General features: G+C 49.5%; 6 protein-coding genes across 7 annotated transcripts; 4 read left to right on the top strand and 2 right to left on the bottom strand.

The window, feature by feature from the left end:
• The first annotated feature begins 15,703 nt into the window (after positions 1 to 15,703).
• On the top strand, positions 15,704 to 29,595 carry Prdm12 (PR/SET domain 12). Its single transcript, XM_020185240.1, has 5 exons — positions 15,704 to 15,926; positions 17,737 to 17,927; positions 19,269 to 19,424; positions 27,787 to 27,898; positions 29,171 to 29,595. The coding sequence occupies exons 1-5, from the start codon at positions 15,704 to 15,706 to the stop codon at positions 29,593 to 29,595; spliced, it is 1,107 nt and encodes a 368-aa protein (XP_020040829.1).
• A 10,659-nt stretch (positions 29,596 to 40,254) lies between these two features.
• Exosc2 (exosome component 2) lies at positions 40,255 to 49,231 on the top strand. Its single transcript, XM_020185274.2, has 9 exons — positions 40,255 to 40,412; positions 41,974 to 42,075; positions 44,168 to 44,213; positions 44,751 to 44,840; positions 45,583 to 45,648; positions 46,123 to 46,191; positions 47,267 to 47,443; positions 48,075 to 48,203; positions 48,641 to 49,231. Exons 1-9 carry the CDS (start codon positions 40,291 to 40,293, stop codon positions 48,719 to 48,721), a joined length of 882 nt encoding a protein of 293 aa, XP_020040863.1. The 5' UTR covers positions 40,255 to 40,290; the 3' UTR covers positions 48,722 to 49,231.
• A 3,038-nt stretch (positions 49,232 to 52,269) lies between these two features.
• Positions 52,270 to 53,472, top strand: LOC141415779 (uncharacterized). Its single transcript, XM_074052988.1, has one exon. The coding sequence runs from the start codon at positions 53,374 to 53,376 to the stop codon at positions 53,470 to 53,472; it is 99 nt and encodes a 32-aa protein (XP_073909089.1). The 5' UTR covers positions 52,270 to 53,373.
• Positions 53,473 to 53,529: 57 nt separating this feature from the next.
• On the top strand, positions 53,530 to 170,734 carry Abl1 (ABL proto-oncogene 1, non-receptor tyrosine kinase). Of its 2 annotated transcripts, none has more exons than XM_020185284.2 (11): positions 53,530 to 54,171; positions 142,195 to 142,368; positions 142,862 to 143,157; positions 150,356 to 150,628; positions 157,220 to 157,304; positions 158,078 to 158,255; positions 159,969 to 160,153; positions 162,904 to 163,056; positions 164,816 to 164,905; positions 165,194 to 165,358; positions 167,330 to 170,734. In XM_020185284.2, exons 1-11 carry the CDS (start codon positions 54,036 to 54,038, stop codon positions 169,039 to 169,041), a joined length of 3,447 nt encoding a protein of 1,148 aa, XP_020040873.2. In that variant the 5' UTR covers positions 53,530 to 54,035; the 3' UTR covers positions 169,042 to 170,734. The 2 variants fall into 2 exon arrangements, with proteins under 2 accessions (XP_020040873.2, XP_020040881.2); XM_020185292.2 differs by lacking the exon at positions 53,530 to 54,171 and adding an exon at positions 128,587 to 128,733.
• Positions 170,735 to 176,173: 5,439 nt separating this feature from the next.
• On the bottom strand, positions 176,174 to 176,758 carry Qrfp (pyroglutamylated RFamide peptide). Its single transcript, XM_020187557.2, has one exon. The coding sequence runs from the start codon at positions 176,713 to 176,715 to the stop codon at positions 176,284 to 176,286; it is 432 nt and encodes a 143-aa protein (XP_020043146.2). The 5' UTR covers positions 176,716 to 176,758; the 3' UTR covers positions 176,174 to 176,283.
• Positions 176,759 to 184,868: 8,110 nt separating this feature from the next.
• Fibcd1 (fibrinogen C domain containing 1) lies at positions 184,869 to 215,725 on the bottom strand. Its single transcript, XM_074052987.1, has 7 exons — positions 215,639 to 215,725; positions 207,264 to 207,743; positions 203,712 to 203,871; positions 203,171 to 203,307; positions 191,040 to 191,136; positions 186,738 to 186,917; positions 184,869 to 186,312 (listed from the first exon to the last, which is right to left on the bottom strand). The coding sequence occupies exons 1-7, from the start codon at positions 215,708 to 215,710 to the stop codon at positions 186,053 to 186,055; spliced, it is 1,386 nt and encodes a 461-aa protein (XP_073909088.1). The 5' UTR covers positions 215,711 to 215,725; the 3' UTR covers positions 184,869 to 186,052.
• Between the last annotated feature and the right edge of the window lie 35,078 nt (positions 215,726 to 250,803).

Below are 250,803 nucleotides of genomic sequence, written 5' to 3'. Positions count from 1 at the left end.
GCCTTTGAATTCTGTTTTCCATCTTTCCATCGATTGAAGCTGTGGCTTTAGAGCATCTGAATATGCACTGCCTTTGCCTGTAGTCTTTACCTGGAGTCATCCAGTTTAGACACACAGGTCTGCTGGACTCTGCCCACAACCCTCCCTGTGCACTGTGTGTGCATGCATGCGTGTGTGAGTGTCTCCCCAGTCCTTGTCCCTTGTCTTCAGCATACTCTTATGGATAGACACATCTGTGGCTCCTTTTGCCCAAAAGGGGGTAGAGAGCGGCCCATCTGGGCCACGCTAAGGCCGGAAGACAAAAAGGAGATGTGGCATCTTTAACTACACCTCTAGAGAATCGAGTTTGACGTTGAGAAATTGAATAGTAAAAGCCACTTGGGGTGGGGGGAGAGGAGGGCATCAGCGCTGATGACGGTAATGGGAGTTAGGGAGAGGGCATTACAGAGAAGACTTCCTTCTAATTCATCTTCCAAGCTCCGTGCCAAAACAGCATTTGGCATGGTTCACAGGGAGCGATTGTGTGATAATGAACCCTAAGGTGTCCCTTAATTGAAGACTGAGCATTGCGGTTTGTGCCAAGAGTCGTAAATGGTGCAGGCTTGCGGGAGGATGCATTTTCTTAAATGTATCGGTAAGTACAGATTAGCGCTTGTCCCCAGTGAAATGCCCATACTATAAATTATGGAAATCTCTCTCCCTTTCTCTCTGATGCAATCTTTTATTGGGGGGAGGGGTGCAGTACAGCAGGAGGCGGGGGGTGGAGGGGTGAAAGTTTGCAAGCATATGAAATTTGGCCTCTCATTAACATGGCGCCCGCCCTCGGAAGATGGTTTTCATCAGCAGTCTGCTGTGCTGGAAGGCTAAAGTGCTCGAAATGTACCAAGTTCAGCGATTGTGTTCCATTAAGAAAGCTGCATGGTCATCACTGAGGGCAGTCTATGCGTTTAGGGAGGCAGGGGCGGGGCAGGGCCAGTCTGTCTTCAGAACACTTGCCTCACCACACACGCACACTTAAGGCTGTTCCAGGTGCCCAAGTTCACAGTTCATCACAGCCCCCGTTGAGCGTACCCCAACCCCACCCAAGAGTTAGGACTGCAGATAGGAAGTTTTGGCTAACGGAACTCAGCAATACCCCTGGCTTCTCTGCAGGCACAGGGCACTGTCTTCCCAGTGCCTTTCCCAATGGCAGCCATCCATGATGTCCTCAGTCCTCACAGCAGGTTTGGCCATGGCACAGATGGCATATTTTAGCACCTGGACCAAGGGGCCATCGGACACTCAGGGACCCCAGCTTGCAGCTGGCTACAGGACCACTTTCCCAAGCCCCACTCCTGTCCACTAGGGGCCAGCTGGGGTTTTTTAAGAGGGGCTGATGCAAATGGTCCTGATAGACTCTTAGGGATTAATGGCCAGAAAGTGGCTTGACAATTCCGCAGGGGGTTGCTGGCCCTGGGTCCATGTCTGGCCTGCACTGGAAGGGGGAGCAAAGTCCTCTGTGACTGAACAGTGGCCATCTTGCTATCCTTTGTCTTGAGGGCCTCTCCAGCATCTACCAAGACAGTGCCCGCCCTCCATGCCCATCCTAGGGGGAGACAGAACTGCTCCCTCCATTTTACAGAGGAGGACTCGGAGGTCCCCGTTGCCCTTCCTTAAGCAGCAGAGGACGGGCTCTTTGCTAAGCCATATGCAGCTTAACAAAGCTGCTGCTCGCTGGGGCAGCAGGCTTTTGGGGTTGCGATGGTAGCAAGTGGTCCTGAAAGCTACTCTTACACTACTGTGGCTTCCCCAGCCTTCCCCTCAACACTTGAGGCCTGGTTGTAGTCATTCACAGCCAAAAACTTGAGTGACCTGATTGCGCCCATTCCCAACTAGGGTCTCACAAGATGATGTCCTGCCTTATTTCAGCAATCCTGTAAGCAATGTCCAACTCTACTTTGTGCCTGGGGCTTTTGGGAGGTGGGGGGTGGAGAGATTTGGGGTGTTGAACTCAGGGCTGTGTATTTGCTTGGCAGGTACTCTACCACTTGAGCCACTCCACCAGCCCATGTTTCACATTTTTTCATTTTTCTCCTCTTTGGTGGGACTGTAGTTTGAACTCAGCTTTGCAGTCACAAAGCAGGTGCTCTGCTGCTTGAGCCACACCTCCAGTCCATTATGGTCTGGTTATTTTGGAGATAGGGTCTCTTGAACTGTTTGCCCTAGCTATCCTTGAATGACTGTCCTCCTGAGTAGCTGGGATTACAGGCATGAGTCACCAGCACCTGCCTACATTTTTGTACTTTTTATTGGTGACTTAGCGTAGTACTGAAGTGCTGGCTGTGATCCTGAGCACAGGAGGGCTGGACTATGGCTTACCAGAGGCCAATGTCATGTTCTTGGACTTGTAGCTTCCAGAACCATGAGCAAGCAACAGAAAATGAAGACATTCCTTAGCAATTCTGTATTGGCTGATCCAGGGTTCAAAAGACTATCCAACTCTTCTTAACCTTTTAGAGATGAGGAAAACAGTGATGCAGTTTCTTGCTGTCGTCCTGCTGTGGATACACGGGGCAGAGCCAGGGCTCAGATCTCAGTTGGGCTGTAGTATCTGTTTGCCACCCCATGCATGGACAGAAATACATGTGCTAAGGGTACCTAGTAGGGCCCCAGGGAAGCCTACCTGTTCAGCTCACCTGAGATGGCAGAGTATACGATGTAAACATGGCACTCACACTTGGCTTTGAGTTCTCTCCCCTCTCAGCCTCCATGTGACCTCTAGATCGCCTCCTCTTCCCTCCAGCATCATGCACCTTCCTGTTCATAGGGCTGAGGTGGGTGTCAAGGACACTCATGGACAATACTTGACACCTCGCTCATGTTTTGAGCACTCAAAACATGGCAGCTATTAGTCACGGCTGAGTCCAGACTTTTGACTGCACAGTGGCCTTTTCTCCACTGTGAGCACCAGGGACGGACCGTGATCTGAAAACAATGTCAGCCGAGGCTGTGACCCCCTGGGCATTGATTCCCACAGTCACAGCAGCTAAGCCATTGAGAGAGAACAGCACCCTCCCAGGGAAACTGAGGCAATTGAGAGCAGGCAGATTCAGCCCACATTTCGTGTGTGACAAGTGCGTGTGTAACAGTGATAGCCAGTGTCTCGATGCCCAAGCTGCCTCTAGCCTGGAGGTGCCATCCAAGGCACGCTGAATACACGCCTGAGCTGCTTCGGCTCTCTCCTTTGTATGAGTTTCTCCAATCTTGGCCGCCCTGGGAACCAGGCGCCTTGGGCCACTGACCAGGGACCAGCCTTCCAATGGCCTCACTGACATTTACCACTGTAAGCCACAGCAGTCCTCACCCCTTCCATCACTGGGGCCCAGGCAGGGGCTCTGGACTGCAGCAGTGTGTTTAAGAGAAAGGACACTGAAGACTTGGGGACTGGCTTTCAGGATTGCTGTCATCTCACTAGGTCACCTGTCTAGTGTATGTTTTCAAATGTCCCTCCCTCTCTTCTCCATCTTGAGTCCAGAGGAGAGTACAGGGGACAACGAAAGGACTGGCTTTTTTTTTTTTTTTAATGGAACTGGGGGTTGAATTCAGGGTTTCATCCTTACAAAGCAGGTGCTCTACCACTTGAACCACACCTCCAGTCCATTTTGCTCTGGTTATTTTTGAAGATAAGTCTTGTGAACTATTTCCCTGGGCTGGCCTTGAAACTTGATCCTTCCAATCTCAGCCTCCCAAGTAGCTAGGATTATAAGCATGAGCCACCACACCCAGCTGAGATCTGGCTTTTTTTTTTTTGTTTTTTGGTTTTGTTTTGTTTTGTGAGACAGGGTCTTGCTATGTAACCCAGACTGGCCTGGAACTCCTGATCCTTCTGCCTCAGTCTTCCAAGTGCGGGGCTCACAGGTGTGCACCACCACGCTGTCTGAGGCCTAGCTTTTGTTTCCACTTTGGACAGCTGATTTGCTCTGTGACTAAAATCTGTCACAAAATTTAATCAAAATTTCCCTCCCTTGGAATTGGAACATATCAGTGCTTTCAAATTGTGTTAGGCTGGCTCAAGTGTTCTACGATTGTTTGACTCAAATTTTAATGAAAATATATTAAGTATACTTAAACATTTTAATTTTTTCAACTTTTTTGGGGGGTGGTACTAGGGTTTGAACTCAGGGCCTCACACTTGCTAGGCAGGCAGGCATTCTACCACTTGAGCCGCTCCGCCTGTCCTTGTTTTATGATGGTTTTTTTTGAGATAGGGTGTCATGTGTCATGAACTATTTCCCGGGCTGGCTTTGAACCACGATCTTCCTGATCCCTGTCTCTTGAGTAGCTAGGATTACGGGCGTGAGCCTCTGGCGCCCGGCAGCGTGTAGGTTCTTGACTTTCCTATATTCACAATCATGTCATTTATGCATAATGATGGTGGTTTTTTCCTCCTCGATCCTTACGCCATTTCCTTCTTTCTTTGCGTGATTGCTGTGGCCACTACCTCCAGTGCATGGTTGATTGAAAGTGGTGAGAGTGGGCAGTCTGGCCTCGTAACTTCCTGTTCTCTGTAACTCACCATTAGTTATCCTTGCTGGGTGCTGGTTGAATAAACCTTATGTCACACAAGAAGTGCCCTTTTGTTTCTACTTTGCTAAGAGTCTCCTCATGAATCTTTGCTGAATTTTTCAAATGTTTTTTCTGCATCTGTAGAAATCACACAGTGGATGACATTGATCTTCAAGTGTCAAACCAGCCTTGCATTCCTAGAATAAACTTCATAATGCATTATCTATCCTTCGTTGTTCTGTAGTTTGATTTGCTAACATCTGTGTTGGGGATCACTGCACACATGTTCATGAGGACTATCAGTTTATAATTTATAGTGTATTTAACCTCTGGAGACCTGTAGCACAGCAACATGGCTGCTTGACTGCACCTCTGTATGGACACACTGTGTGGTCCCTGTGTGCATTCCTGATGGGTTGCTGTACATCTGGGAGGTCTGTAAGTTCAGCACTGTGGGGATCTGCCCTGGCAAAACTGCACTAAGATGCTCCTCCCACAGTTCACTACTGCATTCTATGTTCAGTGAGAAGCCTGACAGGCCTCCAGCAAGGTGACCAGCTCCCCAGCACCAGTGGTCATAGTGTGACTAACACCCACAACTACCACTGCTGAGCAGCAATCATCTTCCAGGCACTGGGCCCAGCCCTTGGGAACAGATAGGACAAAGCCATTCTCCCATCATGAAGCTGTTCTGGAAGAAGGAACTGCTCTGTCTGCCAAAGGTTAATCATGCAATTTTGATACAAGTTCCTCCTACCTGATTGCATCTCTGGATCTGTTCTATTAGAGTTTCCAAGACAACAAAGTGGGAAGCTCAAAACCTGTTGTCATTGACCACTGCTTGTTAGAATTGGGATCCCACAGTGACAACCAATTCAGAACTAACTTGGATGCCAAGGCTTCTATAACACTGTCATTCAAAACCCCCCTTGTTTGGAACTTATCAAAACGACTGTATGGTGGCCACTGATGGTGGCATATAGCAAGTTCATGCTACCAGCATGAACTTATACATCTTCTGACATTGGAAGGACGCTTGTCTTTGGTTTGGAGCAGTTTGAATGTTGTGCTGGGTGTCGGGTGTGTGTGTGTGTGTGTGTGTGTGTGTTCTGTTTCTGGCTATTTCTCTTGCTTACTGTTCTCTAAGCCTCCTGGATGTGGGCTTCACTGCTTGTCAATAATTTTGGAAAGTTCTCAGCCATCAAGACTTGAAATCTTTTTCGCCTCTGGCTCTTTTCTTTCTGATATTCCCATGATGCATTTGCTACTCCTGAAATACCCACTGTTCTTGGATGTCCTCTTCTGTTTCTTTCATTTCTTTCCTCCTCGCCCTTCACTTTGCGGCATTCCTATCCACCTCTCTTCAAGCTCACTGATTCCCTCCTTGACAGGGTTTGGTCTGTCAGTGGGCCCACCAAAGGCATCCTTCATTTCTGGTAGGGTGCTTTTCGTCTCAGGCATATCCTTTTGATTTCTTTGGAGAGTTCCTACGTCTCTGCTTTCACTGTCTATTCTTGTATGTTGCTCACTTTTCTATTAACATATCAATCATAGTTATCTTCAATTCCCTGCCTGGTGACTCCAGTTCTGTCATATTGTAGCCTGATTCCCATCATGGTTTTGTCTCTTTACACTGGTTTTTCTAGCCCTTGGCATGCCTCATCGTTCCTTGTTAAAGACTAGACATGCTGCACCTGATAATAGGAGCTGAAGTCAGAGAGACTTTGGTGGGAGGCTGGGTTTTTATCTGACTGGGAGTTTCATGAACCGGGTTTCATGTTTGCTGTCGGGATGTACCGAGGCTTCTAATTCTCTCCTACCCTTGGTTTTGTCCCCCTAGTGCCTTTGGGCTTCCCCACATCCTCCTCTTCAGAGAGTCTGTCTGGATCTCTTTCAGCCATGATCCATGATGACTTATAGCCCGGTTGATGGGGTGGTAAGGTAGGGAGATGGGTGCCTTCAGCCATCTATGGATGAAATGTCTGTCTTTTTGTGGGCGTGGGTCTTGGGGCTGGGACCTTCCTAAGTGTCCCTGAGGGGGTGGTGCCTTTTCCCCTGCCTCCTACTCCCTTCTCTGGATGTGCTTCACAAGGATTCTCTACCCCACTTCCTGAGGAGCCTGCAGGGATCTTTCTCACACAGAACCTGGTGGGCTTCTGGACAGAGGGCCATGAAGTGTGCCACAGCCACAACTGGACACCAACTTTCTCACTGGGACACCAGCCTGCTCTCCGTTCCAGCAGTCCACCAGGATTGCTGTTGAAATGTTCCCCTCAGCCTATGCTCTCCCCACTTCACTCCAGATGTGGCTGTGGTTCTCTGGGGTCTCCTGTGTCGGGTCAAGGTTTGCCCCACACACTTAGTTCTCTGGTGAGTCCAAGAAAAGGCACTGAGTTTCAATTGCTCCTGTTTTCTCCTGTGAGGACAAGAGTGATGGCTGCCTAGTTCTTTATGTGTCAGAGCTGAAACTGGAACTCTGATGTCTGATTTCCCAGTTCAATTCCTTCCTCAGACTTCGTCTGAAGGAAGGAGGTCTTGTTGCCTGGACATTTGCACCCTGTATGTTGGTCAGTTTTGCATCTCACTGTGGAAAAATACTTGATGTAAACTCCTTAAACAGAGAAAGGATTTAGTTTGACTCATGGTTTCAGAGGTTTCAGCCCCTGGTTGGCCAGAAACAGCATGGCGGAAGGGTGTGGCAGAGGAAGCTCCCATCTCATAGCAGCCAGGCAGGAGAGGGAGAGGAAGAGTCCAGGGACAAGATATTCCCTTTAGGGGCTGGTGGAATGGCTCAAGAGCACCTGCCTGCCTGCCTAGTAAAGCCACCCGCATTTACACTGTCAGTTCCATCACCTCCCAATAATTCATTCAGTTATGAAACACCAATGGATTAGGTCAGAGTCCTCATGATCCAATCACTTCCCAGAAGCCCCCGCTCTGAACACTTGCATTGGAGACCAAGCCTTCAACACATGAGCCTTTTGGGGGATCCTTCATGTGTAAACCATAACAACCTTCCCCGCCATATCTAGGGGTGTGAAGGTGAGTGTGGTTCCCACTCCAGGGTACAAGTGCAGCTGGGCACTCAAGCATTCAAGCATGTTTGTGATTGTTTGCTTGTTTTTGCAGTGCTGAGATTTGAACTTGGGGCCTCACATTTGCTAGGCAGGCACTCTCTCACTTGAGCCACTCCACCAACCCATCTTATATTTTTTAAATGTAACAAAGTTGCAGGCAGGCAGGTGCTCTTGAGCCATTCCACCAGCCCCTAAAGGGAATATCTTGTCCCTGGACTCTTCCTCTCCCTCTCCTGCCTGGCTGCTATGAGATGGGAGCTTCCTCTGCCACACCCTTCCGCCATGCTGTTTCTGGCCAACCAGGGGCTGAAACCTCTGAAACCATGAGTCAAACTAAATCCTTTCTCTGTTTAAGGAGTTTACATCAAGTATTTTTCCACAGTGAGATGCAAAACTGACCAACATACAGCTGGGCGCAGTGGGTGGGTGACTCTAAGCACCCACTTCAAGAGAGCTGTCCAGCTGAAGAATAAGGAAGAGTGGCTTTTTTCCTTAAAATTCCATGGTGGATTCTAAGACCTGGGCTGGCACCATCAGCAGGACTGGGCACTGCCCATGCCTTGTATCAGTAAGAATTCATCCTTGTAGAGCCTGCTCATGCCATCACAGCTCCATCTTGCTGATCATGCATTCACTAGCTGAGCACCTACCTGTGTACCAGGCCTGGCACAGGCCCTGAAGGCCAAGGGACAAGCTTCTTTCAGGGTCTGAGGAACCATGGAGGTCTCTCTGCCTAGTTTCCCCATAGTAATGAAAGGTGCTTCTCTCACTGCTCAGGGCCAGTGGACAGTGCATGGTCCTCTGAGTCAAAGTCCCCTGGCTTGGGCAGCCCGAACCAAGAGGTGGTGATTATGGCCCCAGTCCCTTTTTTTTTTTTTTTTTTTGGCAGTATTGGGGTTTGAACTCAGGGCTCTTACTGACTGAGCCACTCTGCCAGCTCTGTTTTTTGTAACGGATTTTTTTTCAAGATAGGGTCTCTATTTGCCCAGGGCTGGTTTGGAACCACAATCCTCCTGATCGCTGCCTTCTGAGTAGCTATGATTACAGGGGTGAGCCACTGGCTACCAGCGTGTCTGCTCTTCTTCTAGCCTCGAATGTGGTGGCAAGGTTGCAGTTGCCATCTTGTGAACATAAGGACAAAGGAAACCTTAAGCTTTTCATCTTTGAGCAGTGAGTTGAAGCCCATAGACTTTCACACTCTGTCATGTGAGAAAATAAACCTCTTGGCTTACAGCAGCCACTGAGGCCAGGTTCGCTGTTGCTTGGGACCAGAAGTGTTCCTGGTTGAGAGCCTTAACCTCTCTGTGGCTCAGTTTCCTCTTCTGCCAGGTGGAGGTAGTGGTTGTACAGCTGCTTTTGTGTGAGGGCGGAGGATGGACTGATATGATATATGTGAAGTTCATAAAATACTGCCTGTACTTAGTGAGTGCCTCAAAAATGCTAACTGTATTATCATTGCTGTGGTTTTGCATTCAAACCCCTCTATAAGGCACCATCCTTGGCATGCTAGCCAACCTCCATAGCATATGGTTTTGTGTCCAATGTCCCTTCCTAGTGATGTTTAGCCACCCGCATTTACACTGTCAGTATTTCCCAAAATTTCAAGCATTCAAGCATGTTTGTGATTGTTTGCTTGTTTTTGCAGTGCTGAGATTTGAACTTGGGGCCTCACATTTGCTAGGCAGGCACTCTCTCACTTGAGCCACTCCACCAACCCATCTTATATTTTTTAAATGTAACAAAGTTGCTGATATTTTCCAAATATCAAGTACATCCTTTGTCCTGCGAACCTTACCTGCCTTATCTCTTCTCGCCCTCACAACCTCCCTCCCAGAGGAGGTTCGAGTGTTATCCCCATTTTGCAGATGAAAGAACTGAGACCCAGACAGGGGAAGTGGGTGCCTTGATTCCTACACAGTAGTATCTGCAGAAGCCAGGTATGGATGCCCATGCGAGGATCTCTGGGACCTTGGGCATTTCCTGATGGGCCCAGACCACCTACACACATTGGGCCAAGTGGTTTCTAGTGTGGGGACAATGGTAGGAGTGACAGCTACAACATGGCTTCAGTGGGCACTGTGAAGCCCAAGGTGAAGCTTGTTCCCCAGGTCTGCAGGCTTCATGACAGGGCATTATTGTTTCCACTCAACAGTCAAAGTCACTGTGGTCAAGAGTCATCAGTGACAGCTGTCTGTCATTCACTGACAGAGCACCCACTGTGTGCCAGGCCCTGGCACTGGCCCTAGAGACCAAGAGACAGTGACCTCAGGGTGACATACAATATGTGTATGAGGTCACCACCTCTTGCCCACTAGGGTGCACCCTCCCAGATGCTGGGCTGAGAGACCAAGGACTGAGGACAGCATGGTGACCAGGCCCTAACACAGAACAGGCACTCATGTAGGTTACTTGTCAACAAAAGACTAAGTGGAAGCCTTCAAGTTTCCAGGACAGCTGGTGGGAGCAGCAGATGGTCCCCAAGGGACAGGTGATGTCTGGGAGTAGCACTTAGAGCACCCAGGCAGGGGAGGTGGTGCAGCAAAGTCAGTCCAGAGAATTGGGGTGCTGGGGAGAAGTGGGGGCTCCTTCTGGCTTTCCTTAGACTAAGCACCAGACAGCCACTGGTATGAGCGCTCGGGGGCCAGGGCCCAGGAGCTATGGAGAGACATGGAGCTATGGCAGGATGTCTAGCCCCCACCATTCTGTTCATCCTTCCTCCGGGACCTTTTTCCCACCCATACCCCAATTTCTGTGTCCAAAGCATCCCATTCCTCCCTCTGGCTGACCCTATAACTCCTGCAGGTCCCCCAAGACCTCAGGGGTTTTTTTGTTTGTTTGTTTGTTTCCAATCCTTGCCTCTGCTGTCATCTCTGTTGTCTGCCTCTCAGATTTTCACTTTATCTGTATTCTTTCACCTTGGCTTCTCTATGCCTCACTCTCCCTCCACCTCTGTGCCTTCAGAATCCGGTGCCTTTCTGCCTCCACCCCCACCGCTTCTCTCCTGGTGTTCAAGCCTCCTCCAGGGTCTCTCCTTTCTTCGCATGACATTGATTTGCCTAGGCCTAAGCGCTGGCAAGGCCGGCTGGGGCCAGGGCGCCAGCAATGGAGGATGGTGTTGGGAGGACCAGAGGAAGGGCTACCCAGCTCTGGGCTCCCAGAGAGACTCGCGTGCCAGTCACCTGCCCGGCCTCCACGCGAGCGCCCTGGGGACCGCCTTTGTCTTTCCCGGTCTTGGAGACTAATTAGATAAGGTGGGAGTGGGGACAGGAGGAGGACCACTGTCCCTATTCACCGCGTTTAGCCTCCCCTGGCTTTGTCACGTCTGTGGAAGCCGGTCCTGAGACCCATTCCCACTTTCGCAGCCTGTCGCGCCCTGAAGCTCTGAACCTTCTTAAGGGCGCCCGGGAGGGTGGAGTGGGGGAGACACATGGGCCCCACGCAAGGAGCGAGTTTCCTGGGCCACGGCAGGGATGGAGACGAGAAAGAATGAGAGCAAGAGACCTGGGAGGAGAAAGACGAGAGGATGTGAGAGAGCGGGAGAGCGGCCTGAGCGCGGAGAGGGAGGGAGGAGAGGGGAAGAGGGACATGATGGGCGAGCGTGACAGCAGGGACGAGAGGGAGCCCGCGCGGGCGCGGATAGGCGCGGCGCGGCGCAGGAAGTCGCGGGAGCGGTGCGGAGAGGCGGCGGGGCGCACGGACCCCACTCCCACCGCGGGGTTGCGGCGAGGGGTCTGGGGGACACGGTGGGGGTTCCGGGCGCGGGACGGCCACGTTCTTTGCCTTTTCCCGCTCCCCCCTCGCCCCCCGCCCCGCTCACTCGGGTCGATCGATACCTGCGCGGGACCTGCCCCCGCTGTTAATATCTTTTTAATGAGTTCGCGGGGCTTAAAGCCAGCGCGATCTGCCCTCCAGGGTGGACTTTCCCCGGCAGATGTTTCGGGAGGAGGAGGCTCGCGGAGGCCCCGAGAGGGGGGCACAAATCTCTCCCTCCGAGGGACGAGGGCTGGAGACTTTCTTCTAAAGTTCAAAAGAAAGACGGGCTTTCACTCGGCCCCCAAAAATGTATTTCTCCGCGGACAATGGGCTTCTTTCTGCGCCTCCGAGGGCCTGCGGGGCGGGAGGGGAGGGGACCCGTGCGCTTTGGCCCCGCCTGGCCGACTCGCGCCCTGCAGCACCCGGACAGGGTCGCCGAGCGCGGGCGCAGGAGCCGGGAACCTGGGCTCGCGTCCCAGCGTCCGATCGGCTGAAGCGCGCTGTTCCGATCCCTGCGGCCCCGACGCGAACGAAAGCGCCCTGCGGGCTGGGCTGCGTCCCGCGCTCGGGGTCTCGCGGGTGAGGATGCCCGGCCCGAAAGGATGCCGGCTGATGCCTCGAGAAGAGGCAGGATGGGTCTCCGGGCTTGGACCACAGTCCCGGTGCCCTCTGCGCTCCGCCCTTCGCGGGGCAACAAGTAGAAATTAGCCCGCCCGGGGCGGTTGCGGGGCCGCCTCCTGCCCTTGTCTTCCAGATCCCCGCCCTAATGTCCCTCAGTTTGTGGGTCTGTCGGCCTGCCGCTGCCTCCCTCCACTCTCGTGGGCTCCGGGGGAAGGGGCACTCAGGCGGCGAGGATGACCTCCGAAGAGCCGCGGCAGATTGATTCGTTCCGCCCGGAGCCGGGGCCGCGAGAATGGGGGCCCGGGCGGCGGCGGCGGCGGGGATAAAGATGTTCTCCCTGAAAGGGGGAGGGGGCGCGGAGCGGGAAGCGGGGCCATTCACTCCTGGCCCGGCCCCTCGGGAAGCTGCGCCGAAGAAAGGGGGCCGGGGCCTATTCAAGGCCTACGAGCCGCCCACAATGGACCGATATACTGGGGGCCTCTCTATTAACGCCCATGAATATTAAAGAGCTCTCAGAGCGGCGGCCCGCGGACGCAAGGGGGTGTGAGCATCCTCAAGGGGCTCGCCTGCGAGCTCAGCGCCGGCCAGGCCCAGGGGAAGGGGGGGGGGTGTCTTCGGCGCAGGCACACTTCGAGCCTGGGCTCTGCATGCAGCAAGGAACACGGTTCATCCGCACGGATCCCCTGGAGCGTGCGATGTTTGCCCTGGAAATCTCCACGCGGGGAGATGCACGCTCAGAGGCATTGCTCCCCAATCCCACTGGGTCCCGAGGCTGGGCTCTTCCTATAAGTCTCGGTTTTCCTGGGGCGTCCAAGTGGCCCTATCTCTAGGGAGAAGCTCAAAGTTCGAGAGCGCAGCAGAGATGCCCCAGGTCGGTTGGCGCAATAGCGGCGGGAGGTAGCTCTGGCCTGTTTCAGGCAGTCTCCCCTCCCCTGGCACTGCTCCCCAAGTTGGCGAGTCCTGAGAAAAAAAATGGGGTTATCTAGTCACGGGGAAAACCCTTGGTCCTTGCATCTTCTGATCTCAAACTGATTCTTGGACTCAAATGCCGCGCCCGAGGATTGAAGGACGCACAGACTTCAGTGGTGGTGGCACAGGAATTGGTCAAATCCTTGGGACTTTGGGGCGGGGGGGGGGGCGGGAGGGGCGGGGGAGTGATCTGACCCAAAAGAGACAAGGTAAGAAGAAACCTAGGTTTTCAAAGTCTAACCCACCCCATTGCAGACGGAACACTGAGGCCCAGAGAAGAGAAGGGACTTCCCAAGGACGCACAGCAGTCCTCATTCCCTCTCGCCCCCTCCCCTTAGTCTCTCCTGGAGGTGCTGAGGTTGGTTTCAGGATGGGGAGCTGAACTTCTGGCATTGCTCCCGGACGTAGTCTCCTCTGCGGGAGCACATTTTCCTCTCCACTTCATAGAAGTCAAAGCCTAGGCGCCGGCCGGCTTGGATTCCGATCACCTGCTCACACTCGAACCCTCACGTGTTAGCTTGTGTAATTCGCTGGCGGCGTCGCGAAGAGTGAAGGTTCTGGGACCCTAACCCGCAGGCAGGGCTCGCTTCTCGGCAGCGCTGCCCTCTGCTGGCGCCGTGCCCGACGGTCCCGCTTTCTGTGCGTACACCTTCCCTAGACGTCAGCCTGGGGTAGACCTGGGCCCCGAGGCTGAAAGCCCTCCACCCCGCTTTCCTTCCTCTGTATTCCCACCCGCTGAGGATGTGAGAGACCACTGGCCCCCAATGCGCGCTCAAGGGCCCTGGGATATGTGGTTACCCGGTATGAAGCAAGCTTAGCGGGCCCTCCAGGTGGTGAACGGGGTTCTTTTCCAAGGGGCATTTGAAGAGGGTCTGCTTGTGGGAGACCAGATGGTTGTTTTTGCACCCAAGTCTCCGGCTGCGGGGAAGGCCTGGGGAGTCCCTACTATCATTCAGTGGAGACCGAAACCACGAGCCCAAACCAGCCTGAAAGTACAGCACACCTTTTACAGCGCATCTGAAAGTGCAGCCCCACAGGTGGGGAAGGCCTGAGGAAAGTGACCCCATTGTCCTCCCCATCTGGTGTGTTTGTAGCTGGAGTTGGGGGTCTTGAGGCTAACCCCAGGAGGCGGCAAAGCCTGCAGGAAGCGGTGGTCTTCCTGCCTTGGTTCCCGACTCAGCAACTCTGTTTCCGGGAGAAGGGACGGTGCTGGCGGCTCTGAGATGCCTCGAAAAGACTATGGCAGATAGTCTATTTGTGGGGTAAGGTGGGACGGGGTGAAAGGGAGGAAGGGAAGAAGAGGGGGCAGAAGAGAAAGAGCTAGGAGAGAAAAAGGAAGGAGGAACAAAGATGACTTCCCTAGGAGGCAGCTTCCGGAGGCAGAATTCGCAAGCAGAGACGGCAGCGCGGCCTGTCCCAGGGCTGCCTGCAGTTTCGGAGATATTCACTATGGGTCACCGCGGTTCCCACCCTAGGACGGGTCCGAGGATCCCTTTAGGGCGCCTGGTATCCCACAGAAAAACCTTTTTCCGAGCAACTGGCGGCCAGTGAGGATTTCGATCAGCCTTCCTGACCCTGCAACCTAGCCCTCCCAGGGTCGGGAGCCCCGCAGCCCACGAAGCCATCTCTTGCGAGACCCAACCCCGACGGCGACCGTGGTCCAGCCCCGCAGCTCTGTGCGCTGTGGGATGTTGGTCCCCAGCTGCGCGAAGCTCGGAGAGCCGAGCAGTCGGAGGCCCGTTTGAAGCGAAGCGCCGGCTTGGGCAGCGCCGTCTGCGCAGATCGTGCGGCCCGAACCGGAGCCTCGGCTCTGAGCTGCTGACGCAGCCTGGGGCGTGGAGCCTCTGGGAGTGCAGGCCGGGCCAGGAAGGGGAGCGCACCGGCAGAGGTGGGCAGCGGAGAGAAAGTGAAGGCCCGGCCCAGGCGGGGTGGTGTGCGCCGATCTTGCCCGAGACCGGAGGTGAGAATGGGACATACGGGGCCCGAGGCCAGGCGTCCCTTCTTGCCCAGTCTAGTCTCAGGAGTCCGGACGAGCCTCGCAGCGTCCCCTCCCCTGCTCCAACCCCTCCTCTCCTCTCTGCTGAGCCTCCTTGCCTGGCGCTTCCCACGGGGAGAGGAGGAGGAGGAAGAGGAGGGGGGAGGAAGGGCCGGGAGGGGAGGGAGGAGCGGAGGGGACTGCTCCGAGCAGTCCGCGCGCCCCCGCCCCTTGCGCTGTCGCAGCGAAGGCTCCTCAGAGCCCGGCCGGGTACAAGTCTGTCCTCCGACGTCAGGGGGTCATTAATAACCAATTAGGAGGGTCACTGCGGCTCCTATAAAGGCGCTGAGATTTTTGCCAAGGGGAGGACGGTCCAGGCTGGGTGTGCAAGAGGCGAGCGCGCGTCCGAGAGCCCCTCACCGGTGTTTCTCTGCAGCCACCCTCCTCCCACCCATACCGCACCCCTCTCCCCCACCCACCCAGCACCCGCCTCTGTCTCTCCAGCCCTCGGCGCCGCCTCTGCCATCTCTGCAGATTTCTGTCTCTTCCTCTCCGCCTGTCTCCCCCTCGATCACTTTCCTCCCAGCCACCCCCTCGCCACCCGCTCCCTCCTGCGTCCTCCTGTCCTCCCTCTGCTCTTCTTCCTCCTCCTCCTGCCCCGTCGCAGCCCTTTCCTCTCGCTCCTCTGCTCCGTCTCAGCCGCCCACCTCTCCGCATCGGCCCCGCCGTCCTTCCCCCGGCGCCGGCGAGCCCCGGGCCGCCCATGATGGGCTCTGTGCTCCCGGCTGAGGCCCTGGTGCTCAAAACGGGGCTGAAGGCGCCGGGGCTGGCGCTAGCCGAGGTCATCACCTCCGACATCCTGCACAGCTTCCTGTACGGCCGATGGCGCAATGTGCTCGGCGAGCAGCTCCTGGAAGACAAGAGCCACCACGCCAGCCCCAAGACGGCCTTCACCGCCGAGGTCCTGGCGCAGTCCTTTTCTGGAGGTGAGTCCCGCCGTCGAGGTTTGTCCTGTTCCCTCCTCCTGGCGCCTCTCAATTCCCGGGCTGGCGACGCGGAGGACGACGGAGGGATAGCCGGCCTGGGTGCTGCTCCTGCCACTTAGTGCGCCTCAGTTTCCCCGTGTATCAAATCAGCAGCCGGGGCGGGGTGGGGTGGGGTCGAGACAGCTTCGCACCCAGCGCGCTGTAGGATCGGATCCCCGAGACCCCGCGGAGCTGACCGGCCGCTCCTGTCCCCACCCCACCCTCCGCCTTGAGCTGGCGGGTTCCCGGCGTTTAAAGCCTTACTCGGCGTGTAATAGCAGTTGACTCAAAAAGAAGGGGGTTTAAATTCATTTAGTTAACTTGGGCTTGACCCGCGAAAGTTCCCACTTAAACCAAGAACTTTAAAAGGCAGCGGGGGCCGGGGAAGGGGCGGGCCGGGAGAGAAAGCCGTAGAGAGCGAGGGAAAGAGAGAGAGAGCGAGAAAAGTTTCTTTTCTTTAAGATGTCTCAAGTTCTTATTCCTCATTCATCAACCCGCAAACAATGTCTTTCCCCGGCGCTGGCATCTCTGCGCGTCGCCCTCTCTTCCCCCTTCACGATTTCTGTTCCTCTCTTAATTTACCGTGAAGACTAATTCCACTCCATTCACGCTATGTCAACCATCTAATCCCCCCTTTTTGTAAGGGGAATTCCTCGGCCCCTTTTAAACAAGTCCCCTCCGCATTGAGGTACAATTTATTGCTACAGCACTCTTCCAGGGCTAATGAATTTAGAATTAGCAATTTCTTTCGAATGGAGCCGAATGAATGCGATCACTTTAACAGCGTGACAAATTGCCGGCCGCGCCGCAATGGACACCGTTTAACCCCCCCTTTCAGCCGGCCCGCTCGCCGGGTATTTTCCCAGGTAGCTTAGAGGGGAACCTTGTAAGACATGGAGGCCGCCCCTGTGCGCCTCACCGCTCCCACCCTTGCCGCAGAGGGGGACCCTCGGGGGAGGCTTGGGGGCCTCCGGCTCTTCCTCGCCCTGAAAGGCGACTTAAGAGCTCGCCTGAGCCCTAGTGCTGCCCTCCCTGGCACCCTAGATCCTGGGTGCAAAGAGGGACCCGGGCGTGCCCCGGCTTCCTAAGGTGAGCGCTGAGCTCAGTGTCCCACCGCCGGTGTTCCCTTTGCACCTCTGCCGCCCTCGAAGCTGGACATCTGTCCCCAGTGCTGACCGCTTCGGGACGCCTTCGCTATGCAGTGACGCGCAGTGAGCGCGGAGTGAAGGGTCAGAGCGCCGGGGCCAAGACGGCAAAAGAGTCCCGTGTTGGACGTTTGCTCCTCGGGAGACTTGGTCTCAGTTTTCCCGGCTGTAAACCGACGCGCTGCGATGGGTTCACTAGTTTTAAGGTTTTTTTTTCCCCTGGAGGAGGGCGGTAGAGGTTGTGGAGGATTTGAGAATTCGTAGAGACTAAAAACCTTCTCTTAGAAATAAGAGGCTCAAGATCTGGGAATGCTGCTCAGTGGTAGGATGCTTGCCTAGCATGCGCAAGGCCTTGTGTTCCATCCTCGGGGACCCCAAAAAAGAAAAACAGGGAAAAAAAAAGCCGCAATGTACCACTTGCTTTCGTGGCCATGGAGGGTCCTGGATTGCAAACGGGAGTCCCCGATTGCTTAGCCTCTGCCCATTCTCCCCGTCTCTGGGGAGACTTCTCCCGCAGTTGGGGCGGCTTGAGGCTGGCAGGACTTTCAGGACCGGTAGGTCCAGGACTAGAAAGGGCCGGGCCTCATGGCTCAGACTTTGACCCGCTTCCTTTCCTTCTTGCGCAGAGGTGCAGAAGCTATCCAGCCTGGTGCTGCCGGTGGAGGTGATCATCGCCCAGAGTTCCATCCCTGGCGAGGGCCTCGGCATCTTCTCCAAGACATGGATCAAGGCGGGCACCGAAATGGGTCCCTTTACGGGCCGGGTCATCGCCCCAGAGCATGTGGACATCTGTAAGAACAACAACTTGATGTGGGAGGTAAGCCCGCGGGGTGGGGGAGAGGGACTCCCTGAATGGCAAAGGATGTCTTCTGTGGGTCTTAAGTAGGACTGCTCCAGCTGCCTCAGGCAGCTTGGGTTCTTGCTGTGAGCTGTGGATGTTGGCAGCCTGGACACTCCCTGAGGCAGGATCTTAAGACTCAGGGATGTCTGGAGCTTTCTCCCCTGGACGTTCCTCCCCAAAACATCAGATACAGACTAGCAGTAGAAAAAACCTGACCTTCCTTGCTCCAGCCAACATTAGCAAACAGGACTTCGTGGACCCCACTTCACAGAGGATGGCTCTGAGATCCAGAGAGGCCATTTCTCTTGACCAGGGTCCTGCTGTGCAAACTGGTGCCCCTGGGGGCACCTCCCAGCCACCCTAATTCTTTCCTTGGCCACAGAAGCAGCATGGGAAGCTCTGGTGTGGACAGAGCTGTGGCTGGGCTTCCTGGGAATCGGTTTCCCCAAAATGATCCTGATTTGGTGTTGACTTAACCGTCCCCAGCCTGCAGTCCATGGGATGACCTTGGCAGCCCTACAGTTATCCCTATTTTATAGATGGAAGCTGAGGTTCCGAGGGGCTTCCATCTCAGTGCCTACCCATCCCCCTCAGGTGCCAGATGCAAGGGAGGGCCACCCTTAGGACAAAGCCAGTCCTGTAGCAATTTCTCCTCCAAAAGCCCTTACCCTGCAGTGCTACAAGCCCACGAAGGCCAGATGGTGCAGGTCCTTCCTAATCTCGTTCCTTCCCCTACCGTGCCTAAGCTCACCTTCCACTTCCTCTGGAGGCCCAGATCAGTGGTTATCCTTCTCGTTGTCTTTGGGTCAGGAACTTGGGGTGTAGTTTGACCTCTGAGTGCCTTTGGCAGCTCCTACAGAGGAACTTAGGCCAGGCCTGGGTACCCCAGTGAGCTAGCCTTCCCTCTCCACTCTCTGGTGCTCTCCTCTGAAGTCCTGGGCAGTGCTCCCACTGCCCCGGGGAGCACCTCTGCATCCCCCAGGAGAGCTTGCTGGGGGCCATGTTGCCTGGTTGGAGATCACTGGGAGACCCTTTTCTTCTAGGGGGGGTGGGAGGATCTGATGGCAGGAGTATGTCATGGTCAGCCCTGGCGACTGGCTCCCTGTTGGTCATTTCTGGCCAGCTAGCCTGAGGCCAGTCACTATGCCCCATCCTTCCTTTCCGTAGCTGGAAGATGAAGCTGATAGCTTTATCCACTTCCAAGTCTGTTGTGAGAATGGAGAGGGTGTGTGGATGTGCCTGAGGTCTGGTTCAGGCCATGAGCCACACTTATGGCATAGTCTTGTCTCACCTGGTCTCTGCTCCACCTGTACCCAGGTGTTCAATGAGGATGGCACAGTACGATACTTCATTGATGCCAGCCAGGAGGACCACCGAAGCTGGATGACCTACATCAAGTGTGCACGGAATGAGCAGGAGCAGAACCTGGAGGTGGTTCAGATCGGCACCAGCATCTTCTACAAGGCTATTGAGGTGTGTGTGTGTGTGTGTGTGTGCTCTTGTGTAGAGATCAGCATGGGCACCCCATGGGGAGTGTCCTAGACCATGAGGACCGAGGGGCATTGACTGGCCTCTCTGGCCCTCCCTGGGTGTAGAGCTGAGACTCATGAATCGTGGTCTCCAGGAGGCTTTCTGCTGCAGGTGGACAGGATGGCGCTTGCAGCTTTTTGCCATCACAAATGTCATGAAGAGAAGTGAGGTCTTGGAAATTGGTTGAGGGTGTGTGCTGGAGTTCAGAAGTAATAGAAATACAGAGAGCAAGACATGGAGTGGAAGGTGACCAAGGAATGCATTTAGGTGGGAGAGCGGGCATGTGTCCACAGCACTTTAGTTGCATGCATGGGGCACAGATGACATATGGCTCATGACTGTAGTCTCAGTGATAGCTCACTGTGTGTCAGGCTTTTCCCAGAAGTTACATATGCACTGTCATATTTAATCCTCACACAACCCCATGAGGGAGGATTCTGAGATTATCTACAATTCACAGACACCAAAACTGGGTCTCGATTGGTGGCAGATCAGGGACTCCAGGGGGAGCATCAGCACTTAGGGCTGTGCCTCGTGCTTTCTTAGAGGAATGAGGAAAGGCAAGTGTGGTGTTTGGGGGCTTCTGAAGGGAGCGAGGGTGGAGTCAGGGCTGGGCCTTGGCGCCTCAGGAGGATGGGCAATGAGGTGTTCCTAATAGGGGTAGAGATGATTGCTGGGGCAGAAAAGCTCACAATGAGGTGAGGTGAGGTGAAGGACTGTGTTCAGAGCAGCAGAGCAGAGTTAATGGAGGTGGGCTCTACTTGAGATTCTCCCGGGACAGTGAGTGTCCCTTGGGAAATGCGTCTTTGACCCAGGAGTGTGGGAAGCTGGCCCTGAGTGCTGTGCTGGTTGGCGGGGCTGCTCCACCACAGTCCTCCTGACCTTGACTTTTTGCTTCCTTGTGGGAGAAACACAGGACCCTTGCGGAGGGGCTAAGGCTTGGCTGAGTTTTGGTACTGGTCTGGAAGAGCCCCTCAGGGTCCAGAACCACTTCCCTTTAGTTCACACTCCACTTGCTGGCGGGAACTCGGCCTCAAGCTCTAAGATCTGGAGTGCCAAGGCCTAGTAGCTTCTAGACTGGGGTCCTCTCGTTCCTGAATAGCCACATCCCAAGGACCCTCCCAAAGATGACAGTGGGGTGGTCTTTTCCTGTGCCTGGCCTGGCCAGGGACTGGGTCCCACCTACAGAGTGGCCCTGGAGGAGTCAAGCAGGTCCTCCATTAAAGTTCAGGAGTGCTAAGATGGCCGGGGTGGTATCAGGACCCAGACAGGCCCTGGGTGGCTCCCGTGACCATCTGGTTGGGCTACTACCTCCTAGAATCAGCTTCAGGTGCAGCTGACACCCACCTTTGGCAGAGCATATCCTTCTGAGTCCTCAGCCCCTCTTGGGCTCTTTCTCACAGCCACATTGCCACACTCCTTCCCAGTCATCAGGATGGAGAGTGTGCACCCTTCCATGCACACACACACACACACACACACACACACACACACACAAATGCAGGAGACTGGCCAAGAACGGCTACATCATTTTGGCAGAAAAGCTCCTGGCTGGGCAGATATGGGGCCTGAATTTCACACCAGAGGAAAGCAAAGCATGGTCAAAACAAACGAATCTACATTTATGCAGCGTCAGAGGGCAAGTCTGAAGAATATCTCCAGGGAGGGATTGGAATTCGTATGATTAGGGAAAAAAAGCTCACCTGCATTTGATCAGGAGTTTAAGTGGATAAAAGGATAGGATGTAAACAAAACATCCATCTGAATCACACACATCATACGTAAGATACCTCTGGCGTAACTGGCAATGCTTTTAGACTCAGCAAGCTTGCTTAGAAGGAACTGTTTGAGTGAAGGAGAAGGAAATACAGAGTGCATCCAGGTCACTTTCATAAGTGAAGTTGGATACATTTTTCTCTGTAGCAATTTTCTTAAACCACTTTGTTCCAATGTCAGGTTCCACTTACCAGATACACTGTGTGTCCTGGTGTATGTGACCACCACTGGGGCAGAGCCAAGGCTCAAAGCTCACACAGTTCTTCTGGACTACACCAGAGATATCTCTGCTCACCCAGGCCACTCCACCGATGTCTCTGGAATAAATGACCATTTGTTCTGTGTGTGTGTGTATGTGTGTGTGTGTGTGTGTGTGTGTGTGTGGTGTTAGCCAAGGAGAGGGGCCTTTGCCTCAGTCTGTTTTCTTAATCTTTCTGCCACTCACAAGTGCTATTTATATTTCATAACCTGTTACTTGCCAAAACATGGAAGGACAGCTTTCTTCAATAAGCTGAATATACTATTGCTGCTCTAGAACATTCCACAAGACACAAAATCATAGCTTTCCATATAGAGACAAAGGTGATGGGGTTTCTGGGCACAGGCAGGCACTGGAGACTCTGCAGCAGGTTTTCTGTCGGGCTAGATCTCCTCACATGTTATCCCTGGGCCACACATCAGTCACACGAATGGCATTTCTAGAAAGTGCATAGCACATAGCCAGGACCATTAAATGTAATGAATTAAGTCTTTCTGCAGGGTATGGGGCCAAGTCGAAAGGGGTGCAGGGAAATAGTTCTTGCAGGAAAACAAACTGGCTGTCCCAGGAAGCAAAATCTTTTGCTGATTTCAGAAGTTCACACAAGGAAAGGACTTAGTCATAAGTTATTATTACTTTGGATTTTGTAATTTGAAGAAAACCCCTAGTCCCTAGTCTTTTCTGCCCCCCCCCACTTTGTTTGGCAAATTATTGTGCTCTGAATTTTTTCTTTGCCACTTTCCTTCTCATTTCAGTCAGCTGAGCTTTTTATGTTTCCTAGAGCCCCATCTCTCTCTCTCTTCTCTCTCGGGATTGGGATTCACCCTTGCAAAGCAGGCACTGTACCACTTGAGTCACACCTCTAGTCCATTTTTCTCTGGTTATTTTGGAGATGGGGTCTGGAGAATTATTTTCCCCAGCTGGTCTTGAACCTGGATCTTCCCAATCTCAGCCTCCCAAGTAGCTAGGGATTACAGGTATAAGCCACCAGCACCTGGCCCTCTCTTTTTCTTAACTCTGGGGGTGAGCACCATTTTCTTTTGACCTTGCTTATCAGCAGGTGCTCTTAAGTTGCTCCAATCATTAATAATCAAGCATAATTAAGAAAGTTACATAGAACATTTAGCATGTACTGCCACTGTGCTAACACCTTTTTTTTTTTTTCTGGTACTGGGGCTTGAACTCAGGGCCTTCACCTTGAGTCACTCTACCAGCCCTGTTTTGTGATGGGTTTTTTCAGGATAGGATCTCTCAAACTATTTGCCCAGGCTGGCTTCAAACCACAAGCCTCCTGATCTCTGCCTCCTGAGTAGCTAGATTACAGGTGTGAACCACCAGCCTGTCTTGCTAACAACCCTTTTTAAAAGGTCTTAATAACGTTTTTTTAAATCCCTTTTTTTGGTGCTGGGGATTGAACCTAGGGCCTGGCATGTGCTCACCATGTGATCTACCCCTGAGCTACATCCCCAGCCATGCCATTTTTCAGAAAGTTTATTTAGGCTGTGACGTGCTGTTATTATTATCCCCATTTATATTATTTTAGTTCTTCTTGCAGTTCTGGGAATCAACCCCAGGACCCTTACATGCTAGGTAAGTGCTCTACCCTGAGCCCTTACACTCCAGCCCTCTCTCCATTTTAATGACAAAGAAACTAAGGCTGGGGAGGTTCTGGGGAAGTGCTGAGTTGCGATTTGAACCCAGGCATGTCTGGTTGCAGAGCTGGAGGGCTGGATCACTGTGCCATGTGGCCTCCCTGGCCAATCTCTATTTGCTGGAACTCTATTAATTGGTGTGTCAGGACATCTGTGTACAATGGAAATTGATGTTCAGCCAGATGACCTAGAGGTCCTTCTGTGTTAGGGCTTCTGTGCCACTCAGGGAAGGAAAGGGTATCAGAGTCTCCTGGGAGCGTGTTCAATGGTGTGTCATGAATTTTATTAGGAAAACAAACCCAAAAGCCTATCGTTACCAATTTTTAATAAAAATTCAGGATGTGGGACAGGACCGAATGCCTAAGCAGATCGGGAGTTAAGAATGAGTTGAGAGGTTATAAAACTGGTCAGCAAAGGAGACTGAAGGCCTACATCTTTCCCAGAGTTTTGGCAATGTGGATTTTAAGGCATAAGGATTGGCTCCTTCAGGAATTGCTTTATTTGTTCTGTACCCTGAGTCAATTTCTGCTCCCCGGAAACGTGCACAGCGAGCTGATTCAGGCTGTCCAGGTCCCAGTGCAGAGCCTCTCACCTGCGCTAGCTGGAGCAGTAGTAACAGTGCCTGAGAAGCACCTGCAGGGACTGTGGCTGTTCCCTGCACCTAGGCAGTCACCTGATGGAGCCTGACAGACTCTGAACAGTATATGCCAGGATCCTGGGGGAGAAGCTGCAGGTTCCAGGAGTTCCTGTAGCTTGGTTACAGGAGTTCGTTGGATGCAGGGTACCTAAAAACAGATGGAGAACAGAGGCCAGAGTCCCAGACTCTGAAGAGCAGAGTGACTCCCTGTCCCCACTATGTGTAGGGACACTATGTGTGCTGCCTTCCCCACTGCTGGTAACTTCGAGCTGTCTGGAGATATGTGTCATTCTTAATTCCCGCGTGGTTTTTTGTTGTGTGTTTTGTTTTTTGAGGCAAGGTCTTGCCAGGTAGCCCAGGCCAGCCGAGAACTCGATATGTTCCGCAGGCTGGCCTTAAACCTTCCATCCTCCTACCTCAGCCTTCCAAGTTCAGGGATCACAGTTGTGCACCGCCACGCCTGGCTCAACACATTTTTCTTAATGATTTTTCTTTTTTTTAAAATTGTTTTGCTTTGTGTGTGTATAGAAGTGCTCAGTGTTAAACTCAGGTGCAGCCTACAAAAACGAAAGTCACTCCTTTCCACTGTGTTGCTCTGATGAAAAAAAATCAGCATTTTTTCCTAGTCTCAAAATGATAAACCCTTCTGGGGAAAAATGCCCAGAAAACAAACAGCTGCAGTGGGGCATCCAGAGTGGGAGAGAGAGTGACTTCTCATTATTTACCCTACTGATTACTTACACCTTTATACTCGTGTGTTTTAGTTTTTATATTAGTGAGTAAAAAAATTGTAGTACATTTTAAAACTATACCACTGCATCATGACTCACTCACACTACAACCACCACCTCTTAAACACTTGTTTATTTGTTTTTAGAGATTTGCATTTTTAAAATTTATTTTATTTATTTATTTATTTATTTATTTTTTTTGTGGTGCTGGGAATCAAACCCAGAGCCTCACACATGCTAGGCAAGTAAGTGGCTATTAGTGAACCACTCCCTCTGCCCTGGAAGTGCTTATTTTATAAACAATAACCTAAATAATCTTTCTCTTTTTTTTTTTTTTGGTGGGGCTGTGGTTTGAACTCAGGGCTTCACACTTGCAAAGCAGGCACTGTACTGCTTGAGCCACATTTCCAGTCCATTTTGCTCTGGTTATTTTTTGGAGATGGGGGGGTCTCTCCAGCTATTTGCTGGGGATGACCTCAAACCATGATCCTCCTGATCTCAGCCTCCCAAGTAGCTAGCATTACAGACAGAAGCCAGCAGTGCCCAGCCCAAATAGTCACTTTGAATGAGAATATTCAAACTTTGTATAATCCGGGATGTTCTGGCTGTGGTCTAATTAATCATTCCCATTCTTCATCTTAGTATTATATTCTGTATTTATTAATAGTTGTTATTTTCGGCTAAAATGGAAAGGTCAGGGTTGACTGACTGAGGATCTGGAAGTAGGGATGCCACTCAGGGCCCTGTCAGCTGGGGCTGGTGGAGACTCCATCTCACGGCTGGACTAGAGGGTTGTGCTAGGGAAAGATATAGCCATAGGGTGGTGGCACTAGCCTGGGGCATTTGGGTCCAGCTTGTGCTCTTATTGTACACAGAAGGCAACACCCACGGTCATCCATGGCTTTTGCCAGGCCAGTGGCTCCATGCCAACCTGCAGGTTCTGTGGGCACTACTGTAGGAACTCAATGTGCCCAAATCACTGCCACCTCCTCTGGGTAGTTGGTGATCCAGGAAGACAACAACCAGCATTTCCATGCATGTGACCCAACAACCACTCAGAAGCCAAGGCAAGGTGGCCCTTGTGTTTCACAGTTGAGAAAACTGAGGCCTTGTGACATGAGGAAGCCCAACCAAGGTCACTAGCTTAGCAGGTGGGGAGTCCACCTCCATGTGCCTGACTCCGGGGCTGAGCAGGAACCTTCCGAAGTGTGTCAGTCACGTCTAGACGGTCTGGGGGCTGCCTGCTTAGAAGAACCCTGATATGTCAATATCTGGTTTCAGCTGAAACTTGAAGCCAGGGCCAGGACAATTTGGAGGTGACTTTCAATCAGTCATGGAGTTGCCGGACCTCAAGGATTTTGTTTCCTGATGCTCTCACTTGAGACAAACTTAGAGACACGAAGTGACCTGCCTCAGATCACCTGCTCAGACAGGGACCTGGTGACATGGGCCCACCTGCACCATCTCATAGGGTGACTTCTTTTACTATCAGTTTATCTGAAATATTTGAGTTCCATCATCCAGTGTTCACAAAACCTCTCTCTTCTCTCCCCCTTTTTGAGAGAGGCCTCAAGCTCTGCCTCACTGGCCCCTTAGACAGCAGCCTTGACCGTGAATGAGCAGAGGCCCCAAGGACTTTTGCTGGGGTGCCAGATTCTAATCCACCCACTTTCTTTAAGACATGGCCTCATTTTCATTGGGTTCAATGGCTGCTCTTGGCTCTTCCATATTCAACCTCTCAGCCTGAGTGGGCACGGCAGTCAGCTGGCATCTCCTTAGGCACCTCCTTAGCCCCGTGGGCCATGGGGCTGTGGGAAGGGCATGGTGACCAAAGGCTGAGTCTCAGGAGGGTGGCACTTGCCCAGACCCCTGTGTCTTCCTGCCCTGTCCCTCTCCTTTCAGGATCAAGCAGAGCTTTCTGGACAGTCTGAGGGTCTTCCAGGTTCTGACCAGAGGTCGTGAACTCAAAGGTTACAGGTGTAGCAGGGCTCAATAGGGCAGGCCCAAGTGGAAGGGGAAGAGCCTTCTTCCCAAATATGGAAGCCAAGGGTTCTACTCTGGAGAAGGTAGGGTCCCATGTGATCTTTGGTGCCTCGACTCAAAGGCGATTCACCAGAAGACAAAGCAGCTGTTGCCTAGAGGTGTCTGGGTTTCTCTGGACACCTCAGATGGTGACCCCCAGAGTAGGTGCTGCAACCAGCTTTTTTTTTTTTCTTTTATTATTCATATGTGCATACAAGGCTTGGGTCGTTTCACTCCCCTGCCCCCACCCTGCAACCAGTTTTTAAGGGGCCAGGCCTCAACAGAGTGTTGGGCTGTTCCTTCTCTCATTTACCCTACCTGGCTGAGGCCTGGCTTGGTCCTATTTTATTTTATTTTTTTGTGGTGGTGATGGTACTGGGGTTTGAACTCAAGGCCTTGTGCTTGTTAGGTAGGTGCTGTACCATTTGAGCCACTTGGGAGAGGTAACTTGCTTTCACCAAAGGCCAGGAGGGCCCCTTCGGATATTCCTGGTGTGTGTGGTCAGTGCTGCCTGAAGGAAGTCCTTCCAGCCACCCTGGATTGTCACTAGAATGCTATCGCTATTTTCCTGGGGCAGGTCCTCCCCTTAGAGCAGTGGAGTCCTGTTATCTGCTGTGAGCTCTTGGTCACGGACCTACGACATGGTGCAACAGATTTGCTTCAAGGCCCCACACCCCAGTATTTCCTGATGTAGAGGTGGTTGTCAATATAAATATTTCTTTTTTAGTATCTATCATGTGCATGAAGTCATCTGTGATGTGATACAGGGTAGGATAGGAATATGTGGGATAAGAGATGCTTCCAGAACATCATCAGAGTGTAACCAAGCGCCACAGGGTTACCACCCTCACCCCCAGCCTACACTTCTCAGAAACATCTGACTCAGCCCTGTGGCCTGACTCTGGCACCCTGTAAGAAATGAAAAGGGTTCTAGCATTCCGCCTCCTGTTACTTCTGCTTGCTGCTTCTGTTCTGTTATTATCAGCGTGGACACAGTCATGTGGTAGAGGTAGGACAGAGGTGACAAGAAAGTCTGGGCAGGGACAGGGGAGCAGAAGGGCGTGATGTCCTGGGTCCTTTCATGTCTGGGGACATCTGAGTAGAGACTGACCCAGGTGTGGCTTCCCAGAGTCGAGACTGGTTCCCCATCTCCCCGCTGTGAGGCAGTGTGCAGGGACCCTGGGTCCCCAGCTGCCACATCCCTGATCTCTTCTTGCTCTCTCTGCAGATGATTCCTCCCGACCAGGAGCTGCTGGTGTGGTATGGAAACTCTCACAACACCTTTCTGGGAATCCCAGGTGTGCCGGGGCTGGAGGAGGAACAGAAGAAGAACAAGCATGGTAGGTATCCATTCCCCACAGGGCCATAGTGACAATGATTCATGGACATGGAAGCCAGTGGGGAAGGAGAGGGGCAGAGAGCCTCCTGGCCTCTGGGAACCATTGTTCAACCTGCAGCAGCATCACACAGATGGGACCTACTGGTCCAGTAAGGCCGATGTCCCCAGCAGCCAGCACAGGGGATGCGGAGGGGAGACAGTCCTCCTGCGTTCTGGCCAGGATAAGCTGTTTGAGAGCAAGTAGGGGAGACCCCAGGGAGGTTTCAGGGCATGGCAGGAGGAGAAATGTGCAGGGCAGCAAGACCCTGTATTGAATTCTAGTTTTGTGCAATCTTGGAAACGGCTGTGTGCCTCAGTTCCTTTCATCTGGAAAGGAAAGGTATTGGGCAAGGTGATCTCTAAGTTCGCTTTTGGCTCTGAACACGCCCAGCCCGTCCCTGGCTGCTTAGTGAGTGGAAGCAGGGCAGAATGAGCCTGGGTGTGTGCCCTGGGACTCTGCCCATCACAACAGAGGCCACTGGCTCAAGACCTATGGTCTGCCAAATGCAGAACTAAGTGGTTCCCCTGGGTAAGAAATGGAGACGTTTGGTGAGCACATCTCGCTGGGGCCGTACAAAACCCTTGTGAAATTTGATTATCCTTATTTTTAGAGCACCAGCCTTGGAGGCCTTGCTCCGGGGCTCATGTTTGACATGGGTTTCCCCCATCCTCGTCATAGGCATGTGGGACAATGCTATTTTACCTTCATTTCGGGGATGAGAAATTCGAGGCGCAGTTCCCTGGTACACAGCGGACACTCAGTAAATATTCGTGATATGAATAAATGAAGTTTTGTGGGGGGTAGGGGGTATAGGAGGCTACTCTTCATGGATGGCCTATTATGAGTCACGCACTTCCATACATCCAAGAGCAGTAAAGCGCTTAGCAGAGAAAACCTTTCCCTTCATTTGGGAAAGTCCTGCCTAGCTCAGAAGTAGTACTAGGTTCCTACTTTTCAGGTGAGCAAACTGAGTTTAGTGAGACCGAGAGTCGCCAAAACCCCAGGTCTCCTAGCCCGATCGCGGATCCAATTCGTATTTGACCCAAGCTAGGGCCCTTCGCTGTCCCTGGACCACGGTGCACTCCAAGGCGTCTGGCCCGGAGGGGAGTGCGCGCATGGGGAGCGCGGGGTGCGGCCAGCGGCGCGGGTTCTAACGGGGCTGCTCTCTCTCGTTCTCTCTCTCTTTCTCCTTCCGCCCGCCCCGTCGGCCCCGCGCTCCGCCCGCGCGGCCAGAGGACTTCCACCCGGCGGACTCGGCGGCGGGCACCGCGGGCCGCATGCGCTGCGTCATCTGCCACCGCGGCTTCAACTCGCGCAGCAACCTGCGCTCACACATGCGCATCCACACGCTGGACAAGCCCTTCGTGTGCCGCTTCTGCAACCGCCGCTTCAGCCAGTCGTCCACGCTGCGCAACCACGTGCGTCTGCACACGGGCGAGCGTCCCTACAAGTGCCAGGTGTGCCAGAGCGCCTATTCGCAGCTGGCCGGCCTGCGCGCCCACCAGAAGAGCGCGCGCCACCGGCCGCCCAGCGCCGCGCTGCAGCCGCACTCGCCCGCGCTGCCCGCGCCGCACGCGCACGCGCCCGCGCTCGCCGCCGCCGCCGCCGCCGCCGCCGCCGCCGCCGCGGCGCACCACTTGCCGGCCATGGTGCTGTGAGCGCCGCGCCCGGCCCCGACGCGCACGCGCAGGCGCCGCCCCGCGGGCCGCCCATCCTCGCTCTGCGGACCTGACCTCCGCGCCGCACGCCGTCGCGTGCCCTGGGTGCATCCCAGAAATGACCCCCAGGCATACACTTTTCGCCCGGTCTCGCCGATGAGGACGCTGAGGGGCGACGTCCCTTTTCCAGGCCATGCGGCTGGAGTGGTTGTTCGGTCGCCTCCTTTTGCGAAGGGGTCCGCATGCCGGGACTCACCTGGGGTCTCCTTCCTCCTGCAGAGCCGGCGGCCCAAGCGGGCATCCCTTTCGTAGGTGACAGGAGAGGGGACCCAGCGGGAGTGTGGGGGGGTGGCAGGGGACCCCATCTCCCCATCAGAGAGCTCTGTGCTTTGGAATGGAGGGACAGCGACTCCCTGTCCCATTGCGGCCCGTGGGCGGGGGACGCCCATCACTGTCTCCTGGGAGAAGTGTCAGCAGTCGAGGACACAACGTTGAGAGTCAGGAGCTATAGGGACCCCGGGGCAGCCACGGAGACCTGAAGAGACCAGCGCGTTCTGGGCCCTTCTTTTCTTTGGCCACCTGAGCCCCAAACCCCGCTCCTGGGGGAAGATTGAGGCACGAACGCCTTTGCAGTGTGCCAGGTAAGTTGAGAGTGGAGGCACACGGAGATTCACTGTGGGACAAGATACTGTCCCTCTTTGGGTCTCAGTTTCCCCATCTGTAAAGCACAGAGCAGCACCAGTGCCCCCTCCCCTTCAACTCTTGACATCATGCTTGGGAAGGGAGAGGCACCCTTACCCCCACCTAACACGCAGAGTCCAGCAAGGGAGGGCAGCATTGGGGCTGTCCTGGCGGTTGGGTTGACTGCGCAGGATCCGGGGTTGTGCCCGCCACTGCACATCGCCCCAAGCCCAGGCCCAGGTCTTTCCCATCTCCGGCTATAGGCGCCCTCTGGTGTTATTTCACACCTTGCAGTCATTTGCCAGAATTCCCATAGGGCGTTTTGTAAACTAAAGAAACTATAATAATGTTAAAAGTATCAAATGTATAGAGTTTTCAAGAAACTGTGTTCTACTTCCAGAAAACGGTCACTTTAACTTTGTAAATATTTATCTAAAATGATATTTACAAAACTGTGCTATATATTATTTGATTGTATATGTACAACTGTAAATACATTTGTACCTCTCTTGTATTCTAAAATAAAAATTACTTGGAACATTTATTGTCTGGCATGTGAATGAGGCACACTTTTGTCTGCGTATGTGAAAAAGAAATGAGAAGAGTGCCTAGGGCTGGAAAGGGTTCCACTGGCTAGTGCTGAAATTCTTCACTGTGCCTTCTACGGAGAAAAGTCTTTGTCACCATTGGGTCAGAGCCCAATGAGAAGGGACACAAGGCACAGCTTGTGCAAACCTTGGAAGGAGCTAAGCAGATTTCTCTCGATGTCCGGCTGACTGAAATGTCAGTACTTCACTTTATTACTCCCTGAAATCATTACTTAGGGTTTTTCATTTACATGACCAACTTGGACCTGGAATTTTCACATGCGCTGAGTACCCATGTCCAGACCTTCCCTAATGAAGATCAAGGATCAGGAAGGCCATGAAGGTAGGGTAAAGGGACTTCATGGATTTTATAGGACCAGACCTGGCTCTTCTCTCCAGGATTGCCTGGCCAGTAAGAGCTGTGCAGTGTGGGGAGCAGGAGCTCACACCTTTGCTCCAGCGTACGTCAGCCAGGAGGGAATCATCTGTCCCAGCCATGGCAGGTGTGCTTCCTGGCATCCCCACAGGTACACCTCTCTGCATCTTCATTCTGCCTTGCACTCGTGCGCACACATGCACACCTGCAGACACTCAGCAATGTCTATTTGTACACAGAGGCCACCCCTGTTTGGAAACTCAGGAGTGCACACCCAAAGACTCATACTGTGGGTGATTCAGCCTATGCCCTGGAAGATGGGACCTGGGCACAGAGGTCCATGTGATGAGTTCCACCTGCAGATCCCAGTGAGGTTTGCACCCTAGGGTGAGTGGAGGAGGTCTCCCTTGGTTCTCCTCCTTCATAAGCCTTTGCCTCTCCTTCCATGCTCCACCATTCCAATGCTTCCAGAGGCCGCTGCATTGCCCTCTTACCTCTGCAGTCCCACCCAGGCCCTCTTGTTCCCTTGACTAAAGCCTAATGGTCCTGAGTCCCCTTCCCTCTGGATGCCAATGGGTAAAGTGGAATTAAACACACCCCTAGTCCACCTTTTGAACCTCCCAGCATGTAATGCTAGATTCCTGAAAAGCTTTCAGGAGTCAGTCTTCAAAGAAGCCAGTACAGCCCTTGACCAAAAACCTAACTTGTTCTCCATAGGTAATTCTTTTCTTTGAGGTCCCCGCCCATCACAACGTCCACACGCATGCTCCAGAACCCACCTGGTGGCAGTGTGCCGCAATGGCAGCCTGACCTGCTTTCTCAGAAGTGCGCTGTTGTGTGCCAGGGCTTGCACTAGGCACTGGGGTGCAAGGATGAGCAAATGTGAACTGTGGTCCTGAGGAGTTTGCACACCTGGGCAGGGAGACCCTGAGCTGAAAAGCCTCATTTCTTTTTTTGCTTGCATCCCCAGGAGAAGTCTCAGGCCCCTTTCCTGAGAGCAGCCCCCGGACGAAGGCAAGCAAATCTTTCAAGTAATTTCTGCACATTGGCCTACACCTAGGGACTTGAACACATGCATTCTGGGAATGTTTTCCCCTACACATGAGCTGATGTTCTTTTCTTCTTGATGTTTATTGATGGATTGATTGATTGGTGCTGGAGATTGAACTCAAGTCTACCAGTTGAGCCCTGCTCCCCCAAGTCATTTTGCACTTTGTTTTTTTAGATATGGTCTCACACTAACTTTGCTCAGGCTGGCTTCCAACCACGATCCTCCTATCTCCAGCTCCCAGGTAGCTGGGACCATGGGCATGTACTGTAATGCCCAGCTTGTGTTTGAGATGGGTTTCACACTAACTTTACCTGAGCTGGCTTCTGACAGCAATCCTCCTGTCTCTGCCTCCCGAGTAGGTGGGATTACAGATGTGAGCCAATATGACTGGTCTTCTGATGTTCTTTTATTTCACGTCCATTTGAAATATGATAAACTGAGGCATAGAGGAAGTCAATCACTTGCTCATACCACTCAGGCAGGGAGATGGTTCCACCTCAGGTGTCTGACCCCAGAAGTCATGCTTATGACCATCAGGCCACACACCTCCTCATCAGCTTGCAGATTCAGTCCACAGAGCTCTCTGAACATCCCACAAGGACGCAGAATATACTGACTTTTTCTTCTTTGTGGTGCTGAGGTTTGAACTCAGGGCCTTGCACTTGGTCGGCAGGTGCTCTATCACTTGAGCCATGTCCCCATCCCACCTTCTAGTTTTCTTTTTCTTTTCTTTTCTTTTTTTTTTTTTGCTTGCAGTATTGGGGTTTGAACTCAGGGCTTACATCTTGAGCCACTCACTAGCCCTTTTTTTGTGATGGGTATTTTCAAGATAGGGTCTCATAAACCATCTGCCTGGGCTGGCTTCAAACCACAATCCTCCTGATCTCTGCCCCATGTGTAGCTAGGATTACAGGCATGAGCCACTGGCGCACCTGGCTTTTTTTCTTGTTTCTTTGTGCGGTGCTGGGGATTGAACCCAGGGACCTGTACATGCTAGGCAAGCGCTCTCCCACTGAGCTCCATCCCCGGTCTGACCTCATATCCTTCTACTTTGCAACATATTCATTTGAATACCTTGTTGTGTCTTCCTTAGGACTTTCTTTATATATGATCATGTTATCTGTGAATAAAGACTTTTTACTTCTTTTCTTTCAGTTGGGATGCCTTTTATTTCTTTTTCTTGCCATATTGCATGGTCCAGGACCTCAAGCTACAGAGTATCCTAGTAGAGGCCAACGGTCTAGGTTCAAAATTGTGCTCTGCCACTCCTAGCTGGCAATCATACCTCATCCTCCTCAAATGGAAACTGGGGTGATACTTAGCTCGAAGGGGACGTTACAGGACTAAATATATGAATATATATATATATTCATCTGTGCTTGGCCCAGGGTAAGTGCTCAATAGATGTGAGCTGTTATTAATGCAACGATGACTTTGGTGGGTGAGAATTGCTGAAGCTGCTGCTACCACCTACTCCAAAGGGCATTCTCCAGAGGACATCTGTTTACCCCTTTCTCCCAGTTGCTTCCTGTCCTCTGTATCCTCGGATATCCTGGGCATGCAGCATCCTTCCTGCCTTGGAGCTGGGATGTGTGTCCACGGGTGGGCGTGGAACATTGTGGACACGGCTGGGACGCTGCCATGCCTGACTGCTTCCTCCCACCATGGCCTCCCAGAATAGTCAGGCTTCGTCCATGTGATGAGTGTCCTGGGGTAGACATCTCTGCACATCCCTGCTTGGAAATGGACAGAACAGGAAGTGAGTTCTGGGCCAGAGTCCTGGCGACTCTGTCTCCACATTTTTCAAGACATCCTCATTGGCTACTTTCACTTGGAACTCAACTCTTCTCTCGCCCCAACTCCTTCATTTCAAGGTTCACTCAAATGCCACCTCTGTCAGGAGTACTTTTCTGTCCTCCCCTGCCTCTCCCTTCTCTAACATCTTAGCACCAATGGCTGGGGTAGCAAGTGACATGGTGTGTGCCCAGTTAATACCCTTGAATAAGTTCATGCATTCATTCAGCAGACATAAATTGAAGGCTATTTGTTTTTGTTTTTTGGCAGCACTGGGGTTTAAACTCAGGGCTTCATACTTGCTAGGTAGGTGCTCTACCATTGGAGCCACTCCACCAGCCCTTTCTTGTGTTGGATTTTTTGAGATAGGGTCTCTCAGACTATTTTCCTGGGGCTGGCTTCAAACCACAATCCTCCTGAGCTCTGCCTCCTGAGTAGCTAGGATTACAGGTGTGAGCTCCCAGTGCCTGGCAGTACTGGAGTTTGAATTCAGGGCCTCATGTTTGCTAGGCAAGTGTTCTACCACTTGAACCATGCTCCCAGCCCTTTTTGGCATTAGTTATTTTTCAGATAAGGTTTTATTGCTCTTTTTTGCTCAAGGCTGGCCTCCAACCTCGATCCTCCTATCTATGCCTCCTGAGTAATCAGGATTGTAAGAGTGAACTTATGGGGGGGTCCACATTAACTTTTTGTCCAGCTGGCTTTGAACCTTGATCTTTGCCTCCCAAGTAGCTACAAAAGTTCACCAGCATGCCTGGCCCTTCATTTTTTTTCCAACAGATATTTTATGGTTGCCTTCCCCATGCCGGCCTGGTTCTAAGGGCTGATACATACTGAATAAAACAAGATAAAGACCATTTTCAGAAACAGTCTCTGTTATTGATCAGGAGAGATGGCAATAAAGAAACAAATTTCAATAAACTCAGGAGCAAGTGATGCCAGAGGGACTAGAGAATTGTTCCAGACAAGGTGGTCAGGGACGCCTTCTCTGAGGAGGGCATTTTTGAGAGAGACAGGAAAAGGAGACCTGGGAGAGGAGACTCTGTGCCAAAAGGACCAAAAGCAAACTGATCCCGGTGGCAATGGGTGTGCCGTTCATGGGATTGAGGGGAGGCAAGTGTCTGGCTGCAGCTCTGAAGAGAGGAAAGCAAGACCAGAAACAGGAGGGGACGCGATGATGAGTTCGGATTTTCCTGTTAGTGTGAGGGGAAGTTGCCAGAAGTGTTTTAAGCAGAGAAGTGATTTAATCTGATTTGTTTTCATAAAGCTCCCTCTGACTGCTGGATGGAGTTTGAATGGGGGTGGGAGGAGTTTAGAATTAGGGAGGCGAACTAGGAGGTAATTGAGATGCCCCATGAAAGAAGATATTAATCAGCCTATGGTGGAGACTGTGGAGACACACAGAGGTGGGAGGGATCAGTGGACGTGAGACCTGATTAGCCATTGGAATCACAAAGCAGTTACATATGCATACAGACTTCTGGACCCTACCTTTGCAGAGCCTCAAAACCTAAATCTGGGCTCAGAAAACCATACGCTTAAGAAGATCCCTGGGATCTTAATATCAGACCCCAAACTCTTAAGTTGATACAAGAAAGAGTAGAAAATACTCTGGAGTTAGTAGGTATAGGTAAGAACTTTCTCAATGAAACCCCAGCAGCACAGCAACTAAGAGATAGCATAGATAAATGGGACCTCATAAAACTAAAAAGCTTCTGTTCATCAAAAGAAATGGTCTCTGAACTGAAGAGAACACCCACAGAGTGGGAGAAAATATTTGCCAATTATACATCAGACAAAGGACTGATAACCAGAATATACAGGGAACTTAAAAAACTAAATTCTCCCAAAACTAATGAACCAATAAAGAAATGGGCATGTGAACTAAACAGAACTTTCTCAAAAGAAGAAATTCAAATGGCCAGAAAACACATGAAAAAATGCTCACCATCTCTAGCAATAAAGGAAATGCAAATTAAAACCACACTAAGATTCCACCTCACCCCTGTTAGAATAGCCATCATCAGCAACACCACCAACAACAGGTGTTGGCGAGGATGCGGGGAAAAAGGAACCCTCTTACACTGTTGGTGGGAATGTAGACTAGTACAACCACTCTGGAAAAAAATTTGGAGGCTACTTAAAAAGCTGGACATCGATCTACCATTTGATCCAGCAATACCACTCTTGGGGATATACCCAAAAGACTTACTCCAGAGGCACCTGCACATCCATGTTTATTGCGGCACTATTCACAATAGCCAAGTTATGGAAACAGCCAAGATGCCCCAGCACTGACGAATGGATTAAGAAAATGTGGTATCTATACACAATGGAATTCTATGCAGCCATGAAGAAGAACGAAATGTTATCATTCGCTGGTAAATGGATGGAATTGGAGAACATCATTCTGAGTGAGGTTAGCCTGGCCCAAAAGACCAAAAATCATATGTTCTCCCTCATATGTGGACATTAGATCAAGGGCAAACACAACAAGGGGATTGGACTATGAGCACATGATAAAAGCGAGAGCACACAAGGGAGGGGTGAGGATAGGTAAGACACCTAAAAAACTAGCTAGCATTTGTTGCCCTTAATGCAGAGAAACTAAAGCAGATACCTTAAAGCAACTGAGGCCAATAGGAAAAGGGGACCAGGAACTAGAGAAAAGGTTAGATCAAAAAGAATTAACCTAGAAGGTAACACCCACGCACAGGAAATCAGTGTGAGTCAATGCCCTGTATAGCTATCCTTATCTCAACCAGCAAAACCCCTTGTTCCTTCCTATTATTGCTTATACTCTCTCTACAACAAAATTAGAGATAAGGGCAAAATAGTTTCTGCTGGGTATTGAGGGGGGGAGTGGGAGGGGGTGGAGTGGGTGGTAAGGGAGGGGGTGGGGGCAGGGGGGAGAAATAAACCAAGCCTTGTATGCACATATGAATAATAAAAGAAAAAAAAAAAAAGAAAGAAATCACTCAAAAAAAAAAAAAAAAAAAGAAGATCCCTGGGATGGGCAGCTGTTTGCAGGTGCCCACTCCTCTACATGATGGTGAAGGGGCAAGTGGGAACAGAGAGAGAAGCAGGTTGGAGAATCTGGAGTCTTGGAGTCCAGGCCTAGCTGCTGGACTGTTTTTGGATTTGGTGACCCCAAATGATCATCAGGAATAGGAAGACCTATTTCCTTCTAGATGAAAAAGAAGCATGATGTTAGCTAGTAGCTCGCACCTATAATCCTAGCTACTTGGGAGGCTGAGATTGGGAGGATCACAGTTCGAGGCCAGCCTGGGCAAATAGTTCACAAGACCCTATCTCCAAAATAACCAGAGCAAAATGGACTGGAGGTATGGCTCAAGTAGTAGAGCGTCTGCTTTATAAACTCAAGGCCCCAATTTCAAACCCCAGTACCACCAAAAAAATAACCAAACAAACATGTGCTGGAGGCATGGCTCAAACAGTAGAGTACCTGTCAAGCAAGTGCAAAATCCTGAGTTCAAACCCCAGTACTGGCAAAAACAAAACAGCACAACAAACAAAAACCACAATGTTTGTAAAGCACTTAGCACAGGACCAGAGGAGCACTCAGGAAGTGTTTGGTGAGTGGTGCAGGCACTGGGGGTCAAGCAGGTGCAGCTGGAATGAGCACAAGGCTGGCTGCCATCTGCTATGGAAATTCTAGATCTTTTGGGGCCTCCATTTTTTCCTCTATGAATAGGGATCCACAGTGTCAATCTTGTAACAGGCTCTGTGAATTTGAATGCTTTGTGGAGAGTGCCAGAGATTCCCTCCTCCCTGGAATGAAACTGGATGAGGTCAGGACCACAGGCCCACTAGGTCTAGGGACACTCGAATGAGGCCTTGCTTTCTAGCTGCCTAGGCTAGGCTGTCTAAAAGGACACCATCGCCCTCTTATGGTGGCAACCTTACTCAAGAAGGATGGTTGCCACACTTTATAGGCTCTAGCATCTTTCTCCTGCTAGGGAGGAGGGCAAGGTCTGGCTGCCCCTTACCTACAGGGCACTAGCTTTTATGTCATCGAATGCCTGGTGGGGTTGGCCTTCTTTTTTGTGTGTGGTATGGGCTTTGAATTCAGGGCCTCATGCTTGCTAGGCAGGTGCTCTACTGAGGCAGGCTAAATTAGGGACTTATAGGGAAAAATCCATTACATTTAGACTAACCATGCTTTGGTTCAGGAACCACTCACCTGACTGGGAACGGCCCTGGCTCCTCCCCCATCATTAATTATTGGGTAGGACTCTACTTGTTCTCCCCTTCCCTCAGGTTATCATAGATTTTAAAAGCACCTGAAGAGCACCTGGCCTTATCATACTCCTCTTTGTATTTCCCTTCCCTAACTTTTAATAAACTCCATTTATACCCACGTGTCCTGCCATGGATTCTTCCATGCGGGACAAGAATTTGGAAGTCCTGATCACAGACTGAACCAGCGCCATTAACACTATCACTTGCGCCACTCTGCCAGCCCCTTTTACAGTTGAGTATTTTTTGAGATAGGGTCTTTTGAACTATTTGCCTGGGCTGGATTCGAACCACAATCCTCCTGATCTCTGCCTCCTGAGTAGCCAGGATTACAGGTTTGAGCCACCAGTGCCCAGGGGGGTTGTTCTTTTTGACAAGGGTAGTTGTGAGCCTTGGTTAGGTGAAGGAAATGCTGTTCTTCAGGAGGTTCATGAAACATTTAGCCTAGCCAGGTCTCAGTGGTTCACACCTGTAATCCTAGCTGAGGTGGGGATGATCACAGTTTGCGGCCAGCCCCAGCAAATAGTTCATGAGATCCCCCATCTCCAAAATATTCAGAGCAAAATCGACTGGAGGTGTGGCTCAAGCTGTAGAGCGCCTGCTTTGCAAAGGGCTAAGCCCTGAGTTAAAAAAAAAAAAAAGCCTGAGGGATCTTCAGGTGGCAGTGACTTGAGTTACCTGATTTCCCGACCACAGCGTTTAAGGTTGGGTTTTCATCTAATCTTCTTCAGAATCCCTGCGCGTGGAGAATTATGCTTTCCAATCGGGGCTTGAGTTTGAAATTCAGTTTGCTGTAAACTTTGCAGGGCAAGAGGCAGTGGAGGGCAGGAAGAAGGGAGCAAGGAAACGCTCCTGCTCAACGAAGCTGAGTCCTTACAACGTGCACCACACACTGCGCTGAGTTTGCTGCGTGAGTGAATGAAAATGAAGATCTTTGTATTATGGGAGCTCTTGCTCTCCTACCAAACACCGCTGTTTTGCAATCCAGGCTCTCTCCCCTCCCCTCCCCCTCCCTCCCCTCCTCTCTCCTCTCTGCGGTTTTGGGGAGTTTGAACTCGGCCTCAGGCTTGAGCCAAGGCGCCAGGCCCGACTTGCTTCCTTAAGTCATTTTTTCAAAAGAAATGCTGGAGTGAGTCAGCTCACTCGGAACAGATCGTTATGAAAGAGCAGCAGTGAGAGGTATCCGGAGCGCTGTTTGAGGGTGGAAGTGAAGGCTAGAACCAGCGCCCACTAGGAAGCTATAAGGTAGGATATTAGGGCAAAGAGCTTTTCCTCTGTTCAGATAGTGTTTTCTGTAAATTCCACCTCGCAATCCTCCTGAGCTCTCTTATACAAAACATCAGATGTTGCCGGGCTCCGGTGCCTCACGCCTGTAATCCTAGCTACTCAGGAGGCAGAGATGAGGAAGATCGCTGTGCTGTTCGAAGCCAGCCCCAAGCAAATAGTTCTGGAGGCCCTATTTAGAAAATACACAACAGAAAAATGGGCTGGCGGAGCGGCTCAAGTGATGGAGCACTTGCCTACAAACATGAGGCTCTAAATTCAGACCCCAGTACCGCCAAAAAAAAAAAAAGTCAGATGTTAGCGACTTAGAGTTGGACGGAAAGAGGACTATTTTCTCAATAATATCTAGTCTTGGTAAACAATAAAGAGGATGATGATTACGAGACAATTTGGGTAAAAATTCCAACACTATACAACGTGAGAGTCTATTACTCTACAGGTGCTCCTTTGCCAATAGTAAACATGGCAACTCCGTTCCCTCCTTCCCTTTAGGTTAACCTAATGATCGCCAATAGTCAACATGGCCGCCAGACCGTGCGTTCCCATTGGCGGCTGCCCTGAGGTCCCGCCTCTTCCGGCTTCTCGGATAACCGGATGGCGTTGCCGAGCAGGGTACCCCGCCTCCCAGCCGAGCTGCGCCTGCGCAAGTCATTGGCGCCAAGATGGCGATGGAGATGAGGCTTCCAGTGGCCCGTAAGCCTCTTACTGAGAGCCTGAGCCGCGGTTCTAAGAAACACCTGGTGGTGCCGGGAGACACGATCACTACGGACACCGGCTTCATGAGGTATGTGTGGATTTGGAGGGGGGCCTTCGCCGCGGGGAGCGGTAGCGGAGTTTTCTGCGCGTGGCCTGCGGGAACGGAACTTGGGCCTCCTGTCTGTCCCCTTGCATCCAGGTTTCTGCAGACTCGGAGCACATCTACTGAGTATCTCAGTCGCCTGTTTTCCGAACCTCGTTCTTCCTGAATCTTGGGTGTTCCTTGTCTGCGTTTGACTCAGTTCCCCGAAACCTTCCTCCGACTTTCAGCAGGCCGGGACTTTCCGGTCTGCTGTCTGAAACCCAGATCGTTGCGCCTTCCTCCGGGGAGAACTGGGGGAGGGTTAAGAGCAGGGGGCTCTTAGTTTTCAGTTATGTGGGAGGGGGGCAGTGGGCGTTGCCGCCTTGGCTTCCTTCTTGAGTGCTATCCCGGAGCCAGGGGCTCAGGCTTTTTTTTTTTTTTTTTTTTTTTGAGACTGGGGTTCCGTTAGGTAGCACAGGGTAGCCTGCAACTCGCTGTCTAGCCAGGTTGGCCTCGAATTCTTCATCCCATTGCTCCTCCCTCCCGAGTGCTGAGATTACAGATGTGCCCCACACCAGGCAGTGGCTTGGGTTTGGATCAGTACCTGGGCTTAGGGCAGACATGGTGCCACGTGCATCCAATTATAGAAACTTTGCATATAAGAGCAGAACAGAGTTCGGTAGTTATGAGGGCAGGCTGTGGCGTCAGCCAGCCAGCCGGCTTCTAGTCCTGCTATATTGGTATTAGCTGGATTAACCTCTCCAAGGTCAGCTTCCTCACCTGGGAGATTGTGAGGCAAACAGTCACTATTTGGTAGGGTAGTGAAGATTAAATGAGATAATGTAAGAAAAAAAGCAAAATCCACCATTAATGCCACTGTCCTAAGCACTAGTGGCAGTTCACTTTTGGGGTGTGTGTTTTGTGCATGTGAACATAAGGAGGGGTGCAGTATTTATAGCAGTGCTCTTGAAGCTCTTAGTTTCAGGTTATTGGATGCTAGCAACCTTAGGATTCGAAAGCTGGTCTATAATAGTGAATTTAGTGAAAATCTCTGTCCTGGTGGAGTTTGTGTTCTAACAGGGACACCTAAGTTTTTCGTAATATTTGGTGATAAATGCAGTAGGAAAAAAGAGTGGAGCAGGGTAAGGGGACTGTGGTGGTGGTGGTGGCAGTAGGAGGGTTAGTGGAGGGAGGCCTGCTGGAGAAGTTGACATGAGCAGACATGCGTAAGATGACAGAGGGCTGCAGGCTTGAGGGCAGGAGGGCCTATGAGGTTTGAGAAATACATCTCTTTTTTTGTTTTTGGTGGTACTGAGATTTGAACTCAGTGCCTAATATTTGCTACCACTTGAGCCACACTCCCAGCCCTTTTTGCTTTAGTTGTTTTTTTAAATAGTTTGATGCCTTGGCTGGCCTGGACCACAATCCTATTTAGACTTCCCATTTGGTTGGGATGACAGACATGTGCCAACCCAACATGCTCTGTCGATCACATTGTTCTTGATGGGAGAGGTCACCTCAGGTGTGACATCAGTGTCCTTTCTTTGTGTTTTTATCTTGCAAATAGGGGCCATGGGACGTACATGGGAGAAGAGAAGCTGATCGCATCTGTGGCTGGCTCTGTGGAGAGAGTAAACAAGTTGATCTGTGTAAAAGCTTTGAAAACCAGGTGAGATCAGAAGGTGTGTATTCTCTCTTGTGAGTCTGTGTTGTATAACCAGGTCCTTTCTGCCTTCCCTTTCCTTGCATCCCCTGGCTACCTGCCTTGTCTTGCTGCAGTTCTGCAATTTTGAATGTGACTATAGGGGGGGTAGTGGAGGTCAGTGCTGTGTTGCTGACCTCTCTAAGTTTTACTTGCCTCCTCTGCAGTGTGAGGGGAGTAGCATGACCTACTTCAGAGGATTTTTGTTAGAATTCAGTGAAATGGTGCGTGTAGAGTACTTCGCACAGAGCAGAGTATCAAGAAGTGGTCCATAAAGGTTAGTTCCAGAGGGGAAGCCAGTGGAGCTGAAGGAATGAGCAAAGGGGAGGTGAAGGGGAGAGTAGAGACTGAGCTGGACAAATGGTTGGCTTGTCTGGTAGACATGGTGAACATTTGGGCTTCTACTTCCTGTGATCTGGGAAGCCAGTGGAAGTGGTGGAGCAGGGAATGTCTGTGATCTGACTTAGGTTTTTTTTTGTTGTTGTTTTGGGGTTTGAACTCAGGGTTTCATGCTTGCCAGGCAGGTGCTCTACTACTTGAGCCACTCCACCAGTCCTTTTTTTTGATAGGGTCTCATTTTTGTTGCCCAGGCTGGCCTCAACCTAGATCCACCTGATCTCTGCCTCCTGAGTGCTATGATTATAGATGTGAGCCACTGGTGCCTGGCATTTTTTGTTTGTTGTTTGTAACGTTGGGGTTTGAACTCAGGGCTCCGTGCCGATAAGGCAGGAGCTTTACTGCTTGAGCCACACGTCCAGTCCATTTTGCTCTGGTTATTTTGGAGATGGGGTCTTGAGAAATATTTACTCAGACTGGCCTAGAACCTTGATCTTCCCAATGTGAGTCTCAAGTAGCTAGGATTACAGGTGGGAGCCACTGGCACCCAGCTTCTGACTTAGGTTTTAATCAGATTTTTCTGGTTGCGGTGGGGAGATTGAAGGTAGACAGGGGAGGGTTTAGAGGAATGAATTAGGGGACCATATTCATCATCTGAAGTATTGGCAGCTTGGACTAGGGTAGCAGCATGGAAGTGGGGAAGTAGTGATTAGATTCTGCATATAGTTTTCTGAATTTTTTAATCACGAAAGGGTACTGGATTTTGTATTCTTTGGGTTTTCACTACATAGGACCATCACTTACTTGTGATAGGTGATTTGTTTAAGGTTAGTGAATGGAGTGAATCGAGATGGTTTTAGTTCTTCCCTTCCAATTTGGATGCCTTGTATTTTTGAATACATTTTAAGGGTAGAGCCAGAAAGATTTATTGATGGACTTGTCCCAGTGTGGGAGAGAGGAATCAAGGGTGACTCCAAGGTTTTTGGCCTGGGATCTGGGGAATGGAGTCACCATTTTACTGAGCTGAGGATGACAGAAAAGGGGCAGTTTGCTGTGGAGGAGGGGTGGGGTCTACTGGAAAGCTTTGTTTTGGGGTTGTTACGTTTGAAAATGCCCTCGAGTGATCCACATGGTAATGGCAGGCAGTAGAGGTGGAACAGAACCTGGGAGTGAATGCTGTCCTCAGTGGTGTTGCAAGGCCATCACACTGGGTGAGCTCACCACAGGCGAGAGAGGTGTGGGTGGAAGAAGAGTGGCCTGCAGCCCGGGCCTCAGTGTGGAGCACTTGATTTTTAGAATTGGGGACGAAGAATTAGCAGAGGGCCGAGCCACACAGGCAGTGACTGGGGAGACACGGCATAAGCCCCTTTGGATAGTGACCTGTCTCAGAATCCCCTTTCTCTTCCTTCAGCTGGTGCAGACCCCATCATGTCCTTCCAGAAAAAGCTCCTTAATTCCCATTGTTACGGAATTTAACAAATCAGGGGTTTTAGGCTACAGGAACTATTTGTCATAAGTGATTTGTTGAAGGATAGTTAATAAAGATTTATGTACATAGAGATGTTTTCAAGTTTCAATTTCTGAAAATAAGTCCAAATACCATAGTTGTATAAATTTGCTAAATGTGGGGCTTGAGACTCATCCTGTTCCTCAAATCCTAAATGGTGCTTGGTCTTGTAAGATAGCCTGTTCACTGATGGGTGACCTTCTGTTTATCTTTCAGATACAATGGTGAAGTAGGAGACATTGTTGTGGGGAGAATCACAGAGGTAAAGCCAGTATCATCGCGGGTAATGTAAGCTGGTGGTTTGGCGAGTGGGATGGTTATGCTGTGTGTAGCCATATGAAAAAGGTATTTCTTGTCTTTGGCTGTTGTGTGGCCTCTGACTTGTTATATTTGAAGTTACTGGTCATTTATGATGTGAGCTCCTGCCCTGCCCTGTGAGTCTGTGGAACATTTTTTTTTTTAAATATGCACAGTACTGGGACTTGAACTCAGGGTATCACGCTTGATAGACAAGCTCTTTCTCTTGAGCCATTCCACCAGCCCTTTTTTTGTGTTGGGTTTTTTCAAGATGGTGTCTCTCAAACTGTTTGCCTTGGGTTGGCTTTGAACCACAAGCCTCCTGATCTCTGCCTCCTGAGTAGCAGGATTACAGGTGTGAACCACCAGTGCCCAGCAATAATTTTCTTCTTTGTTTTGGTGGGACTGGGGTTTGAACTCAGGGCTTTAAGCTTACAAAGCAGGCACTGTACTGGTTGAGCTACACTTCCAGTCCATCAGGTGTGGAACTGTTTGCTTGTAGGTTCAGCAGAAGAGATGGAAGGTGGAGACGAATTCCCGGCTGGACTCAGTCTTGCTCCTCTCATCCATGAATTTGCCTGGAGGAGAGTTGGTAAGGATTCTGGGGTCTTAGAACTGTACATGTGGCCAGTGAGAGCTGTGGGGCCCTTTGCTCCACAGAGAACTTTGCTCTATGCTGAGGTTGGTCATGAAGTCTGTTGTCTGAGGTAGATGAAGACTTCTCACCTGGTCCTGGTCTCCCAACATAAGCAGCACCTGGAGTGTGGTAAGATCAGAAACAACCATGGAGTGGGATCCCAAAGAGAGCTGGGGAGAGAAGCTCTTAACTCTTGGGGCTAATAATTTCCCTTTGCTGCTGTATCAGCTTTGCACAGTGAAGGTGTTTCTTGAAAAGTTTTCTAGTTTTTTTGTGAATTGAATGGTGTTTGGTTATTCCAGATAGCTGCATGATATTTTGTACAATACCGTGATTCAGTTCAGCATATACGTACAGAGAGGCTCACTGTGCTGGGTCCTAAGACAAAGGAGATATGATTGAGTTCCTTAAAGATTTTACAGACTGGCTGGGGATATAAGATAACTCATTCATGCACCTGGTAGGAGGACAATAAACAAGTGTGTGGTATAAAAGGTGACTAATTTCAGTCAGAGAAACTCATAGGAAAGAGTGACACTGAAGTTGATCCTTGAAGGATGGAGAAAATTTAAATGAGTTCAGGGAATCTGAGCTGACGGGAAATGAGTGAGCAGAGATGCAGCCAAGCTGGAGGTCACTGTCTGTGCAGGAGCACAGGAGCTGTCATGGAGTAATGTGGCTGTCTCTTGTGTTTCAGAGGAGAAGGTCTGCAGAAGATGAGCTTGCCATGAGAGGGTTCTTGCAAGAAGGGGACCTTATCAGTGTATCCTGCGTCTTGTAGTCTAGCCTCCTGCTGCTTTCCTGGGGGCCTGGAAATGGGGCTCACACTGTCTTCCATGACAGAAGGAATTTAATCCTTATAGGGATCTGAGTCCTGAGTCAACTGTCTAGAGCTCTCTGTGGCCCTCTCTGTCCACTAACTCAGGAGGATGCCTCAGTTCTTTTTCAGATCTACCATCTTTCTGGGTTTTCTAAATCGTGGTTTCCTGGACTGTAGACTCAGGCTTTCCCAGTGATGTTAGCTTTTCCCCAGGGAGGAGAAAAGGTGATGTTCATATCAAGATACATCAGCCAAGGGGAGAGGTGAGGGCACACTGATGTCCTCTGGGCCCACTGAAGATACCTGAGGTGCACTGTTGCTGATGGGAGGGAAAGATGGAGGTATGGGGGCAGGAGGGCAGGTGACGTGACAGCAGGCTGCCGAATCTGCCGTTTGTTCCTTCATTACCTTGGCCAGGCTGAGGTCCAAGCAGTGTTCTCTGATGGAGCTGTCTCTCTGCACACAAGGAGCCTGAAATATGGAAAAGTAAGTTGGGCTCTTGCTATTCCAGTTTGTTGACTTGGATTTCAAGTCCATTTCCAATAGCTCCCTAGTAGAACCCAAGTGGTTGGATGGGCATGGTGACGCACACCTGTAACCCCAGCACTTAGGAGGCTGAGCAGGAAGATTTCAAGGCCAGCCTGGGCTACATAACAAGACCCTGTATCAAGAGAGCAAAAAGAAAAGAACCCAGTAGTTTAGCACTAAGGTTGGCATCCCATATGTAGCTTGATGGTGTCCCCAGAGCTTAGGAGGAAGAAGGTGGGGATTTCCATGGGTCAGTGGCATTGTAAAAGGTGCTGACTTTTATCCTTTCCTCCTGGGAAGACAGTTCTGGCAAAACTCCTCTGTTTGGTACTGTAAGGCTCTGCTTCTTTCAAGGGAGGCTCCGACCCAACCTGGGAGGCTGTTCCCAGAACAAAGGGAGGCGAGGCCTGTGACACAGGGCAGTTTTGGCCCTTAGTCTACAGTCAGTAGTTCAGCTAATATGATATTATTGCTAGGAAAGATTGGTTTGTCATCTAAGCCTCTAAATGAAACATCACTGCTTTTCTTGTATGAGGTTACGTTATCCAGCCTATTTATTTTTTAAAGAGCATGCTTCCTAAAAAATGTTATGATGTGATGTATTAGTCTCTTGGCTCTGTCTGGGTGAACCTCTTTAGTTTCTGAGAGGAATAAAAACCTCTTCCCTTGATGGAGTGGCTATGGCCAGCTCTGTTTACATACTTGAGGTAACAGGACAGTGTTCCTTGGCCAGTGGGGAGGCTGTGGTGCACATCCTGAGTGGTCCCAGCTTCTCTAGCAGCCTGCACACCTGCCTTAGATAGGAGGTAATGGTGACTGCAGAGGGAAGTGATAGAGTATTGACAGTCAGCTGCTTTTAGGATATATAAACAGCCTATATATCCAGAAATTCCTCTGCAAAAACTGCACACTTTGTATGTGACGAGCAGGAAGGGCACTGGTTTAGATGTAACTGGGGTGTGTGTTCTGTAACCGGCTTCTCACTCACTTGCTAATGATCCCACAGCAACCCAGCCACCATCTGTTTCTTTAGCTAGGTCAGGGGGTTTTGGTCCAGGTTTCGCCCTCCCTGGTAAAACGGCAGAAGACTCACTTCCATGACTTGCCATGTGGTGCCTCGGTGATTCTGGGTAACAACGGCTTCATCTGGATCTACCCGACACCAGAGCACAAAGACGAGGATGCCGGGGGCTTCATCGCCAACCTGGAAGTGAGTAACCCTTGCTGCTGTTCGTGGGCTGGAGTGATGCTGTCTCCACTGTGCTTTCTTTAAACTGTCTTCTGCCGCTCTTTTGAGAAGTGGCGGCGTTCAGTTTTGTTGTTGTATTAACTCATAAAGCATGATCCCATGTCTTGGTGGTTTGATATTAGGAGGCCATCCTTATGTACTTGGTCTGTGATGTGTAACATCACTTTGTGGTGTGTGTCTGTGTGTTACTGCTGTAGTCTGAGTTTGAGTTTATGTTGAGGAGTGTTCATACTGCCTTCTCTGAACAGATGAACTCAGTGGCTGGTTTGATCTTTGTTGCCAGAAACGACAGAGTTGCAGGGTAACAGCCAAAGAGGCACTGGAGAAGCCACCTTTTTTTCCTCTTTATTTATTTATTTTTTTGGTGGTACTGGGGTTTGAACTTAGGGCCTCATGCTTGCTAGGCAGGCGCTCTACCTCAGCCTGAAACCACCCTTTTTAATGTCCCTTGGCGTTAGCTGTTTGATTGGCTTGAAGTCCCAGAGTGATACTGTTTGAGTCATAATCTTTTTTCTGTGACTTCCTGGGACTGTTCGCTTATTTTGGTCCTGTTTGTATTTCCTTTCCCTTCCCTGTTGTGTCTCCCTCACAGCCTGTCTCTCTTGCTGACCGAGAGGTGATATCCCGGCTTCGGAACTGCATCGTCTTGCTGGTGACTCAGAGGATGATGCTGTATGATACCAGCATCCTGTACTGCTATGAGGCCTCCCTTCCCCATCAGGTGCTCCACTGGGCTTCCTTTTCCTCACTGCTCTGTGAGCTGCTTGTGTTTCCTCAGTCATGTGTCCTATATACATCAGCAGGACCTGGCCTGGGGGACAGCCCTAGTGAGCGTTGGACTGAGGTTTGGGTTGGGGGCAGAGGTGCCAGGTTGGACTACTCATTTATGACAGCAACCATCTTGCCCGTTCTTAATTTCAGCCATCTTTTTAACGGATGTGAAAATAGTATCTTTGTTCTTGTCACCTATAGCCCAGGGAATCTTGCTGATTATTAAGCTGGGTCTGGTGTATCATACCCTATAACACCTAGTCTCTGATCAAGGTGCAGACCACAGGAGGTTTATGTTAACCATGCTTAATTTCTGTGTGTGAGTTGGCTTGGTGGTCTGCTTGTGGTTAGTTTACAAAACATTGTACCATTTTCTGTCTTTTTTAGATCAAAGACATCTTAAAACCAGAAATAATGGAGGAGATTGTGCTGGAAACTCGCCAGAGGCTTTTGGAACAGGAGGGCTGAGGAGAGGCTCCTGAAGATGGGACTGTGTATCTCACTGGAGCTGTTTTTGGAAGTGGCCAAGAGTCAGTGGTCGAGGAAGATCTGACAAACTCATTACCCATCTGTATCACTGCCACAAGGCTGCCTCCAGCCCACAGGCCTGCGCTCTCTTGTTCTAAGACATCCTGGGTGGAAGTGAACGGTGCTTCTGGCTCCTTGGGTCCTGGCCAAGTTCCCGCACAAGGGGATGGTTTCTGGTCTTTTGGAGCACCCAGTTTCCCAGTCAAATGACCTCCCATACTGGAATAATATGGAGAATTCTTTGTCTTCCACTCACCATCCTCACAGAGTCACAAGGGCCATGAAATAGCCCCATAGAAAACATGGCATCCCTGACTCCCAAATGGTCTGTTTTGGCTTCTACTCCATCTCCTTTAAACTGCAAGTGTGTTATTGAAGAATGCAGTTGGTAAAATTAGCCCAGAAGTCAAATAGAAGAATAAAGTGGCCTTTTGCTTGGTTGGAATCTCATTTCCCATTGCATGTTCCTTGCAATGGTAGGTTGGAAGAATCCATACCGGGCTGCTTTACTTTGTCCCGCCTGTGAGGTCGGTTTGTAAGAAGCTGAGAGTGAGTGTTCTGGAGCCACTGTATGTTTGGGTGTTCTAGTAAACGTGGAGAAAACCCTAAGGAAAATGGAGATGGGAAAAGCAAAGCCATTTTCTTCCTGTAATTGAAGTAGTGATGCGTTAACTTGTGAATATTCTAGGGCTAAAAGATAAAAATAAGATAGTAAACTTCTGAGGAATGTTAGCATTCCTGTGCCTGTTTTTCTGATGACTATTTAAAAATGGTACTTGGCTCAGGTGTTGGGAGCATTTTTTAAAGGCACCATGTATGCAGCTACTGTCGTATTTCCCATCTGTGAAGTACTGAGGAATGCTTTGGTACTCTAGACTGTCTTCATGTTCGTTTGTGCTCCTGGGTTCTGGGTAATGAGTGGCTGAATACAGTTGGAGGAGGGCTCAGTAGCATAGCTGCCTTCAGGACAAACCTAGGACGGCTTCAGTGGTAGTAACTTTGCATTCTACAGTTTTGAAATACAGTTGGAGTCATTTTCATCACGTAGTATGTTTCTTTGTAACATTAGTTGATAGACTACTTTTTAATCTCATTTTTGTTTTAGCCATTCACCTGTTTTGAGGAATTTGCAGTCAGTTGAATATTCCATAGGCAATGTTTGCAACTTTAGGTCGGCTCACCTGTCATGTTTTTGAGAAGTTTCAGGCTGTATACTCTTTTTGTTGTTATTTTTGGTGGCACTGGGGTTTGAATTTGGCCTCACACTTGCAAAGCAGGTGTTCTTACCACTTGAGCCACTCCACCAGCATCAGGCTGTGTACCTCTTGAAAGAAGAAATGAACGGAATGAGGAGTGGGATTCATCCTCGCCAGGTTTCTCCCAAGCTGCAGTCCAAACTCTTTTATTCAGTATCTGCTGAATAAAGAATCTGCCATACAAAGATCAGAGTGCCTGCTTTCTGTGGCCCACTAGAGGGCGCCCTTGTTAAGTAATTCCAGCAGGCTGAGAAATGAGATAAGATGAAATTCTTACACTGTCACGGAGCCTTGCTTTATAAAAGTGAGAACAAGCTGAACCACTTTTAATAAAGTTTATATGAGCTTTAGGAGGTTTCTTTCAACATTGGGTAACATTTCTATCAGTCATTTGCTGGGTTCTAGATTGTAGTTTTAAAAGTATCATTCTACAGTGTTACACAAGGATTTAAAAGCTACAGTGGGTCTCTAGAAAAAAAGTCTGGCCTTGGAACTCACTTAAAAGTAGAAAATGAGATTAGAGACAAGGCTCTAAGTCAAGTGCAGAGGACCTCTACAGTAACTACCGTGACATATCCCTCAGTCTGAAACCAAGCAAGATCTAGTTTGACCTCAGGATAACTGAATAAAGTAAGTAAATATGGCTCCTGCTTCTCTGTGAAGAAACCAGTTCGGAGAAGTAAAGTGACTTGATAAGCCCAAGGGTGACTGAATCAGGAAGAGATTTAAGCTCTAGAGAAGTGTCATAAAACAGTCCTTCATAAAGGAAGGTTTGAGTGACTGAACAGGTTATGATCCAGAGTTTTAGCTTCTGGCATTGAGACAAATCTTGTTTGCATCATCACTTATTTTGCTTACTGCCTGTCTCCCTGTGTGCTGCTGGAGGATAGAGGCACCTCACTTTCCACCCCCTTGCTGAATCTCAACACCTAGGACAGGTGCTCAGTAAATGTTTGTTAAATGAATTGTTTAAGAAATGTGTATTAGAAAGATTGCCCAATTTTAAGCTAAATCAGAGAATGAAGAATGCAGATGTGGAGGAAATAATTAGGTGTTGCATACAAGTAAGTAAAATTTTCGAAAAGAAAAGTATTCAGGATGAGCCGGGGTAGATAATCTAGAGGGGAACAAAAACACTGAGTTTGAAGAGTGATGCTACAGAACTAAGTGCCAAACTATTACCATCTGAATCAGTAATCTGCCAGCCAGATTATTTTGTGAGAGTGAACAAAGCTAAACTAATTAAGATCTGAATTTGTAGATTCCAGTTCTAAGTGTGGACACAAATTTTCATATGCTTCACATTCAGTATCTCCTTGTGACTTAGGTCTAGTAATCGAAGTGTTATCAAAAGTAAATGCCATTTCTTAGTCTGGCAGAAATATCTCTAAGCATTTAGCTGAATGTACAACACTCAGTGGAGCCATGGTGCCCCCTGGCATCAGAAGCAATTTTTGAAGTTGTCTAACATTAGCTAAACAGTTATTTGGTACTGAATGGTACTGTAGAAAGACCATGCGTTTTGGAACAAGGTTAATCTGGGCTGAAGTACTGACCTTGTCACAGACTAGAGAAGAGACCTTCAATATGTCACGGGTCTGAATCTTTCCCATCTGTGTAGCGGTGAATATGACAAGCCTCATCGGGCTAGAGTGAGGATTAAGTGAGATAACGGTTCGTGAAAGGTGCTAACCGTGCTGAGTACAGAGCATATGCTGTGATGAACAGATCCCCTTCGAAATGGGTATATCCTGATGAGGTGCTCCATTGTAGGACATGGGGATAGGAATAGGGAACCAGGTACTTTCTAGTTGCAGATGAATTATGACAGGTGCAGGTTTGGTGCATTTAGGTTACTAGCTAGCTATACAGGCCTGTGAAACCCAGTCTGGGCATTTTTTTTTTCCCATCCAACGTAGAGATGTGTTTATGCAGATAGGTGTTCACCTTGAACCATTAAAGGTTCATTCTAGCGCAGACATCTATAATTTACCCTGGCATACCCTCTGAACACTGTTTCTTCAATGAGTGAGCTTCCTGATACCCCAAAGAGACAAACCATTGTTCCTTTGTGCTTGCGTTCTTAAGATTTCTTTGCTGGTTCCAATATTTATGCGATTTGGCGGGGGGGGGGCGGGGGGTGAAGGGACAAAAGGCACCAAATACCTTGGTTTGCCGGAGCAAGCCAAATTTTTTCTCCCCTGAAGAGGCTCAAGGAAGTACCAATTCCGGTTCTGGGAAAATCCAATCCGCAGTTTTCCCCTCGCTCTGGCTCTTCGCTGGTCTTGCAGCTCGCGCAGTGGTGAAGTTGGCCTCTCAACGCTAGGCGGACCGGAGTCCACCGGCTCCCAGGAGGCGGGGCCGCAGCTCAGGGGCCCGGATCAGAGGGCGAGAAGTGTCTGTGCTGGACCCGAGGGCGCCGGGGACCACAGCTCCCGATACGCCCCGCGGTGGCGCCGAAAGCGGTTGGAGGGCAGCTCTCGCCCTACTGCCCTCACCGACCAATGGGACGGAAGAGAGCGACATGACTCGGATTCCTGCGGGCCAATGGCAGTGCAGAGGAGGTGGGCGCTTCCTCACCGGTCACCTTGCGCTCCGAAAAGCCACATTTAAAAGGTCGTGCTGGGCCGGTCTCTCTCGGGTAGTGAAGCCAGCGCCGGAAGGTGCGGCGGCGTACCGAAAAAGCGGTGCTGGGGACTTCTCGGTCCCACGAGGTGGGCTCCAGACGTCGCTGGGGGCGGGATCGGGGGCGGGGCCTGGCCTCGTTGTGAAGCGGCTCGTAATCCATCATGGCGGCTGCGGGGCTCGGTGTCTATCCCTGAGCAGCGCTGGAGCCGGAACCGGTTCCCGGGTCCTGCGGCTGAGGAGCTCCTCCGTTGTCCACGGCCCTTACCGGCGGGAGCGGCTGGTCCCTTGACAGAGCTCGGGGATGTGACTGCTCGGCGGCGGCGGTGGCAGCGTCCGGGGCCGGGGGAGGGGGTGTCTGGGGCAGAGACCCCTGGGCTCGGGGCAGCTGAGGCGGCCGGGCCTCCTCCCCCCGGTGGCCGCCTTCGGGGCCGCGAGAGTCCTTCGTCCCTTACAGCCTTGACCCGGCTCTGGGACACTGGGGGTGGCCTCAGTTTCCCCTGACCTGGACCACCCCGTTTCTGAGGCGTGGAGAAGCGTAGCCCCTCGAGTAATCCCCCCTCTCACCTTTACGCCGCAGCCGCCCCTTGCTGTGGCTCCTGGCTCCACGGTTGGCCACGGAGCCTCCAGTTCAAATCCCCTCCCTGCTGTCAAGAGGCCTCCTCTGTCCCGGGTTGCTCCCACGAGCCTCTGATGCCCTGACTTCTTCCAATGTCGCCTACGGCCGCTTTGGTCTCAGCGCAGCCAAAAACTTCAATGCAGAGGAAAAGTCTGGATTGGTTTCACAGGCCTTTTAAAAAGCGGACTTAAAAGTTGCTGGCAATGCATTCCTTCTCGTCCGAGTGGAGGGCAAGCTCCGGAGAGTAGGGCAGGGAAGGGAGAGCAAAAGGAAATTTGTTGGAAGATGGAGAAACTAAGCTAGGATGTTGGTGACTTCCACAGGAGAAGTTCTGGAGAAGCATCCAAAGACGATCCAGGTTCCTTTATGCCTGGGAATCAAAATGATTTTGGTATAGTTGACACTTTTCAGCATCTCCTGTGAATATTTGTAAGTTTTTCTTCTTTAGGACAAACTGTTACTCAGTCCGTAAAATATACTTAAAATCAAGAAACTTTTGGGTAACGTTGCAGTTACAGTCCTTCAAATTGAGAAAAACTGGGGAAATAATTGGAACTCCTGTTTACGCATGTCAGCCTAAAACTCTGCTTTCTTTTGTCATGGAAGATGTCCTTCTGTGATTGACCTCAGTTACTGACTTGAGCAGATGTGGTGAATGTGAAATTCTTCGTACATTACCTTTCCCTTCTAAGCCCTTTGTCCCTTCTGGAAGATCTTAAACCCTCTTCTGGAAAGGGGTGCCTATCACTGCTTTATGGGGCAGCAGCCTGGAAAAGTTCTTGGGGACCAAAGAAGGCCAAGTTTGCCTGCCCTGCACTTTATCAAAGGAGCAGGAAGGAAGGAATCATCCAGGCATGGAGGACCACACTGCAATGTCTTTGTGGAACACGGTGAGTGCTTTTCAAGATTTCTGGTCATGTTTCTCCTTACCCATTCAGCCTAAGCCATCAAGGAATTTTCTGGAACTTGTGTCAGTTCCTTCCAGTTCTACTTGGTATTTTTTGTTACTGTAGTTCTCTCATAGAACTTTTCAGAAAATTTCAGCCTTTTTTCAAAATTTGTTTGGGTTGCTAATTTCTTGATTCCACTTATAACTCACTGTTGACCTTGGACAAGTAAGTCATTTTACTGTTCCAGGGCCTCAGTTTCCTGAGGATTTGGACTTAGGTGGTTTCTTTGAATCCATAGTTCTGTCATCTACTCTTAACTAAAGGCATGGACTCATCCCCTTTGCTGCTTTTCTGCAGAGAACTATGATTCTCAAGTGGTTTATGCTCCACAAAAAGTTAAGAGCCACAGAACCTAGTTCACTTTGGAGTTACATGGAAAAGTGGAGGGACAAGCAGCATTCCTTGTGAGCTGAGGATACACAGCTTCTACTTATTTTACTTTCCTTTCCCCTATTTAGAATGACATTTGGGGCAATAAGGGTTGTCTTTGACATTTTTTATGAACATAGTTGACATTTGGGTGCTGACAGTACACGTTGTCATATTGTTGACTTCCAGTGATTCTGTGTGCAGTTAAAGGTAAGGGTCAATTTAGACCAATATATGTGGCAGAGGCCAGCCAGGAACCAATTAATTAGGGTCTTGTTTGTGCTGTTACACACTGACATTTTCCAGCTGTGTACTTAATATTAAAATATCTTAAAATGTCAATATTAAAATATCTTAAAATGTCACCCTTTAAGCAAATGTAGGATGTGTGCACGTGGCACATACTTGGAAATTCAACCCTGAGTACCTCTTACCAACGGATGGCTGCAATAAAGAGAGGGCGCTTTTGGATGAACTTGTGTTTGACAGCTGAGGCTCTGCATCTCTGTAAATCTGGTACCTGGATTTTACTCTGCCTTGGGACATCGGTTCTATTTTAGCATTGGGTTTAGGCAGGCAGATGTGGCCATATGTTATAATCTTCCCAAATTAGTGAAAGAGGGAACCATGTGCATCTTAACTGTGACAGTGCTGGTGAAAATAGGTGCAGACTTTTTGGAGAGTTTTGGCTAAATGCACATTTCAGTGAACAGTAATCTAAATTCTAGGGAACCAGTGTGCGACAATGTTGTTCCCATAGGTCTCTGCTGCCCTTCAGGGGGCTGAGAGGCTACAACTGGTTTCTTACTGGTACAATTCTAAAATCTTATTGCTTCCTTCACTATTGACATTTGCACTAATGGTGCAAGGCAGGCATCTTAGCAGGAGTCAAAGCCCTGGCAGCTAACTGTACTAGTACCGTCTTATTCTTCGTGATACACACTCACTACAAGACAACAACAGAAAAATTGAAATGTGCTTTTGCTAAAGAGTAGCCTTAATGAAGCAGCAAGAATTCCTAATTTTATGAGCTCTTAACGCTTGTGTATGTATCTTTTTAATATTTCATGGGATCGAATGGGTATTGGGTGTAAGGTGCTTCAGCTGTGTACTGAAGGAAGTATGGTGGCTCTTTCCAGGGAAAGCACTTGGGTGATTATTTGAGTTGCAAACTGAACTAGCCACTGTTTTCATGAACTACAATTTTTATTCAAAACTGTAACTAACAACCTATGGTTATCTTTCAAGGAAGACAACTGGTAGTATTTGTTGCTGGTGATGAAATTTTAAGATGGTGTCAAGTACTGAGGAGGAAAATAACATGGAGAGTGCTGTGTGTGTGTGCGCGTGTGTGATTTTTTTTGAGAAGGTGGCATTTGAATAAGGACCTGAGGAGGGAGGTAAGGACAAGCCTGTGGAAGTGTGGGATAAAGCATTTCAGGCAGGGGGAGTTAGGGTGAAGAGCTCCCAGGCAGAGCTTGCTTAGAGTGTTCGAGGAACAGCCCAGAGGCCAGCATAGCTGATCTAGAGAGCAAAAGGAGGGTGTAGGAGCAAAATGGGAAGTGAGGAAGAGAATGCCTGCAGAAGGAGAGCCGGGGGCCTTGTTGGTCGTATTGAGGATTTTGACTTTTATGCATGTGGTTTAGGAAGCCCTTGGAGAACTTATGTGTGAAGTGGGAGGACCTCATCTCTGTTCTGACAGAATCTCTTGGAGCTGCTGGGGTCTGGGGTAGAGCAAAGGGGGAAGTAGGGTTCTGCGTTGGGCTTGGTTGCTCAGATCTAGATGGTGTTAGACCAGGGTGGTGGCAGGGTGGAGGGTCAGAGACACTTCATCGGCTCCTGGATTCGATATAGGGTATGGGGTATAAGGAGTTAGGAGTGGCTCTCGGGTTTCTGGACAGAATAACTGGAGGGGTAAAGTTGCCTTTTACTGAAGTGGTAGCTAAGATTTTTCTCATCTGCACCAGACATTTTCTTTGAATTTCAGGAGTGGTGTGTTGGTGTGGGAGGGATGAAGATCAGGAGCTTCTTTTGGACCGAGCTACATTTGAGATACCTGTCAGGCATTCAGATGGACATGTCCAGTAGGCAGTTAGGTCCACATGCTTGAATTGAGGGAAGCTGTCCGGGCTGGGGAGAGAAGCTAAGCGTCCTCAGAGTGGGCGTGATTGCCAAGGGCGAAGTCTTCACATGCACGTCTTCGAGTGTATGTAAGAGGACATGAAATTAAGATGTTACTTTTTTTTTTTCTTGGTGGTACTGAGGTTTAAACTCGGCCTCACACTTGCTAGGCAGGCGCTCTACTACTTGAGCCACTCTGCCAGCCCTGTTTTGTTTTGGGTATTTCGGAAATAGGGTCTCTCGAACTAACTTTGAACCTTGATCCTCCTGATCTCTGCTTCCTGAGTAGCTAGGATTACAAGTGTGATCCACCATCACTCAGCAAGATGGTACATTTTTATATAGCTAATTGAGTTTGAATTTTTTTGGGGAAAGGTGACAGTCAAGGTATTTTTTTTCTTTCCGGTACTGGGGTTTGAACTCAGGGCCTCATGCTTGCTAGGCAGGCACTCTATCACTTGTGCCACTCTGCCAGCCCTTTTTTGTGTTGAGTGTTTTTGAGATAGGGTCTCACAAATTATTTGTTTGGGCTGTCCTTGAACCAGGATCTTCCTCATCTCCGCCTCCTGAGTAGCTGGGATTACAGGTATGAGCCACCATCACCCAACTCTTGTGTATGAATTTTAAGATAATTTTTAAAATTATGGTATGATATACATCCAGAAAAAGCCACAAATGGTAATTGTACAGTTTGATGAATGAATGTCCCTATGAACCACTGTCCTGGTCAAGAAACAGAAAATGAGCTGAGTGCCAGTGGCTAATGCCTATAATCCTAGCTACTCAGGGGGCAGAGATCAGGAGGATCAATGTTCAAAGCCAGCCTGGGGAAGATAGTTTGAGAGACTCTATCTTGAAAGAACCCTTCACAAAAAAGGGTTGATAGGATGGCTCAGGGTATAGGTACTGAATTCAAGCCCCAGTACTAGAAAAAAAAAAAAAAAAAGCCTGATTTCCAATACTTTGAATGCACATTAGACATTCTTTTTGTTTTTTAGCTCAGATTACGGGTGTCTGAGCCACTGGCATCCGGCCACACAGTAGATATTCTTAACAGGGTGTTACTCTGGTTTTGAAGCTTTTCTTTCCCCATTTTTCTTTTAAGTAAATATTTAAAAAAAAAGTGGATGCTGGGTCATACTGGCAGGCATGTCCAACTTGATTAGAAGTGGCCAAGCAGCTTTCTGAAGCTACCGTATCAATTCATGTCTGTCAGCAGCATGTTAGAGGACTTTCTTGCCAGACCGTGACATTTTCTTACTTTTTCTCTTTTTTTTTTTTTTTTTGCAGTACTAAGATTTGAACACAAGGCCTTGCACTTGCTAGGCAGGTGCTCTGCCACTTAAGCCAAGTTTCCAGCCTGTCTTTTATTTTTTAATTTAAAATTTTTTATTTGAACTGGGCATAGTGGTGCATGCCTGTAATCCCAGCACCCAGGAGAAGGTGGCAGGAGGATTCCAAGTTTCAGGACATCCTGGGCTACATAGTAAGACCAAAACAAAAAAAAAAAAAAAAAAAGAAGAAAAGAAACCTTGTAAGTGTGTCTGGAAGGTATGTCTTTTTTTCCCCCCATGTGCAGGCTAGGCAGTCTACCATTGAGTTAAACCCCTTGTCCGGGTTTGTCTTTCTTGAAAGGCACATTTGATACAGTTGTTGGAATGAAAATAAAAAAATAAAAATGCTAAAACGAGGTGTGAGTAATAGTGGTAGGAATTCCCCATTCAAAACAAAGAATTGTTAAGTGGATATAATGTGAGAGAAAAATTTCCCTCATCAGTGTATCTTTTTTTATGTGATATTTGAGACTTTTTGGTCCAGTAGTGAAAACAGAGCTCCTAAAATACAGAATGGCGTGAGCTCTGCTAGCTGTGGCTGATAAGTTGCCCTTACCTCTGTGGCTCTGTTTGGCTGGGACACATGTGATGGTTAGTCGGTAGCATCCTGTTGGCATTGACGTATTTACAATTCTGCCACTGTCAAACTAAATGCATAGTGTCTCTTTATTTTTTCTTTTTTTTTAAATTTTGAGACTTTATTTTTTCTATGTATTTATACAGGTGTATTGAGTTATTTTGTTGACAAATCAGATATGATATAAAAATACATTCCTGCCAAAAATTATAACCCATACCTAATTAAGGAAAGATAAACCCAAGTGAGGGATATTCTACAAAATATCTGGCTTGGATTCTTTTCTTTTCAAATCCAGGACCTCCAGCATGCTAAGCAAGCACTCTATCACTTGAGCTACACCCCTAGCCCGTGGTGTGGCTTCTTAAAAAATGTCAAGGCTAGGGCCAGGTATGGTGGTGCACATTTGTAATCCCAGCTATTCAGGCGAGGATCATGGTTTGAGGCCAGGCTAGGCAAAAAGTAGCAAGACCCGGATGTTAACCAACAAGCCAGCAGTAGTGGCTTCCTGCCTCAGTCTCCAAACTACAGGGATTACAGGCATGTGCTGCCACGCCCAACTGGCATATCCTTTAATAGTAGGGCTGGAAGAGACCTGGAGGTTTGTTGCTTCTTGTTGCTCAGGTACAAAGTTCCTAGGCCAAGGGCTTGGCTGGTTTGTTATGTGTGAGTGCCAGTGGCCAGTGGCAGGGCTGCCCAGCACTCACAGAAGCCACAGCAGGTACCCAGTAGAGGGAGGAGAACAGGAAGCTCGGTTACCATGCTAGACTGCATGTTTTGACTGGGACCTTTGGGTTGTACAGAAGGGGACGACATCACCCCTGTCCTCAGGCATTTATTGTCTCGCATGGAGGAAAATGAGCCAGAACCCTAGTGGAAGAGCACAGGAAACAGGCCCACGAGTGCCAAGGCTATATGCTCCACCCCTTGTCAGACGGTGGACCCTTGCCCTTCACAGACCAGGTGTAAAGGAGAGGACGCAGCCATTTGACCTTTGCCCATTTCTGTTTATTGAGCTATGTGGCTCATTCTTAAGTCCACCAGTATTACCATGTCATGTATGTTCTGTTGCCTATGGTGTGGGCTGAACTTAAAGGCTGGCCATCCGTGAGGAGTATTGGCACTTCTTACCACTTAGCTTGTTTGCCCCATCTGCACTGGGTATGGCGTTGAGGAAGAATGCCCAGCAGTGCGTCAGATGGGATGCACACATAGCTTTCCAGTTACTCATCAGCACAGTGCCCTTTCTGATGTACTTCTGAGAAGTATGGTCCGCTGCCTAGGAGCTGAGGCCCGTTTCAACAAAAGCACTTCCTTTTTTCCTTAGGAAAGCCAGAGCCTAGCGCTTGATTCTCAGGTGATGGGCTGTGCATGAATTACCCAGTTTAGACAGCACCATCTCTTGTCATGACAGGAAAGTATTTGAGTGCTTTCTCTGGGCTAGGGCCTGTGCAGAACTCTTTACATATTCTTAAGCTACCAAATAGTGCCAGAGCCCTTAGTCCAAAGTGCAAGTCTAAGTTTGGGATTCTGAAGTTTAAAACCCTTTCATGGTTCCCATTATGTGGAACAACAACCTCCATTCAAAAAGATCTTAACAAATTTTTTGAACAAGATAATCTCATGTGTGTGTATATATGTATGTATGTATGTATAGCTATTATTATGTGCTGTTGAAACATTTGCATATTTATAAAGCATTTTTAAACTAAACAAATTTAAGAAGATGATATTTTGGGCTGGGGATGAGCTCAGGGTAGAGTGCATGGGTTCCAGCCCTACTACAGCCAAAAGAAAGAAAAAAAGATGGAATAAATTGTCATTTAAATGTTTAAAGTTTTATTTAATGTGTTACTAGTGTAAAATTAATTTTGTTTTTAAAAAACCATTATGAGAATAATATGACTGAATAGGCTTATTTTTTAAAACCTTGATTTAACATTAGCCATAAATCTATTTTAACATCTTCCACTGAGTTTATTCTTTTTGGTCTTGGGTTGTAATGGTGCTTGTGGCAGGTAGCCTCTTAAGAGTCTCACCTCCTGGGATTCCTGGCTGTTTGTAAATACCAGTTCTTTCTAATTTGGTCTGAAGTCTCTCTGTTGAGAATGGCTTAAGCAGGTTCAGGTGTTGTCTGTCAGGTGTGACTCACAGGAGACAGCATAACCAGGAAGCAACAGAAGCATTTTCATTACTGAGCGATCCCAGAGAGAAGAGGGCAACCTGCATGCGCCACAGGGTCAGTGGGAAGGGGGGAGCCCGCTTGGGGATATGCAAGAAGGAAGAGAGGGACCCAGAAGACTTTATCAGGGAGTTAGTGCGTTCTCCAAGCAGGTTTGGAGGGTGTTACCCAATTGGTGGGTTTAAAGCAAGCTGGCACAGACTCCTGTGACTGAGAGGTAGTCTGTTCAGCATATCGATGCAGTCCCCTTGGGGGACAAAAGGGGCCAGCCAAGCAGTCCACACCTAGCTGTCCCTTAGAAAGGGAAGAGTATTGACCTCCTTGAGGGACTGGGCTTTCTTGAAAAACATGTGGGGCTGTTGGAAACACCTTGCTGCATACAAATATGATTCCTTTAAATTCTAACAAAAATTTTGTTTTTTAAAACAGATTTCAGTGTTGGTAACATTCATTAAGTTTTTTTTTCTGCTTCCTCATGTACCAGTTTTTACCTTAAGGTTCCTATCACAACTCTTTATTTTATTATTATTATTTTTGGTCGGACTGGCGTTTAAACTAAGGGCTTTGCACTTGCAAAGCAGGTGCTCTACTGCTTGAGGCACACCTCCAGTCCATTTTGCTCTGGTTATTTTGGAGACCAGGGTCTCACAATTTTCCCGGGCTGGCTTTGAACCTCGATTCTCCCAATCTCAGCCTCCCAAGTAGCTAGATTATAGGTGTGTGTCACTGGCACCCGGTTATATTTTATTATTTTTTTGTGGTACTGGGGTTGAGCTCAGGGCTTCACGCTTGCGAGTGGTCTACTACTTGAGCCGCACCGTAGCCCAGTCACAATTCTTCTTGTCGGTGTAGCTTGTCCCACGACATGATGAAGGATTTTTGTCCTGAGGGGAGACTGTTATAAACCAGAGTTCACTGAGGACATAGAAGGATAAATCTGCCTTTCCTCTGCTATTCCTTTTTAAGAGAGGAAATTAAAGTCAGATCGAGGTGTCCTAATGGTGTCATTGCCAAAGTTTTGTATGAAGTGTTGAGGTTGAATGTTTTTCACCTCTCCGCTTTCATCTGAGACAAAGTTGGTGAGGAGAGCAGAAGGTGAGAAGGGTGTTACCCCTTCCTTCCAACCTTTTAATCTTCTGGTCTGTGCTTTCATGCTGGCCTGCCTAGTGGAACACCCTCCTGCCTTGATTTGTAGTTTTCTGTAGAAGGAAGGGGAAGAAACCTCAAACCAACAAACAACAAAACTACTTCCCTATTTCCCTCTGCCTCCCTTCTGCCTACATATACTGGCCTGTATTAGGAAACGAACTGCCCGATGGAGCGACGAGCGAGAGGAAGGTGACTTTCATATTTAGGTCTCCTCCCGAAGTTCTTTCCCCCATGTTTTAGCCTGTATTCTTTTGACCACAGACCTCAGACCTTTCTTATCTTGTGGAACTCCAGAATTGTCAGATTATTAAATTCCTGCTCATTTGATTGTGGCTAAAATTTTGTTTTTAGAAGAGAAAGGTGGACTCTCAGCAAAATTCAGATCAAATCAAATCAATCAATAAACAAAGTAGAGCTGAACAAGTAAGGCTTGACAGTGTGACCAGGTGTGTTAAACCAAGCCTTCCCAGCTGTGGGCTCTCCTCTGACAGATGCAGAACAGAAACCGAAGCATAGACTGTAGTGTGTAGCTAGTTCTCTTGTCCCTTGACAATTTAATGCTTCTGCTGCTTTCTCCTTACCAGAGAGGCAAGGTGACTTTAAATTATGGTTTTATCTGAATTCGAATGCCTGTTGACCACTTACTGGCAGTGTGACTGCAGAAGACACTGGCATTCACTTAGTATACACTAGTTGAGCACATCTGTGCTATGTGCTATGTTAGGTACAGGGAAGAGAGAGGAGGGAAGGAGGAAGGGAGGGAACACTGTATTGAGCAGTTTGCCTGAGACTAGGCTGTAAGTGCTGTTAATTCAGGATTAGCTATAAATCCTGCAGATTATATGTAGAACCCAGCTAGAAACAAAACGTTGGATTGAACTGTAAACCCTTGTTTTGTTGTTTTGCTAAAATGTTTCCTATGGGATGGTTGGAGTATATGCTGTAGCCATCTTTCCATTTTGGCTGCATGAAATGGGCTATCTGAGGGATTTCCCTGTTTGGGGGTCGGGCACAGCCTCCTCTGACCAGATGGCCACTCTTCTTGCCTCCGGTGATATATTGCTTCTTCAGGACAAAGTTGTCTAATCTCTAAATCTGCTGTTTCTTGTTTAGCATGCTTCATTTTTTCCGGCTCTTTCTCAGCCACCAAGTGGAGTTGGGACTATAATACATTGTGATTGGTTTGCTGCAGGTAAGTTTTGAGGTTTGTGAGTGTGTGTGGCTGCTAACCAATGTAGATTACACAGTAAAACAAACTTTTAATTTGCATGGATAGAGGGTTTATTGGAAGAACAAAAGCCTAGCAAATATACAAGCTTACTGAAGAAGTGGTGTTTTCTCCCTGTGTTGTAGGGATGGATAGTTCACCTTAAGACTTTCTGGGAAGCTGTCAATCTAAAGACATTTCGAGGAATTGAAGGAAGTCTGGGCCCATGCTGATTGTTTTGAGATTGTCTTCCATGCCTTCAGCCTCCTTCTTCGTAGTCATTCTGTTTGCCAGCGTCCTCCTGAGCCAGAGGAGGAACAGAAGGGTAGATTTCTCTGAGGGTCTTTTCATATAGGAGTTTTGTACCACACAATTCTTGAGTTTGTATTTGATGATGAAGTGAAAGAGGACTAACTTACATGTCTTTGGAGAATTCTTTTGGCTCTAAAGATATTTCATTCTCCCTTGTTACCCTGCTTGCTCTGATTTCATAACACAATGTGAATAAACAGCACTTGAATTTCATTTTACTCTGTGTCCCTCATGCCTGTTACAGGGGAGGATCAAGAGAAATTGATTAAAAAGCCCTGGGTCATGAGATGCTTGGTACGAAGTCATAACCATGGCGTGATTCTTGATTTCTGAGAGTGCTTCTGAGAAGAGAGGGATCCTGGACCCAGAAGCCCTCTGTAGATCTTCTGGGCAGGGCAGATTCTTCTTTTCTAGGGCTCAAGACTTGAATGCCTTGTTTTTGGAGGAGGGGTTATGTTCCTAATTTAACCTTTTTTCCCTAAGATAACTTATTTTTAAAGTTAGCAGGAAAATTGCCTTTTGATGTGCAGTTTTATGTATCTGAGCACATTTGTAGATTTGTATAACCACCACAAAATGTTCCCATAACCTCCATGCTGTCCCTTTGCTGTCATGCTCTCCTCCCCCACCTCTACTTTGTGACAACACTGATCTGTTCTTTTCAGTATAATTTTGTCTTTCTGAGAATGGTATGTAATTAACCTTTTGAGACTGGCTTCTTTGAGTATAATGCTTTTGTGATCCAACCAAATGTTGCATGTAATAATAGTTCCTTTTTTTTTTTTGGTGGGACTGGGGTTTAAATTCCAGGCTTAGTGCTTGTGAAGCAGGCGCTCTACTGCTTGAGCCATACCTCTAATCCATTTTGCTCTGGTTATTTTGGAGATAGAGAACTATTTGCCTGGGAAAGCCTTGAACCACCTCCTCCCGATCTCATCCTCCCAAGTAGCTAGCATTAGAGGCTCGAGCCACCCATGCCTGGCAGCTTGCTTCTTTTTATTGCTGAGTAGTATTCATTGTGCAAATACCCTACATTTACTTATTCATCTGCTGGGGAACAGTGGGTTGTTAATTGGTAGGACACTGGTGATTATGAATAGGGTTGTTATGAACCTTTGTGTATAGTTTTTTGTATGAATATACATTTTCAATTCACTTAGCATATAAGTTTCTTATGGCTGCTGTATAATATGTTATCACCAACTGGGTGGGTTACAACACGGTATCATTGGGCCAGAATCATGGTACCAGCAGGGTCTCACTTCCACCAGAGCATCTAGGGAGAGTCTCAGCCTTGCCTCTTCCTGCTCCTGGAGGCCATCTGTGTTCTTTGGCTTATGGCCTCATCTTACATCACTTCAACCCCCCACTTACATTGTTGCATCCGTTTCTGCTTTGTAGTCGTCTCTCTCTGTCTCCCACTTAGAAGGACACTCATGATTGTGCCTGGGATAATGTCTCCATGTCAAGATTCTAATCACATCTGCAAACACCCTTCTCTGCCATATGAGGTCGAATTTACTGCTTCCAGGAATGAGGATACATGTATCTTCTGGAGGATCACTTTCAGCCTACTATGCTTGGGTAAAGACACAGGCCTGGTATTTCTGGGTCATGTGGTATGTGTGTGTTTAATTTTTTAAGACACCACTGAACTGTTTTGAAGAATGGTAGTCATTTTATATTCCTTCCAGCACCCTCGAATGTCAGAATTCCTTGGTACTGTCAGTATTTTTAAATTTTACCCATTGTAATGGGTATCTTGTCATGTTTTTAATTTATTTTTCTCTGATGACTAATGAGGTGGAGTGTCTTTTCATGCAAAAATCTCATACCTTTTAATTTTCTTTTTTCTGTTGCTTTCATGAGTACGAGGAAGAAAGGCATGAACCGAATCACAACTAAAGGAAAGAAGAGTTATGTCTTACAGCAGAACTGTGTCGTGCAGTGTGGTACACTAACACATCGTACATCGCCTTTGTTTCACTTTATCTTGTCTGTTAGATTTCTTTAAAAAGATTGTCTGAGTTGACAATAGGCTCAGATTCTAATTTAAGAGGTGACTGTTCTATAGCTTTTTAATGCATAATAAAGAATCTGAATCATGCTTATTCTCTACCAAATCGTCTTTCTAAATGAAAAATCTTTTATATGCCCACTGTCGCCATGACTCAGGTATGGAATGGACTTGTCTTCTTGATGCTGTCAGGCTGCAGGTCACACTGGATGAATGTTGCTGTAGATCACTTTTAGGGACATTTAATAATCTTTGATACTAGACTGTAAGCACTAGCCACTTTTTCCCCCCCAAATTAGTGATTTATAGTAATAAATTGTGCTAAATTATTTTCTGGTTCTTTATTAAGTCCCACACAATAGCTTCCATTGCTTGACTTCTTATAGAGGCCCAAGAATTACTGTTCACTGAGAGATTAAAAATCTGCTCAGAAAGCAGGGCAGAGCAGAATAATGAACGGATGCAAGATAAATGCTTATCTTTATAGTATTATGCTATCCTTTTAGCATGATATTTTGGATTTGCTATAAATAAATGTTTATATTAAATATAGGTCTCCATATCTGACAGTTGAAGAGCCCATTAGTTAACCTGACAGTGGTCATGGCTCAGAAAACGTGATTACACGGCATTTGCTTGCTAGCCCACCAGGGCCATTGGCCTCCAGAGATTACAGGGCTTTACACTCCCTGCTGCTAGTTGCTGTCACAGTGTGAGTATGTTAACTTGGCCAAACATTTATTGCTTGTAAATATTTGCTTTTGCTCTTGTCCTGATGCTGAAAGCCATGTGACATTGGAGAAATGATTTAGCTGATAGGGAAAGATTGAGCCCCGCCCATCTGTGAAGTGGGGTTGATGATGCACTCTTTTTGCTACCTCCAGGGTGGTGAGAGGCTGGGTGATTGAGTCCATGAAAGAACTTTGGAGACTGGACACTGCCTCATGAATTTGTGGGATTGCTATTTCATGAAATTGTTGTTTCATTGCCAGGATTTGGGATGTGAGTTCTCTACTCTAATGCTAGTGCAATGGGTGAGCTTCTCACTTTCAAAATAAGGTCCAGTAAAGTTAGGTACTCAGAGGTTGGCTAATAAAGACTTTCATCACTGACTTTTCCATTTACTCATTTCAAGTTTTGACTGTTGAACAGTAGGGGTAATTTAAAATTAATTCTAAAGAGGGGAAAGCTAAAACATGCTTCTTTTCCTGTCCAGCTGCTTTTTTGGTTGGATTGGGGTGATTGTGGGAGAGTTGATGGTAGGGACAAAGTTTTATCCTTCTTTGAACACTTGTTTAGAAATATGCTAAACAGTACCATCGTGTTTAAGATGCGTTTATGGCACTCGAGGTGTAGGTCGGGTAGGGCCCTTAGCGTGCACAAGGCTCTGGTTCAGTCTCTAGTACTACAGAAACAAACAAAGCAAAACAACATAAGTGGTCTCATTCTCTACATGTTTTTAAGGTTTACATGTGTTGACACATGGGTCTAGGTCTTCATTTTAACTTCTGTGTAGTATTCTGTTAAATGATTACATTGTTCATATCCAGTCTCCCATTTATAACCAGCAAGGTCATGTCCGCTTTTTCCACTTTGACTGATAATGCTGCAAGGAGTGGCCCTCTACGTGTCTCCTAGCCTCTGTATGGGGATTTCTGTAGGGCAGTAGAGTAGGCAGGGTAGGATAGGCTCTTCTATGGTCAAACAGTCTCAAATCCTGATGCATAACCAAGAAGTTTATCTCATATGGGATGTTTCTCAGGACCCAGACTGATGGAGGCCTCTGGTCCTACAGCTGCACAGCTAGGATATAGAGCCTCCTTACAGCAAGGTAGGCTGTCAGGCAGGAGAGTTGTGAGCTGACCGACTTGTAAGTTCTCCAGGCCGAAGGGACATGTGGCCATTTCCAGCTACATCCACATCCAGATCTAGGTACAGGGTCTCACCACATCGCAAGGGACCTAGGCATTATAGTATCTCCTGTGTGTCAGGAAAAGGGAGGATTACCCACAAAGATGGTCACCTACAAGTGCCACCTTATACTGTTTTATACCATGTATGTGTATGTAACACACAGTGTTCTCCAAATTAGTTCATTAAAAATACTTTCTGAGTTTGGGAACCCTTCAGTCTAAAATTATAGCTTGGTTGTAGATCAAGGACTTTTAAAATCAGAAACACTAACAAGGCAGAAGGTGGAGTCTAGAGTCTTACACCTTAGGAGTTGGAGTCCAGTACAGCTACTTTTAAAAATTTGGAGCAGGGATTTGCTGCTGGTCTGGATTTATTTATTTTTATTATAGAGTATTAGATAGCTAACATTTGTTGGGAGGGGTGAAAAGCCAAGCTCTTGGTTGAGCTCCATGAATGATTCCCAAAGCTACCTCACAGACATGGGCCATTGAGGAAGCTGCAGCTGAGATGGCTCCAGCTGTACTATTGCTGCCATTGTAGGACCTTCCTGCTCCACAGCCAGGCATAGTCAGCCAGCACATAGATGGCCTGCACTCTGCCACTCAGCACCCATGAAGCAGGTCCTTGATTCTGCCTCAATAAACCAAATGCTTCTCCAGCTGGGCTTGACAGTGACAGCAGCAGCTGTGGGCTTGGCCTCTTGAGTCTCATGGGCTTCTTTCTTTATGCTTTTTTTTTTTTTTTTTAAATATAGTATATTTATCCTGGCCATCATTCCAAAAATGGTTTAAGTAATACCAAGAAAATCATCCCTTATATTTGATGACAGATATTAGAAAAGAGTGCCTTGAAATTACAATGGCTCTGTAATTAAGGTGGAAGTTTCCTTTTCTTGGCATTTTCCCATGTACTTGTCTCTGAGGCACATTCAAACACATGCAGTCCTGAGTTCTTTAGCCTCTGCAGTGTGAGAAGGGACCCTAGAAGGAGGATGGAATGGATACTGAGCCTCAGTCTCCTATTCACCCCAAATTCTTACCCTGATAATAGAGAGAGATGGATAGAGTTTAGAAAAGTCTCCAGACTGGAATTTTATGAACAGTTTACCAAACATACACAGATTCTTTTTTTTTGAGGGAAGCCTGTGCTTGTATTAGAGCCTCAGAGGGGGTGATGACCCAGCAAAGGGTAGGCACTGTTCTGAAGTCAGACAGACCTGGGTTTGAATCCTGTCTCTACTTGTGTGAGATCTTGGGCATGTTAGTTTGCTCATCAATGACCCATTTCCTAGATTGTTCTGGGCTCAAGTGTAGAGTGCATGAGTAGGAAAACCTAGTGTAGTGCCTCACCCCGAGCTAGTGGCTGCATATACAGGTCCATTCATTCATCTGCAGAGGAGGGTGCTAGCATGCACACATATTGCTGCCTCTGTCAAGAGACTACCTGGTAACTCCTACTCATACTGAAAACTTGAACTTCCTTTTTCACTTCGCTCCACTGTGTCCTCTGCTTACGGCTGTAGTGTTTATTACGGTGGTGCTTACTGTCTTGTACTTACTCCTAAATGTGGGTATGGTGTCGTATAGTATAGTGTCTGTTGCCTAGTAGATATTCAGTAAATATTAAATGAATGGATAGCCCTTGCCTCAGTTTCCCACACACTACGCAACTAACCCAGTGGCCATTTAATTCTTCCCAACTTTTAAGACAGTTTTCATCCTGGAACACACCAAGGTACCACTTGTTCCAGTATTGCTATAACAGAGGTTTTGCATTTCAGCCATTGAAGTCTGTTTTGTGCTACCTTTTTCTCTTCATCTTTGGGATTATCCTGACAATGTTTTAGACAAAATGTTTTGACAAAATAGAGGAGTGAGGGTTGTGGGAGTTTAGGGATGTTTTAATCGTTGCCACTTGTGGAATTATCTTCAGCTGTCTAAAGGAAGCATTTGTATATGCAGTGCCAGCCTGCTGCTGCCCTCTGCCATGTCAGCAGTGGTGGCTGGGTTCTAGTATGGATGACTGAGCTGTGTCCACTTCAGCTTGGCTATGAGAGGGTTTGGAAGTATGCGCACCAGGTGTTTTAAAAGAAAATGAAATCAAAGTTCCTTCTTGCTTTGTGCTCATAGCTGTGGAATTTGGGCATTGGAACCCTCCAACCCTCAGCCTGGGCAGAGCTTGTCACTACACAGTTGTACTGTGGAGAGGTGAGGGAGCGTTAAGCTGGGTGGAGAGGGCAGCTCAGAAGTGCCATTATGAAGAATCCTCTTCTGGCCCTCTGGCAGAGAGCTGTTTGGAGCCCCTTTTACAGAATAACTGAGGCTGGCTGTGCTGACAGAGCTAGGTGAGAACAAAGTCTCAGGGAGGCCTTGAGCTCAGCCCATCAGCCTCTTGGGAAGGGCTTGTGGACTCCTGGAGGAGGACACAAGTGAGGGGAAGCATTCAAACCCCTCTTTCCTGTTGAAAATCCAAATTTCATGGACAAGACTGGAAGAGGTTGATGGAGATGATGGAAAGCCAAGAAGCTGTGGCCCTGGAGGTGGGCCTGGCCCTTCTGCCCCTGGAGCTTTCCCTCAGTCCTTTAGCTATAAAACGGGGCCATATACCTTCCCTGAGGAAGGTATATGGAGCACATAGGCTGCGCCAGGCTCTCTGCAGGGTGCTTGATGTGTAATTCTCCATGCAGAGTGGTTAAGATCAGGCCTAGGAGTAGGACAGCCCTGGCTTTTCCATCTGTGAGGTTGGGCTAGTTATTGCAGCCAGTCATCCCGTTTCATTGGGTGGGAAGGTTGACCCCAGAGTGGAGGGCGTTCAGTTCGGCAGAGTGGAGGATGGCCTCTTCTGAGCTGTCTCATGGCCGAGGAACATCACACTCATGTGGAGAGAGTGAGAGCAATCCCCAGGATACCAGTATCTGCTGTAGTAATTGTGGGCCATGTGTCACGTGTCTGGGATTCTCCCGGGGGGGGGGGGGGGGGGCGGGGGATGGGGGGGCGGGTACACACTGGCTCCCTCTGTCCTCCAATAGTCCTGCAGTGCCTGCTGGTCCCACTGCTCATCTGGAGAGCTTGTGTTGGTGATAGAGACATGAGTGGAGCCCACAGCGCTGTTCCAGACAGGAGAGCTTATTTATGTTCCTTCTCCTGGGATACCTGGAGGTGTCTAGTTTTAAAGATTTAACCCAGTTAAGTGTGGTTAGTCACCATATTAGGTTTGGGTCACAGGCTATCTGGGGTTAACTGTCATTGCTTGCCTGCAGATCAAAGTGCTGTTGAGGTGGCATTTTAATAGCAGTGTTTATCTCAGTTCCCCCTCAAAATCAGTCTGGCAGCCTGAGACTTCCCCTGTGAAGGACTGGAACCTTGTCAGTTAGTGTCCCACTCCTCAGGGTCTGTGCTGGAAACTGACATTCACCTTGATGTTTACTCCTGGCCACAGGGCCCTGTTGCTTTCTTCCCATTCTCTTCACATAATCCCCTCCAGGCTTACAAGTGTCAGGGGTTCTTGACAGCAGAGTGTATTCTGATCTTTTCAAGTGGCTGCATAACTGGTTCCTGTGAAAAGTTCCGAGCATCTTTTCATAGAACAGTCAGGAGGTGTCAGTTCTGCTTGAGTGTTAGGTCAGTGCAGCCTTAGCATGTTACTATTCTACTTCTTATGGAAGAATGTTTCTCTTAGGCATTTTGTGGGGGGCTTCATTTTCCCTCCTTTGATGGCCATTCACAGTCGGTGTACCAGTGAAGTCTGATCATTGATGTTGGGCTGGGAAAGTCAGTGAATTATCTTTCAGGACTCAGTATGTAAGCTCATCAGTCCTTCTGTACCTTGGAGCTTCCCACAGTCCTTTTTCTTTTCCTTAGAAGGAAGGCCTTTGTTTTGAAGCATTAGTAGGACTAGAAGGAAAATGTTGAAACAATGCTGAAGCAATGCTGAAACATTCCAGTTTTAGTCAACTCCCCAGCACCCCAGAGGCAGAGGCAGGAGGATCCCAAGTTCAAGGCCCTTTCAGCAGACTCCTGAACAACCGTGCCCCATCACTGCCTTTAGTTTCATTGAGACAGTGTGGTCAGAGGACTCATTACCATCATTAACATTCTTCCTCCCCTGAAATAACTTAAATCTTCCTTTAGTAGGCTATCAGCTATTTCTTCTGATTCTTCAAAGTTTGTTTTTTAAATATGTGGGAAAGTCATTTTTTGGGGGGGGGGTTGGTTCTGGGGTTTGAACTCAGGGCACGTACTTACTAGGTAGGTGCTCTACCACTTGAGCCAGTTCACCAGCCCATCATGTGTTTTGGTTTTTTTCCTCATTATCTTCTGCAAATGAAAGTGATTTTATACTTACCACATTATAGAAGAAATGCTTATACTCTAAAAGAAAAATCAGAAGCATAGAAGAGATAGACAAGATAACCTACCACTGGAAATAGCTATGAATGGCAACCTCTGGATTGGCTTCTCTGCTGCTAACCACTCTCCTCACAGCTCACACAGGACTCTTAGTAGACCTGCTGGTTTTGTTCATTTACTTGTTCAAAGAAGCGATAATTGTGTTGTAAACCTTTTTCCATGCCATTGAATATACAATGGTTAATTCTTTATTTTGTGTTGTGTGCGTGGTGTGTGCTTTTGGGTAATTTGTAGCCGTTTCAAACTGAGCATTTACAAAGAATTAGTAGCAGTTAACTGTTGAGTGTGTACAACCTGCCAGGGAATTTGATTTGCTGAGCACTCTGAGGGATCAATTGTCTCTTCTCTGACTTGTGCAGTGGCCTCCCTACTTCTGCCTTTAGTCTTCTTTCTCTGCAACTTCCTTGTCATGCAGAAACCCGACTAATCTTCCAGGAAGGCAAATGAGATCATGTTGCATCTCTGCTCAGGCCCTCCAGTAGCCCCTCCTTTCATGTCAGCGAAAGCCAAATGTTTCTCTATCCCTGAAAGTGGCAAATTTGTTACTAGGAATGGTCTTTGCACCTGTTTCTAATTCCCCCACCCTGGCACATTTTGGTGATTGACAGTACATTTCCATTATGGGGGAAAATTTAATTTAGCAAAGTATACAAAAGAACATGTCATCCACAACTCTATCCATCCATTCTTAACTTTTTGATTCTTTTCATTTCATTCACTCTATTTATTCATTCTCTTTACACAGTGCCTACAATATACTGGGTATATCATATTGGTGGTAGCATTAAAAAAAAAAAAGTCATGGGAACATGGGCCAGGCCCTGGATCCAAGAGCTGTGAGCTGCCTAAGAATTCATGGCATTAGCACAGCCCATAAGGCAGGACAGGTTACCAAAGAAGACTGTCACATTTGATTGTATACTGTATATGGATGAAAGCAACCTGAGAGGTTTGAATAGAAAAAAGTAATCAAGTTAAAACTGCAAAACTAAAATTGAACCACCTGGGAGCTATGATTCCCAGAACAACTCATAATTGAAGATTCCTATTGTGGGAATGACTCCTACTTCCTGCTCTTGTACCAGCAGTGCCTCGGTGCAGCAGGGCCTTCTTGGGGAAGGCCCACTAGGGCTGGCCCTCCCAACTGCCAGTCCTGTGCCCCTTTGTGGTGGTGTTCCTTAATTCCAGGCTCCACCTATTCCTTCAGCTTATTTACTGTTTCTTACCTTAAAAGTAAATGTAGATGGCAATTAGTTGCATTTGCAGAAGAACAAATAAAAATGTTTGATTCAGACAATTTGGGTCAGTAAGTACTCCAGACTAGTTAAACCTCTCACTTTGCCCTAAATTGCAAAATAGTGGAACAAGCAAATATGGAACAACAAAAAGAGAACACAGGGAAGTAAGAATGACTTGAAGGCCCAAGTCAGCCTCTGAGCCCAGTGAGACCTGGATAGCCTAGTCTACCTGGAGTGTGTGGGTGGCCAGCTGTGCCCTACTCACCTTGCACCTCTCTGTCCTGGGCTCTTAAGGAGTCATAGTAGCCCTATCCATAGCAACTCTCTGTGTCTGCATCATTGGAAGTAGTTCAGCTCAGATACACTCATGGTATACACTTGCATATTTAAAGGATAGGAGAAGCCTGGTGTGGTGGCACATGCCCATAATCCAGCAGGAGAATCATAAGTTCCAGGCCAACCTGGGCTGTATATTGAGATCCTGCCACAAAAAAAAAACCCCAAAACCAAAAATAGATAGATAGAAAAGATTGTTGGAATAAATCTTTAGCAGTTTTAATGATTCTTAGTTTGTAGTTTATTTCATGGGAGGTCAGCTTATTTACTCCAATCTGAGCCACTGTGCATCTTAAAATGTAATTATACGCAGAAGGAAGGACGCTTATATACACTTAACTGTGGTCAGTGAGGGGCATGTCTATTTTCTATGCACAAGCAACCCAAATGACAAAAATAAATTGGCTTAAGTGTGAAAAAGTTTAAAAAGATGGAAAGAGTCCTGTCATGTTGGTGTGCTTAAATACTGATATGCTAGTAAGTATTCTTTCATCAATATTTAATAAAGTTACAAACAGGTTAAAACAACAACAAAAAACCAGTCATGGTTCTTGCCCTGGTGAAGTCTACAGGGCATTATTCCTCCTATGGAGATAGCTGCTTTATAATAGGTAAGAACTTAGGCTCTGAAGTCATACTAGCAGGATTTTAAAATCCTGGTTCTACCCCATCAAGCTGTGTAACTGTGAGTTAGTTACTTACACTCTGAGTCCCATCAGTAATTCTGGATAAGTCATCTTAAAGTATGGTGGCTTAAAATAATTAAAAAAAATAACAACGGTGGGTCAAGAATTCAGAAGTGGCTTGGCTGGGTGGTCCCTGCTTGTCATTGCTTACGAAGTTGCAGTCAGATGTCATCTGAAGACTCAGCTGGGACTGGGCATCTGCTGCTTCTGCTGCTTACCCCAGGGCAAGCAAACTTGAGCTGGCTGTCACCTGGAGTTCTGCAGTGTAGTAACCTCTCTACAGGCAGCCTGAGTGTCCTCACAACAGGGCAGCTGCTTTCCCACAAGAAGCATTCTGGGACACGAGGCAGAAGCTGTGCTATGTTTTCTGACCTACCTCAGAAGTCACCCTGTTGGCTCTGTACAAGCCAGCCCTCATTAGTGAGGGAAGACACTCAATAAGCAAGTTAGCTGGACATCATTGGGGACCATTTGGAGGCTGGCCACCCAGCTGTCTGTAAAATGAGTTTCGTAATGGTCACTCAGGCCTTGGTTTATGGTGAGGATTCAGTGTTAAATTAAATGAGAAAAGGCCTGGTGCATTGAAAGCCCTCAGAACATCTCAATTATGATTGTGTTTTGCTGTTATTCTCCCTCTCCCCCTGCCAGCAGGAGGGAGGGAGAATGGGTCTAGTAGGTCAGGGACAGGGAAGGTGATGCCACCCTGAGGAGAGCTTCTTAGGCAGGCACAGGTGGGAATGCTCAGGCCCAGAGGCAGTGAAGGTGATAGACCTGGGTGGGGTAGTGTCCTGTGAGAGGGACACACAGAGGCACACCCTCTCCCCTACCCACTCTGCCAGTTGTGCACATCCCGGTGTCATTTAAAGAGGTTTGTTTTCCAGGAGTGCAGCTGAGCTTTAGTGAGGGGAGGAGGAGATGCAAGCCAGTTTTCTGGTGTTTCCTCTTTGAAGGAAGCTTTCTGTACTCTGTGACTGCCCAGCACTTTTAGGTGGTTCTGTTGCATCAGCTGGAAGGAAACAAAGGTGTGGGTCTTGTGGTTGAGCTGATCTCTATTTTTGACCTCCACATATTGAAGGTTCCCTCTCCCACGGCAGGGGGCTGGTGGGGGGAGCTATGCTTTGCTTTGTGTGTTGCAACCGTGTATTTAGCTTCTTTTGCTTATTTGTTTGTTCTGATAAGTGCAGCCAGTGAATTTGCTGTGAAACACATTTCTTGCACCTGTTGGCACCTGGTTTTCTCTGGCTTATTGTCTACTTGTAGGTCAAGTATATTGTGTTTTGTGTTCTCCATGTCTTGGGAGTAGAATGAGTAGTGTGCTGAAATGCCCATCTGCTGACCAACCAGCTACACGGAAGACTGAAATTCCACCACCTGTTTGGTTTTGACCAGAGCTGCTCATTTTCAGAATTTGTTACCTTGTCAAGATGACTTTTTATACTAAATATGAATGATACGGTTTCCCCTGGACTTTTGTAAATTATATGCAAACGTCAGTGCATTTATATGTTTTGATTCTTGTTTTTGGGATTATATTTTTTTGGCAAGGAGGTCCATAGCCTTAGCATCTTCTCAAGAGGCTTTGTTATGGCCACAAGGGGAGGCTATGGGGCAATGATGGCAGTGCTCCAGCCAGCAACCTGGAGACACCTGGCTACTGCTCTCTAACCTTCTCTAAGGAGGAGGAGCACTGTACAGAAGGGTAGAAATCTGATCTATGTGAAAACCCATGACTTGTGTGTTTAGCCTGTGAATTGCTATCCTAATCCTCTGTTAAGAAACAAGGCAGTCGTTTGCTCTTTCTCTTTCAAATCTTCTTCATGTTCTGTTTTTGTACATTTCTGTCATTTCTCTAGAATATATTTCTAGAAGTGGAATTTCTTCATCAAGAGAACAAACCCTTTTACAGGCTTTTGCTCTTTTGTCAACTACGCTTTTCGAAGGTGTATCAGGCATAACTGTACTGTGCATTAACAATGACAGATCAGTGTTTATTTCTTTTGATAAAGGAAGATGTGAAGGTCGTTGGGGACACAGAGCCACAGCTTTTGTGTGTCTAGTCTGTCCTTTAGGACCCCACGACCCTTTCTGCTCTCTTTTTACACCAGAGGCGTAATACTTTAACACTTACTGAAAGTTTGAAAGTTAGGGAGAATCCAGTGGGGCATAATAGTCTGGCAGGGTTCCCTAATCCTGGGCACTGACCAGGATTAATCAAACTAATCACGCAGTCTGGCTTGGTGGAGAAACAGCTCATCAGCAGAATTGGGTAAAGAAACAGTCACCAGGCAGGGTGCTGGCCTCATTTTGAGTGCTTCCTTGAGGAGGAAAGATAAAGCAAAGAATTGGGCAAATTCATTAGATTGCAATTGGTGGAGTGGAGAGCAAGTGGGTGCAGGTCAACCATCACCCACGACCAGTTTCCCAGGGCTGCTGAGAAGCTTCCGACTGTGAGGGGTGCAGGGCTCGACTGTGCGTTGGTGCTTTTGGAAGAATGTGGTCGTGGCATTCCCCAAGAACATACCAAGCACACTTGGTCTCCTCCTGTGTCCCCTGCGGGGATGACACACTTCTGAGTAGGACCCTGAGAAAAGAATGGCAAACATGTAGCACAGGGTGGCTTCTGATGGGAAATCCAGGTGACGGGGTGTGGCTGTCAGGATTCCAAGGAACAGGTGTGTGTGCCCTGGGGTTTGACAATGCAGCAGGTGCTTACAGGGTTTGCTCTTCCAGCTAGTCTTCTTCACATTCTGGTCCTGGTCTGCTTTTGATGGCTTTAAGACCTGAGGAGAGGCTGACAGTTTATGACTAGGGCATCCAGGACTCCCCCTTTGCCCTCACTCCCACATCCAGTAGAGCAGTACCTTCAGAATGAATCTGCCTCTACCCCCAATGCTGCCCTGTTGTTTGCTGCCATCACCTTGGTCCTACCCTCTTATCTCGGCTCAGAAGGACTTCCCAGTCTCCTCTTATCATCCATCTGGGTCTGCTCACCCTCTGCTGGCAGAGACTGGGCCTCCTGAACTCCCATCAGCTCTTTTCACTCCCTAGGCCTCTGTCCACAGAGAGCAGGAAACACCCATCTCCTCTCCCAGCCATGGGGCCTGGGGCTTGCTTCCTTCTATGTCACCTCTAACAGTTCACTGCCCTTTTTTTTTTTTTTTAATTCTGTGAGTGCTTTTTCCTGTTAGTGCAACCCTGGACCCTGCCCTCCACTCTACCCTGTGCTCACAGCAGACCTGTTGCTGCCTCTTTTGGGTTCATACAGGGCCCAGACCACCAGACACCTTTTCAAAAAGATCTTCTCTGCTGACCCAGTGCACAGTACCTGCGCACCCAGACATAGGATTGCCTGCCAGCATTTCTTTATCTCTTGTCCTTTCGTTTCTTTCACTGTCACGTGAAGTCATCTCATTCATTCATTGATACAGACTTTTGTCTCTTATACTACCATGCTGGCGTGGGGTGTCCCTTAAAGATCCCATTCTTCTAAAGGCTCAGAATGCTTGAGAGTCTGACCTCAAACTCAATACCAAGTTGTAGTTCTGGAGGAGCTGCAGGATACATGGGAAAGAAACACATTTGACTCCTTAAACCTGTCACAGCCTCACTGTCCGTGTGTATGCACACACAGTTTCTGTCTGTGTCTCTCTCAGAGACCCAAGCTATCCTTTTTTTTTTTTTTTTTCCTTCAGGGTTTTGTTTTCTATTTGTATTTTCCTCCATATCTTTTTTTTTTTCATTTTTCTTTTATTATTCATATGTGCATACAAGGCTTGGTTCATTTCTCCCCCCTGCCCCCACCCCCCTCCCTTACCACCCACTCCGCCCCCTCCCTCTCCCCCCCCTCAATACCCAGCAGAAACTATTTTGCCCTTATTTCTAATTTTGTTATAGAGAGAGTATAAGCAATAATAGGAAGGAACAAGGGTTTTTGCTGGTTGAGATAAGGATAGCTATATAGGGCATTGACTCACATTGATTTCCTGTGCGTGGGTGTTACCTTCTAGGTTAATTCTTTTTGATCTAACCTTTTCTCTAGTACCTGGTCCCCTTTTCCTATTGGCCTCAGTTGCTTTAAGGTATCTGCTTTAGTTTCTCTGCGTTAAGGGCAACAAATGCTAGCTAGTTTTTTAGGTGTCTTACCTATCCTCACCCCTCCCTTGTGTGCTCTCGCTTTTATCATGTGCTCATAGTCCAATCCCCTTGTTGTGTTTGCCCTTGATCTAATGTCCACATATGAGGGAGAACATCCAATTTTTGGTCTTTTGGGCCAGGCTAACCTCACTCAGAATGATGTTCTCCAATTCCATCCATTTACCAGCGAATGATAACATTTCGTTCTTCTTCATGGCTGCATAAAATTCCATTGTGTATAGATACCACATTTTCTTAATCCATTCGTCAGTGCTGGGGCATCTTGGCTGTTTCCATAACTTGGCTATTGTGAATAGTGCCGCGATAAACATGGGTGTGCAGGTGCCTCTGGAGTAACAGTCTTTTGGGTATATCCCAAGCTATCCTTGAACTTGTGATTTTCCTGCCTCAGCCTCCCGAGTGCTGGAATTATAGGTGTGCACACCACCTTTTTTTTTTTTCTTGGTGTTGGAGATTGAACTCAATGTCTTGCACATTCTAGGCAAGTGTTTCATCAGTGAGATACACCTGAACCCATTATAATAATTTTTTGCCCTGCCCCTCCCCCCCAATAATTTTCTTAAATGGATTTTATCCCCTAAAGCCATGCCTTTGCACATGACAGCTCTCCCTGTAATAGAGTGGCTGCTGCTTCCTTAAGCATGTCTCCTAAGACAAGAGAGCTGGCTTTGGACACTCCATCTCTGCATGAGCTGCCTGGGCTTGCAGGCAGTAGAGCTTGCAGCCTCCTCTTCCTGTTTCCCTTTTGATGGAAAGAATGGTGGCAGGGATTTCCTGGTGAACGTGTGAAATAATTCTTACTCTGCTAAGTATACAATTTCTCATGTGAGGCTTGGTGTGAACTTCGTGTGGCAGCAACATGGAACTTCAAGAAGTTTTTCCTTGGTGAGAGAATTCCCCTTTTCCCCTCTGTGTGTCCTCAGTCTGACAGAGTAGAAGGGTAGCAGCACCAAGGAACAGAATCAGGAAGCTTCTGCCCAGGGACCACCCTGGTCCATCTGGGCTGAGAACTCCCTGCTGCCCCCAGAGCCCTTGCATCAACCCCAACAACCTGATCAAGAGGGTTGCTGCTTGTTAGAGCCAGTAAAGAAGAGTCAAGACTGTCCGACGTGGTGCATTGAAGTGTTCCATGTATAGTAGTCCTTGTTGAAGGAATGGAAGATTGCCCTTCCCCTGGGGCCTCATCCATACCAGACCTGTTCTATAGGGTCCTCGGGAGAATTCACTCAGGCCTGTGTGGGAACCCTAGCTTAGAGCAGTTGGATGACTTCAAGTCAGTGTGGCTGCCGTTCTGTGCAGCCCTCAGCAGCTGTCAGAGGTTGAGGCAGTTTCATGGAGAGTGGTGTGGAGAGGTGACCAGTGTTCAGTGGAAAAGCAAGGTATTACAGCCGGTTCATAATGCAGAGGAGACCGGGGCTGGAGATGTGTCCAGGGCCTGCCCTTGTGGTTCTCTCTTGGGGAAGCATGCTTCACTCTTTATGTCCCATGCATCTGTAATTAAGCAATAAATCCAAGGAAAGAATAGTGCTTGCTGTATAGCTGGATCAACAGGGTAGTTGTAAACTCACTGAAGGCCAAAGGTCTAGCTAGAGTGGGCTGGTGATAAAGAAAAGCAGCCCGAGCAGTTGTTGTTTAACTTTTATAGAATGAACTTCCTGAGCTTCTCAGCGCACAGCCAGTATTTAATCTGGAAGGGCAAACTGTGGCCCTGGTGTTTTATTGTTTTATTTTGTTAATTTTTTAGTCATGTTTATTGAGGTTTACCTCATGTACAGTAAAACTCACCTTTGTTAGTGTGCAGTTCTGTGAGCTTTGACGAATGTACACAGTTGGGAAGTTACCACCACATCCGGGACACGGAACAGTTCCATCAGCCTGCAGCTTTGTTTGCGCACCCTCCATACCCATCCATCCTCCACTGCCAACTGCTGGCAGCCATGCATTTTCTGTCCCAGAGGTTCCATTTTTTCCAGAGCATGTTAGCAATGGGACCATGCAGCCTGTGACTTTTAAGCCTGGCTTCTTTTTCATTCTTTTCTTTTTTAATTCGTGCATTTTAATTGTACAAAGAGACTTCCATGATATTTCCATGCATGCATACAGTGTACTTTGATCAAATCTACTCCCTTTGTTACTCTTTCTTGTTCTCCCTCCCCCACCTTAAAAACAGTTTTTTAATAGGTTTCATTTTTCTGTTTTCATACATGTGTATGAAATATTTTGATCACTCTGTCTTCATGCTCTCCTTTCACTCTCCCCTCCCCCATGGTTCCCACTCAAATACTCCCCCTATTTTACACTCATATCATTCTTTCTTTTTTAATGGCTAGAGCCTACATGTGAGAGAGAACATGAGATATTTGTCTTTTTTAGTCTGGCTTATTTTACTTAACACGATTTCTACATCCATTCATTTTCCTGAAAATGACATAGTTCTATTCTTTTTTATGGCTGAAAAATACTCCTCTGTGTGTGTGTGTGTGTGTGTGTGTGTGTGTGTATCACTTTCTTTATCCATTCATCTGTTGATGGGCATCTAGGCTGATTCCATAGCTTGGCTATTGTGAGTGGTGCTGCTTAAACACGGGTGTGCAGGTAACTGTGCTGTGTGCAGACTTACACTCCTTTGGATATGTGACCAGGAGTGGTATAGCAGGGTCATAAGGTAGGTTTGTTTTTTGCTTTTTGAGGAGCCTCCATACTGATTTCCATATTAGCTACACTGATATGCATTTCCACCATCAGTGTGTAAGGATTCCTTTTCCCCTAGCACCCTCCCCAACATTTGTTATTGTTTGTTTTCTTGGTAATTTACATTCTGACTGTGTTGCTCTGATTTGCAGTTTCCTTACGGCTGAGGATATTGAGCATACTTTATGTGTTCATTGGCCTGAGCCTGGCTTCTTCCACGCAGCATAATGGGTTGAGAGTCATCCACATGTGGCAGGATGTTCCTGCTTTATGTCTGAGCACTGCCCCTGGGATGAACGTGGCAAAGTGTGGGCAGAGCCTCTAGGATTAATGTGGCACAGTGTGAATGTGCTTCATTACACTGGACATAGTGCAGTGTGAGCAGTGTCCCTGGGATGGGCATGCAGTGTGTGCAGTGCTCTCCGGGTGGACGTGGCACAGTGTAAGCTGTGTCCCCAGGATGGACGAGGCACTGTGTGATCAGTGTCCCTGGGTGGGTGTGGCGCAGTGTTTGCAGTGCTCCCCGGGTGGATATGGCACGACAGGCACAGTATGAGCAGAGCCCATAGGATGGATGTGGTGCAGTTTGTGTGCCCATGCACCAGCTCCAGGCCAATGCTCCAGGCTTTTTCATAGTGGCTGACTTCTGGCTTTTGCCTTTATTTCTGCCTGCTGTGCCTCTTTATTTTTTAATCCTGGAAGAGTAGTTAGATTTATTATATGGTCTATTATTTTTTAAATCCTCATATAGAAAGAATTTTTAAATTCAAATTACCTGGAGGTTTTATATTTTTATTTATTTGACACATACAATGTTTATATGTGCCAGCTACCTTCTAAATACTGCTTTACAAATATTTATAAACTACTTAGAACAGTTCTCAAGCATACAGTATGTGCTATGTGTGTGTATTAAATAAACCAAAAATGGAAAGTTTCCAAATACTCTGTATGTCATGTAGCAAGAGAGGAGCTGTGGGGTGGCACAAAATGACAAGAGACAGGGCTACAGACCTTCTTAGTGTCACTTTCCCACCTTCCCTTTCCTCAGGAGCAGTCTGTGTCCCCTGGGTGATTCGTTGACTCTTTTTTTTGTAGGGGGGGCGGTGTTGAACTCAGGTCTTCACGCTTGCTAGGCAGGTGCTGTACTTCTGGAGTTACACAATTCATGGACTCTTTGTGGCTCTTACTAAAATAGGAAATGAGATTCAGAACTGAACTCTCCTGAAGGGAACAAATAATGTCATTAATCAGAACTTGAAAGTTTTGTCATTAAAATAGAAACTAACCTATTTGGAGTGGTCTTTTTTTTTTTTTTTTTTGTGGTACTGGGGTTTGAACTCAGGGCCTTACGCTTGGCAGGTAGGCACTCTGCAGCTGGAGCTACTCTACTAGTAGAAAGTTCATAGGCTGGCCCTTAAACTATAATCCTTCTGATCTCTGCCTCTAGAGTAGCTGGATTACAGACGTGAACCACTGGTGCCTGGCTAAAACAAACTAACCTGCTTTAAAACAGCCTATAGAACAAGAGTGTATTTGTTTGTTTTGCATCATATTGGACCTGGATTCCATTTTCAAGTTAACACATTCTATTGGGATCTATATTAAAACTGTACTAGAAATATTCACCACATGGTGGCGCTCTCTTAAAAACCAAACAAAAAATTACTGGTCAGCATAGACTGTTAGGCATGGAGTTGGTTAGAGGCAGCTGGAGTGCCAGTTTATGTTCTGCTCACATTCATGCCATAACATTTTGGGGGAAAACAGGGAAAAAAAGGTCTTGTTATTTTATTGGCTTAAGTTATGCAGATATCAGAATCTAGGAACAGTTGTTCTTTTTATGCAGTGTGACACTAACTGATGCTGTTCTTTTTAGATATTACAAATATCTGCACTTAGAAATCTGTGTATCTAACAGGTAAACAAATACAGGAAGCCCGCCTTGCTCATGGATTTAGTGTATGTGGTTTTGACCAAGTGCAGTCAAAATAAAGAAATAATCAGACACAAAACTTGTCATTTCTTTTTTTTGTTTGTTTTAGTGGGACTGGGGCTCGCAAAGAAGACACTTTAGCACTTGAGCCACACCCCCAGTCCATTTTGCTCTGGTTATTTTTTGGAGATGTGATCTCCCAAAGTATTTGCCCAGACTGGCCTTGAACCTTGAGCCTCCCCATCTCAGCCTCCCAAACAGCTTTGATTATAGTCGTGAGCTACCACACCCAGCTCAACTTTCAAATTTCTACACATGCATTTTGGAGCTTGGATGATGTGGAGAAGCTCTCCATCTCGAGTTATCATTAGTTGTCTTTAGATTGTTGTGCAATCTGCTAAGTTTTTCCTTGCCTTTATTTTGTGAAAATATACCTCCCCAAAAGCAAAAGTTTCCCAGAAAGCAAGGTAAAAGTTATGGTAATTCTCCCCAGCCAAAAGGGGCACATAATGTGCTTAATTGAAGTGATAAGGTGAAAATTTGTCTTCAGCAGAAGTTGGGTGGCGTTGTGGGAAAAATGAGTCTAGAATCCCAGGGACTGCACTGAACGCTGTGCATGCTGAGCATTGTGGTTTTCATCAGGGGCGGCCTCCTTGGAACTGTAGAGCAGTAGCTTCCAAGAATGTGCTGTACATCTGCGAAGAAGGTGTTGCAGGCGCTTTGCCCTCAGACACTGCCATTTAGAAAGCATGCTGCCCGGGACCACAGTCGAGAACAGTCTCGTTGTGGACTCACGGAGCACAGTGTGCCTGCCGTTTGGTTCAGGACAGAGACTTCTGGGCAGTTGTGTGACTGGTGGATGTTAGTTGTGTGCATCAGAATCCCAGGCTGGCTGGCCCCAGTGTGTCTTTGGGAGGGAGAGGGGACATCTCCCAAGCATAGTTGTTTGCCTGAAGGATTTCCAGCCCTGCCTGTGTTCATTGACTGCTTCACCATGTGTTTACTGGTTGTCCACACAAGTGCAAGTGCTGTGGCCCAGAGTTTCAGGCGTCAGATAGAGAAGATGAAGCGCATGAGTGCAGAGCTCAAATGCTAGGCAATACTGGGTCAGCATCAGCAATGAGAGTGGGAAGAATTGCAGTAGTTGTGGTGGGTAGGTACATTCCTGGAGTCCCAGCATTGGGGAGACTGAGGCAGCAGAACGGCTTGAGATTATGAATTCAACGAAAGCCTGGGCAACATGGTAAGACCCTGTCTCAAAAAAAAAAAAAAAAAGCACCAGGCACAGTGGCTCAAGCCTGTAATCCTAGCTAGGGAGGCTGACATTGGGAGGATCATGCTGAAGGCCAGCCCGAGCATAAAAAGTTCTCAAGACCCCATCTCAACCAGTAGTTGGGTGTAGTAGTTTACACCTGTCATCCCAGCTACATGGAAGGCTGAGATCAAGAAAATTGTAGTCCGTGCCAGCCTGGGCAAAAAAAGCCAGACCATACCTCAAAAATCACCACAGCAAAGGGGCTGGAGGTATGGCCCAAGTGATAGAGCACCTCCCTAGCAAGCACAAAACCCTGAGCACCACCTACTCCTAGTAGTAATAATAATGATAATAGTAGTAATTTTTTTAAAGTATTTTTTTTTTTGCAGCACTGGAGTTTGAACTCAGGGTCTCATGCTTGCTAGTGGCTTTACCACTTGAGCCACTCCAGTCCCATAATAGTTTTTGAGAAGAAAGATTGTGGCTCACGAGGATGATTGGTTAGGGACGAGGACGGGAATAGTCTTTGGTGGGAACAGATGAGGGAGAGGATCTGGGGATCTGAAGAGGCCTGGGTAATGGGGTGGCATTTCCCACTCCCAAACCCTGCTGTTGTAAGGAGGGGAAACTACAGCAGGAGATACAGAATCTGGGCAGAGGAGAGGCAGGAGCAAGGGCATGGGGAAGCAAAATCGGTGCTTAGGTTACAAGCCTCCCTGTGTTCATCTAAGGGCCACACTGTGAGAAGACTTCCGGTGAGATGTTTTCTGCACTGTAAGTCAGTTTTCATTTATATAAAATTGTGGAAAACACACAGTCATATATTACCTACACTTCTTTGCTTGGCATAGTTATTTTAAGATTCACTCATGTCATATGTGTCAATAGTTTATCCCTTTATATTGCTTAGTGCTATTGAACCACACATAAACATACATACATATGCCATGATTTATTTATTCACTGTGCCAGGCACTTCGTTGTTTCCCTTTTCTAGGCTACTACAAGGAAAACTGCTAGAACATTTATGATGAAAGATCTTTAGGAGTGGGAGGTCTGGGTCATATACTAGGCATCTATGAGACTTAGGACTTAAATGCTGTTGTAGGAACAGAAGACAGTCTTGAACCCGTGATAAACAGGGAGTTGGAACTGAGATCACTACATAAAGTGTTGATGACAGAAGGACCATACCTCTAACAAAACAGTGGACTAGGAGGGATGCACACCCTGGCAGAATAATAAGAGAAGTTTGCTTGACTCAGCCTTCTCTTGGGAGGAAACGGAAATCCCTCTGGATCATTTTTCTCCTTGGTATGCCTTTTTTTTGAACTTTGTTTCAATTGACCCATTCTGTATAGTTTGGAAAATTACAAGAAGAGGTTATTTTAAAGAGATTCTGCATTGCTTGAGTTCCTGGTGAGCTGGCTGAAGTCCCTGTATGTCCTCTGAGTGATACCTGCCTTCACTCTGACCTTGGCCTGGGATTCCCATAGCTCAAGCTTCTTCAGCCATAAGCTCAAATCCCAAACCCTAAAACATGAGGAAGCAGTCATACACAAGAGCAGAAAAATGAGCAGTATAGTTTTAGATATTAAAATGATAAGGCTGAGAATATAAAATAATGGCTTAAGACATTTAAGGAAATAAAATGTGAAGTTGAAAATAAAGACTTTAAATCCTATGAAGAAAGAATTAGAAAAGAATTTAAAAAGTTGAAAAATATAATGAGTGAAATTGGATGGTTTAAACAGCATGTTAGTCCCTGCTGAAGAGAGAGTTAGTAAATTAAGAATAAAGCTAAAGAAATTACACAACATGTAACAGACAAAAATGAAAAAAAACTAGGAAAATTGAACCTATAGAAGTGGAGAACTAGGGCTGGGCATAGTGGCTCACACCTGTAATCCCAGCTGCTTGGGAGATGGAGATAAGAGGATTGTGGGTCAAGGCCAGTCCAGCAAAAGAAACAAGTTATTGAGACCCTATCTCAAGCTGAGTATGGTGGGACACATCTGTAATTATAGACACAGAGGAGGCAGAGGGAGGGAGATGGCAGTTTCAAGAAAAAAGCATGAGACCCTGTCTATCTGAATAACTAAAGCCAAAAGGACTGGTGGTGGCTCTAGTGCAGAACACTTGCCTAACAGGTGGGAGGCCCTGAGTTCAAACCCCAGTACCCCCCCCACCCCAAACAATGGAGAACTGAGTGAAAAGCTGTAAAAAGGATCAAAGGATGACAATAGAGATAGGTGAGAGGCAATAGTTGGGAAGATAATGCTAAAATTTTTCCAAGAATCTTTCAGATTTTGGAATCAGAGCAGATCTCAAGTATAATGTAAAAAAACAAAAGCAAAAAACAGCTTGTCCAAAGTGACAGATAATAGGTCAGCAGAGACAGAGGGAGATCTTACCCAGGAACGCTGTCGGACTGAAAGGAGGCTTCATTCTCTACAGCTGCCATGGAAAGCAGAGGGCAGTGGCAGAATATCTCAAAAGTGCAGTTTAGTAATGAGGACATGACAAATGACATCTTATTTTTTATTTCTTTATTTTTTTGGCAGGGCTGGATTTTGAACTCAGGGCCTTAACACTTGCTAAGCAGGCACTCCACCACTTGAGCCACTCCACCAGCCCAAATGACATCTTTAGATTAAAAAACTAGAGTTTTTACCTCCAACAGTCCCTCACAAAGGAACTTTTATACTCTTAAAAAAGAGAAGCTGGGCGCTGGTGGCTCACACTTGTAACCCTACCTTCTTGGGAGGCTGAAATCAGGGGAGGATTGAAATTTGAGGCCAATCTGGGCAAATAGTTTGTGAGACCTCATCTTCAAACTAACCAGAGCAAAATGGACTGGAAGTGTGGCTCAGACAGTTGAGCGCCTTTGTTGGCCTGGAACTCAAGGTGCTCCTGGTTCAATTTCCCAAGTGCTTGGATTACAGGTGTGTGCCACCACACCTGGTAGAAGGGCACATTATCCTTGATCATTTAATGTTGACCCTCCTGAATCTTAGCATTTCCCCCCTCCTTGGTTTTGGGCGATCTCTTTGACTGTTCTATTTATTTTCTACAAATTTTTATTTTGGCAGTCATCTTTTTAACAGGCAAAGTACTTTCTTATTTTTAAATCTTCTTCATTAGCACCACACCCTGGATTTCTGGGCATATATATAATCCTTGAGTCTCTCTGAGGGCATGAATTGGTGTTTTATTTTTGGATTCTCTCGTTTCCTAAATTATCTGTCTCCTCCAGAGTTAGATAATCCTTACCTGTGGTCATGTTCAGTGATGCTCTACCTTTCCTGAGAAGCCCAGCTCCTGCCTATCCCTGTTTGGATGCACTGGGGGCCCTGTGTGTGGGCGCGGGTTGCAGACCAGCTGGTTGCGTCATTGGTCTAAGAGTGGGACTTTGCATTGGGACCTTGCATGGCCTTGGGGCCTTCCATTCTGCCCTTTAATTTCTTTGGTGAAGACCCCTTACTGGGCTGATGTCTGGGTACAGAGAGGTAGGTCAGGTATGTTTTGGCTGTCTTCCATTTTATTCACTCACATGTGACCCCCACTTTTCATCTTCATGGCCCGTTAATCTTCCATTCCCCTTACCTTTTTTTTTTTTTGGCGGTACCGGAACTTAACTCAGGGCCTTCACCTTGAGCCACTCCACCAGCCCTATTTTTGTGAAGAGTTTTTCAAGATAGGGTCTTGTGGAACTGTTTGCCCAGGCTGGTTTCAAACCCCAATCTTCCTGATCTCTGCCTCCTGAGTAGCTAGGATTATAGGCATGAGTCACTGGCGCCTGGCTCTCCATCTTTTTTTTGAGACAGTGTCTTTCTTTGTAACCCAGGTTGGTCTGAACTCACGATCCTCCTGCTTCAGCCTCCCAAGCGCTGGATTATAGATGTGTGCCACCATGCCCAGCTCCCACTTGCCATCTTCACGTTTGTAGGCGCCCTCTGTCACCCTTGCCCCGTAAGACACTCTCACCTATGATTTCTTGTGCACTGCTTTGCAAACGATGCTCACCTCTCCACCTTCAGAGCCCCTAAGTACATTGGAATCTCTCTCTGATGGCAAGGCCTTCCTGTTCTCCCACTGCTTAGTTTACGCCTTTCTTAATCCTTTAATGTAACTTGAAGGGGTCACGCACACACAAGCTCAGTCCACCATCTTGACCCAGAATCCCAGAGTTGTCATTTTAGTTCCTGATTATACAGCTACTGTGAGTGGAGAAAGCACAGGTCACTCAGCCAAGTGGACAGTAACCTCGCAGGGAGCATTGTTTAGAAGTGCTTAAAAGTCTCAGGGTTTGCACATTTGCCACTTACTCTTGGAAAATTTAAAAAACATTTATTGTGCCTTGGAGAGAAGAAACTTTCTAGGGAACTGAGAATCATGACTATGATGAGAACAATCCCATCTTCCAATCAGTTTCTAGTTCATGTTTACATAATAGTCCACTGGTGTGAGGTGATAACGGCTTTTGGCCCAGGTGGCTGCCAGGTGAAGGAAAGCTGGTCTGCAGTTGCAGCAACCCCACAGAGATGTCCCCACAGAGATGTATGCACGACTCCTTACGATGAGCCCAGTGGTAGCTATGGCAACGAAGACCAACGGAGGGAGAAAGAAGGGGATCCTGGAAGAGGAGCAGCACATTTCACTAACAGTCATCCCTCATGATGGCAGTGCTGTTTACTATAGAAATTCCATCCTCTTTTGCCTCTTTGCTGCCCCCTGCCATTGATGTCAGAGCTTGCTGATGTGTGGCACACGTCAGCAAAGCTTGAACAAAATTGGTTCTCAGCTGGAAGACATGAAGGGCCTTGAACTGTTTACTCCTGTGTACATTTAGCCCTGTTATGCTCGGGAGAGGGGCATCCGAATTTAGAGAGAGACATTGATTAGCCGTGGTGCGTGTGATGGAGAAATGCCTTGAGCAACCAGACAAAACATACATACCATGTAAGCAATTTGTTATTTGGGTGGGGGGTGACTTTGGGTTTAAAAAATATGTCATACTAATGTCATACTCTTTGCTTTTTCCTATACTGGGGTTTGAACTCAGGCTTTTACACTTGTGAGGTAGACAACTGCTTGAGCCACTCCACCAGCCAAAAAATGTCATATTTTCTATGCTTTTAGGAGGCTACAGTTATAACAGAGCTCTGGGGAAGTCATATTTGTTCTTGAGGAACTGCTGGCAAAGCCTGAAATTTCCTTGAGCACTAGAGGTTACATTATCTAAGATATTCTTGCCATTGTATTTTTTCTGGTTTTTTGTTTGCTTGTTTGTTTTCGTGGTACTGGGGTTTGAACTCAGGGCCTCATACTTGTTAGGCAGTTGCCTTACTACTTGAGCCACTCCACCAGCCCCTGCCATTGTATTAACATAGCCACTCTGCCTTTTGGCACCATGGAAGCCTTTTATAATTTTAGTGTTCTCAAAAAGAACACTGTGAAAATGATCAGCCCTAAATGCGACCCACTTAAAGCAAGCACATTTTATGTTGGTGCTTCCTCTGGTTTTGGATTGTCTGTTTAGGAAGGACGAAGTAGCACCTTTTGGGAATGTGGTAGACCAGGTGATGCTGCAGTTACCTGGTCCCTCAGGTAACCATCAGGTGCAGCTTTGTTTGCCTTCCTCATGATGATGGTGGGCTGCCTATACTGAGCAATCTCCAAATGATACCTTTTGCTGCTGTAGTTTTTGAATTCTGCTCACCTCATATCAGTACTTAAGACTTTCATCTCCTTTTTTTGCCTGGCTAACACCTGGCAGGAACTTTCTTTTATTTAGATACACAAATTTAGAGGAGGGAGCTGCAGATGTGTGGGATGCTGAGCACTGGAGATGTTTGGTTGGATTTCTTGCTTCCATTCTTTTCGTAGCATATGACTGAGTCCCAGACAGTAGAGTGGACTTTGAGTGGGCATGAAGAGAGAGATGAGTTTCCAAAGTTAAGAAGAGATTTTTTTTTTGTTTTTTGTTTGTTTTTTGGTCATACTGGGGTTTGAACTCAGGGCCTTGTGCTTGCTGGGCAGGTGCTCTACCACTTGAGCCACTCCACCAGCCCTGTCTTGCATTGGTTGTTTTCTGAAATAGGGTCTTAGGAACATTTGTCCGGCTGGCTTCAACCTCAATCCTCCTGATCTCTACCTCCTGAGGAACTAGGATTACAGGCATGAGCCACCAGTGCCCAACAGGAAGAGATTTTAAAAAATGGTCAAGCCGTTTTCCCATGGAAGAAGGTGATCAGGCCCTTCCTCCCTTCCTGGCCCCGCAGCTCTGCAAACAGGGCCTGATGGATCTGCTGGCCCCAGTGCCGGCTCTTGCCTGGATAGGTTCGGTCTGTTTTGAAGCTGTGCAGAGAACCTCACTTGCGTCATTCTGAAGATGCAGTGAGTCAGTGCCATCCCAAGGGAGCAGTAATGGCCTCAGACAGAAACTTGGAATGAGAAACAGCCATGGATTTAAAGACATAGTACTTTCTTCCTGTGACTTCATTTGGTTAGGGTGAGATTGATTCACAGAAAACCCTCCTTTAATGGTGGACCTTACACACATGAGCAATGACTTTTTTCATCTTCACTTTTCCCATTTCAATAGGACATCCGGTTGGTGCTTGGTCTGGGAGGGTATTGTTAAAATAATTCTCCACCTCACACCCATTCAGCATGGGTCCTTTGTCCCCTTAGCATGTACACACATGCTCCTCAGCTGCTTAAGACTTCTTGAGGGGAGTCTTTAAATGGTTTTCCTCGGGCCTTCTGGACTCTCAGCTCTATTAACATGCATTTGGATTTTCAAAGGAGAGCTGCTAGAGGAGAATCTTCCCACCTAATTTGAACCTTTGACCAAGTTTATATATTCTGTTTCAGCCTGAGTTTCAAATTGGTATCTTTTAATAGAACTTCAGATAACATCTTACTATAATATACTCCTAGAGGATTATCCAAATTCCTACTTGAAAGTATGTCTTCCATATTAGCAAATTTGCCAGCTGCATTATTATCATTAGTGTGTTCTAAGAGTATGTTATTTTGGCTTATTTTGAGATTAAAGAATTCCCAGTGGCCTTTTTCCCCTAACCATCTTAATCTGTCATGCTTTTTCCCTCTTCTAGTCCCCACAGTGGGGCTTCTGGACAAGAAATGAAAGAAGAGGAGGCAGTGTAGAAGTGGCTTTCAGATGTGACCCTGGGGAGGAATACATAGTCTATGGTGACTGACTTATCACACACTTATGTGTACATATACACATACCACATACATGTTTGTGTATGTACCTACCTGATGAAAGTTTGTGAGTTAACACTTGCCTTTGTTGTGAACCACAGTGGTGTATTTTCTATTTTCTTTCATTTTGAAAAATGCTGGTCATGACTCCTAGTGGATTTCATGACCAAGAGTAGGTCCTGACCCAAGTTTGAAGAGACTGATAGTTCCAAAGAGTACGGGCCCCAAAGTTTGCCTCTCAGTCTCAAATCTATGCTGTTCCCCGACTCAGTGGGATCAGACAGTTGTGTTCCCCTCTGAAGCTTTGGCTCCACACCTGTGAGATGTGAATGTGAATAAACACACACCTGCTTCGTGGATCTGAGCTGACACCTAGAGACAGTGTACTGAAACTCTGAGCTCGAAAGCCATGCTCCATGCTCTTACAGGCCCAGCCACTGTTAGCCACGGCTGCGCTACCAAGATGCTGTAGCGGGCTGGCCTCAGAGGTCTGAGGATGCTAAGGACAGGTTGTACTTGTCAGGAGCATTTGCTGTTGTTTTTACTTCCTTACCATTTCTCATGAACACTGTCAAACTTACAAACAGTTGAAAGAATGGTGCAAAGAACCACATATCTATCCCTCATCTCTTAAAGCTTGCTACTCACTTCCTCCATGTGTAAAGCCTCTTTCCGACACCACCTGCTAGTGGGCTGTGCACTCATAATGGCCCTGAACAAAGGCACTGTCTTACAGCTCCACAATAGGTCCATGCTGAAGAAAAATCAGCAGTAGAGCACTTGGCTGGCCCATGTGAGACCCTGGGTTCCATCCCTAGCATGGCAAAAAAGAAAAAACATCAACATTAATCCAGTAATGTTATTCAACATGCAGTTCACATTCTAAGTTCCTGACAGTGTATCAAATATATCATACTTGAATTCATCCCCTCCACCATTCTCCTTTATCCCTTCCTCTTGTCGGTAATGGTGTTTTTGGTGGTACTGGGACTTAAACTCAGGGCCTCTGCCCTGAGCCACTCTACCAGCCCTTTTTTGTGATGGATGTTTTTGAGATAGGGTCTCGTGAAATATTTGCCTGGGCTGGCCTCAAACCACAATTCTCCTGATCTCTGCCTCTGAGTTGCTAGGCTTACAGGCATGAGCCACTGGCACCCAGCAGTAATGTTTTAAATGTGAGTCATTCCGTGAATTTAAGATAACTAGATGACCTGTGAAGTTTCTCATGGAGTTGAAAACTATGAAGTGAAATAACCACCCAGTAAGTATAACTCTCATATAGAGCATTTAATCAGCTGTGTCCTTTTTGCCCCCTTTATGTGGACTTTAGGGAGCCAGTGGGATGCTTGTGTTCTGGTGTGGGACATTTGCCTTGGCAGCCATTCACACTGCTTTAGGGGTCATGTCCTTTTCTCTCTATTTCACCAGATGTGTTCTGATAACAAAACACTCTCAGTAGTAGAGCAGTAGGTTACATTTGAACTTAAATGGCTGAGAATAAAAAATATCTGTTGAGAGCTGGGCGTGGTGGTACGTATCTGTAATCCCAGCACTCTGGAGGCTGAGGCAGAAGGATTACAAGATCAAAGTCAGCTTGGGCTATATGGTGAGACCCTGATCTCAAAAAGAAAAAAAATATTCCCACTGTGTCTTCCTCATAAATTCCAGTTTGTAGTGGGAGAAGGTAAAGGAGGTATTTTAGTTAGCTAGTTGGCAATGTTTCATACTTGCTTGGTTTAAACAATCTTTTTGTGTCAGTTCTGTGCCTTTTGTGTTTCCTGCCTTCACCATGCTCTACCCCATTAAAAAACTGGCATCTGATATCTTGCAGGGTGTGAGGTTGTATGGAGTGGGGAGGGCCACTGCCTGGCATGCTTACTTCTGCAGATCTAGTTTGCTCTGCTCCCTAGGCCCTAGGCCCTTTGCAGGTGGCCCCTTGGGTGTGATGACCTTGCAGGTTTCTTTTGTCTCCATCAGGCGTGGGGGCCTGTTCTTGCTTGCCTTCCACTGCATTCATCCTAGGTCAGATGTGGAGACTCTCAGCTTGAATTTCAGAGCTCCTTTTTTTTTTTTTTTTTTTGTGGTACTGAGGTTTGAACTCAGGTTCTACACCACTGGCACCTGGCCAGAGCTCCTTTTTTACTGCAAACACTAAGGGAGGTACAGAGTGCTAACATTCACTCTCTGCCTTGCTGTGCCATGCTTCACCATTGCTTTCACTCTTCAGCCATCCCATGTTGGTGTGCATCAAGGTTGCAAGGTGGTGTTCCTCCAGAATTTCTATCTGGAAGTGGGGTCAGAGCCCCATGCAATCCATGCAGTCTGACTGCAGATCTTCCCTGCTCACCTTCACTGTCTGTGCCACTTACCAGTTTATTGTTTCTCATCTCCAAATCCAATCTCCTTCACCATGCTTTGCAACAGGGCCACTGACTAAACATTTCTCCTTTGTAGCTGGCCTAGTGCTGGGCTGTGTCAGGAGAGGTGTTAAAGTGACCTTGCAAGGCCATAGTGGGAGGAGGGCTTCCTTTCCTGTTCCTGCTGTGCTCATTTCCAGTAGACTGGTGTTAGAGATGCCCTGTAGCACTCAGCAGCCCTCACAGACAGCAATATGGAGCAGCCCCTACCCAGTCACCCCTTCCAACACCTTTCCCTCACCACCAGGTCACCGCCCTGGACCAGCTCTGATCACATCCTCTGGCAAGCATCTCTGCCTCCAGCAGGCTGTGTGGCCCATGGAGCTGTGCCAGCTCTGGAGAGGGTTGGATCTCTGCATTAGGGTAGAGAAGAGGCTTGCCTAAGTCCTTCCTCCCTCAACTTAGGTAGTAGATTCTTTGCACATTTGCTATGTCTGATTTTAATTTTGGAGGTGAGTGATTGATACGTAGACAGGCCAGTGCCATGAAAGGCTTTCATGGCTTCTATTGTATGAGGGAGCAGGCCATGCCCAGGCCATGCAGAGAAGGGGGTGGGAGAGCCTGATTCAACCTTTCTTGGCAGGGTAGGGGAAACAGTGTGGGATTGGCTAGTGCAGATGGCTGGTGTGCCTTAGGCCACATGGGTCGTCCCATGGTTGTGTGGCACCTGGCCCTGGGTGATTTAGGACAGGAGAAATACTGGTCTTGCATGTGAGAGTTGGATTAGGAGGTGGTTCAGAACATGGACTCTGGGTTGTAAGCTATTATCTCGGCCCTGTGACTTTTGGATGCTGAACAGACATCAGTTTAACACTGACAGGTGGCCACTTTCTGTCCACTAAAGTTCCTTTTGCTGAGTTCCCTGTTGAAAGGACTGGTGAAGTTCCGTCTCCTGACTGCACCCTGACTGGACCCTGACTGGTCACGCTCACTAGCTCCCCTTGCATTTGAGAGGGAAGTGAAGAGCATGGTCTGACCTGATTGGTCCTGTCTTCCTTCTCCCCCAGCTCTACGTGAGGGAAAGGCTAGACCTTTTACTTCCCTTCATCTGCAGAGCTCTTCTGTCATTTCCTCCTCTACTGTAGTGCAGTAAACATCTCTGTCATCTTGTCCACAAGGGCACTGAACTTATTTTTCCCAGTCAAGCACTGCTGCAGTGAAAATATGCCATATTTTGAAATTAGTCATTAGCTTCTTTCCCTCCCCCTTCCCTTTTCCCTTCCCCCTTCCCTCTTCTCTTCCCCCTTTCCTCTTCCCTTCTCCCTTCCCTTTCTCCATCCCTTTCCCCTTTTCCCCTTTCCACTCCTTTCCTTTCCCCTTTTCCCTTTCCTTTCCTTTCCTGTGGTACTGGGGTTTGAACTCAGGACTCTGTGGTACTCTACCACTTGAGCTACAACCTCTGTTTTTCTCTGTTTTCTCAGATAGAGTTTGGTGGTTTCACCTAGACTGACCTCTGAACATAATCCTCTTAACTACATCTTCCATGTAGCTGGGAGCACACATGTGCACTACCATTCCCAGCTTATTTTTGTTGAGATGGGGTCTTACTAACTTTTTGCCTGGGCTGGCTGCAATCTTCCTGATCTGTGCTTTCTGAGCAGCTGGGATTATAGGGATAAGCCACTGCAACCAGCCTGGCTTTTTGTTGAATTGACTCCTTTATTGTAAGTAATGTTCTTCCTTACCCCTGATGATAGTTCTTGTTCTGAAGTCTGCTTTGTTGCATAGCCACTTCAGTTTTTTTTTCTCACTAATCATATTTTCTTTTTTTTTTATTATTATTCATATGTGCATACAAGGCTTGGTTCATTTCTAAAACTTTTTCTTTTTTTCTTTTTTTTTTTTTGGTGGGACTGGGATTTGAACTCAGGGCTTCAAGCTTAAAAAGCAGGCGCTCTATCACTTGCCCTGCACCTCCAATCCAGCTTTTTTTTTTTTTATAACACCTGCACAGTGTACCTTATCTGCCCAGTTACAGGTTTCTATTGTTTTGCACTTAGAGCTAGGCTCATGGTAAGGACAGTGACTTTCTTGTTTCTCTTAGTCCTGACTCAGTTTTAGGCAGGTCCCTCTGTACCTCAGAGGTGGGGCTATCTTAACATTACACACGTCCTCCCTCTGTGCTTTCTGCATGTGTGTGTGTGTATGTGTCTGTCTGTCTGTATAGGGGGTCTTGGAAGGGATAGAATTTCCTATGCATCCTCTCTTCCCCAGTGGTAGGTAGCTGACTTCTGCTCCGTATCAACACAGGATACAACAGATGATGACTTTGGCTTCTGCCCCACGCCCAGAACTTTGCCAAAGTCCCAGAGGTGAGGAGGTTTCTTGCCCTTTAGATTAAAGCCTTTGCATTGTGTGAGGAAGTGGGCAAGACTCTGTCCCAGTCCGGTATGGAGGGGCTGTCTCCAGGCTTCTGCTTGACTCCAGCTGCTGGTGGCCCCATGGAAAAGAGCTTGCCTTTGAGTTCAGACAGCCCTGGATCTGGGACCTCAGGATTCTGTAGTGTCACACTAGCCAGTGCTTAGCTTTCTCGGAGTCCACGAAAACAAGGAGTTTTCTTCCCATGCACTTTTCCTCCTGTGCTCTGTGAAAGTTCACACAGTTTGCATGCCTTGGCTCTCCTGGGAGGGTTTTGTCACCAGTTGAATTCGGTACCCCCCCCCCCCCACATTGCCTTGTGATTTCAACTCTGATGAGCTCAAGAAAAGTAATGGTTTTTATAGACTTACCAGATTTTTCCTGTCAGGATGGAAGTGATGTTCTCTCAGGGCTTTTGAGCAAGAGTAGGATTCTGTATTATTTCTTCGCGTGTCCCTCCACAGAATTAAATAAGTAAAATAGAATTTAGGATCCTCACAGCTTGGTGCTGTTTATTAATGCAAGCACTGTATTATGTATATTGATTGCGTTTTCGATGTCTGCCTTTGGCCTAAGTTTGACAATCCTTTTTTTTCTTTGTACTTTGAAATAATTTCAAACTTACAGAAAATTTATAAGAGTAGTACAGAGAATACTGCATTTGCTTTGCTATTCCCCCACCCATGTGTATGTATGGATCTGTAGGGCGTAGGTTACATTTTGCTCCTTTATCCCCTGATACTTCAAGGGTATCCATAAAAGCAAGGATATCTTCTTATTTAAATACAACATATTGTCAGTTTTTAGGAAATTTAACTTATATACATTGTTTTACTCAATTTCCAGTCCATTTTACTATTTTCTTAATTGTCCAGTGAGCCCTTTTTGGCATCTCCCTTCAAGTGGAGGGTCAGGGGTTGCATTTGTCATGTTCTTTCCCCGATCTGTCTTCTTACAGGCCTTTAATATTTTTAAAGAAGATGAGCCAGGTTTTTTTTATATAGAGTGTTTTTTATTTTGGTTTGTTTGATGTTTCTCTAATGTTAGATTCAAGCCCCCCATTGCTGTTTCGAAGTGCGCAGAAGTGATGCTTCTTCCTGGTGTTACACCCAGGTGCACTGGAGCCGCTACCCATTCATTGGTAATAATAATTTGGTTATCTGTCATGGTGCTCTCTGTTTCCTCCATTGGATACTTGCTGATTTTTCTCTCTCAACTAAAGGTAGATCTGTGGAGACACAACTTGTTCCCCATAAACCCTCCCTCCCCAGATTAAGCATCTGTTGATGACACCCTGGGTATAGAGGTAGATCCTAATAGCCTAGAGATGTGGTAAGGGTGGGGGTGGCATACCTGTGACAAGCCTTGAGGCCAGTGAGCCAAGACCATTTTTGTAAAGCCAAGACTTCAGAAGGAAGATGTACTAGGGAGAAATACACTGTCACCAAGCAAGAAAAATGGTCTCAGCTTGGCTTTGGGTGACAGGCAAAGGGGCAAAAATAAATAAATAAATAAAAATAAATCAGGGCACACGACATCTCATTTGAGAGACGAGGTTTGGTTCCGTGGCTTCACATGAGATAATGTCATATGAATTAGATGGCTGATAGATCTGCAGGGTTCAAAGACATTAAGTGCCCTACCTGGGGTCAGGCAATCGGAAGTCACAGACCAGTCCTCCACGTCATGTCTTCTCTGTGGTTTCGAATCCAGTGCTCCCCTCTAAGACCATTGCCTCTACATAGTGATGGCTTATAAAATATTGCCAAGGAGCAGCCAGTAATGATGAAGGATTTGCTCATTTGCAGTTTTCCTGTTAATCCTGATGAATTTCTTTGAAGGTTCTTTTTTTCAGTGGATTTATTTTGCTCCCTCCTTCCCCAGCTCCTCATTTACTTAGCATGACCCCCTTCCCCTCTTCCTTCCCCATAATAAAGTGAAGCCTAACCTGGGCCCAGATTATCATGGTGGTATCCATGCCTGTTAGGACCCCTGTAATTGAAGTATCCTTTATACCTTTGCAATTTTGTGATAGTGTCTCCACCACACATTTTAGAAGTTTCAGTCTATTTTTTCTGAGGAAAGATTGAATGAAGTCTGTGCAGGCTGGGTTACAATTTGCATGTTTTTTGAACTTTAGTACTGAGCTCTGCTAGCTGTTTTTTAAAGAGACAGGTAAAAATTATTTTTAATCTATAAGTTCACATACATAAAGCAAGTAGGATATGTCATAACTAAGAGCCTTCGCTTTATGAACTGGCTGATGTCGCTATTTTATTCATTGTTCTTTTTTTTTTTTTCTCACAAGCTTGGGAAGAACCTTTATTTAAAGGCCCATTTTAAGATACCTTAGACCATAGAAGTTGTGTATTTCCTGGCCTGTTCTATCATTCGAAGGCCAGATTTCATCAAAACAAATGAATCACTGTTTTTTCTTCCTTCCTCATCCCCTAATTGGTTTCCAAAATAAAATGATTAATGGCTGCATTTCTCAACTGCATTGTTTTGATTATAGTCCTGCCGGCTGTACTGTTGATACATTTGGAAAAACTTTATAGCTGGTGGTCACTGTTGACTGGGTCGCATGTCTTCACCTGGGATTACCCCAGGTATGGTGCCACTAGGAAGCTTGCAAAGGAAAAAAGGCTTTTGAGCTTTGTGATAAATTAAGGAAAATGATTTTAAATAATCAAACCTTACTTGCAATTCAGGCTCACTTTCTTTGGTGAGTGGTATGGAAACATAAGCTAGCTGTCCCAGCCAGCGTGACACACACAGCACATGGGGTTTCTTGCGAGAATCGGCCTGTGTGACAGCCGGGCTGTTGTCGGTCCCCTTGCCATGCAGCCTAAGTACTCCCGGCACAGTACCAGAAAGGAACCTCATATCATGAAGTGGGTGGTTTTAGAATTACACTTCAGATGGCATTGACCCTGAAAACAGCTGGTTTCACTTAATACATTTTGTTTAAACAAACCCCATTCCTGGAAATGGTTTCAGAATAGTCTGTTCCTTGTAGCTGGTCCTTTACTCTTGTTTTTAAAAGTGTTTTCCCAGCAGTTTCCTAAGTGCATGAGCACAGCAGACCAGAAGAGACTGCTTAAAGTTATTGCACTTTTTTTTTTTCCGGTGGTCCTGGGTCTTGAACTCAAGGAGTCATGCTTGCTAGGCAGGTGCTCCAACCACTAAGTTACTGCACTTCTGAACTGAGTTGTCCAGATACCATATATTTATTGTGGTCTTCAGTAGCTTATAGAATTAAGTGATATTGGGGCTGTGGGCATGGCTCAAGTGGTAGAGCACTTGGTTAGCAGTATGAAGTCCTGAGTTCAAACCCAGTACCAAAAAAAAATAATAATAATAAGTTTAAGAGATAGCTTTGTTTTGCAGAACTGACCAAATTCTTTTGTTGCCCATGTATATTCCCTTTTAAGGGACTCTGACGTCTAAAAGTTCCAGTGGATAGGAAGATAGAGAATGAGTGTTTTCTGTTTTATAAATATGAAAAATTCCTAGCAAAAAAGCCAGGGCTGGGCTAATTAAATAATCAATATGTTTTTAAGTGGGATATAAATGTCTGTTTAAAGTATGATGCTGATATATTAAAATTAAATTTCAAAAAAGATGGCTACCAATCCAAAATTAGATCTAAGCCTCTAATCTGACTTCTCTAAAACACATTTTTATTGCTTTATTTAACAGTTGTTTAAATAAGAGATAGGAATCTATAGAACTTGCAATTCATTAAGAGCTTTTATATAAAACCTCATTTTGTCTTTGTTATATTCTCTCATAGGATTTATGGTTTTTGGAGAAGGTAATTTTTACAATTTTACCTTCACTAAGGTAATCCCTGGCTCAACACCTCTCCCTCCGGACTCCCTCCTCCCTCAGGACAGGCACTAGGCCCATGCTTTGTCTAGTCAAATCCCAGCTCTCATCACATCACATGACACATACTGGGTGTTTAGTAGCGCTGAATGAGTGAAGGAGTGAATGAATGAATGAATGAATGATTTTTCACCAAGAGTGTGAATGATAATCTTCCTAAAGTATAATGATACGTAGATATTTTTTTGGAGGCGGGCCAAAACTGGGGTTTGAACTGAGGGCCTCATGCTTGCTAGGCAGACAGTCTTACCACTTGAGCCACTCTGCCAGCCTTTTGTGATTTTTTTTTTTCCCCCCTGAGATAGGATCTTGAGAACTATTTGCCCCGGCTGGCTTCAAACCACAATTCTCCTGATCTCTGCCTCATGAGTGGCTAGGATTACAGTAGGATTACAGGTGTGCACCAAGGCATTCAGTTCCACATACTAACTTTATATTTATTAGATATTAGGTGGTGACTGCATACAAAACATTCATCAGCTTGCCAGTTGACATTGAAATCTTTCCTGCTAAGACCTTCATTGTCTCAGTTTGACAGTTATCCCAGGCATTTTCCATATAGAAATACTTTGCCAAGTAGGAAAACACAGGGTATTCTCCTGTTCCCACATGCTACATCTGTGATTTCAGGAAAAGGACCTGTTCTCACACTCAGGAGTGGCATCTAGAGACTGCCCCTCAGGCCTTTCCACTTTCCCCCTCTCTCTTTCTCTTCTTTTTCCTCCTTTAATTTCTTCTGCAGTTAGAATTGAGAAAGCTTTCAGAAGAAAGAGTGGTGGGCAATGATTAACTTTTAATTTTTTACTAACAAATACTTTTTGGTGGAAATTATTTTCATTACAAAGGTAGTAATTGTTTATTGAAAAGCAAGTTAATATGAGTAGAAATCTTTCCCTCAGACCTTTTCCTCGTGGCTGTTTAAGTGCTTGAGACGTTTCTTTCTAGGTTGATTTTCAGAAACATTGTATTTTATACTGTGTATAAAAGTGACTGCTCTGCTTCTCAGAGTACGGTTGGCCATTGTTAGTAAGGGGCATCCAGCCACAGTTCGTGTGGACTTACAAAAGGTGTATTATAGAGCGTTACGTTATTGCTTGAGATGGAATCTGCAAGCATTCCTGTCAAGTTAGACTTCAGTTGCTAAGTATGTGATTTAAATAGACCCAAGTAAGAATGAATACAGATTGACAGTATCTTAAAGAGCTTTTGGCAAGTGGAGGAGGACCCGAGCTCTTCCTGCTGAGAGTAGTGGGGTGTAGAGGAGGCGTGCGAGGAAGCGAATGGCATTTCCCAGGATGCTCTCTCCTTCCCAGTTCTATAGCACTCAGCCCTGGTTTGTTATCAGTATTTCCTCCAAATCACTCAGAACAACCACCCCACGGCTCCCTCTTTCAGCACCCTGCTTTATCCCAAGAGCATGTTTAAAGCTGGGTGTCGCTAAGCCGTGGGCTTTTAAGGTGCCACAAGGCTTCACTGATGATGGTATTTGGAGCTGTGTTTGGCCTCCCAGAGGTGTTTGCACTAGTGTGCAGTGCTCCGAAGTGAGATTTAAGGTAAGAGCAGTGCTACCTTTTGCTTTTTGTAAAGTGCACAAAGGGGGGGCACTGTTGCAGACGGGGGTGTGGGGGAGGAATCACTGAGGGGGTTGCAGGGGCGTCCTCCACGAGATTGGCTGTAGGAAAGAGCACACAGGGAGGGTGACATTCAGGGGTTTATTCCTTTAATGCAGTCTCTGCCCCAGACCCATGGAAAGTCTTCGTATTCTTCGAAGGTGTTCACATACGCCAGTCTAGTTTCTAATCAGTGTTGTACTGTATTGGCTAGAACCCTAGACAAGTGCCTTCACTCTGTTTGCTCTTACCTACTAAATAAGGCTGAATGCCAGTGGCAGCTCCTTGATAGGTTTGATGGGTTTTTCAATGGGATATTGTAAAGAAAGTGCTTGATATTTTTGGTGACCATTATTGATGTCATACTGATAAAGCATGTGACTTAATGGTTTTATAAGTGAAATGTTATTAAAATCTGTTAACAGTAACACCTCAAAGACTGTCAGAGAATCCTGCCTCTTAAAATAAGCTTTGTGCAGTAATGGAGACCAATGAATGCTACTTGGCCAGGCTCTTAGTCAAGGGAAGATATTTGTAGAAGGTTAGGGCCTGGGCCAGGTGATGATTTTTAAAAGTACTTTTTAAAGAACTAAGATACTATATTACATATAATAAAATTTGTCTTTTGTGTGTGTGTGTGTGTGTGTGTGTGTGTGTGTGGTACTGGGTTTTGAACTCAGGGCCTCATGCTTGCTAGGCCGGTGCTCTGCACTTGAGTCACTCTGCTGGCCTTTACTTGAATCACTCTGCTGGCCTTTTATAGTGTTGAGTTTTTTCTTTCTTTCTTCTTTTTTTTTGTGTGTGAGTATGTTGGGTATTTTCAAGATGGAGTCTCACAAACTGTTTGCCCAGGCTAGCCTCAAACTGTGAGCCACCTGATCTTGCTCCATGGGTAGATAGGGTATAGGTGTGAGCCATTAGCACTGGTGGGCCAACCATTTTTAAGTGCACATTTTGATGGATTTGGTATACCATCATGCAACTCGATCACAGTCAAGATTGTAAAACAGCTCCTTCACCATTAAAGGTTTTTCTGAGCCCCTTTCCAGTTGACCCCTCCCTCACCTTCAGGCCACAGCGACCTTTCTTCTTTCTGTCTCTATGGTTTTGCTTCTTCAAGAGTCATGAGAGTTGGGCGCTGATGGCTAATGCCTGTAATCCTAGTTACTTGGGGAGCTGAGTTTGGGAGGATGGAGGTTTGAGGCCATGGTGCACAAATAGTTCATGAGACCTACCCCCCCACACTCCCCAACCCCCCCACCCCTGTCTCCGAAATAACTAGAGCAAAATAGACAGGGTGTGGCTCAAGTGGTAGAAGCCTTTGCAAGTGCAGAGCCCCAAGTTCAAACCCCAGTCATTCCCCCCACACACAAAAGAAATGCATGTGAGTAGAATCATACAAAAATCATGCCAATTCAGATTTGTACATTTGACCAATACGTACATAAACTGATTCCTGTTGTGTTTACTACTGCTTCTTCTCTTTTTCCCACTGAGTAATGTCCCACTACCTGGCTGTTCCTCAGTTTGCTTGCACATTTGCAGCATTCAGGTGCTTCCATGAATACTGCTCTTGTGAGCATTCATGCTCTTGTGAGCATGTAGACATATGCTTTTATTTCTGTTGGGTAAATGCCTAAGAGTAGAATATCTGGGTCACAGGAGAAGAGTATGTGTAAGATAAATGCCAGTGTTTTCTAAAGTGCCTGGAGTCTGATATGCTGTACATTCACTTTCATTTTTAAAATTTTCCTTTGAAACTTTCTCTTCAGTTCATGATTGTTTAAAAGTACACGTTTAGGTTACAAGTATTTGGAGATTATCCTCTTATCTTCCTGGTAGTGATTTCCAGTTTGTTTCTCCTGTGTTCAAAGAACAGAGTCTGTTTAACTTGAGTTGGTTTAAAGTTTTGAGGTTTGCCTTATGGCCAAGATATGCTTCATCTTGGTGCACGTTCTGTGGCTCTTGGAAAGAGTGAGTATACTGTTGAGTGGACTGTTCTGTAAATGTCGTGAGACCCCATTGGGTGATGGTATGGTTGAATTCTAGCATTTACTAGTTCTATCAGTTATTGAGAGAGGGTTATTGAAGTTTTCAAGTTTATTGTGCAGTTATCTACTTTTTTCTGGTTTCTTTTTGGCAGTACTGGAGTTTGAACTTGGGGTCACATGCTCGCTAGGAGATGTTCTACCTACCACTTGAGCCATACCCCTACACCTGAAGTCTTCAAGTACAGTTGTGGAATTATGTATTTCTTCTTCCAGTTTTTTTCAGTTTTTGCTTTACTTAATTTACAGCCCTATTTTTGGGGGCCCACACATCTAGGATCATTATACCTTCTTGATGTATTGGTCCATGTGTCATTGTATGTCTCTCTTCATCTCTGGTTGTTTTGTTCGCTCTGAGGTCTGCTTTATCTCATATTAATGTAGTCATTCTTCTTCCTTTCTCCTTCTTCCTCCTCCCAGACAGGGGTTTGAACTCAGGGCTTTGCACTTGCAAAGTAGTTGCTCTGCCACTTGAGCCACACCTACAGTCCATTTGGCTCTTGTTATTTTGGAGATGGGGTCTCACAAACTGTTTGTCCTGGCTGGCTTTGAACTTCAGTCCTCCCAATCTCAGCCTTCCAAGTAGTTAGGATTATAGGCGTGAGTTACCAGTATCCAGTTCATTCCTGCTTTCTTTTGATTAAAATTTGCATCATATATTTTTTATAGACTTTTATTTTCAACACACATGTATTTATATATAGTTATATTTGAAGCGAGTTTCTTATAGGTAGCATAGAGTTGGGCCATTGTTTAAAAATCCATTCTGATAATCCCTATCTTTTAAATGGTATATTTATACTGTTTAATCATTGTTATGTTAGGGATTGGGCCTTTTATTTAGTTTTTTTTGTTTGTTTGCTCTTTCTTTCCTTTTCTTTGTTTTGAAAACACCTGCTTGTTTTTCTGCTTTTCAACTCAGACTATAAGCTTCTTTTAAAAAATCATTAGCATATAGTTGTGTGGGGGTGTGAGGAGGTTCATTGTGACATTTCCATATACTCCTGTAATCCTAGTTACTCAGGAGGTGGAGATCAGGAAGATCATGGTTCAAGGCCCCATATCAACTAATAAAAACTGGGCACGGTGGTGTGCTCCTGTCATCTCAGCTACATGGGAAGCATAAATAGGAAAATCCAGGTCCAGACTGCCTAGTCATAAATGTGAGATCCTCTTCAGAAAATAACCAAAGCAAAAAGGGCTTTGGGGTGTGGCTTAAATGGTAGAGTGCCTGCCTAATAAGTGCAAGGCCCTGAGTTCTAATCCTAGTGCTACCAAAAAAAGAAAAAGAAAAACAACCAACCAAACAAACAAAAAAACAGATTTGCTCTTTATCCTTGACTTTGGAGTGTTTGGGCTGCTCTGTTTCTTTGTGGTGTTCATTTAACAGTTTATAACTTCAAGTTTCTGAGTATCATTAAATTTAGGCAGTTTTTGGCCTGGATTTCTTCAAAATTCCTGACTTTTTTTCCTCTCCTTTTTTTTTTTTTTGTATTCTGATTACCAGTGTTGGATCACTTGATGTCATTTAACAAGTCTTTGAGTCTTTGTTCAATTTTTCCTTCCAGTCTTTTTTCCATGTTCTTCATTCTGGTTAATTTCTGTTCACATTTCTTGACGTTTACATATTCTTTCCTTTTTCTTGTATATTCAGCTGTTAAGAATATCTAGTGAATTTTTGTCTCCGGACTTGATTTTTCAGGTTGAGAAATTCCACCTGATTCTTTTGTTGTTGCTGTTTCTATTTCCCTATTGAATTTCCTTGATAAGATTTTCACTCATTCATTGAAAACATTTATTTTTGGACTTCTTTGAGACAGTTGTAAAAGCTGTTTTAAAATAGGTTAGACTTCTGTTTGAATTGAAATGTGTTCCATTTTCTTGATTCTTTGTATGGTGGGTAATTGTGGATTTTATCCTGGACATTATGAATGTTCAACTGTAGAAATTGTAGGTTCTTTTGTTTTTCTCTGAGTGGTTTAAGGATCAGTCAGGGATGTGACTGTGCAGGGTTGGGGGCCCACCCATCTTTTCCCCTTCAAGGATTGCTTCACTCTTAGCATTCATAGTTTCCTGGCTTCACTTTCCTGACTTGCTCAGCCAGAAATGCTGAGTTTTTCTTTGTGTATTCCTGCCATGGTTGTGCATAACTTGTCATAGTATCTGAAGACACAAAATTGTGAAAAGCAGTAATTTGGAAGCATACAACAATGAATGATTACTGAGACAACCTTTTAAAAAACATGAAATACTTTGTGAAAATGATTCCTGAATATGCCAAAAAATCTAGATAGTTAACAAAATATTGTGATGATTAAAAAGGAAAGGAATCTGTTATCTGGGGGTGGAATGACTTATTCATTTTACAGAAAGGAAACTCATATTCTAATTTTACTCTTTGTGTATCATGTATTTAACAGTTTTCAATAAAAGACTTATATGTCATTTTCTTCATAAATAAATTTATTAACATCGAGCCTACATTGCCAGAATTTTAAAATATAATCCATTATTTTCTTCACATTCACCATCTGTACGAATTATTAATCCAGAAGAGCAGAGTTCATTTTCCTCAAACCAGTCACATTTGTCATTAATAGATCACTTTCAATTTTGTCTTTTGTAATCTGTTATCTTTTATAAATCTTTGAATTAGGTATGTATTAAAGTATATATAGAAATATTTAATTCTGTGACTAGATTAGCTAAAGCTTTTAAGTGGTTTTTAAAATACTATATCAGCATATTAAACAAAACAATGTAATAGTATATTGATTTACTATCTTATTAAACTGTTTCCTTAAGAAACAATTTAATCATCAGCTTTAAAATTAAAGCTTTTAGGCAAAAGAGAAAAACCAAGAATTGTTTAGCAAGTTTTTTCCATGAGCATACATTTTATGTCACTGAAGCAAATTTTAGGGTGGCAAAATAAGCATCACTATAATATTGTTCAGAGAAATTTTCACATCTAGTAATCTGTAGGCATTTTGTAATAAAAGGGAAGGAGGTGATTTAAAACTATGTATAATAGCCAGTAGGGTATGTGTGTATGAGGAGATTTATCATAAGGACTTGCCTTATGGAATTCTATTACACTTTTTTTTTTTTTTTGACAGTGCTGGGGTTTGAACTCAGGGCCTATGCCTTGAGCCACTCCACTAGCCTCCTCCCTCCTTTTTTTGTGATTTTTTTTGAGTTAGGACTGACTTTGAACCATGATCCTCCTGATCTCTGCCTCTGAGTAGTTAGAATTACAGGCATGAGCCACCAGTGCCCAGCTTGCCTTGTGGAATTCTGACAAGTCCCTAGATATGTCTCCCAACAAAATGGATAGCCAGTGAGTTAGGTCTAGTCTGAAGGCAGGAAAAAGCTGAAGTTCTAGGTCAAAGGCATTCGTACAGGAAAAATTCCCTCTGATTCAGGGAAGGGTCAGATCTTTTGTTCTCTTCAGGCCTTCAACTGATTGATAGGGTTGTTCACATTAGGGAGGGCAATTTAAATGTTAATCTCATCCAAAAACACCCTTACAGAAACACCCAGAAAATGTTCAGCCAAGTGTCTGAGCACCTATGCCCAGCCCAGTCTAGTTTAATTAAATAAAATTATTTAACACAAGGTTCTTGCTTTAATAGTAGTAAAAAAAATTAATCCTAGAGTAAATGCTACTCTGGTCCTGTATAAGCGAGACCCAGAAGAATCAGACTGTTTCTGAACTTCATCTCAGAACAAAAGCTAAAGAATACTTTTGGAAGTCCAAAAATATCAGGGATCCAGTGAGTGCCACTTTATAAAAAATTACTAGGTGTGAGAAGTAGTAGTAAACTACAGCCAACACTTTTATCACATAGATGATAAAAGTATTAAATTACAGACGTTAAGCTACTAATCACCATTGCATTCTCTGTGTTCAAAAAGCTAGAGAAAAGGTTGAATATGTTAAGTAGAAATACAGAAGATTACTTCTAGAGATGAAAAATATACCAAATGAGGTCCGTGTTGGAATAAACACTGCAGGGGTAAATAATAGTGACTTTTAAGATTAACCATAGAAGTTATCAAAATGAAATGGAGGGGAAAACATTTTGAACAAAATAAATGAACACAGCATCAGTGGACGGCAGGGCAGCCTAAGGTGGTCAAATGTATGTATAAGTGGAGTCCTTGAAGGAGTGGGAGTGTGAGTGATACCCTCCCCAAAAAATAAAAACAGGAAAAAATTGCTGAAAATTTTCTAAGTGCAATGAAAACAATACGCTCACAGAGCCAAGACCCACAAGGAACTCCAAGCACAGGAAACAGGAAGAGAAATGATACTTAAGCACATTTATTAAAATTGTATAACCCAGCGCTTAAAAGGGCACATTCTATACAGAAGAACTAAGGTAAGGGTATCAGCAGATTTCTTGTTGGAAACTATGTAAACAGATAGCAATGGAGCAACATGTTTTAAATAAGGAAAGAAAACAGCCTAGAATTCTTAGTGAAAATGCCCCTCGTAAGTGAAGAGAAAGGGGCATGGGACTTAGTTCAGTGGGTAGAGTGCCTGCCTAGTATTGGAAGGCCCTGAGTTCAAACCCTACTACCACCAAGGACAAAACATGGAGGCAAAATAAAGTCTCTTTCAGACAAAAAAAAAAAGGAAATAATTTATCATAAGTAAACCTACAGCATAAGAAATATTAAAGGATGTCCTTACAGCAGAAAAGAAATGATACTTTTCAGATAATTGGAGCCACGGAAAGAAACTAAGACATTGGGAAGGAGATAGCCACATGAGTTGGATTGTTTTTTTCTTATTCTCTCTTCAAAAGGCTGACTCAACAGTGATAACACATTGTGGCATTTATAACTTAAGCAGAAGTTTATGAAAGCCATTACACAAAGGCTGGGAGGAAGAAATGGAAGTTTACAATTATAAGATTTTTATACTGTATGTGAAGTAGTATATTTTATGGTAGATGGTGATAAGTTAAAAGATATATGATAAACTCTAAAGCAACAAAGTTATAGCTAATAACCAACACAGATAAAAAGTAGTCATGCAAATATTCAAGTAATCCAGAAAAGGGCAGAAAAAGTAGGAAAAGTGAGCAGCACTGATGGGACAGATATGAAACAGACAGCAAGAGGAGCTAAACTCCATAATTGATTAAACCCTCGTGAGGAGCAGAGATTACAAACTGAATAAAAAACAAAGTCCATTTGTGTTTATATGCTACCTACCCACTTTTCCTTTTCTTTTTTTTTGTGGTAAGAGTTGTGCTGTGTAGCCCAGACTGGCCTCGAACTCACATTCCTCCTGCCACAGCCTCTCAAATGTTGGAATTACTGGCATGTGCCACCATGCCTGGCTCCACTTTTAATATAAAGACACAAATAAGTTAAAATCAAGAGGGTACAAAGATCAAAAGAAAACCTTAATGGCACACCAGACAAAATATATTTTAAAACAAAGCATATTACCAAGAGATAGTCATTTCATCATAATAAAGAAATAAATTCACCAAGAGTACAATCCTAAATGTCATGCAGATTGTCAGAGATCCAGAGAGCATGAAGGAAGAACTGGCCAGCCTTCAGAGAGAAGAAGATAAGCCCATAGCTACAGCTGGAGGGCTTGAAACCCTCTCTCAGCAACTGATAGAACAAGTAGACAGAAACCAGTAAGGGTATGGAAGATTTAGACAATGTCACCAACTGCTGTGACTAATACTTGATGTCATAGGACATTTCTGCCCAGACACAGCGGAATACACACTCTTTTCAAACGGATACAGAGCTTTCTAGTGTTCCAAAATCCTCAGTAAGTATAAACTGATTCAGTTGTAGAAAGGGTGGCCTCCAGCCACAGTGGAGTCAGAGGACTCAGAAAAGTGTCTAGAAGATCTAAATATTTGGAAAATAAACAATGGACTTTTTTCTTTTTTCAGTGGAACTGGAGTTTGAACCCAGGGCTTCACACTTGCGAATCTGGTGCTCTACTACTTGAGCCACACCAGTCCATTTTGCTCTGGTTATTTTTTTGGAGACAGCTTCTGGTGAACTAAATTTCAGGCTGGCCTCAAACCATGACCCTCCTGATCTTAGCTGGGATTACAGGCGTGCACCACTGGCACCTGGTTCATGATGCACTTTTAAATCAGCCATGGATGAAAGAAAAAAAAAAAAAGAAGATGAAATTAGTAAATGTTTATAATTGATCGAAGGTGAAAAGCAAGATAACATTTGTGGGATGGAGCTAAAGGGAAATTTATTCATTACTGTGTGCATTTGTTAAAGAGAGAACAAAGGTCCCAAGTCAGTAATCTTGGGTTGCAACCTTAAGAATCTAGAAAAAATGAAGACTAGAGAAACCTTATGCAGAAAAAAAGACCTATGTAGAAATCTTAAAATAGAAAACAAAAGAACACACAGAAATCATAAAACCAAAAGCCAGTCTTGGAGAAGAGCAATAAAATTCACAAACTTTTAGCTTGACTGATCAGGAAAAAGAAGAGACAAAAATGTATTATCAGGAAATTGAGATGTAATGTAATATCAGAAATTGAGGACAGCACACAAATTCTACAGATAAAAAAGATGTCAAAAGTGGAAATGTCTGAAAGACGGGCTGAGAGCTCTCTCTGCCTCTTCCTACAGCGTGTCCTGGGATCTGTAATAAATCTCTCTTCTCTGCCCTTCAAAAAAAAAGTAAAAAGTGAAAAGAGACAGCTTTCTTGAAAGACACAAACTACCAAGATTAACTGAAGAAGAAACAGTTGAACAGCTCCACATCCATTAAAGAAACTGAGTGATAATTAAAAACCTCCCAACAAGGAAGGCATTAGGCACAGATTGCTTTACCAGTGAATTTTACCACTTAGGGAAGTACCTTTCCAGAAAATAGAGAAAGGAGGTAACAAACACTTCCTTGCCCATTCCAGAAAGTCAGCATTACTCTGCTACCAAAATCAGACTAAGCCGAGTGTGGTAATTCATGCCAGTAATCCCAGCACTCGGGAGGAAGAGGCAGGAGGATCACAAATTCAAGGCTAGCCTGAACTTCATAGTGAGACCAAGATCAGACTTAAGACATTAGGGGAAAGGAAGACTAGAAGTCAACATCCCTTACTCTTATTATTCTTAACAAATCAAGCACATCACATATAGCAAATCAACAAGGCAGTCCTGTGGTCATCTCAGTGCTTGCAGAGAAAGCATTTGGCAAAATGCAGTATCAATTTCTGACAGATAAACTAGGAACAGAAGGGAATTTCCCTCAACCTGATGAAGGGCACCTATGAAGGGCATCTGAGCCCACCTCTTCCTTGATGAAGGGCTGCATCACCCCCTCTCCCCCAGACTGGAAATGGGGCCAGGCTGTCAGTGCTCGCTTTTTCCACCTCTTGTACTAGAGGCTCTAGGAGCCCAGTAAGGCTAGGCAGACTTAAAGACAGCGGGACTGAAAGGGAAAAGTGAAGTTGTCATTACAGTCAGAGGCAGGATTGCCTATGTAAAATATCTGACAGAATCGACACAGTGCCACAGGTTGAGTTTCCTTATTTGAAATGCTCAGTCCAGAAGAGTTTCAGATTTAAATCTCCCCCCCACCACCCGGATTTGGGACTATTTGCATAGATTTTACCACTTGGGCATCCTCAATTCAAAAATCTGAAATCCCAATTGTTCCAAAATCTGAAATTGTTTAAGCACTGATACTGCATTTAAATAGTTTCAGATTTTGTAGCATTTTGGGTTTTTGGGTTAGGGTCGCTCAACTTGTATAAATCACAAGGACATTTAACAAGTTGGAGGATGTAAATTCAATATGCAAAAAGAAATTGTGTTTGTATATACTAGTAGCAAACATTTGGAAATTGAAATGAAACAAGTGCCACTTACCCTAGTATGAGAAATACTTAAAGATAAACCTGGCAACAGATGTGCAAGGGCTTCCTAATGAAGACTGTGAAGTACTGCAGAGAGAAAAGAAAAGGTCTCAGTTATCGAGATGTCAGCTGGAGCTGATAGATAGTCAACACAGTCCTAATCAGAGGTCCAGCAGGTTTTTAGTAGAAATAAAGCAGCCGGTTCTAAAATGAATGTGCCCATGTGAAAAACCTAGTCACAACAGCTCTTCACGACAGTGTTGACATTTACATTGTCTGACTGCAGGTCTTACTTGAAATGAAAATAATTAAGACAGTGTGGTAGCAGCAGTAAACATCACTGGAACCTAATGGAGAGCCTTGGAATAGACCTTCACACACACACTTGACAGATTTCAGCAGCAACACAAAAGCAAACCAAGAGAAAAGGATGGTTCTGGAACAAATGGTTCTGGAACACTGGACATCCACAGCCAAAGTGATGGCCACCAATACCTTGCACAACAGACGACAGTCAATGTGAAGTGGATCATAGGCCCAAAAGTAAAGCAAAAGTTCATGGAACTTTTAGAAGAAATTCTTTCTGACTTCCAGCTAGGCTCACACTTGTTAGATGATGCTAGAAGCCCAGTCCTTCAAATAAATAAGTGATGAATTGGACTTCATCAAAATTTAAAACTTTTTCTCTTCAAAAGACACTCTGAAAACAAGTAAAAGCAGGAAGAAAACATTTGCAAAGCACCTCTGATAAAGGATTAGTATCTAGTATGTCTTTTTTTAAATCCTCTCAATTTCAGAATTTTGAAATGAACTTTAATTTTTAAAGTGACTAGGAGATTTGGACAGATACTTTGTAAAGAAAGAGAGGTGGCTTTGACATAAACACAGGAGGACACTTCAGAGGTCACAGGTGTTAAGGAAATATGAAAGAAACCCACAGCAGGGTGCCAGCGTGTGCCTGTTAGAAGTGTGACAGTATGGAGTATCAGCGAGCAAGTCGGCCACTGCTGGCGGGAGTGGAAAATGATACAACCTGGATGGAAAGCAGTGTTGTAGGTTACTAAAAAGTGAAACCTTTATTTCACGGTCCAGCCATGTTACTTCTGTTGGGTACCCAAGAAGAAAGGAAGCGTAAAGCCACACAAAGATTTGTACCTGAGCGTTTGTGGCAGCTTTATTTGTGACGCACAAAGATCTAAATGAGGAATAAGCAAATTGCAATCTATCTGTATGATGAAATACTACTCAGCAACAAAAAGTAGTGTGTGGCCCTTCTCAACCTGGAGAGGACCCACTTTTGGTCTGTCAAAGTGCATTCACTGTCACTAAAAAAAAAAAAGTAACAAACTGCTGACACACCAGACAAAGTGGATGAACTCACAGTAATCATACTCTGAATTAAGAAGCCAGCAGGTAAGAGTGCGCCTTCTGGGTTCACATGCCCCAGTGGACAGCGGCAGAAGCAGCTCAGTGGTAGCCTGATTATACCAGGGGAGGAGAGGAGGGAGGAATTACAAAGGAGCACCAAGAAGTTATGGTGATTGTGGCGATGTTTCCACAGGCCTGTGCACATCAAAACTCAACATACTGTACTGTTTTAAGTATGCACAGCTTGTTTTATGTCAATAAAGCTATGTTTTAAAAACTCAACCGAGCTGGGGGTGTAGCTCAAGTAGTAGAATGCTTGTGTAGCATGCACAGGGTCCTGGGTTCAATCCCCAATACACAAAAAGAAAAAACAAACTCAACTAATCGAGTCCTCAAATCTGACAGGCTCACTTCTTTCCAGTCTCCATTAGAGGTAGTTTCATCTTTCTGTTTGCCCATGCGAACAACCTCAGGGTGTTTGGTGACTCCTTTTCTCCATAACTTCCAAATCTATCCAGATCACTACTCCTGCTTGTCCAGGCTTTTGTTAGCCTCTGGGCTAGCATCTACCCAGGTTCCCTCCTGATCCCTTCTCTCTGTAGCACAGAGTAATCCTTTTACACGGAGTCCTCTTTGTGTCACACCTCTGCCCAAACCTTCAGTGCCTTCCCAGCATCTTTGGAATAAAGCCCATCACTATCACCCCTGATTTAGCTCCTTTTACTTCCCCTACCTTTCCCAGCCATCCTCCCTGCTCCGGGGCCTTTGCACATACCCCACACTTCACTCTACTTCTTCCAGTCTTTGCTCAGTTGTCATCTTCAATGATGGCTTTTCTGAGCACCTTATGTAAAACTGCAGTCCCTACTTCCAACCCTAGAGTCCCCGTGTGTCTTACCTGCTTCTTCTCCCTAGCAGTTTTTGCCATCTTACGTGTTCTGTTTTCTCCCATTTTGTCTTGTCTGTCTTTTCCCACTAGAATGTGAGTTGTGGGAGGCTGGGGTTCTCTTCTCCCCCCACCATGCTACAATTGACCTGTTGACCTAGAGCCTAGGACAGTACCCAGCTCTTAGTAGGTACCCAATAAGTATTTGTAGAACATCTGTGTTTATTAATTGCTTTTCTCTCAAACAAAACTTTCCCTCCAAAGTGACACACTTTCAGCTTGTCCTGTCTTTTGGTGCCAGGAGTGTTTGAGACATGGATTGCCATGTTTAGGCCCGTGGATTGCCAGGAGCAGGTGCCCATCCTGGGTGAAGAGGAGAGGGTGTGCGTGGAAGGGTCTGGAAGTTGTTTTCTTTTTATAAAAACACCTGCAGACCTCTGGGGAAACTTCATGTGCCCCATCCAGGAAGACTAACCCAGGCTTTAACCAGGTGACACTTTTGCTATTTAAAGAGGGCTATGTGGAATCTCACACTCCGTGTGTGTGTTTATGTAATTTGTATATGGGTAAATATGTAAAGTAAATCCCCTCAAGTAGAATCGACGGGTCAAAGGGTAAATGTGTTTGCAGTTGTGACAGTGCTGTATTACCTGTCCCTTCATGAGGCTTCCTGAGAGCAGAGAAGTAGAAATGAATGCATGCAGGCAGAAGGTGCTCCTTAAGGTGACATGCAGCTGTCGCCGCAGGTCAGGAAAGCTGAGAAGATAGCAGCGCGTTGGGCCCTTAGGAGCCCTGGCCACCCCCTCATCTGTGCCATTGAGTACAGAGGACGAGCAGGGTCCTCTGCTCTCAAGTGAGGACAGGAGTCAGGACTCTGGCAAGTCCTACATATGGCTCACTGGAGATCTGTCCTCAGCCTTCTGGACCATGAAGTCTTCTAAAGCCACCTGTGAGGTGATGGTTGGCCATGGATACAGACCTAGGTAGGGGGAAGCCAGTCTTTGGGGACAGTGCTGGCATTGTGACTTAGCAAACTTACTCTTTCTAGTCAGGAAGTATCAGGAATCTTTTTCTAAAGGCTCCTGACAAGAAGAAATAGGAAAGCTTACCTTAGACCTGGAGTCAGGTCACAGACTGAGAGCAGGACAGATGTGACAGTCATGTTGTCCAGATAAATGAGTTCCAGAGCAGGAAAACACCTCAGCTGGCCCACAGAAGTGCAGCAACTAGGGCTGGCTCCCTTGCACCACCACCACCACCACCACTGCAGCTGCCTCTCCTCTGTGGTCACTAGTGCCCTCCCTGAGGCCACAAGAGGGGAGAGAGGAATGTTGAAAAAGAGCTCTCTTGCATTTTGTTTGACGATGAAGAATAAAGCTGCCCCTACTTGCGCCTGCCTCCCACTTCTGCTCTTGTGGGCCGAGAGAAGAATGAGAGGGAAAGAAACCCAGTGGATACAGACCATGGTCCTCCTTTCGGGTCGCTAACTCATGTCATTCCCACTGGCTCGTCACTTAGTGCAGTGTGGCGTCCCCTGTGCGTTCCTCAGGGTGCCATTCACAGGGAAGCATCAGGCCTCAGGATTCCCGAGAGTGGGGCCTTCGAAAGGAAAGTAGTGTTGTTTTCACCAGTTTTTAAATCATGACATAGAAACGTAATCTTCACCTCTCCTGTTGCATAGCCATTGCCACCGTTTGTCTCCAGAATGCTTTCATCTTGCAGTATGGCAACTGTACCCGTTAAACACCAACTCTGCAGTTCCTCCTCCCTGTTGCCCCTGGTAACCACTTTTACTTTCTGCCAAATGAGACCAAGAAGTGAAGAAAAAGCCATTTTTCTTTGAGGGAGAACTATTTCCAGTTCTGCTTTGGTGTGATTTTTGACTTTGTGGGCGTGCCAGGTGTGGCCATGTTATCTTGAGCACACTTGGCACATTGGTGGGACCTCGGCTTCAGAGGACACGAGTCCCTGTCTCTTGTGACTCCTCACTGGCTTTGGTCACTGCAGCTTTGGGATGAAGGGACAAGAGTCGTTCCTCTACTTCCCGTGAGTTGTTTTGGAGGTCAAATGAGAAAGTGAAGGGAGAGGGATGTAATATTGAAAATTGACTGATTTTTGCAATTCACTTTTTATAAAATTATGGCTCATGAAATATTTATTGTTAATTAATCCTAATATTTGATTGCTTCTCCTTAGCACTTTAGGAAGCAAATTTACTACCTAGAAATTTGCCTGCAGTAGAGCTTAAATTTCTTTTTTGGGGGGCAGCACTGGGGTTTGAACTCAGGACCTCACACTTGGTAGGCAGGTGCTATACCACTTGAGCCATTCCACCAGCCCTTTTTGTGATTTTTTTTGAGATAAGGTCTTAGGAACTATTTGTCTGGGGCTGGCTTTGAACCTTGATCTCTGCCTCTGAATAGCTAGGATTAAAGGCATGAGCCATAGGCACCTCACTAGATCTTAAATATTAGAAGCGTTTTGACCCCAGCTAATTCACTGTGATACTTTCTTCTTTTTTTGGCAGTACTGGGGGTTTGTGCTTCAGGCCTACTTCTTGCTATGTAAGCACACTACCATGTGAGCCACTTCAGTGACAGTTTTTGTGAGAGATTTAACAGTTGGGACTGTGCTGTCTTTAAGATGCCGTGGGCCCATTGCCTATCTAGGACCTCTGCATGTATGTAGCTGCCTTCTGTCCCAATGAAGGTGGCAGGTGCAGACGGGGTTTCCCTCGGGTTTCCTGTGACTGGGAAGTGTGTCTGTGCATCTCAGGTCCGCTGGGCTGGGTGGCTGGCTTTCTCGGTATTCAGCCTGCACTCCCATCTCCCTGCTCTCAAGGCCTTCATCATCTCACTTGTGTCCATGCAACCCACACATGCTTCTTAGCAGAAGCCCGCCCTGCTGGCACTGCGGAGATGTCAGGTAGTTCCTTGTGGATTCTCCCGGAAGGCGGGTCTCATTGAAAGCACCCCAAATAAGCCAAGTGCCAGCAATCCACACAGCATGGCATTTTTACCTTCACAGCACAGAACCAAGCAGCCACACTGGGTGCATTTCTAATCTTTTGTCTGTCATATGACATCCAATTAGAAAGGTGTCAGAATCACAGAACACATTGCTTTTTTTCTATTTTACTAGCAGTTTACTGAGATACAGTCTATGTGCCGTGTAATTTACCACGTTTGTGTGTAACTCTGATTTCTAATAATTTATGCAGTTTGCACCATGGCCACAACCCAGTTAGAGAACATTTCCATCATCCCAAAGGACCCCTCTGCTCTCTGCAGTCAGTTCTGCTCCCACCACTACCCCCATGCAACCACTAATTGCCTTCTGTCTCTGTAGATGGGTCTTTTCTGCACATTTCATATGAGTGGCGTTTTATGCAGTTTGTGGTCTGGTGACTGGCTTCTCTCATTCGGCATGTTTTTGGGTTTATCTGTGTTGGAGCGTGCATCAGTGCCTCTTTTCCTGTTATTGTGGCCTGTAATTCCATTGTTCAGATACACCTTTCTTACCCGCTTGCCAGTTGATGAACCTTTGCTGTTCCCAGTTTGGGGTGTTTATGAATAATGCTGCTGTGAGCATTCAAATACAAGCTCACCTTCCTTGGTAGATTCTTAGAGTTGCTTGGTCTTATGCTAAGTTTTCTGTTTAACTTGCGTGTGTTTGTGTGTGTGTGTGTGTGTGTGTGTGTGTGTGTGTGTGTGTGTGGAGCGGGGGCTGGGGTTTGAACTCAGGGCTTCATGCTTGCAAAGCAGACCCTGGACCCACACCTCCAGTCCATTTTGCTTTGGTTATTTTGGAGGTGGGAGATCTCTTGAAGTATTTGCTGGGCTGGCCTTGAACTAAGATCCTCCCGATCTCAGCCTCCCAAGTAGCTAGGATTACAGGTGTGAGACACTTGCACCCAGCTTTATGTTTAACTTTTTTGTGTGTGTGCGGTACTGGGGCTTGAACTCAGGGCCTACATCTTGAGCCACTCCACCAGCCCTTTTTTTTGTGATAGGGTTTTTTGAGATAGGGTCTAGTGAACTATTTACCCAGGCTGGCCTCCTGATCTCTGCCTCCTGAGTAGCTAGGATTACAGGTGTGAGCCACCAGCACCTGGCATGTTTAACTTTTTAAAGAAACTGCCAAACTATTTCCTAAAGGAGCTGTATGTTCTTCCCAGCAAGGTGTGAGTGTTCCCATTTCTCTGCATCTTTGTCAGCATGTGGTTTTCTTTGCTTTATTTATTTTATATCTTTTTAACACTTGTTTTTGTCTGTTGTTTTTATTACAGCCATTGGAATGGCTTGGAAGTAGTATCCCATTGTAATGTTAGTTTTCATTTCTTGAATGTGGATGCTGGGCATCTTTGCATGTATTTATTAGCCATTTGTATTTCTTCTTTCTTGTCAGTTCAGATCTTTTGCCTATTTTTTAATTGGCTTGAGTACTGTTTTATTGAGCTGTAAGATTTCTCTATATTTTGGCTGTAAGCTCTTTATCAGATATATGATAGAGCACAGATTTTTATTTTTCTCACACCCATGCTACTTTATGGAAAGTAGATGGAACAATTAATGTAATAATAATGTGAGCCAGACACAGTAACTCATATCTATAATCCCAACCACTTAGGCAGAGATAGGAAGATTGCAGTCTGACCCTCCCAAGAGAAAAAAGTGTGAGATTCTATCTGAAAAATAAAGCAAAATGGGGCTAAGGGTGTGATTCACATGGTAGAACACTCACCTAGCAAGCATGAGGGCCTGAGTTTGAAACCTCAGTACGGACAAAAATATATGTAATATTTGAGTGTTTGTTAGGAGCTGAACACTGAGCTAGTACTTAATAGGGATTATTTAACGTACTTTCTCATTTTCTAAAGATTATGGGACGATTTCAGCTCCAATTAACAAGTATTTACTAGTGGAAGGCAATAAACTGTGGATCTAGTAAACCACTAGACTTACATTAGAACTAGCCTTTTAATGTTGTTACCTTTAGGGCTAAATAGTTATAATAGACCTCAAATACCAGCAATTTAAAACAGCTAGGTATTTATTTATCTTTTGTAACAGACTGACGCCAGCAACCCTGAATGGGTGCAGTGGCTCCTGGGTCAGACACCTGTACAGTTACTCTTGAAGGCATGACTTGGACATCTGGATCCCAGTGCAGTTATCATGTTCCCTCACAGGCAGGGTCCTGCAAAAGAGGACAGGACACACAAGGCCATTCTTTTTATGAATCTGACCCCAAAGCTGCATGCTACTCACATGAGAACTTGGTCACCTGGTGAAGCCTAGCTGCAAAAGAGGCCGGAAACTATCATCTTTATTCTGCAGTGGTGTGCCATGTAAGGCTCAAGGATTAAGGAAGGCTTAAAGCTTAGGAGAGAGGACAGGCATGTGAGCCATTGTTGGAATTGGGGTTCCTGCAACTAGTCTGTATGGCATTCCCATTTAGTTGTCATCAAAGAAAGTCTAGTTGGTGTGCAATTGTTGGCCTAGATCTTTTTGTGGGGTTTATTATTGTTTTAGAACTGCACTAGAATATTCTTCATATAAAATAGCCGTTAAGTGTGAACTACCATTGCTTAGCGTATTTAGTTAGCGTTCTCCAGGGAAACAGAATCAGTAGTGTCTGTCCATCCATCTCATAAACCACATCCTATCTGTCCTGTATTCATAAAGAGATTTACTATAGGTCTTGGCTTATGTGATTATGCAGGCTGAGAAGTCCCACGGTCAGCTGTCTGCACGCTGGAGACCCAGAATAGTTGGTGGTGTAGGTAGGCCTGCGAGCAGTGGCGAGGACTCCAGTGTGAGCAGTGTGAGTGTGAAGGCCTGGGAACCAGAAGTGTGGAGGGCAGAAGAAGAGCTCTGTTCCTGTTCACACAGCCAGGCAGAGGAAGGGCAAATCCAACCTTCCTTCCTCACCTGTGAGTTCCATTCATGCCCTCTGTCCTGTGGATGATGCCCATCCACACTGGGAAGAGGGCCCTCCATGTAGCAGCCCACCAATTCAAATGCTAATGTCTTCTAGAAACACCTTCACCAACTCCCCAGGACTAATTCTTGGCTTCCTGCAGCCCAGCCAAGTTAACACATAGAATCAGCCATCACACTTAGGGAATGAGAGAATAACTTGGACTTAACTTGGAGGTTAAGTCCAGTTTTGGAGTTGAATATAGATCACCTGACCAGCTGGTAGGAAGGGTGACAGACAAGAGGACAGCTTTGGCCAGACTGACTTTGGAAGGCCATCAGTTTTATACTTTGTTTTTCAAAAGGCCACATGAGCCTTGACCTGGCCCTCTTTTCCACCCTCGGCCTTGTCGAACAGTCTCTCCAAGGTCAACTGTAGCCCACTTCATAAAGTAGCTCTGATTGAAAGGTGAATTTGTGATTTTAAGGAAGAAAAGGAGCAGCGCTGCTTCGCTGAGAGATGCCATTGCTTCTCTGAGGACTGCGGTGATCTCCAAGTGTTGGAAGGAGGTCTTCTGGTTCCATTTGTCCTTTGTGTCTAAAACCTCAACAACAAAACAAATCGGTGTTGAATATTTTGAAGAAGCAAACACAAAAGCTCCTGTAGTATTTAATTTTTAGGGTTCCAGGCCTTGGTAACAATGACCAAGACCTTTGATTTCCTGGGGTTCAGTGCGGGGCTGTGCAGAGGAGCCCCAATACTGATGGAGAGAGCAGATACATAACTTGCATAAACATTGGCTCCTCCACTACCCCCAATCCCTGCTGGGCTTTACACTGTAGGGAGCGTCAGGCAACTTGTTTTCTTTCCCTTCCAACCCTCTCTTTGCACTCTCCTCCAGCTGCTGCTTTCTCCCCCACCCCCAAAAGTAATGTGATCTCCCTGGCCTGGTCTGCTGCTCTGCAGATTCTTTTCGTCTTAGAGAAAGAGAGGAAAAAATTAACCATTGATTTACCAATTCAAAGTTGGCAAAACCTCAATAAGCTAAACTAAGTACCAGTGCCTGAGTTTGGAAATAAAAAAGACTGCGTGTTTCTATTTTGTGTAATTCATTAGAAGTCCTATTATGCAGATAATCATTTAAGTTCTCAGGTTTTCCCCAACATTGCTATTTTTGATTGCATCAAAATTGTAACATAGCTATTTTTGTTTTGTAGATATCTTTATTCAATATTCAGATTAGAAGCAAACAAACAAGACTTAGTTATTTAAAACAAAATTCTTTGACACTCACTGCAGATTTAACAGTGTCTGTGACAGTAAAGTGACAAAGACATTTCACAAAAACACACAAAATCTCTTTAAGTTGAATTCAAGAACTTAGACTTTTTTTTAAAAGAACTTAGACTTTAATAACAATATTCCAAACTGGTTTTGCTTAACAATATTTCTGTTTATACTTTAGGGTATAGTGTTGTAACAGGATTTAATAATCTGGGATTTGGTTGTTCATTTCTTCACTAGCAGCAAAATGAAGATCTGAGATCTGTTATTTACAACAAAGTTTAAGTAGGTTTTCAGCCTGGTGTCCTCAACACTTGTCTGTCACTTCTTAATTATGGGTACCCAGTGGATGTCATGAAGTGGGAAAAAACCTGACAAGGGGAATTTAGAGACTTGAGTTCTCTTCTGGCTCTGCCACTAACCTGCACCACATACTTGGTGCAATTTATTTAACCTGTGTCATCTGAAAGAAGGACAAAATCAATTTTGAGTAAAAACAGTTAGAGGTAAGCCTCTATTTATCGCCATTCTTTCCTCCAACTCCACCGAAATGACAACAAAAAGATTTTTAAAAAGTAAAGATGCATAAGGACAAAAGGAACCTAAAAGGAGTCAGGAGAGAATGAGAAATGTGACACAGTTTTGGAAAACAGAGGCAGTTGAGAGGAGCAGATCAGGCAGGATGCTGAAGTCTGACTTCTGAGAACTACTGATAGGAAGTGAGCCAGTGTGTTGTGGAACCTGAGAAAGCTCAGAAATCAGAGGCACGGGAGCACCAAAGGTGGGGTGAGGCCTGCAGCCCAATCAAGACTGCTCCCCAGCCAGATGCCCACTTGTCCTGCAAAGGCTCTGCTCTCAGGAGCAGACCTCCAGTCTGGGGTCCAGGTGGCCACTGGCTGAGAATAGTGGGCCTGGTAAGAGCAGGTTTTGTTTTTTCAAGTCTATATACTGAATAGTGAAATTCTCAGCCCCTCTTCCAGAACCTGCTAGCCAGACCCCAACAGAAAACAGATTGAAATATTTCTTTCTGGGGAGAAAAAATTGAATGGCCCTAGAGAAACAACCACCAGATAACAAATTTGGGGATTCTGTTGAGGCCAAGGTAAACTCACCATCTGATGTGAATACAGGGCCCTCTTTTTACTTCCTTACTCATATGTAAAATGAATGGTTAGCTAGATTTTCTTAGACACATTAGGGAAGTCTCTAGCAGGGACTAGAAACTAGAAACAGAAACTTGGTGTAAATAAAGACAGTACAGGACACAGGAATTGAAAAGTACTGTTCCTTGCTGTCATCTGAGTGCAAACATCAAGCAGCAGGTGCTGTTAGAAACCATGACAGTCAGAATGAGAAGGAACTCTTTACTGCTCAAACACCACTGCCAAAGTTTACAGTCCAGCAGAGTAGTCTGTCTCAGAGTGCGGAGCATAAAGACTAAGGCACTCCTAGCCTGGAGTTAGTGCTCGTTAGGATTTTGTTGAATGGAGGAATAAATGCATAATTGAATACAATAAAAATAAAGACATGGACAGTGAGAGAAAACAAATAAAATTAGAAGCTCAATCAGGGCTCCAATATCCATCTGGTAGGAATTCCAGAAAGGGAGAAGTCAATAATAATAATAATAATAATAATAATAATAATAATAATAATAATATAAATGGAGGAAAAGCCAGGAGAGAAGTCTAAGGAAAAATTTCAGAGCTTAGAGAAGTGTTTTCTTGAGTTAATACCCAAGTCTCTGAACTGGATGGACCCCTGAGTGCTCAGCATAACATATGAAACAGACTCACTGTAAGCCATATCGTTGACACGTCAGAACACTAAAAATATGAGAAGATCCCAAAAGCTTCCCCAGAGGAAAAACAAGCCATTTATAAAGGATCAAGAATCAAATGCGATTGCATTTCTAAATAGTAACACTGGAAACTATTAAATAGTGGAGTAATGCCTTCAAAATTCAGTTGACAAAATTAGTTTCAATGTAGGATTCTATCCCCAGCCAGACTGGCAAGGTAGAAGACAGATGTTTTTTAGACAAGTATGCCTCTCCCCAGAAAGCTACTGGATAGTAAGTTCCAGCAAAATGAGGAAGTCAGTAAGTAGAATTGATTGTTTGAAGTGTTGCAGTATTTGAAAAAAATGCTGGTGGGTTTTTGACAGATCTTTGAAGTATTTGGGGAAAAAATAGTGGTAGGTACATTAGCAGGCTAATCAAATGAGAAAAGAAACAAGGAAATTAATACTGCCAGGATAAACGATGTTGTATTATAAAGGAAACATTCATTCATAATGCTTTTTTTGGCCAACCAGTGAACAATATTTACATTGTCATGCTAATACAAATATTGACTATTGGCTTAACCAAAAATTGTGATTTCACAGTTTTGAGAGATTGGGGTGATGATAGTATAGTGCTTCTATACTAAGTTAGTAGACAATATGTAAAAATAATGAAAGTAGAAGCTGCAATATGCTGGGGACATTAGTGAGAAATTTGGAGGGACTGCCTCTGGTAAAGCAGACAAGAGAGCAGGACTGCTGGTTATAGTACAAGATGATTTTTAGTCTTTTTTTTTTATGACTATTACAATTATTTTAGCACTGTTTGATTTTTAACTTGTGTATATGTTACTTTGATAAAAAAAATAATTAACATGGGCATACTAATACTATTAGTTTTCTCAATCTAGAAAAAAATAGTCCAACAGCTATGTTTAGACTTGTCAGTCGTAAAATTATAGTAAAATCTAGGAAGTGGGTTTGCTCTAGGGCAGTTCACATTTGGCTCCCAACTAAGAATTGCAGCCTGGGACAGCCCAAGGGGACCAGAGAGTGAGTATCTTCTGCAGGATAGCCATCAGTGTCCCTAGTCTGGGAGAGGCCCAGGAAAGAGTATTTTGCCACAAGGTTCTTGGCTGCAAACCTTGGCTTTAGGATGAATGGTGGGCTCTGTGACATTTGAACCTGAGCTGCCACTCCTGATCCACAGCCAGTGTTTCTTTCCCTTCAGAAAATAAATGGACTTCCTTGTCCCCTGGACAACCTCACCTCCAGGCTCAGCTTTCACTCCCTCACATTGTGCTCTTTGGAGTCATTTTTACATATCACAACTGTTAATTTGAGCTCTGGACTTAGTCCCAGTAACTCCAGGCAGGAACACAGACCACCACCTGCTACAGTAAGAGTCCTCTGTTGGAAATAACAGTAGCCACAGTTCATTGGGCACCTTCTGTGCATGGGGTGCTTTCCACAGTATTTCTGATGTGAGACAGCCACTCTTAGGACCCTTTCCCTGTCGCAGATGAGAACATTGAGGCCGTCGGTGCAAGCCACCAGTGAGTAGCACATCTGAGGCTCAGAACAAGGCCCGTGATGTCAGAGCTCATCCATCCTCCACTGTGTTGCCTCCTCTGTTGTCTGGCTTGCCCAGGCCAGAGTCCGCCAAGCTTTGGTGACACATGACTCATGACCAACAAATGGAGCTATCCCATTGATAGACTGTAAGACTTAAAGGGATGCAAATGTGTTCTTAAACAGTGGCAAAAATGGCTATAGTTGGGTACTCTTTTTTGTTTTTTTTTTTTCAGTAGTGGAGTTTGAACTCAGGGCCATGAGCTTACTACATTCTCCCACTTAAGCCACTCCCCCACCACCTGGTATACTGTTTTAAGCTCTCTTATCCTTTAGCTGAGTACTTGCAGAATCTGCAGCGCTAGAAAAGTCAGAGGCAGAGGACTTTGTTGACCTGTGCACATGAAGTCACATGCTCACTGCAAAGCTGGATGCAGTGAAGTGCTCAGTCAGACCTGGTTCCAGCCAGGCCTCAGGTCAGACTCACCTGTCTCCTTCTACCTGCACTCCCACCCCAGAATGAGTGGAACTTCCAAGTCCTGACCCATGGTCATGGTGGGCGACTGCCCAGTTTGTTAAAAAGACTGAACTCCAAATTTTAAAAAGTTCAGTCACCTAAAATCTTCAGAGAAGAGTCCTCTTTTGGTAACTTGTTCTAAAGTTATACATTCTTAAATCCAAAAATTGCTTTCAAGTGAATAAAATTTAGAAATAATCATCTCCTGTTTGTCCTATTCTTGGTAAAAGCAAGACGCAACTTTTCCCTCTTCTAAACAGTAGTTTACTACCTTCCGTACTCATATCTATCCTCTGGGAAACCTAAAACAGCTCAGCCCACATATTCTGATGCTGTAGGGAAAGAGCAGAGACCATGATTCTGCCCTTTTTTTTTGGCACCGAGGTTCGATCTCAGAGCCTCCCACTTGCTGGGCAGGCGCTCGACCTCTTGAATCACACCTCTAGCCCAAAATACTAAGTCATTCTAATTCCCTGAATTATTTTAAGACATATTTTCCCAACAGTTACTGATTTCCATTTCATCCTTTGGTGTTGCTCATATTATACAAACTTTACTTAAATTGGAAATTTTGTGCTATTTTGGAAAGTTCCAGCCCCTTCTTCTTTACTCCCTCCTGTCTGTATGGACTCCCTTTCCTGCCCCATCCATCCTCAGTTTCCTCACCTGTGAAATGGAATTAAACTATACAGAATTCATAGGGTTGCTGTGAGGCTTATGGAGTACCTGACACATGGTAGTGCACATTAAAATCTAGTCGTTTTCCAAATGGAATGCAACCTAGCACACAAGTTAGTTCATGGTCTTTATGATTCCCTTTCTTTTTATCTTCTTAAGTTAGTGGCTTTTAGGCTTTCAGTTGGTTACAGGAATCCTTGGGCCTTTCTTTGTTAGAAGGTTACCACTCTCCTCTGTTTGCTTGTACACAGTGGTATCATGCAGAGGAGATTCCCAAGGAGCAAAAGCTGCATCTGCACAAAACAGTCCCAGTTTGAAGTGCTGGTGTGCAGCTGGCAGAAACCTCAGTATTCACTGCCACTAACAAGAATGTTTTGCCAGACTTATTGATACATAGTTTTATATCTAAATTATAAAAGATTTGGGCACAGTTTATTAACATTACTCATTTTTAAGAGGATTTGGGGATAAGATCATTTTAGATACACAAGCAGAATATTAGAAATAGCCATTAGTTTTAAAAATAAACTTATATTTCAATATAAAGTACTGCACATATGAAAAAATATCTGGGCCTGCACTAATGGATAGTATTCACGGATGTGGTTAGAATCTCAAAAATGCCTAACACTGTGTAATTCTTGGCATTTAGCTGCCAATCTGAATGTAACCCTTTAATGTGAAACACTGTATAATGACAGTCTGATCCAAAACACTTGTACTTTCCAGAATGGCAGAAAAACAGACATATATTGTATTTCTTAGCCTGTTTGTATTGGTAGCACCCTTTTGAATGACATTTTTGACATTATATGTGGAGGATGAAAGGTTTAAAACAATACTAAGCAAGTTAGAGGTCATTACATGCAGGCTCTAGCAGAAGGACAGTGTCTCCCAAAATCTGGAAAGCATCCAAAGTCACTGCACTTGTCACCTGTGTCCCTGTAGCCTTGTGTCTCCCTGACATTGCCACCTTGGGTGTTCATGAGGCCTGATGCTATCAGCACACTTAATACACTGATCAGAATTTGGCAGAAGGCCTTTGAAAAGTCAAGACATCCTGGCTGAGAACCCCTGTGATATATATACACTTGTCACATCCAGCCCAGTCCTTTTTTGTTGTTGTTTTGGCAGTACTGGAGTTTGAACTCAGAGCCTCATGCTTGTGAGGCAAGCACACATTCGAGCCATGAAGTCACTCCACCAGGCCTCCAGTCCAATCTTGAATTTTTATTGCTATTTTTGGTAGACCTGTGAAGACCAAGATATCGGGGTTCTTTTCATTGCAAGAAAGACTAACAGGTAGCCAGGGTCTTCTAACCAAGGCTTTTTCTGAAACATATCATTACAACCTTAGTCTCTTCACCAGAGATGTAGGTATCCTTATGCTTTGATCTAGGAAGACAGATTCTTGGCGGGAAGGGGCAACTAATCACCGGTCAGGAGCCACCATCCTTGGAGACAGTTTCCACTGTAGGACCTCAGGCAAGGTGCTTGGCCTCCCTGTCCATGAAGAATCAGGATGATGACTGGATTTTTCCTCACAGGCTTACTTTGCAAATGCCATGCAGTAAGACACACAACAGCTTCTCACAAGAGACTGGCACACTACCTGAAGGCCTCAGTACCAGTCAGCTTTTATTATTTATGGCTGTAAGACCTGGACAAGATTTTTCTCCCTAAAAATGAGACCTGTTGAAACTATTCTAAGAATGGGGAGAAGAGGAGGGATAAAGGAGAGTGATGGAGGGAGTGAATTTAAAATACATTGTAAGGACTTTTGTAAATGTCACAATGTATGCCCAGCACAATAATAATATGATCATTTTATAAAAAGGTTACTCAGAAGAATAAAACCAGTGCTCGGCACATATGAAAAAAATTAAAATATTTTTTCCTTGTTACAATTTAGCTGCCCAACATCATCCCCCTCCCCATGAGCCACTATGCCTGCCCCCCCTTTTTTTTTTTAGGGTGGGGGCATATGTTTTTTTCCAAGATAGGATCTCAAGAACTATTTGCTGGGACTGGCTTTGAACCATGATCCTCCTGATCTCTGCCTCCAGAGTAGCTAGGATTACAGGCGTGAGTCACTGGCACCCGGCTCTGACATTATTTCTTAAATTAATTTTTCCCCTGTTGTTATTGGAACTTAGTTGATATTTAAACTGTTAGCTGTGCTTGGGTTCCATATTGTTGCCCACTGACCTAGATTTCTGGATTTGTGCCAAGAACACATTCCTGTGATTATTGCTTCTTCAATTGTAATATTGTCTGTGACCAGTCCTGAGACTGTATGACCAGAGTGATGAAAAGATTCGAGCCCAGCACAACAGTGGAGTGGGTTTCAAACAGTGGTTCCTGTACTCACCGAGGCAGGGGGAAGTTCTGTGCTGAAAAGGCAGAGAGGGGCCTGCACCCCTGCCTTTCCTGTAAAGAGTGCTAGCGGCAAAGACCCAGGTCGCCCGCCTTGAACTCACATCTCTTCTGTTTGCCATCGCCAAGTCTAAATGGATGGTTTGACCAGCGTGTCCCCAATTTGTGTGGTTGTCATGTGGGTTCCAGCTCATTCCGCAGACACCCACAGCGTTTGTCTTGATCATAGTATGCTCCCTGAATATAAATGAGGCCACTCTTGGTAATTCCAGAGGAATTTGCATTTTCACCAACTTTCTTGGGACACAGAGTTTGCCTGGCATTGCCCCCTGCGGAACGTGCCAGGAGCGGTGCGGGCCAAGCACCACGGTGGGGTGCGGGGTGGTGGGGGGCGGGTGGCAGGTGTTGGACACGGCGCCCCTACCGGGGTCAGGACGTGACTGTGAGCGATCCGGTCCCCTGGGTGGAGCGGGCGGCCAGGAGCGGGTTAAGGCGGCGGGGCGGGGAGGGGCGGGGAGGGGCGGGGAGGGGAGGGGCGGGGCGGGCCTGGCGGGCGCCGCTCGGGCCCTTTGTTAACAGGCGCGGCCCGGCCCCGCGGAGACGGCCGCGGCCATGGGCGGGCGCGGGCGCGGGCGCGTGGGGCGGCGGTGAGGGCGGCCTGGCGGGGCCGGGAGGCCCGGGGGCGCGCGGCGAGCCGACGGCGCGGGCGCGGAAAAATGTTGGAGATCTGCTTGAAACTGGTGGGCTGCAAGTCCAAGAAGGGGCTCTCGTCGTCCTCCAGCTGTTACCTGGAAGGTAAGCCCGCCCGGCGCGGCGACCCCGGCTGCGCGCCCTGCTGTCCTGTCCGCCGCGGACCCTGCTAGGCCTCGGCGCCCTTTCTCTGTCCGTCTGTCCTTCTCTCCAGGCCCTGGGTGCTGCCCCAGCCCTTGCGCGCCAGCTCCAGCTCCAAGAGGCCAGGCCGCTTCTCTGGCCCCAAAGTCCCAAAGTGCGGGCTGTACCCGAGAAAGTGTGAGAAAGCCTCTCCACAGGACTTAACTCCTCAGGAGCCCACGTTGTGGGATTTCCTCTGTAGAACGGGAATTGTGTGTCAAAAGGTTGACTGTGTTTGTGAAAACATACGATTTCCATTAAGTCTCGTGTACAAAGAGAGCAGGGCTCTACCATTTATGGGTACAGAACTTCGAGTGATCCTTTACCCCTACCCCCACCCAACCCCATCTTTCCACAGCCCACAGAGAGGACCCAGGAATTCTCTCTCTTTTCAGGGGAGGAGAGGGGGATCACACCATCTTTTAAAAAGGCGTTTTGAAAGCACCCAGCTTGGGTGGGGGTGGGGGTGGGCGCCCATGTTTAGCTCCTTCTATAAGCTTTTGCCTACTTTCCGCCTAGGCCTTATCCAATCCCATTTCTCTGTTACTGTTTCTTGCCGTTGTCTTCAGTTTTTGATTATGATAAGATGACAAGGGAAGAGAAGGAGTTTCTAGATGGCATGACACTGATAGGTCCAGGGACTGTTGTCTTCAGCAGAAGGGCTAATTGTACCTTAGAAATGCTTTCATTTAGGACTTAAGATAGGAGTAGAGATGTAAAGTTCATTTTTGAACAAGTAGGATTTCTGCTGGAGGCCAGAAGTTCTAGTGCGTTTCCTTTTAGAAATGAAGGAGAGATAAGCAGAGGCCTCATTGCTTTTGGAACCTTTTTTCTTTTCTTTCTAATTCTAACTTGAAGGCCTGCCTGGCATCACATAGGCAGCTCCAACACAAGTGCCAGTGACACAGGTGAAGTGTGTGCCCTTCTCACCATAACATGTGTGCATGGTTCCCCTTCCCTTCCTGGGATTTCAGGGCTGGATCTCTCAGAGAAGTCGTGTGTGTACATGGTGTGAGCTCACAAAGCCTGACATTTGGAGGGAGAGTGGTTTATTTGTCCCTAAAAATTGGCGCCTGGGTAGTCAAAATCATCTTCACTTAATACATCGCTTATTTTTTCCAAGTTGCTCAAAATCCTGAGCACATTCTCCTTTCCATCTGTAACGAGTTAGTGGTAGGCATTGTCGTCTCCATTTTGCACATGGATGCCTGAGGCGGAGATGAATGGACTTTTGTAACTGCGGAGCTGGAGGAAAGTTTAGGTCACAGCCTTGCCCGGGCATCGGCTTTTCCTGAGGGTCAACTGAGATTTAGTACATACTTGGCTGGTTTAATTATTGTTTTGGGGAAAAAAAATCAAATCCAAAGAGTCTTATTCCAGCCTGCCTTGTAGTGAATTGTAACTTTGACTGTCAAGTCTCAGAAGCAAAAGGTTGTGATACAGCTCACTGCTCTGTGGTGAGCCTTCATCCAAGAAGGCGCTGCTTCAGGAGTTCTGTCTTCTTATTAGCTAGAGAACGTAAGTGAATTACTGTTCTGTAGTTGAGAACTGAAGGAACTTCAGTGTTTGCGTCTGAAGACTAGAAGTGCTGTTTGTCTCTTGAGAAGAGCAGTTGCCAACATCTGGAGAAGTAATCCAGGCTTTTCATCTACCAGTCAGTCAGTCTTCACAGACACCCACTCAGGGACACAGGCATCCCAGGTTAGGGAAGAATCGAGAAAGATTAAATTTTCCATTGTTCTGTCAAAGAGAGATCAGTCATAAATGCAGTTGCAAAGGGCATGCCACCTGCTCCTTGGGCCTACCTATCAAGCAACAGTAGTACACATAAAGAGCGTCAGTTACTAAATGCCTACTGTGTGCCAGCTACTGTTTCTGCACTCTGATTTAACATGCTTATTTCTTTCAATGGCCCTATTTCCGTCTTAGAGGTGAGGAAACTCAGGTACCGAAAGGTGACTTACTGAGTTACACAGATAGCCAGGGGTGATTCTAGGATTTGAACCTGTGCTATCTGGCTTCAGGGAGCCCGCTCCTAACCATTCTGTGTCCTACTAGCTGTGACCATTTGTGTCCTGTGGAAATCACGGTGATGTGAAAATGGTATCTTTAGAAACTTTCCAACTAGTGCCTAAAATAAGGGTAGTCTGTCTTCTGGAAACCTGATACTTATAAGAAGGATTACCTTTACCAGTAGTAAATAAATATGAAATGCTAAAAACTATTTAGTGAAAAGTAATTCTCTCTCCTATCTCATTCTCTTACCCAGAGGCAAGCAATAGGTATTTCTTCAAAAACACTGTGCCCTTCTAGAAACATTGTCTTATGTCTGTGTACCTGGCCGTATTCAGCTTGGCAATCTTTGGTCCACTTTGAACACACTTTGGTTCCTTGTCCTGGAGACGTGAAACACAACGTGAGCACTCGCTTTTGTTGGTAGGACTGAGGTTTGAACTTGGACACTAGCTTTTTGAATTCACTTTTTTCCCATTGTATTTTATTTGCTCATGTGTTTACACATATCACATGTGAATATTGTACATGGATGTGATAGTTCTATGCTGCAAATCCAAAACTAATGTCTGTGAAATGAACTGTTGCTGAACTTGCCAACTTGCTTGAACAGCCCTTCCAGCACTGATCGTCCAGCCATGGGTCTTGCGGTACCAGCCACAGTGATACTTTTAGAACTTGGGCTTCAGGGGAAGCTGTGCTCTCTCCAAATACTCTCTCCTGAGGTCATCACATTTTTCTCCAGTTTAGTTACAAAGATCAGAGGCTTTTTTCTCTCTGACCTGGTCTTGTTATTTTGGATTTTGTTAAGATTGTTGAGCTTTAGCCTGGCACCGGTAGTTTATGCCTATAATCCTAGCTACTTGGGAGGCTGAGATTGGGAGGATCAGAGCTTGAGGCCAGCCCCACCAAATAGTTTGCAAGATCCATCTGTAAACTAACCAGAGCAAAATGTACTAGAGGTATGGCTCTAGCAGTAGAGCTCCTGCTTTGCAAGTGTAAAGCCCTCAGTTCAAACCCCAGTCCTGTGGAGGGGGGGGTGGGGGAAGAAAGGAGAGGAAGACAGGAAGAAAGAAAGGGAGGGAGGGAGAAAGGAAGGAAGTTAGTTTAGTTGAGCTTTTATGATGGGCCCAGACCTAAACACACATGACATCCTCAGTGTCCTGAGGTCCTTAGGGAAGAGAGAAGGACAGGCCAGTTTACATTGCGTGGCAGCAGCACGTTGGAATGTGGAATGAGGAGATTGCAGTGTTACTCTAACATCTCTGGTCTTACTCTAAGACAAGGAGGCCTTCTTCTGTCCAGTTCGCCTCAGAGGATCACTTTGAGGCTCCAGGGAGGTTCTCTGGCCACTTTGATAATAGTAAAGTAAATGTGTGTCTTCCTGGTGTGATGTCCTCAGATCCAGGCCTTTAGTTTCCTGCCACCTCGAATGATCCCCTGCTGTTGAGGCAGGCATCTCCAGAGCCAGCTGCCCACACCCAGCGGCCAGCCATGCTTTTGGGTGATCTTGAACACCATCTTCTTGAGCTGCTGTGTAATGTTCTCCTTTTTAAAATTAGTCTCATAGAATTTTCTTCCTCATTGAGTTTTTGGGATATCTTCTGTAAATTGTTTTAACACAGCCTGTATGAAGTGAGAGCCTATCCTGTATAAGCTGCTATAATTTTAAACAGATATTTAGCAGTCTCCAATGGAGGCTTCACCAATTTCTCTGATGGTTGAAGTGACAATAGAATTGAGCTGACCCCAGTCGTGGTTTCTCTTGTTAACTAATCACTTCATTTTGGGTTTTTTTTTTTTATAATGTATATGTGTATATGCAGTAATTAATACTTCTCATCCTTGGATTTAAGCTGAAAAATGTCTTCCCTTCCTCTAACTCTGTCTTATTCTTATGGTGAATAGTCTAGCTGTGCAAGAAAATTTCCGTTGGTTTATGGTTGGTATTTTATTTCTCCTTTCCAAAGAAGGCATTTTCATAGCCCTAAACATTGAAAAACTGAACTCTCAAGCTACTCAGTACCTGGTAATATTGAGTCATTATAATTTTGCCTGATCTGAAATAGACACGGAAAAATATGAATGGACAGGTTTTAAAAATATATAACAAGGCTAGGCATGGTGGTACGCACCTGTAATTCCAGTATTTGGGAGGTGGTGGTAGGAGGATGGTTAGTTCAAGGCCAGACTGGGCTACATAACATAGCAAGACTTTGTCTCACAGAAACAGTGGCTGGGGATGTAGCTAGCTCAGTGACAGAGCACTTGCCTAGCATGAGCAAGGTGCTGGGTTTGATCCCTATAACTATGGGGAGAAAATGGTACTTTGGAAGAATTTAACTCTTCCTTTATAATAGTCAATCATAATAACAGAACAATTTATAAAAATAAATTCTTAGGTTCTTTTTTCTTTTTTTAAATAGAAATTTTTAAACATATAAATAAAATCCCTTGGACTTAATACCGACCTTTAAGAGTTAGCAACTTCTGGTCAGTGTTATTTCCTTGCTTGGTAAAGTAGTTCCAAAGTTTTCCTGAAGAATCCTGGCTGGTTACTTTAATGTGATTTTTGCCTTCAGATCTCAGATGAGGAAAGCTGTTCTTCTCCCCACACTTGTTTTTCAAGTCTTTCTTTAGCCATGAGGCAAAAGATACTTTGTTACACTGAATGTGTCCGATGGTGATGATGAAGAGACAGACCTGATGGGGAAAGACAGAGAAACTAGTAGGAAAAAGGAAAGGAGGAAGGGCAGCAAAGGAGAAAGGGGAGACAGTGGCAGGCAAACAAAGACAACAGCATTCAGACAGGAAAGACCAAGAAAGAGGTAAGGGAACACTGGAGGGGGCACAGAGACAGTGAAGAGGACAAGTAGGGGGAGGCAGAGAAAAAGGGAAGAGAAAGAAAAAGGAGAATGAGGTATGAGAGAGAGAGAGAGAGAGAGAGAGAGAGAGAGACACGAGGCGGCTGATGGAAGGAGAGCCCATCAGCTTCTGTTTCTCAGTACCTAGCAGGGTTGTGGGATTCAGGTCAGATAAGATGCAGTGCTCACTCAGTAAGGGTCAGTGGTAGCTATTGTCCTGTCTCATTGAGTTGCACGATTTTATCCTCCTCATTCTTAAATTCTTTGTGAGATCTAATCTTTACCTATCATACCAGTCCTAAATAGAACTAACAGCATTGTACATTGTAAAGTGTTTAAAATTGTATTTAAAGATGGACTGTGAATAGAATGAGGCATTGCCTTTGGAACCCAAATCCCTTCGTTTTGAGGGGGGAGGGTAGGAGTGGGGTCACATTCAGTTACCCAAACTAGCAGTAAAAATACTAGTGGTTAAAGAGACATTCTGGGGAAATTGCCAATGAATAGCCCTGTTAGGCCAGGTCTAAAAGAAACTGGAAGGCATAGAAAGAAGAGGAACTGAGCCACCGCTCAGTGCTTTCAGCCCATCCTGTAGCTGGCAGTAGAGATGGGGGCTTTTCAGTCTGCTACAAATGGCCTGTGGCAAGATAGAAATGCTTGGGTGGATGGCAGCTCACTGCCTCCAGTGCAGGGACTCCTGGGACCTTTTGTGGAGCACCTAGGCTCTCACCATGCACCTGCCTGTTGCGGTTTCTAACAAATGAGTCCTGTTTCCTTTGAAAGAAAAAGAAACATACAAGAGAAATGTGTTTTTATGTTGCATCTCTTCTTAGGGTCTTGGTTATTTGATGTTATTCTAAACAAATGATTGCATCCCCAAGCCTTTGTAAAGGTTTGCCTGGTCTTAGAGAGGTTCTGGTCAGGGTTGCTTTGTCTTTCATCTCTACTGTCTGTCATTTTTGTTGATTTTATTACGGGTTAATAGATTATTAAGGTGCATCTTTTGGTCATGACTTAATATTTTGCCTCATGGCTGACGGCAAGCACAGGGTGTTCTGCACCTGAGCTCCCCAGGCGGTGCTCTGGGTGCTGTGTGCTGCCCTCCACTGCGCAGGGGCTAGAGATTCTGAGATAAGAAGGCTGGGGCCCAGTCCCAAAGGACTTTACGTTATTATGATGGCAACCCTAAGATACGGTTAATTAGTTGCCCTGCAGTGCAGTGCCTCTGTGCAAGGCATCTCAGCTGGCAGCTATGCAGAAGTGCTCTGCGTGCTGTATGCATTGGCTCCTCCCAACAGCCTAACTGCAAACCAGCGTTGTCCTGTTGTGGCTCAAGAAACAGAGGCTCAGAACCTCTTTAAGACTTGGGGGTGCTGAGATTTGCTGAAGTCTCGTACTGTTTAGGAGTGAGCAGGTCCCTTATTGTGTGTGGAGTGGTGACAGTCATTTTGCAAGTGCACAAATGGAATGACAGAAAAGTAATCCATAGGGGAAAGGGGGCTGGGGAGGAGGGGAGACAGTAGAGAAAACTGATCAGATGGAGGTGGGAGGCAGGAGGATGTGTAGGCTGGGAAAGGCCTGCCAGGGGAGGGGAGCAAGTAGCATCCCTCAGGCACCAGTCAGGTGAGGCCACACAGAGGAAGAGGAGCTGGAATGGAGAGTGGGAAGAGTGGGACCCTGCTCCCCAGCTAGACCCTGCATGGCTTTGTGCAACTGTTTCAGGAGGAGCTGGAGTTTCACGGCGGTGGTGCAGGAATTACAGTGCCAGCCGTTTTCTGAGGCGTGTGCAGACTGAGGAGCACTGTGTCCTGTGTTAGCTGCCAGCCGCCCCGTAAGGCACATGATCTGAATGTTGCCCTAGTGACACTGCTAGTAGATGGTGACTGACCAGTGACAGGCAGGGCCACCTCCCAAGCCTGTGCGCCCTTCCGCAGGCTCTTGGTCAGCAGCCGTCTCAATGGGATTGGTGGCAGGAGAGTGGCCTGTCCACACTTGACCCCTCGATAGAAGGAGCTGTGCAGGTGGAAGGGTCTGAGGGGGCAGGGTGTGGGAAGGACTCAGCAGTGAGAGACACAGAGTTGTGCTAAGAGGGGTCGGGAGTGACAGTAAGCTGTGCTGTCTGTATGCTCTTCTCCCAAACATGTAGACTTCTTTGACAGTAGATTCTTAGATGGTGACACACAATTCCTTGTGTTTTTTGCTTTGCGTTGAGAGAGGGGACAGGGACTGTGTATCTTCTGAAAGGCTAGCTTGGGACGTTGGCAGGGACAGAGGTCAAGTCTGTTTTAATTGACTAGGTAAGCACATTATAATGTGAAAAGATTCCAGGGGAAATATTTAAACCTTGGGCAAACTCAAGTAATTTTATTTCTTTAATGAAGTTTCTCGATAAACCTATTTAATTTGCTGTCTATGATGCTGCCCTTAAGTGGAAAAGTGACAAAACTGCAGTTATTCTAAAAGAAACTTGTGGAGTGTGGACTTGTCATTATCTTCCACCAGCCTCCTGTGGACTCCTCTCCCTATCCAGTTGCTACGGCCTCCGCTATGGGAGTTTTTAGCTAAAAACGAGTCTGGGGTGGTACTCAGGGGCTCCCTGCCCTTTATGGAAGCAAACACTATTTCACTAACTTGTAGCTGAAATTTAGCATGTTGTTTTTGAAGAATGTTGGTAACAAATCACAGCAAATTAGCAGTATTCATGACTAAAAATCAGGCATTTTTGTGTCACCTAACAGTTGATTGTTTATACTCTTTACTGCTTCACAGTCATCGGAGTTGTCATTGGCTTTATTATTTAATGCGTTAATAAAGAAGTACTGACTCACAAATATCTAAGAATATTTGAGGACTATTTCAGTATGCAGTAAGCCTGCCTTATTCACGGATTTATTACACACTGTTTTGACCAAGCCTGATCAAAAAAGTAATAAAAAAAATCAAAAGAAATTTCAAAACCCCAAATTTTTAATTCCTGCCTGTGTAGCCAGCCACAGCTCAGTTGATGCAAACTCTGAGTCAGTCCTGCAGTACCGTCAGTTTTGTTTAATTCCTTGTGTGATCTCTGACTGTTTTCCTGCCTTTTATTTTGTGAAAATCTGCCTCCTCAAAAGCAAAAAGTGTCCAAACAGCAACATAAAAGTTTTGGTAGTCCTCTCAAGCCAAAAAAGGGCATGCATTGTACTTATTGGAGGTGGTAAGGTAAAAATTTGAGGTTTGTTGAGAGGTGGCCTGCTTTAGTGGAAACTGGGCGGTGTTGTGGACCAGGTCTGCTGTAACAGTCTTCCTTCCCAATGCTCTGCATTTACAGACTTTATTCTGAGGAGTCACTAGCCTTCACCAGAAGGGCTCCTGGCATAGCACAGATGAGGAACTGCCTTAGTGGCCTGGGTACCTGGCTGGCCAAGCATTCCTTCTCTTGCTGTATGCAATCTCTGTCAAGGGCCACCCCTTGCTTACTCCAGGGAGCTGGGCTCTCCATGTCTATGTTCTCATCGTCCCTAGGACTCATTTGTCTGTAGACTTCCACTGTTGGGGCTTTGTGGGTTTTCCACTCACTGCTTCTCCTACCAGGAGCTGAGGCGGTGGGATAGTTCTTGGCCCCTCACTGCTCCCCAGCACTCAACACTGTGTTTAGGGTGCTAAGAAAATTTTGTTCAGGCTGTGAAGTTAATACAAAGGCTGGGTTCAGATAAACTTGATTTAAAAAATAACGTTAATTGCTCTGGGTGAAGGTATAAATTACGAAATGAAGGACCATGTAGAATGTAAATAAAATAACTTCAGCAAGTTCAAATTGTGGGAAATAATCCTTTTCCTCTAAGCTCATATTATAAAAAGTTGTGTAAGGCTGTTACAAACTGACTCGAGAATAGTCTGAGCGTGATCTCATCAGCTGGAACCGAGTCTGAAATGAAACACGAAGTGCTCCCTTCCTTTCAAAAGGATCTGTTTTATAGATTTTTACATTACAGAGATTCCTTGAGCTGGAGGGTAACAGCAAAGGAGCCACCAAGGAAATAAGAATAAAGCAACAAGGGCTTAAATAATTGGACAAGAGCATGACCAAAAGGAATGTCTGTCACATTGGACACAGCCGAGCCCTCGTGCCCTCCCCAACATGAAGTGTCTCTGAGAGCCCACAGTGTGGACTGTAACGAATGCACAGCTGGCTGCTCTGGGCTCCAGAGGAGACAGAATGTGACCTTGGGCACCAGTGCCAACAGGAAGGTGGGAAGCCTCCCGGGAATGTTTTTCCTGGAAGTTAAGTCTCCCCCCTTCAGCCCCCTGCCTGGGGACTGCAAAGTCTCCAGCCACTGAAGTTCCTGGGCGTTTCTCTGGCAGTCTAGACCAGATCCGCCATATCGGAGGATCTTTTGTAAACATTTTTCATCAATGACTCACAACTTAGAGAAAGGATTATTTTTACATAAAGTGATCTTTAAGTTATACTTTAAAGACCCGGACCATTTCCTTAGAATACTTTCCAAACAAGGGAATCATGCCCAGATCCAGTGAGTTTTGTGGCAAGATTCTTACTGGATTTTTAAACAATTTGATACAAACTAATTTGGATTCCAAGTGCTTTTTTTTTTAGAGGTTTGGGGGCATTTTTCAGATGTCACCAGTTCTTGGTGTTCAGCTGGCTAATTTTAGTGACTTTTGGAGTGTCACTGGTGAGTGGAAACCTTTGTGTTAACTTAAAGCAAAATAATAGAATGGGTTTAAATTTAAAGATCCAGATCTTAAGTATACTTAAAACACAACTTAAAGGATGCATCAGAAAATGTTCACTAAAAAAGAATTAAAAATAGCAGATGCTAACATTTATGTCCCAAGACTTAAACAATCGCCAAAAAATCCACAGGGCAAAGAGAAGAGGGGCTATACATAGGGCATTGTTTTTGAGTAAAGCCTTTAGGCCTTTCTGGGGGTCTGACTTCCTGACAGTGGGGCTGGAAGAAAGTTCATGTCTTAAGCAAGAAAGATTTGAGTACATTCTGCAACTTGGGCCTTATAAGCTGTGATCATTTTTAAGGTTGACGAGCATAGTTCACAATGAAATGAAGCAAGTAACTTGGCATTTGTGCATCGTGAGTCAATGTTGACATCAGCCTGGATTGGGAATTGACTAGAAGGTTTTGGTGTTGGACTGTGGCTACACTTTGGAGTCTTGATCCAGAGGCATGCATGAGCAATACTTCCCTTTGGGCTTTGGCCATTAATTTGTGGAATGGAGCAAGAACTGGGGGAGAAAATCAGAGTGCCTTGGATGGCCCAACGTCCTGTTGAATCAAAAAGCTGTGGGAGGCTTCTTCCTTCCTAACAAGGGTCTTACCCCTTGCATAAAATCTCATCATTTCTCCCCCAGGTTAGGGACAGCCCCACTTTAACCTGGACTTCAAACTTTGAATGGATGGTCACCTCTGGGCTGGTGTCTGTGTTCTGCTTACTCCAGGTGTTTTCCAGGCCACTTCCCCTGATTATGTAACTTTGATCAAATCCAGATGCTACAGAATGTTTGATAGAGGAGGTCAAATGGCATTTGAGAAGAAAAGCATTTCTGTATTCACTGCTTGGGTTTAATTTCCTGTGTGGGCCTGGTCTGTCAAAGTTGTGTGCTCCTGGCCCGAGGTTGAGGCACTGGGGGAAACACACAAGTGTGTTTGCAAGACGTCTTTAGCGGGCTTCCCTCCCCACTGCATTCGTGTTAAATGATCAGTTATGTAAGGCTCTGTTGACTTCTTTTTATAGGGTATTCTAGTTTTGTAATTGTGTTCTGATTATAAAAGTAATCCACAGTCATTGTAAGAAAGAAGCCATAATGCCAAAAAGTATAAATAAAATGAAACACTTGTAATCCCTCCACCCTGAGTTAACCACCACTCACATTTTGGTGAAGTTTCTTCTGGTTTTTTTTTTTAACTTTTACAAAATTGGGATCATGCTCCATATACTAGAGTGTAACAGAAACACTTAATATATTATTAAGAGTATATTCCCAAGCCATTAAATATTTTTTTCCAAAAATATTTAGGCTTTCTTTTTTTTTTCCCTCTGTGCTGTTACAAACCCAGGGCCTCACACATTCCAGGCAGTGTTCTACTACTGAGCTATACCTTCAGCCCCATCCAAAAATATTTTGAATAGATTTTTAAATATATCCTATTTTATGGGTGGATCATAAACTAGCCACCTTGTATTGATGGATACTTCGTACTTTTTCTTTTTGCATGCTGTTATTTTAAACCAGAGTGTACAGATCGTTGTGTGCATCTCTTAGAATAACTTCCAGAAATAAAGCGAAGATTTTGAGATTCTTCAGACTTGGTTCCTATTCTTGTCCTCCTGAAATATCAGAAGAATGTATCCACCTTCCACTAGCATTGTGTAAGGGTGTCCATCATTGATGTCTTATCCACACTGACTGTCAGTGCAAAGAAAATGTGTCTGCCAGCTTAAAGAAGAATTTGCATTTCTTTGATTATAAGCAAGGGTTGACACATTTTCCATGTTCACTGGTGATTTTAATTTTCTGTGAATTGCCTATTGTGGGTTTTGTCCACATTTGTGGGTTGTTTTCCATTGTGGAGAGATTTCTCTTTTTCTTATTACTATGTTAGATTCCTTTTACCTAACAATTTTCCTTCATGTACTACTGATAACAGATTCTGTTTTGACTGGATTCCACTTACCTGGCTTGTTAAACTCACCAGCACTCTCCTCTTCCCTCTGAAACAGATGAGTGCTTCAGGAAGACTAAGTAAAGGCCTGTAACTTTAAAATTGCTGTGGAATTAGGTGTACTAAAAAAAACCTGTAACTGATCAGAATGGATTGTAGAAATCTGGAAAGATTCTGCAGTGGGATTGCTCAGCCCTGAGTTGGTGTGGATGAGACTGCCCACGTTAGTAAAAATGATGGTCTGTTTCAAGCATTCCATAGTACTCCATGAAAATGTACTGTTAGCCTGTCTCGTGTATTAAAACATCCGTGCTTCACCAGCTTTTTCAGGTATTGGGCCGGTCCCTGATCCGGATGGTGCCGGGAGTACTTTGAGAGCCCTGTAGTTACTCGGAGTCCGGGGCCAGCACATCACTACTCTGTTTCCCTGGCTGGGAGATGGCAGTAGGACAAGAGCTTCTTCCCTGAAATTGCCGCTACCCTTGCAGTGATAAAGAGAAATTACTAAGTGTGGCAATAACATAATTCAAAATTTGCTGTTAGAAGAACGGTTCCTGAAGATTTGCTTCTGTTAGCAGTGCAGAAGCTGGCATTGAAAGACTATGTTATTGATGTTGACTTCTTCCAAAGATTCTTTAGATATCATCCTTTGTTTCTGAAAGTTCTCTAGTCACAGTTCCGAAAGGTCCACAGGTGTCTTGTCTTGTCTTTGATGTGAATGCAGAGTCAAGCCCATCTCTAAGATGGGGCATTGCTGCCCAAGGAAGGCTGTTTAGGGGTCCTCTGAATCCACGTAGAGGAAAGTCAAAACATAGTTCTGCTTTGTTACCATTTGTGTTTGGCTCACTTGTACATCTTTCCATTCTTTTCAAATCAGAGTTTTCCCCTTTTTCTTTTTTTTTTAAATTTAGTTTCTTTATGTTGTTTCCTTATCGTATTTGGATTTCACTTCATAATGTCCCTTAATATATCTACTTGGAGTAGAGTTGCTGGTTTAGAAGAACCCTTCTGCATCTTTTAATCACAAAGAAATTCTAGCGTTTAACATAATTCAAGAAGAGAGAGAGTTTGTATGAGAGTGTGCGAGTGAGTGAGCTGGGATGGTTGGCATGCCATCATGCCTGGCTGTTGGTTGTAATGGGATCTTACAAACTACTTTTGCCCAAGCTAGCCTCAACCCACTATCCTCCCAATCTCAGCCTCCCAAATAACTAGGATTACAAGTGTGAGCCACAGCACCTGACTGATTTAAGTCTTCTAAAGCAAGAAACTTGGATTCCATATTTTAAGCATTGGCAAAGACATACGAAGTTGTGTGTTACCATTTCTGATTAAATTCATGTTGAATTAATGAATTTGAAAAGCTGAAACTATTTGGGAATAGTAATTACCACTTTAGAATGAAAATACATAGTGTTTTTCCACAAGGTTCGGTAAAGAGCCCTTTTTGAAAAACTCCTTTGCCAGGCGCTAGTGGCTCACACGGGAGGCTAAGATTGAGAGAATTGCTGTTTGGGGCCAGCCCAGACATATAGTTTGTGAGGCCTCATCTCCAAAATAACCAGAGCAAAAAAATGGACTAGAGAGGTGGTTCAAGCTGTAGAGTGCCTACTTTGCAAGTGCAGGGCCCTGAGTTCAAACCCCAATTCCACCAAAAAAAGGAAACTCCTTTCTTACTACTGCATAGTACGTACAGATGCTAAGAAATGAAGTAAACTAGGAATCTGTAATGTTGGAAACAGTCTTTGTCTTCCCTTGCTTCTGAAAATAAAGCTGTGTTTCTTCAGTTCCTCCTTTTTCATCTCTGTTCTCTGCTTGTCTTCCAGAAGCCTTACAGAGGCCAGTAGCATCTGACTTCGAGCCACAAGGCCTGAGTGAAGCTGCTCGGTGGAACTCCAAGGAAAACCTTCTTGCTGGGCCCAGTGAAAATGACCCCAACCTTTTCGTTGCACTGTACGACTTTGTGGCGAGTGGGGATAACACCCTCAGCATCACTAAAGGTACAGGGTGCGGGTGGCCACGGTAGGGCTAGTGGCTTCATTTGCCATGGCTCACTTCCTGAGGATCCCCTTCTCAGGGGAGAGCTCTGTGCCCTTCTCAGGGGAGAGCTCTGTGCAGTCGTCCTCGTACAGCTGCTTCCCTGTTTTCAGACTAAGGAAACCTAGACCTAGTACTGGAAGCACAGTTGTTTTCCTATGAAAAAGCCTTTTCCCCAAAAATGTTTGCCAACAGTAGGAGCAGAGCACTTGAGTAAGCATACTAGACTTGTAAAACTGAGGCTGCATTCTCCTCTGCACACTCAGCACACATGGGAAGCTTCACACAGGTACAAGCGTGAATCCCAGACACTTATAAATGCACCCTTATGTGGACGTGTTCAAATGAATCCAGTGTGTGGAAATTTGGAGATTGTTGGTAACCACAAAAGCAAATGAGAAGCAAGGAGGCTGGTCTTCAAAGATGATATGTCTGATTTGGCTCTCTTCCCCTCAGGAGAAAAGCTCCGGGTCTTAGGCTACAATCACAATGGGGAGTGGTGCGAAGCCCAAACCAAAAATGGCCAAGGATGGGTCCCAAGCAACTACATCACACCCGTCAACAGTCTGGAGAAGCACTCTTGGTACCATGGGCCTGTGTCCCGAAATGCTGCGGAGTACCTGCTGAGCAGTGGGATCAACGGCAGCTTCCTGGTGCGGGAGAGCGAGAGCAGTCCTGGCCAAAGGTCCATCTCGCTGAGATACGAGGGGAGAGTGTACCACTACCGGATCAACACCGCTTCTGATGGCAAGGTAAGGGGCGACAGCGGGCCAGCCAGGAGAGTTACTGCGACAAAGCCCAACCAATAAGGTGTTTCAAGATCTTCCAGTAAACAGCAGGAGTCATTCCATTGGCCTTTATTGAGAGTCAGTCACGTGATAACACCTGGGCCTGGTATAATTCTCTTAAGGTAATAGGAATATATGTTGAATTTTAGACACACTTACGTTAAGACTTCTTTTTTAAAAATCTCTTACAATGATAGTAAGTCATCTTCAATGAGAAAAATTCAAGCAATAAGTAGGTATTTTTGAAGCAGAAAACCTCTTTAATAGCACCTCCTAATAAGTCTAGCATATGGCCTGTGTACAGATAAAATCACACTCTGTGTGTGTGTGTGTGCGCGCGCGCGCACGCATGTGCACAGCTTTTAAACAAAAGTGGGATCACATTATAGCAGTAGATTTCTAGACCCAAATGATACTTTCATAAAGGAGTTGGTGTATATGATTTTGTGGTCTTTGTATAAACAGTTCTTAAAGTCAGTGAAAGGAAGGAGACGTCAACATTTGCCTAGTTCCACTGTGGGGACCTACTGTGTGCTGGAGCATCTTGCAGGCATCTTCTTAAGTCTCACCTCAGGGCTCTGGAAAGGTACTGATGCAATCTGCATTTTTGCATTTACAAAAAGAGGCTTAGAGCGATAAAGTGTCTTGTTCTAGATGGCCTAAGGAGTAGCTGAGGACGGAATGAGGCTGGGATTCCACACCCGCTCTGCTGCACTAGGCTCCAATGAGGCACAGTGTAGATGAGGCACAGTGTAGATCGGAAGATTGTTGGGGAGGCGTAGAAAGCAAAAAACATGTAATGTATGTAATGTGCACACATGGTTTAAAAAATACAACAGGGCTAAAGGGATGACAGTGAAAAGTAACTCTCTCTCCCAACACAGTTCTCCTGCCCAGGGGCACCCAGTGTTAGCAGTTTCTTCCAGACTTAATTGGTGTGCATCTGCTTATCTTTACAAAGAGGCCCTGGTGATGCAAGCTCCATGCTGTTTACCTTTCTTTCCCACCTGATAAAGTGATTGGGAGCACATCTTACTGCGGCACACTTGAAGCTGCCTCATTCCTAGTAATGACCCTGCCCACGAATGAACTGTCTTTGATTTCAGCAGTACCCTGCTGGTCCACTTTTAGGTTGCATCCAGTTTTTTGGTATTACAAATAGTGCTGTTATGAGGGGCTTCAACCCCTTTTAAGTCCTGGGCCCTCTGTAATGCAGCATTTTGTTTCTCTACTCCATGCTTACACAAGGAACAGAGCTTCATAATTTTTATTTACCTTCCTGTACGTAGTACATTCTGCTATTTTATATTCCATTCTGGTACATGTCAGATTTTACAAATTCCTGGTCATAATCCACTACATTTGTTTCACAGACCCAGTGGCTCATATCCTGCATACATAGAAGCCAGAATGGATTGAAGGTTATACACACTTACAGCTTGTGTACATATTGCCCAATCACCCTCCACAGACATCGTACAAATTTGTTCTCTCACAAACAGCATCTGTGAAAGTGTCATTTCCCTCACCCTCACCAACAGTACCATTAGACGTGTAGCACCATCTTTGTCACTCTGGTTGGCAGTGTGTGTGTGTGTCACATTCTTCTGCCATTTATGAGGTTCATCCTTTTCCTACACATAGAACTATACCAAATTTGCATGTGTACTTGGGCCTGCTGGTCCCTGTTCCCTCCCGTTAGTCTGTTGTCCGTGTGCCCACACCAGACTTTGGTTGCCGTTTCAGCATCTGGTGGGCTAGCCCCGTTTCTAGTCTTTGGGGCATTTTCCGGCTGTCCTCACACATTGATTGTGCCATGTGGATGTTCCTGTGCCTCTTTTTCAGATGTTACTTCCTTTATTCTCATGTCTTTGGTTAAAGTCCTCTTGCTAGTCTGTGGTGCTTTCCATCCATTGGGGGTATTGCTAGTGATTTGGGTACAGAAGCAAATCCGTTGTTGAGATGTGACTAGAGATGGGCCTCCTCAGCCTGCATTATAGTTCTTCTCCCAAAGGTGGGCTAGGCCTTTCTGTTCGGCCAAACAGACTCCAGGGTAGTAGTTCTTTGAAAGAGTCTTCAGACTACAAGGTTCTTTTTTAGTGACTCAGAACACCGGGGTGCACCCCCTGGGAGGTGAGTTTCTGGAGTGAACAGTTTGCTTCCCTTCTGTTTTCTCTATCCAAGTCACGCTGCACCAAGATCACCTCTGGAGGTTTGCTGTGAACAGGAAAATGGTATCTTCCCTAGAGTTGTTTAATCAGCAGCCTTGGAACAGATGCAGGCAGGCATAATCTAGTTTGACAGCTCATTAGCTGAGGTTGGTCTAAAATACTGTTCAAAGAGGGAAAAAAAGGCCTGTATGTGAGATGCATGATTCATAGAATTCAAGGTTCATTTAAGGAGGAAGCTAGCCCCTGTGTCTAAAAGCTGATTTATGCCAGGTGGGCTCCTTTCATTCCAGGTAGAGCACTGGGCACTCATTTGATCAGGCAGCACCCCCACTGAGCATCTCATCAGACTTTCCCAGGCATTGTGCCCTCTGCCCTGCTCTGGAAAAGGCTGTCTCTTGGAGACTTCTCAACCCTTAGCAGAGGCTCCTCTCTGCTTGGTCCAGTGGGATCATATTTCTGGAGTGAGAGACTGGTGCCAGGATGGGAAGAGGAGGTACCGCAGCTCTGTGTTGGACACTGGGGCTCAGTACTGAAGAATGCTTCTCACATAGCAGAGCTTTGATACAATCCTCTCTGGATTTCTAAGGGGAAATTTTAAGATGTTAGAGGGACAGGCCAGGACTGACTAAGCTTCATTCTTATTTTCAAGACAGCTGATCTTTAGAAAACAATAGAATGTAGGAGATTTTTCTGCAGGGCCTAAAGGATTTCTTCTTCCTCCACCCTTTTGGCTCTTGTTTACCTCTCTCCTTTTGTCAACCAATCCAGGGGCCACCAGCTCAGGCCCATAGCCGATGACTTCAGGACTTCATACACTGGAGTATGAACTCAGAGCTTCATGCTTGCTAAACAGGTGCTGTATTGCTTGAGCCACTCCTCCAGTCCTTTTTGCTGTGGTTATTTTGGCAGTAGGGTCCCATTTTTTGTCCAGGCCACCCTGGACCAAGATCCTCTTGTTTTATGCTTCCAGCCATGACTGGGAATGACAGTCACCTAGCCTTTTTCCCATTGAGATGGGGTCTTGAGAACTTTCCTACCAGTACTAGCATTGAACCTCAATCCTCCCAATCTCAGCCTCCCAAGTAGCTAAGATGCTAAATAGGATTGAGCCAGCAGCACCTAGCTGCTTCAGGATTTTTTATCTGAGTGGAGTCCTCCCTGTTTCCTAGCAGTGTGGTCCCTGAGACTTAACCAGTCCCTCCTGTTCTTCCTGCAGTGACCCTCTGTTAGCATAGCAGAATCAAGGACCAGGGGTTCTTCACTACTCCCTCATAAATCGTCCTCTGTACTGCTCATTTCTCCACACCTCACCTGCTCCTATGGGGGGGCCACTGTTCATCCCACAGTTCCAAGAGCCCTGGGTAGTCTTCCTCTTCTCCAGTGAGATCCTCAGTGCACATTATTTCCATGGTCTCTGAAGTGACAAGAAATGAATCTGGGCTTACATACTGGCAAGGTGGCAGGCAGGCTGCTACAGAGCCTGTTGAAGTTCTAGGACTCAGCCACCCCTGAGTGACGTAGCTGTGCGGGCATCCTGGGGGAAGCCTGCTGACTGGCTGCCTTCCTTCCAGGGGAGCTGGAGCATTGCGTGAAGTGCTGGGCTTCTGCTTCCCTGTGGGTCAGCAGCTCACTTCCTGGCCAGACAGCGTGGCCAAGATGGGACTCCAGGCCTGAGGCAGCCAAAGGTTCATGAATCTGAGCTCCACTAGGCCTGTGAGTGTGGCATCAGGGGGAAAGCCAGTTGTTTCTTTGACAAGTCCTGCCGTTCAGGGTCCATATGTAATTAAGAAGAGGCAGCAGCCCTGGCTGTGCACCCCAAGTGTTTATGAAGTTGGGCGTACAGCACAACGACATGCCATTCTCTCTGAATGTGCCATGACCTGGTGGTTACTCAGTTCACCAGCAAAATGCTGCTCCACAACCAGAGTGAATCAGAAGGAGGCCACCGAGTAGGCCCAGTGGGACACGGAGACATGGCTATGTATACTTGAGGAAGGACAGTTTTAATATTTAAGGAGTGTCAGAATGTAAATTTTAGGTTGAAAGATGAACTCAGTCACAGGGTATGTAAATTTAATTACTGGAAACTTTGAACTTTGCCCATTCAGTGAACTCTCTGAACTCCAGTGGGGCAGCCTGTAAGGGAATTGAGCAAGTCAAGTACAAATTGCATGAGCTGGGGCTTGGGGGCTGATAGTGTGTAGTCACTCCTGAAGGTGCTTGAGGCTGGGCTAGGGTGGGGAATGAGTCTCGCTCCCAGGACCCCTGCCCAGGAGCCCCGCAGGTCTCACAGGCTCTTTTGCCTCACACTGCAGGAGGGGTCAGCACATTCTGGCTTTTCTCTCCTCTCCGCAGTCCTTGGTAGGGAGGCCACCGTCCCTGAGCTGACCCGGCCTGGGAGAAGAGGGGTGGGGACATTGGCAACCTGCAGTGCAGCTAGTGCACAGCTGACGCTCCCTCCTCCAAGGTGTGGTGCAGGGATCAGGCACTGTCCCTGTACCCCACTTGATTTCTTTGTGAGCCACAGTTGCATCCATGACTGACTTGAAGAGAATGCTGTGGATGTCGTGTGGGTACTGAGGTAACAGCACGTCTGAGTGCCATGTGCACCCCTGTGGCTCACGTATTCTCATGCAGCATGGTCGTTGCTGCCAGCTCAACATGTGACCCTAGAGCCGTTCATGTAGAGGCCTCTCCTGTCTGAGGTGTTAAAGTGGGACCACCTTACCTGAAAGCCTACCACTCAGGGCCCCAGGGCCACAGCCTCCACATGATGGCAAGCTTCCCAAAGCTTGGGAGTCTTTCTGGACCAGTCTTGGTTTTCTTAGAATTTTATTTTGGTAGGGTTGTTACCAAAGGATAAACCTAAAGTTTGCCATTGGCCTCCTAGGTTTTTTAAATGTTTGTTTATGTCATCTCCTCAGACAAAAAAAAAAGAAAGAAAATCACCTTGTTACTAAATCCTCTTTACCCTCTTGAGGGTCATAGGTCACATTAACTTGTTAATTATTTGTTTCGTTTTGTTTTTGAGACAGGGTCTCACTACATGGTCCATCCTCCTGCCTCAGCCTCCCTCATGCTGGGATTACAGGTGTGATGCACTGCGCCCAACTCATTTTCTTCTTCTGAAAATGCGTTCACTATCTAATATTACAAACTTACAGAAAGTGACTATGTTAGGCAGTTTTCAGGAACTGTAGTGAAGTAACTGAGGCAGCTAAGAAAGGATGTTTACCTTGCTCTCAGTTCTGAGGCTGTTCATGTGCAGGCTGTGGCAAGGGCCTCTGGGAAGCAGTGGAGGAATGCGTGCAGAAGCAGGTGGTCACCTCTCCAACCAGGAAGCAGAGGAAGGGAAGAGGGGCAGGAGAGCTCCCTGGGAGCCATGTACAAGTTCAGCTCCCAAAAAAAAACTGAGTGAGCCAGGACAGCTCCCAAGGCATTTGAGGGCATACCCCTAGTAAATAAGATCTGTAAGCCTCCCGCTAGGCTGCACCTCTCACAGATTCCACCACCTCCAAATACTTCCTCTCTGGGGATCCAGGCTTTACCACAGGGACCCTTAGGTGACACACACACCATAGCAAAAATGATGCCTGTCTTAACACCCGCCAGAGGCTCTGTTGCTGCCATGTATGTCTCAGGCTTTCTCTTCCTCTGTTTTTTTTTTTTGTTTTTTTTTTTTCTCTTTTAAGTAATAAGAGGGGATCGCTGCAACTGAAGCCTAACCCTGTTCCTTTCTCCCCAAGCATCATCACTGCCTCAGATCTGTATTCCTTCTCCCTCAAGACTTTGGCATTGGGGCAAGTCTTCTGAATGCCTTGTTGTGATTTGTGTCTTTCCCCCATGAGCAAGCCAGGAGATTCAGCTTTGTGCCTGGAGCCCAGGTGTTCTATATGGATTTTAATATGGAATTGGCTTTAGTAAGGGAGCATACCCTCACCACATCACTGCAGCAAACTAAGGAGAGAGGAAAAGGTGGCCATCACCACCTACGTTGGTGCTTTCTGCCAGCCTTCCCTCCTAGTCCCTCTGTCCTGTCCAGATGAGAACTCTGCAGGAAGCATTCCCACACAGGCTCTGGATCTCAGATAGAGACTCAAATGCCCTCCTGCCTTAGGGCCTTTCTACTCTTCCTTACCCACAAAGGAAAAGGCACAGGCAGCCCATGTGGACCTTCCACTGTGATTGCAGATCTTGGCCTCTGATGCTGCCTGTTCAGCCTGAAGTGAGCACGCAACAATGCAAGGGAGATACACTTTTTTTTTCTTGAGATACAGATTGCATTTAGGAGTTCTCATTTTCTAATCATTGTGTCTGAGCTTATCCATTTGTAACTATAAGTTAAATTATTTACATGGTTTTCTTTTCCAACTAGCAGTACTTATTATGTACTTATTCATGAAGCCTCATCAACAACTATTCTCAGTGCTAAGCCTTGGGTGTGCTAGGTAAGCACTCTGCTGCTGAGTTCCAGTTACTGAGTGCTTACTATGTGCTCGTTTTTTGTTCTCAGCATTAAGGCTACTGTACAGGAAGATGGCTAGACCTTCTCTCATGGAGTGTACATTCAGTTTGGTGGAGATGGCCAGTAGTTAGGCAAGTAAACAGTAAATTAGCAGCTAGTGAGTATACCAAAGACAAATGAAAGCAGGACAGGACAGCCCTCAGTGGTTTGTAGTCCGGGTGGTCAGGGAAGACTTCATGACGTTTAAACTGATCCCAGTAGGGTAAGAGAGACCCGTGTGGAGAATTTTAGGCAGGGGGAGCAACAGGTACAAAAGCCCTGAGGCTTTTTATTGTGCCTTTCTACTTTAGCAAACAGATTATCGTGTTTCTAGAGAACAGTGCTGTCGGTGATTTCCAAACCGTCCAGTGGGAAGAACTGTTCATCCGAGGTTCAGCGTGCATGAAGCAGGGTTCATTCAGACTGCCCTGTTGAGTTGTTCGACACTATTGCTCTGCAGCTAAAGGCTGTTCCCTGTTCTTCTTAGCTCTACGTCTCCTCAGAGAGCCGCTTCAACACTCTGGCTGAGCTGGTTCACCATCACTCCACTGTGGCCGACGGGCTCATCACCACCCTGCACTACCCAGCCCCCAAGCGCAACAAGCCCACCGTCTACGGCGTGTCTCCCAACTATGACAGGTGGGAGATGGAGCGCACAGACATCACCATGAAGCACAAGCTGGGCGGGGGCCAGTACGGGGAGGTGTACGAAGGCGTGTGGAAGAAGTACAGCCTGACGGTGGCCGTGAAGACCTTGAAGGTAGGCCTCTACGGCCCACGACTCCACCAGTGCCAGGCAGTCGCCTTCTTGGCCTCCTGGCATCAGCAGCGCTGTTTCTGTGTTCAGGTTGAATCCGCGTCGGTCTGTGTCTCCGTGCAGGAGAGAGCTGACAAGTGGTGAAAAAGATGAGTCACTGGAGTCCTTGCTCTGTGGCGCGATTGTTTTAAATCCAGGGTTTCCGTTCCGGGCGTGTGGCAGGACATCATTTCCTACTGAGAGTTAAGAGAAGGAGAGAGGAAGGAGGAGCTCTTACTAAAATTCCTCCAGGACTTTGGAGGGCCAATTTGAAAGGCGAGTGCAACGGGTGGTCTGGCTGCTCTGGGTCTCAGCACCACAGGCCAGCATGCCAGACTTCCCTTAGCGGGTGCGGGAGCCCCCACTGGCAAGGCGTCAGGAGTGCCTCTCCACTGGAACTTACCCTCTCTTTGGAACTGTGACAGCAGCCTTCCTGCTAGGGAGCGAGTGTGCTTTCCAGGCAGTTTGGTTTCTCGTAGGAAGTTTCCATTCTTAGTCCTCTGCCTCCTTCCCAGCGTGATCCAAGCTTTTCCCCGGGGCGAGAGTGGCCCCTAGTGTTAACCCGTGTTGCTTGCTTCCACTTGTTTTAAATTAACTCTGGTAGCATCAGCCTGTACATAGCAGTTAAGAGAGGGGCCCTGTTTTGGAGCTGTTGCAGGGGGTGGGGGGTGGGGTGGAAGAACTGAGACCTGCGCTGTTGGGAACACAGACCCAAGTTCATGTGTGTTCATGTCTATGTGATGGCCATAGGTAATGCTTGGGACCTGCCTGATGCCTTCCCTCAAGGTGTTGGCCAGCAAAGAGAGACTACTTTAGAGCAAGGACTGCATGCTTCAGTCCTGGAAACCAGAAGTTCCTTCCTTATGTCATAGCCCTGGGGGACGAGACTGATGCTTTGGGTGGCAGTGACGTGCTTGGGGTTACCTTGAGCACTCCTGGATGTTTTCCAGACACGACTTTTTTCAAGTTAAATATTTGTGGCATTCCTCAAATCTGTTGGCCAGGTCCTGGGCTCAGCCCTTGGCTTAGGAATGAATGAGGCGGAGTTCTTCACCATGGGCACTGAGGAGTGTAGGTGGAGGAGACAGAGGCCGCATAGCAGTGGGTGGGTCTGGTCAGGACACCATTGGAGGCATGTGCTCAGAGCTGTGCAGAGAGGGTCCAGAGCTAGATAGTGAACCAGGGCCGTGCAGTGGCAGCAGCCTCGAACCCCAGCAGAGGTTCTATGGTTGTCCTGGAGGAGTGAGCAGCCAGCGAGGGCGGGGCTGGCTGTTGAGGATGATCATGACCTCTGAGTTTTACAGAGGCCACTGGGTGGAGAACACCAATGCTCCATGGCCAAAATAGTGTGAACCTCACAGTCCCCACATGGCAGCCAGGTTCTGGGGTAGCAGGGTTTTTTACCTGTACGCTAAGTTTGTAACCAACTACAGTCTTTTCACATGGGATCTCAAATAAAAGAACAGAAGAAACAAAACACCCACTGTCCTGCATCTGCCTATTGCATTGACTGCTGTAAGGGGTGCTTACGGGTGCCCAGTCCTGAATTGACACTGGATAGAAGGCCAGGCCTCGAAAAACAGGGCCTTCAAAGCTCAGTAGGCTAGAGGGCCAGGCCTTACCCACAATGCTTGTCCAAGATTCACAAAAATAGAACAAGGAAGAGCAAAAGCAGAGAGGCCAACAGTGAAGTGATAGAAGTTGCACAACCTGAAATACGGGAAGCCCACCTCTTTGTAGGGTGCTGGGCACTGTTTTCTGAACAACCAAAGGGAGATCACAGAGGAGGGGCCACTGGAGCTCACTGCTGGGGCAGGGCTTTTCTGTGCCTTCTAGTGGTCTGTACTGTGCTTTCTGTTTCTCTGTTGGTGAGAGTCTTTTTTGTGGGGGACAGGAATTTGAACTTACAAAGCAGGTTGCTCTACCGCTTGAGCCACACCTCCTGGTTTTCCCAAGACCTATTGACTTGTGGCCCCACTGGTGGTAGAGAATGACAGGACCTGTTGCATGGGTGCCTTGAGTTGTCATCTGGAGTATGGCCCTCTCTAGAGAGAGGTGAGTTAAGAGGTGGTGCTGTCCCTCCCTTCCTCCCCTGGCTCCACACAGGCATTGCCTCAGGCATCTGCCAGTTTGTCAAGGAAGATTAGTGTCGAGTTTGGGTTTTTATTCCCACTGTAGAAGTTGAGAACTTTGGATTCCGAGTACGCTAATGGCAGAGTTCTGCATGCATATAGCCTGTGGCAGCTCACTGCATCTTCACAACCTTGAGACACTCCCTTAGCACAACCTTAACAGAATCCCCACTTTGAGCCTGGAGGCTGAAGCAGAGCGGTTGACTGAGACCTATGATTCAAATTCAACTCCAAAGCCTCGATTTTTATTTTTTTTCTTCTTTAAACTAGTAACTCGGGTTCCTGTTCTTTAGATACCATGGAAAATAGCATAAACCTCAGTCACACCTTTTTAGAGAAACCTCATTTCTCCCTCTCCCGCAGTGACTCCCCTTGCAGGCTACAGCTACGATCTACCTGTCTCCAGAGCTCCTTGACAAAAATGCTTGCAGCCCTGGCCCAGGCCTCATTCCTTCAGCAGTCTCACTGAGCACCTGTCTCCTCCCCTCGGTCCTGCTAGTCCAACCCTGTCTGTGTTGCTGGCCCTCCAAGGATGAGCCAGTATCCTCCTTAGCCAGCAAGCACTTCATGTTGCACCTGTAAGGCAGGTGCCTGCAGAGCAGAGGAAGGCCACAGAGAGCAGGGAAAGACCAGGGTCCTAGGCTGAAGCCTGTTGGCTGGGAATGAACGGCTCCTTCAAGTTGGACAACTTTCAGCAGGACATGGTACTTGCTGTCTACACTAAAGGCAGAATGCTCATATTCTCCCCCTTTCACTTTTTCTTCTCCTCCTCTCCTTTCTTAAACAATTTTAACGAGTTTCATTATTCTATTTCATACATAAGTATGAAGCACAGAAGCCCCCCACCTTTTATTTTCCAGTGCTGGGGTTTGAACTCAAGGCCCAGCACTGTAGGCAGGCGCTCTGTACTCTCCCACCTGAGTGAGCCACGCCTTCAGCTCTTCTTTTGCCTTAGTTCTTTTCCAGGTAGGGTCTCATGTTTTTGCTGTGGGCCAGCCTCAGACTACAGTCCTCTTACCTATGGCCTCCCATGTAACTGGAAACACAGGTGCATGCCACCGTGTCCAGAGAAGTCCAATGTTTTAATGAACTGTATTCTAAAAGTTGGTTTGTAAGTCACTTTTTTCTATGAAATGGTCTGTAAATGGAAGAATTTGGAAATGACAGCTGTTGGACCTGGCATGGCACTAACTCCAGCTGTTCTAGAGGCAAATATCGGGAGGATTGCCATTCAAGGCCAACATGGGCAAAAAGTTAGTGAGACCCCTCTCAACAAACTATCTGGGTGTGGTGGTTCACACCTGTAATTCCAGCTATGCAAGAGGCCATAGGTAGGAGGATCACAGTTGCAGTAGATCTGAGGCCAGACCCAGGCAAAAGTGCAAGACTCTATCTGAAAATAACTAAAGCATAAAGGGCTGGGGCGTGGCGCAAGTGGCACAGCACCAGCCTAGCAAACATAAGACCTTGAGTTCAAACCCTAATACCATCAAAAAAAAATTTTAAAAGACCCAGAAACCTGTTGATTTAATTGTGGTGTTAACATTGGCTCATGAGCTGACAGATTCACTATGGAAACAGTGGGGAACAGCAGAACTTGGGAGTAAGTGACACACACACAGCCGTCTCCCACCCCGTGTTCACAGCTTCCCTGCCTCACATGCACACTTGGATTGCACTGCAGAAGGCCTTCCCCGGAGCTGCCCCGCTTCACACCCCTTCATTGGGCACTTGTGCCACATTTTGCAGGGCTTTTTTGACTTTGGAAACTGGTTTTTGGGGAAGTTGGCTCTGTGGTAACGTTGATACTTGGCAGTCATGTACGGGCTCTGTGGAGGATAAGGCTATGCACCAGGGAGAGAGAGGCCGCGCAGCCCAGGCACTAGGGTCACCGCCTTTGCTGTGGCCGCTTGCTCCTGTGAGATTGTCGCTCCTTGAGGTAGACTTGTGTGGGTGGAGCTATGCTGCTCGGGGCTGAGATTTCCACAGACTCCTCAGTGATGTGGCTTCTGATGGGCTGGTCACTTGACTTCAAGTCCCTAGTCTGGTTTGTGAACTTCCTCCCTCTGTCCCACTCAGAAAATGTCCCATCCATCTCTCCAGCATGTTTTTAGTTTTGTACCCACTGGGCCCCTCTCATGGCAGAGGCTGGTGTTTCACTGGGCTTTGTCACCTCACTCACTAGCATTTGGCTAAAGCCAGAAACAGAGGTGCAAACCCATTTATTGACAGGAGACATTCCAGGCCAAGGTCTCTGCTGAGAGGGAGGCTGAGAGCCCAGGGCAGAGCCATTTCTAGCAACTGGGCCCTTTCTCATGCTCCAGAATCCCTCCACCTGCAGAGGCCAGGGAGCAAGAAGAGAGCTGATAAAGATCGTGGTGAGGCGTTGCAGCTGGGAGAATGAATCTGGAAAAACCAAAATAAACAATTTTAAAGTCATTGTTCACTAGCGACCTGGGCTTTCTTTCATGCAGGCAATATATTGAATCTGCTTCTTAGGAATAGAAGTCAGCGGTCTTAATAAAAGCACCACTGATGGGCTGCTGACCACTCTTCAGCCTTTCATGAAACACTGTGCATGAGGTGGATAGAGGTAGTCCTCCGTTTTACAGACAAGCAAACAAGTTCAGAAGGTTCAGTGTACCAGGGTCACACAGCAACAGAGCGGTCGGTATAACTGACAAGCTAGCCATCCTTACAGCTACTCCGTAAGCCATCCACACGTTCATCTGCATCTGGGCCAGGCCAGCAGGGCCTTTTGAAGAGACACAGCTGCCCATCTCCTCCCTGACAGGCTTTTCGTAAAACCAGCTTTCACTAAAACCATTCCTCCACAGAAACGCGTCTGCACGTTTTATCTTGCTGTGTAGTGGAGAAACTCTCTTCAAAAGGGCAGTGGAAATTTTAAAAGCAGAGGAGCATCATAGTGTGAGGCTGTCTCCGTTAACACAGCCACAAGTATATGTTCCTAGTGGTGGTTTAAATAAGTTGAGCTCTGTCTGCTTCCAGCAGGGGGAGATAAATTCACACTGATTTTTCTAAAAGACAAAACAGATTTATGGCACCTTCCATGTGTCTGCGTGGTCTGTGTGTACATGTGTATGTGTGTGTGTGTATGTGTGTGAGAGAGACACAGAACAGAAGGGGGTGTTTTGAAAGCCCTGTTGTTCCTGCCTCAGATATCTATTACGCGAGTGTTTTGGAAAGGGTCGGTAGTTCACAGGCAGCTGGTGTTTCTGAGGTGATTTCCTTGTGTGGATTTTATCTTGCAATACAAAAGCTTCACTGGAGTTACTTTGTGAACACACTGCTAGCCAGGGGGGATTCCCATCCTATACTGATGGCCCGGGCTCACTGGGTCCTGGCAAGTGTTATCTCCAGCCTTTGACATTAGTGTGTCACCAGGTACCTCAGAGTGCCACACATTGAGGAGCAGAGGGGACTTGCAAGAATCAAGCCACCCATGGGTGGCATGGAGATGAGACTTGGCACAGTGACTGCCAGTGATGTTGAGGAGACATTAAGAGCAGCTCCCTGGTTTAAAGATGGCTTCTCAGTTCTGTCCTGGAGTCCTTTGCTAAGTGGTAATGGGCTGGCACAACTCTGTTAGCCGTGGCTTGCTTGTAGGTGTGGCTGACCACAGTTGGGAAGATCCAAGGAAAGGTAGACCCATCTGCCCTCTGGAGTTTCTCTTCATCACGAAGGAACTAGGGCAGCCATAGCACTGCCCTATAGCCATAACACTCCCATAGCGAGGGAGGGGGAGACGGAGGTGGGGGGGCTTCAGCCTTTTGTTACCTGAAGAGGCAGGAGCAGTGGGGAAAGCTCCACGTTTAACATAAGGTTTGATAAAGCCTTCCCCTTGGGGATCCTAATTTTCAAGAAGTTCCCTCCCTCCCATTGCATGCATCTTCATTCTGTCAGGCAGCTCAGGCTCCCTGTGGACACTTGCAGGTGGCCTGTCACCTTCTTTGCCTCCAGAGCCAGGCTCTTGCAGCTGAGCAGACCCTGCCATTCACCACTGCCTGCTCCTGGTTGTGATGGCTGGTTCAGAGGGCAGTGGCTTAAGTCACAAAGGGCTGACCAATACAGGCAATGGCAAGGGGGCAGCATAGTAAATACCGTCTGCATAGTGGCCACCAGAAGCAAGTCACCAGACGTGTAGGCCACCTCTTGACTCGTGAACCAGTAAAGGATTAACAGCTCAGCCCCAAAGGGGAAATTCTTGGCACCACTGGAGCGAGACTTGCTTACCATGGAGCCTGTCCACAGCAACATGGCAGTTGAGAAAGGTGGCTGGGTGAGTGGGTATGGAGCCCCCCTCCCCCCACCCGCCGTGTGCATTGGCCATTCAGGCTGTTCCTTCCTCCAGAAACACTTCCTTGCGGGCAGAATTCCAGCTCATTTCATTTTCCTTTTGCAGGAGGACACCATGGAGGTAGAAGAGTTCTTGAAGGAAGCTGCGGTAATGAAAGAGATCAAGCACCCTAATCTGGTACAGTTACTTGGTGAGTGAACCCCGTGACACGTGCTATAGAGGACCCTCCACTCTGAACCCACCAGGGGCTCCAGCTCAGACACCTGTGCTCTACCAACATTGGCTGTTGGTAAAGGAGACCCATGTTGGGTGGGGTGTATGTGAGAGAAAGCCTGTATTTCTACTTTAAATGGCTACCTGAAAGCTGTCAAATGCAAATCTTAAAATGCCTTTGGAAATATTGGGATTTTCAGGAGCTTTCTCACCAAAGTGATTCTTAAGTAGACGTAACTGTTGGGGGGCAGCCTGACAGTGGCTTAAGTGATTTGGTGTAGGGCCTGCTCTTGCTTTGAGACTCAGTGGTAGTCTCTCCCTGTGTAAGTTCAGGTTCTTGGGCTTGAGAGGAAGAAAAGAGCATAAGCATCCCCTCCCAAGCTGCAGGTGCTCAGTGCCACATTAGAAGTAGGGACTGCCAGCTGCTGGTGGCTCACACCTGTAATCCTAGCTACTTGGGAGGCAGAGATCAAGAGGATCGAAGTTTGAGGCCAGCCTGGGCAAAAAGCAAGACCCTATCCAAAAAACATCCAACACAAAAAGGGCTGGCAGAGTGACTCAAGTGGTAGAGCACCTGCCTAGCAAGTGTAAGGCCCTGAGTGCAAACCGCAGCACCACCAAAAAAAAAAAAAAAAAAAACAAAGGTAAGGAACAGGGCCTTGGGGCCTGCCCTGTTTTGAGTGCCAGTTTTCCAGGCTGTTCCCTCGGTAGCAGAGCCACACGCTGAAGCCCTCTGTGTCCTGTTGGCAGGTGTCTGCACCCGGGAGCCCCCATTCTATATAATCACCGAGTTCATGACCTATGGGAACCTATTGGACTACCTGAGAGAGTGTAACCGGCAGGAGGTGAGCGCGGTCGTGCTGTTGTACATGGCCACCCAGATCTCCTCGGCCATGGAGTACCTGGAGAAGAAGAACTTCATCCATAGGTAGGCCTGCTGGGTAACCTTGCCATGGAGCCTGGGCCAGAAACCCAGGTACAAGGTCTTGTGGCTCATCCTAATGGTGCTGGCAGTCATTGGCCTTTGGAACAAAGCAGATGCTAGGTGCCTGGCACAACTGCTTCAGGCAGTGGCCAGGACGAAGTGCAGCCAGGCCCAGAGCCTGCACTGATAGGGCAGCTAATCCCCAGGTAACAGATATTTCACTTTGAACCATTTTGACTAAGTGGATATTAAATGGACTTTATGAACGTCGTCTTAATAGTCACAGCTTCCTCTGAAGTGTACTGCCCATCAGTAATGACCTCTGCCTGGGGGCATTTGGCACTGCTTCTTACAAATTCACGGTAAAAGCCTGTGCATGAATTTTGTTTTGGCATGTGTGTGTTTTCCTCCCTTCTTTTTATTATCATTTCATTGTCCACTTAAGCTGCTGTCATCTGGTTCAGGGATGTTTTCCAGGATTGTAAGAGTTGTATATCTGCAGGCCTAAATTAAGCATCTTTACTGTTTAAAGCTTGGAGTGTTCTGACCTTCAAGCATGCCACAATTATCTTGGTCCTTGCATGCTTTGCCAGTGGACATGACTTCCTAGCAAAGTGATGGCCTGTGCATGGCATGGCATAATGGACTTTGCTGGACTCTTTTATGCAGGATGTTCTCCACGCCACCATTGTGACCTTTCCTACCCAATTAACTCAAGTGTGAGACCTCTACATGAGATTTTACAGCCAGGAATAAGAGTAGGGTGTGTGAAGTGCTGGCGGCACCTCGTAAGACAGATTTTCTCTGCTCCACGAGAGCTCCGGCCAGATGCTCCTGTCACTCAGCAGGGTGAATCCTCTGATGCTGCAAATTGAGATTTCCTGACTTCTGGTTTGCCTTGCATGGCTAGCTCCATTCCCTCTCCATTCAGGCAAATGTAAAGTGCTTTACCAAAAATCCTATTAGGTACAACTCTTTGGCGTTTAATTTCTTTCACAGTGCTGGTGATGAGGCTTCCTTATGCAGCCATCGCCTTAAGCCACCGCCTCTTCTCCATCCTCCCACTTTGCCATGTGATTTCATGGTTAACATCCATGAATCAAAGATTAGAACCCCTTCCTTCCCGGGAGAAGCAGGAGGCAAAAGGGAGCAGATTATCCCAGGGGGAGTTTTAGAATTCATTTGGGTAAGCATCAGGAAGGAAGAGGAGAGTAGGGGGGTCACAGTTTGGGAAAGAATATCTGTCCTGCCAAGTCTGGACAGGATGGTGGAGACTTGTTCGCTACAGTTGAGGGCTGGGCTAAGCGTCCGTCCCCCTGTCTGGTGCAGTGCAGCACTGAGCACAAACAACGCAGATTATACTTGGTGTTCTCTGGACATCGGAGGAAGCGCTTTACATGGTAATTCATTACCATCCCCAGTAGCCTGAAGAGGTGGCCCTCTTATTATCATCTTCACTTTACAGATGAGGTAACTGTGTCCTGAGCTAATTAACTTGCTCCAGGCTATAGTTCCCGGACCCTCTGCTTCCTGCCATTGTGGTGGTAGCTCCAGGTACTTGCTAATAGGCTGGTGCTGCTCCCCTATTGGGTGTTAAAGCTTCCCAGTACCAGGCTTAGTTCTCCCAGTCAGAATCGCACCTCTGCTCAATATACAGGGTTGCAAAGCTGGGAAGCTCTCCAGGTGTGCTCACAGATGAATGTTTTCCTTTCTCAGGGATCTTGCTGCCCGAAACTGCCTGGTAGGGGAAAACCACTTGGTGAAAGTGGCTGATTTTGGCCTGAGCAGGTTAATGACCGGGGACACTTACACAGCCCATGCAGGAGCCAAGTTCCCGATCAAATGGACCGCACCCGAGAGCCTGGCCTACAACAAATTCTCTATCAAATCTGACGTCTGGGGTAAGGACACTGCACTGGGCCTGTCCAGACAGCAAGAGCACGTGTTTTCTCTTCTCTCCTGGCTCCCTCCCCTCCTCTTTCTTGCTCTTCATCTTTCTTTCCTCATTACTCTTTGTTTTGTTTCGTTCTCATTTTAAGATCCTGCCTCCTATTTTTTCACCAAAATGAAGTAAAAGGGATCTTCTTAAACAATCCGGAATAATGTCCTTATTCTCACATTCCATCTTTGTGTCTTTGTTCCAAGTCGGTTGTGTAGATTTGCCGAGGCAGCTAGCTGATCATACATGCACAAAGAATCCCCTCCACCACTCCGCGCCCCTCCCTCCCCACTGGCAGGGAGCACTGTTTGGTTAGGTTAAACAGGATACGTCACTCTGAAGTTTCATGTATTATTTATTTTTGTTTTCTAAGAAACTTTTTACTATGACAGGTTGTGAGCATATGCTAAAGAAGATGCGATTATATGATGAGCACTTGCATGCCCACCACCTTAGGGTGCTCTGTACCCACCCGCTCCCCCGACCCTCGTTATTTTGAAACCAATGCCAGATGTCATGTTTTGCATATAAATATTTCAGAATTAGTTTCTTGCAGAAGGCTTTATTAGCATAACCAAATTGCTACCCCTAAACTTGAGAGTCATTTCTGAATGTTTTCAAATACTAGTGTTCACACTTGAGTTGAACCATGAAAGTCATAGTTCCTTTTGCAACTTGAACTGCGCCAAGTGCAGTTCACACGTTGCATTAGCTGATGTGTCCCTTAAGTCCCATTCACCCGTAGTTCTCTCTCCATCTGTATCTCCCCCAATGTTTAGTTATCGGTGAAACTCTGCCACATGTCCTTCAGAGTCCCACATTCTGGATTTGGCTCATTGTATCCCCATGGTAACTGCAGGATTCCTAGCAAATGGAGTCAGAGCCAGAGAGCTTCATCACATTCTGGTTGATTTTTTTGGTCTTTCACTAAGAGTATGTCAGAGGAGGTGGCGGGCTTACAGGTCTAATGGGCACTGAATGCTTGGTTTTCTCCCTTTTTTGATTTTTTTTTTTTAGCAGTTATTGGTACCCAGTGCTGAGAACCACTAGTTTACTACAAGTTACCAAATGGTAATTCTTTAATTCTACCATTCTGTCATTCTTCAGTGCTAAAAATGGAACCCAGGGCCTTGCACACCTTAGGAAAGTGCTTGACTACTGAGCTATATATACTCTGGCCCTAATTCTGTCATTCCTTATTCATTTGTTAACAAAATACTTTTTTTTTTTTGACAGTGCTGGGGTTTAAACTCAGGACCCTGCCCTTGCTAGGCAGGTGCTCTACCACTTGAGCCACTCCTCAGCCCTTTTGCTTTATTTTTCAGATAGGATCTTGCATTTTTGCCCAGTCCAGCCTCGGGCCTCCTACCTGTGACCTAGGATCACAGGTCTACACCCTGCTGATTTGTTGAGATGGAGTCTCACTAACTTTTGCCTGGGCTGCCTCATACCGCAGTCCTCCTGATCGCTACCTCCTGAGATTAGGTATGAGCCATCACATCCAGCTGCAGAACACTTCCACAGAGAAGAAACTGCACCTTATCTGCTTGGTTACGCTATGAGAAGTTCATACAGGAACGGAAGGTCAAATGTGTATTTCTCTGTCTCCAGTTGCTACTTTCTCTAGTAACAAGTTGGTCTCTTAATTCCGTTCAGCGGTGACCAGTTAGATTTTTGTGGTTTGTCTCTTGTGGTATTATTATGGACTTTGGATTTAAATATATCAGTGTGCTTCCATCTTTGACAGTTATTTCCCTTACTGATATTGGGTCGCGTCATCTCTGGTTAGTGGGAATGCAGCTCCGGGTCCTTTTGGCATTGCCCTGTAATCTCTATAACATCCATGCTGTCTGGAGTGACAGGACATTCCACGTTCATTCCCTGCCCAGACCTGAATCTCCTGTTTCTCCAGGAGTCTTGGCTCTATGAGTGGGAAATGGGATTTTAAAATTACCAGTGATACCAGCCGCCAGTGGCTCACGTCTATAATCCCAGCTACTTGGGAAGCTGAGATCAGGAGGATGGTGGTTCAGTGCCAGTCTGGGCTAAAAAGTTTGCCAGACCCTATCTCAACAGGAAAAAGATGACGTGGTGGTACCTGCCATTCCAGCAACAGCAGCAAGCATTAAGTAGGAGAATCGTGATCCAGGTGGGCCTGGGTGAAAGGTGAGACCATCTCTCCCAAGTAACTGGAGCAGAAAGGGCGAGGGATGACTTAAGTGCACGGCCCTGAGTTCAAACTCGAGAACTTCTCTCCTTCCCCACAAAACTTCCAGAGATTTCATAAGACTTTTACGAAAGCTTCATAGTGTTGGGAGGGGCCCTGGAGATAATTCTGGACACCCAGAAATGAGCAGTGGCCTGACACAGGCAAATAGCTAGTTTGTCACAGAGCTATGAGTAGAATGTGGTGCCTGGCTTCCAGCTCTGAGTATCTTCCACCTTGTACCCAGCGAGACTTACCCGAAAGAGCAGGCACCCTAGAGTGGCTGACAACCCACACACCTTCTGTTCTTCAGTGCACTTTAGTCTGTAGTGTGAGGAAACTGAATGCTTCTCTCCATTCCATTCTGTCCTGGGCCGTTGGTTATGCAGAGCCTGATACAACGTCACTGCAAGGCTGCTTCAGATGGTGCAGCACCCGCTGCCTGCTGCACAGGCCACCAGTTTGAAATGCAGTGTGGGCAGCCTTTTTCTTTCCTTTTCTTTCAGCATTCGGAGTATTGCTTTGGGAAATTGCTACCTATGGCATGTCGCCTTACCCAGGAATTGACCTGTCTCAGGTGTATGAGCTGCTGGAGAAGGACTATCGCATGGAGCGTCCAGAGGGCTGCCCAGAGAAGGTCTACGAACTCATGCGAGCATGTGAGCCTTCCCCACCCACTCTCAAAGACATATGTGGGCATTGTAGGAGAGAACACACAAGAGAAATGCAGTGCCCCTTCCTGTGCTGTTGGTTCCCATTCTTCAGAAGCAAATGTCTGATATTTGTCAGATTTTTTTCAATTCTCCTCTATGCCTTTTTTTACAGATAATATGTGTGAATTGTTTTTGTTTTCATTTGTTTAAGCAAAAATGGGATAGATGGGTACCAGACCTGGATTTCTTATTAATAAACACATATTCCCAGACCCTCCCTCCAGATATTCTGCTGAAATATTTAAATACTTCAGACAGTATTTATCCATTTGGTTTTACATTATTGACCTCTGTGTTTGTGTGTGTACATACTGTATACTTAAGTGTTGTCATCTATTTTATAATATATTTATATGTTCATTCCCTCCACTTTTTTTCTATTTAGCTTTATACTAGACATACCTCTCCATGTCCTTGTACTCTGATTCTCCCCCCACCACACCACCACCTTACTTCAGCACAGCTGTGTAGCACTCCATTAAAAGACTTAGTTGTTCACCCAGTCCTCTTGTGATGAGCATTTGGCTGTTTTGCCTTTGTTCAGGGTTTGTCGTTACAGATAAGTCAAGAAATGTGTCTCTCTGCACACACTGATATTTCTGAAAGTTGAACTGTTGGTTCAGAGAACCATATGCAGGTTAATTTTAATAAAATTTACCAAATTGTCTTCCAAAAAAGGTTGTGTCAATTTATACTCTCATCAGAGGTATGTAAGAGAAAAACAAGTGTATGAGAGTGATTTATGTCCTCACCAACACTGGGATTTAGCAATCCTTTTAATACTCATTTTAGACTTGTTTTAATTAGCATTTCTAGCCAGGTGTGGTGGCACATGTCTGTTTTTCCCAACACTCATGAGTTGGAGGCAAGAGGATCACTTGAGCTCAGGAGTTCGGAAATCAGCCTAGTCAACGCAACAAGATCCCCTGGGGCAGGCTCACGCCTGAAATCCTAGCTGCTCAGAAGGCAGAGATCAGGAGGATTGCAGTTTGAGGCCAGCCCAGGCAAATAGTTAGCAAGACCCTGTCTCATCCCGTGTGTGGTGCCACGTGCCTGTCATTCCAGTTACACAGGTGTGGTGGCACGTGCTTGTCATTCGTTACACAGGAGGATCACTGTCCAGGCAAAAATATGAGACCTTACTTAAAAAAATAAACAAAAATAGTTCAAGGTGCAGCTGAAGTGGTAGAGTACCTGCCTACCAAGTGGGAGGCCCTGAGTTCAAATTCCAATACTGCCCCCTCCCAGTAACATTTCTTTATTGATAAAGATTTCAGACTTTGATAACTGTGAAGCCAGAATGAAGATAGAAGCAAGCTACTTGCCTTACTGATTGTCTATACTTACTAGAGTGGGGTTGGAGAGCAAAAAAAAAAAAAAAAAAAATGGTGTGTGTGCTGGTGGTTCTAGGGTTTGAACTCAGAGCCTTTCGATTGCAAGGCAGGCAGGGAAAATATATTTGTAAACGCAGTTTTTGCTGTGGGTCTCTCTTTTGAGATTTGTAATCCATATTCCTGCCACTGTGTAATGTCTTCAAATCTTAATCTCTGTGATGGGACACAATGGCATTTGTCATTCTGACTTGTCACGGCATAAGATCTTGGCAGGTGTAGAATGCCACCTCAGTTTGCAGACTCTTCCTCGGGAATTGCTAGCCTTGATTGTTTGCAAGGCCTCACGGTCTGGCTGGGTCTCGTCCGTCCAGGTTGGCAGTGGAATCCCTCTGACCGGCCCTCCTTTGCCGAAATCCACCAAGCCTTTGAAACAATGTTCCAGGAATCCAGTATCTCAGATGGTAAAGTATCCACTCACCTGGCACCTGAAGTGGGGTGAGAGGTTGGACTGGGCCAACTGGGTAGGTGTTCAGTTTACTTCTGGGGAAAGTGACAGATCAACAAGTTGTCTGAGACCAGAAATCTGTGTAGAGGTGTCGACGTTGGGCTCCCTGACTTTTGCAGACCCACAGCCTCTTTCTGGAAAATGCTACGTGCTGTTGCCTCAGCGTCCATATTCCTTTTCTGTAACTGCATAGATGTCTACTTTCCAAGCTGATGCTCTGGGTTTTGTGTTGTGTGATTTTCAGAAGTGGAAAAGGAGCTGGGGAAACAAGGTGTGAGAGGGGCTGCCAGCACCTTGCTGCAGGCCCCAGAGCTGCCCACCAAGACCAGGACCTCCAGGAGAGCTGCTGAGCACAAAGATGCCACCGATGTGCCTGAGACACCCCACTGCAAGAGCCAGGGAGAGAACGGTACGTCCCACCCCATCAGGCCAGGGTAGGTGCATGGACCCCACACAGCAGGGCAGCATTCCCTCGTCTGTAGTTCAGCTCCAGAAGGAAGAAGACTTTCCTTTCCCCCCAGCACCGCCCCTTCTCAGAGCCATGGGCTCTGCATTTAGCTCAAGCAGGCAGAGGCGCTGGGCAGATGACTGAGAAGCATGTCCACCTTTTCGTCTGTTGTTCACAGCCTTTGTGGGAATCTCTCAGGACAGATATAGCAGTGATAAATACTGATCCAAATGAAGAGCACTCATGAAAGCACTGACGTGAGGGCCTCACCAGAACTGAACAGGCCCGGGGATGCCTATGGAACAGAGCTAGTGTCCCTATGGTTTCTGGAAAGAGTATCTCTCTAGTGCTACTCCCCAAGCAAGCAAGGGGGCTGGGACTGGTTCAGGAGGGACTTTGAGAAAGAATCCAGGGTAATATTAGTGAACCTATCCAGTGCTTCCGCATGTCAGACTCTGTCCTGAGAGAGCGTGTGCCCCTAGACCCAGCAGGCTGGCTGCTCCTGCAGACCAGCTGAACGCAAGTGTCGTGAGGATGGACCAGGTACTGGGGCTTGCAGGGGCTCCCAGTAGGCACTGCTGGTGGACTACACTCATGGACCATAGACTTGGGGAATGGGAAGGAATGGGACAGGCCAAATGCTAAAGGAGGTTTGTGAGAACTGCTTACTCACAGTAGAATCTGTAGACCCCAGTTTGGGGTTTTATCAAGTACTCATATTAGTAAGTCGAATGGTCAGCGTGGGTGGGGTACACTACCACAGTAATGGTACACAGACTATATACCAGAAAAGAAAGTAGTACACATACTGTATACCAAAAAAAAAAAATAATAATAGTACACCTACTGTATACATTTAAGAGGTTTACATAAGAAATGAGTCCATGCTGCAGCACTTCGTTTCCACACTCCAGATCACCTTCTTCACCTGTTGTGGCTCTGTGGCACACAGCCCTTTATCCTTGGTTGGTAGGATTTCAGGTCATGGGGCAGTGGGGAGGAGAAGAGGACGCTGTGGACGCCTTGCACTTATTAAAAGCCAGCGATAAGCAATCATGTCCGTTTTTGCCCGTCATTGTCCATCTGCAGGCGTTTAATGTCATCTCACTGTGAGCTGTGGGTGGCGTTCAGCTGCTCTTCACTGGAGTAGAACGGTGTGTATCTCAGTAGAATTTCACTCTTTACTGCCTTCCACTGGACTAAAGTTTTGGGAGATCCTTGGCCTCCCTGATTCGAAGGTCCTGTGTGACACATTTGTGACAGATGCAGCCTCACACCTCTGTTCCAAGTCACAGCGTCTCTTACAGCCAGCCTGTGTGATGGATTCTGTCATTCACTGGCCAGAACTTGGCAACGGGAGACAGATTTCATGTGACTGTTATTTATTTTTAAAGTATGCTCATTTAAAAGTTTGAAAAGGTCCTTCCTTCCTGTTTCCAGTCTGTTGCGACCCCTTCCCTCCAGATTACACCTTGCAGGAACCTCAGCTGGCTGACTGGCTGAGAGCCACAGGTCTGACCATTTTCACTGACCAGAGAGTGATGTCACAGGGAGGCCAGGGCCATCGTGGCCTTGCGTTCCTCTGCCTTCAAGGAGAGACTGAGGCCTTGCCTCGTGCTGACAGTACTGGCATCACAGTGGCATTAGTGGACAGGTGCTGCTGGGAGCTGTGCTGAGTGTGCCACGTTCATTAGCTCATTCACCTTCTCACGACAGCACTGTAGCTTGTTGTTCTGACCCATTTTACAGGTGAGAAAGCTGAGGGTGAGGGAGGAGAAACAATTTAACTGGAGCCGGTGGGTAGTGGGTGGCGGGTCTGGTCGTCAGCCCAGGCTCCCAGCTGCACCTTAGTAGTGCCCAGGGCACCCAGCTGAGCTCACCACTCGGGAACTTTTGGTCTCCAGTTGCTCACCTCCTCACACTGTGTTTCAGAGCCACCGGACCACGAGCCTGCTGTGTCTCCACTGCTCCCTCGAAAAGAGCGTGGTCCCCCAGACGGCATCCTCAATGAAGATGAGCGCCTTCTGCCCAAAGACAGGAAGACCAACCTATTCAGCGCCCTGATCAAGAAGAAGAAGAAAATGGCCCCTACCCCTCCCAAACGCAGCAGTTCCTTCCGGGAGATGGATGGCCAGCCAGAGCGCAGGGGGGCCAGCGAGGAAGATGGCCGAGAAATGAGCAATGGGGCGCCAACTCTCACCCCCTCAGACACAGCTGAGTCCACCAAGTCCTCAAAGCCCAGCAACGGGGTTGGCGTCCCCAACGGAGCCTTCCGGGAGCCAGGGGGCTCAGGCTTCCGTTCTCCCCACCTGTGGAAAAAGTCCAGCACGCTGACCAGTGGCCGCTTGGCAGCCGGCGAAGAGGAGAGCAGTGGCAGCTCCAGCAAGCGCTTCCTGAGGTCCTGCTCTGCCTCCTGCGTCCCCCATGGGGCCAGGGACACAGAGTGGAGGTCAGTCACTCTGCCTCGGGACCTGCAGTCCACTGGGAGACAGTTTGACTCGTCCACGTTTGGAGGGCACAAAAGCGAGAAGCCTGCTCTGCCTCGGAAGCGGGCCAGTGAGACCAGATGTGAGCAAGTGGCCAGAGGCACGGCAACCCCCCCGAGGCTAGGGAAGAGGAATGAGGGGGTTGCTGATGAGGTCTTGAAGGATGCAGCGGAGTCCAGCCCAGGCTCCAGCCCCCCCAGTCTCACTCCCAAACTCCTGCGTCGCCAGGCCACTGTGGCCTCTTCTTCTGGCCTCCCTCACAAGGAAGAGGCTGGGAAGGGGAGTTCCTTGGGGACCCCTGCTACAGCTGAGCCAGCTCCCCCAGGCAGTAGGGCAGGGCCAGGTGTGCCTGGGGGCTCTAGCAAGCCCTGCACTGAGGAGCCCCGTGTGAGGAGGCACAAGCACTGCTCCGAGTCACCGGGGAGAGACAAGGGGAGGCTGTCAAAGCTCAAGCCCGCCCCACCACCCCCGCCCGCCTCTACAGGGAAAGCTGGGAAGCCTGCACAGAGCCCAAGCCAGGACATGGTCGGGGAGGTAGGTGCCAGCACGAAAACAAAACCCACAAGTCCAGCTGTGGATACTGTGAACAGTGACGCTGCCAAACCCAGTCAGCTAGGAGAGGGCCTCAAAAAGCCTGTACCCCCATCAGTGCCAAAGCCACAGTCAGCCACCAAGCCACCAGGGACCCCCACCAGCCCAGCCCCTGCCCCCTGCATGCTGCCAGCAACCTCCTCAGCCATGCCAGGAGACCAGCCATCTTCTGCCGCCTTCGTCCCCCTCATATCTACCCGAGTGTCTCTCCGGAAGACCCGCCAGCCTCCAGAGCGGATCGCTAGTGGCACCATCACCAAGGGCGTGGTTCTGGACAGCACTGAGGCTCTATGCCTTGCCATCTCCAGGAACTCTGAACAGATGGCCAGTCACAGTGCTGTGCTGGAGGCCGGCAAAAACCTCTATACATTCTGCGTGAGCTATGTGGATTCCATCCAGCAAATGAGGAACAAGTTTGCCTTTCGAGAGGCCATCAACAAACTGGAGAATAACCTCCGGGAGCTTCAGATCTGCCCGGCAACAGCAGGGAGTGGCCCCGCGGCCACGCAGGACTTCAGCAAGCTCCTCAGCTCTGTGAAGGAGATCAGCGACATTGTGCAGAGGTAGCAGAAGCCAGAGGTAGCAGAAGCCTGGAGCTGCCTGCAGCCCTCAAAAGCTCAGCCATGCTTGGGACGGTGACTGACGAAGGACCAGCAAGCTGGCACCTGGGCCCAGGGGCTCTGCACCAGGCGGAGTCCAGCCCTACTACCTATGTTGTGCACCAACTGTCCTCTTGCACCTTCTCCTCCCAGCCCAGGCTCCCTGTGCCACCTCTGTCTCCACATTGTATCTGTGGAGTTTCCTCTCTGTGGACTACAGCTGGCACACCCACCAGGCTCCTCCCTGCCTGGAGCTTCAGACCCAGCTCTCTGGAGAGCCTCCTCCTCTGGCTGTGACTTTGCGTATCACCAGGGCTTTGTGCATTGTCACCTGTTCACCCCGTGGAGAGAGCTTCACACCTGCACATAGAAGTCCCTCCGGGAAGTGTGTGTGCCTCAGTACCACTAGCTGGTCGCTCTGCCCTGCTCTGCCCAGGGAACTGTGCTCACCAGTTCCTTATGTGAAGGACAGCTGGTGACTTGAGGGGACACAGGGTGCTAAAGCAAACCAGCTACAGGGCCCGGACAGGAGGGAGCTGAGGAGGATCAAGCTAGAAGCGTGCTCTCCATGTCCCTGGGCCCAGTTCTCTCTTGTGAGGGGCACAGTGAATCCTGGATAGAAAGCTTGAGTTTGAAGGGTGGCAGGGGCATGGCGGATGCTGGCTGAGCTTGCCCAGTGCCAGGGTGCCTTCCTTGCAAACAGTCAGGTGCCCAGAAAGGTCTGGATTTCTGATCAGTCTCCTTCCTTCCCCTACTCCTCTAAGACAAAGCAGGTCCCTGCAGTGCTCTTTCCCTTGTGACAAGAGTTCCTCAGCATTTCAGAGCTTGGCCTCTGCACAGAGAGGAGCAGCTGCTGGGCACAGCACAGACGGGAAGAAAGGCCATCCAGCTCTGGGGCCCTTGCCAGCATGGGCTGCACCTTAGAACTGTGCAAATGTAGTTAGCCTCATGTTTCTGTGGGAGTCATGAGAGTATGTCAGGAAAACCACAAACGGGAAACCCCAGGAACTATTCAGAGAACAGGCCTTGGTGCATCTGCTCCAGGCTGGCCAGGACCAGAGCTGAGAACAGAGCCTGGCCCATGGGTCTCCTGATAGTGACCTACAGCAGCCAGCTAAGGAGTGGGCAGGCACCCGCCTGGGCCTCATGCCTGACCCAGGAGAAACACCTGACCACTCCCCACACCTCCTGTGCCACCTCCCTGCACGAGCCCCGTTTTTACACTTACATCTAAATTTGTATTTTATTTTCTGGTAGAGGTGTTTCCCTCTGGATCGTTTTTTATGCAGCCCTCCCAGCACATCACCTCTTTGTCCCCGATGGCTGTTTCACAACCCTAGGGAGGCAGAACCACACCACCAGCGGCCTTGCAGACAAAGCCAGACACCCTCCACTCCCATGTCCACGAGGTACTGGTCTCTTCTGTTAACATAATGTGCCACTGTAATTTGCATTTATACTTTGCTATCACACTCTTTTATAGACTTGCTCTTTTATAAATGACATGTAAATAGTTTTCCACTGTGCTCCCTTCTGGAATGCCGATGGTGTCTCCCTTTTTTCTTGGTCCAGTACATTTTGTTTCTGTATATGACTCTGTGTTCTTGAATCCAAATCTCTCCTCTGTAGTATTTTTAAATAAATAAGTGTTTACAAAATTATTGGCAGACTACTTGTCTGTGATTCCTCCCTGTCATCCCAAGCTGTCACATACACGAGGGGAGGGGTGGAGCATTGGTTTCACAGAACAGTAGCAAGTGCTGCAGGGATGTCCCCCACCCAGCTGCCCGCGGTCATCCAGTTCACAAGAGCTGTGCTGGCTCTGTTCTCAGACCCTTGCCAACTGTCTGGCTCTCATCAGGGTCACTGCAAGTGGGCTATATCTCCATACAGGCCACCATGTCACTAGAGTAGGGCAGGGTAAGGTCCCCAGATTCTGGTTGGCTGAGAGTTAGTTACCTCCCCTCCCTGTTTCGACTTTGAGCCCACTGTCTGCCCCTGCCCTTGGCCCCCAAAGTGCCCTGCACTCACTCGTGTTGAACATTCTGGGTATCATTTCTGTGTGAAACAAATGTCTGAATCTCTGCCTCCTAAGAGGCTCACCGTTAGCAACCTGGAGGGACGTGATCTGCCCCAGGGAGGACAGAGCCAGGTCTGTTAACTGCAGTGCAGTCACAGGAGGGCTGGTGTCCAGTTCCACGTGGATCACTGAGCAATTCCAGCCCCCACCTTGGCTTCCGTGTCTTGTGAGTGAGAGCAGGGGACCTGCAGCCTGCTGCTGCTCACAGTGTCTGCTGGGAGCGCCACAGCGGACAAATGCCACAGCCAGCCTCTAGCGGTGTTTCCACTCCCTGTGGCCACAGGTACAGCATGCTGCTGAGGTCTCCTCCAAAGAGGCTGCACTGCAGCGCGCTCTTTTGTGAACTCTGGTGAGCAGCGTCTATGTCCTTCCAAAGAGGCCAGCTGGCCTACTGTCATCATTGCCCCAGCTTTCCCTCTCAGGAGGCCACTGACGGAGAGTCAGCACTCATACCTGGCAGTCCCTGGGGGCCACAGCACAGGAGTGGTGAGCCTCTCTTACTTGTCCTCCTGCCCACACAAACTCATCTTCCTCCGAGTCTGAAAGGAGACACAGAGGGCTCTGACTGGTGGCTGCTCCCTTGTGTGCGGAGTGGCCCTTCCCCAGGGGTCTCACAGCAGCCTCTCAGGCAAGGGTAGAGTCCCATTTTCTTAGTGCTGAAAGTGGATGTTACTTGTCAGTCACACTGGTGAGACCAGTTACAGCAGATGTGCCCATGTGGCATAAGACACTTCCTGCCTCCTAAGTAAGACCATGCCATGTGTCACCTGAACTTAGGAAACTTAGTTTGGGCTGGCCGTTCTAAGATAGTGGACCGTAAAGGACCTTTTGAGAATCTAATAGAAACTGTGGGTCCCAGCTCCAGAAAAATACACGTATGTCACGTACACAGCAGGCCCCAGGTGATTGTGTGTCCTGCCCTTGTCCTGGGGCACACCAAGGGGACCAGCAGCTTTTGTGGCTACTGTCACTCCCTACCCCCCCCCCAATCCCACACACACAAAAGCAGTAACCTCAAGTGTGAGGAAACTTTTTAAAAAAATCAAAAACTGGAAAAAGTCCAGATGTCCATCAGCAAAGGAAAGGACAAGATGACACCGTTGGGTTTTTTTTTTTTTTTTTTTGGTGGGACTGGGGTTTGAATTGAGGGCTTGCACTTGAAAAGCAAGCGCTCTACTGCTTGAGCCACACCTCCAGCCTGGCACTATGTTCTTGTAGGAATGTTCGAGCACAGAGAATTGCCACACATCACCGTGTGTCTCATGGGGAGCTGTGTGCAGCGGCACAGTGTGGCCGCTGTCTTAGGAGGCTAGTGAAGGTCAGCAGTGCCTGGGGAGCTCAGCCTGAAGGGCGGGGCTCTGTCTCCCAGTCTGGGTGGCACTGGCAGTGGGCATGTCACGTGTGAAACTTAGCATTGGTGCGTGTTCAGAATGCACGCCCCAGTGCTGTGCCATGGGAGCAAGCACCTTGAGCACTCCACAGGGCCCTCACAATCTCCTCCAGAGAGTGAGGTTTCATTGCTGCCCTCCTTTGGGAGGTACGGAAGCAAAAGCTCGGTGAAGCAGCTTGGCCATGGTCACACAGCATGGGCTGTCTCATACCTGTGGGGCACACTGGTTTGTAGACAGTGCAGAAGGTCACACTGTTCAGCAGAGGCTGCACTTGGAGCTGGCTCCTCCCTCTGTAATGCCAGAGAACTGCAGCTGGTTGGCCTTGCAGGGGCAGAGGTGTCACAGAGGCCTTTGAAATTGAGGAAGTCAATTCGGAGAGTCAGCTTCGAAATCTTGCCTTGGTACAGAAGACACAAATTGCGACCAGACCAATTTACCACACAGTCCCCACCAGTTCTGCCCTCCTCCCTGGTGTGTACCCTATCGCCTTGGCCAGGACCCCTGCTCCAGTCATTGACACTGCTACAATCAAGGACACCTCTGGGGTGCCATCTGTGAGGGTGTTCTGAGGGGCCTCAGGAGATGTGGCCACAACAGCACTGGCAACACAGTGGGTGACAAGCATCTGGTCAGGACTGGTGTCCTTATTGGAATCAGTCTTTGGTCCAGAGTGAGGTAGGAAGAGGTGACTATCCTATTCGCTATAGCAGCTGCCCCAGAACCCATCTTTTCTTCTTCTTCTTCTTCATCTTTCTTAAACATTTTGATGAATATTTCAAACATACATGAGAATGTAGACTGAAGTATTTTTCATTTTAGTAGCTAAGTACCTTTAGGTGTACCAGCAAGAGTAAGCCTCTTTAAGTCTTGGATAAATAAAACAGCTGCAGATGGAGCCCTGACTGTGGGCTGTAAGGGCAAGAGTTGCCGGGCAGAGGGGCGTGGACAGCAGGTGGCTGGGGGTCTGAGTCTCTATCTTCACCGTAAGTGCTTTCTAGAGTCTCACCTTCACCGTCCTGGAGAGGAGCAGTATTCCCCAGGGAGGCAAGAGCCAGGGACTGACACCTTGCCAGAACCATGGGGCAGAGAGAGGGGCAGGGGGTTAAAGAGGAAGTTTAGCCAAATGCAGGAGGAGTTGATTTAACAGATCAATGCCCTTGGCAGTTTGAGTGTTCTGATTTTCAGGGTTATTGAGCTCCAATGTACAAGCAAACTGGAAAGAATAGCTTTGTTGGTTTTTTTCTTTTTTAAATGACGAAAGGGTAATGATAGCATATCCATTCCTTTGAAGGCCTCCCCCTGCCCCTTTCCTTCATCCCAGGCTTTTCCACCAAGGTTAATCTAAGCCTGCTAAATTAAAAACCAGCCAGGCTGGGGGAGTAGCTCAGGGATAGAGCACTTGCCTAGCATGTGCAAGGATTGGGTTCTGTCCCTAGCACTACAAAATAAATAAGTTAATAAAATAAAAATAAAAACCAGCCAGTACATACCCACAGAGTGTTTAAAGCTGTGCAGTACCCTGCACAGCCTGGGCGTCCTCCAGGTTCTTGGAACTAGTGACCATAGGTGGGTCTTTTCTCAATGAGCATAGAAGTTAGCAAGGGCAGGTGGCTGGGGATTGGGGGGTTTGGCTCCAGGGCATCCTTCTGCCTGGGCCTTTGGTCTGTCTCACCTGTTCTTTGCTGAGCACATTTCCTGGCTGTTTTGTGGGGTTTTTTTGTTTGGTTGGGTTTTTTTTTGCAATGCTAGGGGTCAAACCCAGGGCCTCATGCATCCTAGGCAAACACTCTACATTCCCAGCTTTCTGGCTGTTATCTGTGTGAATGTCACAGGAGAGGCAGATCCTGGTTTGTGCCTCCCCCCACACCAAAACCAGAATGAGCCCTCCAGGGGGCCAAGGACCTGGCTGGACTCATATTTGCCTGTGTCCTGGGGCCATGCTTACAGATGGCGACCCAGGGGCCAAATCCATCCCTGTCGGCTTTGTGTTAGCAGGCTGCCACAACACTCCTTTGCAGGAGGCATCCTGAATTGCCTCTTCCTCAAACAGCAGTGGAGGCCAAAGAATAATGTGCCTCCCAGGCTCTGGTCCTTGTCTCAGCAGCCACAGGAACCAGGACCCAAGTACGGAGGCCTAAGGGAGCCGTGTGTGTTGCTGCTGGCTGGGGAGAGTGCTGTAACGTTAGGTGATGTTCTGACTGACTCAAGCTCCTTGCCCACCTCACCACCCAGCCCTGCTCCCCAGCCAGCGTGGTTCTTCTGTGCCTTAGATCTGTCACCCTTAATGAAGTGACTTTCTGGCTGCTGAAGATTGAGAGCTGCTACTGGGAACAGAAGTCACTAATAGAATGGAAAACACTGAAATGCTCAGAGGTGCCAAGCTGGGCCCAGCCCAGTGTGGTTCTAAAAGGCTAATAAAAATCCACCAATTAATTGTGACAGCTCAATGGAAAATTATTCAATTGTGAACAGGGGCAAGCCGCTACTCGAAAGGAGGAGGGGAGATGTTGCCATAGTAACATCAATATAAGCTCTGCTCTCAGCAGTCACAGGCAGCCTGGGAGTGAGCAGCTTCTGACTGGTGTGTCTGACCTGGGATGGGAGGCAGGGGATGTTCTCTGCCTGGCCCCAGGCCTGCAGCCACCCCAGGCTGAGAGCTTCCGCCCACGCCCCCCAGCCCAGGTGATGCCGTTGTCCTGAGCAGGCCAGGTGGAGGAGGAAAATCGCCTGCACTGTGTCTCCCTGTGCCTCTGCCCAGCTGCCAATTAAGGGGATGTGAGGAGAGGAGTGGGGGTGCCACGCAATTTCCATCTCCCCGAAGTGAAGGCACTAGGAGCTCTGGAAAAGGAAGTTTCTAGGGCCCAGAGCACCTGGAGGGAAGAGGCCAGCATTCCATTATGGTTTTGCAGTTGTTACAACTTTTATTTCAAAAGATACACGCAGCACATTCATACTTTGAGCATTTGAAATGCAACCTTGCTGTAGCAAAAATGTATTCCTTCCTAGTTCCTCTCCCAGGAGGCCCCTGCTTGGCAAACACCGAGAAGGAAGGGCAGCCATCAGAGGGGCTGGGCAGCCGGTCCGAAGGGCAAGTTCACCCCACAACATGGCAGGCTTTTCTTGCCAGAGGGATCTTGTATTAATGGGATGGAGAGCAAGATTGTTATTTTTTGGGTTGTTTGGGGTTTTTTGTTGTTGTTTTGGTTTTCATTTTTAACTTTCAGAACCATTGTCTGTACTGAGTGGTATGTACTCACTCACAGCTGCACTTTGGATGTCAGCTCCGACATCCCTATGGAGACTCAAAACTTTTGATTACCCACTGTAATTGCTCAGTCCACCTGCTTGCAACTCCGAGCTGCACAGCGGCTCTGCTGTTCCTATTCACAGCCCAAGCACAGCCCCTGGGGCCTGGGGTCTGCTCCATCGGGCCACAGGGGAAGAGGGAGGGTCCCACTGGTGACTGGAGCTCTGCGACACTGTCATCTTAGCCACCACACAGCTTGCTTCTTGTACATCTTGACACATCAAGGGTTTTTTGTTTTCTTGGTTTTTTTTTGCTTCAGCAAAGTTGGAAATCAGAAATAAGCACACACTTCACCAACCCTACTGCTGATAATTTGCCACAACAATGCCTCTGTATTCTCCATGTCTGGATCCTTGAGGCGGGAGGAGAAGGAGGGGTGAAGACAGTGGGGACCCAGTCCATGAAGAAGCCCCTCCAGGAGGCCCTGGCCCTTCACCGCCGGCCGAAGCGGAAACTGAAGCCACCTTTCTTCCTGCTGTAGCCGCTGAGCTCCTCAGCAAGGTTCCCTAAGGACCCGCTGGTCTTCTTGCCATCTGTGGGCAGGAAGCTGGTGGCCTCCGTGCCGTCCTGCCTCCCGAGGCGGGAGCCAGTGTGCTCTCTGCGTGAGGCCTGTAGCTCCTTGGCCACCTGTGGCTTCGGTGCTCTCGGCCACTGGGAGAGGCTCCACCCAAAGAGGGGTCTGTGCCCCTCGGCCATGTGGGTCCAACTCATCCCGGCTCCAATGCCTCCCATGGCGTCTGTGGGCCTCCTTCCATCCAGCAGAGGAAAGCAGGCACCCAGCGGCAGGAGGAGGAGGTAGGGCAGGGAGCAAGGGCCCCTCATCTGACCACAGGAAGAAGAGGAAGGAGTTAGAGACTGGCACATGCCAGCCTTCCCCTGCCCACAGACTTCCCAAGCCCTGACAACCACCAAGCCCCACCCTGCTTCCAAGCCTCCTTAGGGACCAGTCTCTCTTCTTGGCAGGCTGGGGAGCTGGCTGTACCAATTAGACTGGCTCTCACTCTCCTGCAGTCCCCAGGATTCGAACACCCTGGTAGCTCAGCACTGTAATACCACGGGTGCTGTATGGCTCACAGCAGTGCCCAGGAGGCCCCAGGAGGACCCAGTGGATTGGGTTCAGTTTTCTCTTACTCTAATTATTGACTCCTGGGCCGTATCATCTCAGAGCCATGGGCAGGAAGTGAAATGTCAATCTGTGTTAGCAACATGACAATGAAAGGGTCCAGCCATGCTGTTTAGCTGGGGCACCTCTGTCTCTTTAACGCAGAAACAAGTTGTTCCTGAAAGCAGGGAATGGGTTTGGTCAGAAGCATGTGACAGGACCTGGCATGACCGGTCCTGACTGAGCACAGTGGCCAGGCTATCAGCTCCTGAGCCGATAGCTATCCACGCACAGCTGGGCTTCATCTTCACAGAACCTGAGCTGTAGCCACTGTCACTCCTTCCTACTTTTTTAGGCAAGAAGCTGCCAGAAAGGCTGAGAGACCGTGCCCAGGCCATACAGCTAGGAAGTCGATGCAAGCTTCTCAGCATGCCAGGTCTGAGGGAAATGCTGTCAATACATATCCCACAATTCCTCCCAGCCCGCCTGCAGGAGGCGTGAGGTCCCCACACATCAGGGTCAGACAGATGCTTTGTCAGGGACAGAGCTGAGTTCAGGCCAAGTCCAACTATGCTTGACTCAGAAGTGTGGGCCCTGACTTGCTACCCTGTGCCCTGTGTGACCACTGGGGATCTGAAGCAAAGCAGAGCTCCCAGGATACTTCCTGGCTTGGCAACCCCTGCTCCTTTCCCTTGCAAAGGAAGCCTTTTTGGTAATGACCATGGGTGAGCCAGACTGGCTCCTCTGAGGAGTCCCGCTGAAGTTGCATTAAAGAGCACCAGGTCTGGAGAAGAGCTCCTTCCAGAAACTGCTCCATTGAAAACATTTCAAAGAAATGAGCACAGCCAGAAAGCTTCAGAGAACAACCAAAGCAACCCTGCTCTTCTCCCAAATCCAGTCCCCTCAGGCCTGCTGCCAGGGAAGCCTTTCATGAGGTCTGTCCTGAGGGGGGCTTCTTCCGAGGTGGTGTTCTGGGGAAAAGCCCTGCCCCTTGTCCTCACAGAAAGTGTGGACTTGGGAGTGTTCTGTCCTGGTGACTGAGGGCACCTGGGGTAGCCTCTGGGTCTCTAGAAAGGATTCGTCTTGATGTGGAGCAGAAAGTGGCCATGATTTCCATTGGGGGGCGAGGTGGGGGAGCGGAGAGGGTCAGGAAACTGGCAGAAACTGGTGACATTCACCTCTGAGAATAGGGTACAGCACAAGTCATGGCTTCAGAGCCCAGTATCTAGGAAGTGACATGAAAAACCCAGTGTAGAAGATGGGCCTGCCCCCTGGTGGGTGGTCTGACCAGCCTGCACTGCTGGGGCTGTCAGCCAGGCAAGATATGCCACCCTCCACCTCCCCACCCCTGATTCTGGCCCTTCCTGTGCTGTCCTAGGATCTATGTGCTCTGCCTGCTCGTGCTCAGCTCCTGACCTGGAGCCCACAGCAGAGTTCCAGCTGGACACAGGGCTACACTCACCATGCTGCTGCCCAGGAGGGCAGGTGGATCCCTCGCCCGGCTCTGGGCCGGGCACAGCTATTCCAGTCCTTGCCCAGGAGGTGTGGCTCTCGGCTCCTGGCTTCTCCCTGCTTTATATAGGCCCCTGGGTGTCCTGACCCCCCACGCAACCTGATTGCTTCGCATTCCTGGTCCTGGGATTCCTTTGGGGAAGCTGGTGGTGAAGGAGAGGAAGTGCAGGCTGCAGGATAACAACCCAGCACACACAGGATGTGATCTGATGAGAGGGGCGGACGCTGCCCTTTGGAGGAGAGTAGCTGTGAGTCGTGGGCACAGACCCTCGAGTCCCTAGGCGGAGGCATCAGTGCCCACCCTTCATAATCCTCGCTCCCGCCCTTGTTGGGTTGGCCTCTCTTTCTGGAGAGCATGGGGGCAGGTGGATTCTCACTGTCCATACCTGCTGCCCGGCTGTTCTCACAGGATGGCCCCCGCGGGGTTGAAAGACACAGATCCCTACAAAGCCAGTATTGCTCACCCCGCTAATGGGAAGTTGAGGTGTCCTGGGGCGTGCCCCCCTGCTCTGGAGCCTTAGGAGAGGACAGCCTTGCTGCCTCTCAGGCCCGTAGCCCTCGCACCACAGGGCAGGGTCTGTCCTTTAGATGGCATGCTGTCCTTCCCACCATGACACCCTGCTGCCACACCAGTGCCTGACCCGCGTGGATGGTTTTCAAGCGCCGCTGGATATCCTCTCGGGTGACTGCGGGCGTTCACTCTGAACATCTGCTGAGAATATCACCCCTGCCTCGCCGGCCACCGTCACGGGACCCCAAGGTCAGGCTTCTTGCCAGGTGTGCACCTTGTCACAGGCATGGTGCAGGTGCTGTGGCCCGCTCCCACTCTCCTGTGCCAGCACCCGCGTGGAGGCCGCGGTGCTCGTCCCTCCCCAGCCTCTTCCCAGGCGGTTTCTCCAGGTGAGCCCAAAGCCGATGGTGTTCCCACCCGCTCTGCATTTCACAGTGAGTGTGCCGCTGGAGGGGGCTGTGGGGTGGCCTCCACGGGCCATGCCTTTCATTAGGGACCCCCACAGGATCAGCTCTGGCCCCCATATGGCTGCTGACCACTGCAGGGTAGTTACTCAGTGCCAAGTCTGATGTTCCTCTGCTGCCCTGTGAGTAATAGCAGGGCACCTCTGGGTGAGCCCCAGGCCCAGGAGCTCCACGGTAGTTACACCAGGGCGCTTCCCAGGCAGGTGGAGCCCTCAGCTGCCTGTTCTCCAGGAACCCACCAAGGGGAGGCAGGAGCCCAACTCAGGGCTGAAGCATTGGCCTGTGGCCACACTGTCTGAGGAGAGCCGGAGGACACCAGCATGAGGAACCCCAGCTTCCTGTCCTCCCCGGCCTAGCTTTGCCCTCACTGTCTGAACAGGGGTTTAGAGAGGTGAGGCCACCTCACATGCTGAGGACCAGCTGCTCAACGAAGGGAGAACTGAGAACTGAGGGTTTCCCAGAGGTCTTTAACCAGCCGACCGATCACCTGTGTCCTTGGGGTAGCGACAAGCCTTCAGACCCTTCTCAGAGACCAGCGGAAGGGGCTAGAATCGCGCCCCCCTCCCAGGGCTGTGTGTAAAGAGGGAGCAGAGGGTCTGCTGACCACAGCTGGCCAGACCAGCTTCTGTCCCCATGGCCAACGCCATGCTGAGGGATCTTATGTTCCTTATTCCTGTGCCTGCGTGCACATGTGTGTTTGCATGTGTCCGTGCACCATGCATGCATGTCATGAGGTGGGAGGAGCTGTCACTGTTTCCCTAGTTAGCACCATCACTGATGGGTCCCTCTGGCATTGTGAGGCTGAGGGCCAGGTGCCTGCCCTCTGTCACTGCTCCCTGTGGTGGAGAGTGACAGGCCTCTTTCCCAAGCTGCACTTTGCAGAATTCCTCAAAGACAACTGTCACGGGTGGGGAGGGCAGGTGTGGGTCTCCACTCTGCAGGCCACCCCAATGCCCCCACGAGCAATTCTCCCCTTGGACCTGTTAGGCTCCAGGAAAGAAGGCTGCAGAAGCACTGCTGCCCCCAGGGCCCCTTCAGGACTAAGGCTCACAGCTCTGGGAAGTGCCACAGGAAGCCCCAAGTGTTGGGTGCTGGTTTGGGTGGGGGTCTTGTGTCAAGGCCCTCCTGGGTGGCCTACCTGTACTTCAATCCTGCCTTAGGTCCCCACCTTCCCCACTCAGGCACTGGATTTGATGCCAAACTTCCCAACTCCAAGGGCTGACCGGGTTCCAGAACAAGTGACCCAAAAGAGTGCTTTCAGGTGCTCTTCCTGGCTTCCTAGGGCATCTGGGGTCCCCAGCTCTTGAGCAGTTGGGGGTAACACCTGTGCCACTCTTCCTGCAGTGGCTGTTAGCTGAGGTGGAGGACCCCAGCTGCAACTGGTAAGCAAGGTCTGGGTCTGCTGGGCATAAAGAAGCAGCAGAACCTTGCAGCATTCCTACTGCCAGGCTTCCCTACTGCCAGGTAACACAGGCCCAGGGCAGAGCCAAGCAGGAAGTGGCCTTGAGGAGAGAGCCGAGGGCAGCTTTCTGGAAGGCTGTGAGTTTTCCTGGGAAATGACACCTGGGTACTTTGAAACCTGCCCTTGTTTCTTAAGGTGTGAAGGCTGGGTTGAGTTGGATGTGGTGTGAGTCAGGCTTGAGTAACACGGCCAGGCTGGGCTACCCGAATCCCGACCTGGCGCTCAGACCACTTCCTTTCTCACTTCTCTAACAGCAGCACCCTTTTTATAGTTGCAGGGCTGGGGGACTCAACTGAGCCCCTGGGAGGCAGGGCCAAGTGTTCACTGCTGCCAGTACTGGGAGGCCACGGGCGGGCACCCTCATTATTAGCATGGGCCACCCAGGTCTTGTGGCACTGCCGTTCCCCCAGAGCTCAGAGCAGAGCTGAGCTCTACAGAACTACTGCCAGCCTGGACTGTGCCCTGTCCCTGGCTGTCCACACCCTTGTCAGCTGTAGGCAAACTCTCCCCAGCTGGCCCTGGGAGCTGCAGCCAGAGCCAATTGTGGCCAAGGAAACTGCCATAGAGTTGGGCAAGACCCCCACCCAGAGCAGTGGTGGTGACCACCTCTGTGACTTCTGTGGACATCTCCAAGTGTACCCATCACAGCTCCTCCAGCCCTGGAGCCCAGTGTGAGCAATCCTGTTGTCAAGACTCCAAGCTATTGGAGGGAGGACACTATGCAGGGGAGGGGATTGGTGTTCTGTGACCCTTGACTTGGGACGCCTGTGCTGCACAGGGGCAGGTGTGAGACCTGCTCCCCTGTTCTGTCATCCCTTGCTCTTCCCACCAGCCCTGTGCGACCTTGACATATACTGGATTTTATTAAATAACTTGGGGCATTTTTACTAAGCCTCAAATAGGTTTTATGAATAAATAGCTATCAGGGGCTTTAGTTCCTAATAAAGAGCCTCAAATCCCCGGAACTCCAGTCCCAGCCCTGAGACCTGCAGGGATGTTTGTCACCCTGGGGACATGGATAGGAGGCACAGATAGAGTGGCCCAGTTCAGCCTGAAGCCCAGCCTCCAGGAGGACAGCCCTGCCTGGTGCAGCTGTGCAGGAAGCCAGCTACACCTCTCTAGCCATGGCTGCCTCCAACCAGGCTGGGCCCATCTGTCTCTGCACAGCCCAGAGCTACCCCTGCTGAAGGGCCTGAGCAACCCCTGGGGTTGCAAAGCTGCTTGGAAGTACAGCAGGAGGCAGTCCAGAATGCCTGGGTGTCTGACTCACTTGTATTGTGACATGGGACACCAAACAGGGTTAGAGGCAGAGTCTGGAGCCAGGTCATCACAAGACTTTATTGGAGACAGGAACATACACAAGGCCAAATCACACAGCCAACGAGCAACTGTCCCATGTCACATTTACCCGCGGGTGCTCTGCTGGCCCTCAGGGCTCCTCCCCAGCCCTGGGACCCCTCACATCAGCCAGGCTGGTGTGGCCCAGTGAGGCACACCTGTCCAGCAATCACGACCAGCCTCAGGTTGGATCCCTTCCCCACTCTTCCCCTCCCACAGAGGCAGGACCCCCAGTTCTAGTTTGCTGAGTCCTGAAGCTGCTAGGTCCCCCAGAGCTTGGGTGACCTTCTTTGCAAGCAGATGAAGACAAGGCCCTGGGAAGTCCTAGTCACTTGACTCCAAGCTTTGAGTCTTGTCCTCCAGTCCTGGGTTCCACGAGTCCCCTGCCAGCACTCTGTTTCCAAACCACAGGGCAGGGATTTGTAAATGGCCCGGCCTTGCTCACATCCGGGCATTTTCACTAAGCTTCAAATAGGATTTATGAATAAATAGCTCTCAGGGGCTTTGGTTCTGAATAAAGAGCCTCAACTCTCCAGAACTCCAGTCCCAGCCCTGAGACCTACGGCACAGTCATCACCCTGGGGACATGGATGGGAGGCACAGGGGCCTGCCCTGGGGCCCGAGTCCTCTTGTTTTAGTAGAGGGGCCCAGCTCAGGTTGGTGTTGCTCGCTGGCCGCTGGCTCGCTGACCTCCTAATCTCTGGCTGCTCCAAGATGCACTCCTGGGTGACAAGGCCTCCAGTGACTGTGACTCCCAGTGTCCTAGCCCCAGCCCTAGCCCTGTCAGCTGGAGGCTATGTAGGTAAGGGTGGGTGTTGATGAGGGTGAGGGGCTTCTGCCCCAAAGACAAACGCTAGAAACCCTATTTACACGTAGCTGCTGGGAAAACTCAATTGGCCCGCTGTTCACAGCTCTGTGCCCAGGCCACCAGACTGGGAACCAAGGTTCCTTCTGTCCTTGAATCGGGGCAGGTGGTAAGTTAATTCTTAATTCTCACAGGTGGATTCATAGTTCCAGGGGCCAGGAGTGAGGCCCCTGGCCAAGTGCACAGAACTGGACTTGGAAAGGGTGGGGACAACTTGGGGGGTGGGAACAGTCGAGGTCTACTGGTCCACCATCCCAGTGGAGAGATGTGTAGACCCCTCCCCTGCTCAGCTCACTCTCTCCCCAAGGGAAGCAGGAAACGGTGTGTGTAGGGGAGCTTGGTCAAGTGACATTGGAGGACAGGAGTCACAGGCATTCCACTAAGCTACCAAATTGGGCCCAGGGGGGCAAAGCGTGGTGACTTTGAGTTCTATTGCCTGCCTGTGTGCACACCAGTCCCTCAGCCTGGTCACATCGCTCAGGTCTCAGGGGGTCTGCCCTGCCCCTACTGGCTCTTTCAGCAGCTCCTGCTTCCCACAGTCACTCCTATCTCAGGTGACAGTCATTTGCACTGACATCAGACCATGGGCTCCTGAGGCCAGGGCCAGAGGCTGTGGTCAAGAGCAGGTGTACAGGCATGGCCACCCTTTACAAGGGTGGGGCAGAAGCACTGGCCCAGGCTGTCTACACATTACGATAGTGCTCAGTATGGCCACATCCCCTGAGCACTGGAAGGGCTGTCGTCCCCAGTGTGACTGGATACTGATGCCTGCTGTCTGGGCTTGGACTACAGGCTCCTGAAGGCCACCCTCCCCTGCTAGGCCGAGTTCCAGCCATGTCTATTCAGCAGCCAAGATGGCACCAGGGGCCCCTGTGCCGCCTGCCACACATGCACATCTGCGAAGCCATTAATGTCACACTCACGGGACTTTGTTTGATGACACATCAGAAGGCACCCGGCACTTCTAAACGTCGGCTGGCACTGAAGGCGAGCAACAGAAGCTGCTCCAGCCTGGGGCCGGCAGGGATTGGGGGCGGGCTAGCTGGATGAGTGCTCAGGTCCCACCCACTTCTGCAGTGGGACTCGGCACCCCGCGTTCCAGCTCTCTTGGTTTCTGCAGAACAGAGAGGGATGGAGGGGGCCTTCCCTTCACGTCCTGTGTAGCTTTCTTGCCACATCAGAGGGGGTTCCCTGTATAACCCCTCACCCTGTCACCACCCTGGGCACACTGGGCTGGAACCACCTGTTTGTTGGCCACCTCGCCTCCAGCTGGGTGCCAAGCAGGCAGTGACCTGGTGTTGTCTGGCACCAGGGTGGCTTTGCAGATAGGTGTGCTTAGACATTGGCTGCAGGCTGTGGCCAGGAGGAGCTCGAGAGGCCACCCGGGTTGCACAGCCAGGCAGGGGTCCTCAGGCCTTGTGGCACGAGACTGTCGGGAGGGTCAGGAGAATGGAGCTCATACCGTCCACTTTCCTGCCTTCAGGTGTTCATCCCTCCTGCCTGAGGAGGGTGCCTGCTGCTGTCCCCACCGGGGCAGCTCCCCTGCCATCCTCCCTCCCCAACTTCTCACAGGCCCCTCATCAGGTCCTCCCAGGTAGGAACTTGGAAAATCAGCCTGGGCTTGATCCTTCCACAAACCCACACAATTGAGGGCTGGGGCCCCAGCCCTGCCTTCCTGGCTGCTGCCCCTGGGGGCCTGCGGACTCACCTGTGCCGGGGAGGGGATAACAGTGTGTGGGTGTTGGGAAGGCTCCGTGAGGACGTGCCCAGGAGGTGCCTGGCCCTCTGCCTCAATTGCCTCTGCCCCTACTTGCCCAGTAAGGCCCTCCCTCCTGTTGAGTCATGCTGGGCCCACAGTCGCCAGCAGGGGGCAGCCTCCCTTACAGATAAGCCTCTGTAAGCCGGACTGCCATCTCTACTTGGCTTCCACCCTCCAGGCCTGTGCTCCCAGGAGGCCGGGAGATCCTGGAGTCAGTCCATGAACGTTGGTGGGGTGGGGCATTGGCCCAACCCTGCCTCAGCCCCAGTCTAGAAAACCAAGAGGTTCTAGGTTGGCCCAGCCCAGGCCCACAATTCAGGCTCTTCCTCCCACCCAGCAGAGGCAGGAGAAACAGGGCTAGAGCCCCGGCTGCCCAGGCAGGAGGCTGGGCAGGGGCTGGGTGGGACCCATTTGCGTTGGACAGAGCAGCTGGGCACAGCAGTCAAGGATATGAAGGCCTCCCGGGCCTGAAGGGCACAGGGTGAGTGGCCTCTGGGGAGCTGGTCTCAGCCTTGGGGCATGAGTCCCTCCATGCAGCTGTGCCTCGCCCTGACTGTGGGGTGTGGTGTGCCTCGGTCACCCAGCCCACAGCCACAGTTCTCAGCACCAGCCCCGCCAAGGGTCTCTGGGGGAGAAGTGGGGTCTCCAGGCATCGAGGAAAGGGAGTAAGGGGTTTGCACTGGCAGGGCTAGAGGAGGCAGGCCTCAGAAAGCCCAAGCCGTCCCCTCTGATCTGTGGGGAGGGCCCCTGAGGTGCTGTGTGCCCCTTCCTCTCTGTCTTCACGCTGCCAGGTGTCTGGGCAGGCAAAGAAAGTGCTGCCTGGTGGCACTGCCCACAGCCAGGGTACATAGCACGCTCCACCATCCCTGCCAGAAGGGGGCAGAGACAGCACGGGAGCCAAAGTCTGAGCAGGGACAGTTCAGGATCGAGTGTTCCAGCCCCCATGAGCAGAAGCAGGAGGTAATGTTAGCTGCCAAATGGGAGCGGGTGGGCTGGGAACCGTGAGATTGAGAAAGGGCTGTGTGACCTCCCTCGCCCAGGGGGCTGAGGACCGGGGCTGCCCCCTGTCAAAAATGGGTCAGCCATGCACAGGAGGGCAGAGAACGTTCCCGCGGCAGTGGGCTTTGGGGGTCGGGGTGAGAGATGCGGGATGGATGGGGGGCTGTCAGAGGATCGGGGGGCCGGTGTCTAGTGGTCCTCTCGGGCCGGCCTGATCTTCATCTCTGCGAACTTGAGCGAGTACTGCCAGCCGGTCCAGGAGGACCACTCGATGCCATCAGCGTAGGAGGCGTGCGTGCCACGCAGGTACTGCCCGTTGAGGTTAGACGTGTGACAGTTGCGGTACCACCAGGCGCCACGGTAGAAGGCAGCACAGTTGTTCTCCGAGTGGTCGCTGTCCCGGTCCTTGGTGGTAAACTTCATGCCACTGTGCTTCAGAAGGGAGTCACCTGCGGGGCGCACATAAGGGGTGGACGCGCAGTCACAGGGGACCCCAGGGATGAGCACAGACGCCACACGCTGCACAGCTCACCCGCACACGCGGTGCCGCCAGAGGCAAGGCCGCCTCTGCCTCTCCTCCCAGCTCTCCACACACCCTCCCTTCATTCTCTGTCACCCACAGGGCCTTTGCTCTGCAGAGCCCAAACCCCAGGACTCTCCCGGCTCCAGGCTCTGGGCCCCTCTGCTCATCTACGAACGATCCAGGCCTTGCCGGCTTCGCACGGCTGGACTGGGATGCGGAGGTGACCGTAAGTGGCCTTGCTCCTGACCCCAGAGGGCAGAAGGGCTGAGCTGGAAGGACCTCCTCTCTTCTCCCAGCTGGGGGATGGGCGGGCTGCCCATCCTACCTGTCCTCCAACACCCAGAGCCTCACCTGCTGTGCCGGAATAGTCAGCCACAGTGAGCGGGTACCCATCCTCCTCGGGGTCCACAGAGAACAAGCCCACACCAAAACTCCCATAGTGGGCGTAGGCGGTTCCGTTCTCAAAATCTTCCAGGTCCACGTGCAGCTCGTAGGCTCCCTGTGTGGTCAGGGCGTGGATCCGCTTGAGCCCTATAGGTGGGGAGAGAAAGGTGGTTAGGTGGATGCCTCCTCACCATCCTGAGAGGACTAAGGAGAAACGAGAGCTGAGCTCCTGTGTTTGTTGACAAGGCAACGACCACCAAGTTTGTGCTGTTAGTTCTAGGCTACTTCCTTCTTCCTGCAGGCCTGTATTTGGCAGGAAACTGGAGACTGAGTTTTTCATGTCTGGTTTTCAGTGTTCACTTGGACTGAAGCTGGTAGAAAGATCATGGGAGCCAGGAGTTTGGGGGTGATAGCACCCCTATGCTCCCTCTCACCCAGGTGGGATCTGGTACTCACACTTTCCTAAACCTGGCCTCTGAGCCATTCCCTCTGCCTGGGACACTTCTGACCTGGTCACCTTCTGTTCATTTTCAGGTCTCATCCTGGGAAGGGCTGTCTGGCCTCCTATCGGGGCTGCCGAGCTCCTGGACAACCCAGAGCCCCCACCCGTGTTCGTCACTCTGGGTGCTGGCTATTTTCTTATAGGTCCCCTCCACCACCACTGCAGAAGCCCTGGTCCCTGCTGACCCCACATAACAGATGCCCAAAAAATGCTTAGTGGATGGGAGGTGAAAGGTGGTACCCATGTCTCCCGCTGTCCCCAAGACCTGGCTGTGCTCTGCTCCACCACACCACCCCCTTTCCTACTGGCTTCTGTCCCTCCCCTCTGTCACACACTCAAGACACTTCCCTTCCCTGCTGGCGTGGTCACCTCTAGATTAAGAGAGCATCTAATTAAACGCCTCACAAGTCAGCAGCAGCACAAGGCTTCCATCAGCCCCACCCCCCCGTCTGCCTCCCCCCACCAGCCCCTGGCGGACCAGCCTTTCTCCTCCTGCGTGAGACCTCGGACCCCCACCCCCAGCCGGGACAGGAGGGGCCGGGAGAAGAGTAAGGGCCCCTTACTCTTCACAGGAAGCCTCACACAGCCTCTCCCACATTCCATCCCTCCAATGTGAGGACACAGCTCTGACAGGGGAGGGTCTTCCCCAAGACCCCCGCCTCACACCCTCCCCTAAGGCTGGAGTCTCGGGGCCAGTTGTGCTCTCTTTCTCTCTCTCTCTGAGCCTGACTTACCCACTTATGGAGTAGGTGCTGGGGGCTGATGGGGTGGCCAGGAGGGCTCAAAGATGGAAGGGCAGACTGCAGGTGACAATGACACCAACCCCCACCTGGAAGCTACTTTCTGAGGCCAGGCACCATTCCGACTGGGCACCACACACAGTAATGAATCAGAGGGTGTCAGAATAAGTGCTTTCATCATGGAACCGGGGCCCAGCTCTTCACAGTGCCTGCTGGCCCTGGCCGCCCACTGCCCAGATAGTGACTGCTGCTGCTGAAGGGCCCACTGAGGCAGGTGCTTTAGTTCCCATGTCACATAGGTGAGGAATGTGAGGCCAGGTCCTGCAGCTGCTGAGGGGCAGAGGTGAGGTTTGAACCTAGACATCTTGCAAATCATGTCAATCAGGACTGGGCTACGAGGGAGACAGCCAGGGATGCCCACCCTTCCCTGGTCACTGCCTCCTAAACACCCGCCATCAGAGTGTCACTGCTCTGGCTTAAGCAATGCTGGGCTCTGAGGCGCCTTCCTGGTGCCAGAGGGGCTGCTGGGCTGGTGTCTGATGGGGTGGGGCCTCTGGCCTCTCTCTCCTTCTCGGCTCACCCTGCTGTCCCTGTGTTCTCCAGCTGATGCCACCCCTTGCCTTCCTTGGCCTCCCTCCATCTCCGACTGCTCCAGCCCTCGCTGACCTTCCAGGGTCACTGCCAGTCATGTGACTGTAACCTGTTCCTCCTGAGGTCCGGGACCCCTCATGGAAGCCAAGATGCAGCCACATTCCCTCCCCCACCACCGAGTTCAAGTCCCAGAGAACAGGGGAGAAGAGGACAGAGAGGAAAACTCTTGGATCCCCCAAGTCTCACACGGTCACCCCAGTGAACTTCCACGTGGCTTAAAGATCTGAACCTAAAAAAAAAAACATCAAAAAGCATAAGAAAAAAATAGGAGATGTTTATAAAACTGAGCAGGGAGAAGGCAAAATGCAGAAGATGTTCAGGAAAGAACTGGTAGAATTGACTGCACAAAAATTTAAAACTTCAAGAAATGAGCAATAAGAAAGAAAAAGCTGAAAGGTAAGTGCCTAGGAGTAAATATGTATCATGTGTATCTGACAAAGGATCAATAACCTTAATATATAAAGAGCTCCCATTACTCAATAGGAAAAGACAAAGCACTCATTGAGAGGTGAGCAGGAGTGGGGAGGAGCAGGGAGGGGACACCGCGGGGAGGCTGAGGGCCCACAGAGTTGACATTCTTGTCAGGCTCTGCAGAGCTAATCAAGGCCTCGCTTACCCGCCTCCTCCCACACCTTCTGCGGCTGCTGATAGATTTCAATTAAGATGCCACCAAGCAGCAGCCGAGGCGCCAACGCGGCTTCACAGGGGTGGGGGTGACAGAGTGACAGAGCCCCACCTCGCTGACTTCTGCTTTGCACAGCACCTGGGTGGCCAGGGGGTGGGGGGTCTCCTGGCGTCCCTGCTGTCACCACTCTGTCCAGGGTATGGTTCCAAGTGTGGCTGGGCTCCAGTGCATGAACCCTGCCCCTGCCAGGGCTCTCTGGCCCCAACACACACTGTGACAAGTGAGCGTCAGTTTCCTCATCTGTAGAAGGGGAAGACGACAGCAGGGCTACCTCCTAGCTGGGGTGAGGTTTCCGGACTGAGCCTGTAAGACACTTAGCTGGGCACAGTGTGCTCTTGGGCTGTGGCCCTGCCCCTCTGGACCTCGGGTCAGGGGACATGGACCTCACTGGCAGCCCAGGTTGACGCACGGGTGACTCTGTGCCTCACTGCTCCCCCACCACCCCACCCACCTTTGGGGCCTGACCACTACCCTCCCTTTTAATCTCACTGAAAGTCCTTTTGGGCCCGGACCTCAGCCTCCAGGAGGAGGCTCACCGCCACACAGGCTCACCTCACTCCAGCTCCCAGTTCTCAGATATCCTCGCCTGGGAGGCGAAGGCATGTGTGTGAGGCACCCAGAGGACACTTCGGAGACGTATGTGATGTGTTTTATTTTATCATTAAAAATATAAATGACACTGACCGCTAATGGGGTTAGGGTTTCTTTTTGGGGGTGAACAAAATGTTCTGGAACTGGTGGTGATGTTCTCAGTGAATGTGCTAAAACCACCGAACTGCTCACTTTAAGGAGGAATTACATTTTGACAAAACCAAATCAAAGCAAACTGTCACCTCAAGCCACTTCTGCCTGAGGACACGAAGGACCTCAAACTTGTGGGCTTTGAGAATGTTCTATTTAGAATGAAATTAAATGATATCCAAAAATTTTAAATACGGGGTGAGATTAAAGGTAAATGATACTAAGTAAATAACATGAACAGAATCCGTCAGGCAGACCACGTCCCAAATGTGGGAGGACGTGAGGCATGCCATCAGCTGACAGCACCAGCTGGACGCTCCCTGGGCATCCCAGGCACGGCTGTTGGGCATTGCTAACCTCAAGGGGACAGCAATTCCCAGGTCATCTGTGGTCCTCCTGGGGCCTGAGATGCTGCCCTGCACCTGCCACGGCTTGAGTGATCCAGGACAGGGACCAGTGCTCAGGTGTCCCTGACAGGACAAGACCTAGTGCTTATGACCTCTGGTCACTGCAACAGCTCCTTCCTACCCAGTTTGCAGGGCGTCCTCACCTTCCTTCTCCCTTCAGTTTTTTGCTTGCTTTGTTTTTGGTTTCATTTTTGTGAGAGGGACTCCTATGTAGCACAACCTATACATAATTCCACCTCCCTAGTGCTGGGATTACAGGGGGATGCCACCATGCCCGGCTCTCCTGTTTTTGCTCATCATCACAGGTCCACAGAGCCCACTCCAGCTAACACCCCTCCTCTTGCTTCCTTCTTGGGAGCCTCATTCACGTGGAATGCCTGGTCACTTTCCCAAGAGGCACCTGTGAGTGGCCCCAGGTATATGGAGGAGGCTGGGGGAACCAGGATCAATCCGTGCAGGGAGGCGCAGGGAGCAGGCAGTGTCTGAAAGGCTGAGGGACGGAGCCCCCAAGCAGATGGCCAGGTGGGTGAGTGGGGCTCTCACCTAGCCAGTGCTCCCCGGTGAGCTTGCCGAAGCCCTCCCGGTAGGCCTCCCAGCCCCGGAAGAAGTTTACGGAGCCATCTTCCCGGCGCTGAAACACCTGTGGGGAAGAGGATGGAACATTAGCACCAATCATCAGAGAACCCGAGTCCCAGATGCCCACCTGCTTCTGATCAGCCCACTCGTGACAGCTGGGCCTAGGCCACACACTTCTCTAACATCTCCGGCCACAAGGCCTGAAACAGAGCAGGGGCGCAGGAGCTCCGTGGTAGCCAGAGGCAGGACTGACTGAGCAGCCACAGGTCCTGGAATGTCCCAGCAAGAGGGGACCGCTATGGACTGCAGGAAGTCCAGCTTCTAGGCCTACTCTGTTGCCTCCCTGTGGGATACTGGGCAAGACCCTTCCTTGCTCTCAGCCTCAGTTTCCCTACTGGTTAAGAGCTTGAGTAAGGGGCAAAATGAAGCCAAAATAAGAACCTGTGCTCAGCTGACGGGGTGCCAGCTTAGTGCTCTGGAGGTCCAGAGTTTGAGACCCAGGACCATCTAAGTGGAAAAAAAAAACAAAACAGAATCCGTGCTCATGGGACTTGTGTGTGTGGTGCTGGGGCTTGAACCCAGGACCTTGTGTATGCTAGGTAAGCACTCTATCACTGAGCTGGAAGCTTGCTCCCATTCTCTAGGTTTTTGTTTTATTTTGGTACTGGGGCTTGAACTCAGGGCCTACACCTCAAGCCACTCCACTGGCCCATTATTTTTGTGAAGGGTTTTTTTTTTTGGGATAGGGGCTTGTGAACTATTTGCCTGGGCTGGCTTTGAACCTCGATCCTCCTGATCTCTGCCCTCTAAATAACTAGGATTACACGCATGGACCACCAGCGCCCAGCCCATTCTCCAGGTTTTAAACAGCCCTTCCCATTAGGCTTGGCCTCCAGAGCCCTGTCTCTCAAATAGCTCCCCTCCACAGGTATAAAAGAGCCTTTGGTCAGAATCGGTTGGGGATTGGGAACCCCAAGTCTAGGCTATTTCTTGGGGGAGGACGAGGAGCCCACAGCCGGACTACAGTGTGACTTGGGTACCAATGAGTCGCCAAGCTGCCTTTGTTCTTCATTTTAATAACATTCTTGATTTGGGAGTCTTGGAATCCCATCGGCTAAATTGCTTTGAAATAAGGACCGCGCTGGTCCAGGCCGGAGCTGGCTGAGTATTTACAAGATCGCTGACAGTCCCGGTTCCCGGCCCCCTCCTTCCCACTGCCTTTCTGTTTAACAAGCCTTTTCCTGCTCATTTGCAGAGGCAGCTCCCCCTCGCCGCCCACCTGCCTCCATCTGTGTTGGCGTCTGATGTGTTCGAGATTTGGCTACGGAGTGCGAGCTACCGGTTCCATTACTAAGCAGCCTGATTTCAGTCACTCGGAACTGCCTGGTGCCCAAGCTGACCAGCGGTGTCTGCTCTGTGAGCTTTAGCTTGCTGGATTCACTGTGTCCCTAGCGATGCATCAGTCACGGGCGTTTGGGCAGCTCTGACGTCACAGAGCTGGGGGAAGATGACACTTCTTTTTCTTGCTCTGCTGCCCCGAACCTGGTCCAGCCCTGAAATTTCAAAGTCCTCAGGAAGGACCAGCTAGGTGGGAGGAAATTCGATAAGACTCGGTGAGATCTGAGCACCACTGGAGAACTGTATTGACTGTGCAGATTGGGACCCTAAGCACGTGCCCTTTGAAAGGACTAATCCTGGCAGAAGTCAGGCGATCCCAGAGGGCATTGGGAAGCTGAGCCTGTTTTTACAAAGAAGAGCTGGAGGGGCTGCAGCCAGAAGCCCCCGGGAGGCCCTGGGGACCCGGGCCTTAGGTGCACCCAGCACAAAGGAAGCGCCCTGGTAGGTGGGGGGACCAAGTGACTTCAGATCTGGGTTATGGAACTCTGGCTCTGCAGATATCGGCGACCCTCCAAGCCTCAGTTTCCTCAAAAGCAAAGGGAAGATCATAACAGGATGTACCTCGTAGCCTCACATCCACTGAGCTCAGGCCTGGCTTATAGTAGGTCAATAAATGCAGGCCTCGCCATGGGTCTCCATCCTCCTCTCCCCGCCCCCGGACCCTGCCTGGGTTACACCCTACTCTTCCTTCCAGACCTCAGCCCTACATATCTCCCCAGCCTTCCTGGGGGCCTGCACCGCCTCTTCCATGCTTGCAAATGTTCCTTCGAATGTACCAGGTGCTGCTGGGGAAACTGAGTCAGGGGACACAAGGGACCTTGGGGCAGAAGAATACAGGGCAGAAGCCCTTGTGTTTAAGGGACTCACACAGGAAGTGGCACAGATCTGGGGTAGGGAAATTGGATCTGCCCAGGGGCGAAGGACTCTAGGTGGCTCTGGAAGAAGGTCAGGTCCTAGGCCCTAGATTGGCTGCAGTGTGGCCAGCTCAGTCCTTCCTCCTAGGACCTCTGCAAGGGTTAAACAGGATTATCCCCACCACCCTCCTGTCATCACCATTGCTCTCCCGTGAGGTGACTGTGAAGTAGAAGGTGGGGAGCCAAGCTTCCAGGCACAGCAGTTCATGAACCCAAGAAACTGGAAAGGCCAAACTTGGCAGAGAAGCCCAGCGTGGGGGAAGAGGGAGATGCAGGGAAGTAAGACTAGGGGTGGGAAGAGAACACCTCCCAGCGCCCCTCAAGGCAGCCATGCAGGTTGGACTCACTGCACATGTGCCCAGCTGTGTCCAGAGGGAATGGGCAGCTTTGTGGCACACAACCAAACCTGAGTCTCCAGAAGGCTCCCCCGGATCTGCTTCCTGCCTCTGTCCAACACTCACTCAGGGAACTTGCCCCAACCCCTGCCCTGCCCTGGCTCTAAAGTGCACAGGTGGAGGGCTCCAGGTTGGGAGCTGTCAGCTGAAGGGACGACAGGCAGAGCAGTCAAGTGCAGTTGGCGCTGGGACCATCCAGCAGTTGGGTCTTTCTAAGTGCACATGCTGTTCGCCAAATCCCTCCCCAACTCTGGGGTGGGGTTCCATGGTCCTCCCTCTTACAGTGGGCAGGCCATGCACACTCACCAAGGACAGGCCGGACCTTCCCTTGGTGTTGGTGCAGGAAGGCTGACGTCCTGCCATGTCCGCTCTCACATATGCCACTGTTTGCCGCTGGCTGGGGCACACCTCCTTGCCAGTGCCCCTTGTACCAAGAGCTGACCTCCAGCACACAGTCCTCAGCTCCTTTCCCATTGCCCTACTGGCTGGTGCCAGTCATAGGCATGACCCCACCACCCCCTGGCCTCCATCTGGGTGCTGATCACCTGAGGTGAGCCCACCCCTGGGTGTCAGCTAGGCCTCTTGCTTTTTGTCTCCAGTGAGATCGAGAAAGGCCAACGTTCTCTGTTGAGAGGGCCAGAATCAACAGTAGGTTAGAAACCACAGCAACGGTTTGCCAAAGTTCAACTAGAGCAGTAATGAATGGAGACCCACTCCTGGAGGGGCCAAAGCGCACGCACGATGTGGCTTTTTGGAGAAACGACCCAGAGAAGTACAATTTGAGGACACACTCACTCACACACACACCCCCAGACTCACACTTGCTCGTGTCTGAAATGAAGACTTCCTGGAATAAGGAGGATGCACCCCACTGTTTTCTATCGTGTTCTGTTCTGTTCCACACTATTTAAAAAATGTCAATTGCAACCCATTAAATCGATATTGCCACCTGCCAATGGCTCATGACCCATAGTTTGAGAAATGCTATTAAGGTTGCTGGCCTCTGCTGAGGGCTGCCTTCCTTCACTGGCTCAAACACCGAGGAACGGAGCAGGCCGGCACCCTGTGCTCACCCTCGAGCCCACCAAAACACGACACGGCCTGACACATTCCAAGTGCCACGAGCGGCTCCCCGATCATCACACTGGCAGGGTCCCAGGCGTGGCAGTATGTTTTGTCTGGCTCTGAGGCCCAAGGCAAACTGCAGCTGTGGCTTCAGATATCTGGAAAACAGCTGGACTTCAGTGACGCTGTCTAGATGTGGCTGAGTGGAGAGGCCTTTAATTACAGAGCAAGGATCAGCTGGCTAGGAAGACACCAAGCAAAGGACCGGAGCATCCATGCCCCCTCCTTCTGCCCCTTGAATTCCCACTTAGGCAAAAGAAATGGGGAAGCAAAGGTCAAAAACAAAGTAATTATCGATTGACTTTGAGGCTAACAATGTACAGCGGCCGCAGCTGGGCATCTCTCTTGGCTTCCGGCTGGAAAGCGACTGATGTAGCAACACTGGCTGTCACTGAGGCCTCTTGGGCTGGTGCCACAAGTAGGAAGACAGACAGCATGTTTTCTTGGTGCAGATTCTCAAAAGCCAGCCGCCCGCCATGGTGCGTCTTGGAAGTGCGGCTGAGGGGAATTCTGCCAAGGGAGAGCTGGGACACATGGACCTGCAGATGGCGCAGGGTGGTTTCAAAGGAAGACACGCCTGCATAGGGTGGCTGACTGTCCCATGAGTGTCAGCCAAGGCCTAAGGGTCATGGACAGTCCCCCCAGCTTTCTCAGCCTGGATCTGCTGAAGTCCAGTGCCAGACCGGCCCTGTCTGAACTACTCTAGGTTTGCCACAGTGCCAAGAGCACAATACCGGCACCCTGAGCACCTGAGGGAGCTCTGCGGTCACTACAGCACCAGGCCAGCACCTCAGAAGATGATCACAGTCCCTCCTCTAAGCCCCACAGCAGCATTTCAGCCCCCACTGTGCAGACAGAAGGGAGAGGTGGGTGACCTCTGTGAGTCTGGTGCTCCAGGGCTGGAAAGGCTAGAGGAGGGGGATCACCACACAAATGGAAAGGCCAAGGGCAGCCAGGGGGAGCCCTAGAGTCCGGTAGGGTGGACTTTGAGCCTCCAGGCCTGTGAGCCCACCTGGCTCTCCATCCTAGGAATCACCATGAGCTGGCACCCAGGACTGAGTCTTATCCAGACTCTGGCCAACAGGCAGAGAAGCCCTGAACTCTCAGCTTCTCCCCTGCAAACTAAGCAATGCGCTGGGCATCCTATGTTGCAGTCTGCACAGATGACTGGCCCTCAGAAACTCAGTCCAGGGAGAAACTTGTGTCCCAGGAGAAACGCGCACACAAGCCGCCAGCCACAGAGCACAGCTGCTCCCACCTGGCATGCTCTGCTGCTCCCCGGGCCTCAGTTTCCTTATCTGTAAATCGGGTTCTGCTAGCCCCTGCCCCCAAGGTTTGCATGAAGAATAAAAGTGCTGGTGTATAACGTTCGGTAAGGGTCACTTAGCTCTTGCCGCTAAGGGCCCAGAGCCAGCAGGAGCCCCTCTGCTGGGACTGAGTAATGGGGAACAGGGCCTGGCCGGGTGGTCAGAGGCATTGAGACCCCGGGGATGGGGTGGGTGGGTTCCCCTCCCAATGAGACTATAGCAGGGTGGTCTTTTCACCTTAGGAAGTTTCCGGAAGGTGGCATCCATGATTTTCCTAGACTTTGGGGGCTGCTGCAGACACAGTCATAGGCCAGGCTATGTACGCTGCATGGCTGTGATGTCCACTGGCCTCCCAGGCCTGATGAGCAGGTGCTTCTGGGAGGGGAGGCAGAAAAGCCATAGAAGAGGTCAATTCTTGCTCTTAAGAAACAAAGAATTTGGACCAGGTGCAGTGGCAAGCACCTGTAATCCCAGCTACTGAAGAGGCATAAGTAGGAGGATCTCCATCCAGTCTAGCCTGGGTGAAAAACCGTAAGATCCTATCTGAAAAACAGCTAAAGCAAAAAGGGGTTGGGGACATGGCTCAAGTGGTGGTAGAGTGCCTTTCTAGCAAGTGCAAGGCCCTGAGTTCAAAACCCCATACTGCCCCCCTCCAAAAAAAGAAAAGAAAGAAAGAAAGAACGGACTTGGGTATGTGGACTAAGGCAGCCCCTGGGATGGCCCTGCCCGATTCCTGGGGCCACGTGACCTTGGAGCAGTCTGGAGCCTTCCTGAACCTAAGTTTACTTCTCTGTGAGTTACCCCTCATCCCCATCAGCGTGGCAGCAAAGACACCAAAATAAACACGCAAAGGGACAGTGCACAGTAGGTCTACCCAGCGTCACCACCCTCCCCTTCAGAACCAGCTTCCTTGTTTTTGACTGGAAATGGTACCCCCAGGCCTGGCGTCCCGCCATTTTTCCCAGGCTTGGCAGCCGGCGCCTTCCAACTCCTGGCAAAACACCGCTCACAGTTGCCATTTATCAAGCGCTGAGCCGCCTGGGCGCCAGGCTGAGCGGTTCACGTGCATTATCCCACGACGTCAAAAGTCTGAAAAATCCAAAGTCCTCCACGCAGGCGAGCCCAGGAAAGTGAGGGTTCGGTCACCTTGATCATTACAAATGTGGGTGGGCTCTGAGCCTCACTCCCCAGGGCAGTGTGGGGGCTGGGCAGCAGTGTGGGGACACTGACTATGGCCTACTAGTGTCACAACAGGTCCCCTGTCCCCTGAGACAAGGGGGGCTGGCCACAGCTGCAGCCCCTGCAGGAAGCAGCCACGTTGTGTCTACAGGACTCTGCAGTCATGCTGCCAGGCCTCCCCAGCACCAGGTCCGGACTGGGGACCACCGCCCCATCCTGGCTGGGGAGCCTCTGGGAGCGTTTCATCTCTCCCTGAGCTGATCGCCTGCCAAGCTCCTTTGAAGCTCTCAGAGTGAGGGAAGGAGTTTCCTCCTGCCTGGAGAGCTCAGGTGGAGGGAATGGGGACATGGAGGGGGAGGATTCCCCAAGCAGTGGAGCCAATTAGAGGCACATCTGAACCGGGTGACCCCGCATGGTGGGAGACACCAGGCAGAGCAGGCTGTGAGCAGAACAGGGGTGCGAGTCCCACAGCAAACAGTCGTGTGTGTGTGTGTGTGTGTGTGTGTGGTGGAGGGGGGGCTGTGCCATGGATCAGAGCGGGCAGCGTGGAGCCGAATCAATTCTATGCCGAGTCCTCATTGTAGGAGAGGCTGAACCGGATCCATTGGTGACCTTGGCTGCTGATTATGCAAAGACTGGCAATTAGGCCTAGGTGGCAGCAAGGCCCTGGGCAGAACTTGGTGGGGAGCTGTGCCAGACAGAAAGGCAGAGCAACAAGGATCCTCCTCCATTCCCCCTCCTTCAGCTCCTCCTCCTCCTCCTCCTCCTCCTCCTCCTCGGCTCTTCTTCTTGCTCCTCCTCCTCCTCCTACTTCTCCTCCTGCTCCTCCCCACCCCCCACCCACTGCCCCAGGGCAGCAACCTGTGAAGGATTCTGCCTTTCCTACATAGACACAGCAGCTCTGGATTAACCCTGTTTAACAGACGAGAAAACTGAGGCTTAGAGGTGAAGGTCACTCATTTGGCCAATATTGGGGAGTGTTGACAGGGTGCAGACACTGTGCCAACCCCAAGCTATGGTGGCCTCAAGAGGACACAACCCCTGCCCAATGGACCACATGCCTTGGCAGGACAGAAGTGGAAACACAGGGACAGGAGTGGACCTGGGACAGGAGTGCGAGGGAGCAGACAGGGAGGCCTCCGGAGGACAAGGCTGCCAGCTGGGCCCAGCGAGGAAGGCCCTACCTAAAGTCATAGTCATGGGTCAGTCCTTTCTTTTCTGCCTTCCTCCTCCTTTTCTGGAGGGGGTTGGGGACAGGGGTACGTGTGAAGTTTGGGGTGGCTCTGACAGAACCCTGTGTGACTCCTGCTTATCCTGGCCCACTGTGGCCTTTGGCAAGCATGGGGAGGAGGCTTTGGCTCCAGGAGGTCACAAGGCCACTTGGAGACACTTGTGCCCTCTCTAACCACGAGAAGCCACAGTGGCCTCCATTATATGTGGCAGCTCCTGCTTTCAGCAGCCAGGATGCAAGGTGCATGAAATTCATGCTCCAGTGCTTCTCCCCCATACCCATTGCAGCCCTGGGCCTTGCCTACTCGGCTTACTCCGTTCCTGGGAGAATTCTGTGGCACCAGGAGCCCATGCTGCCCTCTGGAGGAAGCCCAACCTCTGATATGTCCTTGCCATCCCACAGCCCACCTGCTGGCCTCCCCGACCCAAACCCCTTACACCACATTCACCAGCAGCACGGAGCCACCCCAGTCCCAGAACAAGGCTGTCACCTCCCTACCTAGAACTCCATTCCAATTGCAGCCCTTGGGTCTCTGGACTGGGATGGGGCCTCTCCGGTGGGGTCCTTGTGGCCCTCAGCCCTGGCACAAGTCAACTGACTTGTTGCCCATCATCCATGAGACTTCATCTCAATCAATTCGCCAGGCCTGGTGCTCAGTGCTCTGTCTTATTCCTGGGTGGCCACCCATGCCTACACCCTGTGGATACCCAGCATTTGAGCACATGAACAAGTAAGGTTCACTGCATAATTCCACCGAGATGCACCTGCTGAGCTGCAGGCGGCTGAGACTTTGCCCTGGCCAGGCTTGCTGTGCAGTGTGGGCAAATCCATTCTGGCCTCCAGGGGCTGGAGGGGCACCAGGGCAATGCCAGATGGGCAGTGGTACACAGACTGCAAAGAGCCCTCAGGCCAAGTCCCACCCTGCCCTCACCAGTCCCTGGGAACCTGGATTGCCCAGCCCCAGTCTCTGGGGTCAGCTCAGAGCACAGTCCTCCAGGGAGGACCGGGCAGTGTTGGCACCGAGACCGGCGGTTGGACATGGTGCTTGATGAGGATGGATGGTACCAGTGTCTGCAGAGGTGACGGCCGGCACCCTCCTAACAACAATGGAGTTTCCCAGAGATTCTGGGTGGCAGGGAGGCGAGCCTGACAGATGTCCAAAGGCACCTGGGGAAAGATTGTTTCTGACAGAAGCCCAAATGGATATTAACGTGTAGCAGCCACTTCTCGGGCAGGTCTGCCCCTCTCCCAGAACTGCAAGCCAGGTGTGGGAGCGCCAGGGCCGACCTGTATTGTTTCTGCTCACTCCTCTCTAACCCGCCCTGCAGCCTAGGCCGAAGGAATTAGCCTGCCCAAATTCTGATCGACTTCAGGAGACTGGCTCCAAGTCCGCCCAAGTGGAAGACACATGGCCTGCACCGTGCTCGGTCTGTCATTAAGCCTGTTCTGACCCTCAGCTTGGATGTCTGGGCCTGGCCCGTGCTCTGCGGGCCAAGGGACCCCAGAGGCAAACGTCATAACTCAGACTGCCCCCACTTAGGAAAACAACAGAGCTTTTAACCCGCAACACAGATCCAGATCCAGCACATTTAAAAGCTCTTCTCTGGAGCCTGAAGACAGGTTTAGAGCTATGTCTTTCTGGGGGTCTCGGGGGATTCCCGGCTGCTCTCATGCACACTCCTAATGGTAGTCTCTGCCCACCACTCCCCCCGCAGCCTTACTTTCAGGGCCTCACTCTGCTGGGATGCTGACCCCTTTCAAATCTGACTGCACTGCCCTCCCCTGCGTGTCCCACCCACCCCATTTCCCCCAGCAGCCTCCCCTCCCTCCTTTGCTTTATCTGATGTCAAATTCTTCTCCGGGTCGGTTGACAGCCTAGACATCAATACCCCAAAAATAGTCCATGCCAGGCACAGGGCAGGAACCCTGCCCCGAGTCAAGGTGAGAAACAGGAGAGCTTCTACCTGGACCTCCAAGAACAGCAGGGCTCCCAACTTCCTGGACCATGTGGCATCACTGCCGTGGGGAGCTGCATGGGGGTGTGGCCACAGTCCCTGGGTCATCATGGTCAACAGTACTGCTGAGGGCTCAGTGGTGGCTCCTGACTGTGATCCCAGCTACTCAGGAGGCAGAGATCTGGAGGACTGAGCTTTGAGGGCCAGCCTGGGCAAAAGTTAGCGAGACCGATTTCAATCAATGTGCCATGGTTCTGCAGCTGTCACTAGGCAAAAACACTTGAAAGATAAACTAAAGCAAGAAGGGCTGAAGCCTTGGCTTAAGTGGTAGAGTGCCTGTGTAGCAAGTGCAAGACCCTGAGTTCAAACCCCAGAATAAGTAAAGAATAAAAAAATAATAATAACACTCGTGATCCATGGGCTTCAGGATAGCAGACAGTTCTCTGGAAGCGTTTGGTAGCAGAAGCTTCTGTCTGCACCTCAGCAAGTACTGAAGGGGCGTCTTGTTGGCGTCATCTTTTGAGGTTTAGCAATCCCCACCCTGGCTGCAAAAGCAGCTGCTACTCCTGTGCACTTTTGCGGGGCGTGGGGCACGGACTGACTGTGCCACTAGCAGGGCAGCTAGAAGCTGGGCAGAGGGAAGGGCCTCCAAAGGCAGAAGGAGACTGCCACGGTCTGCACCCATCTTGGTGCAGTTCCCTGACCCGCTCTCACTGTGTCCAACACTTGTGGTGGCCTAGCCTGGGACTCTATCCCCAGGTGAGTGTCCCCAAGCTGGCTTATCCAGTCTCTCCATCTCCCTCCCTCAAATTCCTTTTCTGCCTCCAACCACTTTCGGGTGTTTTCCTTTAAGAGTGCTAAGTGATGGTGGAAGAAACTGAGGCTTAGAGAGTTTAAGTGACCTGTGCAAGGTCACACAGCAAGACTCAGAGCCATACCCAACTCTGTCTATAGATAATGGAGCCCAAGTGAGATGTTAGGGTTCCTTTCCTGGTGGAAGGGCTGCACCACAGGCCTGCCAACCGAATGTGTGAAATGCCACCTCTGCCCAAGGACACAGTCAGATGGCTCCCAAATCACTGTTCTTATCCCACTGTTTTCCCCAGTGCCTGTCTCAAACCCTACAGCTGGAGGTGCTGACAACTCCAGCCTCGTCTTTTGATGTGCCACACATACCCCCGGACTCTGTGCCCCAAACGTGCCGTCTGCTTTCTGACTCGAGGCCCCTGTTGGTTTCGCCCTCTTTCCTGAATGTGCTCAGAAGCCCCACACATCCATAGGCACATCAGAAGGGCCCCACTGCCACAGTGACGTCAATTCCCCACACACTCTAAGCTCCTTGGGAGACCAGGATGGAGCCTCCCCTTAACTTCCCACATACGTAAGCAGGATTCAATAGGCGCTCAAAAATGTCGGTCCAATTGCAGTTAAATGTGAAGCTGAGACTCCTTAAAGAGCTTGCTTTGCACTGGGGATTTGTACCCCAACCACAGTTAGCTTGTGTTCAGGGGAGTGGTTTTCAGGGTGACACACAGGGACAGTGGTACAGGTTGCTCACTGCTCAAGGGCACCTAGCCAACAGAGCAAGGCGTCATCACCTCCTACACAAGGGTTTGTACATTCTTAACGTTTGCACAAAATCACACAATGTCCACTAGCATCACAAAGGCGCAAACTCAAGTCCCATCTGAGGGTCACAGCCCACCAACTCGGTGGGTCCCTATTTCCCACTGTCAGTGGTCCCTAGCTCTAGGAGGGGATCAGGAAACTGAGGCCCCAAGGACGGTTCCTGCCTGCTGCCTGTTTCTGTACAGCACACGAGCTGGTTTGAACTTTTTAAATGGTTTAAAAAAATTAACATGTCCTCAGAATAATATTTTAAAAAGAACACGTGAACATTTTACAAAACTGAAATTTCCGTGTCTACAAGTCGTGTTATTGGAACGAAGCCACCCTCACCCGTGCTGTTGCCTTTTCTTCTCCTTTCCCTACCGGCCACGCTGAGTGGGTGTCCCAGAGGCTGCCCAGGGTCTACATGGGCGCAAGCCTGCATTTTCTGTCTGGCCACATCCTGCTCTGAATGGAGTTCCCTGAGGCTGATCTAGAGATGCCTTGGGGTTTTTGAACCAGAGCCTCTGCCCACCCCTCCACCCCCTCTCCCAGCTCCAGGGAATGTCAGAGCACCTGCAGCTGTCCCACCCCTGCCCCTGATTGGGTGGGCCACTGATCAAACACGGAACCATGCAGGAACCAGGGATCAGACAGCCCCTTACCAGGGTCTCAGCTTTCCACATCTTTCTCCTCCACAGATATACCATGAACTGGATAATCCAAAACTCAGGTGCCACGCACAACTGCCCTCGAACGCACACTAGCAACAAGGTCCTGGTACCACACTGCATCCAGGGACCCAGCCCTGGCTTCCCACCACATCCCGGAGACCACAGTTCCACGTGCTCAGTGCAGGGGGCTTGGGAGGCTCCCACCTGGTGTCTGTGGTCCTCCTGACTCAGGTTTCTAGGGTGTGCACTGAGCTCAGGCTGGCAGGGCCGTCCCTGGTGGATGGTGGGTGGCTCACGTGCCCGGACACTCACCGTCCAGCCGCCGCCATCGGTGCGCATGTCGCAGTAGACCTGGAAGCCAGCAGGGTAGTGGGTGGGGAAGACCGAGTAGACGCCATCATCCTGCTGCCCATTCAAAAGGACGTCCAGACAGTCCCGGGGCCGAGAGCCTGCGACAGTGAGGACACCACCACCACCTGTATTCCCGTCACCGCACCCTCCAAAACTGCCCATGAGTCTCTCTGACTTGTCTGTCCACATGGGGTCAAGAGCATAGGCCTTGGGGTCAGACTTGGGTGAATCACTTCTTCTTCCTACCCTGCCCTGAGCTCCCCTTTCCTCAGCTGGAAATGGGGCTGAGGAGGGCCCAATGCGAGGGTGCAGGACAACAGCAGTGCGTCCTTGTCCACCAGAGTCTCAGGACAGGTGGGGAAAGGTGCAGGACAGAGCACGGGCCCCATGGAAGCAGTATAGAGCCCCCGGTGTCTCATGCAGTAACCCTCACCCCAACTCTCCCCGATCCCTGGGGCTGAGCCCCCAATCACCTGGGTAAAGTGGGCCTCACCCCACTCACCATTGGCACAGCCTCGGGGTCGGGCTCCCCTGGAAGGCGCTCTCTGAAGGTCGGCCTTGACACGGGGCCGGCCTAGACCCCGGTCCCTCTGCAGAGCATCCAGTATGTCACTGACAGAGTTCACCAGGTGAACCATGTGGCCTTGGCTCTCAGAGAGGAGCTGCAGAGTACAAGGGATCGTTAGTGGAGCAGGGTCTCTGGTGTTTCACAGGGGTACACAGTCTGTCCCTACCAGGAAGGGCCCTCCCTTGACTGGGTTCCTGGCCCCATGGCCACCCCAGCCCTGCTCTGGCCCCTGGTCCCTATCCAACATAGTCTGATGGTCAGTTGAGTTCTGGCGGACCACACTGGTCTCGCTCAGAGGGCAGAGGCCCAGAAGGGAGGGGACAGGATGGCTCTAGCAGGACCTGCTGCCCCCGACTCTTATTTTTTGGCCCTTTCTGTCTGTCCAGCCCAGGTGAGAGTGACCATACAGGTAGAGGCAGGCCCAGAATCAGGCAAGCCTGTGGCCAGCCCTGGCTCATCTACTAGTCAGTTCCCTGGCTGTGGGAAGAGCTGACCAAGCTCGGCTCTTATCTGAGAATAGGGACTAACATCTCCTCCCTGCTCATCCCCTGGTGGGGATGAGTGACTACACATGTGTGCAAAGCCACAAACATCCCAACTGCTGCCACTTCTGAATTCCAAGCAAGGTTGCCAAGGTGAGCTGGTCCCTGTGCACTTGACGGAGGGGCCTCCAGACTGGGAGGAGGACACAATGCCCCAGGCACACAGCGGCAGGCTACAGCTGGGCCCAGGAACAAGAAAACCCTACTTCCCATGCGCCCCACAAATGTGTGAACGTTGCTGTGAGCGTCCATGGTTGTCTGATGTCCACGACCTCAAGGACTCCCCCCCAGGGCTACAAAGAGCTAGGACTTGAGGTTGTCATTTCCTTGTTACCCATGGAGAAACTGAGGCTAGAAGGAGCTGTCCTGTTAGTGAGCAGGCATGGGGACCGGGACTCAGGCCATTCCCCAGGGCTGACTGGCAGGAAAAGGGCTTCAGCACCGCACAGCAAGCTCAGTGGGATGTGAGCAAGGTCTTGGTGCTGACTGTCTGGGGGTTTAGTACCAATCCCCTGCCCCAGTCATTAGCTGTGTGACCCTGGAAGAGAGAGTGAACCTCTCCCATCTGTAGACCAGGATGAGGGGACCAGTGTCTCTGGAGGTGGGGTTCAGAGTTACCTGGGCTGGGCCAGATGTTACTGTTACCCCTGCCCTTCCCTCCATCACTGTCCCAGGGTTGGAGCTTAGCAGGACAGAGTTGTTTCTAGCTGGGGGTAGAGTTCTCGGGAGACTGGGGTCTCCTGCCTCCCCACACTGTGCTCCAGGAGGCTGTGGGACAATGTGGAAGGGGAGGCAGGGACATGGAGCAAGCTGGGTTTTACACACCGAACCTGTCACTCGCCAGATAATCACCCATTGGAGGGAGGAAGAGAGAGACAGGCCTGACGCACAGGCAGTTTACAAAATGTGATTCTATGCTCGTCCGGAGGCAGGGCCCAGCACGGCCCCAGTGCCCATCAGTTTCCCCTCCGCTGGGCAGATGATTCAGCGGGGCTGGGCCAAGGGAGGGCAGCCGAGGTCGGCAGGGACCGCACACTTTGCTGCAGTGACCTGTGGATGGGCTCCATCCAGCCCCACAAGGGGACACAGGCAACCCTAGGGCAGGGGCAGTAAAGACCACCTGATAAATGGCGCTTATATGCCTCATCCTTCTGAGTCACTGTGGCCCGTGACACGCTGGAGTAGCTCAGACATGACCCCTCCCTCTCGCTAACAGGCAAGGAGGTCCTCGGTTTAAACCGGCAAATGATTACAGTTGAAAATGTACCTATAGAACTGCCCCAAATTAATGGGGAGTCCGTCCCTGCTCACACAGCCGTGCAGATCAGCAGGGGAGAAGCTGGCAGCTTCCAGAGCTGAGAAATCGGAGCTGCAGCTCCGAGGCATCTCAGCTCCGTGACCAAGCTTCCACAAGGCCTGAGCCTCAGTCTGCCCCTCCAGAGAGGTAAGAATGGGCCCCTCCTTAGGATTATGGGCTGAGGGCGGTCATTAGCACAGTGTGGGCCCATCACTCCTATTTAAAAAGAGTTTCCATCGTGGCCCCTGTAGGTGTCAATTTCAAGTCATAGCTGGGCAAACAATGGGCCACATGTTAGAGGCTGGCTGAACCCTGCAGAGGTCAGGAGCCCAACATGCTTGGGCATGGCCTGTGTCATCCCACATTACAGGTGAGAAGACCCCATCTACAGAGGGGATGTGACCTGCCCAAGGTCCCCCTGCTGGTTCCGATGGAACCTGGGCAGGACCCCAGAGCTGCTGACTCCAACCTACAGGGCAGAGACACTCAGCTTGCCCTGGGCCAGTGGCCTTAGGCAGTGGAGCAGAGACTGCCCCTGGCTCAGCACTGGGAATGAGGCCAGCACCCTGCCTCTAAAAAGTGATTCCCAGCCGTGGGCATGGCTTTGAGAAAGGCAGCTCTGTGCTGCCAGTCAAGGATAGGGAAGCTGGGGGTGATTGTCAGGAGCCATGGCTGGCTGCCTCCGTGAAAGGCACGAAGACACACAGCCTCTGGAAGCATACGGAGTCAGTGGGCACACATCAACCCAGGCATGTGCTGAAAGGTGAACACGACAAGTGAGCCACGGTGCTTAAGGTTCCAGACATGTTATCCATCTTTCAGGAACATCTCACGGAGTGTGGGGGGCTCCGAGGCCCCTCCCAGCACCCCAGCTCTAAGAAGGAGCATTTGTTAAGGCCGGGCCTTAACTGACCAGGAGCTGAAGGGTGAGATGGTCACCAGCGCCTGCTGACAAGCTAGGCCTGAGGATGTTGCAGGGGGAGGGGCAGCAGCAAGCTGACTAAACATCCCCCCCACCTGGGGGACTGACTATAATTTCACCAGCTGCAGCCTTCAGAAGGAGGGGAGAGGCTCATAAGAAGCTGGGTGACCAATGCCCAGTCATGCTGGGTGGACACGGGTTGGGTGGAAGGGGCTGAGGCTACTGGCAGAGGCAGGGGCTGGCTCCAGTCCCTGAGGCAAGCAAGGGGAGCCTTGGTGCAGGGCTGCAGGCTGGGCAGGGCCAAGGGAGGACTGAACTCTAGGCTTGACCTGGCTGCATAACCAGGACATCTTTCAGGGCCTGAATCCCTGGGGGAGGGGGGGAGGGACTTGTAGCTGGTGCTCAGGCAGGTGTCAGAGCAGACAGTGGAAACCTCACCCAAGCTCACCTAGCTGTTACTGGAACCCGGCTGGCTCGGGGGCAGAGAAGGGACAGGGAAGGGGATGGGGACAGGCCAAGGTTCTGCCTGGACATCGACCCATGGCCTGTGCATCCTGGCTCCCAGGAGTTGGGTGGCCGTGGATGAGAGACTTCACCTCTCTGAGCCTCATGGCTCCTTTACAGATGGCAGCAGCAACAAACCCTGGCTGGGACACTTAAGAAATTGAGGCTATGTCCATCAGACACCTAGCATAAGACTCCATGGCACGGATACCCCTCCTTACCTGGATGAGATGGCGCTGCTCGCTCTGCAGGGCGCCAAGTCCCTGGCCCAGCGCGCTGTGCGCCTTGCGCAGTCCTGTGCACTCTGCCTGCAGCTCCGAGGCCCGGGCCAACAGCCGGGGCAACTGGTCAGCCAGCGTGTCCAGCAGCTCCTGCTCCGGGTTGCCCGCCAGCCTCGGCTGGGCCTGATGCTCGGTCAGCGCCCGCAGCACGGAGGCCTGTGCGCCCTCCAGGCGGGCAAAGCTGTCAGCAAGGTCGGGGCAGCGTGGGTCGATAAGGATACTGAGGCGCGAGCTGTCGGCCCTCTCTACAGTGACCAGGGCGCTGTTGGCCCCTGCTGGGCCGGTGCTGACGATAGGTGGGGGCGCCGTACCTGGTGTGTGGGTGTGGTTCAGGAAGAGCACGGCCCCGGTGACAGCCACAGCCAGCAGCACAGCCAGGGACAGCAGCACAGTGCACAGCACGTAGCTGCAGCTCGGCCGCTATGGGGCAGCCCGGGATGCATGGACACAGATGGACAGACAGACAGGAGAGAGGAGGGCAAATGTTAGAGGCCAACCTGGGCCTCCCACTCTGCCCTGTGAGGCTTGGGGGAACACGAAATGCAGGGAGAAACACGGAGAGAGCTGGGGACCAGAGGCGGAGAGACCCAGAAGAGAGAGAGAGAGAAGGAGACGGAGATGGACAGATGGAAGCCTGATGGGGGACCAAAGGAGCAGGCTGCCCGCTGTTCTGCACAGTGCGAGCACAGTGACCCTTGGTCTCCCCCTTTCCTCTCTCCTCCCTCACCCTCTTCCCAGAGCAGGACACTGGCAGGACAAATGCCACTTGCACAGCAGTCACATGGCCCCCACAGAGCCCTTCCCAGCCCAGCGAGGGCTCAGGCCCTGGCCCCCGGCCCCAGGGCAGCCATCCTAACAGCAGGATTCTGGTGACGGACCTCACCTTCCTGGGCCTTGGTCTCCTCACCTGTAAAATGGGGGCAATGATGACACCCATCCCTCTATGCCTGCCTGGGGACCTCCCAGGTAGACTCAGGAAGACAGGGCTGTAAGATGGTGCTAAAAACAGCCGTGCTGTGACCGAGGGTTCCTCCTCACCCTGAGTTCCACACGCATGTGTGGAGTCCGCCTGCTCCACGCTGGCTGTTCTTCAGTCCCGAGGCCTCAGGGGCTGGCACTGCCTCCTGCTCCCTCCCCTCTCTCCTCCCTCGCCTTTTCCCAGAGAAGGCCTCTGGCAGGACAAACAGCAGCCCCGAGGCCACCTGGAGAAGGGGTCCCCCTCCCTCTAACATGAATAGGGCCAACGCAATGTCTGGTTCCATGACAGGTGATGACTCAAAGCAAGAATGACAGGAGGCCACGCAGGCGCAGTAAGAACAGGTCTAAGAGCTGGGCCATCGGAGAGCGAGCCTGACAGATAACAAAGAAGCAGGAGCCAAAGAGCAGTTCGCGAGGAAAGGAGGTCTTGGGGGCTCAGATTCACTGGACCAAATCATTCACAGCCACCGAGCATTTTACACATGGGAAAACTGAGGCCCAGAGAGGGCAATGGGTTTGCCCAAAGTCACGCAGCAAATTAGATAAAGCTCAGATTGGATCTGGAGCCTCCTGCTTCCCTCTGGGACAAGGCACCTTCTACAACCAAATCTCTTCAACTTTAAGATACACATTTTCAACTTTCTGAACTTGAGATGGCTCTTAAATGAGTTAGGATCTTAAAACACTTGGAGCTGTGCCTGGCGCGTCGTACTTCTGTAATAAATATTAGCGGCTTTTATTATCTCATGACCAATGTGCACAGAGCATCTGGTGGTAGTTTTTATTTTCTACCCACAGCACTATTTCTGAGTCCTGGATCCCGAGAGGCACCTTCTCTTTTTCTCACACTGGACACCAGGGGCATCTCGCAGTCCTAATTGACAGCTTGCTTTCTTCCTAGTGATATGTAAAACATCCATTGAGTCTCACTAAGAAAACACAGCGGCGCAAACAGTTTCTTTAAGTTCAAATGCCACTGATAACTCCCAATCTCCTGCTTAGCTCTTGAGTAGGGGGTAGGGAAAGGTACAGCCTCTCCAGGTAAAGGCTTCCTCCAGGAAGCCCTCCCTGACTACTTCCTGCCCCTCCCCTCAGCCTGCAGGGTTCCTCCATGCTCACCCATGATGACAGATAGTCTCATAATGACAAGGAAGTGTCACAAGAGAAGCCAGACCCCAGCCCTGCTCTGTGGGTGCTCATGTCCTGTTCTTAACCTCTTTGAGGACATGAATCCCTTTGGGAATCTGATGAAAGCTGTGGACACGACTTCTGGGGACGTGGGGGCTGTTGAATCACAGGTCATGGGAAGAGACCTGCTTACCACCTGGCACAGAGCAGTCCTGATGGCTGGTTGTTGAATGGACGGACAGCCAGCCAGCCAGAGGCAGGAAGAACAGAAGGGCTAGAGTGATGCTGGTGTCCCTGGGGCCCACAGGGCTTGGCAGGGCAGAGGTTCATGACCTCCCCACTGGGCCCTGGACCCCAAGGGAGGGCTACCTCTGTGCCCATCTCTGATGCAGTGGCACAGAATGAAGGTGACCTCCAGGCTGTCCCAAGTGCACAGTGGGCCAGGAGTTTTCAGGCAGGCAGGAACGGTGTCATGGCCACCATGAAATCTCCACATAACCCCTGTGAGTATGCTCTGGATGAACTCACTTTCCAGATGGGGAAACAGAGGCTTAGAGAGCAAAGACCTGAGCCCAAAGTCACATGGGGGACAGGCAGCAGAGGCAGCACCTGGGAATAGGGCTGGAGGCTACCGAGTCAAGGGTGCATCCTCCATTGCCCCCTCCTCTGCCTCTGCTGGGGCTTGAAACAAAGCTCTGTGTCAGCAACTAAGTCCCTGTCACACCCGCTCTGACTCCATCCAGAGACACCTTGCCCCAAGCAGCTACTAGCTGCATCCTCAGACTGCAGAGTTAAGCTGACGAGGCTAGGCTGGCTCGGCAGAAAGGCTGCCATCTCCCTGCTGGGCCCCCTGTACCCCAGCACCCTCCTCCTAAGCAAGCCCTCCCTGGGGGAGTAGGAGACGGAGGGCACAGAGGAAGGAGAGGCTGGAAGCTGTGGGGTCCCCCAGAGTCAGGGGACCATGGGAGCTTTGGCCGTGAAGCAGGGCACTCGGCAGAGGAGAATTAGTCTTCGGAGATCACCCTTGAAGATGAAGTACTGTTCGAGTTTATAGGCTGTCGTTTACGTGCCTCGAAAAGAAATCTACCCCAGATAATCAGAGGGCTCGGGCGCTGCTTACTCATCCGCCTTTGGCCGGGCAGGGCGGAGGGCACCCAGCTCTGCAGCAGGAGAGGATGCGCACAGAGCCCCCTCTGTGCGCATCACAGGTGGTGGGCCTAAGAGGAGCCAGGAGATCTGGGTTCGAGGCTTGCTTTTGCCACTAATCGCCCATATGAGCTCCCAGCTCAAGGGATATAGCTTCACTCCCTGTGTGACCCCCTCCCGTGCTCCCCACCATTGCTAGCCCAGGGTCAGCAGCTGCCTAAAAAGCCCTGGCCGACAGGATGACAAGATGGGCTATGCTGGAAGGGAGGCAGGAGGTCCCCAGGCTACTTCCTCAGAGTCACCGAACGCAAGAAGTGCCTTGGGGATCTGGAGGAGGATTCAGTGCCAGGTGCTCTGCAAAGCCTGCCCCTCCCCATGCTCCCCTTCCTCCTTGGTTTCCTCTGGACAGACGGCCAGCCCACCTCCTCAGATGGTACTCTGAAGAAGAAAGCCTCCCTCCAGCAGGGGCAGGCAAGGTGAGAGCCAGGGGTGAGCCACTCTTGTTCCCTCGCTCATCACGTGGAAAGCGTGACATGGGTTCTGCGCAGGGAAAATCAGGACAGCATTCTGGGTACACTCGGACTGCGCTCTGAACCTGTGCCTGCCCCCACCCGGCACCCCTGCTTCTCATGCTCCCCCAGAGGCCCACAGCTGCTCCCACCTGGGCTGAACTCTGAGGCCTGGCCTTGGCAGAGGGGCCTCAGAGACCCCCTGGGGTGAAGGACTGGCAGCTCTGTCCCAGTTCTGGGGTCCCAAAGACCTGCAAAAGGGTGTGCAGGCTTGTCTTGTGAGTTCAGACCGCAAGCCCCCTGCCACTGAGGCCCTGGCCATGGAGCCCAGGCTGAGGCCATCAGAAGCTTCCTCAGAGGGTCTAGAGGAGCGGCTGGAGGCGTCCAAGGGACTAAGAGGGCAGGCGAGTTGCCAGCATGGCTCCCTGGACTTTCGTTTCCTACAAGGGTCTTGGCCTTGCCCCCCAGCTCCAGGCCTGCAGATGGCCCACTGGGGCTCAAGGCAGGCTCTCCACTCCAAACCTGGGGACAGGCCAGTCCCACCAACTGCCACTCCAAAGCAGGCCCCTCCCCGGGCTCCGCTCCCTCACCCCAACACCCAGCTATGTACATGCCCCCTCCTCTGACTACCCCTGCCCTCTGTCCCCACTCCCCAGCCCCAACACTAGCCAGGGCCCAACACTGCCAGGAAATCACTGGCCACACCCCTGCCAGCCCCCTGCTGCCTCCTGGCCCATCCCACACATTCCTGCACTCCTGAAAGCCCAGCAGATAGGACACTGTCCCCCTGACGCTCCCAGGGTCACCTAGGCCTCAGAGAGGTCCTGTTGGTCCTGCTCGCCCAGGGTCTGGGAGCTCAGTTCTTGCCAGTCCAAGAGCACACACCTGGTGCCTGCTGCTTCCTCCTCAGGGTCTCCACCTGCACCTCGCCCCTCAGTTTCAAAGTCACCTCCACCAGGAATCTTTTCTGTCACCTCTGTCTGGCCCACGAGCCTCTGGTAAGCATGGCATGGGGCCATGCTATGGGCTGCATGGAGCAGGGACTCAGAAGAGGCAGAACAGGGGAGCCTGGGGGCCTCCTTCTCCCTCGTTTCCCTCTTCTTCTCCCCCACCTCATACCTGATGAAGTGACCTTGCTCTGAATCCAGGAAAAGGAAGGAGACATATAGCTCTTCCTGTAGCACACCCACCAAGGTTTGAGGCGACCTTTGACTTTTTGGGTTCGTGCACAACAGACACTAAGTCCCTGAGGCACAGGCTGCATCTCCCGGCACCAAGTGGGATTTCTGTAGTTACTGAGTAAATTAAATGCAGCAGGAATTAAAGTTAGACATCAGCCAAAACTTCCCAATGAGGACTTTTTTCTTTCTTCTTGGAATGTTATTTTTGACAACATCAAGAGACCGCCTGGGATGGGTTACAGGTCGACGTGGCTGCGGGGTGGCGTGGGCAGCAAGGTTCACCCCGCTCCAGAGGAGGGGGTTACAGGGCGCCTTCCTCCCGCACTCCAGGACTGGAAGAACCATGTCCATTTCCAGAGCCTTTGATGTGCTCCTGGCGAACTCAAGTCCCCGTCTCCCTTCTCCGAGGGCACAGGAGTCCCTTCTTTGAGCAAGGGAGGGCACACTAACAACTGTCCCAAGGTCACCCAGCAAATGAGAAGCAGAGGCCAAATGGCACCAGGACAGAGCCCAGTCAGAGCAGGCCCACGGTGGCTCCCAGGGACGGCCACACATGGACACAGGCCCTCATGGAGGGGAGCGAGCCACCACCCAATGTTAGAGTCTTGGCCTTGCGGATCACGTAATTCAGGCTGAGCAAGGGCCCAGGAAAGGTCCATAGTCCCTTCCTCCATCTTCCCAGAGCCTCATCTGCTTGGGCTGGGGGTGGGGGAGGAGGGAACCACTCAGGTTTGGGTCCCACTCCAGTGCTCTCAGCCCTCAGTTGTCACACATCTGTCACACATGCCAGCCTCCCAGGTTGGTGCAACTGAGAAATGAGAGATGTGGGGATGAGCCCCACTGTTTGTGGATTCTCCTGGAGGAAGTGTCCCATTCAGGACCCTCCGCCAAGGTGGACAGCTGCAAAAGGGGACAGGTTGCCTTGAGAACTAGCCTCCTCATGAGTGCACAGTGTTCACAGTTTGCAAACACACCAGTAGTTGACCTGACCCCCACAATAGCCCATGTGAAGTGAGGAGGAAGCAGAGATGGCCGTTCCCATTTTACAGATGAGACAGGTCAGGCCCAGAGAGGAGGAGTGACTTACCCAGAGTCACACAGCATGTTAGTGACCAAGATGAAACTAAAGGCAAGGGAGGAGAGAAGGCTGGAGCTCTGAGAGAGGGCAGGCCCCAAGGGAACCGGGGTGTGCAGGACTCTCCCTCTCTTTTGACAGTGGACACAAGAAAGGCCTGGCTTCCTGTCTGAAGTTTCAATCAAGCATTGCCCTCCTCTCACAGAGCACAGTCCGACATGTGCTGGGTCTCCATAAAAGGAGGGAAGGGATGTCTGACATTGGCCCCTGGAGCCAAGGCCCTAAGCCTCTCCCATGCCCCAGGCAGACAGCTGGCCTCTGGCTGGTGAGCTGCTGGGCCCCAGGGGAGACTGGGCCTGGCCCAGGGTACCTCTTCTCCAAGCCCAATTTCAAACAGATCCCCCAGAAGCCTCCTCTCCTTGAGACAGCAGTGCTTGCTGGCTCCTCTCTCGAGGCTCCTTCTGGCTAAGCTGGAGCAACTGAATTCAGCAAATGCCTCTCAGCTTCCAACCTAAGACCCCTGGGCAGGGAGAAGGACCTGAAGGAATTTGTGGCAAGAGGAGCTCTGGACGGTGGACGATCTTAGAGCCAGGGGACAAGGCAGCAAGAAAAAGACACCAAGTGGCGCAGGCTGAAAACACTGCCAGGACTTACAGACAGGAGCACCAGGCATCAAGGAAGGCTTCTTGGAGGAGGTGGCTTCTTTGAATTGCATTTTGAAGACTACATAGAGTGTGAAGACTATGTAAGGCATGAAGAGGGTGTGTGTGTGTGGAGGAGGAGCTGGTAGGGCCAACTAAATTAGAAAGCAAAGATCTATAAGTGGGGTGGGGCCCAGGGTTGGTAAGTGACAGCAGTCAGTATCTGTAAGGGGCTGGTGGGGACATTGGATCAAGCTGGGGATGGCCCTGGAGAAATCCAGAAGTAAGGACCACTCTTTTAAGGGGGAGGAGGTCAGACCTCATCTGGAAGGGCCCCATTAGCTGGAGAAAGCTTGGTGAAAATCTGATCTACGAAGGGGGACTGACCACCCCTGGGAGGCAATGGAAGAGGCTTGGGGTTAGAGGGACCTTTGAATTCTCACTCTCTTGCTAACAAGCTGTGTGACAAGATATTCCTTTACCTCTCTGATCCTCCATCTGTGATTGACCAGCCTGCCCCCTCCCCCCCCCCCAGACTGCCTGGGGAGTGCAGTACTGCTGGTGAATGGGCAAAGGCTTTGCAAACCATAGAGCTGGGCCCCCAGGACATGCCAGTGTCACTCCAGAAAGAGAGCAGGCTGCTGCTCCAGAGAGTGAGGGGTAGCCAAGACCCACCCCAGCCACCGCCCCCCTCCGCGGTTGCAAACTCAACTGTTCCTTCCCTGGTGACATCTGTCTGGGAGAAATTTAAAATTTAAAACGAGCAGCCCCATTATCTCCTCTCCATGGCGAACAGCCTCCCCCTCTCGCCTGCCTGTCCCAGTCCCTTGGCAACCCGGCCAGGGGCAGCCCCGCGGCTGGTCCACTGCTTCAACGGCTGGACTCCAGCCCCTCGCTGGTCAGCCAGGTGCAGTGCACAGCTCTGGGCACCCTCCAAGCCACCCCCACTCCCCCTCCCCCCACTGCCCCTGCAGAGACCAGCCCTAGAGCACACAGACCAGGGTTCAAATCCCTCCAGACTGAGTGGCCTCAGGCTGGAGCTGGCCCTCTCTGAGCCTTGCTTTCCTTGTCTTAAAGTCGGAGTGTCACAAAGCCCAGCAGTCTTACAGATGAATATTTATTGGTCCCCTACTGTATACAGGGTCCTAGCTAAAGAGGAAAGATTCAGAGGTGACCCAAGGGGGTTATGTCCTGGTCCTGGAGCTCAGATTGACGTGCCAGGTGCCTGCACCAGTGGCAACCTGAGAGCAGAACTTCAAAGTGGCAAGGATGCATATCAGAGAGGTAAGGAAACGAGAATCAGCGCGGGGGTCATTTGTCGGTGGTCACATAGAGCAAACGAAAGGACTCGTCACGCAGGGAACTATAGGTCACCTACTCCCGCTACACACGCGAGCGCCAGGGTCTCCGCTAGGGGCTGGGCGACCTGGCCGCAGCGCGCGTGGCTGCTGCAGGGGCGCCGCCCCCATCCGAACCCCGAGTTCAAATCCTCGCTGCTGGAGGAGGAAAGGAGAGCTCCCGCCCCGAGGCTCCGGAGCGCCGCAGGAGCGCTCCCCAAACTCCAGCCCCCGCACTAGGCGCCAGCCGCGCCGGCCTGAGCGGACACCGCTTCCCCAGCCGGGGGGGGACCCGTGTCCCCGCGCCCGCCCGTGTGTACCTGCGGCTTGTCGCGCGGCCGGTCCTCAAGTTGGGAAGCGCCGCCCATGGTCTTCCACCGGTCGTTGACCATCTTCCGGCAGGACTGGCGGGGGCGCCGGGTGAGGCGCGCCGCTGCGGAGCGCAAAGGCGGCGAGGTGGGCGCGGGCTCGGGCGCGCTCTGCCCGCAGGTCCCCGCCTCGGGGCCGATCGCCCGGGCACCCGGGAGCGGGCGGACGTGTGCAGGAGTGTGAGCCCCGGTGGGCGCGCGGGTGTGTGCGGGTGAGAGCCGAGCGGGAGCGCGAGAGCCGCCGGCGCCCGCCCGCCCGCCGCTCGCGCTGCGCGCCGTCCCCGCTCCCCGCTCCCGCGCCTCCCTGCGCGCTCCTCTCCCTCCCGCCTCCCTCCCGCGTCTCAATCTCCGCGTCTTTTTGTCTCGGACTCTTTGCCGTTTATTGCTCCCCTCGGCCTCCCGGCCACGACACGCGAGCACGCCGCGGGCTTAGATAGTTAACTCCACCTCCAAAGAGGACCGGGTGGCCCAGGCAAGCAGACGCGGCCCCGAACCCCGGGCGGTCGGGAAGGGCAGCCAACCGGCTCGGGCGGCTGGGCTCTTGCGGGCTCCACGAGGGGCCTGAGGACCCCGGCGGCGCCCGGCACAAACTTCCTCCCGGGCGGGACTCGCACCAACTCACCGTGCGCGGGGCGCGGCGCCGGGAGAGCCCCGAGGGCGCCCCCGCAGTGTGGTCGGGAGTCTCCCGGGAGCCGGCTCTGAGCGCAGGGCTCAGCCCGAGAAAAGGGCCCGGCAGGGGTTGGTTGCGCCCCCTGCGGGGCTCCGAGATCCAGGTGCGGGTGCTGGGTCAAGTGCACCCAGCCGCGTAGCCTCCAGACCCTGGGACCTCCAGCTCCGGACCCCGACTCTCCAGGCGCCCCTGGGCACGCCCCGGCTGCGTCCGCACTCCCGTGTCCCGGAGCTCCCGGACCGACAGCGGGCCCGACGCCTCCCTGGTCAGGAGGCCCGTGGGCAGAAATGGGGTCCCCGCGGGTGCGACAGCCGCCCGAGCCGCGGTTGCGGTTACGAGCCGCCCCGCGCTCTCCCGCGCTCCCGGCCGATCGCCGCGCTCCCCAGGCGCGCCCCGCGCGGTCTCAGCCCCCGCCTCCTCCTCTGCTCCGAGAGGAGGGATTTGAGTCGGGAGGGGGCTTCTTAGTCGCCCCCTCCCACGGGCGACACTTTTAAAAGCATTTAATCCGCCCGAGCAGCCTTCGGAGGTAATTGACAAAGTCCTTAATCTGCGCGGTTAACGAGCTGCTATTGTGGCTTCTGACCGGGTGGCTCCCACACGCCCGCCGCGCCCCTCCCCCGCGCCCGTCTGCGGCCGCCTGGTCTTAGGCTCCCCCCAGCTCCAGATAGACGTCCCCGTTCCCCGCGCCCCCCGCTACTCCCCAAAGCTGTTTTCCGGCTCCTGGGGCGCCTTGGCCCGCCAAGATGTTCCCTGGCGCTGTCTTCGTCTCTCTCCCACCGGCTGCCAGTCTGTCGTCCTATCTCTGTCCCTCTCTTTGTCCCTCTCTCGAAGTCCCTCAGGAGTGGGGCAGGCTACCCGGGAGGGGTGGGTGGGGGGTGGGCTTACCTATCCTGGGTAGAGTTGCCTTGCCTCTGAGAGCCCCAGGGCATCCGAGCCTCCTCAGCTGTCACCCAGCTGTGTGTCTACAATGTCCTTCCTCACTTGCAGCCCCAGCCTAGCTGCCCCCACCTGGAGGCTGCCCAGGTTACTCCTAGCACTGGCAGAGAGTTCAGAGACAGGGTTCCAGTTCTAGTCCAGCTCTTTCTTGGTGACACCTGTTCCCTGGGCTTTTTTCCTATCAACTAAGGAGGTCTGCAGATGACCTAGAGGGCCCTCAGGCATGGTCACAAGGATGTGGTGGTTCTGTGATTTGTGTCAAAGAACTGTGTCTCTCTGAGCCTCAGTTTCCCTATGCATGGCAAAGTGTCAACAGCTCCTTCTTCGGGGGGGTCTTGGGAGACAGAGTACCAAAGCAGCTGACAGGGAAAGGCTCAAACTTTCTTGCTGTGACCCAGTCCACTGAAGGAGGAATCTGGGAGCTGTGTGGTTCTCAGGCCCCTGCACAGGAAGCGGGCGTGGTGTAGAAGGGGTGAAAGTCTGTGATTGATTCCACAGTTCTGGGGGAGGAAAACATCCCCCCTTGGGAAGTCTGTGCACAGACAAAAGGAGTCTCTGCCCTGGGGAGACCCTGAACTGCCAATCTGAGGGAGGTGCTAAAGACGATGGAGGAGGTCCTGAGGTGTGCACTGGGCAGTCGGGAAAAGTATTGCGAGGAGGATGGGGGTATCCAGAGGATGGGGAAGAAGGCACTCCAGATGGGTTCCTGGAGAGTGGGAGAGACCGCAGCGGGCTGGGCCAGTGCAAACAGGAGCACACACTGGAGGCATGCTCCCAGGCCTGCAGAAGGGCGATTGCACAGGTGAGCAGGAGCCACCTAGCGGCTCCTCCTGGCAGTGTTTGCTAGCAGATCATTGCACCTGCTGCGCAGTGGGGTTCTCAGCTCTCCTGCCTCGCAGGAGTGCAAAAGGTGTGCTAGGGGACAGGCCTCGCCCCACCTGGTTCTGTGCCAACGCCTCTGCTCGAGACCCCAGAAGATAAGTCTGCTTAGCACTTTACGTTCCTCGCTCACCTGATGCACTTGGGCATCCAAGTGCTCTGAGAGCCAAAAAGGGCAGCTGACCCCACAGACAGCCCTTTAACAAGGCTGATGGTCACAGAACACAGGGACCAGCCCAGCCAGGCTCAGCATACTGGCCGTTCTAGCCAGCCCGAGAGGAAGCACTCCAGTTCAGGAGCCAGGGAAGGAGGAACCTAGGACCCGTGAACACAAGGGATTTGACCTGTGGCTGCCACTCCCGTCTGGCTCACCAATTCCTGTTTTTCCTTTCCATGCCCAGCAGCCTGTGATAACTCCACCAATAGGCAACTCCAGTCTGGGTTTTTAGTTGAAATTCCAGGGAGAGGGGCAGCAATTGTTCTGCTCTTCCTTTTGAGCCAGGACACATCAATCATAGATCATCGGCTGGCCAAAGGCAGATGTCCTTGTCAGGACCCAGTGGTCCAGAGGGAGGGCGTGGCTCCCGAGGCCTGCCACTGAGAACTTTCCTTAGCAGGGAGGGTGTAGTGCACGCCAACATAGGAGGGACAGAATGAAGCCAGCCAAGGAAGATATAAGGAAGAGTGGCTGAGGACATCGGGTGACAACATTCAGGGTGCCAGCCCTGGACTAGCTGCTGTCTGTGGAGTCTCACCCTTATGCTCAGTCTGTGCTGGCATCTTGCATCCTCCCAGCCACCCTAATAAGTGGGAGCATCTTATGGACAAGGACACAGACTCAGAAAGGTAAGTTACTTAACTTGGGTGATAGTTCTATTAATAAAATAATACATTTAATATCGATTTGCCACTCAGCAAACACTTTCCATGTGCTGGACACCATTCATTAGCAATATTACCTTTTTCCATGCTATACTCACTAAAGACCCATGCGTGTTGTTAATCTGTCCATTTTAAAGATAAGGAAACTGAAGCTCCTAGAGGTTACGTGACTTCATCAAGGTCACACAGCCAGTGGCAAGGCCAGAACTTGAACCCTGGTCATCACTGCCAGAGCCCATCTCTTTCTCAAATGCCTCAGTGCCTCTTGGTCAGCCAAAGCTGGGCCGGAGCCACCCAGCACACGCTGCTGAGCTGGCATGCAGCAGGGACTCAGCCAACGTGGGCAGAATGTCAAATGTGCCAGTCTCTCGGGGCCTGGAGGCTGGCTACCCAGGAGGTCGGGACCTCTGGCCCTCGTCCACCCACCTCTGCCTTGCCATGCCAAGGGCACTCAACTCTCTCTGTAAAGCTGTCTCAACTTAACTCTGACAGTCACATTTATCATTAAAAATAAATTTATCTTGGCTTCCCATGGCATGGGAAGGCACCGTGCCGTGATTCAACGCTTGTCACCCCTCACGGTTAGGCACGGGAGCTGAAGAACTGGATAGTCTCCAGCGCTAGCTCCTCATTTTCTGCGGCTGGAGCCAGAAATGTACAGTGGGCTGACATTTAATTTAGAATCCAACATACCTTGACATAAATCCATAATACAAAGGCGGGGGTGGGGTGGGGGCTGCCAAGCCTGGCAAGGGCTGGGGGGGTCCAAGTGACAGGGTGGATTTCTTTCTTTTTGTTTTTTATTTTGCTTTGTCAACATGAGTGGTGATGACAGACCAGAGGCTGTGATCAAAGGAGAGAATTAACAGGGAGTGTGTGTGTGTGTGCGTGTGCGTGTGCGTGTGTGTGCGTGTGTGTGTGCGTGTGCGTGCACATGGGAGAACCTGTGTTGACTCGCTGAGCATGGGTAGAGAGTGTGTGCCCCAAGTCCACCAGGATGCTGCTGTGTGTGGCGTTTTGCAGCAAGCCTGTCAGATGTCACCAGAGAAGCACGTGACAAGGCTGAGCTGTCAAGGCTGAGCTGGAGCTCAGGAGGGGAGGGACACAAGGTTGTTACAGGTGTGGACAGCACCTGCCTCTCTCTCTTGTGTCTCCAGCCCTCTTTGAGACAGGGTCTCACTTTGTGGCCCAGGCTGGCCTCAAACTCTCTGTCCTCCTACCTCAGCCTCCCGAGTGCTGGGATTACGGTCATGCACCTCCACATGCAGCAGAAAAATGTTACGTTAAACCCGTGAACAGAGGTCCTCTTAGGAGGAAAACTGGCTTTTATTCAGCAGATCATCCTGATGGGTGATTTGGTTGTGAAAAGCTGAGGTTCAAGGTCGGTCAGGGCGGGAAGGGCAGAACTCAGGAGAGACAAAAGAAACCCAGGGGACTGGGGTCCTGGTCAGATGTGCTCTCAGAGGACCAGGGGCTGAGGGAGAGGGAAGAGAGCAAGGGGTGGGGAGGGGTCTTAGCTCACAGGCAGGTGGGGCCTGGGGCAGATGCCCGCAATGGGGGCTGGCCCTGATGCGTGGGACGTTTGTTTGCTCTTGTGTTGAAAGTGGTTCTTGGAGTCTTGCCAGGGAAGAATTCTGTTACCCCCCAGGCTTGGTAAAAGGTCTGTTCTGCAGTATAGGTTTGTGTTGCTAATGCTTTGGGGTCACAAAAACAGGCCCTGCCCCACACCAAAGTCAGAGAAAGACAATGAAAACAAGATGGGACGGGAGGGGGAGTTCTATAAAGATACAGAATTCAGACCAAGCAGGCGCTCCCTCAGGAGGCCACATGCATAAGATGCTTTAATTTGCATTTCAGCGAGCTCAGGGCAGTTGTCATTTGACATGCCTACTGTGTGCCGGTGGCACACCTGCTGTGTGCCAGGTATTGAAGGTGCTGCTCAGTTTTCTCATTGGAAGTTTCACAAGTGCCTAAGCAACACTATTTGTGCCAATCCCCATTTCACAGATGAAGAAACGGTTGAGGTCAAGTACCTTGTTCAAGGTCATACGTCTCAGAAACATCGCAGCTTCAATTTAAACGCCCTGGTCTAACTCCAGAATTCCCATTTTAAACTCACAGCTACAGAATTTGGGGACCTCTGGGCAGCTAACACTTGGCTTAGAAATATTTGTTTTGGAATAAAAAATGAAATTTCTGCTCAGAAGTCCAGACAAAAATCAATGGTCACATCCCAACCTACAAGGAGCCCAGCTTTCAAAAATGGTGTATTTTCCTTCCATACTTCTTTTGTATTCCATGCACTGTAATCCTATCGTCCAAGTCCCTGGTTGTGTTACTTGTTTATTTCTTCAGCTCTCACTTCAGGTGACTCGTTTTCTCATGTGTTTGTAATTTTGGATTGTGAATTGCATCTTTGTCAGAGCTTTGTCTGTGGGAATTTTGTGTGTGCTGGGCTGGGAGTTTTTCTTTCCATGGAGGATATGCTTTTGATCCACCAGGTACCTAAGGACCTTCCAAGCCCAGGACCACCTTAAGTTGCCATCCTTCATGTAGAATGAATTTGGATCTAAAGTTTCCATGAGAGCTAATCATTCCCAGAAGTCCCTCTGCAATGACTTTGTAGTAGTGGACTTTGGAAAGCCTTACCTCACTTCCTGGTGTGGACCAAAGGAATTTGTCCCCAAATGTGACCTGCAAAGCTTACCCTGAATTTCTGCAGACTTCACCTTTCCTCTATGCCATACTGGTGTCACCCTTTCCTCTGCCCTTGGACCTAACCATAAATATAGACACGTATCTAGTGACTGTTAGCACTTGAAATTAATTAAATTTCAGAACTTATACTTAAGTCAGTTCCTGGGAAACTCTTAAATATATATGTTCAAAAAAATCTAGGTGCGTGAATCTACTTTTCCATGTTAAATTTTATTTAATGATAATAAAGACCAATTATTCTTTATGAAAATTCAATACCTGAATTAAGATGTCCAGTAAGTATAAACACCAGCTTTCAAAGACAGTATGAGAAAAGGAATGTAAGATATTTCATTAATAATGTTTATACTGATTAGATGTTGATGTGGTAATATTTTGGATATAATGGTTTAAATAAAATACATTATTAAAATGAAATAAATATATAAATAAATAAATATAAAATATTCATAAGAACAGGACTGTGGGTATTCATTTATAGGGGACTTTTTTCTCCCTGCAGAGAGAATTTTCTCGAACCTTTGCATTCACGGAGGGTGTGGGCCAGGCTTCAGGTTGGGTCCAACTCCCCACCCTTCCTGGAGCCCAAGGCCTGTGTTCTGGGGCCATGAAACCCAAGAACACGTTCCCAGGATTGATAAGCCCTTGGGCAATATGGCTTGGTTTCCAACTCCTCTTTGTTTTCTGATCCCTGTTGATTTCCTTCATTTTTTGTGAGTTTAGTTAATACAATTAAAGAATGTTTGTTGCCATGCCAATGGTGGTAAATGCCTATAATCCCAGCATTGGGGAGGTTGAGGCAGCAGGATTTGAGTTCAAGGCCGGCCTGGGCTACATTAGAAGACCCTGTCTCCAAACAAACAAACTGGCTGGATGCAGTGGTACATGCCTGTAATCTAGCTACTTGGGAGGCAGAGATCGGAGGATTAAGGATCAAGGTTCAAGACCAACCCAGGTAAGAAGTTTAGAGACCCTGTCCTAGTCAATGGTTGGGCATGAGGCACATGCCTGTCATCCCAGCTAAATAGGAAGATAGATGTCCAGTCTGCCCTGGGCATAAAGCAAGACCCTGTCTCAAAAATAATCAACACAAAAAGGGCTGGCAGAGTGGCTCAAGTGGTAGAGCACCTGCCTAGCAAGTGCAAGGCTCTGAATGCAAACCGCAGCACCACCAAAAAGCAAATAAATAACCAAAACAGACAAACAAAAAGGATGTTTGCTGGTTATAGCCGAGTTTTTGTTACGAGTATCTAGTCTACCATATTACTGAAAATTTCCTCTTCCTACATGTCAGCTTTTGTTTTCTTTTTAACTTTAGGAAATAAAGTCAAATTTACAAGTGACAAGGTGCACAGATGTTCAAGGTATGGTATGGGGCGTTTTCACCGCCATGCCTGGTCACCCTGCCTAAGATAACCACCGCTTGGGTTTTGACCACCACAACTTAGTCCCTTGCTTCTTCTTCTTCTTCTTTTTTTTTTTTTCAGCACTGGGGTTTGAACTCAGGGCCTCACGATTGCTAGGCAGGTGCTCTACCACTTGAGCCACTCGGTCAGCACCGCCTTGCCTCTTCTTACATGCTATGTAAATAGAATCATTGCCGTGTGCTCTTTGGAGCTGGTCATCTTTCGTGCCACATCAGACCTGTGATTCATCCAGCTTGAGAGTAAGTGGATGGCCCGGCCTTTTTATCAACCACAGTACTTCATCTTACAGCTGCCACTCTAACGCTGTCCATGCTGATGGACATTTGGCCTGCTTCCGCCGAGGGCCGTGAAGGACAGTGCTGCTGTGAACACGCATGGGCACACATCCCTGGGCGTGTGCTGGGGTCCTGCTGGATCACAGGGTGGGAGTCTAACTTCATAAGCGGCCAAGTTGCTGCTCCACCAGACTCCCCCACCAACAGGGTGTGGGGTCCCCATACCTGATTTTCTTGTAGTGCTGCAGTGGGAGATGGAGGCTGGCGTACCTGTTGCTCACTGGCTCTTTTCTTCTGTCCCCTTCCTCAGTCGTTCCACAACATTCACGAGCACCTCCGATGGAGGCCACCTGCCCCACCTTGCCCTAATTCAGTGTGGGTTCATGGAACGGGGAGTGGGGGAGCACCTGTCCCCAGGCAAAGCTCTGCCCTGGTGGGAATCCTCCCCCGACAGAGCTGTCCATGGGGTGGACAACTCAGCTGTCATTTGTGACTCTGAGGAGGCTGATGTCTGGGTCAAATTTCAGAAACATGTCAATGGGTTGCAAAGACAGGACAATCACCCTATGCTTCGCAGCCCACACACCTCTCCTTGCCAGTTGTACTGCCCAGCCCCCACCAACCTGGAGGACCCCGGAGCCCTTCCAGAACCCGTGCAATGCAGCTGTGCCTGTCCACTCCCACTAGCAGGGAAACGCAGCACCCCCCCCCCCAGACCCCAGTCCTCATAGGAACAGGAGAAACCTTTCCCTCATCTTCTTAGTTTCCTTGTCACCCTCCTGTCCTGGAAGGTGGAATTTCTCCTGTCTGAATACGTGGCCTAGCAGGGCTGGGTCTGCTCCCCACATCTGGGAGCCCACGGCTGTGGGATTCGGGGTTTAAGGTGTGCCATACCAGAGGCTCTGGCTCTCGCTCTGCCCGCTGCCTGGAGTGGCAGCGAAGCCTGGTAGAAGTGGCCTCACCTGTGTGCCCCTGGGGGTGAGCAACCCCCTGAGCCTCAATGGGGGGTTCAACTACCCCCTGGCAGACCTCCCTGTGCTCCAGGTTGTGACTCCCAGGGAATCCAGACACATCTGGAAGCTCCCCAGCCACTTCCCAAGGACAGCTGCCACTCTCTTGCCACTTCCATCTCCAGCAAGTTCCTTCGGAAAACACATACTGAGTTCTATTACGTAGAATTTAATTCTAGAGAACGTGCAAGCTGCATTCCAACGGTGATCTGTGCTCTAGGAAAATGAAACTGGATGCTGTCACACAGAGAGGTTGGAAGAAGAGTGGGCAGTGTTTGGGGAATAAGGAGCCCAATGTGAGGGGCTCTGAGGGATTTCTCTCCAGGTAGGGGGAACAGTAGGTGCAAAGGCCCTGGGGCAGGAACAAGGCTGGCATATGTTAAGACCTGACAACAGGCCTTGTAGTTGGAGCACAGGGGACAAGCTGGGGGAGAGATGAGGCCAGAGAGGGAAGGAGGGATAGAAGAAACAGGGAGGGAATGAGTGTGGATTTTACTCATTTTACACAGGGAGGGATTTAGGGTAGGCAGGGGTGTGGCATGACCTGATAGAGTTTTGCAGGCTTGCTTTGGCTGCTGTGGTGAGGATGGGCTCCAAGGGAGTCTAGAGGTAGGGATCCGGGAGAACAAGACGAGATGGAACAGCTGACTGGGGTGTTTGCAGTGAATCCAGGGAGAGGGACAGGTGAGGGATGAGTTTAGGAGATGGAGCCTGAGGCCTGATGGGGGTGGGAGAGGTTGTGGGCAGGAGGTAAAGAAAAAAATCAAGGGGGCTAGGTCTGAGGCCTGGCCCAGGGGCACAGCAGGCTCTAAGATGGGGAAAACAGGGTGTGGGGCGAGGCACCTGGAGTCAGGAGCTCTGTTCTGGCTGTGTTAGTGTGAGCTGCCCAGAGGCCTCCCATAGGGCAGAGGGTGGGCATCAAATGCTCGACGGCAGAGCTCAGGGCGAGGTCTGGGCTGGAGACCTTGCTCCGAGCCAGAGCCTGAAAGAGGGTGCAGGTGGGGAGTGGGCTGGGGGTAGATGCATTACTGCTCTTAGCTCCTCCCCTGCTGTTGGAGACTCACAACCACACCCTTTACCTGGTGACCTTTGTGCTTCCTGCCCCACAAGGAGGGACTTGCCTGAGACTTGCTTTGGCTAAGGGCACCTAGACAGAAGCACAGAGTGGCGTTCTGAGCACAGACCTAACATCTCTTAAGAGATGTCCTCCTGCACTGCTCTCAGCGCCAGAGAAGACCATGCCCTGGGAAGCCACTGGCCCTAGCACAGCCATGAGCCAGAAATAGAAATGTGGGAATGGCCGTTACACAGCATTATCAAGGCCATAGCTGACTATCACACAGCAGAGGGAGGCACCCGCCTCCTTCCAGGGCAGCATGAAGGAAAATGTGAGGTTGTGCGATGGGAGTTTGGCCTGGCTTCAGCACATAGTGTGCTCAGCACACTATGCCGTTCACTGCGAGCCTAAAACAGAAGCGCTTCTTTGAGCACTTCCCGACTCTGGACTCCTCACAGCCCTGGCGGCCATCTGCACACGTCTGTAATCATAACTCTTTTGCAATTATAAAAATAGCCTGTTATTACTGTGCCCAGAAACTATCCTGGCTACCGCTTTGGGGTGCTCCCTTCTCATCTGTTGTCTGAGTCATCACTGGAGACTCTGGGGCAGGTGGGATGGCACCTTCCTTGAGTCCTGACTCTGTACCGAGCTGCCTCCTGGGCTGGGGCAGGAAAGTGTTTACTTAACATTTGCAGTGCAAATGCAAGGACAGTGCAGTGCAAGGACAGTGCAGCCTGTCCTTGCGGGCACTGGGTGCTCACTGCTTCAGACCACGCCAAAACCTACAAGTGCACCCTGTGCCCCAGAGGCAGCGCTTGGCCACAGATGGATGGAAACCGGAAGAGTGAGAGACCCTCCTACCCAGCTCTCTCGCCCTTTGGGAGGCAATGCTACTCTGTTTCCCGAGTTGCTCTGGGGGCTTGAGCCAGGTGCCTGAGCCGCCCCCCGACCTTTGTCCTTCAGTGCTTCCTTGTCACCTCTAAATAAGACACTTGTGTGCACAACTCTGCTTGTGGCAGAAGATGCCAGAAGACAGCCAGGAGCTGCATGTGCAGGCTTGACATGAGTCTCCCATTCCTTCGCAAAAATTCTAACTTAACCTGTGTTTTGAAGTACGTACTGCTGTCATGTGCCAGACACTGCCCAGGGCTGGTGCAGTAATGGGGCATCTGTGCCCTTGACCAGAGGAGGGTCCCCCGGCTGAGTGGAGGTGGCCTTCATGTTTTACCAGACCGAGTCACACAATACACACCACTGTGTCACCTGGCTGAAAGAATGTCTCCATGCTCTTAACAGTTCCAACCAGGTGCTTGGTGGCTCATGCCTGTCATTCTAGCTATCCAGGAGGCAGAGATCAGGAAAATTCGAAAAAACCATCATAGGGCTGGTGAAGTGGCTCAAGTGGTACAGCACCTGCCTAGCAAGCATGAGGCTCTATGTTCAAACCCCAGTACCACCAAAAAAAAAAAAAAACTTCCAAGCTTCACATTTAAACATAAGCCTGTCTGATAATGGTATTAGTTGACATTCCAGGTGCCAGGAGCTGAGTGCAGCATCTACAGGTACTGCTCATCTAATCCTATAAGGACCCATAAATCCCCAATTACAGATGAGGAAACTGAGGCCCAGAGTGGTCACACAGCTGAAGACTGGAGAGTCCTCCGTGGGTGGTCTAACTGGGTCCAACTCCTTCCAGAGTTAGGATGTGCAAGGTGCATGTTTGTAAATTTCTCTTCTTTTGGGATGATTACTTCCGTCTTCCAACTGTTTCGAAAAAATGCACAGTGGATGGCCTTGTCCGCCTTGCTAATTATTTCCTGAGGTGGGTTCTCAGGGAGAGAATTACAGAGTGAGAGGGCAGGACGTCTTTAAGACGCTCCCTCCCCCTGCCCAACTCTGGCCTTGCCTTTGGAATCTCCTGCCTTCTTTCCCACACTGTGTGGAGCCCAGTGCTGGTGGGAAGGCTGTGACCTCCTTGAACCCTGCCCTGTTTGCCTTCTCTGCCACCTGGGGATGTGGGGCGACCTCAGCCCAACATCCTAAGGCCCGGCCTGTACCCCAGTAGAGAGGGGCAACAGAGGAGGCAGGGTCTTAATGCAGGGCTCTGGTTGGTTCTGACAAACAGTAGGGCTGGTGAATGAATGAACAAATGAATGAATGTGACCCCTGGCCTGCAGGGATCCACTTCCAGTTGCTGAGCAGCTCCTGGTGGCGCAGTGTCTCTGCTCTGGTGTCCACAGGGGCAGCCATCAAGCAATAAGATAGCTCCCCCTGCTGGGAAGCAGAGAGGAGGTGAGATGTAGACCCTGACACCTTCCCCCCACCCCCACCCAATGCCTGGTCCCCACAAACACCTTTCTTGCTGAGACAAGTGTCCCAGCCAAGGTGGCTTTGCCTCAGTCCAGACCCCAACTGGAAGGCCCCCACCTGGAATTTCTATTCAGAACAAAGTAGGTAGTATGTTGGTTATTGATGACTGTGGACCAAATTGTCCCAAACTTAAGGGTCAAAGACCACAAATATGTTTTTATCTCACCTAATTTATGAGGGTCAGGGATTCAAGAGCAGCGTGGCTGGGTGACTCTTGGTCAGGACCCCTCGATAGGCTGCAGTCAAACGTCAACATGGGCTGTGGCTGTCTGATCTACTTCCCAGATGGCTCACTTACATGGCTGTTTGGCTGGAAACCTCAATTTCTGGCCCCATGGACTTTGGTGCAGGGCAGCTTGAGTGTCTCACGAAATGGCAACTGGCCTCTCGCAGAACAAGCAGCCCACTGGAGAGAAAGAACAAGACAGAAACCGTAATCTTCTATGGCCTATGCTTGGAAGTCACGGTCCATCAGTTCCAACACACTCCCCGTCAGAGGTAAGCCCCTATCTGCAGCCCGTACTCGAGGGGAAGAAGTAGGCTCGCTCCAAGGAAGGAGGCCCTACCTCCCAGGGCCCCCTGAGGCCTCACGCAGAGGGGTCTGACCAGGGCTGAGCGTGGCGCTGGGCGGGGTGGGTACTCCGTGGGTGGGACACTGTTGCTTAATTGTGCTTTCTCAGGAAGTAGCACCTGCTCTGCCCCAAATGGTACATCAGAGAGCACTGACTTCCCAAACCCTACTTCCCTTGTTCCTGCCCCCGTTCTCAACAGAAGAAAGCACAGACCCTTTTGCTGGGGGGTCAAGATCAAGGTCATCCAAACCCTTATGCCATCCAAACCCACCTCTCCTTTCTCTGTGGGATGTTCCTGTCTGTGGCCATTCCTTCCCGCACCACACCTGCTCTCAAAGGCCACTGCTCTTGAGCCCAGGAATAGACCTCTTGCTGTCCCCAAGGAGCTGACAGCCACCTATCTCAAAGACTGGCAGTATTGCTGGCTCTCCTGGGAGGCCTGGTGTGGTGTGAGCTCTTAGAGGGTGCACAGGAAGCAGTTACAGAAATGATTGTCTCTGGGCAGGTGACAATCATCAGTCACTACCTCCATTGCCACCACCATCACCATCACCACCACCACCATCACCACCACCACCACCACTCCTCCAGGAGTCTCTTACATGGCCACCCTAGGATCCCATTCCAACCAGCCTGTCGATCAGGGTATCACACACCCTGCCCCGGCTCTGGTCTCCCCTTAGGGGGTTGACTTGGCCCCTGGTCTGAGCTTGGGGGGGTGTTGGAAACCCCCTAAGGAATGTCCCTCTAAGAAGCCCACCTGTGATCCTGCTGCCTCTCCTAGCCAACCCTATGGAGATCTATGCTACATACAGCACTGCCCCAAGCACCCTCTTGCACCTAGGACTGAAGATGACAGACTGTCTTGCCCTTCAAGGGCACTCAGGTGGAGGGAAAAGGTGAGCAGTGTAGGGCCATCCAGCCTCAGGCTCTGTGGAAGGAGCCAGGACTCCTGGATGTCCCCAGCTCATGGCACCAGCTTGGCTCAGCCCAGGGCTCCGTGTCTGAGGCCTCAGCTCAGAGCAGACAGCCATGCTAATCCTGTCCCAGGCTGGTGGCCACCCCCGCCAGGGAGTGGGAGCAAGCTGCCCAGAAAGCTGGTGTGGAGTCCGCGCTGGCTGAGGATGGAATCATGGTGCCATCAGATTCCACTAGCAGCCACACGCTGCTAGTCCCCAGCAGCCATCTCCAGCACCCCAAAAGAAGGCAGCTAGCTATTAAGGAAATTCATAGGAAGGGGTGAGGCGATGAGGAAGGCTAATCAGCTGTCCTGATTGTAATTGTCCAAAGGTGCTGGCCTCTCTCATAAACACGCCGACCGCGGGCCCTGCCTCTGCGTCTCGGCAGGACTTCTCCCTGCTGGGACCGTGCTGGGTAATGTTCTTTCAACATAACTCTATTTAAATTCACATTTCCATCATCCCCCAGAGGAGCCTGCGAGAGAGCTGAGCTGCGTGGTATAAGCCGGGAAAGGATTAGATGGGGTGGGTGTTATTTTTCCTTTTATTTTCCCTTAGTGATGGAGATGGGGTTGTGGTGGGTTGGAGGGGGCTATTCTAGAATTCTGCAATATCAGAATTGGAAGAACTGATAGAGGTCATCCAGCTCTACCCTCTTGATGTCCAGATGGGAAACTGAGGCAGGCAGGGGCCCTCCACATGCCTAGCAGAGCCCTCTTCCTCAATTCATTGTCCAGTAGACCTTGGGGTCTGTGTCAAGGAGAGCCTGAAGGGAGGGGCTCTGGGGAGGCCTTTGTGCCCGCCAGTTGGCTGTGGCACAAGTTTCTTCTAAGCCAACGATCCAGAGCAGCTGGATCCCCTGGAGACCCAGTCCCTTCTCTGCCTCTCTTCTGAGTCCAGGAGGGAGGGCAATCACAGCCACAAGCCCCTGTCATGAGTCACCTTTCTCAGAACACAGCTGGGGCCTCATTTCCTCTGTAGAAGGTCCCTGGGGGCTGACAAAGGCCATGGCCTCTTGAGAGGAGGAGGGGCAGCTGGGGGCCATCAGACATGGGGCTGGGCACCAGGCCAGATGGAGTGGCCAGGAGTATAGCTGCCAAGAGGCGGAGGGCAGACAAAGCCTGGGGTGCAGACTGAGTCTCTGCTGGGAAGTTTGAGCAATTTGAGGTGAGTAGAGTGGGAGTGAGGGGGACCTCCAAAGCCTAGCTGGATGCTGAGACTGGCAGGGAAGTGTGGGCCTGTCATCAGGACTGGGCTGGGCCAGGAGAGTGGGGGAGCAGGAGGCAGCAGACAGGAGGCAGCAGAAAGGAAGTGAGCACATTCAGGATGGAGCTCCTGCCTTCGGAGTGCCAGGGATGTTCACAGAGGCATCTGGTTCTGTTTTTTTACATTTCTCCATCAACAGCTTGGGTGCTGCGGAGGGGGCTATGGCCCAGTGGGTCCCACTGCTAGAAGGCCTCACCATCATGGTGACAGCAGGATGAATATAGGGTCCCTCTTCCCTTGAGCAGCCAGGCAGAGCCCCTTGACAGGTCCTGGTGGAATCACCACAGCTCAGCCCCTTGCCAGTGTGAGGCTCAGGAAGGCTGCTCAGCCTGCCCTCCTAAGACAGCTCTCATCCTAGACTAGATGGTGGGGAAGTGTGACCTGGTCCCTAACAGACTCCAGTGCAAAGGGATGGATCAATTGGATCCTCTCATCCAGGATCAGGGATGGTTCATCCTGAGCAGGGGTCACGAGGGAGGCCTCCTTCAGGATGCCAAGGTGCTGGGCTGTCACAGCTCAGGTTCAATGTGGTCCTGCCCAGCACTTCCAAGGACAAAAAGTTTCCACCACCATGAACTGCACAGAGTCCTGACTGAAGTTCAGAGAGGTGGGACGCTCGCATAAGTTTGCACAGCCCAGTGGTGTCCTCATCACTACTGTGTTCTGCCCTCTCTGTGAGGGCACCCACTGGGACCTGTCTACTGCTCTTGATGGCCACAGCAAGGGTGTTGGGAGAACCTGAGTTGAGAGTCAACACCCTGGGCTCTTGGTTAATGGCCTCATCAACTGTTTTCAAGTCATTTCTCCTCTCTGGCCTCGGTTTCCCTATCTGCTCATCAGGCCTGTCTCTAGGCACCCTTACAGAAGTCAAAGAAGGTAGGGACATGAAGTCACTTTACAGAAGGGTCAGTGAGGGGTCACGGACTCAGGGGCTGATTGGGCAACGGGGTGTCAATTGGAGAGGTGGGGACATGGGTGTGGCAAGTACCTCTAGTTGACCTCTCTGCATCACTGTAGCAGGGGCCAGATATGAGGAGTTAACACATGTGGTACAGGCAGGTGATGTGAGTTCCAGTCCCAGTCTTGCCACTTGCTAACTTATTGCTCTGAGCCTCAATTTCTTTTTTTTTTCTTTTTTTTTTTTCATTTTTCTTTTATTATTCATATGTGCATACAAGGCTTGGTTCATTTCTCCCCCCTGCCCCCACCCCCTCCCTTACCACCCGCTCCGCCCCCCTCCCGCTCCCCCCCCTCAATACCCAGCAGAAACTATTTTGCCCTTATCTCTAATTTTGTTGTAGAGAGAGTATAAGCAATAATAGGAAGGAACAAGGGGTTTTGCTGGTTGAGATAAGGATAGCTATACAGGGCATTGACTCACATTGATTTCCTGTGCGTGTGTGGTACCTTCTAGGTTAATTCTTTTTGATCTAACCTTTTCTCTAGTTCCTGGTCCCCTTTTCCTATTGGCCTCAGTTGCTTTAAGGTATCTGCTTTAGTTTCTCTGCATTAAGGGCAACAAATGCTAGCTAGTTTTTAAGTGTCTTACCTATCCTCACCCCTCCCTTGTGTGCTCTCGCTTTTATCATGTTGAGCCTCAATTTCTTAATCTGTAAATGAGGATGATAAAAATAACGTAATAAGGCCTTGGGTGACCATGAAGATGAAGGGAGATAAGGCATGCCAACTCCATAGCACAGGGGTAGGCACAAAGTAAGGGCTATTATTATTATCATCATCACTATTGCCATTACCATAACTACCTAAGTACCACCACCATCACCATCACCATCACCATCACCACCATCACCACCAGCACCACCACCACCACCACCACCACCATCACCACCACCACCATCACCATCACCACCATCACCACCACCATCACCACCACCACCACCACCACCAACATCACCACCACCATCACCACCACCACCATCACCACCACCATCACCAACATCACCAACCACCACCAATCATCATCACCACCACCACCATCACCACCACCACCACCACCACCACCACCATCACCACCACCACCACCACCACCATCATCACCACCATCGCCCTCATCACCACCACACCTCCCCACTACTTCACACAAAGGCCTCGTTGCCTCCCCTGCTCTCCTCATAGAACTTTAGACTCTCCAGGCCTGGGCTGGACCTGCACAGGTCCTTGAAGATAAACTCCCTGCCTGGCTTGCAGGGCCCAGTGTTAATTCCTTGATTACCAAGCTCCAAAGCCATCCTGGCTCAGGCCCACCTGTGGGGTCTGATTACGAAGGAGATGCCTATTTTCAGCCCAGATTTGCTGCTGGAAGCCCCACCTGCCACTCTGACCTCCCCCTTCCCCCATAATTTATCGACATCAGAGCCCAGAAGGCTCACAAAGGAACTGAGCAGAATAAACTGTAGTCCTCACCACTCCTAGTGCTCCTGCCCCAAAGAGACCCATGGTGCTCTAAGCATGGGTCACTGGTGGGGGCCAAGGGAGGGGGTGACACTGGGGCAGTGTTGGTATGAACCGGCCAGGGGCCCTGAAATCCTTCCCTAGCACCTGGGCATCCCACCCCTGAGACCCCAGAGAGAGATGGGTTTCAGGGAGGATGATGGTGAATGGGAGGAAAAGTAGGATTTGACTGTCCTATTCTAGAAGATTCCTTGGAGAGCAGTATTGAATGCTAAAAACTGGGGTCTAAACTGGCCAGACTAAAGTAGCCTGTAAGGTAGCCTGTCGGACTGTACAAACACCCACCACAAGCCTCTACCAGGAAAGGGCTCACTCTCAGTCACTGCAGGCCCCAGGAGAAGAGGGTCTGGAAACTAGAGCCGGGTATGATAGGCTCTGCCCTTCTGCCTGCAGCCCACCAAGGCCTTATGGGAGTAGTGGACACTCTGAACCCAGGAAGGAAGACAACAGCCAGCCTGTGAACATGCACTCTGGCCTCGAGCAAGGAGACTCCATCCAAGACCAGGACCCAGCCAGATCTGCTGAGTGCCTGATGGGGAGAGTGGTGGTTAGGGTCTTTGAACTTTGACCTAGAAGCCAGCAGTTTAGTTGCGTTTTAGAACAGTTGAGCTCTAAAACTTCCTTTCAGCCATCATGTACACTGCCCTAGTGACTGGGGGTGACTCCACCCCTGAGATGCTGGTGGGAATCTCCAACTCTGAGAATCTTCCAAGCAGTGTCTCAGACCAGAGGATTTTAAAATCGTGATATCACAGGCCTCCCAGGATGTTTGGGAGAATTTTTTTTTTGTTTAAAGAGAGATAACAAATGGCAAATGAATTAAAAATGCTTCCCACATGTGAAGCTGACTCCTTCGTGCCAGCTTGGAGGGTGGGTGCGGGCTGTCTGGTAGGGGGCGGAGACATGAAGGGGGCTGGGGAGACATTTTGGCTGCTAGGACACCTGCTCTTTCCCAAGCACCGGCCCAGAGACGTGACACGCTGTCCCAGAGGTGGCACAGCCCCTCTGCCATTTCCACTGCTGAGTCCAGCTAGCCTGGAGCTGGGCTGTGACTGGAGGAGCCCCCTTTTGCCCCTGGAGCTATGCTATCCCCATCTGTCAAAGGAGGTGTCTGAACTTGACTTTAACTGCAATGCTCTATTCAAACAAATCTCAGGCAGGAGCTCACTGGTGGAACATCGGAGCTATTCCAGGTTGAGGTCTGGTTCTTGAAAAGTCCAGGTGCCCTGCTGGCATCTCAGCTTCCTCCCACTGCATTCAGGCCCCACAAAGTCACCCCCCCTTGTCTGCCAGGCACGTCTTTAAGCCCCTAGCCTGAACGGATGGTCTGTTGCTACAACATCTCAGATGCGCATGGCAGAGAATCATGGATCCTAACACGATGGCTTGGTCTTGAGATTGCAAACGGACCAAGCTCCATGCCAGCCTGACCAGTGAGTCTGCAATGCATAGCTATGACAACTGAGCCGAGGTGAGTAGGGTAAGAGGCATGTGTTGGTACTTCTGAGGGTTGACCGCTGGACACTTTGGGGTTATACAGAGCTGCTTTGGGGTCCAGGGACCAGGGCCCAACACACAGTAGGTGCTCAACCAGGAGCAACTGAATAAGTGGTATTGTGTGCCTCTCTGTCTTGGGGAGTCCTGGGGCACTGAGAGAGTCCATCTGGCTTGCATCTGAGTCTGAGAGACTGGTGTCCTTCGGTGAGAACCAGAACCCACTTTGAAACTCACTCTGATGGTGACAGAGTTAACAGCGGTGGTGCTTATGCTCCAAGTGGAAAAAACCCAAGCAGAGCTCATGGATGGGGTGAGGTAGGATAGGTTTATTGAGAAAAAGGGAATCACCTGTCTGCCAGGTGAGGAAAGGGAAGAAGAAGCAGAGGGCAGAGTGGGTGCAGGTGGAGTCTGCTGGCAAAGAAAGCATGGTTTTCTTTTTCAGGTGTCTTTAAAACCTACACTACCCCATGGGAGGGCAGCCCACAAGGTTCCCACCCATTAATGAACTGAGTGGGGAGAGGCACGGGTGGTTCCCAGCCAGGTGAGGGTGATCTGGCCCATCTACTTCTAGCCTGCCTGAACAGGAGATGGCTCAAGAGCCAGCTGAGGGCTGCGTAGAGGCCAGGAAAGGTGACGGTCCCTTGAGCCTGAGTGGGAGAAGGACAGAGTCAGCAGGGCCGGAACAGGAATGGCGCTGGAAATGGGTTTCAGAGCGGTGGGCATCAAGAAGGGCCCCTCACTGGCGTCTTGTCTTGGCTTTTCCACAGTGGGACCCCAGCAGGGAGCCTGCGGCAGGACCAGGCTTGGGGGAAGAGCTGAAGCTTTGAACTGAACATATTGGCCAGGGGTGGCCTTTGAAATGCACACCGTGGGCACCAGGAGACAGTGACACATTGGGTGTCATTCAACAGGAATGGCACTGCTGGGCTGCAAGTACATGCTATGTAACCCATATCCATGTAACCTAGGACAGTGCCTCAGGCCCTGGGAGGATGGGAGGACAGTGGGGTTGTGTCAGGGACCTGCTACTTGAGAATTCCCATGAAGCAAGGACAGGGGGAGTGTCCTCTGTCCAGTGGCCTGGGTAAGATATCTGTAAAGGCTGGTGGCTGCTTCTGACAAGTCCTTACAGGACCCCCAGAAATTTCTAGGGTGACTTTGAGAGCAGGTTGAACCTCCAAATCATGTAGCTGGGGCAGGAGGAGAGTGAGGGAGCAAAACAATGGCCTCCCAGCTGGAGGCCTGGGCAATGAGATGCAGGCAAGCCTCACAGCCCTTTCCAGATGCTAAGAACAGACTGGCTCTGCCCTCAGACAGTGACCCCAGTGTCTGTGATACATAGGGACCTTCCTTCTCCCAATGTCCCATGGGGATGGACCCTGTGACCCTCCTTCCTCCTGGATGTCTCCAGGGAACTTCTATCCCAGCAGGCACCCCTGATGTGTGTTGGGGCTCAGAGAGAGAAGGGGAGAGGGAGGAAGGGCATCCTGTACTGTCCCACAGAGGAGGGCTTCTTGGAATGGGGCCAGACCGCCTGGACCGCATCCCTGCAACTCACGGGCTCATCAGACACCCTCATAATATTAATAATGAAAGGGCAGCTCCCTCGGAGACTTGGGGCTTGCGCTTGGCTCAGGCAGGAGCTCAGAATGCCAAGTTGTCCCAGGGACGCCACTGCAGACAGATAAGGGCCTTTGGGCTGCTGTGGGTAGGCCGGCCTTTGCGGCAGTCTGCCCCCACCCCTGAGGGGCTGTCTGGGATGTCTTTAAGGATGCTTTGTTAAGCTCCATTAAATATGCATTGGCCCCCATTAAACTTTAATGTCCCACTTTGAGGTGTCACATTTTTCACCTCCTTCTGGGATGGGGGAGGGTTGAGCCACAGAGAGCTGCCTGCTGGCAATGGGGAATGGGGACCAGGCCTGGACTGAGGCTGGGGAAGCCTGTTTGTGAGTCCTTGTCCCTCGGTTAGTGCCCAGATCTTGGGCAAGGCTCAGCTGGGAGACTATGCCCCAACCTCACGTATGTCCCTGGCCCCCAGGCTAGGAAGCTCAGTCATTAGAGTAGCTGCAGGGAGCTGAGCAGGGGTCCAAAAATTGGGAAGGGCCAGACAGACAGTAAATGCCTTAGACTTTGCAAATTCATCTTTGATTTCTTTTTACAATGCTTTAAAAATATCACCACCATTCTTAGCTCATGGTTGAACATGAGCAGGCTGGAGCTAGACTTGACCCTCCTCAGGCCACAGTTGCCAGGTGGTTGGGGGCTGTGCACCACTGTGCCTGTGGACTAGGGCTCAGGACTGAGCCAGGGGTGGTGACCTCAGGAATGCTCATACCCTGATCACCTCTGGCTTCTGTTTGTGGGGACATGTGTCAGGTGTGACAGTCCAGTTTACCGTGGGCAGCAGTCAGTGGCTTTACATAGAGCCTCAGAGGACCTGGGAGAATTGTATGCCACCGGTGGGGAGCCACCAGGCAGGCCAGAACTCAGCCTGCTCTGCCTGCAGAATCTTTCCAGAGCCTTAAAAATGTCACTAGGCCAGTCATACTGGGATGGCCAGCATCTCAAAACACAAAAACTAAGGAAGGTAGCAAGTGCGGTAGAGGATGTGGATGTGGAAAAATCACCAGCCCTCCTGTGTTCCTGGTGGGGACACAAAATAGTACGGTGTGGCCACTGTGGACAACAGGTTGGCAAAATGTTAGGCAGAGATGCTATTGGCCCAGGAATTTCCCTCCTAGGCGTGTGCCCAAGGGAATAAAAACCTAAATTCATACCAAAAGGTAAGCACAAATGCCCGTGGGCAGCATGGTGATCACACGAGCAAAATGTGGTCTGGCCACACAGTGAAACACACTGAGCAAGAAAGGAAATGAGGTGTCGATGCTGAGTGAGAGAAACTGGACACAAAAATGACAAATTGTATGACGCCATTTGTAGGAAATGCTCAGACAAGGCAAATCCACAGAGAAGATGAGCCATTTCCAGAGGTTGAGGCTGGGGTGGGCACTGACTGTTTCATTGGTCCCTTTGGGGTGATGAGAAAGTTCTAGAACTAGATAAGGGTTGCACAGTAGTGTGAATCTCCTAAATGCTGATGCATTGTATTCTGTAGAATGTGTAAAGTGGTACATTTTATGTTATATTTATCAAAATAACAAAATACACATAACAGAAACTTTAATTTTATATAATAAAACACTATACCCAGGCTCATACAATCAGAATCTGTCATGGAGACCCAGGAATCCAGATTTTTATGTATTCCTGGGTGACTGGTGCTCAGACCAGCAGCTTTGGACGCTGCTGTGTGGGGTGGCAGCCAGGCAGCCACCTGCAAGAGTTGGCCTCAGAAAGGACAAGCTGTGGAGAGGAAGTGAGACAGTGAGGGGGACTTTAAAATCCTTCTTCTTTTGAGCTGTAAAACACCTGGGGTAGGGACTCCTGGCACCTGTGAATGGCCAAAACCTGATGTGGGTGAGGGGTTGCCACAGGACCAGCATGGTTACTGTCCAGGCCTGGTCTGATGAGCTGGGCCAGGCAGGCCCCCTGAGGGCATGAACACCCAGCCTTAGCAGAGGCTACATGTGGTTCTGAGCTTGGAGAAGGAAGGAGGCCTGCGGTCCAGAAGGGAGAGGGACAAGGAGAAAGGAAGGAGGACAGGAAGAAAGGGAGGCAGGAATAGCCCCCTGCTCCTGTGGGGAACTTTGCCCATTCTTAACAAGGACTTGGAGGCTGCCCACATGGCCTCCTCATGATCTTAAAGAGAAGTAGAAATGCCACCCAAGTTTAAAAGTTGAGAAAACGGAGCCTGTGTCCACATTCCACTTTGTGAGGGACGGTCTAGGATTCTGGACATCACTTTGATACACCTGCCTGTCTGCTCAGCAGAAGTGATATTGCTCTGCACTGATGGCCATCGGGCTTCAGAGGACCTGGCCCAGGGAGTGTCCCAGAAGGGTGGCGGCTGCTGTCTTCACCTCCTTTAGGCCTCCCCAGCATGCACACTTCACAGGTGTGGAACCTGAGGCTGAGCAGGTAGAAGCCTTGCCATTGTGGAATGTGGCACAGCTCCCCACCATCCCCTTCTACCTCAGATGCTCACTGGGGCCAGGCCCAAGTTATTCTGGGTCCTGAGCACTAGGACACAGGGTGATCTGCTCATTACTGAGTCACCTGAGGACCAAGGATGAGACATTGGTGACCTGGAGGTGAGACAGTCCCAGCCCTCAAGCAGCTTCCCCAAGCTTCCCAGGGAGGCTCAGCGTGCGAGCTCCTCCCCAGCCCTTCTGTCCTCCACACTTCTTCTTGGCTAGCTGATTTCCCTTGTTTTCCGGGTGGCCCTGGGTCTTTGTCTCTGTCTCTGGGAAAGAGGGGACAGGAAGGCTCTGGGTCTCCCTCTTTTGCTCTCTCTCCATGAGTCTCTGGAATGTATCCCTCTGTCCTTTGTCTCCGTCTTCCTCCTTCCCGGTTCTGTTTCTGCCAGTGTCTCAGGGCTGCGTCTGTGTGTGTGATCAGTCCCTCTGTCTCCCTGTCTCACCTTCACTTACCTCTGTTATTGCTTTGGGTCTCTCTGGGTCTCTCCCTGCCATGGAATGTCTGTCAGTCTGGCTTATTAAGCGCCATTACTTCTCAGAACATTTACCTTTGAAATCTCAGCAGATGAACTAAGACCCTGGCCAGTGCTGCAGGGAGCCCAAGCCACAAAGTCCATTCCCCACTCTGAAGCCCAAGGTCTCTACAGCCCCAACCGTGGCACCATCACTTGTGACAGAGGCTGGCCAAGTGGAGGGGCCCCTACCTTGGTCGGAGGGATGTGAGGATCTAGAAGCGACAGTCACAGAGCCTACCATGAGGCCAGGGGCTCGTGGTTACCCAGGTGAGAAATTCTTTGAGGTTGTGCAATGTGGAGGAGGGTTAAGTTCTGTGGGCTCTGTGAACCCCCAGGGGGTAAACTGAGGCACTAGAGCATCAGGTCCATGCAGGCTAACAGCGCAGCACAGGGTGTCCTTTCTTCACAGGGACAGTTGTAACCTTCATGGAGTCCCCCACCTCTAGCAGCCTTCACACCACCTGCACAGAGCTTGTGTTTAGAGAGGCAGACAGACCTTGGGCAGGCAAATTTAGGAAGTCTTAGTATGAGGGACCAAGGCAGAGACCTGGCAGGACAGAGCTTGGTAGGCCTCATTGGGGAGCCAGTGACAGGTCTCCAGCAGTGGATGGAGCAAGAAGTCTGGAAAGATGAGCTGGGTCCTGACTGGACAATGGACTTGCAGGGAACAGGGAAGGAAGGCAGAGCCCTCAGCCAGGCCCAGGCAGCTACTGTGAAGACCAGAGGCCTAAGGCTAAGCCAGAGGTACGTGTAGGAGTGGAGAGAGCCCTGGTATGTGGCTCCAGAGGACTTGTTGATAGGTCATTTGAGAAAGCCCTTCGTGCCCAGGAAAGAAGGCACTCATAGGGAACTGGTGAACTGCAAGAGGGCCCGTAGTTAAGAGATGGCTCTGAGTCGTTCAAAAGCATGACCTTAGAAAAGGCAGGTCGTTTCTCTGCTTATCTCTAAAGTGCTTTTTAGCACCATGGGCTGGGTAAGGACCCCAGAGTTCTTTAAAGCACATAGGTCTGCTCTTCCTGCACACCATCTGTCCATCTGTCTGTCTATCCTGCAGGGGGTTTGGGGAGCTGGGCTAGCAGCTCCACCACTCAGAGTGGAGCAGAGCCCTAAGGCCCCACACCAGCCTTCAAACACTCTGGCCTCATGTCTCGCTGGCTGGCTCACATTGCTCTGCCACACCAAGAGGCCAGGAGGTAAGCGCTCGGAGCTATGTTCAGTGCACCCTCAGGCACCATAAAGACTGTAGCAGCCCAGGCCTGTGGGTGAGGTGGGTTCACAGCAGGCAGAGCTGACTATTCCAGGGCTCTGTGCAGGGCATCCCTCTCCTCGTACCCTCTCTCTGCCCCTCACCCCTCTATCTTAGACTTTGACGGGGCCAGCAGCTCCAGCCCCAGCCCCCTACCACACCCACAGACGGCTATGATGTCAGCTTCAGAATCACTCTCCATTTGTTGTTCCACCCTGGGAGAGGCCCTAATTCAGGAGCATCTAATCGTCCCTCTGCGCTCTGAGCTGGCTGAGCCAGGCCGCCCCCACCATACCCCAGTGCACAGTCCCACTGCATAAATAATCCATGAGGTGCTCAGGCGGGATTTTCTGTGGAGACCACGTGTTAGAACATGGGCACCGTAGAGGACGTAACAAAACATGAACATATGCACACGTTATCCAGCGCCCAGCTTGTGCCCCTTGGCTTCCGTGCCTGCTGAGAGCAGGGTGGCAGTAGAGCAGCTGTGCATGAAGGCAGAGTACCAGCTCTCTGGGGCCGTGTAGGACAGTGGTTAGCACCCCGGGTGGGCAGGGCTGGGTTTGGATCCTGGCTCTGCCATTTGTGAGGTATGTCTCAGAGCAAGTATATGGGGAGAAGTTGATGTCCTGTCCTGGTCTCTTTGAGTCCCCTTTCCCAGCACTGCCACCCCTCCACCAGTTTTTTTGATGCCAGACTGCTATCAATCTGTAGCTGCTGGCTGGAGTGCAGGTGCAAAGCCCAGCTCCTGGACTTGGGATGGAGCAAATGCTGAAGGTACGTCCTAGAGTTCCTGGTGGGACAAGGCTTAGCCTGGTCTTCCCCTGACACTGTACCCTTCTTGGCCTTCCTGTGGCTTCTCCAGGGAGCCCTGCCTTCATAAAACCACTTTCCCTGAAGTCCTGGACACTGATGTGCTCCTAGAAACCCCCTTCCCTGAGATAGCAAGTGCAGTTGCCTCGCTGATAACATCTGTAAAATGGGTATGACTGTCCTGCAGCCAGACAAAGGGTCTCAGCACAGATCTGGCATATCAATAAATGAGACTTCTGCCTCCTATGCCACCGAGATGCAAAGCATGTCCCTCGGGCAGTAGTGGTGTCCTGGTCTCCTGCCCATCACAGAAGATCTCATCCTAGGCTCTGGGCCCCCTCCATGCCTGGACCACAGGCTGGTGCTTTGTGAGGAGGTCAGTGGCCAGATGAGGCTTGTCCTCTCCTGTGCTCGTCCCTGGAAGTGGACTCCAGTTGCTCAGGGTTCTGGGTTAAAGTGTGCAGATGATTTCCTCAGGTCATTCATGGAGGAGTGTGGATAGAGGGCCTCTCCACATAGAAGACAGAGCCACTGTGGAGGATAGGGCAGTGGGTGGGGCTACTGGGACCTTTGCCCTGTCCTGTTCACCCACCTCTGTTGAAGAGGAGCAATGAGAATGACAAACAGATCGACACAGGACCACATACCTGCTCTGAGCCATGTACAGCAAGCTTCTCTTGCAGGTTTCTGTGAATCCTAGGTAGAGGAGTTCCCAAGTCTGCAGGCTGGTTAAAAAAAGAAAGGGAAAGGGGAAGAGGGAAGCTGGTCTGCCCCAGCCCACTCTCAGCCTGACTCAGGGTCAGGGTCAGGCAGGGGCTAGCCCTCCTGCCTGGCAGATCTGTAGCTCCATCCTGATTGGACAGAGAAACCAAGAAGCAGCTTCTCAGGGGTGTGTGTGTGTGCGTGCCAGACTCATGCTGGTTCTTCCAAGATTCTGTCCCCTACTTGGGGTGGGGTTTGTAACCTGAGGATGGATGGACACCCATGGGGTGTAGGCATGGAGGAGCTCCTGTCCCCACTCAAACCTGGTTTTCCCACCTCCACCCCCGCATGTCTGGACCTGGGGCTGAGTTTTCTGCACGAAAGGATTCTCCTGAAGTCGGCAGCCCCACAGAGGGCGCCGTGCGCTCTGATCCTCCCGCTCCTCTCCTCTGAGCACCTTTCATCGCTAGGGGAAAAATCCCAGCCAGCCAGGCTTCATGTCAGCTAGCAGTTACCAAGACAACCTCCAGCCCACCCACGGCTGGGCTGGTGGGAAAGCAGGGGAGATGGGAGACCCTACCCACCCCTCAGGCTGGGAGAGCTGGGTGCAGAGGGCTCCAAGCAGTGTTCCTGCCAGCCACAGGGTTGTCAGCCTGGGTTGCAGGCTCCTGCTTTCATCTGCCAGTCGCTGTCTTCTTCGAAGCGGATTTGATTCTCCTAGGTTTCTGGTGGCAAGATAATTGAGGAGGGAGTGAGCGGCATCTCTCCTCCATGGAAAAGCTCGGTCACAGCTGCCTCCTCTGCTGCCTGCTGCCTGTCTGCCCAAGCCCAGGGGCCAGTCCAGGGAGCACAGAGCAGGGGTAACCAGGGCTGGGGGAACTGAAGAGTAAGACCTGCCTGCTACAAATTTTGTCCTGCTGTTTGCGACTTCAGGCAAGTTATTTCACCTCTCAGATGCATGCCCGTTACCACCCTCATGGGATTCTTGTGATGATCAAATAAAAGTGTGTGTGGCGGCCCCTCCTGTGAGCCTGGCCCCTAGTGGGTGCTCAGTAATGGAGAGAAGGCAGGGATCACTTTAGCCCAGCCCTCCAGCTACAGCAGAGCTCAGGAAGAAGCTGCACAGAGAGGAAGCACACAGTGTTCCCTGAGCACCTGTCCTGCTCAGTGCTCACACCTGGGCTCAATCCTCACACCAGCTCCTCAGTGCTCACACCTGCTCCTCCATGCGCACACCTGACGCTCAGTCCTCACACCTGGGCTCAATCCTCACACCAGCTCCTCAGTGCTCACATCTGCTCCTCCATGCGCACACCTGACGCTCAGTCCTCACACCTGGGCTCAATCCTCACACCAGCTCCTCAGTCCTCACACCTTCTCCTCCATGCTCACAACTGATGCTCAGTCCTCACACCTGCTCCTGCACCTCACACCTGCTGCTCAGTGCTCATACCTGTACTGCCCAGGAGGCAGGGGTAAGGTCTGTTTCATGGCTCTTTCATTTAGTAGGTAAGTCTCAGAGCAATGAGCAGCTTGCAAACAGCTTTTGGCAGATAAAGTCAGGTGACTGGATTCTCTCCCAAGTTGTGTGCTCCCGAAGCCCAATGTCTTCCCGCAGCCAGCCTTCTGGAACAGCGCTGACTTTGCATGGTGCTGCAAAGTACTGCAGGGGGATGCAGGGCCTGCAGTTGGCCAGAACAGCAAGGCTGGGCACCGCTGTGCCCTTCGGACTCTGGGAGCCGCCTCCAGTCCTCACAGCCACCCCCCAAACCCCAGCTCTTCCTGGCAGTGATCATGTTTTCCTACCTCCCTCCCCATCCTGTCCTTGGGGTGACCTCAGAACTGTCACAAAAGCCCTGGGAGATACACAGAATCCAATCAGCTTTCATTAAATGTTCTCCATAGTATCTTCCCTAGCCGGGAAAAGGAATATGAAGAGTCCAGAACAGAATGAAGCAATAAACGGATTAGCTGAATCCAATCAAGGAAGGGAGGCCCCGGGTGGGGGCCCCAGGCTGGCACGAGCAGAGGGGAGAGTGAGGTGCTGAGCACACGGCCTGACTGGCCAGGAGTCCTGGCCACTCCCTGCAAACGGGGCTCCCCCTCGAGGTGGTGGAAAGAAAGAGGGGTGCTGAAAATGTACCCCCCCCAAGTTGCCCAATATGGCAAAATCATTTCCAAGGCAGGTTAATGTTTTTCAGCCCCAAGGCAGCTTAGAATTAAGTATAGACGTGTTTAAGAGAATCAAAGCAATATGAATGAATGCTCTCATCTCAAGTGCTCCCGTTGGGTGGTTTGTTGTAAAACCTGGGAGAATTTTTCTGATTAAAACATGAGGTCAGCCTTGTGCGTCTGTGAAACTGAGTTTGCGATATGAAACTGGGCCCTTGATTTGGATGTGGGATTTTGAGTTGCACTCTTTAAAAATGTGTAAACAGGGCTGGTGTTCATGTTTGTGCATGCAGCATGTGAGAGGGGCAGAAGATGTTCTGTGGAGAAGCCTCCTTCCCAGTCAGGCCACTGAAGTATTTAAGAAAAAAAATGAATGCATTCAGTTTATTCATGCAGTTTCAAATGTTTAAAGATGCTTGATGAACCACTTTTGTAAATGGGGCCAAAAGAAAACCAAATGGTCCTTAAAAGGGACTGTTCCACTGTGCTTGCTTTATAAACAGGACAGTGATGTGTGCGAAATGAACTTCAAAGCTTAAAAAAAGTAGCATTTTTTTCCCTCTTTTTTGGCAGCACTAGGATTTGAACTCAGGGCCTCACACTTGCTAAGCAGTCACTCTTACTGCTTGAGCCCCTCCACCAGCCCCATTTTGTAATGGGTTTTTTTGAGATAGGGTCTATTTCTCTTGGACTGGCTTCAAACTGTGATCCTCCTGATCTCTGTCTCCTAAAAAGCCAGGATTACAGGCATGAGCCACCAGTGCCTGTCAATGTTTTAAAGGCAGAGGGCAGGGGCTTAGAGTGATGTATCAGGGAGACCTGGCCTGGTCAGGGGACAGAGAAGAGATGTCCGGGGTATGGGGGGTGTTATCATGGAGTCCTAAAGAAGCTGCTCCTAGCATGCTGGGCATGTATGTACATCTGGCAGGGAGTGGACCATTGGGCAAGTAGAGGCAGGAGGCCCTGGAGGGAGACCAGCGTGTGCCAGGGAGAAGGGGTGGGGGCAGCTGGAGAGGATGCAGGGCCAGTCTGGCGACTCCTACAAGGCATATCCTGATTTGCACTGAGCACAGGAAGTATATGGGTTTGGAAGTCATCGGTCATGGAAGAGCAGTAAGGTGAGCCAGGCAACCAGAGTGGGGCTTCCTCAAGTGTCCAGGCTGTGGGGCTGGAGCCTGGGCCAGCCTGGGCACAGAGAAAGAATGTGGTGGCCACATGGAGCATTGTTTAGGAGGCAGTGTGGATGGGGGTGGCAAGGGGAAAAGGACTGAATGTCAGGGACTCCCTGGGGACAGGCAGGATGGTGCCATGGTGTGTGACACCTCTTTATGTAGACCCCTGACCCACCAACTGGTGCCCTGACTTGAGGACCTCCTACCAGCCCGGGATGCAGCATGGCAGGCTGTGAGAGACAGAGAAGTGTGGCTGCAGGGCCCCCCTCAGGCAGGGACTGAGAAACCCCTCAATGGAGCCCCCCTGGCCTGGCCCAGGGTGCCCTTTCCGCGACCCGAGCCACCTAACTCGTCCCGGAGGAGTGCGGGTAATTCGGTCTCTGTGTTTACTCCCGGGTGTGCGCCTCTGAATCTTTCATCTTGACTGCTGACTGTATCAAAATTCCCGTGGTAATTGGATCAGGTGCAGTATTTTCCATGAGGATATTAAATCAGGCCTTCTGCCCGTGTCCAGAACGATCCGTTTCAGAATCTAAAGACGCCAGTGATGGCATTACCCAAGGTATTTTTCCTCCTTTAAACTTTCTCCCCCCTCTTAATCATGGCAGCTCTTTATTCGTTGCCAAATAAATTGGGTCGTCCTCCCCTCCCCCTGCTTGTAGCTTAAGGAGAGGAAAGATTCTTGTGGGTGGGATGGGAGACGGGCCAGGCATGTGGGATGACAGAGTTGAGGTCACCCAGGGTTGGCCCAACTCAAGGCCCAAGTAGAGCCACCCCACCAAGGAGAAAACCCAGCCCAGCTGCTGCCCTTCCCTGTCTCCCCCCAGGGCCCTGGATGGCCACAGAGGAAATAGAGGGGCACCCAGTTTGGGTGGAGGACCCATCAGTCAACCTCACCCCATGACCAGCTTCACCAGAGTAACCATGTACACACTGTAAGAGAGAGGCTCGGGACACAGCAGGCTTGGGGTTGGAGGAGTGGGAGAAGCTCAGAGATGTTTGACTGTTGAGAGAGAGATTAAGAGAGATTGAGAGAGAGTATTAAGGTCACATCAAAGGTTGAAGAGGCCATGGCAAAATGATTGTCACTTGGAACACTAGGAGCAGCGGCTGCACAACACTGTGAAAGGGCTAAATGCCACCCACGGTACTCTTTAAAATGGTTAATTTCACCTCCATTAAAAAATAAAGTGACTCTTACCAGAAATGCCAGGCTGTCTGCCACTGATTTATCTCAATTGCTCAATGCATATTGATTGAGCCTTTGTCCTGTGGCCCCCCGGGATGTCACCATAACTATCAGAGAGTTGACATCGGAGAGGGGGAGATGGGCGATCGTGGGGAGAGGTGGGCAGAGGCAGGTGAGATCAGGAGGAAGGGCATGGGGCCAGTGTGGAGGTGGGAGGGGAGAGCAGAGAGCTAGGGGAAAGATGTGGGGGGAGGCCAAAGCATAGCCACGGTGGCCCAGAGCAGATGATGACGGGTCACAGGGCCCTTCTGGCAGCTGGGCAGGATGGCAGGGGTCATCACAGGACTCCTGAAAGGCCATAGAGTCACCTGAGTACAAATCGTAGCAGAATTGCAAATGAAGAGCGCAGCAGTCCCATCACGTAGCCACAAGCTGGCTAAAATGGGAAAGACACCACCAAGTGCTGACACACAGCTGGAGAAACTAGAACTCTCCCACGTTGCTGTGAGAGGCGAAATGTCACAGCCACTTTGAAGAAGAATATGGCTGATCCTAGTGGACTTAAACACACGCCTTCCCTGTGACCCAGCAATTCCACTCCCACACATAGGCCTGAGAGAAACGAGTGTTGTAAGAACAGTCATAGCAGCTTTCTTCCCCATAGCCCCAGATCAGAAACAACCCAACATCCTCCCCAGGAGAGGAGGTAAGTGGACGGAACACACACGATGGACTCCTACACAGGAAAACCCGACACAGATGAGGACCAAGCAAAGAAGTCCATGTGGAGTTCATATTATGCCATTTCACTTATCTCAGCTCAAGGGCCTGCTGCGTGTGCCACAGTGATGAAAGATAGGGGCATCACGGCATAAGGAAATTTCCTGGGGTGACAAGTGTTCTTTGCCATGATCTCTGGGGTATTTTTTCAGGCTCATACACATGTAACAATTCATGGAACTAAATGTATATAATGTGTGCATTTTACTGAATGTAAACTTTACCCCCACTATACCTTTTGGATTTGTGTGTGTGTGTGTGTGTGGTACTGGGGCTTGAATTCATGGCTTCATCCTTGCTAGGTGGGCTTTCTACCACGTGAGCCACTCCACCAGCTCTTTTTGTGATGGGGTTTTTCAAGATAGGGTCTTGAGAACTATTTGCCCAGAACTGGCTTCAAACCCTGATCCTCCTGATCTCTGCCTCCCAAGTAGCTAGGATTACAGGCCTGAGCCACCAGGGCCCGAGTTACTTTTTGGATCATAAGTGTCCCCCAAAAGCCCATGTGCTAAAGACCTGGTCCCCAGCTTGGTGCTATTGGGAGGTGGTGAACCTTTAAGAGGTGGGTCTAGTGCAAGGTCTTCTGGTCACTGGGTGGGGAGGAGTGTGCCCTTGAAGGGGATGGTGGAACCCCAGTCCTTTCCTCTTTCTTGCTTTGGCTCCTGGCCATGAGGTGAGGTTTTTTGCTCCACCACAAACTCCAGTCATAATGTGCTACTTCTCCACAGGACCAAAGCAACTGATTGTGGACTGGAACCTCCAAAACCATGAGCCAAAATAAACCTTTCTTTTTTATAAAGTTGATTATCTCAGGTATTTTGATATAGTGACAGAGAGCTGACTAATACTACCCCAATATACACCCCACAAAAGTGGCACAGGGAAAGAATGGTGGCTCCAGCCATGTGCTCCAGCCATGTGCACTCCAGTGAGTACAATGAGTGGGGAGGTTGGAGACAGAGGCCCTGGATAAATTTCACCCTCTCCCTGGGCTTGCTGCATCCAGGCCTGGGCAGCCTGTCACACCAGTCACCTCTTTCCCTTTTGCCTGGTCCTGGGGCCTCACTTTGGGTGGAGCAGGTGGCCTGAGAAGATTGCTATTTATTTTGGGGACCGGGCCTGTTTGTCCTGTGGGGGAGGGGCTGTGGGGAGCATCGGGGGACTAGGTTCTGATTATAACTTCATAACAGGCGCTGGCTACTCGGGAGGTGCTGATATTTATGGAATAAATACGGAGCGATTTATGGCCGTATCTCCCTCTGATGTCCCATCTGATATGCAATTCAATTTCTTTTATTGTTTTTGGGCCTTTGCCACAGAGGAGAATGCATAAATAAATAAATATGTGGGTGAATGGCAGCCGGCAGGCCAAGCCAGGGCTGCCAGCCCAGCATCTCCAATGCCATATTAGGCCCATCGATCACAAGTTATGAAGCCGGAACCTGTCCCCCAGCCGAGATGAGCAGCAGACGTACCGGTCACTCCCCGTTATTTAGGGGCCTCTGTTGGCAGGCCGCCCTGCCTGTCCTCTGCCTGCCACTCGGCCATCATGTTCCTGCTTGGGACACAAGCCTGAGCCACACTGCCACCCAATGGCAGGGAACCCAAGGCTTCCCTCTGCCCAAGGCCCAGGAGGAGGGTGTCCCAGCTCTCGTGTGAGTGGAGCATAACACCAAGTCTGACATCTGCCACCTGCCTGGCTCTCAACCGAAGGCCTTCCTGCTGCTGCCTGAGTGGCCCAGCCAGACGCTCATCTTCAAAGCCAAGTGCAAGCACTTCTGAGCCCTGGGACCCTGGGCCAGCCACCCGTCCTTGAGCCCTGCATCCTTTTCTGAAATTAGGGTGGTAACCTTTCCCCATAGGTTGCTCCAAAGATGGGAGGGGGCTGGCTTCAGGACACAGGGCTGGGCAATGCCCCATGAAAATGTACACGCTGGCACAGGCTTACTGTGAAGTGCTGGGGCCATGGGAGCCAGCAGACAGTGTCGGCCCTCAGCGATGCCCTGTTCCTGGGGTGACAGAAAGGCTCAATGGCTGGGGCCTAGATTCATCACTGATCCTTAGGACTGTCCCCACTGGGACAGGACCCCAGCCTGTATGAAGACAGAGCAGGAGACCCCTGGGCTGCTTCAAGGTTGCCTTCTACAGCCACTCGAGGCCCCATCTCACACGGACTCCTGAGCCCTGAGTCAGTGTCCTGAAGAGGGTCTCCCGAGCACCTCGGGCACCACCCAGCGAGGCCCTCTTCCTCCAGCCCCCAGCCAGGGCTCCCCTCCTCACTTCCCCCTCCCATTGTAGGCTGAGCTCCACGTGCCCCTTGCATGGCCAGGCCACTGAGGCTCACTCTACACTCAGGCCTGGCTGCAGGAGCTGCAGGGACCACTCCTCCATCAGCTCCCCTGCCTTTCTCCTCTCGGTCACTTAGAGGCTTCCCCAGGCCAGGCCCACACCTCTGAACCACACCTCTCAGGTCTCCACAGGCTGCAGGCTACTTCTGTGTCCACCCTCATTCAGCCTCCGCCTCACACATGCACACACACACCAGATACACCCCAGACACACGGCACAAACATGCACACACACACCACACCACACACACACCCCTCTACACCACCTAAACACACACACATGTACATCACAGTGCATGCACACACGCACAGCACATGCACACATGCGTGTCGGCATGCGCAAACATGTACATACAACATCCACACGGACCACATGTACCCATCTCCTTCCCCCTCACAGGTCCAAATGGAAGTTTAAGTCTCAACAGATCTTGAAGACACATTAATGCCAGAAAAGGGACTTGCAAAGAACATCCCCACCGCAGACAAAATGCCCTCATAGGGGTGGGGGACAATCAAGGAGGGAGAAGACTGAGCCCTGCTGAGTCCCCACCGGAAGTGTCCCAGGTGCAGGGATGCTAGCAGGGCAGGCTTATGCTGGGGCTCTCTGATTGCTGGTGGAGTGAGGAGGGGCAGGGCTTGGGATTGCGGCTGGACCTGGTGCTGTGGACTTGCTAACCGATTCCTCCTGCAAATGGGAGCGGTGGGAAGGCCCGGCAGGCAGGCTGCTAAGAGTCAGAGAGCTGGGCTCTCCTGCCTGATCCCGCCCCTCCATGCCTCAGTTTCCTCCTCTGTAGCACAGGCTAATGCCCTTCCCTAATGAGATCATCTTGAGGATGAATCAGACACTCCGTATGTCAGGGGGCTGGGGATCAGGCCTGCTAATGGTGGTGAGGCCGAAAGGCCCCCCAGTCCTAGCACCCCTCCTGCTCCACTGTACCCCTGGGGCCCCACTGCCACCCCATCACACTGTACCCACCCCCTGTCCTCCCACAGGGGCAGGCACAGCTCTGGAAGCCTTACAGTTTCATTTCTAAGCTCCCCTTGCCTTGGCCTTCCCAGGAGGCCCCAGCAGGCTGGCATAAATT

This window comes from Castor canadensis, chromosome 13 (assembly GCF_047511655.1).
Source record: "Castor canadensis chromosome 13, mCasCan1.hap1v2, whole genome shotgun sequence".
Taxonomy (NCBI): Eukaryota; Metazoa; Chordata; class Mammalia; order Rodentia; family Castoridae; genus Castor; species Castor canadensis.
Note: the sequence above shows the minus strand (reverse complement) of the source record. Positions and strands in the feature narration are given on the sequence as shown.

Excerpts from the sequence above, each read along its gene's own strand:
- Prdm12 (XM_020185240.1), top strand. The coding sequence starts at position 15,704 with ATGATGGGCTCTGTGCTCCCGGCTGAGGCCCTGGTGCTCAAAACGGGG. Across the intron at positions 17,928-19,268 it reads ACAACAACTTGATGTGGGAG|GTGTTCAATGAGGATGGCAC; the intron begins GTAAGCCCGCGG and ends ACCTGTACCCAG. Across the intron at positions 19,425-27,786 it reads TCTTCTACAAGGCTATTGAG|ATGATTCCTCCCGACCAGGA; the intron begins GTGTGTGTGTGT and ends CTCTCTCTGCAG.
- Exosc2 (XM_020185274.2), top strand. The coding sequence starts at position 40,291 with ATGGCGATGGAGATGAGGCTTCCAGTGGCCCGTAAGCCTCTTACTGAG. Across the intron at positions 47,444-48,074 it reads GCTTCATCGCCAACCTGGAA|CCTGTCTCTCTTGCTGACCG; the intron begins GTGAGTAACCCT and ends TCTCCCTCACAG. Across the intron at positions 48,204-48,640 it reads AGGCCTCCCTTCCCCATCAG|ATCAAAGACATCTTAAAACC; the intron begins GTGCTCCACTGG and ends TGTCTTTTTTAG.
- LOC141415779 (XM_074052988.1), top strand. The coding sequence starts at position 53,374 with ATGTCGCCTACGGCCGCTTTGGTCTCAGCGCAGCCAAAAACTTCAATG.
- Abl1 (XM_020185284.2), top strand. The coding sequence starts at position 54,036 with ATGGGGCAGCAGCCTGGAAAAGTTCTTGGGGACCAAAGAAGGCCAAGT. Across the intron at positions 157,305-158,077 it reads TAATCTGGTACAGTTACTTG|GTGTCTGCACCCGGGAGCCC; the intron begins GTGAGTGAACCC and ends TCCTGTTGGCAG. Across the intron at positions 165,359-167,329 it reads CAAGAGCCAGGGAGAGAACG|AGCCACCGGACCACGAGCCT; the intron begins GTACGTCCCACC and ends ACTGTGTTTCAG.
- Qrfp (XM_020187557.2), bottom strand. The coding sequence starts at position 176,715 with ATGTGCCAGTCTCTAACTCCTTCCTCTTCTTCCTGTGGTCAGATGAGG.
- Fibcd1 (XM_074052987.1), bottom strand. The coding sequence starts at position 215,710 with ATGGTCAACGACCGGTGGAAGACCATGGGCGGCGCTTCCCAACTTGAG. Across the intron at positions 203,872-207,263 it reads AGCAGCGCCATCTCATCCAG|CTCCTCTCTGAGAGCCAAGG; the intron begins GTAAGGAGGGGT and ends TGTACTCTGCAG. Across the intron at positions 186,918-191,039 it reads CACCGGGGAGCACTGGCTAG|GGCTCAAGCGGATCCACGCC; the intron begins GTGAGAGCCCCA and ends CCCCACCTATAG.